Raw genomic sequence first — 276,592 nt, forward strand, 5'->3', positions numbered from 1 at the left:
GGGTGAGGGCAAGGACCAGCCTACACACATCTGCTACGGGATTAGAGCATCACCAAGTCTTATCCTGTGAGGGTCTACAGGGGCCAAATACCAGTTAGGTCATTCCTCAAGGCAGTCATTTTTCAGGAAAACTGGAGTACCTTTCAGATCATGACATATTTGCACAATTAAGGAAAATAAGGAAAACTGACAACTTTCCAAGCTTTGTCATCCCAGACTGCGTTCCTTCCTTCCTGAATACTAGAAAGTAAAAAAAACATCTGGGGAGTAATGGGAAGAAAAGCTGCTGGAACAGCTCTGATTTTGCAGATAGTTTTTATGATGTTTTTTTTTCTCTGGGCTGAGATATTCAAAGGATCTAATCATATATGGATGCCTGATCCTGTTGTGCTCTGTTGAAAAGCCCATCACAAAGGTTCTCGGAGCTCCAGGTATTCTGCTCTCCCTGCACCCCTTCCATCCAGTCCTTTGCCCTTCACTCTTACTTTGAGAAAAGGAAACTGGTTTTGCCTACCCAAGTTTTCCTTGCCTGGATTCCCAAATCTTATTGCTATGTCCATAGTGGGACTGATACTATTTCATGTCTTCATCAGTGACATGGACAGCGGAACGGAGGACTCGGGGACAGTGGTGGATGTCAGATTGGATGTGAGCTGGCAACTTGAGCTGGTAGCCTGAAAGCCAGTCACATCCCGGGCTGCATAAAGAGAGGCATGGCTGCTACACATGTTGCAGGGCATGCCAAGGATTGATTTTAGAGTCATATTTAATGTGCTCATACTTGAGACAGCTGCTTGTTGCAGTAGGCTTTCTCAAAATGCTTTTACAAAAGACACGTTTTCCTGGTTAAAACTAAGGACTGGATGAACTCCAGAGGTCCTGTCTAACCTGTGTCATTTTGTGCTTCCCAATTATTCAGCGGTGTTGCGAGATTATTTGGAAGTGTAAGTGTATCATAGAATCACTGAATGGTTCGGGTTGGAAGGGACCTCAAAGATCATCCAGTTCCAACCCCCCTGCCATGGGCAGGGAAACCCTCCACTACACCAGGTTGCCCAAAGCCTCATCCAACCTGGCCTTAAACACTTCCAGGGATTGCTGCACACAAAACTGTTCAAAATAGCTGTCTAGGCATAATGCATTGCACTAGTCTTTAACTAGCTCTACCCAAATTAGACCAAGAAGAGTTCATTAAAAACTAGCCAAACCAGAACAAACGTACTCTAAGGAAATTTTAAAAAAAGTACACAAGGTCAGTGTAAACACGTTCTTTAGTATTACTGAAAGTAAATTCAGAAATCCAAGTCTTAGGTGGGTTTCAAATAAATAATCATTTTGAGCGTTTACATATAAGAGGAGCTCTCAAAGTAGCAGTGCATAGTTCCTAATCCCTCCCTGCTAACACATCTCCAACAAGAGAACTTACAGTAGGTAGTGCACACTGGGAAAAACAATCACAACACACGGCACACTGGCCATCTTTGATGAAACCACTAAATATGATGTTGGAAAGAGGAGAGATGCAAACGAAGGCATGCACTGCCCTTTAAAGCACCACTATTTTCCCACAGCCTTTGTACCAGCAAGACACAAACAAGAAGCCTGGAATACAAGTCAACTTTCAGCTTCTACAAGCCACCTTTCAGCTTCTACAAGCCACTCTCAGGTCAAAGATTAACACTGCAGTGCTCTGGTATAGAAAATGGATTCCTTAAACTGACATTGCAGCGTAAAACATCGTCCCCATCCCATCCAGTCTCTACTCAGGGACATTTACTCTAATTTTTAAGTTCTTCTCCAATAACTGCAGAAGTAATTCAGAAAGCTTAAAAGCAGGTAAGAGACCTTGTTTCTTGTAGATCCTGGCCCAGTGTACTGAAAAGAACCAAGACGTGACAGGCTTCCAGAAGGTGTCTGGTCACCCAACAAACTATCTGGTGTCCTACATCACTCAAAACCTTCCAAAAGTAAAAACTTCTTCCTCAAAGGGAAGATGTGCCTTTCTTAAATGACTCCAATTATTCTGTTGTAAAAGTACGCCCAAAGTGAAGATTCTCACCTCAAAACAGGAAGATTTAACAATCCAGAAAGTCCAACAAGAAAAAAGATCCATTATAAATACACCACAAATATACTTGCAAAAAGATTTACTGTACATTGTTTTCTTATTTAAGTTACTGTTTCATCAAAATATTTTCTCCCTGCAGACAGGAGTAGGGCAGTCTTCCACTCTTGTACTCATGTTCAACATGCAACTGATCTGTGATAAGCACTGCCCTACTCATCATAGAAGCACATGACCTACTAGCATGAACTCCTCACAGTCACCTCCCTTCATTACTCTTTCTTCTCCATTTCTAATATATCTGAGAAAAGTTCTGCCTCTCAGCTGCAAGTCAATAAAAAAAAACTTACTATGTAATACTGCTGTGTGTCTACTGAATAAATATCACAGGAGTTAAAGGATCGTTTCAATTGCTAGCTTGGCTTTGGCAAAACACGATTTGGGATAATGTATACTGTACACGTCACACACTTGAGTAGGGGACGCTGCAACATTTAACAAATATGAAACAAAAATAAACCTTAAGATTTCTAGAACTGTCAGTACATAGAATTCCCAAGTTGTTCTGAACACAGGAGCAGGGGGATCAGTTTTCAAGGAAAGCCACATAGCCAGTCCATTTGGTCAACTGCTGTTCATTTGGAATTGGTGGAACTGGAGCAGGTTCTGATGAAGGAATAAATCTGTTAAAGGAAGCCTCCAGCACACCTGGCTTTTTAGGCATTACCATATGAGTTGAAAAGTCTGCTTGCCAGCCTTGTTCTAATACACCTTTCACAGCTTCTTCTACAGGAAGCCCAACAAAGGCCGCGAAATCATCTGCAACTATTGAGGTATATGCCTGAGAAACCAGCCCAAAGGCTCTTCTCCTAGTTGCATCTCTAAGTGCTTCCATGATTGGTTGAATAGTCTCAGACCACTGATGTGCACTGATTGTTGTAAGCTCATGTTCGTCCCAGCTCAGCAAAACACTCCGAAAAAACACACTCAAAATGAGTGGAAGACATAAAAACGCCCCGAAGTGTTTGGCTCAAGCTGGTGGTTATCAAGACAGCCTTAACGTTTCACTGCAGAACAAGGATGCTGAAGTAAAAGCCATCGAATGGTTTCCCTTCACTAGATACTGGCTCATGTTATGCTTGTAAGACAATTTCAAAATTAACAAGTTCTTCTGCTTTTAAAAAACTGAATTTCAGAACGTTCTCTGAATGCAGCCCCGAAACAACAAACCCCACTATGATTGATCTGTAACTATAACACAAAACGGAAAAAAATTCTAAAAAATGATTTTCCAAAGCAATATTTCCTTCTGGAAACACTGCCTGATGAAGTAACTAGCCTTTATGGAAGGAACCGAAGGGGCACTGATAAAAGGAAAAGCAAACTCTATAGGCTGAGAGGATATCATGAAGCATTCCAGTTTTCTCAAGAGTGCACGTTCCAGCTGGACACACAGCTACTGACATTTTCCCATGTGCCCTACATAAAAGGCACATTTGTAACCGAACAGCAGTGAACACAGCCTGTCCCCTGGATTCCTGACAACCCTTGCCACAACCAGGTAATTATTTCATGTCCTGCTTCTTCTTTCTTTGTGATTCCAGCAGCACTAATGAAAACTCAGCGTGTTTCCTTACGAGATTCACAACCACGCAGCCATTTAGACATCATTGCACTTCCCATAGATGGCCAAGAGTTTAATGCTAAAAACCCAAGGTTGACCAAACTGAGTTGTTTTCAAGAGATGCCCTTATTTCCTCTCATTTCAGAAGCACAGGACATGTCTAGCCAGGAGCAGTTTGGGATTGCTCTAACATCTCACCAGCCTTAACCCTCTCCAAGCGCCTGCTTCACCTCTGTTCAAGTCACAACGTTCTCCAACAACTGCTGTCTTTCACAAAAGCAGGAGCAGGCCCAGGTCTCTACCATTTATGCCCAGGACACCCACAAGTAGGCTTTTGAGACATATTTAACTGACTTTTTCAGCACCACTAATGCTTGACTCAAAAACTAGAGTATCTGGTGCTTCATTAGACACTTGTTCTTAATACAGCATCTGTACAGGGAACTCAGCAGCACTTGCTTGTCCTCGGGACCCACGGCTCAGAGGACCACAGACCTCAAAGCACGACAGCTCCAGTTATCACTTATCAGCAAAACCCCAAATAACACATATATGCCTTCCACTCTCCAACAGAATTAGAATCAAACAGCCTTTGCCACAGGAAAGGTACGAAGTTTCCAGAGTCTCGTGTTTTATAACCCGCCCAGTCACATTATTCCTCAATGCTGCTAATTCCCACACATCCTTGTTAGCCTGAACGCCGTTCATTCAGCTTCTGCACCGCTCTGCTTTTAGCCAAACACCTCAAAATTATTGTTAAACTACTTGGAAACTCAAGTCAACAAATCCCTAACTGAAATCTGTGAACTTATTTCTTTATCTATATATATCTATTTCTTAATCTGCATTTCTTAATCTACATTTATCTACATCCTGAGAGCATTTTAAAAACAGGCTCTGAACACCATGAGGCTCAATTGTGCAAACGAGTAGCATTTTTAAATTATTGTGAATACATTCCTTTTTTTTGTGTTTTACTGGACATTTATTTGCTACCTTCAGATGTAACACAGCAGAGCAAGCCAGCTGTACAGCACCGTTGCCACCCAAGTTGGCAGTGCCATCTGTAGAAGCTGAAGTCAAGTTTCTTTCTGCTCCTCCCTCCCTCTGCAGGCGCCACCTTTTAGGGAGAAAAATAAACCGCAAACGCTGGAACTGCAGGAACGGCCCTTTGGAAAAACACAAGGATAAATAAGTACAGGGGAGCTGGTAGACACTGGAAGAGATAATAGTCTCCACAGAAAACTTTCCTTAAGACAAAGAATAATGTGAAACCAAAAACTGGTTGTGGCAAGAGCTGCTTATTGACATCAAAAAGAAACCGTGCGGAATAGGACAAAGATCACATTAAAATAGAGATGGAATTGGAAGCTGAGGCACATTATAAATATATACAAATAGGGAAGTACATAGATGGCAGAGATATGGTTAAGATCCTTAATGTACTACGTTGCCTCAGTTTCTGCTTTAAAGAAAAAGATGAAGTACCTCCTCAGGCAGGACACCATGGACACGAGGAGATAAGGAACATCATGCAGCCATTACCACCTGCAGTTTGCTGTCTCCTGCAGCCAAATACCCACACCCCGATTGCCTGGCAGCCTCTTCAGAACCCACTGACTTACGGAACAGAACGGGAAGAAATCTCCGTGCACCCACTGAAGAGACTGTCCTGGAACGGCCAAGTGCTGGGTCCTGCAAACATGAATTCTTCCCAACTTCACCGACCTGACTCACACTGGAGAAGCCACATCCATAACGCACTCACACAGGTTTTCGAAGTGACACAAACCTTCAGGTGCTCTGCTCCTGGGGCATCCGTTTGAGACTCTCAGCAGGCTCCCGAAGCGTGGAGGCAGCCGAGCCACGGGTCAGTTTTGAACATCTTGGCATGAATTCACACCTGCTGCCCTTCCTGGGAACAGAAGTCCAGTGTCACCGTCACTGAAGCCAGAAGAGTTGTGCTCTGTCCCTTCTGAGTGGCAGGATTTGCAGACTGGAAATGTATAACCCAGTGCAGTGTCCCTCCTCCTCCTCCTGCCCTCTTCACTGATGCCAAACTGACTCTGTGTCATTATTTCCCACAGTATCTGCAGTTTGTGGTGGTAAGTGAGACAGCACGGAACCTCTTCTCAAAATCCCAGGCAGACATGTCTTCGGAAGGCTCCTCTGATGCAGGTTTCTTGATTTCAGCATTCCTTTAGCAGAGAACCCATGGAATGAGCTCCCAGTTCATCAGTGCCCCGAACCACAGTGCGGTAATAAGCGATCGACTGCGAGTCTGCGGCAGAACCCTGCTGGCTGTCTTCCAGCTCCCCTCTCGCCCCCCAGTTCTGCTCTTACTTTTTTACTGTGGCTTTGCTACTGTCCCTACATACAGCCGCCAGTTTGAGATGTTCAACGATCTGTGAACTGTTCCTCGGCCAAGGAACCGCACCGAGAAGGTTCTGAGCATCCCCCACATGCTGCCGTAGGGTCACGGCACGGCTGGGAGGTGCTCAGTCCCACTGACCTGTGGGTGCTGATGCCTCAGACGAGCAGTCGTACGGTATTTGCTCAAAGTGAGGAGATCCGAGCCAACAGCTTCCATAGAACAAAAATGCTGTGCAGCACCTTCCTTGTTTTGAATGTTAATTACAGAAATTACTCTGTCTCGACAAGAAGAAAACATCCCAAATGACTGGGAAAAGATACCCACCTGTCAACACGTAACCTCCCTGATGAGCAGGGCATGGAACTGACAGCTGGATCAGCATTTCTCTAACCTCCTGCTTTCTCACCACAGTATCTTTTAGACCTGGCATGGGGCAAGCTCCAGTTTCCAGGGATGAATCAATGTGTTTCTTATATCAGCGTGCACTGAACAGAACTAAACACTATATCCATTCTGGCATTGCACACTGAGTAGCCTTCTGCTCTGGATTTGCAGCAGCAGCTGACAACCGCAAAGAACTGCCTGAAAACTATAAAAACAATTTGCCCCACGAGAGACAAGGAGCTTTCCTAGAATCTTCAGTCTCAAAGATGACCAGACATGTTTTATACAAAAGGAGAGAATAAAAAAAGGAAGAAAGGAAGAAAAATTTCCTGCAGCTATGCTCTCTTCAGACAGGGGGGGAGCAGCACTCTTGCTGACAGAAAAGTGGAAGAACCATCTGGAGAGAGTCTCATACCATTTACAGGTGTTTTAAGGACAGCAGATCATCAGCAAGCTCTAGAAACCACTCTGTGCCCTACTGCTTCTGGACAGAGGGAGAATATTGAAACTCAAGATAACAAAGCATGAAACCTACCCTCTTTCAGTGAAAAAATCCTATCAGGACTCTGGCCTGGGCTCCGAGGTACACTTGGATACTCCTTATTGAAGCTCTTGAAGCACAGAAAGGGCTTCCCAGTGCAAACATGATGGGTCTGAAGTTTCTGTACTGCAGCACTTGAACTGAATCCGAAGCCGGAGCAGCTCCAACAGGGCAGGTGGTCTCCTCCTTCTCCTGACCTGCACGGGACCTGCAACAAGAGCAGCAGCAGCTCTCACGGCGAAGGGGCTGCGACGTACGGATGGGCACAGCCACGGTACGACACCGCGGGCGCTCGCGGGGGATGTTGAGGGCATTCAAACTCCAAGATGTGTGCGGACAAACCTGCAGCTCCAGGGGTAACAGGACCAGGATTGCTGACCACTAAAAATTACTCGAGTCCCAGTGTCATATCGCCTCCGAGTTCCTCAACACGTCACCTCTCGGGGAGCCCCATTTAAATGTCCTGCTTTACACTTGTCCCAGTGCTACAAGTAGTTCCAAAGCAAGTGAACTTTTAAGAGCTCAGAAACCAAAAGGCAAACAAAAAGAACTCAATGCTGCTTTGGTTTTCAGAGAGAAACCAACTGAGGATTTCACGTTTCTCCTTCCCTCTGCTCACTCTGAGCTGACAACACCAACGTGCTGTTCTGGGCCTTCTTTCTCCGGTACTCTCTTCATTCCTCACCTGTAGCCTCTCCACTGCGAGTTTTGGGGTGCAGGAACTGCTTCTCAGTGGGCACCTGTATGTTGCTTGGTGAAAGAAGTCCTCTTCCACGCATGGCATTTGTAGGGGTATTGTAATATGAACAACTGACTCATCACTGCACTGTTAAGAATTAAGGGACTACCTCGCCGCCTTCCAAAAACTGAGTATTTCATTGCCTGTCTCATTTGAAAAATAAACAGAATCTGTCATAGGCATTGATACTAAAATGATTCAAAAACCACTTAGCCAACACCCTGCAAATCTGGAAACCCTAACAAGAAAAATCACAGTCCTTCATTTAGACACTTAGTGCTCTTCCGTTCTGCTGAGAGTAACAAGCAAACAGCTCCTGTTTCTGCCATAAGATACAGACAACCTTATAAAAAATTAAGCTGATATAAAAAAAGCATGCTAACTGGGGGAATGACACTCACAAGGAAAATAAACATTGTTTCTAGACAGTGAAAACAGCAGCCTATTAAAATGAAATCATCCAAAGGCAGCAGAATATCAAGGGAGTAAAGCCAATTAGGCAGTAATAAATGTGTCAAACCCCCGAGAAATTATGCTGCTTCCTTTTGTTTGGCTTTCCATGGCTTGTTTTTGTTGACCAAATTAAAATACAGACATTTTCCTCTGAGTTCCTATTAGATGACATCAGTTTCTTTACAAGCTCTTAACTTCAAAAGAACATATTCCACTCAAGCCTGGCTTTGTAAGCTGCTCGTAGTGATTTTTAAACTCCTTTCTAAATTGAAAAAAAAAAAAAGTGTCAAAAAGTCTCCAAAACCAATAACGTATGCAATTGTCAAGCGATTCCTGCCGAGAAGGCGAAGAGAAAATTCAGAGACAAGTCATGTACCTCCAGGGACCCAGGCAATGCTTAAGCAAGAGCAGCAGTGAGAAAGCTGCCAAGAGGAGGAAATGGAACTGCTGATGGCAGCACGGACTGTCTGGATTTACACTGGTACAGTGGAAACCCTGTCAGATTTAAGAAGATTTAAGACAAATAGAAGTTTCCCCCCTACAATCGATACATGTTACCTACAAATATTAAGAACCTAATGCATTCTGGGGGTTTTGAGTGCTGGTATAGTTGGAGGGAGAATGTGATTTTAACTGTAAGAACAGCTTTTATAAAAATTTAGCCCCTTTTGCCCAATGAAGATCAGTGCTGGGACAGCTCTCCGAGCGCCTCTGTCAAGATTCAGCTCCACGCTGCACCAACATCTCCTCTGAAGGACAGGTTACCATCCACCATCCCACCTCCAGAAACAGCCGGCAGAGAGGACATCTGCGTCGTTCCGCAGTTCCTCTAACGCCGGAGCGATCTCCAACAGTCAAATTTCCACACTGAGCCTTGATCTGGGGCAGAAGGGGGAAAACAAGCAGCTGCTCTGTACCTGGCTAAGAACCCCTCCCAGCAAGGCCCTGGAGGAAGGTTGATCATAAGCTGGGGGGTGTTTCGGCTGGACAAGTGCTGTCCTGAAGTCCAAACACATCCTGGAGATGCTCATGGCTTCATCACACCTGTTTCCAACTGCAAACAAGGAAGCAGTAGACAGCTGAGACTCGCTCACAAACGTTGGACTAGATACCCAACAGCACAATCTCCTTTTCAGGAAACTCAGACTGGCTTAAAAATAAGTATTCCCATAACAAAAGTCCAAATCAAATGATGTTTTGGATTGAATAACTTGAAAGAAGTTGAAAATTTTAAAAAATCACCTTTTTCTTCTTGGTGGTTTTTTTTTTTTTTTAGAGATAATGAAATTGCCTCTCGGAAAGCGGGATGAGTTCTCGCTGCAATGGGCTGTCAATCTGTTCTTAAATCTGCTCTAGGATGGGAAGAGTCACTTTGGGTCTCAGATGGGCTGCAGTTAAAAAAAATCAAATTGCTTAAATTCACTGTATGTGTCTGGTTAAGGCTGAGGTATTTAATTTAAAAAATGCTGATCTGAACGATGCTTTCTAGGGGAAGACTAACTGATTTTTGAAGTGGTCTGCTTGGTCCGTTTCTGAAAGGTAAATATTTTGACCTTATTTCATTTCATTAAGTATGGAAAATAACTCTTTTATTCAGATACAATTCCAAAGCAGATTCCAAAAATTGAGAGGTTGTTATCAAGTGGAAAATAAAGCCTCAAGCCGGCCTGGTCCATGGGTGTATTACTCATTTGCTAACCATAAAAGTGGCTGCAAATAACAATTGTGGGGTTTTTTCCCCCCTCCTTGTCACTCTGTACAAATTTAAAACACCAGTTAGCAAAAGCCAGCTGTTCATACCTTCCAAATAATGCAAACCATCATCAGGAAACTGTGAAAAGATTTGAAGCACAACTATGGTATTTGGTGATTGATCTGCAAACCAGAAAACCTCTCCAATGGATTCATTTTGCTTCATCTAATAACACTCGACTGGTCTTCCCGTAGGCTGTGTGGATATTGCAAAATTTAGGCTCGAACGGGCAGACTGATCTGTCAGCGCTGTCTTCTCAGAACGGAATTACCGTCTCCTTTCCCAACTGCTGCGGAATCTGGTCTTCTCCAAGAGAAGTTAAGAATTTGAATTTCTTTCATTGCAGTTATAAAATACAGACCGGGTTCTTCCATGGAAATCACACGCAGGGATCTTTCTGCCTATATTGCACCGCACCGTTCACATCCTCAGAGGCAATGATCCCACGAAATGAAGTGGCACAGATGGAAGTATTTGTCAGGGAAGAAAACCGAAGGTGCTGGAACTGCGTGTATATTTTCATGTGCTTCACCACATAATCCAATTTATCGTTGGACTGCTGACCTCCTGCCTGGATTAAAACACTGGGAGACCAACTAATTCCTACTTCAAACCTACAGAAATCAGTGAAGTCCTGCCAGAGATCAAGTAGGTTCCACACGGGCTTCTGGAGCAGAACACCTCGTTGCTAAGGTTATCCTGGAGCCTGAAATCAAACACACCTTGTTTCTGACAAAGCTGCAGTTTATCTGGAGAAAGAGAATAATTGCACAGCAGGACAGTTGTCTTGTGGATGCAGTGAGCTTATTATTTTTATACAGGAAACCTCTTTAGGAATGCACAATTAAAATCAATCATGTGTTTGTATCTATAGTCATGAAGTAGATACATGTATCAATATGGCCCATTCTGCCTTTCCCTTTGTCCCACAGGACAAAGAACGGAGATGGCAAAAGGAGCTTTTGTTTGGAAGCCTCACGTGATTTGCGAAAGCTGTTTAAAAAAAAAAGTCTGTGGCTCTGAGCTTTTGCACCCAAAGGCTTAATTCTTCCTCCTCAACTGAAAAACCTGTCTAATTTCAGGGTGGAGAGGGAGCTAAATATTCACAGTCACCAAGATGTCTGAAGAACAAGCACTTCCTACCATTCGTGCCAGGCCAGATGTTTCCGTGGTTCTGGCCCTCAAACGCCTTGGGTCAGAGCAGAGAGAGAAGGTTCTGCTCCGGAGAAATCCCAGCACGAGCTCTAACGGCGGCCGCTGCCCAGATGCCGTCCCAACGGCGGACACGGCTCCAGCCGACCGATGCCCTCCGGCACCTGGTACCAGCAGTCCCTTCCCGAAGGCCACAGGACCACTGCAGGAAGAACCAGCACGTGCACTGTTCCCCACAGCTGAGAGTACGGTTCCACGAGGACTGCAACAAAAATTATATCATGACGCTGTTTATATTTGTCATGTTTATTACCCACTCACACGAACAATGTAACTGCTTCACAGGAGGAAGGGAAATTGCTTTCCCTAATTTTCTTTTTTTTTTTATATATATACTTCAGCAGCTGCAACAGAATTTAGCAACAGAAAACCACCCCAGCATTTCCCGCCTTACTTTGCAGGAAGTTACCAGCCCTCTCTAACTTTGGTGAAACGCAGACTTAAGCAACTCTTGAACCCAAGCTGGTCACGTACCAAAGAACCACCAGGGTATTTTTGGCACTTTCTGAACGCGCAGATAATCAGGCATTCAAGTCCAAGAGCCTTGAACACAGTAATTACTGATAAACCACAAAATGCAAAACATGCAGCTGCTCTGCAGGCTTGGCAGCAGATGCTCAGCCTCTAGGAAACAGCTGAGCCTTCCCAGTGCCTCACCTGGGGCTTTGGAACAGGACTTTATTTATCTTTGAGGCAGGTAACTTCTTCCTTCTAGAACATAACAAATCCAAAGGGATTTCTCTGATGGAAGCTGCAGCACTCACTCATTTCCTCTGCATCTATAGTTGCTACTGCTACAAGGCCAAGTCAGGCAGACAGGACTATATGACACAGCACGTATTTTTTTAAGTGAACACCACAGAGAAAAAAGATACTGCCCTTGCAGGCTTAAGACATGGAGACAATCGTGCTTCTTCCCTTTTCCCTGCTCTCACACACCAGTAGGTTGGATAAACTGTATGTTGGTTCCAACGGCAGCTGACGCGTCACCCTGTGTGGCCAGGCAAACCATCGGGGAAAAAGGAGAAAGACGGGGACACAGAGAGATGCCAACAGACAGAGCACAAGATTGTTCTTCTCAGGTGAGAGAAGATGCCAGCAAGCTCCAAAACCAGCTCTCGGCTCAGTGCACTCTTCGCCAATCCGAGCCGTGGGCAACGGGCTGCGCAGGCAGGAGTTGGTGCTGCATCCACGGCAGCGCCGGGAAGTGCGACAGCATCAGCAGCGTGCTGCCAGGACAGCAGAGAGCACCAAAAACATCACTTCTGGAGGTGCTTCCACGCTTCACTACACCACATCAACTCCTCATGGAAACCAGGCCTGCGTCATCTCGGATGCACGAAGTCTTTTGTCTCTGCCGGAGCCACCGCGCTGACGCCTGTGCCACCACGGCCCTGAGGCTCACCCGTCCCATCCCGCCATCGCTGGAGCTACACAACGGCGTGGGAAGTTCAGCCCTCCTCTCCCCATCACCCTCAGTTTTTCCTCTGTGCCTTTTCCCACTGTCGGCACGTCCCGCAGCAGGTTGCAGTCCCATGGCACATCTCCTCTTCACACTGACTTGAGCAGCCGACAGAGCTCGCTGCACGTGGCAAAAGGTGCCAGTGACCATGTCCTCGCAGAGAGAAAAACCCATCACCTCAGGAGACCCACAAGCCCACCGAGCCCTCTGAAGGGACACGAATCAAGGAGACAACTGCTATCAGGACCCTGGGGCGGTTAACAAACTTGTCATGAGGATGATGGGCAAATAAGGACATAAATACAGACAGGAAAAGCAGAAGAAAATCCATTAACGAGCACGTTAACGGTTCAAAGTAGAAAACCCAACACATTCTGGTGTTCAGAACTGCACGCTACGATGCCAGTGGGAATTCCACAGCTCCTGAGAAGTTAATGCTCCTTCCAAAATACGGAACACACGGTATATCATTTTTCACAAAGGGCCTTTCGCAGCTAAGGGTCACGTTCCTCACCCCAAGAGCTCTGCTCGGCTCTTGACAGGAGTCAACGAGAATTAACAGCGAGAGGGGAACCAGCCGCTGCCAGACCCCGAGCGTGGGGCTGGAAGGGTCGCACCGTGCTCAGCCCGGGACCGGGCTGCAGGCAGCTCCTGTATCGCCTTCCCAAAGGCAGGCAGACACACACACACTCTGCCAAGTGCCTTGGCCTTGGCAATCAAAGGGGAGCCCAAACACCCCGTCCCATGTGCACAACCTGAGGGTTCGGATCCCATCTGACTCCATCTGTTCCTGGCTTTGTGCCTGGGTCCGATCCTCTCGGCCATCTTTTGGCCTCTTATCGGCCAAAATTTCCACTCTAACGGGTAAGCAATCACCAAAACCTTAGTAATACAACAATGGTTCTGTAGCAGACATTACTAAAGACAGAAATACAAGGAAGAGATTAATCCTCATACGCAGAAACGCACACAAGATACGTCATGATCAAATTCAAAGGTGGAGCATCTACAACAAAGTTCAAACACTTGAAGATTTCTTGGTTTATGGACCCATCAGTGGAGCTGCCTCTCTTGTAACAATGAACTAGACCTTCTGACAAGGCACTGCCTTTCCTTAGTTACCTTTCACGAAGCACACACAAGGATCTCACAAATCTCCAGGTATCCACAGACCACAGGCTGTAAGTCGATGCCGTGCACTTGAAACACTTACCTTTTACTTCAAGCGTTCGGTCCATCTACCACTTCAAGGTGCCCTCAGATCCATGCATGCAACAAAACTAACTGCTGCCAAACTGTCCTTCAAATAACTCATCTTCACTGTACCAACTTCACAAACTGAGGCAGCTGCAGACACCCCGAGTACCCACCAGGCAAGAATGAAACAACAACGCCAGTCTGAAATTTAGCACCAGCCATTAGCCGGTGAACTGAATGCTACTGGGTTACGAGCTGGTTATTGACACAACCAGCATCGATTCTTCTCCCACAGGCATTACAAAGTCATGGAGCACATTTACTCCCTCGTTTGTTCCCAAACAAACCCTCTCCAGCCCAAATCCAATTTCTCACAGACGCAAACTAACCTAAGGCAATTGTTCCTATCGCTCCTGGAATTAAGAGTTCCCTCTTATCCTGATTGCTCGTCAAGAAACTAAACCCTCAAACCAATTCTTAGACTTTCTTTTGCGGATAATTAGCAACCTACACCCCTCAGCACAGCTAATGAGAAGGCTGTCTGAGTTACCCCTGTCTGACCAGGACTATACTCTACTCCTGGAAGTTTTGCAAGACTTAACACCACCGGACCGTAACCCTAATCTCAGCCCTCACCCTCCCTGCTGTTCAGTGACTAGTACTTGCCTCAAAACTAATGCCCCCCATTGCCAGCAGCAGTGGATATCCAAAGGTTCAGCCAGCAGGGTCTGCCCTTGGGAAGGTTTGGCTGGAGGACAGACAGGGTAGGTTCAGGGGGCAACCCGTGGGTGTACCTGTCACTGATGGACAAGTCAGGGAGATGCTCCAAGTCCTGAGTCTAACAAAGCAGGAAGAGAGGATCTTCTGAGCCAGCAAGGTCATACATGAGACACAGACTCTTGACCTTATTCAAGAAGGTATCACAGAATATAATTATCACCACTGGGGGGGGGGGGGAGAGAAGTGTGATGCCACCGCTAATCTCATTACGACTCTTCATCATATCATGACCTGTGTTGCTGAGTTTGACTTCAACACTCACCGAGAACCAAAAAGGGTGGATTATCCTGTGAGATTGGTGCAGAGCAGACCGTGCCTCAGGCCCAAGGGGTCTGCAGAACTGGAGAGGCAGAAAGGGAATGAGCTAAAATTCCTACAGGAGGTAAAGCTCCGTTAGAGATGGGCACAGATCCATGGGGCTGTTAAAGCAGACGCAGGCTGAGCGTACACAGAGAGCAAGCGCGTTCCTGCTGTCATGGAAACCAGTACTACTGATGGCAAGAATAAAGACTGCTCCGTTATGTGATGGACAGACAAATCCGTGTAACTGTTACTTGAACTGAACTCCTGAAGTTTCATCTCATGTAAAACACAGAGAAGTTCTAAAGTCATTTTGCTCTTGCAAGTTTTCCAGCCAGAACCATCCTCTGGACAGAGGCAATACAGTCAGGGAGCGACAACACAAATCCTGATGCTACCGAATCCTTCACCCATAAACCCCAAACCCTTCACCCATAACCATAAATCCTTCACCCATAAAGCCTCCGTCAAAACGCCAAGAGCAGAGCAGCTCTGAGCTCATTACTCTGCGGCATCTCCAGGACGTGACGTTTCTTTCACTGCCGCCCTTTTTGATGCCTTCAATCTGCCTCCGGGCAGTGGTTTGGAACAGCCCTACTGTCTCACCAGCCTTTATCCATTTCGGAAGCTTTCTTCAATTCTCAGCTGCAGGTAGTGAAGGGAAAAAGGCAGAGAAACTGAAAATGCAAGCTGTGATGCCAGCGGGATGCGAAAGGAAGAGGGAAGGAGACAAACGCTCACTCAGGGGGTCATAAAGTCCCCCTGAATATTTTTGAGGTTGATCAGTTCATGTAGATGATCTCAAACCCATTAAAATAACGAGACTACGCAATTTTACATGCCCAAAGGGTCTGACTCTATCCCTCTGTTTCTGAACTGCAAACAAATACAATATTTTATAATGTAATATTTTTATTGACTTAATGAATGAAGCATACTTGTCCGTAGAACTAGTCCAACAGTGTCAATCCCCAAATTAACATGGTCATACGCCTCTTCATTTCCACCATTTTTCAAAAGACACATGTAGGACCATTTCTACCATTTAGAAATGTCATCTGCGTATTGAGTTAATCCCAAGCAGAAAGGAAAAAGGAAACATACCCAGTAGAAAGCTTCCCTCTAAATTAACTCATAGCACTGTCAGACCCAGATGCCGTTTCAGCGCAGGAGGGTGGGACAGGAGGAGGTTGGGTTTTCCTGATCAAACACCAAAATATTTGGCATAGCTGTGCTGCATTCAATGATTTTTCCTGTCCTAAAAGATTAGGAAAAAGAAAACTAAAATTAAGCACATAGTGGAAATCAAAGGATTCTAGTTTTCACAATTTGTTTTAAGTTCTCGCTATAGGATTTTTTCCCTTAAAAAACAGAGGTGACAGCCAAATAAAATGTAAAAGTGCCCTATTTAAACTCCAGTGAGTTCCTACATCACACAGTAAAGGGAACAAAAGCACTTTCCTAACAAAACTGATGATGACGATGCATCTCTTCACAACCAACTCAAATAAACATCCCACGCTTTCGTGTTTGAACCTCTTCTGCCTGAACCATTCGAGACCACAAAGCTGAGAAAAAAAAATAGAAAACCAACCCATGCGATAAAATCCCCCAAAATAGACTATAAACAGAAATCATAAAGATAAAACACCTCAAAAAAACAGACCCAGAAAGGTTTCAAGACATTTCAGAAAACAGAAACAGGTTCATTCCTCACCAGCCCACACCTCTTCTGTTCTGTCAAATTCATCGGACCTGCCCAGACACGGCAAATGCCCAACTTCCTCCGGTGTAAATACGGTACCACCACACGGATACCGATCCTGGGCAGCACTGGTACCAGCACAACTGCTGGCAGCCAGGAAAAAAAAATTCATCTATACAAGGTAAATAAACGGGCACTTGCTTATTCCTGTGCTGGACATGGGGGATAGCTCTGTCCAAGCGTGTCCCCCCGGCATCAAAATCCACAGACTTTTATACACTTATTTTGTTGAGTCATTGTTACATCACTTCTTTTACATAAAACTGCATATTATTCTCGCTCTTAATGTTGACCTTTAAAGTGACTGGTTTCACTGGCTATATGACCTCATCAGTGTTCCTATTCTACAGCAGCCATTGGTTCTCCTACTTAATTTTACTAATTAGAATCCTTGATATTCAAATTAAGATGGGGAGGGGCAAGGGGGTTTCCAAGCAGCACAACTGGTGTCCCTGACAGTCTCCTTAACTTCTTCAAACAAAACAGAGAAAAACACAACAGCTGGGTAGTGAGGTGTTGGTGGTTCCTTGGTTTAAAACAACACATGGAAAGATCCAGTAATTTCCTAGTGAGGGCTCTACTTAACTCATTAAACTTAACAATCCTGACTTACACATTTTACTTTTCAGTCTTCTATCAACCTTTTCTACTTGACTAAATCCTGGTTATTTTGTCAAAGTTGTGTAACATTCCTCCCCTTTAAAAGTTTTGAAAATCATTTTAATACTTTCATTTTAACTCTACAAGTTGAATATTCTCTTTAGAATGTTTTATTAGCACTTTTATTAGCACTCTTGATTTGCATTTCATTCACTACACGCCGGTGGGAGCCGCGGGATTGTTTCTATTTCATCCTGCTGTCTGGACAATCATCCCATTAAATCCAGTCTTGTTATTGATTTGTCTTTTTAAACAATAATAAATCAAGATAATCACCAAAAATATTATTAACAAGACAACTACAGTGCTAATTAGTGATTTTATTCAACAACTAAGATTTTATCCTAATTCATTGAAAATTTCGTTTATCTAACTCTCTTGCATGTTGTGAAGTTCTTGAGTGCTTCCTTCCACTTTCTCTAGTAAGTCCAAGTCATGTTCCGTATCTTCAGTTACATTTGGAATGTGCACACAACAATGGTCAATTCTGTCTTTCAGGTACCCACCAACGCCCTGCTCTTTCCGCAAGAGCAGATCGAAAGCCGTTCTATCTTGCAAAGTCACCTTTGAGGTGGTTTTTAATTGTATTTTCAAATCCTTGAATCCCTTTCTGGTTCCTTTTGCCAGCTTTTCTACCTGACATGTTAGCTGATATGTCCAATCCCTGTTTCTATAGATTGCCTAAGGAAGCAGTAAGGATTCCAGTCCCCAAGTCATTTTTGCCCCGATGAAAGTTCATTCCATTCTTCACTTATTTCTATCTTTTTGTTCATTCCAATGCCTACTTTTCTCAAGTTCCTCTGAAAGGAGCCTTTTGCTAATCAGACATCATGTTGGCATGCCTACAGTTATTTGTTTTACTTTGCCACCCAGAGGTAAATGTGTTGTGTCCAGGTTCCATCACTCAGTGCCCAAACCAAGTGTCCTGGACTCTGATCTGATGATCTTGTACAATAAATATTATTTCCCTTTAAGGAATATGTGTTTGGGTCAAGATGAGGCTGTTTTTAAGGCCTCAACAAAGACATCCATATTTTAGAGCAGCAACTAGCGGTGGAATATCCTGGATTATCCTGTCACCAGTACTGCAATTGTTGATCTTTTCACATTTCCACCATGACACTAGATTTTCCTTCTGTCATGTTGAGCTTCCTTTATCCTGTACCAATGGCCAAGCTGAAAAAAAAAAAAATTCATCTATCCCAAGTCAAACACCAAATAGCCTTTGCCATGTGCTGGAATTGTGATAAAACCGTCATTGACCAAAGTCCCAATTTGTCACCTTATTCTCTGTTTGATTAGTTTTATCATGTTTCCATTCCACCATCATTTGGCTTAAGTTATTTTTAATTGGCTGATCATAACACCATCCTACATCCCAAAACCTTCTGATCTTAGTAAACATGATTTAGTAGTTTCTCACCATCAGCTCCATTTCCTGCAACTTTCCATTCACTGTTTCCTAATAATTTCTGCTTTCTCTTGCCATTTGGTAACTGTTTGTTGTTCACATGGTGTAGTTTCATTTTCATGCTCCAATTTAGTCAAATTCATGGTTACAATTCCCCATGGAATTGAGTCACCTACTGCTGTTGGTATGGGTAAACAAGCAGTCATTTGTGACACATTTTGCCATTTGGCAAATTCCTTTATCAATCCTAACATGATATTTTCTTCTCTAGTATTTCTTGGGAGGTACTTGAATTGCTCTGCTTCTATTTCTCTTTTATCTCTTATCCTTTTCTCCTTTGTGACCTGTATAGGGACCTGGGTTTTTGTTGCAGAGGTTTGTAGTCTGATTTCTCACATCCTGGCCAGCAGCAATATTGACTCTCATCTTTCAAAGTATCATTAATTGCCTGCAATTTGTCAAGATTCAAGTCTGGATTTTGAGTAAAATCACATTTCCATTTTAATGGGTTTTCATGTTTCACTGATATTTCTTCTTGTTTGATTTTCATCTCCAACCAGGCTCCCACTAACATTCATCTCCACAAGTGTATGCATTTTCCAAAAGTTTCATAATGATGCAGAAAATCAAACATATTTCCAAGTCAATTTTGAAGTCTCACGATCTCTGAGACTTCAATTTTGGAGTCTCAGGATTCTCCACGACGGTGGTACTTTCTTTACCTTTGTGTCATGTATCCAAGCCTCCGATTCGGCAATCTTGGTGGCAGTGAAGGCAGTCAGCAATACCTGAAAAGGTCCTTTCCCCCGTTCCTGACCATGTTCAGAAGTCCACATCTTCACATAGACATGATCTCCTGGTTGGAAATTGTGCACTGGATTCTCCAAAGACAGGGGTCTGTTCCAGACAACGGCATCCCAAAGTGCAGTTATTTTTTCCTGAAGAAAGTAGATAGTTCTGGACATCTTGTTCTCCTTCCAGATGCATATTCAAATTTGGCTCAGGAGACTCCTAAGGCTTTCCATACAGTAATTCACATGGACTGACTCACGTTCCACTTACCGGTTCAACTCAAAATCGTAAAAGGGCTGGTGGGAGTGCCTGAGGCCATTTCAAATCAGCTTCCTGACATATTTCACTAGTTAGCCTTTTTAACATTTGATTTATTCTTTCTACTTTCCCGATGGATTGAGGTCTCCAAGGTGCCTGTAAATTCCAAGCCGCGTGTAAATTCCAAGCCATTCCCAAGGTTTTACTAATATCTTGTACTATTTCTGCAATAAAATGTGAACCTCTAGCCAAGAAAATGCTAATGGGTACCCCAAATCTCAGGGTAATTTCTTGCAGTAGCCATTTCATGACTTCCTTTGCTTGACTGGTTTGACAGGGAAAGGCTTCCAGCCATCCTGTAAAGGTGTCAGCCCCTACCAGAAAGCATTGAGACCCTTGTTGCCGGGGTAATTCTGAAATACCTCCTTGCCAGTCATCTTCTGCTTCCATTACTGATTTCAGTATTCCCATTTGAACTTTTATAAGTGGATTGTTTTTTAAACATATCTCACATTTGATTGTTGTCATTTTAGCCATTTCCAGCATTTTACTGAGACTATGTGCCTCCTTAGGAGGGCTACCAATGCTTCTGCTCCCCAGTGCCATTCCTTATGTTTAGTTGGTATTATTCCCCTCATTTAAAGCTGTGGGATTACTACTTGACCCATTACTGTCAGACACCATCCTGCCAAATTTTTCTTTACATTTCGTAACTTTACTAATTTTTCATATTCTGAGTCTTGAGGTTCATCTCTTGGTAATGTAATGGTTTTAGTCTAAAGTAATGCCATTTGGAAAGTTCTTTTTGGTACTTCCCTTGCAGTTCTGTCTGCCAAATTATATCCTGTAATTGTTTGGTATTTCCTGACTGGTGCTTTACAGTGCATGATTGCTGCCTTAGCTGGTTTCTGGACTGCTTGTATTCATTGCCAAATTTCTTCCTTTAGTTGATGTTTGTTCCTTGAAAGGATAGCAAACCTCTTTCTTTCCGTAAGATTCCATGGATAAGTACCACACCAAAGGCATATTTCAAATCAGTCCCAAGATTTACTTTCTCTCCCTTAGTTCTAAGGCTCTGGTCAAGGCTGTCAGCTCTGCTTTTTGAGCTGAATTTGGGCAAGGTAAAGAACTTGCTTCTCTAACAGAATTTTCAGTTGTCACCACATAGCCTGTGTAAGGAATCCCATTTTCCACGAAGCTGCTGCCACCTGCAGACAGCTCCCAATCAGGATTTTCCAGCAGTGTGCCCCTTAAGTCCTCTCAACTGGAATACACGTGGTCAATAGTCACCAGACAGTCATGTTCTATTTGTCCTTCTTCCTGTGCAGAACTTGAAAAGGCTGCAGGGTCCATCAGGTTAGTTGTTCTCAAAATTATATCATCCTGTTCTGTCAGAACTACTTGGTATTTCATCATCCTACTATGGCATGGCCAATGGCCCCTTTTGTTCTATCTGAGCTTCATTTTTAAACGCTTTATACGCATTTAATCCAAGAAAATTGAAAATGTCTGTTGTTACCTTTATACAGGTTGATCTTTCTTCAGCAGCAATCAGGATGTCGTCCACATAGTGCAGAAGCCAATGTTCAGGTTTCGGGTCTGTGTCCTTTTGTTTCCATGTTCAAGTTCCTTTGCCAGTTCATTTCCAAAAATTGTCCAACTGTTCTTGAATCCTTGTGGCAGTCTCGTCCATGTTAACTGCATTTTCTGTCCAGTCTGTGGATTTTCCCACTCAAACGCAAACAGTTTCTGACTTCCCTTTTCCAAGGGTGTACAAAAGAAATTATCTTTTACATCAAGCACTGTAAACCACTGATCATTTTCCCTCAATACATGGATTTACAACTACAGGATGTGTGTCTTGAACTCTCTGATTGATGGCCCTTAAGTCCTGAACCAAACTAGATCCTCCTGAGGGTCTCCTTACTGGTAAAACTGGACTATTATGTTCTGATTCACTTTCTTCAAGAACCCCATATGCCAAAAACTTATCAATTAATTTCTGAACTCCTTGTCTGATCTGAGGTTTAACTGGGTACTGTTTGATTCTTACTGGCTTTATCTGGGTTTTTCTGTGTTTTTTTTTTGTTTCAATTTTCTTCTTACAGGCTGCGTTGTCTTTGATTTACCAGTTATGTCTGTGTTCCAGACTGTAGGTATAACAGCTTCATTTATTTCTTGTGGTATTTGTGCTTTGATTTTTTTTTCTTGTATTACCAGAATTTGCCCTGTTTTGGATTCTGGAATTTTTTCAAAGGATATCTCCTTCTTCAAAACTATTTGTGCATTTAATTTGGACCATAAGTCTCATCTCAACAAAAATATTGGACCTTGTTATGTACAAAAATTCACGTGCAATCTCTTAATTTCACAATTTTACATCTAGGGCTTGAAGGTATGACCTATTTTTCTCTTTCCCAGTCGCTTCAATCCTATTAACCATTTTATTTCCCAATTTTCCAAGTGTTCTAAAACAGAATATGTTGTTCTAGTATTTACTAAAAACTCAACTTCACTATCTCCCAGCTTAATTGTAACCGGAGGCTCAGCTAGGTTCTCTTAATTTATTTTTTAAGATCACAGAGACAGATTTGTTCTCATCTTGTTTGACTTGACATAGTTTAGGCTAATTCAAAGCTTTTGGCGTTGCATGTTTTATTTCATGTAACATCCATATTCGGTATTGAGTCGATCTTCTCCTGTGTTCTGCTTCACTCGAGTCTCACTGAGAGTCTCCCAAAGAAAAATTCTGTTCCAAGGTTCCAGAAAGCATATTCATCACAAGTACTGCCTCTGTCTGTGCTTTTCCAGTTTTAAAAACCATCTGCTTTTCAGTACTGTCTACTAAGTTCTCCAGCATTACCTACAAACCATTCCTAGAACTTTTGCTCTTGAACAATTTTGCATAATCTGGATGCCATCCCACAACAAAATCATTAGAAGACAATTATCTAACAAAACACTTAGAAGAAATACCAAGCTCAATACCTAGAAGACCAACACCAAGCAAAAAACTCTATAAGCAAACATCAAGAAGTGCCTTAACCTTTTCCAGCCAACATGGTGAGGAGCTTTATGGGTCAAAGGTGATGGTCCTCCCCGAGAATTGCTCAGTGCCAGCTGGAGTTCCATCAGCCCTCCATCCCTTCCAGTCTCACTTGCAAGCTCCCATCTGGGTCACCAAAACTGGTACCAGCAAAACTGCTAGAACCAGGAAGAAAATTCACCTACATAACACAGATAAACAGGCACTTCTTTATTCCTGCGCTGGACACGGGGGATAGCTCCAGTCCAAGCATGTTCCCCCGGCATCAAAATCCACAGGTTTTTATACACTTATTTTGTTGGGTCATTGTTACATCAGTTCTTTCACATAAAACTGCATATTATTCTCGCTCTTAATGTTGACTTTTGAAGTGACTGGTTTTATTGGCTATATTACCTTAGCAGTGTTCTTCTATAGCAATCCTTGGTTATTCTACTTAACTTTACTAATTACGATCCTTGATAGCTGGTGTTCCTCAAGGGTCTGTTCTGGGTCCAGTGCTGTTCACCATCTTTGTCAGTGACATGGATGACACCATTGAGTGCACCCTCAGTAAGTGTGCCGATGACACCAAGTTGTGTGGTGCTGTGGACTCACTTGAGGGAAGGGATGCCATCCAGAGGGACCTTGATAGGCTTGAGAAATGGGCCAGTACTCACTGCATGAGCTTCAACAAGTCAAAATGCAAGGTCCTTCACCTGGGTCAGGCCAATCCTAGGCACAAATATTAACTGGGCACAGAGTGGGTTGAGAGTAGCCCTGAGGAAAAGGATTTGGGGGTGTTGATAGATGAGAAGCTCAGCATGAGCCACAGTGCGCTCATGCAACCCAGAAAGCCAACCGCATCCTGGGATGTATCAAGAGAAGTGTGCTCAGCAGGTCAAGAGAGGTGATTCTCCCCCTCTACTCTGCTCTTGTGAGACCCCACCTCAAATACTGCATCCAATTCTGGTGTCCTCACCATAAGAGAGACATAGATCTGTTAAAGCATGTTTAGAGGAGGGCCACAAAGACGATCCAGGGGCTGGAGCACCTCTGCTACGAGGACAGGTTGCGGGAGCTAGGATTGTTCAGCCTTGAGAAGAGAAGACTTCAGGAGGACCTAATAATTGCCTTCCAATACCTGAAGGGAACCTACAGGAAGGCTGGGGAGGGACTTTTTACAAGAGTGTCCACTGATAGGACAAGGGGAAATGGGTTTAAGTTGAAGGAGAACAGATTTAGATTAGGAAGAAATTCTTCAGTACAAGGGTGGTAAGACTTTGGAATAAGTTGCCCAGAAAAGTTGTGGATGCCCTCTCCCTGGAGATTTTCAAGGCCAAGTTGGACAGAGCCTTAAGTAGCCTGATGTAGCTGAGAGGCGTCCCTGCCCATGACAGGGAGGTTGGATTAGATGATCTGAGGCCCCTTCCAGCCTATACCCTTCTATGATATTCAAATCAATATGGGAAGGGGCAAGGGGGTTTCCAAGCAGCATAACTGGTGTCCCTGATGGTCTCCTCAACGTCTTAAAACAAAACACAGAAAAATGCAGTAGCTGGGTGATGAGGTGTCCGTGGTTCCTTGGTTTAAAACACACAGAAAGAGGCAGTAATTTCCTAGTGAGGTCTCCACAGTTACTCATTAAGCTTCACAATCCTAAATTATACATTTACTTTTCAGTCTTCTAACTTTTCTACTTGATTAAATCTTCATTGTTTTGTCAACGTTTGTAACAGTATGATGGTTTGCTGCTTAGGGGAAGAAGGTACAGACATGACTTTTTCTTAGACGAGAGTACTACAAATTCAGCCAAAATTGGTACTACATTTCCTTTTCATTCTGCTGTATGAACTATAGGCATGAGTAGTAAGTAGAACACAAGAAAATGAGATGAAGTAACCCAGTACACATCCCAACTACTTGCAGATGTTCCACCAAAACGTTCTCACGAGCCATATGTTAATGCTGTTTCACTGCTTCCATGTTTTTCTTCAGTTTTTCTTTGCATTTGAGTCAACAGTATTTGACTGGCATCAGTAAATAAGTGCTGATCAACTTCACTGAAGTACAGACAATAACTATGCTGTTTCCACTTTTGGTTTACTCCCTTGAAGCCCATCCTTAACTGACTACTAATTACACCATCTAGGTCAGATCTCCAGAACTAAACCTGCGTGGTGTTGACCAACTCGGCCACTAACTGGCATCTCAGGATGCTCAAGTTCAACATGCAGAAACCTGGAACAGAATCAGAGCGTGCAAAACCCAAGAACTTTGTACACCAGGTGCCAGGGCTTCTGAGCTATAAAGAGATCTTGTTCTGCAGGGATTGGTTCATGTAATAAATAGGCTGTCTGGATGACGCAAGTGGTTCAGCTTCTACCACGCACTCAATGTTTCTAACGCTTCTCTACTTCTGAACATAATCCAGCACAACGAAAGGATCTCCCTGCTACACAAGGACAAACCTGCACTGTATCATCTCTCCAGTTACAACTGGTATCTGACCCTTTATCATGCTCGTAGCTCCTAGACATAAAGGAAGAGACAAACAAGAAGGTTTGCACCAAAAGTTTCTTGATGGAAAGAGATGGCAGGTATGTCATTGAAACTATACGTGACACAGCTGCTATTTTTTTTATACATATATATACATGCACATGTGGAAAAAGGATCCCACTGCTCTTTCCAAGAGTGATCTTCACTGCAGATCGACACTGCACAGGGCAGAGGTCTCAGTTAAGCAAGGTGCTGAGGTACCACGCTGCCCTGCGCTACGCTTCTAATAAAGCGTCCTCAGAACAACGGTGTGTGAACACATGTAGATCTGAACACAGCTTCGGAAGCCCACCAGCACGCCAACGTCCTCGTTGCAGTTTATTTTTATCAACTACTTAGTCATCAACATAAGTCAAGCATTTATAATTAATCAACACTGGCCAACAAAACAGCAAGCCATGCAACCCAACTGGGGGAGGCAGCACGTATTTTTCTCAAATTAAGTTTTGCTTTTTTACTGTCATTTATAATTCCTCACATGATTCATTAGAACCATGGTGAGCAGCAGCATCTAGTCTTCCATTATCTATTGAACTCCAGTTGCTTAAATATTTACATTAATTTATCAGTTACATTTATGCAATCGCCCCGTTGACCTTCTAAAGGGTAACGAGGTGTCACTGGCTGCTGTTATGCTGTACAGACTTCTTGTTTCTTCATTAGTTAATGGGTTTAGAAGTTTAAAGGCAGAGGTATACATGGGTTTTGATAATAAGACAAACAGTACTCTATTAATTTCTACTTTCATCTACCCATTCCACAGTAAAAGTTAACACTTTCTCGTGTAACTCTTACCAAAATACTTTTGAGCTCATATTTTGACATATCACCTAACAGCAACGAGTCATCAATTGAGCTATTTCAAACAGACACCAGGAAAAGGCTTTGACCATAAACAGACATGAACTGAAATCCATCAATCAGCACATCACCTACTGCTCTGTAGGACTATTGTTCCATCAGTGTCGAGATACTGATCTGCAGTTACGAGTTTTTCAGGGCAAGTGTGGCTGCTGCTCTTGAAGTGGAGAAAACCAGACAGCAAATGCACAACTAGAGTAACAGAGTACCTGAATTTTGTTCCAGTAATTGGCTCTAAAAATACCAGCACCATGAGTAAATTCAGTTTGACTTCTTGATCATGGCAAAACGTGAACAGAAATTGTCTCAAGGTTATATAAGTAAAACGGATGCGTGCTGACAGGGCACATTTTAAAATAATTCTTCGAAAGATCTCAATGCAGGAGTCTACTTGCAGAAACCAGAAAGGTAAAAGCAGTTGGAGGAAGCAAACTCTCTAAAGGAACCAGATAAATTGGCCTAATCTATTTCATGGCTTGGGGTTTTTAATCCTCCCTATTCAGTATCAGCCAGCCTTCCAGATTTCCTTTCCAAAGGGGAATTCAGGACTCCAGGAATGCTACGGGACCATCCACCTGTTCGTATTCTCATTCTCCTTCCGTGTTGTGCCTCTGGATAGTCTTCTCTGGAAATACGAACACACCCATCATTCCTGAGTGAACAATTCATCTCCCATCTTTCTGTTCTGACATCTCCTTAAACCTATGGATGATCCAGGTATGGCTCAACAGGGCAAAAATGGAAATCCCTACCTTCCCACTCAAGTTACCTCGTTCTTTGTCACTCGAGGCCGTACTCTGCTCCCTGCCACTCAAGCTCATCACCTGCATGTCACTACCAACTGTTTCCCTCCCATCCTACAGCCAGTTAAGCCTTTCTTGCTGTCTTTCAGGCTCGGCTTCCCCATCCACCCACACAACAGGTTTTCACAGCCACTGTTCTCACCACACTACATTTACACTACTGTCATACGCTCAACATGGCCAAGAAAAAACAGTCTGGCTTCGCTTTCACATTTAGAACACTTCTGTAAACAGGACCTTCCTGATTTATTGTTTTCATCACCATCACAGTATTATCTTTCCCAATCCTTCACTACCTTTCATTTAAAAATCGGCGCTCCGCACAAGGTCCAATGCGCACGACTTGTTACTGGTTACTCAAAGCCAACACTAGAATATTGCTTATAACCCTACACCACTCATCTCCACTGACTTGATTGCTCATGTTTCCAATCACTCCTTTTTTTCCTCCATCATGTATTACCGCTCATCCTAGCAGAAGGTGCCCTACACACATTTGCGAGTCATCTCATTGACCTGTCCTCCAACTTCATCTATGCCTCTCATCACTCTTTCCCTTATCCACCACTACCTTAACTACAATTTCATCTCTTTTCCAGAAGAAATATTTTTTCAACACAACTGTGTACAGTGCAAACTCAGAAGTTGTAGTCAAGTTACAGCAATGTACACAGGTTCCAACCATCACTGAGCCAACTACTGCATCACCATTGCCACCCCCACAAAATAAATAACGCAAGTTACTGTATGTAAACATGAGGAAACTTCACACACACACAGACCAGGCACATAACAAGTAAAGGATGGAGGTGGAACAAATAGCTATTCCAAAGCAGAATCATATCTGTTAGGAGAACAGACATAAAGGTCAGAATGAAAGCAGGCAGAACAAAAAAGCAAGTCTTTTTCATGACATACAAGGGAAGTGGTAAGAAAAGAAAACATAAGATAGTGGCTGCCTAGAGAAAGCAAAGCCAAGTGATGATTCCACATTTGCCAGAAACATCCCCTTTCATTGAACCTTCAGAGGCAAGTGATTGTTAAGCTTAACTCCTACTTAAGAGTGATGGGAGCCAAAAAGAATAGAAAAAATTAAGAAAGGGAAAACCAAGATGTGATAAAATATGTGAAGTGGAAAGGTCCACCAAGATGAAAGGAGGTTCAGATCAGAGAGCAGCTGCACAGATAGACAAAACAACAGCTCCCATCTGTTCAAAATCATTCTGAAAAATTTTAATCATTAAATCAGGTTTTGATTTGGGGAAAGGACAGAGAAGGAGAATAAAGAAATTTGCAGGTGAAAACTAATTAGAAACAAGGACCTTTCCCATGGGAAGACAAAACAGACTGCAACACTGATATGATCCATTCTTATTGCTTGCTTCATGCATTTACAGGTCAGTTGTGGCTTCTGCAATTAATATTTCAACTGTATTCTTTCATCTGTGTAAATACAGTAGAAATACACAGTAATTACACCATTAATGTCAATCACCATCTTCATTACAATCCATTTACTCAACAAGTCTCTCCTTTCCACAAGAAGTAGAACAAAAACCTTCTGACTACCCAAGCAAAATTTTAAACCCAGCTTTGTACATGTTTTTACACCTCCTGGAGGAGGAAACTGGAAACTGCTATAGACTCCCAGTTAATTATTTCTTTTTTCAAGTTACTGTTACTTGCCTAACAGTTTTATGTCAGAACACATAAAAAGTATCTCTGTTCTTTGAGTGCCATGCCCACGCCAACGGAGGAAAACCACCTCGCTCTCTTCCAACAATTGCTTGTTCCCCAGGTAACAATTAACATTCAGGCAACAAACTCCTAAGTGTGGCTGGAAATAAAATTAACTTTCAACCATCACAACTGGAACATAAAGATGTCCCTTCATTAAAAGTCCTGATTAACACACTGTAACACATTATTTCAGTGATGACAGAGCCTGTTGCTGTACAAACCACTGACAACGCAGGTACTGGCACACACTGCGGTCCCTGACAACGTGTATGCTACACAGGCCCTACTTTTCCTTTTTGGAAGCCTCTTTTCTAGTGGAAGGCATCACATTGGTTTAATGACTTGCTTAATTTATGCTTCAACAGCGCTACGTGGCACCGGAACTACCGAAAACGAAGACCCTTCCCTTAAATGACACTTGAATACAGCAGAGTGCCCTTAGGAGATGCTCTGGAGACCACACCGAGACCATCAGTTCACCCATCCTGAACCCAGCACAACACCCAGGCACAGGAACATCCCTCCTCCTGCACCTGAAAGACTACTGCTCCTTTTCATCATCTGTCCTTAAGCATCAATTCACCTAAGTCACCCCAACACATGGAAAGCTTCCTGCAGCAGAAGCCAAGCCGAGCTGCACCGGCAGCATCAAACATTGCCACACTTGTATCCCAATTAATGCCATCCCTGTTAGCGACAGGGGATGGGGAAGGCAAGTCAGCCTGAGTTATCACACCCAACAACTCTGTACTGCTTCGTATTCAATAACACTCTTTCCCACCACATAAACACACCTAACAGTTAACCAACATCTGCAAAAAAATTAACATGTCCAGGCAAATGGAATATGGAATATTGACCTTAACTGGCTGGATTCAGTAGTTCCATAAACTTGTTTATTTTTTATTAGTGCTTCCCTTGTATTTTGGCCAATTTTCAAGATGGATGCAGCTAGGAATATCCTTCTGAAAGCAAACAGTAGTATATTAGGTCGCTAGAGAAAAATATTCTACTCCCAAATGCCTTACTTTGGGGAGGGAGTGATGCATTTGAGGTTTGTTTGGGTTTCTTTTCTAAAAACTTATTTTTAAGTAGCATGCCCAAATGACAAATGCATCCTGTTTTTACAAATGTTTCACTGCAAGTAAAGTAAGTAAAAAGCTCAGTCACCATCATAAAACTATATATGCATCTTCATTATACCTATTCTCTCAAATTACCTGTAATTTTAACATGTTTTTTCAAAAATAAGATCGTGTGTAGAAGATAAATAATGACATCTAAGCTACAGATCATATCTACTGAAACATTTCAAGTAGTAACTTAAAACAGACTGTCATGAAACATGTTACAACCAGAACATCTCATTCGTGATGCTATTTTAAAAGCTCAAAGAGTTCAAACATTGAGGCCAAACACAAGTACAAGGTGGAAACCTCGCTTTGCTGATTTGGGAGTGCCAACACATTGGGAAGAGGGTAATGCAAATTAGAGAGGTTCATCCCAGTTTCCAGAGGGAGCCATATGGACACACAGAACTAATGAAAAGAAAAGATCACAGCAATTACTGTGAACTGGGAATTCCAATTTTCACACAGTAATAAGGAATGTCAACGAGGCAAAATTCAGGGGCAAAACCCAAGTACATTTTTGAAAGGATACCAAGAGAAGTGTACAAGCAGCAGAACTGAAGAAAAATAAAGGTTCTACTGCCTAAATACAAGTTTCTAAAATATTGACAGTATTCCGTGGTAATACTTGAACTTCACAACAGAACAAGAAGAAACAGTCAAAAACTTTGATGTGCTTTTTCTCCAAAAGGCAGAGCTACATTTACATGACAACACTAAGTATTTTCTTGCCAAACTAACCCAGGAGAATGTATTTAGAAGCCACCAGCCACTCAACACTCAAAACACCAACAGCTTGATGCAGCTTGATGACACGTTCCGCAGTTTTTAGAGAGCTGCTCAAGAGCACAACAGACCATCAGAACCAACCTGCGGCGCTTCACCGCGCTGCCTGCACAGCACTCGCTGCACCGGACACCTGCACCTACAACCAGCAAAACAGGATGCATGGGAGTCAGGGAAATCAACAGTGGAATGGCTAATTAAAAACAAGTAATTATCACATGATTAATTAGAGCACCTATTGGATTTACAGAACTAGAGGGTGTCAGTATAGCCCATGGTAAAACATTTGGTTCTACTCCAGCTACAGCCACACGGGATAAAAGAGATTTTGCAGCAGAAGTAACACTTAGTTCTACCTGATCTCAGATATTTAGAGACTCCCAGAAGGTGCCTGCAATGACACCAAAGGAGCTTCTGACTAAGACAGATGCCTTCAACGTGTGAGATGCTTCAAACAGTACATTCCAAGAAGCAGAAAATAAAACCAGAAAGCAGAAATTATGACACACGCATGTTGTTGGTGTAAGTATCCAAAGGGAACGCCTCCCTCAACGTGACCTTACTCCCTGCTTTCATCAACACCCCAAAGATGCAGCCAGATCCCTTCAGCCAAATATTCTGGGATGCACCAGTAACAGACAAACAAACAACATATTGGCTTCTTTTAATTAAAAGGTAGTCTGTTTAGATGTTGCTCACCAATATAGGCCGCAGCTCCACAGCAAGTTGTTCCATCTCCCACAGCCAGGAGGAAATGGCCCACCTTTTGCAGGAAGGGCCTAAACTTTAATTACTCAATTACAAATTCATACCAGCTGGATGCATATCCATAATTCCCCCTTTTTGTCTACTAGTTTTTAGAACTTCATGGTGAGCAGAGAGCCAGTTAAATAGTTTCAAACATTTTATTCATTCTGTCCATAACATTCTGACGCCAGAAATCCTCCTTTCCCTCTTCCTGTCGGGGTAGATACTTTACCTTCTTTGGCAAAGGAATTCTCACTCCAGCTCTGGCAAAGGAGTCACAGTCTCTTTACACTACAATCTCTTCAGGGTCTCTATTCTTCACCACATGTTGCTCACCAACATAGGCTGCAGCTCCACAGCAGGTTGTTGCATCTCCCACAGCCAGGAGGAAATGGCCCACACCTTTTGTAGGAAGGGCCTAAACTTTAATTAATTATGTAATTACAAATTCATACCAGCTGGATGCATATTCATATTTAGGGATGGAAATAACCATACTTTCAGATAAATTAAAGACTTGTTCCTATCATGCCTTGATATAAAAACCTTTCCTAGCTCAAAAAAAAACATCTTCATATGAAGTTTGTATTCAATGGAAGCCCATGGACAGCCTTATTCCCCCCAAGCAACTCTAATCTAACTTTATTTCACTGAACTTAAGACAAAAAATGACTGCTACATTAACCTAATCTTGTCATATTCTCCCTTTATAAAACTGAGCTACCCCAGGTTTATGATCACCCCGAAATCTGTAAATCAATGGCTCTGTGCTTGAACTCAGTTTCCCCACCAAATCAAAAGGAAAGCCCAAACGAAACCCTCCACCTCTACTTCCATATGTCTCATTTCCAAACACAGCAGGAATATCCCAACTTGTTCACCAGAAGCATGGATGTTTCCAAGTGGCACGAACAAGAGCCATTAGAAAGGCAACACCTGAGCTGGGTGGGAGCAGGGGGTCTGGGCTCATTCGTATAGTCTGAAACACAAAAGCAGTTTCAAAAGGGATTCCATGAGCTCAGCATTTGCTGGAAGCAGGAGGTCTCATGGGGCTGTCAGAGGAAATGAAATTTCGCCAACACCATGTCAGTCAAGGGCTTGTCAAACCTACAAGTTTTCAAAATCCAAAATGTTTTATACAATAACTCATCACAAATTATATGTAGAGATCCAGCCACTTTAAAATAAATTCCAGCATTTGAGCATTTCTTAAGAGTTTCTGGCAGGAGACATTGTCACTGTGTTTATTTTAAAAGCCTCCATTTCTGCAATATCAAAGAAAAGTAAAATATAATTTCATCGCCTCATCACCTAAAGACAATGATTTGGATCACCTAGAAGAATATTGGATTACATCATTGCAAAATTACAGAAGATGGGTATTAATTTAAGCTGGACCCTTTTCTACCTGAGCTGCATGACAAGAGTTTCTGCAGAACAAACCACCCCGTCACCTGAAACCGGCTGTGCCCTGGGCCATGTGCCATGGCCTGCTGGGGAAAACAGAACCTGTTCCTGGACCTGCCCCACAGCAGAGGTTCATCAGCTTCACATCAGGCCATTTCAGCAGCACCACCAAGGGCACAGAAGGTTTAGGCTAAGGTCAGACTTAAAAGGTTCTAGAGGAGAAAACGAGAAGATACTGCATGAACAAGGTTTGAGAGAAGCTGCAAGAAGTCAGCTCAGGGCTAACACCAACATCAGAGATGTAATTAAGTCTCAAGATCAACTGCTGACCTTGGCTTTGATTTTGACTGAATTAAGCCTAGAAAACCCCCGAACACTTGCACACTGCCATGGTGCCTTCCCAGCAGGTTTCTGCATGTGGAAAATCCCCCCAAGGGCCAGAGCAAGCACTTGGGAGACAGCAGCAGACAAAGCTGCGCATGAAAATCTGGTAGAACTTCCTGGTCCAGAGGACCAGAGATCAGAAGTTCTAAAGGTTTACCTGGTACAGTCTCCAGAGTCATGTCAGTTTAGTACCTCTACCCGTATGCCCAGGGAATTTCTCTTGGGTAACAACAAAGTTGCTTCTTTTTAATAAAGCAGCAAAGTAAGCCAACAGTATTCAAGAACTCCCAACTACTGCCTGTTGCAAACAACCATCTCTCATCAGAATGGATGCAGGTTAGGAACGCTGGACTCCAGGGAGCGGGGTGGTGGGGCACCACAAGCCTGGTGACAGCAAGAAGCTGTGACCACTCCAGAGGACTAAAACCTCTGCACCAGCTTTCCCAGTAAAGAACACCATCACTGCAGATCAGGGTCAGGTCATGGAGCTGAGCCCATTCCGACTTACTCAGGAGCACGGATGAAGTACGATGGATGCAACAGCTTTATCAGCATTTGCAAGCTCCAGCAGTGGCTCTTGGTACACACACAGGATTCCAAGTTCAAAAGGAATTATTCCTAAGAGGAACAGACCTTCCTACAGCAAGAGATGAACAAACCATTAGCCCCAAATCCAACGGAAGACGACTGACTTCTAAGTGTGAGACGCCGCTTGTCACCTCCCCCCAGCGGAGAAGAGTTCACAGCGAAGATACAAACCGCACTGGGACACGAGGGGTAAACTGGTATTTGGATAAACTGGAAGGGAAACCATTTCCAGTATTAATAATGCTGCAGCAAGGCCCTATCCAAAGCCATAGGCAGTGAACTTGACTTAAAAAGTTCAGTTTGATTGAGAAACATTTGGAATCACTGTGCCCTTAACAATTCCTCGCTGCCTTCCAGGAAGCTTGGGATATAAAAGATGTTCCTGAGAAACACAATTTCATTTTCTTTCGCTTTGGAGAAGAACATTCCGCACACAGACTTTTAAAATCCCTGGTTTGTTCTGCAGCTACTGCCAGAATCAGCCAAGGAATGAAGAGTCTCCGCGAATCCTATGGAGCCACAAATTGCCACGACAGCACCGCGTCCTTCTGCAAAGCAGGAGCCACAATTTTACACCTGTGCTGCAGACATACACGCCTTCCACAGGCAAATTCCAGCCATGATCCCAGCTTTTAGCAACACCTGATGATAACACAGAAAGCAAGCTGCACTTGGCCAGCCATCTGGCTCAGAGCCATCTCCAGGATCACCACACACTGGGGGATGAAGGGATGGAGAGCGGCCCGGCCGAGGAGGACATCGGGATACCAGTGGACAAAAAGCCTGGACATGGGCCAGCAAGGATCACCAAATTTACCCCGGGCTGCAGAAAGAGAAGCACAGCCAGCAGGTCACACTGGGTGGGTCTTGCCCTCTACTCACCTCTCCTGAGACCCAGCCCAGACACTGCATCTGGGGTCTGCAGAACAAGCCGTCACGGACCTCTTGGAGCAGGTCCAGAGGGGAGGGAAAACAAAACAGCAGGAACCCCTCTGCTGCGAGATGGTCGGCCCAGGGCAGAGATGGCTCCAGGAGATCTTAGGGCAGCCATTCCATGAACAACAGGGGGAGAGAAGGAAGATGGGAAGGGCTGTTGTCCCACGGTCCGCAGTGACCAGACACAGGCAATGGCTGCAGACGGGATCCACCATTTTAGATGGATCCAGGGAAGGGCTGGGCTGGGCTCCTGGGGCCGTTCGCTCATCCTTTTGCGGGGGGTTTTCCTCTTGGGGGTCGCTGTTCTTTTGGGGGATTTTTCCTGCCCCCTTGGACACGGTTTTCCTGCCCCCTTGGACACGGTTTTCCTGCCCCCTTGGACACGGTTTTCCTGCCCCCTTGGACACGGTTTTCCTGCCCCCTTGGACACGGTTTTCCTGCCCCCTTGGACACGGTTTTCCTGCCCCCTTGGACACGGTTTTCCTGCCCCCTTGGACACGGTTTTCCTGCCCCCTTGGACACGGTTTTCCTGCCCCCTTGGACACGGTTTTCCTGCCCCCTTGGACACGGTTTTCCTGCCCCCTTGGATTTGCTCTCCCTTTGCCAGGTGGGAGCTTTCCCTCATGGTGCCCTTTTATTACTCTACTGTGCGGGGTTTTCTTTTTTTTTCCTTTGGGGTTTTCTGTTCCTTGGTGCAATTTTGTTTTTCTTTTGCCGGTATTTTTCATTTCATTTTTTGCCTTTTTCAGGGGTTTCTTGTCCTTTAGGTGCAGTTGTCTTCTCCTTTGGACAGGGGTTTTTTGTCCCTTGTGGGTGGCTTTTGTCTTGGCCTCTTCGGGTGGTGGGTTTTTCTTGTTTGTTTTTTCCTTTGGGTTTCTGTTTTTCCTGGTTTTCTTTCTTTCCAGTGTCTTTCTTTGGGGTTTTCCTGCTCTTTCAGTGCACTTTCAGCCCAGTTATTCTTTTGTTTTCTTTTCATCTCCTGGTGTCTTTTTTTTTGTTGGAGCCTTTTCTGTTGGGAGCCTCCCACTGCTGGAGCCTTTTTTGTTGGGAGTCTTCTGCTGTTGCAGTCTTTTTTCTGGAGTCTCCTACTGCTGGAGTTATTTAGTTAGTTTCTTCTTCTCCTGGTGTCTTTTTGTTGGAGTCTTGTTTTTTTTTTTCTTCGGCTGGAGTATTGTTTTAAAGTCTCCCACTGCTGGCGCCTCTTTTTCATTGGGAGTCTCCCCCTGCTGGAGGAGTCTTTTTCTGGAGTCTTTTTTTCTTCTGCTGGAGTCTTTTTTTTGGAGTCTTTTTCTGGAGTCTTTTTTTTCTTCTGCTGGAGTCTTTTTTTTGGAGTGCTTTTGGTTTGGGGTGTCTCCAGCTGCTCGTAACTTCTTTTTGGTGTCTTTCTTCTCCGCTGCTCATGGCTTCTTTTTTTTCCAGCAGCTGGTGGCTTTTTTTCCCTCCAAGTCTCCCAGGATATCACTCTTTCACAGTGCATGTGCTGTAGATAAATACATATATTCCAGTTAGAAGCCTGAAAACCCTGGCTTCTCTGCAAATCAGAGGCATTTTTGGGGAAAAGTGCCAACTGCAAACCTGACCAGCACATAAAAACACCCATCTGCTGCTACAACCAACCTCTGCACCTTCACAACAGATCGACTCAGCCTCCTCAGAGAGACTGGTACCGCCACTGAGATTCACCAGTTAAATAACTTGTGTTCCACACTGATCACAAACTCTGTGCTCAGTTCCACATTATTTCAAGGTTTTTTCCCCTCAGTGCCAGGTTTTCCCATACTGTTAGACAGAACCCATCTTTGAACCAGCAATCGCCCAAGTTTGGCTTTTGCTTCTTTGTGGTTATTTGCCATCGTGTTTCAAAGAAGCTCAAACCCAACTTTCAGAATTTATTCCAGTCTATTTTTAGCAGTGCAGAAGCTCTGATTACTATTGTTTTTTCATATTACTATTTGCTATAGGACAGCCAGTCACATTTAATCCTACCCATAGATAACCTCAATGAATACGCAAGTGTTACATGACCTTTAAATAAAGGAACGTCCACATGTTCTGGGGTAACAGAAGTAATTGCATATTCATAACAGTCATTACCATAAGTCCCAGCTGCCAGCAGAAAATCCACTTGTATTTTTTAATAAGGTGCAATATTATGGTCTGTTTTGAGACGACTGCTTTCCATTTCCCCACACGTAACACAACATCACTTGAGTATCGCCAGCAGACCCTGCGAATAGATGAAAATTCAGAATGTACATCCGCAAATTTTAAGGTTTTCCAGTCTTTGAAACCAGGGTGGACATTCCAAGCACCTCAGCACACCTGATCCCAGGGAATCATTCTCAGTGCCGATGCACGCTCCTCCCAACTCATCCAGCAGACAGCAGCAACTCCCATGTTAGCCCAAGCCCTCACAACCCATATTACACATTTTGGGTGGCAGTTTGCTGCAGTTGGCACAGTGACCGGAAAGGCACTCGAGCCGGGGGCTCTGCAACATTTTTCAAAGATCCCAAACTTTGAAGCCGGCTCAGGCAGGGAGCGCGTTCATCACAAAAGCCGCCTCCTCGCACAAGGAGTCTTACTGGGCAAAGAAGTGTTCCGCTCAACTCCTGTGGAACAACACCGAATTAACTCTGCGCCATTATTCCATCCGAACCTCAAGCCCAAAACTCTGCATTCCGCACCTAATTCCAAACCCTCGAACATTCCAGAACATTCATACAGAAGATCCACTAAACCCACCCCACCAGCTGGCCTCTCCACAGCCCCGCGAGGCCTCACGCTGGACGCAGCTCCAACGCCGCGCACCCGGTGTCCGTCCGCCCATGGCGATGGCTGCAGCCCCCGCAGCACGCGCCAGCGTGGGTGACATCACCACCACCAGCTCACCCTGCCCCACGCGCAAAGCCCCATCAGCCGGTTGCCATGCGCCCCCCGTCTGCCCAGCAACCAGGGCCCCGGCGCGGCCAACAGCAGGGCAGCCGGCCGCCCAAGGCACCAGGTCTGCCACTGCCAAGCTGCCCCAGCGACTCTGCCGCTCCGGGCAGCAGCACTCAGGGTGCTGCCACAGGTCGGCAGCCATGGCACAGACCGTACCTGGTGCCCGGCTGAGCTGCCGGCCGTCCTCCGGAGAGCCAACGCGCACGGCTGTCTTCTCCACAGCTGCTGGGGCAGGAGCAGATCCCGACAGGGACAGGGGGCATGGTGACCTGCAGGTGTCAGTTCTTCAATCCATACAGAACATGAGGCACATGTACTGACTGAAAATTCCACTTGCTCATCCTGGTTCCCTGGCTGTCATGTAACCAGCAGATCCATCGCAGGAGATGGCCCAGGTCCCCGTCATTTGGCTTCAGCAAACACCTCAGGCTTTAATTGAGGGCATTCCTTTCTCCAGTGCCCTCCTTTTCCACAGCAGGCACACTGATCTGCTGGCCATGTTGTTCGGAAACCCCTTCGAGATCCCCAAGGAGGCCATCCTCTTCCTCTGCCTCCAGGGGGTCCCTGGGGCCCTGCACTTGTTTGTTCTAATGCTGAGATTGTTGCTGTGGCTCTTGTTGTACCCCATTTTCTCCTTCCATTGCTTTGTCTGTTCCTGTACACCCTCCGTGCTGCTTCAATTCATTTCTCTAAATCCCACACTTCAGGCTCTTTTGGTTTGGGCAGTTTTCTTTTACTATCTTCTGATGACTGGCCCAAAACCAACTATGCCAATTGTTGCCACCCTGCATCAGATGAGGGGTCTAAGGCGGTGTATTTACGCATTGCCCATCGGAATCTAAGAATTCCATGCGGATTCAGTTTGCCCTTGCTTTACAGCATGGAGTGCTGACCAATTTACAGCCTTTGGGATCATGTTCTCTAATCCACATTTCATCCAATTTTGATATCACTTAAATACGTAACAGTCAGTGTTACCATCCCAATCCCAGTGCAGGGCAGTCAGGGGAACACACGGATCGACTCCCCCTGCCAGTGTTCCAGCTGTGACTTGAACCTGTGTGGGATTTTGGTAACTTCTTAACTGTTTCTCAGTTTCAGTCCCTGCATTTAACATCATGTCTACAGCTTTCCAGTCCGGGTCTTGATTTTTAAATATTAATTCAAACCAATGCCAAAACAAGGGGGGACAAATTTATAGCCCATTCCTTTTGCCACTCAGGATGATCTCTTAAAATGGAAAACACATCAGCATAGACCACCTCATCCCATTTACAATTTCTTTTGAGAAACAGCATCAACAGCAATAGACTATTATAATGCCATTCTACGTATTATAAGCATTATGATTATGTATTAGAAGTATTTTAAGTATTATTCTATCCTAAGCATTATTATTCAGCCATTTTTCCTCATCTTCCAAGTTATATAACGGCCACCACTGGTTACAGTATTTAACTAAAGTTTTCTTATTTACATTTCCTCCATGAAAAACATGCCAGGATACATCTTAACCGACTCTTTTTGAAAATTCCCCACTCTGCTGACCACCCATTATTTACTAAATTATTATCCCAATCCTGTTGTTTCCAAACAAATGACTAACATTAAAATCACGCCTCCTGGGTATAACTAATTATCATTAAACTAACTCCTTGACTCTCACTTTTCAATCGCTCCATCCATCTCCAGCTGTTTCCGTCACGGGAGGACAGAACCGCGGATCACGACTCCGCGCTCGCTCCATGCTCTAAGTACATCCCAGTCACTCACACACAAACAGGACGAAAACAAGTTTTACAACCACAAAAATATCCAACCCTGCAGACAATTAACACAACTCTTAAAATCACACAAACCATCACACAGGATTCAATTATTAATATTTCAGCTTCCAGATGGTTTCCAGTGGGACTGGGACCCACAACTGTAATGGCTTTTACCGGCTCTGGTGGGACTGGGACCCACAACTGCAATCACTCCAATAACCCAAGTACACCATTAAGGTGCTGACTGCCCAGTACATGCTGTGCTGCACCAGTCTCACCTTACGGCTTACGGAGAGCTGCCCTAACAGCCCGCTCCCTGCACAAGAAAACCTTGTCCAAGATGGTCCTTGTCTGCTCCTGCAGCGATCCGGTTGAGGCAAGAATCCCTCTGGAGAAATCCCCAGGGGCACCCAAGGGAGTCCTGTTCTCACAGGTCCTGCAGCCCAGCACAGAGGGTCCCACCTGGGTCACCAAATCTGGTACCTGAAAAAGAAACAGAACTTTCCAAGCCTCCTTCTGGAGGTTTGCAAAGGGACATTCTTCATGGCAGCGCCGGGTACATGGGGTATTTCTCCTCCTGGCTGCACACCCGGCTTCTGGACAGAACATCAGTTCTACACTGCCATCATGCATATTCATAACATGTTCACATATCCTTAAACAATTGGCTATTTTTGTCTCATTTTACATGTAAATCCCTTCACATGCTCAGTTCTCTCCTCCACCCCTTTCTTTTGGGTCTGGGGTGTGTTTAGGGCAGGTGGTCCTTGAGTCCATGGTCACCATCTCCCTCTGCTGCAATTCCCTTTTCCCCAAGTTGCTTCATGGTCACAGTCAGAAAAACACGAGAACAAAGTTGATGCATATTCTGCGATGTTCCCTCCAAGGGCCAACAGTTCAGGAGAAGCAGTCTCCTGTTATTCACTCCTGATAGCTCCAAGGATGCTCATCTCAGTAGTTCCTTTAGGTGTGTGGAAATCACCTACTGCCTGCTAAACCCTTCATGGAACTCTTACACAAAAACTTGAACCCCTTCATTGCTGAGTAACACTCTGCTGAGGGGTGCTGCAGCACAGCTTCTCTCCGCACACAGACATTACTACACAGCAACAAAAAACAATTAATTATCCTTGAGTTCTGACTTATTTTTGACACCTTTAGTATTCTTGTTCATCTCTTCCTTGCGAAGTGTTTCAACTCCAGGCTCCTTTGTCAGACTGCTGCCTGGTCAAGTCAAACCATCCTCCCTGCTGCATTTCTTCCCACTGTGGCTTTCATCAGGAGCATTACCTGTTACTCACTGAGCAGGGCCTCACCCAACAACTCAATGCCTTTGGCCTTCAGACAAACTGGATAAACAGCAGCTTCTCCCTGTCTTACTAAATAGGATCCAGGTTACAGTAAAGAGCCTGCTAGACAATGAAAACCTGATGAAGATGCCCTGGGTGAGTACATTCGTGTCTTCCAGTTCCTCACAAACCTGTCTGGAGTATCTTTCAGACAGGACCCACCAGCAATTTCTGGGACTTTCTGCTTACAGGTGTTGTCTTGTACTTCATCTCACAGGTTCTCGTCCACCAAGCTCCTTGATTTTCATCTTGTGTAGTCTTTTGGCAAAGTTGAGTTTGTGTTAACCATGAGCACCATCTAGAGTAATAGAAGCCATCCTGAACCACTGGGTGTTTAACAGAACTGAAGACTGATCTTTGTCAACAATACCTACAGCACAAATAGGGGTTACTTCCATAAGACTTGGAATTTGCAACAGGCTTTCCAGACTTCAGTTTTTTACAAGTGCATCTCCTAATATTTTACAACGTAACTCCAGTAAGCAAAGCTTTTGTCTAAAGCTTAAGGGAAAGATGTCAAGTCCTCTAATTAATGCAGCAAGAGCACAACCACCCCATTGCTGACTTCAGTTCACTTGACATCCACACAGATTCTGCAGAAGATCATGAAGGATAACTGCTGCAAAACAAACAGAACACACTGCAGCCACCAAAAGGTCAGTGTCCTCCTATTGTTTCATTTCAGACTACAGAGCTCACCAACCAGTTCTCAGAAATCCATCATGAAATCCACTCGGAATCACACTGCACCAACTGACTGAATTAGTCTAACTTATTTTCTCCCTTCCCTAAGGAATAGTGTTCATGGGCAAGGTAGAGGTAGCAGTGGAGAACAGTCACATCATCCTTGTAGACACCAATAAAAAAGCTTTCTTGAATCCAGGTGTTCTCAACTATAAAAAGAAACCAGGGTGCACTCACAGACCTGTGAGATGCTGACGGACTCAGCCACTGCACACTCCCAGAAATCCTCTGAAGGAGCCTCACCATGGCCCCAGTGAAGACGACTCAGCCAGGAAGGAATGAACCAACCCTCTCCACTATCATCTAAGTAGAGCAAAAAGGCAGTAGCCCCACATGTTCTTGTAGGGATGCTGACGTTTTGTTACAACAATCCTTTAAAAAACATCAATTTACGCTTTTATGATGTCTTTGTCCTCATTGGTGAGTAACAAATGGTTTCTCTGAAGTCAAAGCCTATTTATGTTCCTCTGAAAAGGGCAGGCAAGTTCAGTTGAACTAAACCACAACTGCTCCAGTAAAGCCTTCTGAGGACAGTTCCTGAACACAGGCCACCATCTCACATTTACACTCTGCAGCTGAGCCCAGTGCTAAAACGCACAACCAGGCAGTATTCCCTGGGAGCCAGCTGTTACCAACCTGGATATTCTGCACAAGGCCCCAGAGCCATCATTCCTTGACACACATGGGAGACAGGAGACACGCTGAGTCACATGCATGTGCTGGACACAGTACTAGACTGGAATCTAACCAGCTGAGAAAGAAGGAAACCTTCCAGCAGCAGTTTGTACCAGCAGGAACAGCCAGCCAGTGCACTCCCAGAGCTTTCAGAGTTACAGATCCTCCTGTTTCCCTGCTCCCTGCAGTGCCTGAACCAGCACCAAGCATCTCAACAACCCAAAGTTCAAACTCTCCAGGGAAATTCTCTCCCTGCACCCAATTTTTGACCCCATCCCTTCCTCCTCCAGACACACAGTACAAGCACAGGGGAACTGGCACTGACTGGCACAAGCTGACCCAGCCCAGGAGTCCCACTCAGTGCTGAGACCAAGAGCTGCAACGGCAGGCACAGCCCTGCAGCAGAAGACTCCTGTAGCTCCAGGCCTTCAGCCAACAAGCACAGGCAGTGAGCCTCAGTCAGCCTGTGCCCATCCCACTGGCACAGCTGCACAACTCCTGCCAGGCTTCTGCTACAGCCATGGCTCTGCCTCCTGGGTTGGCCAGCAAGTTCACAAGTTCTCTCATCACATTGTTGGTACTATTGTCCTTTTTGTCATCTTTGCTTCGCTTCTTCCCCTGCCTCTGTCAGGGCAGAAGCTTCATTCTTTCATCTCAGCCAAACATGTCTGTAGGGGCATCTGTTGTGCCACCGTGTTTGAGACACCATCTTTCAGCAAGTGCTGCTGCTGAACCCTTCACTGCCCTGCAGCCTCACCAAGGATCACTTAAGGCATCTACAAGAGCTGAGACAAACACCACCCTCCCCAGAGAGCCTTTGCTCCACTCAACTAAGTCAACTTCTTCACGAGAACCAGTTCCTCCTCCTTGTTACACTGGGAGCTTTCTGGTGCTACCCTTGCCATGCTTCTTTAGGCCAGTAAAACCCCACCAACTGCCCCCAGCCTTTGCATCCCATTTTCTCTTTTCTGTGCAAGTTGGACTATTTGACCAACCACCCAGGAAGAGCAATATGTTAACTTGAGGACTACAGCCTGTTGTGCCAGCTCAGCATACCATAATAATAAAAAGGATGGCTTAACTGTCTTGCTGAAGCCAGAACAACCCTGGCCTCACTTCTCCATTAAAAATTTTCTTCCCTTTGCAAGCAAAGCCCTTGAGGTGCTTGTCAAGTGTCAACCAGTGGATCAAAAATAACCACCCTGCCAGCGAGGGCTGCCAGTGCAACAGGAGAAGGATTCCAAGGCTGTCCCTGCCAACACTCAGCTGCTGAGAACAGGCCCAATTCCACAACACCCATTCTGAAGGGTCATGCCAGGCTCACCAGCATCATCACCAGCACAGCCGCACACAGCCTAGTTGAAAGCTGAGCCCTCTGGAGGTCACAGAGCTGAGAAACTCCTTCTGTCCCAATAAACATTTTACACGCTGCAGCCACCAGAGAACTGTCACTGCAGGAAGAAAAGCTGCTTTTCAGACACCTGAAATCTTCCATAAGGTACCACTGGAACTGAATCTACAGTCCAAGTTGTGAGAAGCCGTTACCAAAACCAGTACCTTGTAGTTCAGTTAAGGGCACCTGTTCACACAACAGCAGCTCAGAGGTACCGAGTGAACATCTCACCAGAACTACATTATAACCAATGCCAACACCTCTAAAAGCACTTGATCTTTTAATAATTTTTTAAGCACTAAAAAAAGCTTTTCAGACACATTGAAAAAGTTGGTCCCATTTTATTTCAACAAAAACCTATGACTCATTCCTTGCATCTTGATGTTCATTTCTCAACTTGCACATAGCTGCTCACATCAGAGCTACTTCTACAAACAACCATTAGGAGCAGGTCACCCACAACTTGTCATTTGTCAGCTCTTGTGAAAACTGGTATAACATACAAGTCAACATTCACATCTTGAAGTTAAATTTAACATCTACAGACCAAAAACACCACCAAGAAATATCACAACCTACATTCCAACACAGGACTAGAGCCAATATGCTGCATGACACTGTACCCCAATCACCTAATGGATAATCAAGAAGCTTTTATGCTTATCCAAACAGAAAAATGAAACCATCCTGTAAATATTAAGCCCACCCTGGGTAAAGATTAACACCCCTGAGTGAAGATCCTCATACCAGCAACTCACAGCATGTCTGGCACTAGGAGGACAGCACACAGCCATTACCTGCTGCTTCAGGGCTGCTGTTGTCCCAGTCACCAGAGTGTCACCAGGATCACCCTGCCAAAGCCAGGGAGCCCACACAGGAGCTACCAGAAGGGCAGGGCACCATCTTCCCTTCCAATCCAGACAATACCTGGGAGCATCAACTCAAGAGCGACACAGGAGTTACTCACCTTCCACCTCTTCCTCTGCTGTTGGGCTCACCCTGCAGCCACCCCTCTGGGTTTTGATGTCAGAGACTTCCATTGGGAAATAGGTTACCCCAAGCTGTCAGCCTGCAATCCTTACCCAGAAAACTGTGACATGGGCAAAGGGGACACTAAGACACTGCGTACTGGGCTATCTGCGTACATTTAAGTCATGTCTTGCTCCTCAGTTATTTTCCAGGCCACAACATGCAAAGACACACCATAACAAGGGATATATCACATCCTTCCTCCTGGTTCTCTTGGACTCCTGAGTCCCAGCTCTGAAATGTTCAGTGCTTGGACTATTTGAGTTTTTTTATAGCCCCAGGGTTTCTAGTGTCACCCTGTGCCCCTTTTTATCAGCCCTGTGCTCCAAACTGCTCCCTTTATCTTGTCTCAAAGCCCTGCTACCACACCAGCCTGTTTTGTACACCACAGCTTCAACAAGAACCAAAACTCTCTCCCTCCACACAGTGGCAAAACCCTTGACTGCCACCCACATGAACATGTGTTACACTTGGGCTACAGAAGGGTAAAACCAACCATCACCAGCTCAGGCAACAGCACCCAGACATGGGAAAACACTGCAGTTCATTCTCCTGGTTCCAGTTGAACTGACACCAGCCCCACAGGGGAACACAATTTAGAACAGCAATGGGATACATGTCAGACCTGAAACCTTACCAAGTCCCTCCCAGGTCAGTGGCCTCTCACTGGCCATGTCTGTAAGATTGATGTAGTGCCAGCGAGATGGATTTAGTGCTTGCTTTCTTAGCACTAAATCAACAAAGAGCTCTATCCATCTGTCGGGATCTAGAGCACTGACATTCTCCCTGCTACCTCTGTATTCCTGCCTGGGAAATATTCCTTGCAGCTGCCTCCACCTCAAACTAAAAGAAAAAGAAATCAAGTTTCACCTGGACCCTCCTGGTTCTGTGCAGCTCCCATACTTCAGCAAGGGGACAGCAAATGGAGGAGTGGTGTCCAGTCCAACAGCAGGTGATGCTGATAGAACAGTGGGGCTCATGCCCGTGCTGCAACATCTTTGGGCAATGCTCTTCCCTTGGCAGTGCAAGATGGATTCCAGCAGGCACACATCTCCCCTGAAAGGAAACAAAATGTAACAAAAACATCAGGAATTAGGAAGAATTCTCAGAAGCATGAAGGACTCGATCCTATACAGCACTACAAAGTGTAGGCCAGGAAGGAGCTGCAGACCTGATGCAACATCCCAGGGCCTGACTGCATTCCCTGATCCCACCAGCAAACTCCTGGATTCAGCACAACCTGCTCTGATGCCATGGCCCAGGAACCAAGACCCAGAGATGGAGGCTCAGTCCCAAACCGAAACTGAGGAGCACAACTCAACAGTACCCAAGTCACCCAAATGCAGGCTGGGACGCCAGAGCACCGAAAGCTGCAAAGTCTCCAGCTACTGCAGACCTGTGGCCAGAGAGGACCACAAGCTGCACACACCCCAGCAAGCCTTTGTTTCTGTCCAGCAGCTCATATCCAATCCTGACCAAACACCCAATTTAGACATGTCTTGAACCCACTACAGCCCTCTGCCCTGAGCCATTGTAAACCACAGAGACTTGTTGCCCCCACAGACTCAATAGCCATAAACCCATAACACCACGAGCAAATTTGTCTGCCCACCAAGTCCTCCACCAAAGACATGCTGAGCTGGAGGAACACCTCTCCCCCTCTCCAAACACAGACCTCCTCACTTTAGCACACAGTTCGGGTCATGGGAACTTAGTCCTGGACTGTGAATTAAGAGATGGAAAAGAAACAGCTAAAAATCATCCCTGCCTCATGGCATGAAAGGCTTTCCCAGCACTCTCTTTGCTTTAGCTCTCCCTGCCTCTTGGCTCTGATAGCCTTTTTGGAAGGATGGATTTCAAGGTGCATTCCCTTCTGTCCAGTACGGACATCTGGTGGCCAAGGCAGTGATGGCAACTGAACAGCAGCAGTGCTGTCAGCAGACATGAAGTGACCAGTAAACCTGTGTTCACTGCCCACTTGAAGAACAGCTGGTGCCTTTTGTCTGCTCATCTCAGCAGGGTGCAGAGTCTTGTCCCCTCACAGTGGTACCTACTGTTTCCAGCTGACCCATCCCTCCTGGGCAGCTGCAGTCCCTCCAAGGGATCATACATCAAGCCTTACTCTCACTGTGAGCTTCTCCAAGGCCTGTGCTACTGCTTAGTGCTGCACTGAGGTCAGTAAAAAGATCTCTAGCTGGTGCAATTGACTGACTGAACTGGTAGGTCCTGAAAAAGGTTTCCAAGTGCATAAAAACCTCAAGGAAAAGGGGCTGAGCACATTAGAGTTGCAAGTACTTCAAGCACAAGTTACCTGAATTACTGGCAATGGTCTTCCATCTGGCTTGTGACTCCTGCCCCCTCCATGCTCTGTGCTTTCCACAGCAGCCATCTTTCTGGGCTGGGTCAGGAAGTAGTAAAAGGGTTTGCGACCCCATCTGGGAACCACTAGTGCCACTTTCACTGACTCAGCACACTTTCACTGCCTGCAGCCATCCCCTGAATTCATGTCACTGAGCAGACTGTGTCATGAGACGCCCAGTGAGCAGCCCAGCTGCACACGGGTGAGCATGGAAAGCTCTAACACACAGACACGAGATGGGCATTAGCCTTGGTACTTAAGGACATCATCAAGAGAACCCAGAGAGCAGGAAAACATACAAAATTACACCTTTTACCTGACTAAGTGCTTTTGAGGTGGTACAGTAACACTATTTGATTGTAATCTTGAGAACATCAAGGGAAAAACTATCAAGCTACCCACCAATCAAGCCATCACTTACGGTACTCTCCTGCCACAGAACTACTCCCCAGGAGATTTTCTGTGTAACCTTAAATATTTGTGCACTTCAGAAACCACAGATTTGTAAAGCAGCCACTGAGTAGGATGACACTCAACATGCTCTGGTCTGCTGGTCCCCAGTTTGTACTCAGAACACATTTGAAAACATCTGTATCAGAATGAGATAACTTTGGGTGTTTCTGACCTAATGCTGTTCTGTCCCTGAGACTCCCCAGAGAACATGCCCTATACACTACCCATTCCCATCACTCCCATCTTTAGCATCCTCTTTCTGAAAGTACTGACTTAGATTTCAAAGTTTTCATCGAAAAAAGGCTCTTCCTTTGACTACTGCTACCAGAGGCAAATCACCAAGCTGATAACTCCCACCTGCAAAGATGGAAGACTGAGAAAAGATAGTTGATTTACCAGAAAAAATTGTCAATAGCATTATGATGATCAGGCACCTTACTCTCCAAGTGTTCCGTGTTTTCAACTTCTATCCATAGGAAGGAGTCTAAACCATCAAAAACACATAAGTGTCCTCCTTGAGCCCCTCTGCAATGACAGCTCCTTGTTTCGTTCCAAACAAAAACAATCAAGAACCATATTCCTAATTTAAGAGAACCTCCCCACAACACAGGGATCATCAGCTTTCCTCCAAAGCTTGTTCTCTGTGTGGCACAGCACTCAAAACCCAGCCACACAGTCCAACACAACAGCAAAGTGTCAGGTTCAAGAAGAGCAAATATCCCCCCAGGTGGCTCAGACCCAAAAGTCAAATCAGTGACTGATGGCTGCTCACAGCATCCATCTTGTCTGACAAAAAAGCACAAGCAGCTCTTACCCTTGTTGGTTCATTTTTCAGCTACCCTGCTCAGCAGCAGACACCAACCCACCTGAAGAGCACCACACAAGCAAAGTATCCTACAAACCAGTTTGGGAAGTGTTCAGGTCTTTCCCTGGCAGACAGACCTGAAGCTCTGCCCTGGTGCTCTGCAGCTGCTCTAAAACCCCTTCCAGAGCTTCAACTGGAGCTTTTTCCATCTGCCCACCTGGACTTCTCTGACCAGCAGCACTAACTCCACACAGCTGAACACCCTGAACATTTACACCCAGGGTCAGACCTAGGCCTGCCATTTTTTGCAGCATAACTTAATATTTCACGAAGTTCCAACCTTAAAGTACAACTTCATTTAAGTTTAACGTAATAAGAAAAATCTGGCAAGACTATGTTAACCCAAAAGTCCTATTGCATCATCTGTGCGTGATCTCAGTGAGGTCAGTCAGTCTTGGTGTGAGCAATTTGTATTGCACCCCATAACTGACTCTAAATAGTGTTCCTGGAATTATCCAGGCAATAGATAAGCCTTCAGAAGAAAACTTGACCTTCAGGGAGTCACCTGAGGCAAACCTGGGCATCAGAAGCTCTCCTGGGAGCTTTGTAGAGCACAAAGATGAAGCCAATCACTCACCCAACTCTCTCCTGCATCAGCATCTGATCCCACACTCATGAAGTCAAGTGAGGAGTGCAACAGTCCAGCTCAGGAAGCAAGGGACAAGCTCTGCAGAGCATGGGATGCCTTGAGATAGAAAACAACTGCACACGCCACACCTGACACCTTTAGTGTGCTGCATGTTACTGTGAACCTGTGTTCACAAGCACCTGTTGCACAGACTTCCAGCTTAGAGCACTGGACCAGCACAACTGCACCTGACCTTCATTCCCAGCTGACTCAGACAGGGTTTGGGCAGCCACTTCAGCCAAAGGTGAACTGGAACTGCTGGGTCAGCAGGCAGCACAAGTGGGTGAAGGTATATCACACTGGGACACACTGTCAGACCTACAAAGGATAGAGAGGGGAACAGAAAGAGATCTGGGAGCAGCAACTCTATCCCACGTCAGAGCTGCTTGAAAATTACAGCTTGTAAGATGAACCGTGGGCAACAGTGTTCTTCCATTTGCCTCCATTTTCGGTTATTTTTCCACAAAGTAACAGGTGAGACTCCTCAGGGAACCTATCAGCACCTCAAATCTCTGCAAACTCACAACTTGTTCTACCTGCTGGGATGACACCAGTGCATGAACCAGCAGCAGCACCAAGTCTGCTACACCAACTCATTCCACAGAAGGCTACCAAGTGCCCTCTTGAAGAGCTCCTTGAAGAGAGAAATTTTTTTATTTTGTTTGGAGACAAAAGGGAGTCTGCACCAGGCAATTGAACATGTCCCATCTATCTAGGGGAAAATGGTAAGTTAACAGAGTGTTGTGAAAAAGCTCTGCCACAGAAGTGGAAAAATATCTTAATTAGGATGGTGATAAATGCTCTAGTTGACTAAAAGCATGTTAATACACATGCTTGTAAGAATGCTTTATATATTCTGTTTTTAAACCATCAAATTTGGATAAAATTTTTTAACAGCTGTTATCTAAGCCAGCTTTAAGAAAACATCCAATTTCTCTTACCTTTTGTGTTACCAAACCAGAGGAATAGCTCGGGGGTTGCCATTTTTGTGAATACTTGAACATCTTCAAATTAAGAAGTAAGTGCTAAAAAAGAAGTAAGAAGTTAATGAAGGCAACATAATTCCCTTGCCTCCCACTGTCTGCCATACAAGAATCCTACTCTTTAGCACAAAAACATGAAAACTCTGCATGCTCATGGTTTGCAGAAAAACCACCCAAAGAAGAAACTTCCCACAAACCCAGGTGTGCTGGACACCCCCCCCCTCCCCCAGCAGCAGGACTGTAACCTGCACCCACCCGCAACTGGAGATGGAAACCTAACAGGGAAAAGCCTTAAACACCCCAAAAAGCTCAATAGGAGGAAATTGAAAAAGTTTTTGTTTCAAAAACTCCATTTTGAACTAATTATTTCTCATTTAAGAAACCCAGAAAACAAAAACTGCCCCAAAGCAGCGCAGTCACAGCCGCACCTGCAAACACACATTACCTGACACATCATTAACCGCGCTAACTTAAAACAAAAAAACTTATTCAACATAAAAAACATAAAAACACCCGCGCAAACACTTAAACGAACCCGCGTACAATCCAACGCCTCCCGCCAGCGGCCCTTATGGCCTCCCGCCCGGCTCATGATTGGCGCGGGCGGCGTGACGATCCCAGCGCTGATTGGGCAGCGGCACTCAGGCCCCGCCCCTCTCCCCGCCCCGCCCGCAGGTGCGCGGCGGCCCCCGAGGCCACGCGAAGCCCCGGGCGGGGCGCGCGCCGCTGCAGTATCGCGTGCGGCCGCCAGGGGGCGCCATGGCGGGACGGCGCGGCGGGAGCAGGTGCGGGGGGGGCGCTGGGGCGGGGGGGGAAGTCGGGTCCGGCCGCGGCGCGGGGAGGGGGTGTCCGGAGCCGGGGGCGTCGGGGGGGTGCCCGGGGCTGGGGGTGCTACCGTGGAACAGAAGCAGGTGTGGGAAGCGGGGAATGTGGTTGTGAAAGAAGTTGGGACTTGATTTCACTGGGTTGTTCTGAAAATCACATCAAAGGCGAAATAGTTGTCTGTATATGGAACATCAAAGTAATTAAGGCCTGCAGAGGGCGGTAATTTATTAAATTATGGGAAAACTAGAAAGCCACGTGGTGTGAGTGTTGGTTATAATTGTCATGGTGCCCGCGGGAAATAATTATAAACCGAGTGAGAAGGTGGGATTGGCTGCAGACGCAGCGTATTCCATGTCTTTGGAAATGAACCGCGGGAGCTTTCCGTGGGATTTGTGTTAACCCCGTTCACCAAATTCTTTTTGCCGGCGGGAAGCAAGGAAAGCTGCTTGGAATCTTTGGAGCAGGGAAGCTCCTCTTCCCTCTGCAAAAACTCCTCTTAATGCAGATGTCGGCTGTTTGCTCGCGGATGTCTGCGAGAAGGGCTCTACAGGGCGCGTTTGCATGAATTCCCATGTCATTATGGGCACGGTGCCAACGGGGCACGGCGGGCACAGAGCTGGGCAACTACTGTATTTTGCAGGGAGAGAGAGACGGGTCACTTCAGCCTGCGGGTGCGGGCGGTGTGGGTGAGGGTGGAGGGAGAAGAATTCTTCTGTGCCAGGAAATCCAAGGAACGTGCCGCTGTCGGAGCGTTTCGGTGCGTTTCCCACGGACGCGTTTTCCCGGGAAGCACGGCAGGCGGGTCTGTCGGTGTTGTGCTGCGGGGTGCGAGCGATCGTTTTGATGTCGCCTGTGACGTTTTTGGTACGGCCCATGATGTCGAGAATGATGCCGCACAGGGATGTTTCACAGCGATCCGAAGGGACGGGATAGTTTGGGAATTTGTGACGTCAGGGAGCCAAGACATCACGTAGGGGCTGGAGGACACCAGGAGTTCACCCCTTGGAAGCAGCTTACGGAGGGGCTAGGCCCGGTGCGTGCCCGCAGCGCTGCCACACCTGTGTTGCGTCACCGGGAGGCAGTGACGCAGCCGCAGGCGGAGCCGTCGGATTGGTCCGCGCGGGTGACGCGCCGGCCGCCCGAAGCTTTAAGGCGGCCCGGGGCGCAGTACCGGGCGCCGCCGCCAGGGGGCGCCCCAGCGCGGGGGCGGCGCGCGGCACCGGGCGGCAGCGCAGGGAGCGGCGGGGCCGGGGGGGCCCTGGCGGGGCGTGGGGGCGGCGGGGGAAAGGGAAGGGAAGGGGGTTCCTGCCGTGCCCGGGTTCTCGGGGGTCGGCACCGGGCGGCCCGGGGCTCCGCCGTGGCTCCTGGCGAGCGCCAGGCCCCGCTGCGAGGAGGGGGCGTCCGGAGCCGGGGGGGTCGGAGGGTGCCCGGGGCGGGGGGTGCTGCCCCTTTTGCCCCGGGTGGCGCACAGAGGGTGCGGGGCTCGGCTGGGATGGGGGGTCGGTGGGTTCCCCCCCCGGTGTGCGGCGGTGGGGGGGCAGCGCTGTCCCGGAGCAGCCCCGGGGGCTCGGCCGGGGGGTGCGGGGCCCCGTGCGCACGTGCCGCCTCGCGGGGACGGTCCCGCCGGCACCGCGGCTGCTGCTTTCGGGGTCCCGCCCGTCCTGGGCCGGGGCACGGCGACCCCCCGAGCGGGCTCCAGGCACGGGGGGCTTTGGGGTGGGGGCTGCGGGTGCTGCCGCGCTGGGAGGGCTCTCGGGGGCTGGCAGATGCAGGGGGTGCAGGGTGTGCAGCCATGCTGGGAGCTGTGCCCGGGGTGTCCTTGGGGGGTGACATGGCTTTGGGGCAGGTTTTGTGCTCCCCGTGTCACGCAGGAACTGCTGGATTCAACAGGACGCCCAAAGGAGACGTTTGCTCTGGATGGCTCTGGGCCGCACTGGTTTCCAGCCCCGGACAGGCCAGGATGGTTTGGCTGCACAGGTGGGACATTCCCTGGGCACCAGGGCATGGCTTGGTATCCAAACCCCCCGAATGGGTGATGGAGGGACTGTCAGCATTTCTTGGGGTTCTGCAAAGAGGGGAGCAGAGATGGTGGTTCCCACCCTCATCCCAGTGAGTACCAGGGGCAGGTGGAGACCACTGAGAGCCGCAGGCACTGGAATTGGCTCCACCTGCATTCTGGTGCCTGGGTGGGTCCCCAGTTCCTGCTGGTTCGCAGCTTCAGGTGTCAGGAGTTACTTTGAAGAATGTTTTTTGTTTCTTCCTTCAGAAACCTCAGAGCTGCAGCTGGTTCCCAGCAGGGCCTGGACTGGGAGGAAGGATGGCGTCCCCTGAGCTGCTGGGGGCCACAGGGCTGGGACCAGAACAGCCGCAGCGGTTCTGCAGGTCACCCGGACAAGAACAGCCTTTGTGCAGGAGTTTCTGGTAAGCCCCAGGGTGGAATTAAATGCATTTTTGTTGGCTTTTGGTTAATGCAGTTTATTGGCTGAAGTGTTTCAGCAGGTGTTTGCCAGTCCCCTGGGTGTGCTTGCCAGCCATGGGCTGTGGGTAAGCTGTAAAGTTCAAACTCAAGGTTCAAGTTTTGACTTGGCACAGGAGATGTTGTGTTTGTGCTTTAATTTTTACCCCCCTTTTCTTTCCTTTTCAGAAAACGGAGTGTTTTAGTGTCCCCTGTCTCTCCCGGGCCCTTCCCGTCCGTGTCCCGGACTCCGCAGTCTCTCAGCCGCTGGGTTGTCACCAGGAGGCCACAAGTGACCACGGGCAGATGCGGTGCTGGCTGCCATGTTTCCCGGCTGCAGGAGCTGCCATCGTGGCACTGCCCGTGCTGTCCACTCTCCGGCAGCTCCGCGGGGCTCTGCCACGTGCCGGGCACGACGGCCACTCGCTCGCAGGGCCGCTGGCATCGCCGGGGCAGCCACGGCTCCGGGAACCGGCTGGCGCCGCGGCTGCTCCCGCAGCTGGTGAGTGAGGACTTTGGTGGCGGCTGCGGGGACTTTGCTCGGGCAGCGGGAGAGAGGAGCGGAGCTCCCGGGGCCGGGGACTACCAGAGTGCTGGGGGCTGATGCCCCCCTGCAGGACTGGCTGCGAGGGGCTCGGGGAGCTGCGGGGGCAGGTGCTGCCCGTGCCCCTGCCCGGGTGTGTTAAGAAAAGCCCGGCCCTGGCAGTGCCATCGGTTGGTCTGTACCGTGTGACGGCGCATTGACTGTGCCCCTCTGTGCCAGTGCCCGCTCTGCGCCGCAGCGCGATGGGGCGATGGAGTTTCGCTGGAGCCGTGGGCAGCGTTCGTGCTGCAGTGCGACAGACTGAAGGGCGGCCCGGCCCCGGGCGTGAGGACTCTGCTCCGTGGGAGCTGCGCGCTGTTCCCGAAGGATAAAGGACACCCCGACAGCCGAGGTACCGCCGGCATCCCAGCCCACGGCTGGTGACTCCCAGTGGGTTTCTGCACTGACCCTCTGGGTCCCCTCTCGGGGGGCAGCAGCTGCAGCTCGGCCTGTGGGGCCGGGGGTCCCCGGCAGCTCCCGATTCCAGCCGCGGGATCAGCCCCTGCTCAAACCATCAACCAGCAACGGCCGTACGGGCTCCGCACGCCGCGTCTCTCACCCGGTCCTGTCCTCAGCAAGAGGGGCTCCTGTCCCACCTCCCAACCCACTGCAGAGGGGCTGTGGGAGAATCCTGGGCTACTGGCCCTCGCTGCCTGCCGCAGCTGTGGCCATGGAGAAGCTGTGGAGGGCCCTTGGCACACCCTGCAGCCCTGGCACACGCTGGCTGGCAGCCCGGGGTGCGTACGAGCAGTCCCTGTGCCACTGGGGTTTGCCCGTGGTGACGGGTTTTGGTGCTTCTGCAGAGCTGGCACGGGAAAGAGGCACCGTGGCCGCACAGACGAGGTCGGGGACGCCGGGCTCCTCCGATGGCACGGCCACACGGGGAGATGCGTTTGCGCCGGGGGTCCCTGGGCACGGGGAGCTCCCCCAACATCCCACCGCGGGCGTTTGGGGGTGGCTCTGAGCCACGCAGGGAGCCATTGTTTAACTTAAAAACTTATTTTTCAGCTCAGAACGTGCTGCAGTGGGAGCAGCCGCTTCAGGGGCCCGTGCCAGCTCCCGCAGCCCCATCGGTGACACGGTGAAGCCGGCCTGGCCGGGCCCAGGACCAATGGCCGTCCCAGTGCTGCTGGTCCCTCAGGAGGTGTCGGTGACCCGGGCGATGCCGCGTGGCAGTGCCCATGCGTGGGAAGGCTCATCCCGGCACCCGGTGAGGAGCACGGCACGGAGGCGGCGAGCGCCGGGGGACGCCGGTGGGGAGGACGTGGCCGGTGAGGTGAGTGCCCGGACGCGTTGGCGGAGCGGAGCTGTGCGGGGCGAGCGGGGCTCGTGGCTCCAGGGCCGGCTGTGCTGGCGGGGATCTCCGGGTGCCACAGGAGGCACCGGGGCCCCAGGGTCAGAGGGGTGGGTGGGGGCCAAGCTCCCCCGAGGACAATGGGAGGGGGCTGCTGGCTCGCGGGTAGGTGCTGGGGGCTGCCGTGCTCCAGAGGGTCGGGCAGTCGGGAGCTCTGGGATCGGTTTTGTGCTTGTGACACTTGGGCTTTGCCCGTCGTCCCGCTGGTGGGGTGGCAAGGGGCAGGACTGTGCCCTGTCAGGGCTCCCTGCAGGGCCCTTTGGGGGAAGGAGGGGTCCCGGCGGGGCGGTGCTGCTGTGGGTGCCGCTGTGTCCCTCGGGGCTCAGCACCGCAGGGCCAGGGCCTGCACCTGCCCGGGCAGGGTCCCCCCGTGGCCAGAGGCTGTTTGTGGGTGCAGGGGGGGCCCTGGGGGCCCCATGGTTCTTGTCCCTGCAGCCCACCCTGAGCCAGGGCTGGGCGGGTCTGGGCTGTGTGTTTTGGGGGGCTGTGGCTGCGAGGGGCATTTGGGGAGGTGGCAGTGGGCGCTGTTGGGATCCAGCCCAGACCCTGCTGGCACTGGTGCGGTGCCGGCCCCGGCCCCACTCTGGGGCTGCTGGCTGGCTCTGCGGGTGGTGCTGCGCAGGGCGGGATTCCAGCCAGAATTTGGCTTTCATCCACTCTTCGGGGGGGAAATGGGATGTTTCTGGGGTCCTGTCCCCATTTCTCCCTCCCTCCCCTCATCACAGGGGTGTGGTGCTGAGCTGCTGCTGCCGCCGAGGGGGCCGAGCAGAGCTGCCCGTGCCTGGAAGCTCCGGGGGCTCTCTGGGCTGTGCCGCAGTGCCAGGAGCTGATTGTTCCACATCTCTCCCTGTGCAGGGATGGACGGACAGGGAAGACACAGCCACACCGGGAGCCGCCTGTGCCGGAAGGACCAATGTGGGATGTGGAGCCTCAGGAAGAAGCCGGGCTGCCCGCACCGAGGCCGATGCTGCCGCCTGCCCTGCCCGTGGCCCCACTCCTGGCTGGGGACGTGTCCTGCCTGCGCCCGCCCGGAGACACTGTGGGTACTGCGTGGCTCCAGGTGAGTTTTTTTGGGTCCCTGTTTATTTCAGGTCCAGTTGGGTTTGGGCTCCATTTTTTTTCAGGTCCAGCTCTTGGATGGTTCCTGTTCAGTTTTGGTTCCAGCGCGTTCGCAGCTTGTTTGTTTCTGCTCTGGATTCAGGTCCAGCTCCTGGACAGCTCTGGCCAGTTTCAGCTGCTGTTGGTTGTGGCTCCAGCTGATTTGCACCTCCATGTTCCATGGTTCTGCTCCCATTTGGTTTCTGCTCCACCTCGTTTGCAGCTTCAGCTCATTGTTTCTGCCTCTGTTTTTTTTCAGGTCCTGCTCTTGGATGGCTCCAGTTCCATTTTGGCTGCAGCTCGTTTTCATCTCCAGTGCAGATTGGTCTCCAGTTCCCTTTGCTGCTTCAGCTCCTCTTCAGCTCCAGTTGGTCTGTGGCTCCAGTTGGTTTTCACTTCCAGTTCCTGGCCTGCTCCATCTCCAGCTGATTACAGCTTGTGCTTGTTGGAACGAGCTTGGCTTTTGGCCAGGTCGTAAATCAATCACTGTCATGACTTGTATATGAATATGACCTGTCATAATTGTACAGTGTCTAAATATGGCAATGCCTATTCCGGTGGTTGTACGCGCCTTGAATAAACAGTTGGATCCTCGAAAAATGTGTGGAAAGTGCTTTTTCGCCCAGAGACTATCTCATGCGTTTAATTCGGCCTGGTGCATGCCAGCGTCCCAAGCTTCGGGGAACAACGCGACCCGGACCCCCACCTTCGGCAGGGGTCCACGCACCGTGCCCACCCCCCTCCCAGCCACCCAGGCCCCAACAGCCTCCCACCTCCCCCCAGCCCAGACCCCAGCAGCCTCCCACCTCCCCCCAGCCCAGACCCCAACACCCTCCCACCATCCCCACTGCCGTGGCCAACTCGGCCCCTGGGTTTGGCCCCAGAAACAGCCGACCGGGTCTCTGTTTCCGAGCCCAAACTCCCAGCACTGAGTCTCTGCTCCAGCCCCTTTCCCAGCCCCGGAACGCAGCTCCAGGCTCCGTTCTCGGGCCCGGGAAACACCCGGCTCCCCCGCTGCTGCTGAGCCCCGAACCCCCCAGCCCCGCGTGTGATGTCGGGACGGGCCCGGGTAGCCCCGGCGGTGTCGGGCGGTGCTTGGAACTGACCGGGGGGACCCGCGGGGCGGGCCCGGCCCCGTGTGGCCGCGGGCGGCTCGGCCGAGGACGGGGGGCGCCGGGCTCCGGCCCTCCGGCTTTATTGTGCCCCGGCGCCCCCAGCCCCGCGGCTCTGCCCCGCTGCTCCGCGGAGCCAGCGGCAGCGCGCCGCCCGGGCACCGGCACGTACCGACCCACCCGCCTCCGCCCCGGCCCCGACACCCCCCCGGGGCCGCGGCGCCTTGGCCGCCGCCGCCCCCGGCCGCTGCTCGGCCTCAGCCCCGGCCCCGCGGCGCCCCCCGCGGCTGCCGCTCCCGGCCCCGGCCCCCCCTGCCCCGGTCGGGCCCCGCGGCTGCCGCGGACCGACCCCCCCGCGCCTCACCTGGCCCCGCCGGCGGAGCCCGGCCCGGCCGCTGCCGCGCGCGGCGCCACCGGAGCGGAACGAGAGGAGCGAGCGCGGCGCGCGGCCCGCCGCGGCTCAAATCTGCTCGGCCCCGCCCCGCGCACGCGCCCTGCGGCCCCGCCCCCGCGCCCCCGCCCCGCGCAGCTGGCACCGATTCCGCCCCGCGCACGCGCACTGACGCCCCGCCCCTCCGCGCCCCGCCCCGCGCACGCCCCCCAAGGCCCCGCCCCTCCGCGCCCCGCCCCTCACCCTAAGGCCCCGCCCCTCCGCGCCCCGCCCATCGCCCTGGGGCCCCGCCCCGCGCACGCGCCCTGAGGCCCCGCCCCCGCGCCCCGCCCCGCGCACGCGCCCATTTCTCCGCCGCCAGAAGCCGCCGGCAGCGATCGCGGCGGACGTCGGTAGCGGAGCGCGGACGGGACCCTTCGCTCGGTACGCGGGGCTGCAGTGCCGGCTCGGCCCGGGGCGGTGAGGTCGGTGCGGGTCGGTGCTCGGGTCTCTGTCGGCGTCGGGTCTCTGTCGGCGTCGGGTCTCTGTCGGCGTCGGGTCTCGCGGGCGCCCGGTGCTACCGAGGGGCTCCCGGTCGGTATCCGTTTGTTCCTGAGCAGCCGGACTGCGGTCCTGGAGCTGGTGGGCCGGGGCAGGGTCCCGCCTGGGCCCGGTCTCGTCGTCTCGGTTCCGGCCTCGCGGGCAGCGGGAGCCGCGCTCCGGGACCCGGCCTGGTTCGGGAAGCGGGAACCGGCGGCCGGGCCTCGGGGCCGCAGCCCCACGCTGTCAGCTCCTGCTGCCGGCGCGGGGCTGGAGCTGCTCCGCTGGGGCGCCGGGCGCGGTGCCGCTTCTGCCGCGGTGGGTGCGGAGGAGGCGGGGCTCTGCCGGTGCTGCGGTCACGGAATAACGGCGGCGGCTCCGTGCTGGCGTTCAATAAAGACTGGAACCCGCCGCGGCGGCTCCGCCGGACCGTGCGTAGCGCTCTCCGGCCTGGTGCGGGCTCTGCTCCGCGGGGACCGGAGAGGGGCTGCAGCCGCTGCCGGCCCCGGAGCTCGGACACGCGGTGGGGGGGCTGTGAGCCCTGGGACGGGCCGTACGAGCCCGGTTTCTCAGCTGAAATAAAGGACTTGGTCTCTGCTCCACATCTCTGCAACACACGACACGGTCTCTATTTCTGGTCTCTACAACAACCTGAAACAGCCGGGGCACAAGATGGAAAAATGCAGTACTTGGCTTCTCTTTCTCAACCCGGGCTTTGGCCCCAACACACAGCACTTGGTTCCCTAGTTCTGAGCACCCAACTGGCCCACTGAGCCCTGTTCCAAGCCCCAGACACAAGGGACTCAGTCTCTGGGGCCAAGACGTGAACATGTGTAACAGCCAACACTCCCTGAGCCCCAAACACCCCTGGATCCAGCCCCTGTGCCCAGTTCTGAGTCTGCCCAATGCAGGACTTGGGCTGCTTTCAGAGCCCCAGACTGGCCCATGAGCCCGGCCTCAAGCCCCTGTAACACAGCACTTACTCTCTCCATGAGCCTGGTTTTGGGACCCCAAAACGCAGGACTTTGTCTCTATCCATGAGCCTGGGTTCAGGATCCCAAAATGCAGGACTTAGTCTCTCTCCCTGAGCCTGGTTTTGGGACCCCCAAAACGCAGGACTTAGTCTCTCTCTATGAGCCTGGTTTTGGGACCCCAAAACGCAGGACTTAGTCTGTGTCACTGGGCCAATGAGCCTGGTGTCATGATTGGAGAACACAGCGCCTGGGTTCGGGACCCCAAAACGCAGGACTTAGTCTCTCTCCATGAGCCTGGGTTTCAGGAATGCAGGACTTAGTCTGGGCCAAGGAGCCGGTGTCCCGGCTGCAGACCGCAGCACTTGGTCTCTCTCTGTGAGCCCCAACACTGACCCAGTGAGCCACTTGCCCGCCCCAAGAACACAGCACTGGGTCTCTGTTTCTGATGGCCAAGTGACCCCGGGTTCCAGATGGGAAAATGCAGGACTTGGCTTCTCGTTTCTGGCCCAACGCCCAGCTCTGGGCCCCAGTTTCGGGGCCCTCACTCTGCCCACACGAGCCTTGTTTCAAGCCCCCAACACGCAGCACTCGGTCTCTGGTTCTGAGCACACACGCCGGGCTCGGTCTCTGTTTCCCAGCCCGGTTTCCAGCCCCGCACACGAGGGACTCGGTCACGGTGTGTACCGGCCTTGCCCCATGTGCCCGAGCCCCGAACCCCGCGGGGTCCCTCTCTGTTCACACGCCCCAAACCAGCAGCTACAGCCGGTTCCGGGGCTGCACAGCGCGGGACTCGGGCTCTGGGCCGGAGCCGGGCCCGGAGCCCCCCGACAGCCGCTGTCCCGGCCGGGACAGGCGGGACTCGCTCTCCGCTCCGCAGCCCCCGACCGGGGCCGTGCTCCCCAAACCGCGGGGCTCTGCTGAGCCTCAGCCCCTGCCCGGGCCCGGCTGTGCACCCACAGCCCCCCGCCGGAGCCCCGGACCGCCCCGGGACCGGGTGTCTGTCCCCGGGCCCCGAACCGGCCTCGGCAGCCCGGGACTCGCTCTCCGCTCCGAGCCGGGGCTGGAGCCCGATCCCGGTTCCCGAGCCCCGCGGCTGGGGCTGCGCCCGGGAGCCCCGGCGGTGCTCGGAACGGGCCGGGGAACCAACGAAGCGGCTCGGACGAGGCCGCCGCGCTCCGTCCCCCCGGCCGGGGCCGGGGCCGCCCCCGCGCCGCGCCCGCCGCCCGCCCCGGCAGAGCCGCCCCCGGGCCGCGCCCCCCGCGCCGCGCGCACATCAACCGCTCCGGGGCCGCGCCCCCGCCCGCCGGGCGCCGCCCCGCGGCACGCCCACTCCTTTTACGGGCATCGCCCCGCCCACCGGGCCGCCCCGCGTCCTGCGGGCCGCCCCGGGTCCTACCGCCCGCCCGCTGTCTCTGCCGTTACGGACGTTTGAGGCGATTGACTAAACGCGATGAACTCGGGTCCGGCACAGAAATAAAACAGAAATGCAGCGAATGTGACGTTTCCCTTTACTCAGTGACCGAAACGCGACCCAGCGAGCACAGGAACCGGGGAGGGGGGAGCCCCCTGCCCAGCCCCCTGCCCCCCACAGCGCCCACCCCGGCACAGGGCGGGGGGTCCCGCACCCCCACACAGACACAGACACATCCAGCCATTTCTCCCGGAACAGCCCCCCCGGCCCCTCCGCTCCCCGCAGCGCAGCCCCCGGCAGCCCCGCAGCCGCGGAGCGGGGCTGGGCTCCCCGGCACGGCCGGGCTCCGCGCAGCCCCTCGCCACCGACCCGCGGCCCCGGGGATGGCCGCAGCCTCCGGCCGCCCCCGCCACCGACCGAGCGGAGCTGCCGGGGCGCCGGGCACCCCGGGCCGAGGGAGGGCAGCGCCGGAGCCGCACTCGGGGGGTGCAACAGCACCGGGTGCCCCCCTGCCACCCTCCTGCCCAAAAAAACCCCGCCCCCGCCCCCGCCTGAGCCCACCGCAGGGGCGGAGCCGTCCTCATCAGCCGGGAATTGCCCACAGCTGGGGGGCTGCCCCACCCACTGCTGAAACAGATGGGAAAAGAAAAAAAAAAAACCTCTGAAAAAAAACGATATTTAAAAGGAAAAAAAACCGGAAAAAATAGAAAAAAGTGAAAAAAAAACAGGAAAAAGAGATTAAAAAAGAAAAAATGGAAATAAAGGAAAAAAGCGAAACAAACTAGGAAAAACAGATTAGAAAGGAAAAAATAGAAAAAACAAAAAACACATACGGAAAAAAAAAAAGAAAAAAATCCCAGGAAAACCATGTAAAAAAGAGAAAATACAAAAAAAAAAAAAAAACACAGAATTGAAAAAGCCCAGGATAAACGGATCAATAAAGAAAAGGAAAAAAAAAAAAGAGAAAAGGGGAAAAAAAAACCCCAGAAAACAAGGGAAAACAGAAAATACCCAGGAAAATTAGATTAAAAAAGAGAAAAAAAAAGAAAAAAAAAGGGAAAAGAGTAAAAGAAAAAGAAAAAAGATAAAAGTGGGGAAAAAAAAACAAAATAGAAGAAAAAAGAAAAATAAAATTCTAACTAAACCCTAAAAAGTAGAGGTGCAAAACAAGTGCAATGAAGAGCTGATCCAGCCTCCCCAACCCATGGGCAGTGGAGGGGAGCAGAGGAAGCTGGTAAAGCCCCTCCCTATTTAAAAAAAACCCAAACACACAAACCAAAATGCCCCAAAATCCCAAACAAACCATGCCAAAAACATAATTAAAAACAAAGCACAAAGCAGCCGTGCACTGAGCTGCTGAGAAGCAGGAGGAGGAACAACCCAGCCCAGTTCAACCCCCATCCCACCTTGGCCAGTGCCCTGCACCCCGGTGCAGTGGGGGTGCTGGCCCCAGCGGGGGCATTTTTTTGGCCCGTCCCTCTCCCTCCTTGAGCCGCTTTCATCAATGGTTTTGTTAAATGGTGGCACTGGTGAGGGGGCATGCCAGGGGGATTCAGCACGGGGGGGGTGCTCCTCACAGACAAGAGGCAGGACCATGGCAATACATGTGGTGAAATTAAATTAAACTGGGAAAAAAAATTATAAAAGATCCCTTTCCTGCAGGAAGGCTGCCCGCTCAAGCCCTTTTGGTGGAGGCGATGCCCAAAGGCGCTGCCCAAGTGCCACAGCACCTTTCCCATATGCCCTTTCCCCGTCTGTCGTGGGGTGGGCTCATTTTCCAAACGCTCCGTTGCTGGCTGTGCTGTCATCCTCCTCCTCTTCTCCTGTGTCGGGGGGGTTAGTGCCCTGGGGGGAGCCTGGCGAGCCGTGCCAGTCTCTCCCACGGCAGCTCTGGAAGCAGCAAACCATCATTTGGCTCCCCCAGCCCACCCGTATTTGCCCAGCGAACGATGAATGAGCCTCTACCCCCCCGGCTGTTTCCAGCCCCTTTTGACTCCGGAGCCTTAAAATCCCCAATGTCCATCCGTCCCCTGGAACCGGGCCCACCACCCATGGGGGGCTGCCCCACAGCTTTGCCCAGTGTCTTCACAGCAGCGGGAATGTTTTCAGGGCAGGTTCTCCCAGTTGGTTTGGGTGCTTTATAAAAGGAAATATTGCTGGAGAGTTTACCAGCAAAAGCTGTAAATATTTTCGTGGAAACCAAAAGGACGGCGAGGAAACATGCCCAGGACACAGAGGGATCTCATTGTCTTCCCAAGATGAAAGGGGGATTTCTTCCAGTGGCACAGACTGTGCCCATCACGTGCTGGTTTTCTAATTACTTATTTTCACATCCAAAAAAAAAAGAGGATTCCTCATGGGCAGGCAAGATCTGTTTAACAGGACACTTTTCTCTTGACTTCCGAGTCTTCTGGAACATCAAGGTCTTGGTGCTTCACCTATCAAGCAGAGGGGGATGAACCCGTCACCATCCCAGCCTCGTCCCAGTCTACAAGGGTTGTGTCCTGCGGTGCCCTGACCCACAGCACTCCGGGACATCTTGCTCCGCTCCGGACAGGGGTGACTTTAGTGGGAAGAGGGAACTGGACTCATCTGTATGTTGGTGCAGGAGGAAAAGGTTGGGACTGACTTCCCTTATTTGTGTTTTTTTCAAGGAACAATCCTTCAGATTCACATATTGCTCTGGATATCTTTTCTGGCTCCTGTTCTCTTCATTACTCAGGTTATCACTTCCATGCTTTCTTCTCCCTTCCTGTGTCCATCGGTTGTCTGCAACATAACATTTTTCCCATGTCCCCCACAAAACTTCTGCTACTGTTGAAGCCAGTGATATAATTCTGATATTTTCTTTTGTCTTTCTGAAAACTGGGAGGGGAAAATAACTTCCCCCCTTGTGCTGGTTGTCTTGTCTGGAGCCAAGACCAAGCCGGTCCTTTGGCCACCCAGTGACGTTTCCTTGTCAGTCTGAAACACGGACTGGAAGCCAGTTGCCATCTCACATCAACTGAGCTTTACTGGCCGTGGGGTATCTCAGCTGTGGGAAAGAGGCAACTGAAGATAAAAAAAATACACTTGGATTCTGTTCTGTATTGGGAAAGAGGGAGATGGTGGTGGTTTGAACCTGCGTTTGCTGATGTGGAGCATCATTCCTGATCCGATCGCGGGATGCTACACAGCCTGGAGCTGCCCCTGTTGCTCTGACCTGCTTTCTGTCAAGCACACTTGTCCTCCAACGGGACCAGAGTGGTTTTGGCATAGCCCTAACGTGAGCAAGAGCTCTGCTATGATGTTCTGGTCATTGCATCCTGCCGTGTCGACGTTCCTGCACAGCTACGACGACGTGACCCAGCATGCTGCTGCCTGGCAAGCCCTGCTCGCTGCTCCCAGCGAGGTCTCCCTTCCTCCTGGTCACCAGTATAAGACGGCTGCGGACGTGAGCGGGTGGGATTGGGCCGGCTGGCAGATGGGGAACCTCATTTTTGCACTAGTGAACGGGTTGTGTTAGAAGGATTGTGTGCTGGAAGGGGATCTTCAGCACCTTATATCCCCCTTCCACGTATTGCATGTGAAATGACGGGCCCTGCGGCAAGAAGGCAAGCGGAAGGATTTGTTTCTGCTGCCCAGTTGCCTGTTTCTGGGTTCAGAAACAACTGGATGAGGTGGTGGCTTGTGAGGTGGTTTCTGGACGGTGTCTCCTACCTGCCAACCAACTGGTCAGGGTCTCCTTTCTCGAAAGAAGCAAAGGGAAGCTCCAAGGTGCTGATGAGGAATCTCCAGCACTGCCGGAGCCTTTTACAGCTGCTTTTTTTGATTTGTATTTAATCCTGTTCTGACAGCTCCTGCTCTGGAGTCATGTTGATGTAAGAACATGATGCTGAAGCTGTGGCATTACAAAGAGGAAGAGGCAACGCTTGTGGTCACCTGCTGAACCACGACGAGCAAAGCACAAACACCAGTTAATGAATTGGACTGAGCTATTTCTGTGTGTGTTTATTTGCTCTTTTTAAATATTTCTGGTTTGTTTTGATGTAGGGGAGAGTCCTTGCTGGCTCTTCACCCTTCAGCTGTGTAGAAGTTGAGCATCACCTCACCAAACGCAGCGTTTCACCACTCGCCTTCTCCGCGAGGTCGAAATTTGCTACTACAGCTGTACCAGCTCGGTACGAGCCGTGGTGTTGCACCACAAACCCAGCTGGTTTTGAGCACGCCGCGCGCTCTGAGGCCCTCCACCCACCAGCAGCTGCTGGTGCTTCCATTATGTGTGTTGAAATGGTGTGTTGTTTTTAAGTTTGTACCCCCTAACTACAGGCAGGGCAGTAGGTCACCAGATGGGCTCTGTTTTACCCCCGAGCTCAGCAACAGCTGTGTTTGGTTTCATGTAATGATCACTCAGGTTTTGATTCAGTAAATACGAGATGTTTGGTGTCAGATTCATAAAAAAAAAAAAAAAAAAAGCTTAAGACCAAGAAGAACGCTGATTTGATGGAGCGGATTTGAGAAGCATCCAAAGGGGAAAAGGATTTTCTCACTGAAATCAAAAAGCTGGTGACCGTGAAATGTGTTGGCTTTAATGGGATAAATGGGTCCAGGGTGGTGGTGGTGGGGGGTGTGCGAGTGGGTTTTCTGCTTGGTGGTGGTTGTGTGGGTGCACATCCTTATTTGTTCGAGGATTTTTTAACAGCTAGAGAAGAATCAGGTCTGGGTACAGCTCTGGGTCATAGAATCATAGAATCATAGAATGGTTAGGGCTGGAAGGGACCTTCAAAGGTCATCTAGTCCAACCCCCCTGCAAGGAACAGGGATATCTCCAACTAGATCAGGTTGCTCAGGGCCTCGTCCAACCTGGCCTTGAACGTCTCCAGGGATGGAGCATCCACCACCTCTCTGGGCAACCTGTTCCAGTGTTCTACAACTCTCATGGTAAAAAATTTTTTCCTAATATCCAACCTGAAGCTACCTCCCTCTATTTTAAAAACCATTACCCCTTGTCCTATCAAGTCCTATCCTACCCGGGTCGTTACAGCCCGGTACCGGCGCGTGGAACGAGTGCTATACCCAGTGTCCTTGCAGTGGGTCAGAACATTCCATAACAGCTCGCCCTACTCCCTTCTTCTGTAGACACCCCACTGAAGCAACCTGTGTTTGACAGCCTCCTGGGCAGTATGAAGGTTCTTCTGCTAGTAGGGGCAGGAATTCTTTGAGTTGTAAACAAACACGTTCTAGCTAGCACGATTCGGAAAGCGCCCACCTTCTTGCTTGGGTTTTATGGAATATGTCAACCAAATACAGATCTCCCCGGACAGAAGTTTCAGATGATGCTTTAGTTGATCCCCATTTTACTGGAGCGATACCACCTAATGGATACGAGGAGACAGCTGCCCCAGTCGGCGTGTGGCTCTGTTTTTAGACCCATCAGAGATGTCAGAACATGCTGAAGCAGCTCTCCGCTGGTCACAGACCCAAACCGCCGTCTTTCGGGGTTGGTGGGGGGATGGAGGCAGGAGGGGACAGAGGCTCTGCTAATAACGCTCCTATTTTTGAGCTGCTTTACAGAGCTTTACAGGCAGACTGAAAAAAAGCTTGAGAATACAAACATTTTTGGAAAACTCTTCGGTTTTGTAAGCTGGTTCCGGATGCTGTATGTTCGTGTACAGAAATAAAGCCTTCCCTCTTCTCAAGGTGGGGAGGGAGAGTGAGTCAGTACCCGACTCATTGCTGGCACTCATCAGGCCAAGATCAGTCCCTGGCTTTAACAACTTATATTTGCTTAAAAAAAAATATAAATAACAATTTCATGTGCTTGATGTAATCCGTGCATCATAGAATCGTAGAATCATGTGATTATGTGATTTCATAAAAGGTGTTTACTTTCAGGTGTTGCTCAGCACAAGGCAGACACATGGTGGCTGATGCTTCACGTGGCCTTAATCTTCCAAAATCCATTAAATAAATTGAAGTTAAGACAGCACGTAAAGCCCGTGTTGGTATTACAGCCGCCACCGTTGCTCTCCAACGGGCACGTGTTCTGATCTGCACAGGTCAGAAGAAATAAAGCCATTTATTTGCACCAGCTCTGTGTTAATGAGTGTATTTAATAGGTCTGCATGGAAGAAAAAAAGCTGATTTTCATGTTTTGCAAATGCTGGATTCTGCAGCGAGTTCCTGTTTGTCCTCAGGCTCATGTCCCAGTAGCGTGGTGGAGGGGTGTTTTTTTTTTAAGGTGTTTGCTCATTGTGTGGGTTTTTGTGTTGGTTGTGCTGTTTGATTGTTGGGCTTTTTTTAACAAAAATACAATTATCTTGAATTTCAGGGAGGTCCAATGATTCTGAATTAGAAACCACTTTAATTGATGCCTTTCTCTGCTCCGTGAGACGTAGGTGGGAGGATTCCATGGAGGTAGGGCCCGAGGGAACGGCAAAGAGTGGGAACGCTGCGGCAGCGCGACCCGTTCCGTCAGCCGGAGATCCGGCTGCGGTAACAGAATTGGTACAGATTTATTCAGAATAAACTTAAATTGGCAACAAAACAGACTCTTCTCAATATTTTCTGGGCGTTACGAGGACATAAGATGTGGTAGAATTTCATCCTATGTTCTTCTTCCCTGTTTTTCCTCTGGATGAGAAACTCTCTGTAGCGGGCACTGAAAAAAGTAATTGATCACAAACAGCCTGAGCCAGATTAAAAGAAAAATTCTGCAATTTCAGGCCCGATAAAATAACTAGAAAACATGGCTAGATACCCTTTGAGAAACTATTAGCAATGATTTAAAAAAATTTGTATCTGACTCTTCTAACACACGGACACGTACCAATCAGTGCTGAATAGTAGAATTAAAAAAAACAAAAAAAACATTTATATACACTCCTTGGGGAGGGGGGTACAGAGGAATTAAAATGATGATAGTTCAGTCAAGGTACCCACATGGGTGCTGTTCCTTTTTAGGCTGCCCCGGCAGTAAAAGAGAGTGAGCCATTCGTTCTACATTTAACACTTGTACATTTTTATTTAGTTAAATCAGCCATTGTACACATTGCAGCTATGTATTGTTAGTGTTGTATTTTTTTTTTTTTTTAAATTTTTAACTAATACATGCCCTCATAGATATATTCAATTAGTGTTATCACCATGGGAACAAGATGCTGATTCATCAACTTAAAATTCACTTCTTCTCACAGTATTCAAGTTCTTCGATAACACAGCAAAAAAATCAAATAAGAGGTGAATAACCATTATGCTGTTACACAGAACATCATCTGCACCGCAAATAACACAACAGAAATGCATTTCTTTAGAGCCCCATCCTTGAAGATCATCCTAAAAAAGCCACGACGCGTCGTGAGATGTTTCGTCACGGGTCTCGTTCGGTTTGGCTGCCAAAACATTTCTTTTTTCTTTTTTCTTTTTTTTTTTTTTTTTTCCCCTGCCTGCCAAAAAAATGTTAGCACGGCACCTCGAGTTGCCTTGGCTGCAGGAAGCCAGAACTCCCAAGATGATGTCATGCTTTTGGCGTCGTTACCTTAATGAGGAAGTGCCCTTGTTCTGAGCACTGAGTGAGTCGTTAAAAAAAAAAAAAACAACCAACCTTATAATCTTAGAAGGCCAGATAAGCTTGGAAAAGGGATTACTCCTAGAGGAGAGGATGTGGTTTCCTCTGGTTTTGAGTATACTGTTAAAAAATCAAACAGCTGTTTAAAAACATTTAGTTGGTGTATGTGTGTGCACGATAGATGCTAAAACACTACAGAACTCCCCCCATTAAATATTAAGGTACAGAACACCCAAAATGTCACATCTCTACGTTCCCTTTTTCGGAAAAATCAAAGTGCAGACATGCTATCGTGGTTTTCAGAGGGTCGGCTTAGAAATATATATTATATATATATAGATAGATAACAAAATATGAACAGAAACTGGCTTTCAAGGATGGTGAGCACTTTCTCCTTAAAAAACGCTCGACTGGAAGATAAAAACTGCTCGCTCAGTGCTAAGAGGGCTGACAAGCTGACATGATTCTAGGAGGGTTTGGTTTTGACCTTCAAATGCCACATGCAGGTAGCGGCTAAGAGGCAATCTTGATGAAACACGGTGAATTAATTATTCTCCTTGTAGAGTGGGTAAGTCTCTCTCCCCTAGTTACCTACAGTGCAGTGGCCAGCAGGAAGGACCACCGGTAAGACAGTGTGGTTTGCTAAGCTGTGATGAAAACAGGAAACTACTGTAGTTAATAATTGTTGAATACACCCTGCCACATGGCCAGATCTAAAAGATTTTAATACCGTATGCAAATGTGCCATAGATATAGCTGCTAGCAAGTTGGTTACCTAATTGGGTACTCTTTTATTTTATTTTATTTTATTTTTTAAATTTTTATTTTTCTGGAAATCTTGAAGTGGCTGTCCGAAGGTCTTCGAAGTATTAATGGCCACGGTCAGCTGTTACTCCATGAGAACAGCTGAATTTCCAGGTTTTGAGCCTGACTCTTAGAGCCTTGAACTATAACAGATCCCTCAACTGGAAGTCTTATGGATGCAGCAGATCCGCAGCGCTTCCTCCTCAGCTGGTCTGTGTTGGCCATCGGTTGCGTTAACGTTATTTCGTTAATCGCTGTTGAGCGGTGCCAACGGACCTCGTAATCCATGGTGCTAACCGGAGTCATAGGCAGTGTGTTTCCTGCAGTCTTGGAAGTCCAAATGCTCTCCCTATATACAGTCAACTCCCTTTCTCATGGTGCATGTACATAGTCACTTGAAGAGGCCTGTAGATGAAGTTGGCTTGACGAATGCAAGTTCATGAAGCTAGGGCAGAAGCAAAGGGACAGCAAGAAGTGGCGATGCTGACAAAATTCCCAGTACGGCACGAAGACGACGACTCGGTGGATAAATCATCCTGAATGGAGGATGCTATCTTTGGTCACAAATTAGCTTACAGGGTAAAAAATAACAAAACCCTCAAAAAATCAAAACACGGGGAGGGGGGAAGAAATGAATTCACTGCATCTGCACAAGTAGAAATGGCAGTGTCTTCCAGTGATTACGTAGGTAATAAGGTCTACACCTAGAGAAGATGAATGCTGCATACGGGGTGGGTGGTTCTGTGGTGTCGTTGAGGGGTGGCAGCTTCTCACTTCGCCTCCTGTTTCCAGTCCTCTTTGCAGAAGTGTCTAAGAAGCTGCTGGAGGTCATGTTGGAGGTCATCCTGTGGTAGTGCTTCTGGTGTGTCTTCCAGCTCTTCTATGTGAACGTGTTTTCCGTACCGATCCTTCATCACAGTCCTCTTCTGCGTGCTGGCTTTACTCAGCGTCGTCCTAAAACAAAACAAATGAGAAAATGGTTTGAAAAAGCCCGCAGCTCCTGAAGGTTTTAAAAAACAATCCTTTTCAGCTGCAGCTTTAAGGCTTTTTCATTGAAAATAACACGAGAAGAACTGCAGCTGGCAGTTCAAGCCAGCCTCTGAGGTCACAGATTCTTTATGCATTCCGAATCGTGTCCTGGGCTGCATCCGGAGCAGCGTGGCCAGCAGGTCAAGGGAGGTGATTCTACCCCTCTGCTCTGCTCTCGTGAGACCCCACCTGGAATACTGCGTTCAGCTCTGGAGTCCCCAACACAAGAAGGACATGGAGCTGTTGGAGCAGGTCCAGAGGAGGCCATGAAGATGATCTGAGGGCTGGAGCACCTCTGCTATGGGGACAGGCTGAGAGAGTTGGGGCTGTTCAGCCTGGAGAAGAGAAGGCTCCAGGGTGATCTTATTGCAGCCTTCCAGTACCTAAAGGGGGCCTACAGGAAAGCTGGAGAGGGACTTTTTACAAGGGCATCTAGTGATAGGACAAGGGGCAATGGCTTTAAACTCAAAGAGGGGAGATTCAGATTGGATATAAGAAAAAAATGTTTCCCTCTGAGGGTGGTGAGGCACTGGACCAGGTTGCCCAGAGAAGTTGTAGATGCCCCATCCCTGGAAGTGTCCAAGGCCAGGCTGGATGAGGCTTTGAGCATCCTGGTCTAGTGGAAGGTGTCCCTGCCCACGGCAGGGAGGTTGGAACTAGATGATCTTTGAGGTCCCTTCCAACCCAAACCATTCCATGATTCTGTGATTCTACGAATACAACATGCACCACCGCTTTAACCGGCTTTCGTACTGTAAACCAGTAGCAATTAATCTCTACACGCTGATTAAGCACACAGTTTTAGACGCCCAGCACACACATGCTGTAACACACAGACATGCAACGTGTGTTGAAATTCACACAAGACTTGGCTGTTTTTTCTGCTTAACTTTAACACACAGACTTGTCCTGTACGATATTAATTTAAGCTGACTAATTTCTTGAACACTTCTGAACAAGTCTTACTTCTGACAGCCAAAAAAACTACATTGGTGGTAATCTAGTGTCCTGAACTATTCTGTTAATTACTGTCTTAACTCACTGGAACCATCTTGCTCTACTACTCAGAACCTTAAACCTCACCAAGTCCCTTCTAGATCTAGGCAAATACATGTCATTGCCATAGGACAGCTGGGTGTCTCTTGCTTGGTCCTACCCAGAAGCCCAATTTTTGGTCAGCGTCCTTGAGAGAGGACCACGGGAAACTTGGAAACTCTTGCCTGCTCAGGAAGGAATAGCTCGATTTTTATCAGACAGCTGACACTTCTTAATTGGACCTGAATGACCAAAAGGTCCCTTCGTCAGATGGAGCGCTTCGACAAGAACGTGAACCCTTTGTCCAAAAGCAGACGGAGCAGGTCTTTGGCTCTTGGTGTGTCCTTGTGACACCATCCTGCTGACTCTGAAACTGGGATGTGTTTTGCAGCTTGTTAGAATTACGGTTATTGCTGAACACAGCATCCATACTGTCTCTATTTTTTCTTCCACCGGCCCCCTCGGTGAGTAGGTTGGGGGTGGGCAAGAGACTGGGAGGGAGCACAGCCAGGACCGCTGACCCAAACTGGCCAAAGGGATATTCCACACTATACATAATCATGCTCAGCAATAAAAATGGGGTAGAGGAAGAGGCTGGGGGGGTCAAGGGGGGTCTATCCTCCAAGGTGACCGTTGCTTAGAGACTGGCTGGGTATTGGTCTGCTTGTGGGAGATGGTGAGGGATCGCCTTTGCATCACTTGCTTGGTCATTCTTTCCTCTTTCCTTTGCTTATTAAACTATCTTCCTTCATTCAACCCATGTTTTTTGTCACTTTTGCTGTTCCTATTCCCTCCTCCGTTCCACGGTGGGACAGGAGGGCGCGTGGGGAGCGGCTGCATGGTGCTTGGCCGCTGGCAGGGGCAAACCCCTCACACCCCTGTTCACCAAATCTTTCCAAGTGGATGGAGACCTTTCCGGGGCATGTATCCCTTCCTGTAAGAGACTGTTAGTAGGAATCTTTAGTACTTTTTCAAATAAAACTGTAGATGCTGCCAGTGGTTTCACTTCAGACACTCGCTTAAATCCTCTCGTTCATTAGGAGTTTGTTAATCCTTTTCCAGTACCAGTTCACTGACATGCCAAGCCAAACCTTTTGATAATTGATCCGTCCTCTTTCAGGATTTCTTTCTCTACCAAAGCGGGGATTTGGACTTTCATTTGGTTACCTGTATAGCTCAAAGCCTCGAATTAAAACATAAACTTCAAATTAAAACAAAACCCCCACAATCTAGGACAGAAGACAATTGCTCTTCATCCCTTAGTGCTTTATTTTAATGAAGGTGAATGCTGAGAAAACGAGGAACAGGCAACTAAGAGAAGCATCTGCCTGCCACTTTTTCCTGGGACAGAAAATACTCTTTTTTTTTTTTTCTTTTTTTTTTTTTTTTTTTATAGCTTTTCCCACTGTCACCTTGAGCTGCCTGTCCTCAGCACTAGCGATACAGAGATGGGTATTTGTAGAAATGATGGGGGACACTTCTGAGCCTCGACTGTACTGAAATGGGAGAAGCAGGGAATGGAGCCCGGCAAACTCTTCCGCAGATTATCTGCTGTTACTAAGACTTCAGAGAGAACAGAAAAATAGAAAAAAAAAAAAAAAAAGCAGCATTTTGATTTTCCTTTTGGTTGGATGAGGGTTTGTCTGTGGTATCTCCGGCAGGCTGCTTGATTTACTGAACTAGGGAAAAAAGTGTTATTTCCCAAGGGGTTTCTTTGAACCTCGATGTGATGGTTTTTGCTGCTTGTTTTGTTCTTGTTGGGAGAGGGGGGATCTGGCTGCTGGGCCTATATTCCAACGGGAACTTTGGCACCTCAACCCAATAGCTGAGTGCTTGTTGTCTTGCTGCAAGTTGCAAAACCATTGTATTACTGGCAGAAAATATCCAGACCGTGACACTGTTGCATCTATGCTTTTATATAGTATTTTGTCAAATTAAAAAAGCAAACCGAGTAGTTACGTTGCATCTAATGACACAAAATTTTTACCTATGTGAATCTTTAAGACGTGTTTTACACGTATTATTTAAAGGGACAATAAAAAGGATTAAGAGTGAGGTGCTATCAGTTCCTTACAGAAAGAGCTACAGTAATTCAGTATCATTTTTCTATTACTGAAATGTCTAAACTGGTCAGAAAAAGCATAAAACCACAAAAAGTGCTAATGAGCTTGGTAGCTATTTCTTACTTCCAGGGATAAATACATCAACTAACCCAGACAGCAGATTTAACTGTATCAATTTCTAAAATTAGCTCCATGCATGGAAACATAGGAATGAACTTTAACGGTAACCACACACATAACTTCCAACAACTTTACCTAAAGTCTCCATGTTTTTTTTTTTTTAGATTCTTAAAATATTTCATAGGTAAATCTAAAATGTAATGTTAACTTCCTCTCCCCACGCACTTTATATACTGATCCTTTTATTCCACGGGCTGAGTATAACAACAGAGGTTTATACTCAGTAGTTTTGAGTATGATGCTCCATCAACAAAACTTTCAAAAGAGGAGAATTTGTCCCCAGGTATGTTGTGACACTGGTTTTAATGATTACATTTAAAAGGCATTTTTACCTCTTCAAAGTCCTCTTTGGCTGACGGAAGATCAGTAGCTAAGCTAGCATCCCCCAGGTGCTTCTCCGTCCTCTCTCCTTGCACTACAGTGGTCTTGATGACTTTGCTGACCTTCCGGCCTTCCACTGGTTCAGACTGGAATTTGGAGGCACTGGGCACAACAGCAGGTTCAGACAGGGTCACCTGTAAGGTTAGGAAGCAGAAATATACTGGATATGAATTACCTAAGGGATACTAACAAAGCTTTTAGTTACTTTTACCGTTCTTTCTTCATCATTGCTATAGAGATCAAGAATATGAGAAGTGTCTCACTTTCCACGTGTGCCCATCAAAACAGCCAGTGTGCTGGGCATCACCTGGTATTTTGATGGGCATCACCTGCGTTAACGGCTCCGGAACGGGACGCTGTAAGACACGTGCCAGTTCAGACAGCAGGAACAACCCTGGATAATTTATTCTGCCGAGAAGCTTCCTGCTGGCAGGGTGAAAACTGCTTCTGGAACCTGAACTAGCCTGAGGGCAGCAGGACATTGCTGCCCTCCACCACACTGCAGGCTGCCGTACTGGCTCACCTGCCACGGGCACTGGAATCACACCAAGTAACGAGCGGACGTCTTGCTGGGAATCGTTGCTGTGTGAATTAGTGGTTATCGGTTCATATCTTAATTTTAAGATATTCTTCTGAGAGATGAGTCATACTTGCAAAACCAAGGAAATCTTAGAGGACCAACAGACTAGAATATTGGAATACCACACCTAAGAGACAAACTCGATTTTATTTGGCAAAATATAAATTTAATGTATATGGGTTCCATATGATAAAGAGTTGTTCTGGTATGGTCAACTACAAAAAAAAAAAATTACTTTGTTTTCTTGTTACCCTACTTCTAGAGAATGAATTTTGGTGATTAATTTTGGCAAGAGAACGGCAATAACGTTCTCAGCATTTCCAATGAGCGCTTGTTAAATGCTGCTTTCGGCCGCAGTACTGCTGCAAGCGACCCCTGCTACGTGCCCCTGGCCCTCTGCCACAACCCAAATCGTGCTGGTACACGTGTCTGTGGGGCTACATGGGGAACTGAGGCAGGAAAAGATAAACTCAACAGCACTTAACCTTTTTGGGTTGTTTTTCCTGTTTAATTACCTGCTCTACAAACGCTTGGCATGAAAGTAAAACTTTTTTTTTTTTTTTAGCCTCTTCAAAGCAAAGAACACACCAGTAAGTTAAACCTAATGCAGCTGTATAGTTTTCCAAGGGCTTAGTTGGAGAAACCTGGAGAACATTTAATTACAACATTCATAGAATCATAGAATGGTTAGGGCTGGAAGGGACCTTCAAAGGTCATCTAGTCCAATCCCCCTGCAAGGAACAGGGATATCTCCACTAGATCAGGTTGCTCAGGGCCTCGTCCAACCTGGCCTTGAATGTCTCCAGGGATGGAGCATCCACCACCTCTCTGGGCAACCTGTTCCAGTGTTCTACAACTCTCATGGTAAAAAATTTTTTCCTAATATCCAATCTGAATCTACCTCCCTCTATTTTAAAACCATTACCCCTTGTCCTATCACAACTGGCCCTCCTGAATAGCCTCTCCCCATCTTTCCTGTAGGCCCCCTTGAGGTACTAGAAGAAGGAAAGAAGGAAAGAAGACCTGACCTCGGACTGTTCACTGTCGCTCTTCAGCACAACCCGCTTCACAACTTTGGAATAGCCGTCTCCTTCTTCGACAGTGATGGGTGTTTGGGGTGTTCCTTGCATGAGGACTTCCTCTTTTTCTGTGCCATCTGGAGAAACGTATCGCCGGATGATCTTTCTAGTGACCTGAAGGAACGAAACAGAGCTTTGTCCCAAAAGGATTAACAATAACATATGGCTTCACGTTCTCTATATAGTATTTTCTACTCAAAGGGTGTTTCTTCCTACAGAAAAAAATGACATAGATGGGTCAGTGCTTTAGTCTGTAACACGTATACTCACAAGTCCCCGTAGCAAAGCTGCAAGTCAACGCATTCGCCCTACTTAGGTTACCACGCAGCAAAGCTTCCATAAACTTACTTGACAAGAGGGCTCAGTATAGATACTGGAATGACTCTCTAAAGCAGTAGTTATTATAGAATCATAGAATGGTTTGGGTTGGAAGGGACCTCAAAGATCATCTAGTTCCAACCCCCCTGCCATGGGCAGGGAAATCCTCCACTACACCAGGTTGCCCAAAGCCTCATCCAACCTGGCCTTGAACACTTCCAGGGATGGGGCATCCACAACTTCTCTGGGCAACCTGTGCCAGTGCCTCACCACCCTCAATGTAAAGAATTTCTTTCTTACATCTAACCTAAATCTGCCCTCTTTCAGTTTAAATCCATTGCCGAGGTATAGTATTTTAGAGAGAAAACATTCTTTACAATGGCACAACTGCTAGAAAACATTTTCAGACTGGCGTTTTCAAAATTGCTTCTGAAACTAAGAGGTTAGCAGGCTGGCTATCAAATGCTCAGAACTGGATTCAAGGAGTGACTCGGACCTCACACTGCAACACTGACGGTACTAACCAGTGCTGAGCTAGTGAGCTAGAATAACCTACTTCATAGAATCATAGAATGGTTTGGGTTGGAAGGGACCTCAAAGATCATCCGGTTCCAACCCCCCTGCCACGGGCAGGGACACCTTCCACTACACCAGGTTGCCCAAAGCTTCATCCAACCTGGCCTTGAACACTTCCAGGGATGGGGCATCTACAACTTCTCTGGGCAACCTGTGCCAGTGTCTCACCACCCTCTGAGTGAAAAATTTCTTCCTTATATCTAATCTAAATCTGCCCTCTTTCAGTTTAAAGCCATCATCATGTGCTTCAGAGCCTCATCTGGTGCTTAAGCTTTCTCAGCATTGGCAAGCCAAACAAAGAGGAGCAGAAGATTACAGCGTTCAAGACGAGGTAAATTTCTCAGGAGGATGGGTATGCATCCCTCTGTGGATGACGTGGAGCTCTGCATTTCATACACCTCCCCAGCCCCTTTTGACAAGGTAACATTAAGCAGTTACCTCCTGCTTTGTCCAGAAGTTTATTTGCTGTGATGCTCGATCAGACTGGGTCACCTATATTTAAGCGTCACAGAAGTGGAGGTAATGCCCTCCCAGGAATGGATCTATCCAGAATAACACAGTCATGTTCACTCTTGCACGTTGTGCCCAAGAATATTTGGACAAGGTTGTTTATTTTAATATGAATTCAAAGAGCTTCCAGAGACATACTGTCCACCTGAGGGTCTACGACGTTTTCTTGGGAGACAGAAGACGGAGTTTGCCACCAGCAGAATTCAGTCAAGTCCTAGACCAATTCTCTAAGCACTGACTTGTCAGGTAAAGCAAGGAGCACAGAAGATCTTCTTCCACTTCCATGCTATGCAGAACTCATTTTTAGAAGCATGGTCTGAAAACGCTTATTTTATGAGGCCATCACGCAACTAAGTACTTTCTATATTCTTTGTGCCATAGAAACTTAATTGTATCTACAGGTACAGAAATGTAGGAACCTGGTCAGGCACAGCTGAGTGGAGATTTTGAAGATCTGAAGTCTGGATTGAGATGACTCTTGCAAACCCAGCCCTCCATTAGTTTCACTAATACGAGCAAACACGGTCTTAGATAAAATTGCAGTGGTGTGGGTTTTTTTTATTTTTTTATTTCTCAGAAATGTGGATCTATGAAGAATTTTCATTTACTTTAAGTGGGAAAATGAACAAAATATGTCATGTTGAGTTATAAACAGTATCATAGAATGATCTGGTGAATCAAAATAATTCTTCAAACTCTGGAATCTCTCAGGAACAGAAATTCTCGTTCCTTCCACACTCTACTTTTAAAAATCATGCCCTTTCACAAAAGAAAATTTGGCATGTATGTGGACGTAATTATCCTTCCTTTTATAGAATAATAAGAAGGCAGCAAGGGGCACAGCTGACAATACCTTCTTTACCACTGTGTGGCCATGTTCATCTGTATATTGCTCTTCTGTGACTGTTTCTGGTGGCATTTCAGGCATACTATCAGCCTGTACGACAAAGAACAAAGTTTTATGAAGCAAGGACTTCAGGTAGCTAACTTCAAATAAACAATTTTAAGATCGGTTAATTGGTTAAAGAAGGAAAAAAAAAAAAATTGAAGAATGTTAGAAAAAAATTTGTTGTGCAAGTAAATACTTAGAAAGGCATGCAAAGAAAAGTTACGCCACAAGGGACAAACAGATGTTAGTTGATCGTGTTGTTTATGAGATTGAGAAGTCTTCATTCTTCTCCTACTGAGGCATCTAACGGGACTTAGGGTTGGGTTAGCAGTATGACTATCATCTTCCCTTCAGGAACAGGTATCGGAATGGCTTATCCAATGCCCATGCATTACTCAGGAGCATTCCAGCTTCAGGAGCAATAACCAGCCAAGCGGTTGCCTGAAGGTGTCACCAGGGCCTAAGTCACCACAGGCTCGTGCAATGGACACTCCGTACCTGAATAATCACCCGGCGACGAACGACCCTGGTAGTGACCATCTCGTCCTCGTCCGAGCTGGTCTCCAGCCCACCTAACTCCTCTGCTAACTCCTATTGGAAGCATGGAAGCAGTGCCTTGTTGTATGTGGTACTACCAGTACTTACAGGTTCTGTCTTGGTTTTGTCTAAAACCATCTTCACTTCTGAAAATTAGGATTTTAGCCTCTTACCTGACTTTAATCTGTGAAACACTGATGCAGGGTGGGAGGCTTTGACCACTTGACTACACATTAGCTGTTCATTAGCATACCCAAAAAAGATGGATGAATCTTTGTGGTACTAATTCTATCGGATGCTCTTGGTGGTCTTAGTGCTCTGACGGTTGCCAGGGACAAGCCTGAAATTTGTGGCACGATGTTGTCGCAGATGGACTAGAAGGTATTACTAACACCAACTCTGGAATTTATGGTTTCTGTATTAATTACACAGAAAATTATGTGAAAACCTTTTAATCCTCCACACTGGCAAGTAAAGAGTGCAGCCTATAGCCAGAAGGACTAAACAGTTTTAACTAGAAGACAACGTATCAATAGCCTTGGCACTGGAAAGATCAAGAAAAATTAGTAACTAGTCTTGAAGTTCTTCTCTTTCCTGCCTAGGGAAGAATTAAAAATTTAAACGAAGAGGTCAGAAGGCAAAGAGAAGCTGAAGAGAACTACTTGGAAAATATAAACAGTATAAAAGCATAAAGGGGGAAAATAAATAAGAGGGGGGACTGTTTCTTTTTGGTACTGCTGGTTGTTGTTGTTTTACTTTAATAAAAGAACTGGAGGGAGAAAGAGGGGCAGCTTTTCCTACAGCAGCCGTTGCGTTGAGTCCTATTGGAGCTCATCTCTCAGCATCTGAGTAATCCCACACGTTTGATATCCAACCTTTCCCTGAGATCCCAGAGCTCTGAAACTCTTCATTCTAGAGGTGGTACCTTTGGCAACATGAACAGCAGAGAAAGAAGAGCCCGTTTCCAGGTGAATGTCAAAACAGGAAACAACTTCTGCTTAAGTAGACCTGTGCTTTCTCTGCTCTCACTTCACTGAGAAAACTAATTTCCTGCCCAATTATGTGTTCTGCTTTTCTTCCACTTCCAACAGGCAAAGCAAGCTGTTTATTCTTAAAGGTTCACCTGCCAAGTAGTTTAAATTCCCCACTAAAAGCCAGATAGATGTTTTCATTCATCGCCTCTTGACGTCTTCCCCTCTCCAAACACTGCAACAAGGTTCCTGGGTCTTACGCAACGGATGACCTACCTCACATAGTTTTTTTGTTCTTCTCTTCCATCTCCTGTCTCCACTTCTCTGTCCTGCCTGCAGGCTACATAAACGCCACTCCCAAGTTCTTTTCTTCCCGTACATCTCACTAAATTTACGGTATTTTTCCTGCCATTCTTCATGCTGCTCTGGCCTAGTCTTGCCTTTCTTCATAAGCTTTTAAAATTAGTACTTTGTCTTTCATTACATCTGTTTTCAGCTTTCACTTGTACATGGTTTGTTTCCACACCTGTTATTTACACCGATTCTCTCTCACGTACAGGGACATAACTCACAGACCAAGGGACAAATAAGGGTACCAGAACTAGAATCATGGTCTAGACTTTAGGATGTGAGTGTTGCTTCAGCTTTGAAAACCTCAGCCCTTATAACCACAGAAGAAAAGAGAAAAGACTCAGTTGCAGATGGGGATTAATTAGGCTGATCAAAAGTAGTCTCATCTCAAGGAATGAGCAAGACACAAAACTTGTTCTTTTGTGTCAATTACTTTGAGGCAAAGCTGTTATTTACCTTTTCTAAAGACTCCTCTTCATAGCCTCTTCCAAACTTTTCTGTCTGCTCATCAGTTGACTCCACTATCACTAGACTAGTTCTCCTGGGAGAGAGGTCATCCTGGTGGAGCTGGGGTTCCTCGGGCTCTTGGATGATGGGAGAGTCGCCCCTCTGAGCAGATGACAGGGGCTGTGGGGATGTTTTTTCTCTCTCTTCCTTCGCCACACTGAAGTGTGCTTTTCCAGTTACTGGTGCTGTAGACTGCTCTGTTCCTGGAGTTGTGACACTGCAAATTACAGGTTCAAGGGAAGAAGTTACTACCACGCAGTCCTTTCCCATTTCCATAAATTGAGCCTTATGCACTGATTAAATATTGTTGTGTCGCCTGTCATCTAGCAAAGTCTAGAAATAACTGATACTTCTTGAAAATAACTACAGAGCACCCGGCTAGGAATCCCTCTCATCTTCCTGACCCAAGAAAATCTCCAAATGGATGCCCAAACGTTGCACCCAATTCTGCAAAACTTGGTCTTTGTAAAGGATTTACGTGAGCTTTGCTGTCACTTGTGCCCTCAACAAATCTAGGTATTATTTTCTGGGGGGGAAGGAGACAGATGGAGAAGGAGAAGGAGAATTCTGGAGCCTCACCAAACAGAAATTCAGCAGAGAATCTTTTTTTTTTGTTTGTAATGTTATTTTCACTGTTGAACATGGCTCTAATTGCTGCTGCAAGTTATTTAAACATATTATTACATATATTACTATGTAACATATATAAAAGTAATACATATATTAAAGCATATGTAGATGCAATATTTTTCTGTTGCATCTGGGTGAATAATATTGACTTCAGATAGAATCACAGAATGGTTTGGGTTGGAAGGGACCTTAAAGATCATCTCGTTCCAACCCCCCTGCCACGGGCAGAGAAATCCTCCGCTACACCAGGTTGCCCAAAGCCTCATCCAACCTGGCCTTGAACACTTCCAGGGATGGGGCATCCACAACTTCTCTGGGCAACAATTATTAAGCTCACTCTCATCTAACTGAGTTGTATCAAGTAACCTTGTAACTCTGATGCTAGCTTGAAAAGGTCACTTCTGGTTTGCACTAATAGTGAAAACATTACCCATTCACCACCCAGAATCTTCTTTTGAGGTTGAGTTTTCTCTTTTCATGTATATCAGAAAAAAAACCCCAAAACAACTATATAAAAACTGGTGGAATTACAGCCTGAAAAACAGTGAGCCTGCAGAAATTAAATCTTCCACTTCTAAGACTTCAGAGATGCTTTAGAGTGGTCATCTACATACTTGTTTTTTTCCCCATCTCATCCTAAAAATTAACTGAGGGAATTGTTAAATTTTAATAATAGGAGTCCAGATTCTGTTCTCCATGACCAATCCCCTGAGCAGATAACACTAATAATAACAGTAACAGAATAACATGCATGGATATGTTTTTTCCCTGACGTGAGTTGGGTTTTGACAATTTGTTGTGCTCCCCCAACTGCTCTTGAAACAATTGTGTTCTAAAATAAGAAAAGATTTCACTGTAGTGAAAGGCTATACATATTATTGTATAATTCCTCTTAGTATGTGTTCCTTATGAGCTACTTAAATCTAGGACAATTTTCCTCCTCAAACTAGACATGAAGTGTAGTGATATCCTCCTGTGACCACTACTTGCATTTAGTACTGGAGATATTGTCTCAAATGTCTTCTCTATTCCTCAGAAACATTCATTCCCTCTTGCAAATCATTAGGATTAGGGCAACCTAAATCCCCTACCTTAGATGCTGTTTTCTGTCTCCCACACTCTCTCCTGGATGTAAAGCTTATCTTGAGCAAAAGCATCCCCAAAAGACCGTTTGCTGGACTCAACTGCATTTTGACTGTTTGGAGCTGCATCTCCACATCCAAGTTAATCACGCCCAGGAAAACCACTTCTTTGGAAGGGGATCCTTGATATTTTGCTAGCCTATGAATACCTGGAACAACCCTGCAGAGAGTTCTCAGCGTGGGCACATGAGTAGGGATGGTGGGAAGAAAGAAACAGGATTCTTTTCAAGTGCCTTTCCAAATGAAACCAACCCCACTGATGGCCCCAAACTGGAATCAAGACTTTGCTGTGTGGGTTTTCTAAATCTCTATTTTACCATATGCTGTTTCCTTTAAGTACTTTCGTCTCGCCTGTGTAAAACCCTGATTCTGTTCCTTTGGCCATCTGAAATTCACTGTTAAAAATCTCGTTCCTGATTTGCGGTTATGAGTTTTGTAAGTAATGATCAAGTTGGAAAATTTTTGCCTTGACTGAAAAAGCCATCCTGAAGTTGCAGAAAGGCCCTTCTAGTGTTAATTCCATTAAGTTTACCATTACTTGCCATCTAACGTATGGAAAATATATGCAGTTTGCAAAAAAAGCCCCACCTCTACATTATCCCTCTTTTCTTTCACAGGTACTAAACCAGATTATTGCTTTGTCTTCACAGTGCCAAACTGACTCTCCTAATCCTTAAGGCTTCCTCCACATGGATTAAAAAGTCAAACCTGCAGCAGGAGCTAATGAACTGGTGCGCACGATTGGAGGAAAACTCTGGTGAGTTCATACATTCCAAAGAAAACTCTAAGATCCTCTTATTGCGGGGAGAAGAGATAACCCATTCCACATAGGTTTCATCCTGGTCTTTTGGCACTTACAAATATTCATGTTGTGAAGCAGATATTTTTTCTGGCACATCTTGGGGTTTCCCTGAGAAGTCAGCTTCCTCTTCTTCCTTGTGTGCTTGTCTCAGGAGCTCAGCCATTGATGCTTCTGCCTCACTCCTGGGAGTATTGTCCTGAAAAGGAGAATAACTGACAGACACGTCTTCCTCAGAGACAAGAGGAGGGTGCTCTGTTGGCTCACTGTCTTTAGATATTCTATGTTGTTCTTCCTGCTTATGTCTTGAACTGTACAGTTCTTCTTGCAGCACAGAAAACCCTTTAAAAAACAGAGAGAGGAGAAATGTCATTACAAGTCTTACTAGAAAGCAGGAAATCCTTTTCATTCTCCATGTGCATTTCAAATCCCTGATGGAACACATGACCTGAAATTTTTAGACATCTGGAGTGGGAGAGGACACAACCTCTCTCTAAGCAGCTGAAGGAACACTGGATTACCACTAAGATTGCCAAATAATCAGTCTTGACAGTAACAGGTGAAATGAGATTTACCCCAAAATTTACCTAGAGTAATTAATCTTGAAACCCTCAAAGTATGAAAGAAGATTCACAACGTTTTTTTTTTTCCCAGCACATTAGCACAGGTTTTAGTGACTTTTTTCCTCCTATCTGCTTCTGGAAAAAATAACTACACAAAGAAAAGAAATTTATACAGGACTAGGTGCAAGGATGAGCTATTTTATAAACACATCCACCCAGCCCCAACTCCTAATCTCAAAGCAAGGGCTCTCATTCTGCAAAAAACGTAAAATAACTTGTGTTTCTGTTCCACAGGCTACAAGTCACAAGCTTGGGCTTTTGTTTTTCCTTACTAGCCACCGTCACTAGGAACCTACCGAAGTCTGAAGAATAGCTCGGGGGAAAACACAACTGCTTGGATTGAATTTGAGCTGGACATGGAGGTTAACGTTCTAAAAGTAATTGGTTGTGATGTTAGAACGCTAATTATAGCAAATAACCTTCTATTCCTACGTTCTCTTAAATATGGGAGGTTTGCAGCTGTCTAATACTTTGCTAAGCTACTGGTTCAACACCAAGTTACTGGTGTAAAAGTATCACTTCCAGAAAAGAGAACTTTATTTCACATAATTTGGAGGTGTTTCTTTAGTTTACAACCATTGATTTCATCTACTGAACTTGTAAACTTAAGAAATCCAACAGCATCCTAGCAGAATTACAATATCCTGGATACTTGAATCCAAAGTTTCTTCCAAAGCATGGAGTAGTTTTCCTTCTGCAGATCTTGGTCAAATCCTAATGCAACCTTCTTAACTTTTATGGGAATACTTGTATAAGCAAAAAAAAAACCCCAAAAGTAAGCATAAGTATTTGCAGCAGTTTCTTACTAATAAGAGTTAACAGATTATCCTAGTCAAGCATTCCAGAAGAGAAGCTAGTGCTTAGATGAGATAACCTGGGCAGTCTGGAGCAGGTGTTTACCTTCACTATGGTCCAATCCTATTGTCTGTTCAATTTCTGCGTACGTGCGAGTGCCGTGGACCTGCACGGAGTCGATGCCGCTGGTCTCCATGAGGTGAACGATATCCATTCGGTTGATTTTTGTGAGACACTGGGTAAGATTTGTATCTGTGGCAACAGAACGACACCGTGTACCTGAGTTAGGAATTTCACATGCTCCCTCCTTTCTGTTTTCCATATGAAGGACATGTATAGGAAGGATACTAAGCAATATAATATCATATATAAAGCACAGATGCATTTAGAAGCATTGCTATGTAAAATCTAAAATTAACTGAAGGGCTGCCTATAAAAATGACCACTCATTTTGGTTTTATCCTTCAAAAATTTTCATTTCCCCAAACATTTTTTCAGTTTAGGAAAAAGAGGCCTCGGTGTTTTTCCACTCTTCCTTTGCTGTCAGATGTTCCACCTTGCCCTCAAATGAACAAAATTAAACTATTTTCTCTGTAGCCCCTATGATACGCCACGTTACACCGACGAGCTTAAAAGAAATTAAATACAATGGTCATTCTTTCTATAGCCTGAATTTTACCCACATCATCTTTTTGTGATTATAACACACATCTGTCACCTCAACTAGCAAAGTGAAGACAGTTACACGTACTATAACTGGAGACAAACCTGTTGCATGTTTCCCATCCCGTTCAAGCCAGTATTTGAGGAGTGCATGGCTCTGGTCTTGAAGCGAATTAGGATTTTCAACTCGGATCTGGTGAATTTGCTCTTCTGTGAAATCCAGTTCTCTTGCTAGCTCTGAAAAAGAAATCCATCTCTGTAAAGATGTCTTTTTCTTCTTCCCTGCCTTACATCTCTTTTATGGCTATCAGCAGCCAAGTGGACTACAAACTCTTCTGAAACCAAATTCTCTTTGCTTCTACATACCTTCTATTTAGAGACGTTGGTAAACAGTAAGTTCAAGACAAAGACAGAAACGTGTTATGGCTAGAAGTGATGGGTCTGTGTGAACTTTTATTTTTTGTGTTGACCATTCCTAGTTCTCAGGGGCACAATAGAACTGACAAAATTTAGCGGTGACAAGCTATCAAGAAGCGCAGTTGCAGAAATTGCACGTGAGCAGATAAAAATATTTCTAGCTACAGAGCACCACGCTCAGCAGATTCTATCCTCTGAAATGTTGAATATTTCAGAAACTTTGATCAAAATCTAGTGAAAGAATTTATTTTAAGTATGGCATTTTGTAGGGCTAGATGAAAGCTACTAAAAGCTACATTAACACTACTACTCCCCTGGACTTGTTTCATGTAAAGAAAAGTAAATGCCTATGAATTACAGTTAAAAAGCAAAAAAATGAAAAGGTGAAACAGAATAACTGGTGTCTTTCAGATGTAGCATAGGCTCCAGACCGCAGTCCAGAAAAGAGAAACGGTTTAACAACCTACATCATCTTTATTGTATCCAGAACCAGGAGCAGCCTTCTGCCACCACCAAACTAAGATGCAACTGTTGAAACAGGTCCTCAAATGAGTTAAAGCCATGGAGAATTCCTGAGATTCCTACTGTTCTTCCTGGTCTCCAGATTTCTGCTTCTTTCACAAAGAAGGATTCATGTTCGATTCCTTTGTCATTATTGCTATAGTGGCATGGACTTGGTTTTGGAGGGTAGAGGGAACTCTAACCCCAAACCCCAGATAATCTTATTTCCAGGCCGGCTTGTAAACTGATGGAACTGTAAGCTTCAACAAATATACAGTAACTACACATTAGATTCAAATCCTAGGTACTCAAATAAGTTTAAACAAAAAAACAACCACTATTTTATCCCCCAAAGTAACATTTGACACAGTAATCTTTACTATAACCAATCTTTACCGTAATATAAGTCAGGAATACTTATGCAGGGGTGTTACTCTGCCCTCTCTAAAATGCTGTAACACATTAATGTCTACTTTGATGAGCATCCACTTTTTCTAGCTTTGTTTTCAGAACTGCCTGTTCATTTATACAAGTTTTTCAGCAGACTCCTAATCTGTTAAATTGCACAGCTCCGAGTCCTACTGATTTCAAGATAATCCACGTTGGGATGAGTGACATATGTTCCCAGTCTTCTCTATGGATTGAAATAGAGGACAAGAAGGGAAGAAGTGAGTAACATAAGCGAAAGTATCAAGGGGACAACATTTTTTCTCTGGTATACAACTCTTCTTTAACTCCTAGAGCCTTGCTTATTTTTCAGGAGCATGGTACTGCTCTAGGGATAGAGACGAAACAAGCGTAGACCTGATTTTTTTTTTTTTTTTTTGGTAGTAATTTTTTGTTAGATTGCACCGTTTGACACAGCATTGAGATGTCTGCATAGCTCTTTTTCTTTGTAAACACGTTCGAGCTGATTTTCAGTGATAGACATCTGCATCTCATTCCGTATTACTTTCACTCGTCCTCAGTAACACTGTCTCAGATCTATCAAATCCACGATATTAAAGTGGTTGTTACCAGTTGATCCCTTTCCATCCCTTTTTGCTCAGCACAGTTCTGGAGAAAAGCAGCTGATGTCATTTATCCCTACAGTGGCCTTCCAGCTCAGGAGTTCCGGAACACAAAGGCTGTTTATTCATATATTCATTTATCTTCTAGCCAGAGCTGTTGCATTTTGCAAGAAGGAGTAGGGGAATGTATGCCAGCTCCTTGTCACTCTCTCATCCTAGGAGTTTCCTCTCTGGAGATGCCAGCAAGTGCAGAGACCTTATCTCTGCATCCCAGTTCTTGCCCAATAGGCTTCAGTAATCTTAGTAACCAGAAGATGGTAAGCTACCGAAAAATTTCTATAAAACATCTTTAGATAATCAGGCAATCATCTGAAAGAAACATGCATTAAGTGAGGAATGCTCTCCCTCCTTTCTCTTTGGAGCAGACGACGCGCGTTTTACCTGTCCAGCTGAATCCAAGATGATCAGCAATGTGGGCCAGTCTTTCCTCTGTCCTTTCCTGATCATCCTGTTGATCTGAAGGTCAAAGAGAGCCACAAGTTGCCTTTTACAAGTTAAAAACCGTTTTCACAGGTGATACAGCCCAAGAAGGGAAAGCGTTGTTGTTTTTTTTTCCCTAACTGCTGTAAATCTAAATGTGGACAGGCTGTTACAATGGGTTGACTAAACTGAGGACTGTAAATCCCCAGCTCAAAAAAACAGAAAAAAAAAAAAAAAAAAAGCACTTGATATTTCAAAAAGCACAGGACTACCCACATTTTCCATTGGAAAATTAGGCTTTCACGTGAAAATCTAAACAAGGACTGAAGTGCCTACGGTGCCTGTTTTGGCCAAGTGTTTTATTCTAAAACTTCTAACGTGAAATTGAAGACTTGAGCTAAGTCAAGAGCCATCATTTTCCATGCCTTCCTCAGCAAATGCCAAGGTTGAAAAATTCATCTGGACTGGTGCTTCTAATTACGTTCTTTCTGTTGTAGGGAAAGTTTTGTTCACACAGTCCATATGGCACTTCGTATTATGGTTTGCATTTGAGGTATTGTTAATTTAAGCATCTCTGACCCTTTCAACTAGGGGGTGATACAAAATACTTTCAATGAAGGCAAGGAAAAATCAGATGTTTGTTTGCCAGTCTTCATTTGTTTTGGGAGACATACCTTTGTAACAGCGAGACTGACTGTTCCTCCCATCCCCAAAGCTAATTTGGGGACGGCAGAATTTGAGTTTTGATTTTCCTTGAACGCACACGTGGGCTGCGATATCTCAGATTCGGAAAACTGCTTAGGTTTAATGATAGATGCATGTTTCATTTTAGCTACTGGATTTCCATCGTGGCTACTCAGTAGCAGCACATAAGCAGGTGAGAGGAAAACCAAACACCAGAAAATGTGTACTGAAGTTACTGGTGACACAGAATTTTCTCGAGACAGGGATCGCCAAAAAAAGGAACATGAAAAACTTAATTGCGTAAAACTTCTGCAGATTTCCTCGTGTAACAACTCAAAAGAAAATGAATTTGCCTGTCTCAGTCTCAATCGATGCCCAAATATTTCATTATTAGTAAAAATTAATAGTTAAGGATAGGGCCAGGGAAAGCCAAAAGCCAAAATGTGCGTGACCTGAGCAATCAGTTTGATGGTAAAACAACATATATTTTTAGAAGTGTTTCTATTTATTAAGGTAACACTTCCCACAAGCACTCATGGTTTGCAATCTTGAGATCGTTTCACGGACAAGAAAAAACACAGACACAACGCAAAAAACCAAACACAGCTCACAGGGGAAAAAAAAAATACACAACTAACCACAAAAAGCTTAAAAGAAAAATGCCACGCACGTTACACGGGTACACAAACATACATACACGCACACGCACCCCAAAGAAAACCAAAAAAAAAAACCCAAAAAGTTTAATTCATGACATGCGGCGCACAGGGAAGCCCAGTCGTTGGCAAATACCTTCAGCATGGTCATGGACATTTTCGTCAGGGATACGTTCAATCTGAGTCTCTACTGACTCATCCCAAATGGGTCTGGTGTCAAAGATGTCTTCAGGAACTGACTGCTGAGTCTCACTGGATGGCACATTTTCAATAACTGAAACTTCTAGGGCGCTACTGCTTTCATCATCTGAAACTAATTCTTGTTCTCTCTCTGACTGCGTGAGTCTTTCCACTAATTTGGAAGCTTCATCGCTAATTTCTTCAAAGAATTCTATGGAGTTTTTGTAAAGGTCAAAAAGATGTTCCTTACTTTCTTTTGTGGGACTAAAAGCACCGCGGGAGGCGGTAGCGCTCCTGCTTTTAACTGGCAATCGTGATGAAAATACCTTGGGTCTTGCTGGTGGTGCCTCATCTGAGTCTAGCTCGAGCTTCATCTCTCTCTCCCTCTCCCTGGTCTCTGCTTCTGCCTCAGCATAACTCCTAGCTTTTATTGAACGTTTAGCCTTTGGGTCCATGGGGACGCTTGCGTCAGATTCCGATTTACTTCGGTTATCCTGCTTCGCAGGGAGTTTGCTTGTCATGTCAAGAGCTTTGGGCGACTCTAGCTTGTGAACGGATGTGTCCGCGCATGTAGATTGTTGGTCAGCTTTTTGGAAAGCTGCTTTGACAGGAATTTTAGACTTTGGTTTCGCTTGGTCATCTTTTCCTTCGCACAGCAAGCCGTCTAGGAAGCCGTCTGTGGGAAGGCTCTCACCTTCCGATGGTTGCAAGGACTGCGATGCAGCAGCAGCTGTTCTGACAGGGATTTTGGATTTGCTGTCGCAGGAAGGCACTGTCTCCATTAGAGCAGTAGGGATTTCAATCACGGATCTCTGTTCCTCTGGTGAAGAGTCAGGGGACTCATCACCCTGTTCGGAACAAACTAATCTAGTGACTTTGGAAAAATCTAACTCGTCTTCTACTATGGACTGCTCAGGAGAGATAGGGCAAGGCACCTGACTGCTATCAACCATGTCAGTCTCCGTTCCGGAGAGGGCCTCAGCTTCAGAGGCAGCAGTTTCTTTCTTTGGTGATTTTGAAGAAGCTGAAATACCCATTTTAATTGGAATTCTGGATTTAAGATCTGCTTTTGCGGTGCCTATGCTGACACCTTCACCCGTCATTTCTTCTGATTTATCACTAGACTCAGATGCTGGGGGTGAAAATTTCAACGTATCTTTTTCTTGAGTATCTGAGTCCTCTGACTCTAAAGGTGAAAACGGATCTGGTGAGCTCTTCAGCTTAGAAGATTCTCCCTCTGCTGCTTCTTTCACTTCTTCAGATAAAGAAACTTCTTCCTGAGGCTGCTGCCCCATTTGGAAGAAGTGAAAGCTTTCGTCTGGATAGTTCCTTTTGGTCATGTCGATGGCTCCACTCCTAGTCATTTCAAACAACTTTCCTTCCTGAAAAAGAAAAGGATTTTGTTCACTAAGTGGCGTCCCTTCCTCGGTGGGTGTTCTGGCCGGTGTTGTATCAGGTGTTGTGCCTTGTGACCGCCTGTCTACCATCAACCCAAATATCTTTTGTTCCTCTTCTTTCACCCGAGCTTCAAAAGCTTCATCATCTTCACGTATTTCACTCCACATGTCAGAGTCCACATCAGTTTTGGTGATGACAACTTGACTGATCAATTTCTCTGTTTCATCTTGCATATCCTCAAGGGCAGATTCAGCTAATTGTGTGGAATCTGACGCTGAAGACCCTTGGGACATTTCCTGAAATGCGTCCTCTGGTTTTGGCTCTATCTCCATATATACTTCCTCTGAAGAGTGACATTCACTACCTGCGTCTCTGCTAAGCAAAGCTTCACCAGTCTGATCTTTTCCTCTTTCACTTGAATAGTCTTCCCTAGATAGCACGCTTCTACCAGATCCTACCTTACTTTCAGAGTCAGTAAAGAAATGTTCAGAAGACACATTTTCATAAGGGCTTACTATATAAGGAGCACTACTTTCAGCAGCATCTGCTACACAACTTTCAAGTTCCACCGTTTCAGTGGTAAGAGATGAATACTCTGGTAAGGGTTCCTCAGCATAAACATCTCTTTGAGGCGTTTCAAAATCTGTATCTGTTTTTCCCAAATCACTTCCCAATGCAGAACGGTCAGTGGTGTCTTCTTCAGCCAGTTTGCCATCTTGTGGTGCAGAGCACTCAGCGGTACTGTGTCCACAAGAACCATCATCTACGTTCTGAGACACAGCTCCTGTAGAAATGAGATCTGTGTGTGTTAACAACGCAGTGGTCTGGACATCTTTTTCAGTAGTATCATATTGCTGTAGTGCTAGTGAAGACTCAACAGGATCTTCTTGTCGAGAACCGTCACCAATGGAATGACACAGAGTACCCCCAGGTTGTGTGACTGAGGCATTGGGACTAACTGTCTCACTGTCATCTGTACTGTCACACATGGACTCATCAGCTTCTGCTGACGCGCAACCATCAGAATGACAGGTGCCCGATTTTCTTGCGGAAGCCTTACAGCTGCCCCCAAGGCTAAGTGGTTCATCTTTGTCATCTTCTGTTGGTTTATCCTGTTCTACTTTAACTGCACCTGTCCTGACAGAGCATTGTTTTGAGTCAATGGGTTGAAAACCCGCTTCATCGGGGCTAGAACTGGAGTCAATACCGGACGGTAACGGTGAGGGTGGCTGCACGCGGATCGTAGGCTCCATTAAGAGGCCTGAGTCAGCTTCTTTTTTTAGCTGAGTCAATTCCGGCTCACTTTCTGAAGAGGAAGAACTTTTTCTAGATTCAGGTGCAGACATCACCACTGTAGGTATGTCTTTTTCTTCTCCAGCTGTTGACTCTGGTTCTTCAGTTTCACAGGCGGCTTCTGAATCAGCGACTACAGAAGATTCATCTTGCTTACAATCCTTTTTGTAATCTCTCTTCTGTTTTGCTTCTTGTTCTAACTCATCAAATGTTTTGATTTTGGTCACCATTTTAAACATCTCCTCTTCAGGGGTGAACGTCTTCTTTGGTTCACTTTCTGAATCATCCTCTGGCTCTTCACTGACTTCAGGGATCACGGCTGACTTTGGTATGTTTGACAGAGCCTGTGAGTCTGCTGTTTTTGGTGTGATTTCATAGCTAATTTCTTCAGAACTAGGAGTTTCAGGTGAAAGAGGACTTTTCCCTGAACTCTCCATGAGGGACGTTTGCTCCAAACTGTCGTCATCAGCGCTTCCCTCAGGGTCACGGAGAATCCTGGAACGCAACGATGCCAGCTCTGGGCAGGTTTCTCCTTTGCTAAGAACAGGCTGAAGAGGACCCTGCCCCAAGACACCAGCCTTCACTGTTTGTTCTACAGGGCTACTTTCAAGGGAATCACGGCAGGGAGACTCTTTCATAGGACTGGGCTCCAAAGAATCAGGCGTTTTGTGTGATGAGTTATCTTCTAGCACTGGGCTTGCTTCCAGTGAGTCTTTATGACTTACAGCCAAAGAGTCATCTGCAACTGGGCTAAAGCTTTCACTATCATGGCTAGCAAGTGAAAGTTCCAATTTCTGGGGACTTCTAACCGCAACACGGCGTTCACAGGTTATATCTTTTTCTTTCTCTAAAGCAGTGTCATGTGTTTCAGAAGACTTAGTTAAATGTGCAGTGGTTCTGGATTCTTTATCCCTGCTAATATCTTCCATAATGGAAGCTGAGCTATTTTCTTTAAGCTTATCAGCCTCTTCTTCAGAGGCTGTAGGTACAAGCTCTTCTGATACATGGTCAGAATGAGACTTACTAGTCTCAGGAACAGCATCTAGCTGTCTTTCAGTAATACCTTTTTCATCTTCCTTTGGAGAGGGTTCCTTCAGAGAACGTGTTTCTGCTGTTGCGTGCGCTTTAGCTGCTTCTTTAGCTTCTTCCATTTGCCCATCGTTTTTCTTTGGTGAGAATGAAAGGCTTTCAGGGCTTGTTTCTGGAGTCTCTGCCAGACCCTCGTGCTTATAACTTTCCTCAGAGCTGATCTGAGGGGTTCCGTCAAGTAGGCTACCTGGAGAATCAGCCACACCTTCGTGTTTAAGGCTCTCCGAGCTCCCATCGAAAGCAGCACTCTGCAGCGAAAGAGCAGGAAGGAATCCATCTTTCACATACTCTGTGGGAAAAGCAACACTGAAAGGACTGGTCAGTACTTGCTCCAAGTTGAGCTCTCCCTCCTCCGTCACTGAAAGGTGTCGGAACTGTTGATATTTGTCATTATCCTCCAGTTCTTCTTTAATGACATCAGAAAAGTCTGTGGAGGTTTTTCTGTCAGGGCTGATCTGGAAGTCAGTATCTCCTTGGTCATCGGAAGCCCTGCCCTTCACAACCGCTGTATCTTTGGCACTTTCATCATCGAACACTGGAGGAGGAGGTTCGGTTGGTTTTTTGCTGCTCTGCTCCTTTACCTGGTCTTTCCCTGCAGCTTTCTTGGTAATTTCGACAGTAGGAATTTGCATTTTCCCTTTTTTTGATTGCGGCTCTTTCTCTGCTTTCAATATTGTGCTCTGTTTGTCCTTCTGTTTGTCTGTCTTGTGGCTTGATACTCGCCTCGTTTCACTTTGCGAAGAGACTGTTTTCCTCCGGGTTGTCTCCTTCTCAGGGAGCTGTTGCTTCTGTTTGACAGATTTGTGCTCAAACAGTCCAGATATGTTCTTGGATGGGTCTTGACCTGACTGGAAGGCTTTCATCAGTTCACGAACTGACATGGTCTCTTCAAGTCTTTCTGTCTTAGAAGAAGGTGAAACGGGCGGTTGTGCTTTGTGAGCTACTGGTTTTTTGGCTTGTACTGGTCTTTTAGAAGCCTTTTCAGCAATGCCTTCTCTTGTTTGAATTCTGACAGGTAGTTTTGACCGTATTTTTTGTTCGTCTTCCACTCGTTTCTGAAGAGCTTTAACTTTATCTTTTATTGAGCCAATAGGAGTTTCCTCTATAACAGGGGACACAGCTTTAGCCTCGGGAGCAGCTGTCAGTGTTAAGCCACGTTCCTCACCTAGAGACTCATCTGAAGCGGGCTTCGTTAGTCCTGATTGTTCTTCACTGCTGCGCATCTTGCCTTCCTTTTGCTTTTGCTTGTCTCTTAATTTTGTCCTAGCTGGCTTTTTAATTTCTAAGGCTGGCTTGTGTTGCTCCTGAGGACTCAGCGTTGCAGGTGCTGGAGAGTCTTGTCCTTCTTTTTCAGAATCCCTGCTTATTACTACAGCTTCAAATCTCTCTTCTACTAAGTCTTCTTGTAAGGCTTGTGGCTGTACCTCATGAAGAGAAACGTACGTTTTTAAATCCTCTGCAAGGTAATCTACCATTCCTGTTATGTCTGGCTTCTCCGTTTTTGTTGTCCCTTTGTCTACCCTGACTTCTACACAGGCAGGTTCAGTGACTTCTAAAGGAGCATTTCTTCTGGCCTCTTCGATTTCTTCATCACTGACAATGACCCATTCTTCCTCTACAAGCTCTTGTTTGGAAAGGGACTTGTGCAAAACACGTTCCTCGCTGGTGTAAGATCCACCTCTCAGAATTTCATTTACTTTTTCTAAGTCTTCTTTCACTCTTTCAACTATTTCAAAAGGCTCTCCTGGCTCTTCTTCAGTGGGTTTTCCAAGATCTTTCACTTTAATGGAGCCTGATTTATCAGAAGGGTCAGTTGTCAAGATGGCAGTCATTTTGATCAAATCTTGTTTCATCTCAGAAACTTCAGACAACAGGTCTGGACTGGCTAGCACAGGGACTTCATTAACCAGATGGCTTTTCAGGATAGATGTTTCTGTAGATTCTGTCTCATCATCTTTGATGCGAATGAAAAAACATTGAAAGTAAAACGGAAATCAAAAATAGAGATTGGAAAATGTAATCAGGACTGAAAATGACAGTCTTTGGTTGCAGTGGTAGGAAGGTCAACAAAATGGGCCGGGAATGGTGGATCCACAAGATCTGAGGGTACAAGAGCAAAGCAAAGCTAACAGAAGGGGGTGGGAAAAAAAAAAACCACAACTGAAAAGGAAAATGGCAGGAAATAACTTGCTTAACTTTATCGATATAGCACAACCACACATACATTATCAAAGCTGTAACAAACCAAATCAGGACACCACTAAAAAAAAAAAAAAAAAAATCAACCAAACAAAACAACGCAACAAAATTTAAAATCAAAAACAGAAGAAACACAGTGAAGTTACACAAAGATAGGCATCTCAAGATTGTTCAGATGTTACAGATCAATGTTCAAATAAAAATAAACAAGAAAAAAGGGGGAAAGCATTAGAACTGATTGAAAGTCGATTTCCTCTAAGAGAAAGCCAGTGTTAGCAAACTGTCAGAATAACATGGGGTTAACATTTTTTTTTTTTTCTTAATGACCAAAATAAAAAGTTAAAAGTAACTCTGCAGCAATCTAAAATATGATCGAATGTGTAGAGATCTGAATCAGCTGCAAACCGGCATTTCATCTAAGGGGATTTCACACCTAAACAATGAAACAAACATTCTTTTGGTTTAAGAGGCATGGTCCTTTCCTTGGAACATCCTCATTGACAACTAATGAATCGACCGAGGAAAGAGAAGACAGAGAAGAAAAGGAGAGATAAGAAGAAAAAACTGTGAATCAACTTAGAAGTGATATCAAAGTTTTAAAAAATGTAATGTATGGCAACCAAAAATCAGAGACAGTCACACTAGACACATACATACAATTCATGTAAGGCAAGTTATTTCCATGCAAAGCAAAGGTGCTGCAAATGCTGCTGGGTATGTAGCTTCAGTTAAAAACAAGAGCTCTGAAAACAAATCATATAAATTAAAGATACATGAAAACAGTGTAAAACGTACTGTGGTGAAATATTTGTCTGATCTGTGCAATCAATATACAGTAAGCTGGGTGTAGGTGATTCCCATCGTGCCAGAAACGCCTGCTGGGAATATTTAATTTCAGGAGGGACTACTAGAAAATGTAGAGTGAACAGAATGGAACACTGGAGGACTGAAGACCTGATTACAGCCTACAAATACTTAAGAAGGGATGGTGGGGAGGTAGGGGAAGGGCTCTTTACGTTAGTGATGGGTGATAGAACAAGAGGAAATGGGTATAAGCTTAGTCAGGGGAGATTCAGGTTGGATGTTAGAAAGTATTTCTTCTCTGAAAGGGTTGTCAGCCACTGGAATAGGCTGCCCAGGGAGGTGGTTGAGTCCCCATCCCTGGATGTGTTTAAGAATAGGGTGGATGATCTACTTGAGGATATGGTTTAATGGGGACTAGGGACGGTTGGACTCGATGATCTCTAAGGTCTTTTCCAACCTAGAAATCTATGAAATCTATGAAGCAACTTATGAATGCAATGCAATGTTCAGAAATGATAATTGTACATTTTTCTTTTAAAGGTAGTGTGTCACATAAAACGTGACACATCTCTGCACCCCAGTCGAAAAGTCAAAGGAGTCATGCAAATAAGGAGGATCTAAGCAACATCTAACTTGGTAAAAACCACCCATTTTGCTACGCTGTTCTCTTGTGGGCAATGAATGCCACTGAAACGCCAATGTTTGTTCCTGAGAATAATTCTTTAGATTAAGCAGAACAGCTGAAACGGAAGACGCCGATAGAATCTCCAGTTTATTACAGTGTTCAGGAGGTTTTGTTGTTTGATTTTATCACTTGTTTCTTTTCTCAGTGGGAAACTGGTTTGGAGTCAGGAGAGTGGGTCTTGAAACTTCAGTACCTCTAACTACTAAGCTCTCCTGGGCACATTCTTGGCTTGCTCTCATTCTTTTGGATTCTTCTCACGAGAGCTGCCTACTTGTGTTAACTCTTCAGCAGACCAGGAAGGAACTGACTCTACAGCCAAACAGCAAAGTCTCTAACACGCTTTTCAGAAACACCAGTTCCAGTCCTGGTTCTGGCTGAGACCTTTAAGGTCTACTCATGAAGGTGAACTTGGCAGTGTTTTGACACAGGTGAGATTTTCTGCGTTGTCTCAATGATCCATTTCTCTTTAGGTAAATAATTATTCCAAACCAAGGACATGCATATGTGAGTCCCAGTTCTTACTGAACAACTACTGGGCCAAAAAATCAGTCACTTGTGTATTGCCTCATTGCAATTAAAGTTTGTTTAAACTAAAGAAGACCACGAGCAGAACTATAAAGGAACTGGGCTAACTGCCTGAAAAGAAGTTGCTTGGTTGTTAAGTGTATTTTCCAGCAATTTGGATATCATGATGTCAACTATCTCAGTGGTCTTCAAGCAGGCACTTGTTGGTCTCTTTTGTGTTTGTTAATTACACTTATAATGATTTCTGGGAACAGTGTCTCTCTCAGTCTCCTGCTTGCAACTGTTCTACCCAATTTTCAAACTGATCCTCCATTAAGCCAAAGGAAGAAGGAGCAAAACTATCTGACTGGTATTTTCACTCATCCAGTTTAAGTATCAACCAAAAATTCTAGCTCTGTGCTATATCGAACTTTGATGAGTCTGTGACAGCCACAACGGAGCGACCTCACCAAACCTGCACCCCGCCACCTTCCCTAGGATGTGTGGACTGCATTAAGTAAATAATTAAGTGGCAAGGGGCACATTCAAGCCCCTTTTCATCTATATGTTTTACTGTTGGGTTGAATTCACCTCCCATTTCCCATGGCCAAGGTGAGTCATGGGGCAACCGCCATTCCACTCGGCTGGCTATACTATGGTGTGCCTTTTCCACTTGGATGAAATTGGTCACCCTGGTGTAAATAATAATGAATTAGAGAAAAAGTCTGATACTAATAACGTTGTTAATCATGTTGAAGGCTATTTCCCATCACGTCATCAGCTACTGTGTCACCCTGATGTCTTTTATTCTGTAGATGAAGCACTTCTGCTTTAGATAAAGGAGGTTTATAGAGGAATGATCATTCAATCAATCTTCAGGATCACGGTACTGTTGTCTTTCCAATTAAAACATGTACACAGCACATGAAGAATAAATAACCCTCAAAATGCAATGTAGCAAAAAAGGCAAGACATTGCACTTTAAACTGGAAACAAGACAGAAGTCGTTCTTTTCCTAAACAGATTTAAGAAATTGCTGTATTTGAAAACAGTTCTTATTAGAGATACTCTTCAGACTGAATATGTATTTGTTTGATTTGCACCTTCATTAAAGGAGATCTTTGGCACTGTGAACCACTCGCCCTCGGTTTCTCGTAATAATGGCCTGATTCTGTGTATACAAAGGGTATGTATGCTGCATCAAGCTTAACAGTCCTATTTTCCAGGCATATTTCACCACAGTAAAGGGGGACGGGGGGGGAGGGAAAAGGGTTAAACAGCCTGATTACTTCAGACAGTATCACTTCTTGGCATGGTTGCGTTTCATGAGTTTGATGAAATATACTGGGAGTATTAATTACGTTTTCAATAAAAGTGATACTGTCATTTATCTCAAATATGAGGCAACGATGTGTGTCAACGAATGGACAAAAAAAAACAGAGGGATGAGCATTCATACAAGCAAAATAGCAATAGCGGGGTCTCTAGGGATGTCAAAGGAAAGTAAACACTTAGATGAACTGTTTTAAACTGTATTACTTGTTAACTTATGTATTAAAAGGTATTTAATTGGATGGCTGCTTCGGTATTAAATTGTTTTCTATTACATTTTTTAAGTATTGATGTTATTAGCAACAGCAGTTAAAGCTTAGCTCTCTTTCATGCTTATCTTTATTCTTAACCATCTCTCGTACAAACTGCATTATAATATTTTCAAAAACAAAAGAAAATCTTACTTTTCTCTGAAGTCATTTCAACCTGGAAGAGAAAGAAGTGGGAAATTTACAAATTCGAATAGAATTGATACAGATAAAGTCACTAGTGAAGTAGTACAGGTTGAGTCAAATCCACTAGATGTATGGAGACACACAAATTCATTGACTTAAACGGAACTAAGAATGTATTTCACGTAATGATAAAAGCATGGCTTAATTTATTTAGCATTTCTAATAACAGAAAAATGGTTACTTTGCTAGAGTTATGGCCAATAGTAGGTGCAAAATGTTGCAAAGTATTTTCTTTAAATGCAACGAGCAGTAGGGAGGACCCAGACTTTTCTATTTTTGGGCATGGTGTTGCATTGTTCCTAATTTATTTCTTCCAGTCTAAAGCAAAACATTCCAATATGGTCATCCGAAGGCATATGTCCCATCTGGGAGGCAACTAGTATGGTTTATACATAGTTTCATTTTACATATTCATTCTGAAATCACGGTTTGCATTTTTGCCTCTGTACTTTGTGATCACGAAAAGCAGGTGCAGAAAGAACTGCAGACTTCCCACTGCCTAAGGCAAGAACTAGGACTTGATGCCAACTACTAGCTATTGATACCTCTAAATGGAAGCAGTGCTTTTTGATTTTTCAGAGCTTATTTGGGGACAGACTGAAAAAGCCACACAATTTTCATCTCAAAACGGAGCCCTTGCCAAAAAAAAAAAATTAAAAAAAAATGCAAAGTCAGACCATGAAAATTCAAGAAGCAAATTACTGACGTTGCCTCGTAGTTTGACTTTTTTTTTTTCCCAGTTCTCCTAGCGCAGTCATTTGTCCACACAAGCAAAAAAAGATTTTTGTTGTGTAAATTTGGATATGCAAAAGTATGCAAAGTTAGAAGTAGCACTGAACATTCGATTTCCTATACAAACTCGTGGTGGTAGGATGACTGTGAGGAGTGAAAGCTGATACAATACACTGTGTATGTAAAAGCCCCCAAGATGATTTTTTAGTGAGTGTCAAAAAGGTTTTATTTGTTTAAAAGTATTCTCTCTATAAAGACAAATGCAATATATCATCTAAGCTAAGATGTTACTAATTCTTGCTTTTCCATAAACTGAAAATGAATACAAGCAAATCACTGGCAACACTAATATCTGTAATAGTATGAATTCCTCTGATGCACAGATGGTCCAACGTGGTAACCTGGGATCCCTCCTAGGATACTTTAATTCCCCTTCCTTTCGGTTCCACCAAATCAGTTTGGAATTATGTCAGCATACTAATTAATATTATGAAGAGAAAAATGAAGCAAATAAACAAAAAAAAGTAAAATGGAAGGTGTTTTAGCCAATGAGTTTGTTTTTTTTAATGTGTTAGTTTCTTATTTAAAAATATAAGAAGTCATCAATGTTTGGAAAAATAATTTTCCAATATCCTTTACACCGCTTTTACAGAAAATAGGTTTGTTAAAAACAACTTTTGGGGACTGAGAGTGCATAAAAAGCATTACAGAGGCTAAAAGGATCAGCGTTGTTCTTTTGGTATGACACTGATGGTATGATACCTTTTGAATGAATATAGTAAGAAGTAGCTGAAAAACTTTGGCCGTGTTTTCACTCGACAGTGCCCATATTTCAGCGCCGAAACAGGAGCAGTAAATATTTCTGTAGTGAGAACAGGGAACTGCAATCCATGCTGCAGAACTCCCCAACTCTGTTTTGCAGTCAATGGAGAAGATGCCCGCTGCCTTTGGGGCTGGCACTCCTGTTTCCGACAGCGGAACATCATCGAAACGTGCAGATGCTTTTCTAAGGTTACTCATTCACGTAGGGGTCAGACCTCAAGAAACATCTAGAACTGCCAGAACAGAGCTGGGAATGTAGGGAGGAGTTGGCCACATTTCTCCATCAAGATGCAATTCAGTTGATGCGGAAGATGAAAACTCGACGCTTTTTATTTGGGATAAACTTCTAACTTCTGGGTTAACACTGATTCTCTACTGGGCTTCAGTAATCCAACTCGGAAATTGGTAAGATCCAGAATACTGGATGTTATAAATGGACAAGATTTGTGAGTTCCAGCCCTTCCAGGTATACAGGGAGTGCATTCAATAGCAACCTGGCTGCAGACTCCCCCCGACAGTGGGGAACTTGCCCACGGAGGTAACGGTTGTATTGAAATCTTTTCCCGTGCCTCTGTTCCCCACTACTCACCATCACTAACCAGAGGAAGCATTTTCAGACTGTGCTTAGGGGTAAAAAGTACACTATGCCAGTGATCCACTGGTTCTGAATACTTCAGCCAAGTCCAGTAGCAAGCCTATGTCATTTTTAGGATGTGGGATGGTTCTCAGAATCAGAAAAACCAATCCCATTTCCCCTTTTTTTTTGTGCTGCAGAGAATAAAGCTCGAAGAAATACACTTGTATGGCTTATTCTTGAGCAAAAGAATTTTTAAACTATTAAGGAACTGTTTTCAAAGCAAAAACTCTTCTACACCTCCAAAATCGGCGCATCTGTAAAACTTCAGGGAAAGTTAAACTCAGTACTCTCCAGAAGTGAGCCTGTGCAAGATCCTTTTAAGTGCACTCCTCTGCACTGTTTTTGTAGCTCTGAGCTGATGTTTCACTACAGATTTCATCTTCCAAGCTATATCTGTTAGTTGGATTTTAGTAGTATGCATAAGCAGTAACATGCTGTTATGGGAACATTACCTCTTCTTCTTGTTCTTGATCTGATTCTGATTCCTTTCAGTTCCAAAATGCCATGCAAAAAGACAAGGGGAAAACAGAGCAGGCAAAATGCACATTTTTTTTTTTTTTAGAAGAAGAGTAGGAAAAAATAACTTCTGACAACATTTAACAGAAAAGAAGAAAACGCAGAATGTTTCTGCAATTGATTTCTTACGTCAAACAGCTGCAAAACTAACCTGTCAGTTTAAAACACAAAAAGCTACAAAATCAAGCAAATTACAAACAGAAAAGTTGCTTCTAGGTGTTGGACTTCTAGTGATTCTTATTTATACCAACACTTGCAATATATACATGCTTTTGCACCTATGAATACTTAAAACAGTTAAGAAAGTTACCCATTTAAAGTTAAAATACGTTGAGATGTGTTATTTTTAAATTATACAAAAACGCTATAACAAAGATTATGTTACATGCTAAAAATGCGGAGAAAAAATGAACACCAACAGGCAAGATTTTGGGCAAACAGCCTAATACGTTCCTAAAAGGCATGCAGCTCCTAATCTGACAAGGAAGGACAGTAAAAAATCCGAATTATCACAGAATAGCAACAAACTGACTCTTTCTAAGGCAACAAGTGCTTCTTAATATCTGATCTCACTTAAGCAGACATCAAGGGCACTCCCATGATTTATGATAATTCAACTGGTCTCAAGCTTGTTATTTACGAAAACTAACTGGTACTAGAGTTTTTCTCTCCTTTTTCTGCCCTTGATACTGGACCATTTTCTTCCCCAGACACGTTAATAACTGTTATAACAATATTTTGAAGAAAGACCATTTACACGATGCGATGTACTCATAGATTCTTGAAAGAATCGACCAGATGTAGGAAGAAAAGTCAGTGTCCAAAGTCAACGTAATACTAAAATCTAGTGTAAGAAAGTATTTTTGTCACTGCTATAAACTTCCCAAGTTGTAGAGCTCAAGTCTGCTACATTTTTATCACTATCACCACAGATAAACAAGGCAGATAGCTAAAAAGGTTTCTGCAAAACCCATTAACTTTCAAATTGGCTCATGAAAAAAAAAGAAAAATAATTTTCAGTCCTTCTGTGCTTCATATCTTAAGGACATCACGTGTTCTACAGACTTTATCGTTACACGTTGTGAAACAGGTATGAACGGTGATTTAACCTCCAGAGAGATGTCACAAGACATGGTTAGATAGCATGGGAAGTCTTTGATAGAACAAAAAACTCGCTGAGTCTCAGATCTGTCTCACTCCTGATTAGAATCTGGGTAAAATTTCTGTATAAACCAAGATGAGCCTAGGCTTTGTGCAACAGCAAACGAAGGCATCGGAGCTACGGAGTGCAAACTGGATTTTTGTCTCCCCTCTGTCACCTCTTCTGAGTCCTCAAAAAATATTCAATAACATCTTTCAACACTGGTATCAAGAGTACCAAACCCAAGAAATTAAAAGCCCTTGGGTGGTATTTCTTCTTCTTTAGAACACCTGACTACAAAGCTTGAACGATATTTTGCTCTCCTACTCATTTCTCCTTTATATTACAATGCTGACGACTACAGAGCAATATAATTTCCCAGTACCTTTGTGTAAATGGGTAAAGTGATGTTTAAATTACATATGGCTTGATGAACGAGGCCTCTTGTAGATTTTGGCTCCTTCATGAATGACAACCGTCCACAGGGCTCTTGAGTGGTATCTCGCACCTGGCAGAGCAAACATACAGATATTTAATGTTATTTTGCTATTGTGCTGCATCATCTACTTGTGCCACTCCAAACTATTCAGCAGAAAGAGGCTAGAGGTAGGAGAAAAAGTCCATGGAGGCAAAAAGAATGTTTTCTCTTTTTTTTTCCCAGTACATATGGATGTATTGGTGTGTCTAAGCAAGAGAAGACACAAGCATGTATGTGCTTACACATATGAAACTTATTTACAGAATATCTGTAAATGAAATAAATAAAATTTACAGATAAATCTGTTAGTAAGATTGCAAAATATCTGCCATCTTAACAACACTGTAATAGCAGCCTTAAAAAAAACAGACATCCCAGTATGACTGGGCTTCTGTGATAAACTTACAATACCTATTTTTAACTGAAACGGTCCCCAAACTTTATGGTCACAACAGAGACTTGTTTTGCACTAGGTGACAAAAAAAGAACTAAGTCATTTTCCCCAATGCTCCAAATTTTAGTCTTAAGTATTGTGTCCGTTCATTTGGCTGAGTAGCTGAAAACGGTGAAAGATGACACCTAAAATTTCTTCTCGTGCAAAACGTTGTCTCAAAGGTGTTGATAAATTTGCTGGAATGTATTTATAGGTGTGACCATTATTATTGACAGAAGATACTACATCATGGCACACTTGAGATTTTGCAGTGAATCTTAGAAAAATCTTTTCTTGTTGGTAGAAACAAGTTTAATCACTTAAAATACCAGTGATGTAGTTTGAGCTTTTCTACATAACGTCACAAAAGAAACACAACTAAGAGCAGTATCTCATTCTTAGTTTTCTGAACTGATAAAATGACACGACGAGATACATGTGGATTAACTTTGACGGACTGAAAATATGTTTTTGAACATATTTTGGAAAATCCACCATGGAGAAAAATACCCAAAGACAAAGGTAGGTGGTGGCATAGATGAAGTTCTCAACTAAACCCAGCTTACAAAATATTGCTGGAAAAGAGGGAGAGAGTTTCTGCTGTCTAGCAGCATCCAGCAGATTTCATACAAGGAGGAAGCAGGTCGATTTTCTCCACTTTCTGGAAGCTTCCATTCATAAAGCGTTTCTCTCCAACTGTCTCATGTTTTCCTTGGTTCCCAAAAATATGGTAAAACTTGAAACATCATCCATAAAGGAGTCACACTTTTCTTACTGTACCCCCAAGGAAGTTTTGCATTGCTACTGAAGGGAGGATGATTGGTTGAAGAACAGTTATATCTGTATTTACAGCCTTATTTACAAGTGTAGGGTACAACGAGGATATTTTGATAGATTTCTGCCAATTCTACAATGTTTTCTGACACTTTTTTCGCGGATTCCGCATCTTTCCCTGCAACATATGGAACCAAGATACAGAAAAACAAAGATCAAACTTGATCAGCTCTTGAGGTTATGAGGTAGAGAACAGGATCCCTATAAGCATCATTTTGGTGTCTGAAAGAATGCTGTGGACACATGGATATTATAGCAGAACACAAGCACAGATCACCATATTTAGAGAAAAATTATACTAAATTTAGCACTAAAAGTGCTAAATTTTAGGTAGCCACTTTTGGTTGTTGTGACTACCCAAGTCAACATTTTTAATCTGTTCTCATAAAATAATTTGGAACTGTTCTTCAGTCTGCTGAGTTTATTGTAAACTCAGAAGCAGACCAAAAATAAAAATACAATCCGTAGCTCACATTATATCATTACCTTAACAAACAGAGGAAGTCTGTTTTCTTTGAAGGCAAAAAAACTGAATATATGATGCTGTCCACTCTTTGTTAGGGGCACCAAATTGCCAAAGCAGTCAACGTAGATGGGCTTTCCTTCTAATACCTATTGGAAATGAAAATGAAGCAAAGCAGTAATTAATCGCAGTGAGGTGGTTAGGATTTCTTCTTAAGCATAATTCTAGAGTAGTTTCAATCAGTTTCTGAAATTGCTAGCACATTTTTTTTGCTATTTACAAGATTTGTTAAGTACAGTTACCTAAAACTGGTGGAGACATTTCAGATTATGAAATTCCAAATGGAATACATCGTTAATTCAATAACAATAGTGCGACACTATAAATGACCAAATGAGTATTCAGCATCATGAATCTGGGCAAATTCTCAATCTGTATTTTAATTTGGATTTTTATTTGCTCTAATTTTAGCATACTTTGCTAACCTGGCCTGATCATAACAGTCAAAGAAATATTTTCTTCAGCAATCAAATCAAAATTCTTTTTTTTTGACTGGTAGGATAAGAAGCCAGTCTGGGAATATCACGAAGTAGCAGAGGACCTTTTTACCAAGGCAAAAACTTTCTAAATTAGATTAACCTATGAGTTTCATCTACTTGCAACAGTTTGTTGCAGCAGGTAAAGACGGTGTATATCAGTAGATTCTCCATAATTCAGCTGGTTTTGTAAAGGCCTAGAGCTTTTGAAAGTCAGGAAAACATCACTCTGAAATGCCTACATCACAATACCGCCTACGTCTTTGGATTGCTATTGTTATGGCCCCTCCACGCGTTGAAATCTCAGTTTACCAGTTTTGGAGATGTTCCCTCCAAACTGCCAATACATTAATGTCTCATCACCATTTTCCAGAAATTCAGCCTTGTCATTCAGGTTTATAAGCCTGTATTTTATCTAGCTGCTCTGCACAAGAAATGCCTATCAGAGCTTCGGGAACAGTGAGGACAAATTTTTTAAAGGTGGGATTCTCAAAGAAAAGAGACTATATGAAGCAGAAGAATATGCCATGTGTGTAATTAAAGCACTTTCAATTTGTCATCTCTTCTGGGGAAGCTGACAGGGCCAGAAAAACTGCATTTAGCAGGCGGTTTGCTGGATTCCACACAGAAAACTATGAGATGCTTGGGTGGAACTTAGGGCTAGCCTCAATCCATAGATGCATCAACAGGCTAACTGAGGAAAAAACCAATTCACGACACCTAGCCACCACCTCTCAGCTCGCTGTTGAGTGACTTCAGCCTTTCATCTTGTTGTGCACCTGGAACTCCAGCCCAGCTACGCAGAATTCTTACAAACTATTGCATTTTGTTTAAGGAAAGTAACGGGCATTACCTCCTGCTTGCATAACCAGTCACCTCAAATAGATTTCATAGTACTTAGTTAGCAGCAGCTGCTCTAGTTCTGAATCCGAATTAAGGAAACGCTGACCCTGACACCAAAGAAAAGGAGGACAAAGAACCTGAAACTACTGGACTAAATGGTAACCCCCAACTTCATTTGATGACCCGATTTCCTAGGATAAAAGCAGTCCAGTTTCTAAGTACAACTGTACAACAGGTCCACCATAAAAAAACATCTTGGGAAACCAAACTCTTTCAACTCAGTTTTGTCCTGTAGGTTTTCTAAGCCTTAGTCACATAACAGAGAGCTCCAACTCAACCAGCCCACTGCTGTATTTGCCATCTCCATGAATCCAGCTTAAGGTTCCTGCTACCTATTTTTTCAGTTGCTGAGGACTTCTCTGACAACACACTGGATGCCCCATCTGAATGCCAATAATGCTACGGAGAAAACAAAATCTTCCACCTTGGTGGGTGGAGCCAGGAAGCCCCAAATGCAGTCAGCTGAATATAGCTAACCTTCCCACCAGCCCTGTGGACTAAGAAATTGGCAATTGCCCATTGGGAATAGGATTTCATCACTCATACCTGGCAGCTACTTTTCCCTTACATCTGACAAAAGTCAAAGTTTCCATCTTATCATGATGCATCATATTGCATCGTGACAGTATTTGTTGGCACTATTATTTTTCAGTACTCGTGGTAGATACAAGGCAGAAAACATGAGCTTAAAACCAGACATTAGAAAATGGAGAAAACTCAAAAAGAGTTTGAAAAAAAACAAAGAAAACTCAAAGAAACAGAACAGAAAAAAGAGAAAACTCAAAGAAAAGATTCTTGTACAGTACCTCTACATCCCTGCTTCTGGCAACTTCAGCAAAATTTTCTTGCTGTTCTAGAGTTTTATCCACCTTGTCATCTGTCATGCAAAAACATCGTAACCGTGCTTCAATGGGATCATGTGATTTGGCAAACACCACAAATTTGGCCATGTAGGGGACACAGATAATCTCTCTGTACACTTGGGAAGCAAAAGTAACAGATTCTTGTGTCTGTCGACAGTCTATCAACCAAAATCTGGAAAAGAAAATGCAGTTGAGTAATCAGCACAGAGAGATTTAAGCAAGAAAACGATGTGTCTTCCCATCTTGGCAGCATTAGCTGGTAACCACACCAATTTATATGACAAGTCAGAATAAAGTTCAGAAAACAGTTACCATTTGTGGAGAATAGCCTAAGAATGCCCATGGTACCCCCCAAGCATTTAGGAGCACGAAGAAAAATCAACAGGGAAAGCATTTGGACCAGAATTTACTCTCCTAAATACGAGACGCAAACCCTTTACGGAGTCTCCTGCTGCACAAATTCCAGGTCATTGTTTGCCTTTCTGATCAACTCTCAACTCAGCTGGAAGCTTATTTGCTTCCAGGTACATGACTGGCTTCTAAAGGCTTGAAGAAGTTCACTCGTCCTGTGGCAGACAGTCTCATAGACCTTCTCTGAAGATTTAAATATATGCATTTTTTCATATTTTTGTGTTTATGAAATATAAAAATTACCATTTATAACTATGTTTATAATATTTAAACAATTATTGACGGCTTACCAGAATTAAGAAATTCTGGAAACTCCTCACAGAATCCAATAAAAGTATTTTTCTTCTATTCAAAAGTTGGAGATGGCCTAAACTTTGTTTTCATTTCAACTGATTCCTTATGGTGAGAGTATGTGATGAAATGCTTCCTGTCTTCTACCAAGAAATAAATCTCTTCAAGAATAAGCTCAGTGGTCTCTGTTTTCCATCACTTTTCAAACACTACTGGAATAAACTACTTCCTCCACATGATGTGAAGCCAGGAGCTGCCACTGCTGTCTCACTTGGGTACCACCATGACAAAGAAATATCTGAAGATTACAGGGAAAGGTCCAAAGTTGTCTGATTTCACTGACATAGTTATTACAAAGGGACATCTGCCTCTTAAAATGTATTGCTAGTGCGTGTGAGATGGAACAAACCACCCCAAAACTCATCAAACGTACATGGTTACTTAAGACATAGCACGGATGGAGATATCCCTGTTCCTTGCAGGGGGGTTGGACTAGATGACCTTTGAAGGTCCCTTCCAGCCCTAACCATTCTATGATTCTATGATTCTATGTCACAACTCCGGTCTAGAACTTCAGCTTCCAGAACAGGTCCTCTTGTGTCAAAAACAACCCTCGTCCTCCCTGAAAAATACAGGTTCTCTACCCTTTCTTTGGGCTGTTCAGGGCAGGACAACATCACCCAGTAATGAAAACCTCCGGAATTTCCTTATACTTTTGTCAAGACAACCGAAACGTTATTTTGCAAAGATGACTTTCACTTAAAATAATTCTACCTCTACTCCCAAAACGTAACAGCAAAAATGCACCAAGCTTTTTACAAGGAGTAACGTGTATCACCACCTTTCTCAGATCCCACTTCCTTTAGTCTCTCCGTGGAGATGATGACGTTCTTCTTAAATAAAATCCACTGTGTGGGTGGAAAGCACGGTTGAGCTTGACACCCGTAGGATTGAGACGGAAGTCATGAGAGGTCAAAGACACCTCAAAAGCTGATATAATCTGCAGGGGGGCTTGTTACTTACTGTAGATTATATGGTATTATAACCCACAAAGCACACCTTTCAAGCGTGATTTCTCACAGTCTTACTCATCTGCCGTTGAAGAACAGCGAATTTCATGCTGCGCTTCTCTTCAGAACATTTAACAAACACGCTGGTTGAAAAACAGCCTGATGACATTTGAAAGAGAAAGAAAAGCATGTTTGGTGCACAAAGGCTCCGCAAATCGACACTTTCCGTGTCGTGTGTGGGAGAACTACGCTATGCTGGACTCTAACTGGAGAGGCTATATCCTCGGAGGAACCACCAGATGCTCAAACGATTTGCTGTCATACCTCAGGGGCTAAAAAGTCCAAACAGATCCTAAATTTTTAAAAAAGCTGCAGCTCAGGAAGTGGAAAACAGCTACGCCTCGAAGCCTGCAGTCTTCTCCCCATAATGTTCATCTGGAACAGGTTGCCCAGAGAGGTGGTGGATGCTCCATCCCTGAAGACGTTCAACGCCAGGTTGGACGAGGCCCTGAGCAACCTGATCTAGTTGGAGATATCCCTGTTCCTTGCAGGGGGGTTGGACTAGATGACCTTTAAAGGTCCCTTCCAGCCCTAACCATTCTATGATTCTATGATTCTATGTGTTTTAGACAAACTGATCTCTTTCCCAAGCTCATTTGGGACAGAGTTAAGTCTTACGAACGGGAAAACTGTTCTCCATCATTAATGATTTAACTAGACATAAACAAGTTACCGTGACCAGCAAAGAGTCAGGAATCAGCTGATTCTCAGCAGGGCACGAGGGTAGATGCATTTTTAGACCAGGGCACGAGTGAACAAGTTCAAGTTGGCGTGTCCTTCAGAAAAGAAGGTAATTATTCTCTGATTCTAAATACATGAAAAATCCCACTTTCTAACAGCATTTAAAGTCGTGTTTGGGTTAAAGCAGTCTGTTGAACATTCATTTAGATTAAAAAGAAGAGGTAGAACCCATTCGAAACTCTACACAGGACCCTGCCTGTATCACATAACATTAGCAACAGAATCAATTCCAACGTCATCATCGGGATTAGGAAACATCCACTACTACTACGGATTGTAGTTCCATCAACTGTCACTCTCATTCTGGCTGTATTTCGTGTGTAGCCCTGCTGGGGACTTCACAATTTTAGGGTCTTGGACCTCTCAAACTTTGCATTTAGTGTCCACATCTGGTTCTTAAATGATCACAGAATTAGAAATCAAATTAATCTTTGATTTCTCCCGTTAAACAGGACACTGCAGGCAGCGGATGAGCACTAAAACGCACTTTAAGATCCCCCTCTTGTGGTCAAGCCATTTCTGAACTGAGAAAGTACAGAAAAACAACACTTTATTTAAAGTCAAAGTCATACTGTAGATTGGAATGCAAGAGCTGAACTAATTTTAAAACTGAATGAATTACTTTATTAAGTAGCAAACCTAATGTAATAGTAATAACTGCTTTGGACAGGGAATGTTTGCACTGAAGGGAATTCATTGATATTGGCAAGCCATCCAAGATTTTTGTAACTGCTAGGCTACACACTCTAAATTTATTACTTTCTAGGTCATGGACTGCATCTCCTGTTACAGGCAAGGAGATTTTTGAGCGTTTCTGTGATACAAATCGTGGACAGTATGCAAACTAAAATACATATGTACACACGTACTTATTTATCTATTTAAATATGAAATTCTGTTTTCAGAAAGATGGCAGTTGAATCTCATCACGAGAACAGATGGTTGGGAGAGATTCTTCTAGATCACAGTTCGGTATACCTACAGGTCTTTCTACTTGATTTTTCATTTGTTGGATATTCTGGAAGTAACATAGAATCATAGAATGGTTTGGGTTGGAAGGGACCTCAAAGATCATCTGGTTCCAACCCCCCTGCCATGGGCAGGGACACCCTCCACTACACCAGGTTGCCCAAAGCCTCATCCAGCCTGGCCTTGAACACTTCCAGGGATGGGGCATCTACAACTTCTCTGGGCAACCTGTTCCAGTGCCTCACCACCCTCTGAGTGAAAAATTTCTTCCTTATATCCAATCTAAATCTCCCCTCTTTCAGTTTAAATCCATTGCCCCGTGTCCTATCACTACACGCCCTTGTAAAAAGTCCCTCTCCAGCTTTCCTGTTTTTTATACATCTTTTATAAGAGGTATAAACCCAAGAAAGAGATTTCTGCTTCCATGGAAATTTGTGTCTTTCTGCATCTGGGTGAGAAGGAGTATTCAAGGAGTCTTCAAGGCCAGGTTGGACGAGGCCCTGAGCAACCTGATCTAGTTGGAGATATCCCTGTTCCTTGCAGGGGGGTTGGACTAGATGACCTTTGAAGGTCCCTTCCAGCCCTAACCATTCTATGATTCTATGATTCAAAACGAAACCTGATTTTTTTCTAACGACCTGAAAATTGAACTGTCCCTTGGATTACCATTCCAGAAAATCTGAGTATGTCATTAATATATTTCTGAGACCATAGCAGGTGCTGACTCTGCAAAGGACTAACGGCTGAGATAAAAATGACAAGAACATCAGTTTCTTTCCCCAGCTGGTAAGGACTCAGAGCTGTTGTACATCATCTGTCTGGGCTAGGAGGCCCAGGGCTTCCAAAATACCTCACCAACTGCTTCACAGCATAGACAGAAACATCTGTGTTCCTTCTAGTATATAAACCAAAACAGTTTAAAGGAAAGATTTGGTGAAAAAAAGACATGCACTTGTAAGTAACACTGTAAAACTCATGTTTTGTTGTAGAGGTACCTGGCAGACACGTTTGTTGTGAAGGACACGCATTCGTTAACGAATGTCAGCGGTGTTGTTCCAGTGATGTCTTCCCATTGGGCAGGGGTGGTTCCTCCTGAAACGAGAGAGAATTTAAAAAAAATGAAAACCAAGCAAGTCTGCAATTTCCTTTTTTCGAAGAAACATTTTCCATTCTTCTGAGTTTTTAACCACTATGAAACCAGTAATAATCCCAGACGTGCCTTCTCCTTAGGTCCACATTGTTCTCCTAATGCGAGTGGCGTTGCGTGGGTTTACCCTGAGAAAACAAAGTGCCCACACGATTTTCAAATGATCAGACCTGTAGCACGGCTCCAGAAATGTTAAAAGAGGCTTTTGGGGAGAGATGTGATTCATTAGAAATTGCTTGTGTTCATTCTAGACTATCCACATACACGCAGCGAAACTGGCCCAGATCCAGCGCAGCTAAACCTGTATTATTAGACATGGCAAACAATAATAATATTACTAATAGCGACAATTAGAATTTGTGACTTCTATAATCTACTTCTTTTTCAAATAATTCAAAGACTCAGGTCCAGTATGTACATAACTAAAGGAATGTCTACGAAACAATCTGGGTCTGACAAGCTCCCTGGAAGATCCTGTGGTTGAAACGTGCACCTCCATATCGTGCTGCACCACAGCCAGCCTTCTGGATTACTATCAGTCTATTAAGTGTTCCAGCCCTCTGTCACAGACGTTGCCAGCCTCCTCTTTGGCCCACGCAGCTGAAAATGTGGGCACAGTCTGTCACCCTGCAGTTGTGTTTTCGACTTCTTCAGTACATGTCCCTGCCTCACCTTTTGGTGAAGAATGCCCAGTTGGCTTCCAGTTACCTTAAAATCACACTGAGCTTACAGAAAACAGAGAGAGGAGTGCTTATTTCTAACTGCAGTTATGAACGTTTAGAAAACACATATGAAGAACTAAAGGAAAAACTATGCACAACCAGGGCTAAGTCAGAATGTAGTCCTGTCCCTTCTCTCGTGTACAGCTGACTCGTTGGATACCCATTTGACCACGTAGCACAGCTTTTATTGCAAACCTTAAACCAAGTCGTATCTGTAAAGAAATACCAGTTTTCAGGAAATACCTCCTCTCTCCTTTCAGTGAAGCATTCTTGGAACCAATTTCCCTTTTGAACTTTTCTAGAGGATCCTCGCAGATTCACTGTCCCTCCAAGAAACTTACTCAAATTCCTCTTTATAGAGGAGACCATTCTTCTCTATTTAAATAAACACCGTTTCACTGTCTTGGAAATGCACATACTTCTTTTTGGACCTGCTGCTGCTATTTCAGCAGCTATCTAACACCTTTGGATCAAGAAACTGTAAAAGCACCTGCTCTCTGGAATGACTCATGGGCACATCTCGGTGCGTAATGCATCTTACGTTGGGTTAGTGTTTGGGATCAGTTTGAAAATTAAGAAAGATGCTAACTTCTAAACAGAATAAATGCACGCAGACCATTTCTGCCTCTTAACTGAGACTGAATGAAAAGCTAATCGCTTTGGAATTACAGCAAGGACAAAGTGTTAAACTGCAATATTCTCCTCTGAAGCATACTGCAACGTTATATCTGCACTACACTAACTCTGCCAGGCAGCTGGTTCTCAAGAAATAAACTGTAAGGAAAATGCAAAAAACCCTCAACCTGACATCTACGATTATATTACGCATCTCTTGTTAGTCCAAACAAGAGATGTTATTTCTGCTATAAAATAATTGTTTGGAAAGTAGTTTATTTTCACAGCCTCTCATCCCAGTCTGCTTTTCACCGAGCTTTCCATGTGCACAATCAGTTTAACATATTCAGCCCACGACGACTGACCATTTCAAGATGCACAGAACAAGCTCCAGTATTTGCATCCTACCTGTGATGCTGCATAGCAACCTTAAAGTGGGGGTGTCGCCTCCGTAACCGTTCATGATCCCATCAGTGGAGGCCTTGGGGACGGGAATCGTCATCGTGATGGGTTTATGGAACTTCCTTCTCCTGGGCTCCAGCGTGACTATAGGACTGAAGGTAGCCTTGTTGCCTAAAATCTTCTTTATGAGTTCAGTATGCATAGGTTGAGCCTTTCCAAAACAAAAGACAAGAGCAGGATAGTTACTTGAAAATAGTTTAATGATTTAATACCGGGTCTGTATATTGCCACAAAACCCTGGAGTTTTTACACTGAATGACATGATTTCCCATGAAAATCTGCAGACAGAAGAACTGACTGTCAATGAGAAGGGGAGATCTCCCGTTATCAGCTCTCCCACGCCTTCCTCCTCTTTCTATCCCCTTTCTTGGTGCTTGTCAGACCCTTTAGCAGTATTAATTTAGTTCACTTCACCAGTAGCAAGTAAGATTTCCTTGTCACCTTTTTTTTTTTTATCCTTAGAACAAGCTCTGAGCTATTTTAGTAAGTTATTCAGCTATTTGCAGAGGATTTAAACAAGCACAGTCTCCTGGCCCAGGCAAGTCGTGGATGTATGCAGCAGGAGGAGGGGATGGAGGTAGGGGAAAGACTTACCTCTCTTTCAGTAGTGAGCTGTCAGGTTGGTTTAGTTCACCCTGAGAACCTGTACATTTGACTTCTCTGATGCCTTTCGTAAGAAGTATTTAAGAAATTGTTCTATGACCTAGGCTAATATCATCATCATCACCACCAAAATTAGGTGCTTTTCCCAAGATCATATAGACAGCTGACAGACAGGAACTTGAATTAACTGGAATACCCAAAGCTTGCTTTGACTTTTGCATGTTGGTTGCTTGTTTTTTTCTAAATTATTTTTAATAGAAGCACTCTAGACAACAACATACAACACGATAAGCTGAACATGCTACTTCTCCTTTCAAAGAAGGTGATTTTACACTTTTTTTTTTTTAAAAAAAAAAGATAAGCCTTGTAATTTTTCCATTGTACCTGGAGGCCAACGCGAATTCGTTTGGTCAGAGCCCCTTCTGGGAAGACTGCCTGCACTTGTGGTACCACAGTGCTGCTCAGCACACCTCCCTCGGGGCCGATAAGGTTGCTGTCCTGTTTGATCCGGGATACCACCGCGAAGTACTGAGGGAAATCTCGGGTGATGATGCGGCAGATCCGTTTCTTCTCAAGCTCCTCTGGAGTGTCAAGTACTGAGGCCAAAAGAGAAGATGAGCAGGAGACAAGGATTTCATAGAAACAATACAGCAAACTTGAAAACCCATTCGAGCTTTTCACAGTTTCAGTGCAACTCAGAAAAGTATTTTGACTAGAAATCAAAGGGGAAAAGGGAATATACCCCAGTACCTTAAGTTCAGCTAAAACAGAGACATCAAGAAAAGAACAGACAGACAGACTGAAAAACTAACTGAAGGGAGCTTAAGACAGCAAACTCAGCACATAGAATCATAGAATGGTTAGGGAGTTGGAAGAGACCTCAAAGATTATCTAGTTCCAACCCCCCTGCCATGGGCAGGGACACCCTCCACTACACCAGGTTGTCCAAAGCCTCATCCAACCTGGCCTGGAACACTGCCAGGGATGGGACATGTACAACTTCTCTGGGCAACCTGTGCCAGTGCCTCACCACCTCAGAATGAATAATTTCTTCCTTAGATCTAATCTCCATCTGCCCTCTTTCAGTTCAAAGCCATCACCCCTTGTCCTGTCACTACAAGTTGACAACATTCCCGAAATCAGCAGGCAAACAAGCGAAGGGGTTGGTCGAAGGCCCCTTTCACTTCACGTGCTCACGCTGTGGCATGGAATTGCGTCATGGAAGCTGAACTGCTAATCCAAAAAGCACTAAAGTATGAGTTCAGTTTTCAGTATGTGAGCTGGCTCGCTTACTTTTGTTGTTTTTTTTTTTTTTTAAAAAAAGCCATCAAAATTAATAACAAATTCTGCAGATCCTAGACAGCCCAAGGCCATTCTGTTCTCTGAGAAAGCAAGAGTACCCATGACTGACATTTCCTCCCACACACGTAGCTGCTTGGAAAGGATTAGTATGATAATTGCCTTGTTTTGGAAAGATGTTTGCTGTGGAAGCTTTTCGTTTAACACCACGAAAAGGAGCGGTAGCAAACATAAGTCTAGCATCTATTCTCAACGTCGTGATGGTAGATTTTGGTTTGTCCCACTACTTCAGCAGATCATGCAAGGGAAGGAAGCACCAGTATACTCTGCTTACTTCTTATTTACTACTTCTACAGTACTTCTGCTGGTTCCTGTACCCAGAAAACCATTATAGAACCATAGAACCATAGAATGGTTAGGGCTGGAAGGGACCTGCAAAGGTCATCTAGTCCAACCCCCCTGCAAGGAATAGGGATATCTCCAACTAGATCAGGTTGCTCAGGGCCTCGTCCAACCTGGCCTTGAACGTCTCCAGGGATGGAGCAGCCACCACCTCTCTGGGCAACCTGTTCCAGTGTTCTACAACTCTCATGGTAAAAAATTTTTTCCTAATATCCAACCTGAATCTACCTCCCTCTATTTTAAAACCATTACCCCTTGTGCTATCACAACAGGCCCTCCTGAACAGCCTCTCCCCATCTTTCTTGTAGGCCTCCTTGAGGTACTGGAAGACCGCTATAAGGTCACCCCGGAGCCTCCTCTTCTCCAGGCTGAAGAGCCCCAACTCTTTCAGCCTGTCCTCATAGGAAAGGTGCTCCAGCCCTCTTATCATCTTTGTGGCCCTCCTCTGGACCCTCTCCAACTGGTCCATGTCCTTCTTTTGTTGGGGGCAAATAAAATGAAGTAGCTGGAGAATGTAGTGTCAGAAATTCTATGGCGGACCAAACATGAGGTGCTAAATGATAAAGAATAAATGGTAAAAAACTATTACCCCCAGTTACAGAAGGAATGCTGGAGCAGAGCTTTAAAAAAAAAGAAAAAAGGCACACCGCATACCTTCATCCATCCCGTTCAAGATCTCATTCAGTTCATCCTCAGTGTATTCACAGAAATGCTCCTTCCAGCTGTCCCCGTTCTCGCTGCGCAGGATGACCAGCTCTCTCTCTTTCCCACGCAGAGCAGCAAAATGGGGAATCTCCACAATCACAGGCCTGGCACGGCAACACAGCGCAATAAATGCCCACGGGAGAGAGGAAGAAACAGGATTAACAGCAACTCTATTCAGTCTGCTACAAAGTGACCTGGAATTCTAACTATTTCGCTGGAATACTTGGGCGTAATCCTGAACTAGTAGGTCACCAACACGTACTAGATTTTTACAGGGACCCAGTAAGTGCTAAGGGACAGATTAAAAAGTGCATTCACCTCTTTCCACAGTGTGAATGGTGTTTGGCAAGGTAATAGTGCTTAGCCAGAAATTTGGTAGTTGTTTTGCAAATTCATAAAAACCTCATGCTCTTTTTAGTTGTCACTACTGTCTGGGTTAACCTGTGCAACTTCATTTCAAAGAGAATCTACTGTAACGTGCATGGACAGTGAGACAAATTCTGATCTCGCTTATACTAGTGCAAATCAGAATAATTTCATTGCAATCAGCGGGCAGTTGTGCCCTGTGCCAATTTCACTTCGCTGTAATTCTCTATATTCCAATGAATTTATTCCTGATTTACACTCTGGGAGAAATCAAGGAGGAGGTCTGAGGAGATCATCTGGGTTTCTACTTCAGTATAGGAGATAAGAATTTGTCTTGTTGCCTTACCAGCAGATGTCAATATACGTGTAAGTGTATGCGCCCATGTACACACACACCCCTATACAACACATATGTGTACAGACAGTATATCTGTGTTTATATATACATACATACTGTTAGAAATAAGAGATAAAATACAAATATATTTGTATATGCACTTCTCTAATTAGAGGACTCAAACAGGTTACCGTGTACGTAGTAAATGTCATGTGTTCTCTTATACTGGTGGTATCCAACACACAGCTTAGTGATTGATCAGTCCTTGATAGAAAAAGCATCTTAAAATTTACAGTAGATTCTTTTTTTTTTTTTGGTCCCAATCCAGGTTGCTTTGCTACAGACATCAAGCACATAACTAGGAAGATTTCATGCCAAAACAAAAATGAAGGCCACAGTACTTGAAGGAAAAGATACAAACATACCACCAAAACAAAAACCACATACCACAAGGGTTGGAAAATGGTCCACTAAGGGTTAGGTATACAGAATTTCAAATGATAGAAAGGGACAATATCATGGGCATAATGACATAAAAAAATCATATTGCAGAAGGAGGAGAAGAATGGGGAGGTCAGCATCCATCAATTTGTTTCAAGTCTCTCCTACCCAAGGAATTTGGTCCCAGGAGGCCCCAGCTGAAGGATTCGGCTGACCAAGCTTTCTCCCTCATTAAGTGGGGGAGGAGCCGTAGGCAGATGAAGTTTACTGAGTACATCCAAAGCAGCAGTGAAAGAAAGAACATAAATAAACTTTATGTATTTTTTGTGCCAGAACGCCAGTGCCCCTGTCTGGTGCACAGAGTGGAATTAGGCTGTGCACTGAATAAGGTTCCTTCCTAGCCGTGACGATTTGGTGACCGAAATCCCCAAAACCAGTTTCGTTAATTTAGCATCTTTTCTTGCTCGTGGGAAGAACAACGGGATTTTGGGCAGCGAACTCAACGGGAACAGGATTTGGACCTCAGAAAGCATCTCTGCAAACAGCACGGTCATCTCCTGCCTTCACTGCCAGTACAACACCTAGAAAAACGCTTGCAGGAAGGGAAGGAAGGTCTGAGAAGGAATAAAACTGCGCTATGTCCTGGTCTTTTGGGTGACACAGTCTCATTAGGGAGAGAAACCATTAAAAAGAAAACGGGAGACGTACTTCAGGTCAATTTGTGTGCGACAAATATAACGGGAAGACTCAATGTGACAGCACAATATTTCTTCTGCTGTTTAGATTTCTTTCTGCTTCTCTTTAAAAGCGACCAAGATGTGAGAAGAATAAGTGGCACAAAGGGTCTGATTAGCCAGGTTTTTTGCCATTACTTGTGATATTAAGCAGCATTCTGTCCGTCAAAAGGAATGGTTGGTTTGCTCTTAGTGCCACATTCGCAGTGATGCTGCAGCATTCACAACTGCTCTTGCTTTTTTACCAGATTAGAGCAACGGTGAAGTAGCCCAAAGTTGTCTCCCTAAGCTCAATCTTTTAGAAAAAGCACTAATGAAGAGAGCAGCTCTGATGACTGCCTGTTATAAGAGGATTTGCAATCAACTGATTTGTTTCGAAATGGATTTAAACTATTGCTGCTTAGAGAGTCACTCGTTTTACGGTTTCTGAATGAAGCTATTTACTGTAATAGAAGGGGTTCCATCAATCATCCACTTTTGGATGCCACAGTTGATAGGGAGAACAGTTGATAAAAGAAATAAAAAAAAAAAACTGTGGGTAACTGCTGCTTTCAGCTGAAAACTGCTAAAATAAGCTCAGCAGCAGACACAAATCTGATCTTTCTACGGGTTTCGCAGCATAGGACAAAAGAAACAGCAAAAAAAAAAATTCCAGGGTTGTCCTATCGCTTAGTTTAGCAGCTTCAACCCCAGAAAAATCAAAGGCTCTGTGCTTCCCCAAAGGCTCTGTGCTTCCCCAATAGTCCAAATTACGGAAAACACAACACAAGCCTCTCAAATGAGCAGCTCTAACTTGTGTTGTACATGTAGCAGGCTTTAGATAGGGGCTTAAATCAGTGCTGTGCTATTCATGCTTGACATATAGATTATTTAAATACCATATGAACAGCCTCTTCTGGCTGCAAAGGCATCTTTTCCCACCACGATATCACAACACTGAGTAACGACGATATCCCAGGAAGCACATGAACCTTGGAGCTAGTGCTTAAAACACCCGTTTTCAAAGGAAAAGGCGTAAAAGCTTTGTGAATTATTAACTAACAGCTGATTGGTATTTCACACGACCGGCCTGCCACCGTATGTTCCAAACACCTTTTCCTGTTCAAGTCTGGGAAAAGGAACCGCTTCAGCGCAACTCGTAAACAGGCTGAACGTTCTCCTGCCGGCCAGATGGCACCCCTTACCCAAGAAACTGAGCCCCAGAAGGTCCAACTTCAATCAGGCGGCTGGCCAGACCTTCGCCTTCCACCATGGGAGGCATGGTGGCCAGCCTGTGGCGTTTCACCAACCGGCAAGTCACTCGTGTCGGAGCGGTGCATTTCCGCGGAGGGATAATGATTCGGAGTCCGTTATGTCTGCAACCTCTCATGGCACCCCCGCGAGCATCCACCATGAAACTAACTAGGAAGCTGGAAAATCAGGGGAAAAAGAAAAAAAATTAGATACAAACCACACGGAATTGCCTTTGGTTCTGTTCCACGCACGTAACAAACTATGCATGTAAATATAGCTCTTTCTCAAGATGTACAATTAGAAAAAGTCTTTCTCCCATGTGAAGCACCAAATCATGCTAGGATCACTTCTTAATTAAACTGACAACTGCTACCTAAGAGTTCTTCACCGAAACTCTTATTTTACAGTGCTGCTGCTGTTAAAAATAGTAGCAGTCACTAATAAATATGAGCACGTGTGTATGTACCTACGAGAGACAAAGTCAAGTGCAAGTATCACTACTCTGTACCTGCAAGCATCTATATTGTAAAGTTGGTGCCCTTTAAATACTTTGCAAACAAATCCATGGTTTTGAAGAAAATTCTTTATGACTCAGGAATATAAAGCCAATTGTGACTGGAGGGGTGGTTGGGTTTTTTTTTAGGTTGTCTATATAATTTTCTAGTTATTTGATCAACTGTAATTTCTAACGAAAATGGTTTTGGATTTAAAAAAAAAAAAAGTTTCATTCTGGAGTGTGTGGATACAATTTGTAATACATCAGTGGAGCTAGCACCTATTTATATAAAAACCCCAACATGTCATTATTGTTTGAGGACAAGTTTTGGATTTTGGTGAGATGACAATAGCTACAGTCACTGTACAAGGGGTTTATTTACGGATTTTTGTTTTTCCCTCTTGCTTAGCACAGCAAGACAATATCCCAGTGGAAAAATTACAGATGCAGAAAGCCATCTACAGGGAGCCCTCTTCTAGCACAAGGTAAATTATCTGATTTCTTTCTTTTTCTTGAAAAGGGAGAAAAACATTTCATGGCATTTCTTTTATGCTGAACTTTTTATAGTTCCATACATCACCAACAGGTAGATGTTAATGGATTTGTTAAAAATATTGGGAACATTCTTGGGAAAGGTGTCGTACTACTTCAATTTTTTTTTTTTTTTTCCCATTGGTTTATGACTTAGGATCATGCCTGATGTGGGATGGGAATGTCAGGTTGCTGGAAGTGAAAATAAGAGCAGATGAGACAGAATGGTATCAGGCCTACTTCTAGCCACTAAAATAGAACCATCACATGGGGAGGCGCAGAAATGCTACTGAAGGACCTGCAATAGAGAACAGCCCTTACAACATGAGTAACAAATACAGGTGTTTTTCCACTGTCCCCTTGACCGTTCAGTGCAACAAACATGGCATCCATTCCTTGGCCACACAGCTACAAGTAATTCCACATGCTGTAAAAAACACAACACTCGACACGCCGTGCAAGTCAGAAACATGGATGATGGAAAGGAGCTACAAGCGCCAGTCGGAAGCACACCATGCACCACGGATGCCAGTCTTCCTCACACATGCAGTCTCCTATTCTACTGCCATTCATATACCTCTAGGTTTTGTTTAGTGTAAAAGTCTGGGTAGTACAACCATTATCTCATTCCTTAGAGGTTGGTGTTTCTGTGGTTTTAACAAAGGGGGGGGGGAAAGAAAGAAAATGAAAACGTTTTACAGCTTTGATTCTCTGGGAATTCATTTCGAAAAACGGGAGCTTCCTTCACAAAATACACACTTTACACATTTTAAAGCACAGATGAGAGAAGAGCTTGAGAGAGACGAAATTCCGTGGCTCACACTGCAATTCTCCTTCAACTGTATGATGTAGTGTTATCAAAGTGGTCCTGAATCGTGTTTCAGGGAATCGATCCAAGTCTCTATTACAACGGCTGCGTTAGAGGTAGTTAATAACACCGAGTGCTGGAAGAAAAGTTTCACATTTTGATGCTAATACTATGAGCAACAGCAACACTACCCCCACAATTACCAGAAGCTAATGAGTGCACTTACTGAATTAAATCAGCATTCGCATTTTTCATTTGCCTAAGCTGTCACGAACACAATTTTTTAGGATTCAATTATCCTCCTGATCGACGTAATACTCAAGAGCATATGCTGTAACAACAGGATCACCTTCTTGATCTGTCCATCACTGAAATATTAGTGCTAGGTCATCTGTCTGTCTTATGTGTTCCTCAGCTTACCTCCCCACGTGTCTCGGCAATGCCAGTAACACTGATAACTGCTAGAAGAATACATAGACACAACAAGTAAGGGTTTAAATCAAATAATCCCCCTTCTGACCACAGTAACAATCTGTTGCTTTTAATATGGTGCTCTTCCTCTGCGTAGCAATTCCTTTCATACTAACTAAAAGATGAGCAGAGTGCTGAAATAGTAGTGCCTTCCCATAAGGCACACGTTACACAATTAAGATAACGAGGTTGTGGTGCAGAACCCACAGAAAAGCTGAAGAAGCAGGAGCAGTCTTTGATTTTAACCATCTCTAACAAATGGGTATCACCTCATGCACATGGTCACAGCCCTGTGCTCCAGCACCTGCAAAACTTGGGACCTAATACAGATCAACTCAAAACAGAGCACGAGATAGCTGGGTGTGTTCAGGCCTTAATGCTGCAACTCCTTCTTTCATTTGAAGTTTATTGAAGATGCCTGGTGGGTCAGAGCAAGGTCTGCCCGTGAATCTATAGTGAGGTCTAGTCGTCATCCATCACTGAACCCAACTATTGCTCCAAAGAGTGGAAAAACAGGCAAAAGTAAGTATCATTGGAAGGTGGACATAAAGATAACAACAGTAAGGGTAAGAATAGTAGGTCATTACTGTAAAACCAGCTGTTTCTATCATAAAGAAGATCTAATCATAGAATCACAGAATGGTTTGGGTTGGAAGGGACCTCAAAGATCATCTAGTTCCAACCCCCCTGCCATGGGCAGGGACACCCTCCACTACACCAGGTTGCTCAGAGCCCCATCCAACCCGGCCTTGAACACTTCCAGGGATGGGGCATCTACAACTTCTTTGGGCAACCTGTTCCAGTGCCTCACCACCCTCTGAATGAAAAATTTCTTCCTTATATCTAACCTAAAACTCCCCTCTTTCAGTTTAAAGTCATTGCCCCTTGTCCTATCAATACATGCCCTTGTCCAAAGTCTCTGTCCAGCTTTCCTCTAGCCCCTTTAGGTACTGGAAGGCTGCAATAAGATCACCCCGGAGCCTTCTCTTCCCCAGGCCAAACAGCTTTACTAAATAACGAGACCCAATCTGGCAAACAGCGGTGTTCATCCCAGTATACACCAAAAACCCGACTTGTGCCCTACCACTGAAACAGACCCCCAGATGAAAGCGGAGATTCCAGAAGGGTTCTGTGCCTTCTGGATGAGTCAGAAACCACCTAAGAGGCTGCAAGTACCCTTCAACTGCTGGACAGCAAATTCAGGCACAAGCAGAACAGCGTGAGGATGGCACAGAAAGATGATTAGTGCCAATTATCACACTAAATACGGAGGAGGCGGCTCACAAAACCAGCTATATGCTACTGTGAAACTTCCAGGAAACAAATTTTGAAGAACTACCATGAATATAGTGCAAAAGAAAGAAACTGAAGGGGAAAACTCATCAGCTCCAGAGCCATGGCATAAAAGCCTGAAAGGATAGGACACTTGCAGGATTTGCAGAGCTGACACAGAATGTAAAAATACGTTCTTTTTCACCATTCCACTCCGTTTATTTCCCTACCTTTTGCCACTTTCATTTTCTCATCCACTTATTTAATCCAATTTCTTTTCACATCTTTTTTTTTTAAGCATCAGCACACTTCACATCATTTTAGATACGCAACAGAGTAAAGCAATTCACAACAAAGCATTTTCTGAATCATAGCAGCCTCTTTTTCTGCCTATTTGCTACATAATAGGTCACCCGGATGGTGACGTTACTGTTCCAGGACTGGAAAAGCTTTGCCCTTTTGAAGGACTGTGTATATCAATACACAAATAATCCATACAAAACTAATGCATGGCATAAAACACGCTTTCTGAAACGTGCATTTAGGAGAGTGAAAAATTTGTACGACTAATACAAAGGAAGTGGAAAATGCCAATTGATTATTTTGTTGCCCACGTACACACATCATTTTTCGTCTCCCTAATGTTTCTTTTTCTAGATGTCAAGACTGAGACAGGAAGAGATCGTACTCAAATGAACAAACAAAACTATCAGGAATAATTGGTGGATTAAGCCATCACTCTGGGAAGTGGCACCTTTTCATTATAAGTTCCCATGGTCAAATAGAAAATAATACGTAATATTAGCATCTGAATGATCCCAACATCATCTATACATCATATATACTCCCTGAAGTTTCTGTGTGGAGGTGTTTCTCCTATTGCACTACTACAAGCACTACCAACCATCTATGTATGGGGAACGAAGAGAAGAGGGCTCGTTAAAGTGAAACACAAATGGCTGGTAAAGAGTTCAGGATTAAGAAAAAAAAAAAGGCAAGGGGAAAAAACGTTAATAGGAGGGATTAAAGGGAATCAGAAAGCTCTTATAGGTTATCACTAGAAGAGGAGAAGAAAGGAGGCATCCTAAAAAAATTGGGCTGATAAATGTTCCTTACGTGCTTCTACTATAATTTATTATAAGAATAAAAATTAAAGAAAATGTAAATAACTTCCAGGAACACCATGTAGACATAATAGTTAAAATTTTCAGAAGGGGTTAAAAATGGCCTAACAGGGGAAGGACAACCTTAGCAGGGAAGACCTACGGTTAGGAGAAATGAGGTAAGACTGAGGAGAGGGAAAACCATACAAATAGGAGAAAACTTCTGGACAGCTGATAAGTAGGAAAGCATTCTTGTGAGCCCTTTTTAACAAAGGGGGCCCAAACAAGTGAACTGATTGATCAAGCAATGCCTCGAAATTACACGTGCCTTCCATCAGCAAAAGTCTACTCAGACCAGGTTTTAAATATCCTTCCCATAATAACCATCTATAGGGGAAGCATCCTTCTTCAGCACTGCCTTCGGCTGATCTTGGCAGCCCATGGCAAGAACTGATATTTCAATCAAGTGACGATTCAAAGTCAAAGCAGATTATGGGTTAAAAAGCAGCAAAGTCAAAATTTATGTGCCAAGGGTGACCAGGGCAACAAGATGAGGATCTTTCTCAGTACTAAGACAGCCTTTGAGTAAGTTTCATTTTCTGCCAGTTTTAAAGCTTCAGTTAGAAATGATGCAACGACCCAAAACGCGTGACCCAACAAGTCGTGCAAACTGGAGCGATACTGAGCCTTGCTGAAATTGAGCAAGGTGGAAGTCCAATATAATATCCGAATCAACGAAGCAAATTAGGTTTTGGGATCTCATTGCCTTCTTTCTTTTCAAGAGAATGAAGGGGAAATCAGGATTTTGTTTTTTTTTTTTTTTTCAAGAAAAAATAAAGAACAAAAGCAATTCTTTGCTAGGAACACGTTACAGACTGCAAGGGAGTCTATAAATGCTTCTGTTAAACACATGGTTAGCAGTTAGATCGAGCATCATCCATTCTCCTCTAATTTAGCAACACTTTCTCATAAATTAGGAGAAGCCATTTCATTCTCTTTAATATTAGAGCAATTGAAGACTATACACTTGTCATGCACAGTGAAAGGTAACTGCATCACGTAACATTGGCTCCAGCATCCTTCTGGTTGAGGACATACAGAAAAGGCCCCTATATCTTTCAGGCTGTTTCCGTGCCTTCTACAGAGAGCAGAGCAAATAGTAATGAGTTTTGTAATGGCTCTACTTGAAAAAAACCACAGACAATACATATGCATTGGATTTATCCACTTTACGAGGACAAAAAGTTGTGGTGTATTTTCACGAAATATTTGATTTTCAGATCTGAGCCTGAGTTATTCCCTTTGCTGATTTTATTCCTGTGGAATTACTCTGTTTTTATGCCGTTTGAAAGATAATTAGCAGGACGAACAAATAAAATAACAAACGGACGTGTCAACACTGGGGGGGTGAAAGGAGCTACTTATTGTGTGATTTGTGAAGAATTGCTGTTTAATTTAAAGAGCTTTGCAGGAGAGTCACAGTTCCGGGCGGCGGCGAACGCACGCGTGCGTGTCGGCACTCAAGCGCGCTCCTCGTTCCGCAGAATCGTTCCAAGAGCCATGCAAACCTAGCACCACGGAGCGGCCTTCCTACAACAGGCACCAGGTCTTGGAACACACCAAACCAGAAGAGGCCAAATCCAAGACACCACCACTTTCACACGGTCAGTTCCAATAGGATTATTCTTTCAAACCAGCGAGGCAAGCACACATGCTCTCATCAGGTAGCAGGAAACAATAAAAAGCTCTCACTAGAGCACATCCATCGTAGACACATTGAACAACTTTTCTGCATCTCAATTTTTAAAAGAAACCGGGAAACGAGGAGATAGCAGCATTCAGTGTTAGTCGCAGTGTGAAGAAGCAGAAACAAACAATCAGGGTGCTTCAGGCATTGCCAAGTGTTCAGCTGGAGAAGGAAAACTGATAAGGAGTCTGAAATTAAGCAAAAAGGCTTTGATCCAGCTCCTGCTGAAGTCCACAGCAAGTCATTCAACTGCCTCGGTGTGCTTTGCATCAGGCTGCAACTATGCCATACATAAACAAGGCAAAATACACGTTCCAGGAGGACAAAAAACATGATCCTACACAGGAAACCACTGGAGCATTAACTTCTGGTAACATTTTCTTCACTGCATTCGTCAACTTTGGGTGGATGATCTACTTAGGGATATGGTTTAATGGAGATTAAGGACGGTTGGACTCGATGATCTCTAAGGTCTTTTCCAACCTAGAAATCTATGAAATCTATGAAACTACAGACGGATCGAGTGACCTGACCTAAAAATATGGGTTTGTAGTTTAGGGTTTTATTTAGCTATTTAATAATTTTGCACAGCTGAATATTTATGAAGATGTTCACCTTTCTACGGTTCTGTCAAAGGAGATGAAGAGGTATCGTGCCAATAAACACTTGGTTTGCCAAGTGAAGGTAATCTCCTTTGGGAAGGTACCACTTCGGGTGTTCTGTGCAGGATTCAATGATTCAACCCCTGATGAACTGAGGTCACACAAAAATTGCCTGTGCCATGAAAAATTAAATATATGGGGTTCTGTGCTGTCACTCTGCTAGTTTCAATGTGCTGGCTCAATTTGGAAAATATGGCCTGGGGGGTAGCTCTGGAATATTCTTTATACAGACAAGCGAGATAAAAGGCCCACTTTGTAATATACCAGTTGAAACTAAACCTATCTACAGGGGTTTGCGTTGGATTATTGGTGGGGGATTTTTTTCCTTCCTTTTAATGATATTAAACCATACCATCAACAGAGAAAACATATTGCTAATTAAATCGATGGTTAAAACAATCTAGGAACGTATAAGGAGCTTTGTTAAGACTTTCTGCAGAGGAATTATTATGCATCCAGTATTCTTTTCTTATAGAGGACGTAGCAGATGGGAGAAAGTGGACACTTACTGTGTAAGAAGAGAAAATAGGGCCACGTGTAACTATTACTGCTAGTCAGAATGCATTTTTTTTTTCTTTCTCTTGGCTAATGTGCACTATCAAAACACTAAAGCATCCTGAAGTGAGGTAAGAGAGGAGGATAAATAGGGTGGGTAAGAAGTGCAACGTATTAAAGAAAGAAATTATGCAGAAGTTCACCTGCTGTTGTCATGATCAAGACATGGAGAAGAGCATCTGCAATAGAATAGATGATTTAACATCAAAAAGGAAAAGAAAGGGAAAAAAGAATGAGTTAAATGAAATACTGAAATACTGGGAAAATAAAACAGATTTCTAAATTAAACACATGAACATATACATATATATGCATATTCATTACATGTGAAAGGCAGGAGTGAGTATGGAAAACAAGCCTACATAAACATCCTTGGTTATGTTGGTTACTAGGACCAGAGCAGCAAAGCTATAGGGTGATCTGGTTTCTATACACATACTCAAACTGGAAGTCAGATAGCTAAAATGTACAGTCACGTTCTGAGTAAATCTTTCAGAACCAGATTAGGGGAAACGCTGCTCGGTTTAGGTATCTGCATCTAAAATATGGACCACGATATATCAAAGGGTAAGGTTTCTAAGGTTATGCCAGCCAGTCTTTCTGAGAATCCAATAAATCACAATTGTCTTTTCTTCAATTTCCCTATCAATGCATTCTGTCCTCTACTTTCTTCCATTTCTACATGTTTCTTGTCCTCCTTTTGCTCTGCACTACAGAATGACAAATCCCAAACTTTCAGGTTGACGCGTTTAGGCTCTTAGTAACGTGTCGCACGGCCAGTTAGTTTTCTGACGTCACTTTTTATTCTATATACCTCCATTGCCATTTTCTTCCACTGTTTCTTCTTCACTGTTAATGAAACACACCTGTTGTTCCTCCTTATTGTAACTTTCTGAACAAAGGTCATAAAGGCAATTTGAAATCTTTCAATTTTAGATTTTAGAAATGACTATCAGCTGGTCGCTGCCAGGTCCTGTTTCCATCACTGTTTCCAGGAAAGCAATCTCACATTGGGGAAAACAACATTATGGATTCAAAATACAACACTTGAAATATATTTCGTTTACCTTGTTAGCAAGGATCCAGCCTCCTTTTTTGCAGACATGCAGCTAAGAATAATAATTCACGTTATTTGTCACAGTTCGAGCTGCCCACTCCCTCATCCTTCTCCCTTTTTCATTGACGGAAGCAACAACTTCCAGAAAGGTAAATTCACTAACAATATCCCAAATGTTTAGTCAGATACAAGTACTGATACACTTGGATCATCTATTAGTCAAACAGGGACTTCTTCATCAAATTATATGAAATAAATAGATATCTTTCATTAATTGGGAGTTTTACTGTGCACAAGTCAGAGTTGGAAAAACTGCAGAGCTGCGACGTATCTTGCTCTAGAACACAAAAGCAAGATAATATCAAAGCATGAACCCAAAGCTCTTGCATTACAGTGCCATGTTCCTGACATATCAGATCTGCCTCACTTCTTATTTACCCCACCTTTACGTATTTGTCAGCAGAATTCTTAGAAACATAATCTATACAACTCAATTGTGGAATTTTTTTTCACTGTATCACCAGAACCCAGGTATGAAAACACCGTAATTGTGCACATAATTTATAATTTTAAATCTTACTGTCAGCCTTCTCTTTACCATTCACACTCAGCTACTGAGGGTGATAGAGGTATAAGAACCCGATACTGTCAAAAAATGTCTAAACACTGCGAGTGAAAAGAAATCTTTCAGTGCGGTGTTCTTTTCTCTTCCAACTTAATGAAAATTCCACAAAAGGATATTGTGAGCTATGATATTAAAACTGTGAAATGCATTTGCATTTATGTAGGCATTAGTTCTGTCTCTCATAATGCTTCAGCAGGAAATTTTATAAAATATCCCCTACTAACTGCCAGCAAAGTGATAAAACTCTATCTTATTCCATATTGAGCACCCAAATTTTCTGGCATATTCAGAGATCCTTAACTTTGCTCAATAGGTAAAATCAGACAGTTTTATCAGGTGAAGCAAATCTGATTTGCTGGAAGGAAGTTTAAATTCAGAAACTGATATTTTTTCCTTCAGCCAATGTACGAAACTATTTGGAAACTGGTCAAATGACCAGGAGATGTTTAGGTTGAGGTTGTGAGCACCAAAAGTGTCACCTCCTAAGAGATAATGATCTTCTTGTTTTTGAAATGGCTGCCAAAGACTCTGACCAAAGATCTTGCTTTTCTTTCCTTACTGATGATATTATCAACATCCTGAAATATTCAAACTTTACATTTAAATTTTAAATGAATGGTTAAAACATTTTCCTCTTCTGAAGTTTCAGACATAGGAGAAGTTTTGGTTAGCTATGCACGCCTGTGAAATTCCACGCTAAGAGACCAGTTCTCTATAACTTCATCCTTTTGCTTGGGGGTGTTACACTGTGACCCACAGAAACACTTCCCTACCACGGGAGATCAGTAAGAACCCAACAACAATTTGGGGTTAACCACAGGAGTAGTGCAGGGAGAGAAGAGCATCCTCTTTCTCTCAGACCGCACAGAATAAAAAAAAAAATAAAATTAAAATCATCTGTGCCAAATAAATTACTGGCCAGCACTTTATTGATGCACCCCAACAGTTTATGGTAACTTAATGACTTGGATAAATCTAAACAAGATAAAAATGAAGTGTTGTACAGTCTTTTCCAAAGGCTGAGTAATCATTATTACAGGTTTCTTTATTACAATATTTAGTGGCAGGTTAGTTGGTGTATAAAAAGAAGAACATAATTTGTATCCTGTTAAACGTCACTATTTTATACAAGGCTGCAGAGAGCATTAAAATCAGGTATTCTTATCCTATCACTAGCATCCTGGTCATCCGAAAAGATCTAAATATCACTGATATTTTTTAAAAGAAAAAACCAAAATGACTGCACATCCAAGAAATAAAGGCCGCTCTTCTAGATACTATTTCGCTCATCCTCAGCAATCACTGGACAGACCTACCTTTCCGCAAGTGAAAAGTAATAAATCCTTTGGAAAAAGTCTGTAAACTATTTAGGGGTTAGAATAAACCACCAAAACAATTCTAAAACTTTACATACTGACATATATAGAAACACATACATACTATATGAATCAAGTGTTTTCATTTAATTTGTTAGTTTTAGAGCTCAAGAAAAGCAAATCCAAACAACATTGGGCACAGCCAAATACCCTGCTACCAGCTACCGAACAAACTTCTCATATATGTCACAAATCAGCCAATTTTGCAACTGCACGTTATGACAATGTTGTTCCTCTTCTAGACCACGACTGCCTGTCATTCCAAATGGGATTCCAGTGTTATTTTTTATGCTTTTTTCATGACGTTGGTTTCTTAGGATTCCATCTGCACGTGCCTAATCAAATCCGATGGTGGGACGCAAGCACGGAATTCAGTGTAAAGAATAAAATGACTTAAAATGCAGTAAGTAAAAGCACTTAAATGCACTCAGAGATTTTGAGGCCAACCAGGATAAGCTTTTTAAGGATGAATTTGGCTGCGCCTGCGTCTTGACCTTGCTCCACTCCAATAAACTTGCCTAAAAGCCAACGCTTACACAGCGTCAGCTGTGAGAATCCAGGAACATCGTGGCCAAATATGCGTAAACCACACGATGTTTAGGTTGCTTGGCTATTACGTGGCTCAGGCAATTTAAAATCCTTGGTTTCTACTTTTAGGCATCATGACAAACTCTAGAGCTGGTGCTTACCTAAACTACTTCACCAGCATTGGAAGTACTCACCATCTGGAGTGATTAGGCTCTTGGTCTCAGTTATTACTAACTTTATAAAGGCACTGTATTTATTTCTCCACAAAATCCACACAAATACGTGTGTATACGTGGCATTCATCTCCTTCATTTCTCCAACTTGACTCAAAGCTCACTGACTCGCAGCGATTTCAGTGGACACTCTCAGTACCCAGGCTTGCTTGTTTGTCAGAGCTTAAGAGATCACAACAATTCATGGACAGCTTTAGGAGGCAATGAATTAAAACATAACTCCTAGTTAAGCATTAGTTGAAGCTGCTGCCAGTGCAGGTATCTTGTTTCTCTTTTTTTTTTTTTTTTTTCAGTATAATGCTAATTGATACACTCACCCTGAATGAATAGGGCTGGAAGAAAGAGCCACATTGTCCAAGTTTTCAGGGCCCCAGCTTAAGCGATACGAGTTCCTTTCAGCTTCTTTGGCCAGAGTTGTTACCTTGGTAAGCAAAAAACCCTCCTTTTTACTACAATAAAATCAATTACTCGACCAAACAATAAGATGCATTTTGCATAGCAGTGCCTAAAGTGTTTAAATTTTTTAAGAAAAGAAAACAAAGGAGTAATAATAGCACTAAGGTACTAGAAACCCCTTACTGTAACATTTTGTACTTGCTCAAAGTAACCACATATTAGTGGTCTCAGCGAAATGAATGCTGTGATTTACCAAAGTGGCATTTCCTAAATCTTTTTTTCTTTAGCTACTAGTGTGCTTCAGGATAAGATCTTTGAGGACAATGGCCTTGAGTTCATTAGATCCCCTGAACGTTTAGCCCGGTGGCTGTTCGTATCATTCAAAAATGAGTTAAATGGAAAATGTTACAAAGACAGTCCCTGCACTACATTCACACGCCTTATCTATTTATTTTGGAACAGAGTTTAATGTTGCACAGCATAATATGCCATTAAATACCACTGAAAATGAGAGAGGTTTCTATTAAACAAAGCAGCACACACGACATGGCATCATTAGTACAATCTAAACCGGAATCTTTTAATATTTCCGTATTTATCCAAGCGATCCGTGAACTTAGGGAGAATTTGCTTACCTGCTGGCTGGGGATTACAACCGTGTCGTCGATCATGGCACTGTCCCTCAGGTAGGAGGCATGGCTCAAGGTGTGGGACCTGTCGGAACTGAAGGATCGCAGGCTGGTAGGTTGGTAGGATGCCATAGCAATGCATCAGCAGTACAGATGATGTTGTAAAGGTGTCATGACACATTGAGTGGGAGAATGAAAAAAGCGTGCTATTAGCAAGACGATGCAGCTTCCAGGGGGAGCAGACAATAGTCATGGGGGGGGAAAACAGAGCTTTACAAATCTGTGTTACGCTACCTTTCCGACAAAGGGCCACCAAGTCTTGTGAATGACTTGTTTGCTTCCAAATGCAGAACCTAGAGATTGATCTACATCCCCGTAATCATGCTCACAAACACTTTATACTTGGCTTTGTGGCATGATAAGTTTCCTTATAATAAAGAGCAGGAATTTCTTTTAAGTAAGGCTGTTTGGAGCAGTTCTCTCCTGCTACATCACACAAGCAAACCGCTACGGAAAACCAGAACAGCTGAAGAAAAGCTGAAATGACTCTTTCTCAAGCTTCCTTACGATCTGCTCTCCTTAAAACTGTAAATAAGCCAGCTTGACATTATCCCCTGGAAGGTACACCCAGCAAGGTGAATTGTGGCCAGCCGCAAGCTCCTGTGCAAAACAAAATTCCTCCTCTGTATGCATCTTTGGAGAGGCAGCCCAAGTGTGAGCACTGTTTGCTTTGTAAGCACGCACAGCTCGACAGAAACCCGGTTGCTGTAGCAATGAGAGGTGCAAGGCAGTAAATAAGCTGCTTCCAAGCACTGGCTCAGAATGTAACTGCAGTATCCGCCAGCAAAAAGCAAAAAAGAAGACAAATAAGACACCACAGAAGGACATATCGAGGTAAATGGGGTTTCTGCTACCAAACGGCGCTGGTTTTGTCCTGTATTTACCAGCAGCAGTGTGACAATAGTGATTTTTAAAAACAGACAACCACCTTCCGCTGTTGGATGTGTACTCTGTGATGCTGTTCTGTATCCTGAGGAATACAGCACATAGAACTGAAGGAAGCAGTTTTATTTTCATGGCTTACACATCCAGGAGAAGTACTCATAATGACTAACACCCTGGATCAGAACAAGAGACCGTTTATCTAGATCCATAGATTTTTAAGGGATAATTCATTTTCAGCACTTAACAATTGAGAATTACATTCAGTTGGCAATTAAAAAGTCATGTGTATGTTACGGACATGAGATTCAACACAGATCATAGAATCATAGAATGGTTAGGGCTGGAAGGGACCTTCAAAGGTCATCTAGTCCAACCCCCCTGCAAGGAACAGGGATATCTCCAACTAGATCTTGTTGGAAATCATATTTTACCATCTGATTCAGACCAGTCAGCCTTTTTTTTAGCAATAGCTACGTTCACTGAATATCTTTTGGATCCATTTTTAGAAGCAAGTGGCTATCTTCCTTTTATTGCAAATATATGACAATGAAGAATAATCAATGCTATTGATCACTGCCTTATTCCAAAGGCCTATTTAGCATACTAGAGGGATGGTACAAAACTGAAAGCAAAGATAGATATTACACAAGTATCAACCTTCGGAAAGTCTTGAGAAAAAACCAAACCAACAGTAAATAACCTCTCTTACGTGTCTTTCACTCAGATGAGTGGAAGAGGTGAGACATGTAAGGCTGGTATTAGTGGAATTACACATTTCTGGAATAAAATTCTGATTCCATTAAAACAACCAACAAAATCTCAATAGGGACAGCAGCTCACCCTAACTGTCTGCATTTAACATTGCAGACAAAAACCAGGAGGGGGAATCTTGACTGAAGAGTATTTTGCTTAACCATTTTAGTGTGAATTGGGTAGGCAAAGTACACCTTGCTTGTTTGTAACGAGAGTGCTTCAGTGCACGTTTGCTCTGTGGTTGGAAAACAAGGCTCAGTAGCAGACCCCATTTGCCATCACCATCCTTTATTCATTTCCATGGTTGACACTTTTGAGAACCGCTCCGCTGCGCCATGCAATGCTTGTCAGAGGTTCACCATCCAAGTTGCAGGTTCTGCTATTCAGCTAATGTCATGTCCTGGATAGATAGTGAATGAAAGGAAGCACGTACGAGATTTGACTGGTTATCTTAGACTGGGCTGGTGATTTTGTCCATATTCTCCTGCAATTACTCGGCCCTACAAGTAGCCCAGTACACATCCGCTGTGTATTTAAGCTCCAGTTAACATCCAACATGTTGTGAGTTTGGGCTTTATCTACAGCTCAGATATGCACAAGCATAACTGAGATCTGCAGTAAACCAGAAATTTATTTCCTACTACACTTAATTTCAAAACTAGTGTTCAGATGACACTGCCCCTCTTCTGTGTGCTGCACCAGCTCAATGAAGAGCAAACCTGTAGTTAAAAGGTCCCTGCTTCTGAGACTTAGAAATAAAGGTATGGACTGAAATGACAGTCCAGTTACAGAAGTGTAGTGGCACTAAACAGAACTCATTGTTTGTTATTGTAATAAGTCTTCATGAATCCTGAAAAAAACCCCACAAAACAACAACAAAAAACCCAACCTAAATCACGGAGACAAAACTAATGCCCAAACACAGATTCTTTCCAAATCTGGTTGATAAATCTTAAAGTCACAGGGGTTGTAGGGTCAATAGTGCTCCACTCAGCCCTGGAGACTGAACTGTGGAACCCAGGAACGCTACAAAGCTCCTGAACATAAGAGCGTGTCTTGCCCGTGCCAGGTAACGCGCAGGCGTGTACCACCCACCTCTTCTAAGCCCTGAATCAAGCCCAGGTGGTACCCAGAAATTCAGAGCAGCGTACTCTGACCAAGTTTCTAATCTGCATGACTGGGAGACCACGTTGCAGTGCACATCCCCTCGCCAGCCTGGACAGAGCTCTAGCAGTCTCTAGTCCAGTTGAGTGTTTCTTGGTTTGGGAAGCAGATGTTGTTTCAGAAGCTGGGAAAAGAACCTGGTATCACTGAAAACTGCATAAATCAGCCTCGAAAATGTTTCTCTAGTTAAAGACTGAAAGCCTTCCTCACACTTGCCATGGGCCAGACGGTGGGAGTCAGAATGAAACGGAGTCTTTTCAAATACTGGTGACCCGATTTGGCTCTAATCAGTTCTGGCTCTGAATATCTGCACCCAACTAGCGCAGTTCATTCTCTTTATTTTTTTATTCTATCATCGTTTCTCCACATCGAGAAGGAAAATGGCTAACCTTCCCAGCAGCATGGTGACAGGAGCTGTTGTGATCCAGTACACTGGATCCTCCATCCTTGCTAACGGTATCGGTACGGGAATCAGGGGAGTTTCTGTGGGACACTGTGACCTTTCTGGACACAGAGTACTGTTGGATCAGTATTCACCACTACGTATCATACTCATTTGAGGCTATAACTGTCTCCAACAGCAGCATTGTTCATTTGGTTCTCCAAATCAACTTTCCAGCACACAGCAGGCCTCCAAAATGGATGAAGAGAGACAGGTGCCATAAGAGGATACAGAGACAACATGTTTTCATGCCGTGTAATACCTACCTGGGCATGGTGCTAACGAGAGCATATGAAAAAGAATGAAGGGGAGAGAGAAATAAAATGAATAGGGAAGATGGTTACAAAAGAAAAAGATTATGTTTTTAAATCAAATTGTTTAATGCATAAGATTACATGAGTCTAGACTGCTGACACTATTTTGCTTGACCGAATTTCTTGAAATACCAAACTCAGTATAACGCATAGAGAAATCACACTAAAGCGAAAGCAAAATAATTTAAGCAGTCTTTGTGAAAATTCTTACAACCAGTAACCTGACAGTGACAGAAAATGAGACCACGGAGTTAGAAAGATGTACTTTTTTCTTTCATCGTTTCTCTCTTTATAATTTTGCTGCATTTCAACATAATCACGCTTGATAGAGGATGTGAAATAATTTTCACACGACACAAAAAAACCCACATCAATTACACGCCCGGGAAAATCTACTGAAATCCACTGACAGTTTTTAAAGCTGAAACATTCTAAATGGGAGCAGAAACTGGCTTAACACTGACCTGCACAATCCTTTCTCTACAACATTTAGAATTAAAAAAAAAACCCACAACATTTAAAATTAAAAAAAAATAAAAACTTTGTTACCATTGAAAATGTGTGATAAAGGGTTTTGATTTTTAAGCATTCTGATGTAGTTCCTAAACATCCTCTGAGACTTAAAAAGCCACACAGTCACTTGGTTTTCAGTGGAGCTGCCTGAAAACCAACAAAGACTCCAAGCCTTTACGACCTGAATGATGAGGGATTTACACATGCTGTGAGGCAAACCCAACTGCTTCCTGACATCTTTTGTTCCAGCAGCAATTCCTAGCCTACTGAAGGAAACAGAATGGATCCTACTGGTTTCACTGGAAACGCTGCCAGAATAACAACCAAGACTGGCAAATGAGGGAGGTTAAAAATTCCTTCTGCGGCCAAGTTCTCAACTCTTTTCTTCTTTAGAACTCCAATTCTAAAAGCAGTAATATCTGGAGACATTACAGATTTGTAGGAGAAAGTGTCATTTTCAAACAGGAATGACTGGGCAGCCTATTGTGAACTAAAACTGTGGGTGTTAATCTGCCAGCTTGAGTCTACACTTATGCTCGCAAGTAAAGGGAACTCCGTATTTTTTGTAGACTATAGTGACATTCCCTAAAATTAAAAAAAAAATAATAAAGATGAAAGCTACAGGCATTATTATTCCGCAAACACATCGAGGCTTAAGTTCAACTTGTTGGGTACAAGCAAATCATTATGTTTTCTGGACTGAACACACATTCCTTTTTTCTATTTCTTTTTTATTTATTTGCAACATAAATACTGTGCTGTGCCAGGAGAAGTAAAATGGTTCTCTCTCCTGCTAATTCAACCACGAGGAAACAGGAGGAGTCGACGTGCTTGCCGACGGTATGCTCACCGCCAATCCTACGTGGAATGACTAAGTCCATTGCTCCTTTCCTCATCTCTACAGCCAACAAACTATTCTAAAAAATCAGCTCACCTGTCCACCTCTCTGCCCAGCCCCTGACTCACGACAGGAGGAGTTGGGGATGCTCCATAAGCCTTTTCCATACACAGCTAGACTCTTCTTCCTTTGCCCAACCACAAAGCAAGCCATGCTTTTTCAAGAACCAAATAAGAACCACAACCAAATTCTTCACCAGACTCTGAGTACATTCATTTCTGGACTGGTCAGTCCATATTCCTGCTGACCTCACCTTCCTCCTCCAAAGTGGCGACTGCCACACTCACACACCTAATAAAGACACGTTGACAAGCATATCCCATGTCTCCCTTGAGTTCCAGACACCCAGAAAGAGATTTCAAATGTTTGTACCAAAATGTGTGCAGAAATTATCGTGAGAAAAGATACGTGTCCAGGCAAATACCTGTCAGATCGTCCTCCTTCCAAGCTGTACCTTAGGTAGTTCATACCATCTAAGAACTGGCTGCTGGGTAAAGAGTCATCTCCTAGTTCTCTGAGGTCTTCTGGCCTAAGGTACTCTCCTCCATCTCCTGTCATTGTGTCGTCACCTTTAAATCAATCACAGAAGAGACAGAGATAAGCACACACAAGTTTTAATTTCATTTATATGTTGGGATCTAATAGCTGGATAGCACAATAAACAGGAAGGCATTTTCCACTGCAAACCACAAGCAATTAATGTATTTAATGAAACTGGCACATCAAGCAAGATTTAAAAAAAAAAAAAAAAAATTGAAGTCAAGGTGATTAATCTCTTAGATTTAATCTAATTTTTGCTGTTGCACATACTGGTAAGGGGCAAATTTCTTTGCTACTCTCTAAAGCATGGTTTCTGTATTTCTTTATCCATTTTAGCTTTCTGGACAGTTTATGATTAAACATAACCACTGAATTGATTGCAAGCTACATGTTTTCAGCTGAAAAGGTGTTTTCTGTGGCCTTACGCCCGATAATTGCAAATCCTAATTTTGAACTCTCCGTTGTCCAAACTCCACATCATATGAGGCTGTCTCACTCAAGTTCCAACATCCTTCTGGGATTGGCAAAGAAATTCTTATTTCTAAAACACACAGCGATATCCAGAAACTGGAAATAAGCTCATGGGCATAGATGGTAACAATCATTAATCAGAAAAGTAATTTGTAATGAATCAGAACCTAAATGATAATTGGTTACTGGACACGGTGACCTTTTTTGCATATACTCTGAATCAAACAGGGTTTAATTTTTTTTTTTTTTTTTTTTTTTTTTTTAGGTCCAAAATTATTTCCCCCAGGAAATTCTGTCTGTATGAAGTCACAGCTTGCTTTTCCCCAGCAGACTAAGGAAACAGATTACATTGCCAGGCAACATGTAGATGATTCTTTTCACTCCTGCGTGCAACGCGGTTTCTCTCCGCTGTTTCTGCCTGGAGATTCCAGTCACTTTCCCAGCGGTTCATTACTACCGTACGAGCCTGCCAGAGGCTTGGTGTGCCCCACAGAACCACACACCATCATCCCAGGCCACCAATATCTTCAAACTTCCTGATTTTCTAAGCTCATGGGCGAACATCAAGAACCTGAAGCTCAGTTACACGAAGGAGACTGCAACTCGTGTGATTTAAAGTCTTAATAAAGCAAAATTGCAAAGAAACAATTATTGCTACTGCTGCTATTTCTGGTAGAGCATCTTCCCTCACCCTGCAAAATCTTACTGGTATTACAAGCTATAGGAGTGGTGCTCACTGCTAAAGGAAAAAATATTGATATATATGCTTTAATGAAACAAATCAAGGCAGTTTTTCTAGCTTGATGTTTCAGCTAATAAATAAATAATTCACAACTGTAATCTAAAACTAAGTAACCTTTGAGGTTTTAAAATTTTTTTTTTTGCATACACAAATATTACGTGTAAAAACCAGGCCTAAATCTTTCCAGTATAACAACAAAAGCTCTTGAAAATTCCATCTGCCCACATTAAGAGGGAGAAACTGGGCATGGTTTCACAGAAAACAATAAAATGCATTTAATCATGGCATGTTTCCTGTCTTCTGACAGATGATGCCTCCTGTTTTCTGGGAATGTCACATTATAAAGCACGGGGGCTTAGTGAAAACTTGGAAGATATTAAGGCAACGCTGTTAATCAAACAGTAAAAGGAATTTCAAGTTATATTTCAAATAAACTAGATGCTTATAATCACGCCAGACATTCCATCCATAACAGAAACAAAGGCAAAATCTTCACTGCTTTCATCACACCCACATCCTTTAAAAAAAAAAAGAAAAAAAATCCAAACTCGACTCTTATTTCAGCTTTGGCCTTTCATCTGAGAGCTGTCAATAGTGGCTCTAAGTACCGTTAGCGGTTTGATGCGATGTGAACATCTGCAAACAGGAATAAGAATATCCATGAATATTCCACAACGTCTTCAGAACATTTATCTGTTGGTAGCACAGCTCACTTGCCAGCATACAGGTCTTGAGTCGGTCAACTCGAAGTTCAAGTCACCCCCTGCCAACCCGTTGTGCCCTTCAATCTTTCCCTAATGAGATGAACTCCCAAATCCATCAGCACATCGCAGTATACGAAGGGAAAAATAGGTGTTTAAGTCTAAATGATAGCATAGCAACCCAATGTTTCACACAATTGTGGGTACCCAAGTGTCTTAATTTCTGCTTCGCAGGGCAACTGGAGATAGGCCAAGGGGATTATTCTGTGCAACACGTGCTCGTTCATCCTGCCAGCTCGATTCTGCTGTCATTAAAACACGTGTCACGGCTATATTCCTGCGTGTCACTCAACTCGAACGGACACGGACACGTTGTCTGCTGAGAAGAAATTACACACTCAGCTGACCGTAAGCTTCTTCATGCAAGCAAATCTTACCAGATGGTAGTTTTGATAAAGAAATTATCCTTTTTAATCATGCTGGAAACGACTCATCTGCCATCACATTCCCCACCAAATTAGCGAGGGGGACGTTTTCACCACTTACGAAGCACTTTGTGACAAATACAGCCCTTGACATTGATTCTCCATGATTTACAGGTGGGTTTCCATAAGTTAGAATCATAGAATGGTTTGGGTTGGAAGGGACCTCAAAGATCATCTAGTTCCAACCCGCCTGCCACGGGCAGGGAAATCCTCCACTACACCAGGTTGCCCAAAGCCTCATCCAGCCTGGCCTTGAACACTGCCAGGGATGGGGCATCCACAACTCCTCTGGGCAACCTGTTCCAGTGCCTCACCACCCTCAATGTAAAGAATTTCTTCCTTATATCTAACCTAAATCTCCCCTCTTTCAGTTTAAAGCCATTGCCCCTTATCCTATCACTACACGCCCTTGGAAAAAGTCCCTCTCCAGCTTTCCTGTAGGCCCCCTTTAGGTACTGGAAGGCTGCTATAAGATCACCCCGGAGCCTTCTCTTCTCCAGGCTGAACAGCCCCAACTCTCTCAGCCTGTCTTGATAGCAGAGGTGCTCCAGCCCTCTGATCATCTTCGTGGCCTCCTCTGGACTCGTTCCAGTAGCTCCATGTCCTTCTTGTGTTGGGGACTCCAGAGCTGAACACAGTATTCCAGTTACCCACTTAGTGATTGATCTTCTATTTACTTCAAAGAACATCTTCCTTCAATGATATCACCAGACTTCCAGAGGTTTCACTTGACAGGGGAAAACACCCTACCTGGCTCTGTGCCCCAGTTAAAGCATTCCTCTTCAGCCTTGGCCTCATCACTGCTACTGCCCATCTCTCAAGTATCTCTACAAATGTTGTCCAAATCTGCACTTTGGAATAACATCATCTTCTGTGGGGTAGGTTTAGAAGGAAATAAAATGCACTAGAAGGAAGTATCAAGTACCTGGACTCTCTTAAAAGAAACACTGGTTTTACTGGTAAGGACATGGGGAAAAGAAGTCAAGAAAACCAAATAAAAATAAATTGAAATCCTCAAATTTAGGAATCTATTGACATTTAAACAAAAAGTGGCCAATACTGAGTCCCTGCACTTGCTGCTGCTATTATTTTTTCTTTGCAGAAACTCTCAGTATGATGGGCAGCTTTTCCAGAGCGTTACACACGAAGCATCGTGGTCCCACTGCACTCTCAGCAACCATCTGGTTCGTCCATTACTCTGTTTCCAGTGGCCAAATACCCTGGAACGAGGCGCATGACTCCCCAAAAGCACACATTTTGTACAGGTTTGCAAGTCTTAGGGTTCTTGTTTTCTCCTCAGAACAGGGATAGGAAAAAAAAAAAAATCAAAGGAGAGGGATCAGCTGAAGCGAGAAGATGGATACAAAGGGTGGGACAGGCAAGGGCCAGGTTGCAGGGAGAAGGGGTCACAAAGGCAGCCCAAGTTTAGCAAGTTCCAGGGCTGTTACTAAGAAAAAATAAGAAGAAAATAGGGACCTGCTGAACAAGGTGCTAAATGTTTCTATGAGGTGTTGGCCACCTACAAAAGCTGTTAAAATCCAGTGGCTTCTTCTGCGAAACCCGAGACCCAGCACTTTGCAGGACTGGATCCAAGAGAGAGAAAGAAAGGATGATAACGGAGCGGAGAGGTGAAAAAGAGAGACAGTAAACTGAATAATCTGAATGGGAAAATTAAATAAACTCTGGGATTTAAATACTATGCTTAAGGCAAGGAAGGTGGCCTGATGAGGAAACCTACAACGGGCACGTGGAAACTGCACTGATGGTCGTTAGTAACACTTTACACCAAGTTTTAAACCTTCATCCCAACCCAGCCAACCAAAGGCACATCTATTTTAAGCAGTGAAGAGCAGCACAGAGGCTGGTCCATATGTACCAGACTGCATGGAAACGGAATTAAAACGGCAGCGTGGGCATCGTCCTGCAGAGCTTCACGTCCTGCAGAGCAGCAAAGACAACGTTCAGCCCAGGAGGAGACGTTGGTGCTGAACTTCTCCAGCGATGGAGCAGTTAGAGAGGCAAAAAATGGTCAAAGCATGAAGGGGAACCTTCCACACCATTTTTTTAAAACGCAGCTGCCTGGAGCTTTTTGGGTTTGTCGTCACTGCCGGTCACTGTCAAAGCCAAACAGAACTCTTGTCCAAGTCCAACAGCACTGTTTTCAAAGTCTGCATGAAAACAGAGTCGACCAACCAAATAGCAAAAAAAATCTACAACTAACTTTTTGCTCAAGTCAGCAATATTTGTATGATGGCTCTTACTGGTCTGCTCCTCTCTTTTTTTTGGACATTTTATGCTGACCACGTATTATTTCTGTGTATCACAAACACATAATATCCAGCTGGATCTCAACTGCTAATTTAGAATCACAGAATCATAGAATGGTTAGGGCTGGAAGGGACCTTCAAAGGTCATCTAGTCCAACCCCCCTGCAAGGAACAGGGATATCTCCAACAATAACAGATATTTCTAAGATATCTGTTAGCAGGAAGGGAAGCACCTGGGCAGCTCTGGCCACTCAGACAGTAACTATCTGCCTTACCCTGATCAACTAGTACAGAGAAAACAAAAAATTAACTTTGATGCTGATTTCCGATGTTTGAACACAGGTTTTGAGCATTATAAATCCTTGAATGGCCGACTACGAGAAACAGGCTGCATGCTGAGAACATTTATCTGCTCCTGCAGCGACAGTTGGGCTGAACACACAGGATTTTACCAAACTGTGGAAACTGGAGACTCACACTGATATTGCTGCACTTGACTTCTTTTCTTAAATTCTGCAAAAGGGAGCGGTACGTCATAGAATCATAGAATGGTTTGGGTTGGAAGGGACCTTGAAGATCATCTAGTTCCAACCCCCCTGCCATAGGCAGGGACACCCTCCACTACACCAGGTTGCCCAAAGCCTCATCCAATCTGGCCTGGAACACTTCCAGGGACGGAGCAGCCACAGCTTCTCTGGGCAACCTGTTCCAGTGCCTCACCACCCTCTGAGTGAAATATTTTTTTCTTATATCCAACCTAAATCTCCCCTCTTTCAGTTTAAAGCCATTGCTCCTTGCCCTATCACTAGATGCCCTTATCAAAAGTTCCTCCCAGCTTGTCCTACCTATATACTGATGAAATCAAGCAACAATCATCAACCACTTTGAGATCAAAAACATGTTTTAAATGCAAAGTAACATTCACAGGACAGTAGCTTTGAGGCCATCTGCAATTTCCAGCTCAGCAAATCAGTTTTGGCTCACAGGAGAAGCGTTTAATGTTTCTAAAACAGACTAGTTTTGGGTTTTTTTTTTTAAGATTATTATCAGGAAATTATCCCCTGATATCAGAGAGCTATGCAAACATTTGATCAAGTGAGCAGCTTTAAAATTTTTTACCACTACTTTCTGGATATGCATCTACAGAGCCAACTCGTTTAGGGAAGCCTCAGCAAAACCAGTTCCTACCATTCTTACAGTTCCCTGTTACTTAAGTGAATTGCAAAAGACAACTGCTGCATGAGAAATGCTCTGGAATTGTTTCTTATGAAACATAGAGAAAATAGAGGCAAAAGTTAAAAAACAAAAAGAAAGAAAGAGGGCTGTGACAGAAACTGCTTTTAATAGATGTTTTTAAAGCCAGATACAGCTCTGTGAGTTTGCCAAAATGATTGTTTGCTCTGCAGCATGCAGATAAGTCTGCAGCTCCCCACATAAGTGCTGCTCCTGAAAAGTAACAGATGGAGAAGGGACAGCTAAGGCAAGCACAATTTTTTAGGGAATATGTAAGTCCTGAACTATCTTCAAAGGAATGTATCGCGCAGAGTTTCCCCGACACTTTCCCTGGACACGTTCACTTCCCTCAAGTGGAAGGTTCATAGATTCATAGATTTCTAGGTTGGAAAAGACCTTAGAGATCATCGAGTCCAACCATCTCTAATCCCCATTAAACCATATCCTCAAGTAGATCATCCACCCTATTCTTAAACACATCCAGGGATGGGGACTCAACCACCTCCCTGGGCAGCCTATTCCAGTCATCCATACTAACCAGTATGTTGAAAAACCTGAGGTGTGGTGGAGCTACTATGCCATGGACAGTCAAACTGGGACTGGAACAAGTTCTCTGTGTGGTTTCAAGCAGATGTCACAAAGAATCCTGGGCAGGAAACAACATTAATAGAACATACTGGGGAAAGTGACGGAGAACTGGTTTAGCTTTTTGTTCCATCAGAACACTGCTTTCTTCTCCTGGAAGAGGAAAATTCATCCTCAACTGGATAAATATGTCCTGTGAAAGAGGAAATTTCCTCACGATCCGAAGCGCCTCGGACACTAAGGAAGGAAAGTTTGGTCTACTACAGGTATCTATAACTCCCAACAAACCTTCTGACCAAGACTCTGCATGCCTTCCAGTGAAAAAAAGGGGAAAAAAGTCTTTTCCTTCTTCCCAAGGATACAAAGTATTGACTCATTTTGCCTTTGTGAAATTCACATGGCAAGTAGCACTGTTTTACGTATCCCTTTTAAAAACATTTGTAAAACGTTACGTGCTGACGCACCAGCATCTTTCACAGCCATGTTTTTCCAGGGAACAACAGCCCAAGGAATGGGAAATGCTCCAGGATTACAAAATATCTCTGTCAGCAGCCATAAAGTCTTTAGCTAATTAAGGTTAATGTAAATGTAAAAGGAAACATTTTTTTTTATCAATCACGAGCAGGGGATAATATCCAGTAGCTTTGAAGACAGATTTAGATCAGATGGGTAAGACTAGTCAAAAATACATTTCTCCTTTTTAACACGCCAAAATTTTTGCAACCTCACCACAATCTCCTATTTTTCATTACCAAAACGTTGACAAGCGAGCAATCTTTAGCAATTCTACCCCAGCAAAAAGAAAATAATTTCTTTCCAATGACAATATCAGATTTTTTTTTTAAAAAAAGCTATATTCCTCTGAAAAATTTCAGTGAAAAATCCAAGTAATACTTTGTTACAACTTGCTTTTTCACATTCCTAGCAACAATGTCAATACAGTTAAGAGAAAAATTGAGCAGCTAACCATCCTATCGAGAACCTTTTGTGCTGAAAACACATGAAGGAAAAAAAAGGTAGCCGATTCTCAGATTTCTTGTTCTATTTGCACATCTGGCACTCAGAAGAAAAAAAAAATATTTCTTATTTTGCTCAGGAAAAAAAAACAACAAAACAACCAAAAATGTAAGTAACCTCAGCTACCATGTTTAATTAAGGAAAGTTATTCCTTAAGTATTCCAACTAATTAAGCCTCTACTTCAGTGGAATTACGTGCACATACAACAGCAATGAATTCTGCCCAGCCTTTACTGCCCATTTATCACACGTATGCCGTGGTGTTAGTGTACTCCAAGGCCACATGCAAAGGCACTCAGGAAGTTCAGTGTCATATTTTAGCACTCTTTCCTGCTCCTACAGATAATTATTAAGGAATTCAGCATGCTTATCAAAGTGCAAGCTGCAGCCACCACAAATATCAAGTGATACACTCTGACAAGAGAATATTCCTGGGTACCAGAGCACATTATCATTCAATAATCATAGATTCATGGAATGGTTTGGGTTGGAAGGGACATCAAAGATCATCCAGTTCCAACCCCCCTGCCATGGGCAGGGACACCTTCCACTACACCACGTTGCTCAAAGCCTCATCCAACCTGGCCTTGAACACTTCCAGGGATGGGGCAGCCACAGCTTCTCAGGGCAACCTGTTCCAGTGCCTCACCACCCTCAGAGTGAAAAATTTCTTTGTAATATCCAATCTAAATCTGCCCTCTTCCAGTTTAAAGCCATAATAACAACATTCATACCAAATAACTGGGTGTTCAGTTATTTCCAGGCAAGCAGTTACACAGGTAGGTAAACAGATACACGCGGCGTTTCCTCCACAGCTCCCAAAGCATCAGGCAAAGCAGCTGATCAATATCCCATTCTACAACTGGAAGACTGAGATAACTGGAGTAACTTCCACAGAGTCATTTAGGAATCATCGACAGCACCAGAAACAAATTCCTGAACCCTACTGGACCGTCTGGCTGTAGAGTAGTAACTTCTCAGTCCTTTGTGAGTCTATGTCTGAACCAGATTTAGTATGAACTGGTTGTGAGCTGCTTTCTGGAATCTAAGATCACATTTTTGATGTCCTTAAGTGATGCAGCAGTTCACAGATGTGCCACCTTGTCACTGATGCGCATCCACGAAGAAAGAGCAAACCTCACTTCTACACAGATGCTATGACTGTGAGCATGTCTGAATGATGCACTATCACCATTTTGGTAACCTTTAAAACTAAAAAGGAGAAAAATGAGCAGCTCTGTGAGAGGAAAAATGCAACAACCTGACACTGGGTCATTATTGTACATAGACATTAATGTGTTATTTTATTTTATAAATTATTTAAGGACACGTGATGACGCTGTTTCCATTTTTAGAAATACTTCAGCAAATTCAGTGTCCTAATCACCTTGAGATGACTCCATTATTTGTAATTGTTTTAAAAGAAACACAAAGTTAAAAAAAAAAAACCCAAACCAACAGCATCAGCTTGTGTCTCAACCAGGCACAGAGTTGACTCTTTAACAATTTTTAGACAAAAGAGTCGCTTTTTGTTCTTTGGATGTTGTGATTCCAACTGATTTTTGAGACTCCACTGAGTATTTGCTCAACATTTGTCCATCCCTTCTCTGCAAGTGAAACGTCAGCATTAATTTCTGCGCGGTGTGAACTGGCCTTTCTGGTAGCCACCTCAGGGGCATGCTGCTTCTGAAAATGGTGTCTCACCTCCTTCAGTCTTTCTATTCCCTTTTGCCTGCAAAAGTAGTCTGGCCAAAAAATAACTTGTCGGAACAAGCAAAGAGATCGATTTTCAGACAGATCAGTTCTCTGGGTTGGTTCACCACACGGTGAAACGTTTGTGCTGGCATAATGGAGGATGTGGGAAAGCGTGGTTAGAGCTACGACAACTTCTTGCAGCACCCAGAACTTCGTCTCAAAGACAGGGTGAAACCAGAGCTTTCGAAAATTAACTGGACTGAAAACGGAGCAGGAGATGAGAAGGTCCAAACAGACAAAACCAAGAGCTCTTCGACCACCTGTTTAACTGGTTGGTCCTTGTATCCTCCACGTATAGCACTACACCTACGGTACTATCTCAGCTGAGAGTCACAAAGAGAAACCATCAGCAGTTTGTAGAGCTCTTCTGCCACAAAAATCACGCGTGGAATGAGAACAGAGGAGCAGTGACATGCTCCTCAATACTACATTAACATATGGGGGAATAAAAAGAAAGGTTCCTGCCTTTTCTAGATTTTCCTGTGTGCCTACACTGACTCAGCCCTAACAGAAACATCTGCTTGCGCTTCACTTCACTAATTCTGTAAATGTTACTAAAATACGTTTCACAAGATGCTTCGCAGCAACTTCCATTTACTGCTGTGAAGATCTCTCAGGTGCAAATTGCTTCTTTTGTGGCAACAGCTTTAAAGGAACTAAACTTTGCAGCAACATGAACAGCTAAGCCAGATGCAATGATAAAAATGCACTTTTTTTTTTTTTTTTTTTTAGTACAACTCTATCCACGCAAAGCCTTTCTGCTGGCAGGGATATGTGTTTCAGAAACCACATCACTTAACAGCTAGGCCTGTGGGAATCTACAGTGTAATCCCCATCCTTAAGGAGAAGGGGGCCTACAAGAAAGATGGGGAGAGGCTGTTCAGGAGGGCCTGTTGGGATAGGACAAGGGGTAATAGTTTTAAAATAGAGGGAAGTAGATTCAGGTTGGATATTAGGAAAAAATTTGTTACCATGAGAGTTGTAGAACACTGGAACAGGTTGCCCAGAGAGGTGATGGATGCTCCATCCCTGGAGACGTTCAAGGCCAGGTTGGACGAGGCCCTGAGTAACCTGATCTAGTTGGAGATATCCCTGTTCCTTGCAGGGGGTTGGACTAGATGACCTTTGAAGGTCCCTTCCAGCCCTAATCATTCTATGACTCTATGATTCTATGATCTTTTTTGCAAGATCAGGCCATCATCTTCTGAACAGTGACTGCATTACATCTGCGCCGTGCACAGTGCTGAGCAAATAACAACGGATGGTTATCCTTAAGTAGTCTTCATGGTAGACTGTAGCACAGAGAAAGTAGCAGCAACACGCACGTGCACGTGTGTATTTCTGTGGTGTAAGAATAAACTGCTTACACATCTTGGGCCCTGATGGTCACAAAGCAGAAAGGACTTATAAATGCCATGGAATATCTGACACATGTAGGACTGCACAACATGCTTACAGCAGATGAAGTAGGATTTTTCTATAATCAAGTTTTTGCCAGCCTATGAGGTTTCCTCTTTTTTTTTTTTTTCTTTTTTCTCCCCCACTTCTTGCTTCATCCTTGCTCAAAAGCTTACGAATCCAATTTCATCTAGTTTGTTGCTGGCACAGGTGTTTTTCTTTCCCTGACAATGCACACCTGCTTCTGGACTTAACCTTGATATCTAGGAATTTAGGAAAAAATTTTTTACCATGAGAGTTGTAGAACACTGGAACAGGTTGCCCAGAGAGGTGGTGGATGCTCCATCCCTGGAGACGTTCAAGGCCAGGTTGGACGAGGCCCTGAGCAACCTGATCTAGTTGGAGATATCCCTGTTCCTTGCAGGGGGGTTGGACTAGATGACCTTTGCAGGTCCCTTCCAGCCCTAACCATTCTATGATTCTATGATCTATCACCTGTGAGCGGGGCTCTCAGATCATTAAAAATATTTTAAAAGAGGCTACACTGAGCAGGACTTGACATACCAAGCCGAGCTACCTGACAGATTATACAGTCCCTTATTTTATACTGCTAAGACTGGATGTTGCACTTAAATTTGTTTTAGGAACACAAATACTCCATTATTAACATAACAGCACACAATTGTGCCATGTAACTGCTTCTTCCTTCCCCCAGTTATTTTAAGTTCCTGCGACAATTACCATCCACATTAGGAATTTTCACAACATCCTGAATGTTTTTGCCTGGAGAAACAGATTTTGCAAGGACAATGGCATGAAGGGCTTTAACTGTGCCAACCTGCTTAGCAACCTGCAGCAGGATCACAGAGGCACTACGGGGGTGAGTGTTCCCCACCAAACGTATGCTGGAGCACACGACTGCTCGAGCAGCAACGTGCCGGAGTAGCTACGTCGCATCTGCTGGCTACTGACAAAGAGTAGGTGTCAGATGGTAACAGAAAGCAGAGAATGTTAATTCAAAGCACTGGAGAGCACTAGTCATGCTGGACGGCCACGGGAAGTTCTGCCAACATATTCCAGATACAGGTACTAAAATCTTGGGATTTTCTGACTTCCCTTCTTCCTCCCACCTTTCAGGAAACACATGCCCAGTCACACTTCAAAAGTCAAGAAAAGGAGCGGTGTTAGGCACCCAGATTAAGAAAATCCACGTTGCTGCAACACAAAACATAAACCAAACAATCTAAGTTCAGCAGAAAGAGAAAGTTTGTAAGTCTTACTCCACGAACTTCTGCTAACGGCACCTGTGCCGCTATATGCTTCACCGTCACTGAAGCGCTCATCATCAGAGTGTTTAAAGGCTGCACAACACACAAAGTGGTTTGAGAAAAAGGAATACTCTGTGTTAATCCTGTAGGAGCAGAAAGACGTAGTGGGCTTTGTGGATTTCAAGATGGTACTTAAATGGTAGTTGAAAAGACTGGGAGAAAATTCGACAAAGTGAACATAAGGCCATAAGCAAGAAGTGAACATAAAGGCCATTTATTACAAGAATTACACAAGCAGCTGCATGTTTTTTCTACGTTTTCTCTGTTTTGCATGTTTTTCAAACAGAGAAAACGTAGCAAAAACATGCCAGAGAGAAATAATTTCACTGATCGTGATGCAGCAGAAAATCCTTTCTTTTAAATCACTCTTGTTCGCTTTCACATGCAGCTTTGCGAGTATTAAAAAAAACACCCTAGTATCTGAAGCCTAAACATCATATTTTCTCGAGATTGTAACTCATTTATCAGCACAAATCCCACTTGAAAAAGTAATACAAGCAGTTTAGGGACATGAACGCCATTAACTTCCAGTAGTATTTACAACCACAAGTGCATTTGTGTTCTTGCAAAAGAAAAAAACCCAAACCTATAACCTGTGTTTCTAAAACCCCAGGACTTGTTGAAATTAGTCACTTTGCAAATTATTTGCATGAAATAACAATAACCATAAAATGGCATATGTAAGATACTGTAATATTAATTAACGCTGCTCAGAAAATTCTTGCAAACGTGTGTGCATTTATCAGATGCCACTGGGATTAAAATTTGTCAGAAGTCATTTGGGAACTTTTAGAAAGGGATGTTTTGAAGCTATTTCCTGAATTCTGTGCTGTATAAAACTGCAGCACTTTCTCCATCCCTCCAGAAGTTCACAGCAATTTTCTTGGGACGTAGTGAAGCAGTAGGTACAACAAACGCCTCCTGTCTGCATATACCATAGACTCTGAAACCAAAGTGCCAAACTCAGTAGCACGTTGGTACTTTATGTCACGCCGTGGGTATCTGGGATTCATGTGTGCCAAAAGCTCCCTCAAGACAACAGTCTCCTCACCTTCCACCTTACGCATCTTCTTCTGCCAATGTTTCCCATCAGGCAGAACTCTTAGATACACGTATCTGAAACAGGTGGCATTGATCCCAAAAATTTACTGCTCAAATTCCTCTTTACGGGAGGGTCAAAGCCAGCTTTGGGACAGCTCTATGTTTAAATTTTAAAATCTGAACTCAGGAACTATGTTCTCTTTTGTTGATTCGGTTCGGATAAGCTTTTTCTGAAAAGATGCCTAGTTTGGGTCAACTTTTGGCATCTTTATTCAAGTGCCATAATGACTATGTGACTAAAAAAGTAGAAGTTCGTTTCAAGCATGGCAAAATTAAGATGTCCAAGTACTTAAGCAGCTATCTTGAGCCTGTATTACAGGTTACATAAGTGATATGGAATAGGAACTGGGCAAGTTGCTCACCTTCTTCATCTGAAACATCCAGGACCTCAGTCATTGTCTCAGGTACATTTAGCTTGTGCTTCTCCGTTACGGTCTGCAAAGACAGAATCATCAATCCTCAGATGAAACACCAAAAGAAGCAGCAAAGTTTACAAGCACCATATTTTCAACAGCAACAGTGGCTGAATATCTCTACTGAGATATTTTATACCGTGTTTCCCCTTCCCCTAACTTTATTTTTCACCTTTGCTCCAGGAGCTCCTATTCTCAGTGCTGTATAAGGTAACACTTACTTCAGCACAAAAGTACAAAAAAAAAAAAAAAGATAATGAGCTGGTCAGAGGAATAAAAGAAGAAAAGAAGTCTCTCAGCAAATTTATTTATAAATGGTGCATGCAGAACAATTCAGCTCAATGTTTCCAAGCTGATTTTAAAAGGAATTAGGTAATGTCTACAGAAGAGCTTCAGAAAGTTGTATGCGGCGTATGGAAATTATTAAATCGTAAAGCATTTGGGAATGGAGTTATGAATGATGTGAAATTTTTAAACTAAAAAAAGATGTGAAAGATTTAGGCAGATCACTGGAAACTTTTCTTCCCCCGCCCTCCAAAGTTACTACACTGCATATTAATGGTATCTTTTTCATAAATCATGTATATTCCCCCAAATCACGTATATTCCCCTTAATCACATATACATCAGGGGAAAAAAAAAGGTTATTTGAAGATTCAGATATATTTTTTGCACCTAAAAGCTTAAAATATTGTGATACAAGTCAAGTATGGACCGAGTACTGCTGGGAGGACCCTGGTTAAGTGTGACAGCACAGAGGAGGGACAACACTGGAAGATTTTCTTTTTTTAATATGATTTTATCTTCATAAATGCCTTCCAGAAGGAAAAGGAAGATGCTCAGGGGTGCTGCTGAATCAAGAATGGAGACATCCTTTTATCATCTAGATACACAGTGGAGAAGGAGATGGAGAACATCAGGAGAGAAATTGTTGGAAGGGCAAGGTGTGAAAGTGTCGCCTGCAGGAAACTCTTCCACGTGTTACGATACAGGAGACAAAATGCCAAAAAAGCAATGATCAGAACAGCATTAGTCACAAGAGAAAAAAATACATATTTCCCTGGCTCCATCCAGATCTGCAGCCAGTCAGCTGAACTGGGGAGCTGTGGAGGGGAATCAACACATCACCCTTTAAGGTCTGGAGGAGCAGATGTGCCCCTTTGGCACGGAGAGGAAGGCCAGGAGGGTATGGGTCTCGTGAAACTCCCCCTGGGGTAGCACCTCACTCCCTACTGTAGATGGGATCCATCAAACATCAGTTGACGTCCCGTGCAGAAGCGGCGAAAGCGCGTACGATCTGAGGGATGTCAGCCAAGTCCCGAGTCCCTTATGCAACGTGCTTTTGGGAAAATGCCCACTGAGAGCCAGCAGCAAAGTCAAGAGCAGTTTTTGTCGCATAAAACTTCCTAGGTGCTCCCCTGATTCTGTTTTATACTTCTTTATTTCTAAGAAACTGACATTCTTGATTATTCTAAGATACTGCATTTTTCTAAAGAATAAAGTTACCACCAGCGTAATTACTTTGGAAATTTGTTTTAAAAGTCTGGATTACGTTTTTGAAACATATTTAACTGTGACAGCAGTTTTCAATCCATCCTCCCGAGGTACAAGGAAAGAACAACGCCCTTGGCTTCAAATGGCAATCCCAATTAGGCTTCCTAATTCACTCTCACCCGTGATTCAAGGCAATTAATTATTTCTGCTGCAGCGTCTTTCACGACACGTGTTCCGTGTTGAAAATTAGTTTATGTTCACCAAATGCCTCCAGCAATATGTCAGATTTTTCCCCCCCTGCATTCCCAGGGCTTTCCTCAGATGGAAACGTGGGGCAGCAGTAGGGTGGCAAAGCCAGCAACGACCGATGGGGATGATGCTGTTGTTCAGGTGATGTGGACCTTGTTTCTTCAACAATGCAGCAGGAAGTTAACAAATATATTGTAAATTAAAAATAAAATAAATAAAATAAAATAAAAAAATAAAATAAAAAATAAAATAAAAATAAAATAAAAATAATAAAAATAAAATAAAATAAAATAAAATAAAATAAAATAAAATAAAATAAAATAAAATAAAATAAAATAAAATAAAATAAAATAAAATAAAATAAAATAAAATAAATAAAATAAAATAAAATAACTCAAATCACTGGCACTGCATTACAGAAATAAATCCAGCTGAAGGGGGCTGTATATTTTTCAAGTGAAGTGGGAAGCACTGGATGTGAGTACCAATTTACTGGTGTTGCATTGTAACTGCCACAGCAATTGCACCTCCTGCAAATTCTCTACTGCCAGTTTATTTGTTCCCTACATAAAACAACTGAAAAGCCAGGGGAAAAAAAAAAAAAAACAAGCAGGAGGAGGTGACCAAATTCTGAAGAAAGGGGAAAGAAGGGGATGCCTGGGAGTCAAAAATGCTATTTTTTGTGTGACTGCTGTATGACCAAAATTTAAGATAACTTGTTTCCTAACCTCAGCTTATGCACAAAATCTATTTGATAAGAACGACACAGAAGGGAAAGGATGTGACAACACTCTGGCCCACGAGCTACAGGTGCAGAGGGACACTGAAGACTGTCTTCCCATTAACTTAGACCCACAGATCCCAGTAACTAAAGCTTATTTATCGTGGTAGCAATTTATTCATAAATTAGGTTTTCACAGGCCCCTATATATTAACAATCTGGTCTCTGACTAAGGCTCTCAGACATGATTATTTATTTACAGAGAAGCAATGATGCTTCATTTACTCCATGATTTTCCCCTTCAGTCAGAGAAAATTGTTACATAATTTAACAACCAAAACAAAGTTTGGACGGCAGAATCAAGAGAGGATGCGCGTGTTTGGGAACAGAAAATCTGTAATGCTATCTCTGGAACACTGAGCTCAGCAAGAATCCTTAATTCTACATCCATTCCCAAACAGAACTTGTGAATTCATGTTTTTGAGTGAACTTTTAATAAAATACTAGATTTTTTTTTTTCATTGCTAGGCGCATTAGAAACGTCAAATGCTCTCAAAATTTAAAATCCCTCTCTAGCCCCATGAATGGCCCGCTTGGAAAACTGCTCAATACAGATTTCTCAAATTTCCCTACTGTTTAGTGCCACTGAGAACTCAATCATGCACTTTACTTGAGGTTTCTCTATTCAAGACTTTCGTCCTGAGGCCAGATTTTCATCTGGTGGCATAGAAATAATTCACACACATAATTCAGGTATATAAACCTAGATGTACTTACTCAACAGCAGGATGCTGTAAACAACTTCAAAGCTCCTCATATATTCATTTGTCCACAGGAAGACTATGCCTGCTTGTATAAATACCCCAAAACTGAATTACCTAGCAAACCTTTGGAAGTCTAGCTTATTCTGAATTATTTCCTAGTCATCTCTAATCCATGAGTAAAATTAAGAGCACTTTATTCTCTCTATTGCTTGATACTCATGTGGCTCCACTAATAACATCCCTAATGCAAGTAGGAGGGAAATTTGTTCAAAGTTAGACCAAAGGCTTTGGCACTGGAGACCTTTCCCTCATCCCAAATGCCAGTGACTTGAATACCAATAAAGCACCAGCCTGTCTAACATCCTCCACACATCACTCGGCTACAACCTTAGAGATGAAGTAACTATGGTGACAGCACCTTTTTTTTTCAGTGCTAAACGCTGTGTTCTGGTTTGGCAACACCAACCTCACCATCTGGAGAACTTTATTGCAGGGAGTGCCTGTGAGTGCCTGTTATTTACCCCTCCTTTTCAGGATTTGTTCTAAAATTATGTTTAATCAACATTCCCCGCCGTGAACACCACCACCAGGGGTTTACCTTCTATATATCCCTAAAGTACAAGATTCAGACAAATTCCCAGCTGAAAAATCTGCTGAGCTTATCGAGGGTTCCCACTTGGCTTTTAAAAGCAGTGCTTGGTCCACAGACACCGTTCAAGATCTCAGATTTCTCTCACATGCAAGCATTGGAGGTCCCCTATGCAAGTCAGGTTCAGTGTCTGATTCAGTCCTAAACCCCAAGCACCCAGTACCTGGCAGAAAAATCCATTACCCTCAAAGTTTAAAGAAACATTTATCCCAAGTAACTCACCCACAGGTGTCTTTTCACAGTATATTATCACAAAGCACCTAAGACTTAAATATGAAATAGATACATATGTGTTTATGCACGTACATCTGTGATGTGCTATATGGTTAAACAAGAACACAAACTAAGTAACAACAAAAACATACAGTCTTTATAAAGAGACTTCTGGAATTATGCTGGAATTCTTTGTCCAAACCTGACTCAGTCTGATCTTTGCAGGTCATTAATAAATGATGGCTCACTCTATTTGTAACCTTATGCCATGCTACTTTTATTCCATCCTCCTCAGTTAATATCAGTGGGATTTGCTGGCAGTACACGAAAAAAACCAAATTATTTTCCCATTTCTTTACAAGAGACTTTGCATTTCTTCAAACTCTCTCCCTGACTGAGTAGTGGAACCTCGTAAGTAATCTGTGGATTTTGACAGCTCTGAGCTCCTAAATGACATCTAGACTTGACAGGTTTTCTAGGCTGCTCATCTTTCTTGCATTATTTAAAAAAAGAAAAAAAAAAAAAAAAGAATGACCTTACAACAGCGTTTCAAGATAAAATCCAGTAATGGAAATTGAAATTAAAATTAATTTCTTAAATGATGCACTATTTCTAATATTCTCCCGTCCTACCTGCTAAAACATTCGTAGATGGGAGGTGAAAGTCCAAGAAGAGAACACCCTCCCCTCCCAGAGGGTCAGAATATATCATTTTTTCCTGGCTCGAAGCAACGGTGCCACCTTGCTGATGTTCAGCACACCCTATTCATAACCCTGACGTCAAAATACGGACTACCAAGAGCGTGGGGGACTGAGCATGGAAGGAAGATTCTTTTGTATTTTGGAGAAACAGGATCTTTTTGAACTCAAAGTGACTTGAGTAGTATGATTGATGTGATTCAGAGCCAGCCAGAGAGCACCACCAAGCTGGGCACCAGTCCAAAAACCACCCAGCTTGCTGTGGGGTGCTGCCACGGTCGAGCCTCGGTGGGTGTCAAAAGTGTGGCAACGTACGGACAGACCGAAAAGGAGAGGTGAAAAGAGAAAGAGGGAAGGATCTAAACAACAATGCACAAACTTCTGGAAAGTTTGGGTTTGCAGTTAGCCAGAAAAAAGTTTTACTCTGCTTTTGACTGTTTGTTTTCCGTCTGTTACGTACGTAGGTTTTGCCACCTAGCTCAGCAAAGCCTGTTGTGTTGCACAGGCTTCCACGTGCTTAGAAGACCCACTGAAAGCATGGGAGCACTTTTGCAAAAATCCAGCAGAAGGCAGGGGGGAGCGTGCTAAACCCAGAAAATAAGAAAAGGAAAGAGATACACGGAGAGCGTGAGGCAAGGAGCGAAAAGACAACATTCTGCATAAAGGAGAGAGACGTTTTAAGGCATCTGCAACTCACAGTTGTGGTGGTGGTGATCTCCTCCGTTACAACCTTCAGCGTATCGACCACCGAGATGTATCCCAGGCGCCTGGCAATAGCTAGGGCAGTGTTCCCATTCTGGAGAGAAAAGAGAAGGGGGGGGAGAGCGCGCAGTGAGAGGGAGGATGGTGATGTGAACCAATGAGATCATTCCCAACACGGCATGAGCCAGCATTTCCATCCAAAACAAGGCGCAGCCTAGGAAAAGCAAGTTTTTTGTTTTTTTTTTTTTTTTAACGTTACATCTGACTCTGTCTTTGTAACTTCTCTAAGACTATGGCCCTGATTACCATGGTAACACAACACACATCTGCCTGCTATTCTAACTCCAAAAAGTACTGTATGGCTTAACCCTTCAGTGCTCGCTTTTCACTGTACAGAAGGCGTCTTGTCTGCAGAAGCTCATGTTTGATCTTGCATAAATGGCTCTGCATCAGAAACACTCTCCTCAAAGAAGCATTTTTAAACGTTGCAGCTTCGCTTTCAGTTGAAACTGTTGAATCTTTATCGGGTACAATTCCTTCTTTGGGGAATACAAGATTACAGGTCTATTGTCCACACGCACTTGCATTCCTCCTTACAACAAAAATGTAATAAATTAATAGATGTCCAATGAAAGTACACAAAAGCTAATGATTCAACAAACACAAAAACAACCTACGCAACACTTTGAGGTGGAGAATTAACTTGCATTCAAATGAACTTGTTTGCATTTTAAATGCCCATGACATACACAATCATAGAATGGTTTGGGTTGGAAGGGACCTCAAAGATCATCTAGTTCCAACCCCCCTGCCATGGGCAGGGAAACCATGAGCATGTTCACAGCACAAATAATTTGACTGTTACTGTCACCTGCACATTAACTGCTCATATCCCGCTCCCACATCTCCCTGCCAGATATCTTGGATTGAAATTCTCTCTTATCTCAAGCTAGAGGTTGCTACGTGTGGACAAGAACTGATGTAGTACCCGAGAAAGCGTGCAAGCTGTGCAGTAGAGACACATCCTTGAGACCCTGCTTGGATTTGGGTTAGATTTGGGCATGAGAGCCCCAACATGAGGGCTGAAAGGAAGCGAAGAGCCCTTCGGCTGAAAATGCCCAACAGTACCTACAGCCCCAGGAGATGACTACATAGTCTCTCGCTTGACAACCTGGTGCATAAACTGGTATTTTGGATAACTTCACAGAAGGGAATTCAATGTGATTGTTCCAGGGCCAAACAGGTTGCCGGTGCCGACTTAAGTATGTACACGGAAACCTGGTCCACTCTGGGGAACGACAAGAGTTTTGGACATTCTGGCTGCATTTTGAAGATGACCCGACCAGAGGTGACTAACGACAACATCGACATGAAATAGGACAGTTGCATTCCTGGCTGACTGCGGAGAACGAGCTGAGCCAGAGGCTACTGACCATCTTCGAAGAGGCATTAACATCAGAGAACTCAGAAAGAACCTGAAACAGATCCCCTGGATAGAGGGACACAAATTTGGGTCTAAATCTTCAAAAGAGCCTAGGTTCTGGTTTCCTCTTAATTTTTGCAAAAAAATCCTTATCGAGACACCTGTTTACAGATGGAAGTGTTGAGGCAGAGGGCAACTGAACAAGCATGGCACAGCTAGCTGTGGCCAGCCTGACCCTGCAACTCAGAAACCAGTTTCCCCACCCCAGGTTTAGCTCAGTGCCCAGTTAGATCTGATCTGAGCTACCTTAAGAGAATAAGGAAAAGAAGAGGAAGTTACATTTACACATCTGACAACCAGCTGTACGAGGAATACTTTCACCAAAACAAAGGCTTGCTCTCAAGCCCTAAAAAAAAAAGAAAGAAAAGAACTGTCCAGGGAAACAAGTTCCCACTGGCACTTTGTGGACTTACAGTGGTGATGGCGTTGGGCTTGGCCCCATGCTGGAGAAGAACGTTAATGATGTGAGTGTGGCCTTGTTGAGCAGCTTGGTGAAGAGGGGTGTACCCATTCTGTTGTCCACGGGTGGTTACGATAAAAACAGAGAAAGAACAACAAGCATCAGTAATTAGATCAGACACTTCACTTTTGCTTCCTTCTGCTCTTTTTGAGATGTATCAGAACGAAATTACGCCATCAATTAACTCAGTCTTCAGTAATAGTAATACTCCTTCCCTGGATTAATGAAAAGATGAAAGAAGATAATATTGTTATTCACAAATCATCTTTCATCTCACAATGTAGACAATCTCTGGAAAGAGAGAATTCCTCATTTCTTGAATCAGAGGGAGGAATAATGAGGAACAGTGAAGTTAAAACGGCACGCTAAGGACATGGAACCATAGCTGAGGCAGAGAACATTTTTCTTCCTCTCACATCTTACTTTTTCATAGAAGCCCCAAGATTTGCCTTTAAAATATTGGAGCCAATTTAAAAAAATGTATCATTTTTAACAGCAGTGACTTGAGACTATTTGCCTTTAAAAAAGCAACCTATAAACAACACATACCTGTTAATAATGACAATCAATTTTAGCTTTGCTTTGCCTTCAAAAGGCCTGACCAAGCTGTAATTACACTTCAAAACACGAACTCGATGTCTGTGTTAATAAACACACTTAACTCCATACACTTATCTGCTCCAGTGCTTCATTCTAGTGTTACACAACACAGAAACATCACCACCGTGTGCTTCAGCTAGTTGATCTGAGAGGGTATTGTGTAGGTCCAGTCAGGCCATTCATTTACAAAACAATTTGCAATTGGCTTTGAAAGCAAGAAAAGAATAAATTGGACGAGAACACCAAGTTGATCTCACTGTACACTTCACGTAAAGCCTGGGGGCAGGCTCTGAAAGACACACTCCCAGAGTTATCTCTTTGGCAAACGAATAGAATCATAGAATCATAGCATGGTTAGGGCTGGAAGGGACCTTCAAAGGTCATCTAGTCCAACCCCCCTGCAAGGAACAGGGATATCTCCAACTAGATCAGGTTGCTCAGGGCCTCGTCCAACCTGGCCTTGAACGTCTCCAGGGATGGAGCATCCACCACCTCTCTGGGATGCTTTGCACTACTAATTAAATACTGACAGTTCAGAACCATTACAGTTCTTATATTTACAGTATGTGTGCACGGACTACTAAGGAAACGAAGGATGATTTCACTGGAGGTTGCAGTGCAAAGTAAATTCGCTATCTTGACTTAAATATCAGTGCAGTGCTTCAAACCAGAATTGAGCTATGTTATTTTTCGCTGGACACGGCACCAAGCATCATGCAGGCTTTCTCTAGTTAAAGACCAAGCTGCAAGAGAGGCTCCTTATTCTTCAACACGCCTATCCTGAACCCAGCCGGGATGGATTCGCTCTTTAAACTGAGTCCACAGCACCAGCTGACAGATGGCCAGTATTTTTATTGGCCCCTAGGTGTGAGATTTTGGAGAACTGCTGCCCCATACTCTCATACAAACTTGCTGACTTGAAGGGAATTATTCTAAATAAGCGAAGTACCTGGGGAAATGGTGACAGAATTTGGCTGAGTGTCTCCTTAGACACAGAGTGAGACCTAACACTAAAGACACGAGGACATCTGTCCCTTTAGGTAGCCTCCAAATATCTCCACTGAATGTCTTGGCAGCTATCGTTTGGATCCTGCTAGTGTCTGCTTTATTCATTCTCATCAGCTGTTTTTCTAGTCACATTGCCTGTTCTTTTGGAATCTCTGGGTTTTGTCCGTTGATTTTGGGTGATCTCACGAGGGATGGGCCAGCATCTTTTATTTATTTGCTTTGCTGTTTCCTACCACATTGAGCTGTGACTACTCTGATGAAATAACGCTACTCGAGAAACGAATCCATTCCATAGGTCGCAGCTGAGGACAGAGGGGCTGGCCAGAGGGACCAGCCTACCACAAGCCTCTGATTTTTTTTTTGATCTTACAAATAATAAGTATGTCACTAGAAATATCAACGGACTTCTTCACGTTGATCCCAAAACATCCAATCTGCAGCTAGTAGCTAGCTGTTTTCTGAAGCCAGCATTAACTAAGCTGAAGCCCTGCAGCTCTGGAGATAGCCTTCTCTTTCTGACAAGGGTGATGTGATAGTATCTGGGATGCAACACGCTCTTGCTGTCACCAGAACTTCTCTGTGTATATGCAGGAGATAGACAATTCTTCCTACAAAATGCATCACATCCAGCTGTTGTTCCCATCAGTTTATACCAGAAGAAACGGCTGAAGTCAGTGGATTTTGTTCAGACTTTGGCTATAGGCAGTCAGGACCATTTCAGCCAGTACCAGCAAACCCAGATTTCCCTCAAAAAACCCCAAACCTGTCTTCAGTAAACTGCATTCCCCCACCACAGCTGCTTCCTCTCCCAAAGTCATACCACCCACGCTTTGATCAGCAGGAATTCTTCCCACTCCTCTCCCAGCAGATTGGAGAGAACCTGGCATCACCCTCAAAGCGTCTGAATTGTTACTTACCAGTTTGGCAGCACAACTGGTATTACGCTGGTGTAAAACCATGCGTAAGTGAGATCAGAAACAAGCTCGCCTTTGTTAGTTTGCAAGTAAAAAGAAAAAAAAAAGTTAAATTGATTCTCTGCCTCCTTCTTTCATACGCCCAAAGAGTTACCTGACTGTTCTTTTGTGAAGTCTACACAATGAGATGGAGCAGAGAGGAGGCAATCCACTACAGCCACGAATCACCACATGTGGACACCTTCCACCTAAATAATTCGATTCTTAGGGAAAAGGCACCTACGGCACGTATTCGTAGTGCTTGGTTACCAAGTTCATCACCAAGAGCAAAAGCAAGCAAGGAAAAATTCCTTACCTTTGTTTTAGCGTTGACATTTGCTCCCTGCTTGAGAAGAAAGTTCACCATTTTGATGTTTCCATAGTGACACGCCACAATTAAAGGTGTGTAACCCAGCTACAATAAGAGAACAAAGAAGTAAAACTGCAAGCTCAGTGGAACATTCCTTTTGGAACGGTAGCATCCCGTGGCACGCTGGAGACAGCAGCCACTCCGTGATTCACCTTTGTCTGAGCATCTTGGTTTGCACCGTGTTTCGTGAGGATTTCAGCTACGTTCACTTTATCCTCTTGAGCTGCAAGGTGTAAGGATGTCAGTCCAGTCTGGAGGTGGAATATACAAAACACATAAATAAATCCACATAGAAACAAGAATAAAACCCGCTCCACACGAGGAAAGAAATCTAGACTTTCCCACTTCATCATTTTTAAAACATGAAGAGATCCTAACTATAGCTTCTAAGTAATGGGAGTTTTTTTTTAAAACAAAGTAGAGTTGATGTTTCTCCTGACAAACAGCTCCAAAGCAATTACATCACCATAACCACAGAGTAAAACTTTCAGGTCTCAGTGATCACGCTCAAATTTTATACAATAATGACACTCGGCAAGCTGAGAAGCCCATTAATAAATTAGTGTTTAATTTATTAATTATAAATAAATGTGCCTCCCACTCCTCAGGCAGAAAAGGGAAATCTTGGCAACTGCAGGCACGAGTCAGAATGAAGAAAATAACTCCAGAAATAGATCCCATTCACAGACACCAAGGGAATGGATGCAGCCTTTAACCACGAGCTCACTGTGACCATGCATGGAGTACCTGCCTGTGGACACGGCGGGGAACGAATTTTGGAAGAGAAATGAAAACCACCTCGTTTCTCACTGGTTAGGCAGCGTAATACGTGATGAGAGACTTGAGCCTTCTGGTCTGACTCGTATGAAAAAAAGCTGCAGGGTTTTGACCTTAAGTAAACGACCTATGAAGATCTACAGTAATGGGTTTTTTTTTTGAGGAACTTGCTTCCTATGCAAAAGCTGTCATGTACAATCACAGCAAAATCGGAAAGGTCCTCCGTAGGAATTTCCTCACTCGCTACTCCGCTAATAATGTTTTGTTTTTTGCCAGACACTGACAATTTCTTCCACTTGGAAAGAAGGCTGGAGGGCAAATACATGAGGAAAAGCACCTTTGCTGACAGGAGCACTGAACTATTTTAGGCTGTAGCTCTCGGGTTTCTGAGACGTGTTGTTAAATCGACCCACGGACCCACAAACTCCAGAATTTTACCTTCCTCTTCCTTTGCATCTAACGTAGAACTTCAGGAGCGTACGCAAAACACCCGAGAGACAGCACGGTAAACAATGGCACAACATTTTCATAGATTCATAGGTTTCTAGGTTGGAAAAGACCTTAGAGATCATCGAGTCCAACCGTCCCTAATCCCCATTAAACCATATCCCTAAGTAGATCATCCACCCTATTCTTAAACACATCCAGGGATGGGGACTCAGCCACCTCCCTGGGCAGCCTATTCCAGTGGCTGACAACCCTTTCAGAGAAGAAATACTTCCTAACATCCAACCTGAATCTGCCCTGACTAAGCTTATACCCATTTCCTCTTGTTCTATCACCCATCACTAATGTAAAGAGCCCTTCCCCCACCTTCCCACCATCCCTTCTCAAGTATTTATAGGCTGTAATCAGGTCTCCCCTCAGCCTCCTTTTCTCCAGGCTAAACAGCCCCAACTCCCTCAGCCGCTTCCCATAAGTTTTATTTTCCAGCCCCTTGACCAGTTTAGTCGCCCTTCTCTGGACCCGTTCCAGGAGCTCAATATCTCTCTTAAAGCGAGGGGCCCAAAACTGGACACAGTATTCCAGGTGCGGCCTCACCAGTGCCGAGTACAGGGACAGGATCACTTCCCTGTTCCTGCTGGTCACACTATTCTTGATACACGCCAGTATCCCATTGGCCTTTTTGGCCACCTGGGCACACTGCTGGCTCATATCAAGCCGGTAGTCAACCAACACCCCCCGGTCCTTCTCCGCCAGGCAGCTCTCCAGCCACTCTTCCCCGAGCCTATAGCGATGCTTGGGGTTTTTGTACCCCAAGTGAAGGACTCTGCACTTGGCCTAAGGTAAAGGTAAAGATGGCACAAGGAAAACACTGCAGTCCTGCCTTCCTGAATGCACAGAAACCATTTTCTCTCCGTCTGCCTTTCATCCTGTGAGCTCTCCACCAGAGGCAGGTGTTAACGTTGTCTTCCTCCGGTCACGGCAAGGAGCTGCGGCTCCTCCTGTGCATCACCCAGTACAGCTATTAATTGCTTGATGTAAGTTAATGGGTCAATCCATCTGCCAGACATCCTCTTCTCACCTCTACTATTCACCCACTTGTCACTTGTGCAGACTCACAAATATGGACATAAGGAAGTGAAGCTGAGAATTCCTGACACCGTAACGTCATTCCCACACCGCACTTTGCCTTTTACTGGACACTCCCACCCACAGCACTTTGTCTCCGGTTGTGAGTTACCTTTGTCGCCACGTGGATATTGGATCCTTTCTCCAAAAGCAAGGTCACCATGTCAGTGTGACCTTCTTGGGAGGCCAGATGAAGCGGGGTGACTCCCTGTTTGGTCAAAATGTTGGTCTCGGCGCCATAGTTCAGCAGAGTAGTAGCGATCTGCATCTGATTTTTCTTGGCAGCGATATGCAGAGGGGTGTATCCATTCTAACACCAGGCAGGGAACAAAATGAGAATAAAGTTAATGCAACAGCCAAGTATGTCAAAGTAGTCCGACACCATAAACCAGTAGTAGTTTCTGCTACCCCTTGTGCTAGAGATGAGAGTTTATCAAATTTTCCAGCCCAGACATGCCCCACATGGCCCTGCTGTCGTGTTGCTCTGTTGGTCTGTTCTTCTCGCCATCGAAACTGGAACAAAACCAGCCCTCACTGGGGTGAGCAGGACTGTTCCGCTCACACCTTCCAACTACCCCAAGTTTGACAGCTGCATTTTGAACAACCTTGGTTGTAAACATTCACTTTTGATGGACAAGTGGCATTCTCTGTGATGAGTGACGGGTGCACCCTTCTCATTGCATCACGCTTTTTCGGAGCGTGTGGGGAGAGGTGTGTTTGCACACGGAATTTTGGTACACGTGTCAGTCGTGGCACTGGCTGGAAAAAGTAACGGAGGAGAATGATTTTCTGATCAAATTAACCATTTAAGCAAAGCAGAACGCCATCGGTGGTGTTTTCCCGCAACGAGACAACTTCCCACCTGTAATTGCTTTACAATGTGCAGCAAGGGAAAATTCTGGGTTACAGCAGATGACCCCTCTGGAAGTGTTTATCTGGTGAGTGTTTTAAAAGAGAGCTTTACCAAACCATCCTCCTGCAACTGCAGCTTTTGCTGCTCTCCATGCACAGAGGGAAACGACAGCTCTGACACAATCCCTTAACAGCCGAGCTGCGTTTTCTGGCAGCGCGTACGACAGCAGCCTCGCACGTGCCACAAAACTTTGACAAAATAATCAAGGTTTAATCAAGTAGAAAAGTTAGAAAGAAGACTGAAAAGTAAAATGTGTAAGTTAGGATTGTTAAGTTTAATGAGTAACTTTAGAGACCTCACTAGGAAATTACTGGATCTTTCTGTGTGTTGTTTTAAACCACAGAACCAGGGACACCTCATCACCCAGCTACTACATTTTTCTCTGTTTTGTTTTAAGAAGTTAAGGAGACCATCACAGACATCAGTCATGCTGCTTGGAAACCCCCTTGCCCCTTCCCATCTTGATTTGAATATCAAGGATTCTCATCATTAAAATAGGTAGAGTTAACCAATGATTGTTATAGGGTAGGAATATTAATGAAGTGATGTAATCAATGAAACCAATCACTTTAAAGGTCAAAATTAAGAGCAAGAATAATACGCAATTTTATGTAAAAGAACTGACGTAACAACGACTCAACAAAATAAGTGTGTATAAAAATCTGTGGATTTTGATGCCAGGGTGGACACGCTTGGATGGAGCTATCCCCGTCCAAGTGTCCCCAGCACTGGAATAAAGAAGTGCCCGTTCATCTACGTCGTGTAGATGGATTTTCTTCCTGGCTGCTTACACGGGGCAGAACATTCTGACAGCAGCACCAATTTCCTCCTCGTTTTCCCCTTTCAGTGGCATCACGCCGCTGTTCCTGACCCGGGAACGAATTCTCTCCGCACGCGCCGTCGGAGTACACACATCATTCCCAAAAGGACACCAACACCGAAACGACTTCCAGCGAGGCCTAAAGCTCACAACCATCAAACCGGCATTCCCCCACTCAGTTGGCACGGAGAAAGGCCGGGAAAAGCGGCGGCCGCTCCGTGTTTTCCCAGGGCTCCTTCCCGTGCTCACCTTGGCCGTGGCGTGGGGGGACGCGCCCTTCTCCAGCAGCAACAGCGCCACCTTCTGGTTGTCGTAGTGCGCCGCCACGTGGAGCGGGGTGAGGCCGTTCTGGAAGGGCGGGTTACGGCGTTAGGATGAGCGCGGGAGAAGGGTTGGGAAGGGGGGAACACGCGTTACGGAGCCGTTAGTGCGAGAGGTAACCGGGCACCCGGGTGGAGGAAGGGGAGCTGGGGGGGGTGGGGCTGGGGGTGAGGCCGCGGTTGGCTGTTAGGGGGGGAGAAGGAAAAACGCCGCGGAGGGTTGTTTCTGTCCCGTCGGTACCTTGCCGGCGGAATCGGGAGAGGCACGGCGCTGCAGCAGGAGCTTCGCCACTTCCAGGCTCCCGTACTTGGCCGCCACGTGCAACGGGGTGAATCCCTTCTGAAAAATTGCAGGAGATAAAGAGCCGATGCTTGCTTCAAAGGTCGTACTGACATCTCTCTCAAGAGCTACATACTTGTTCTTCAACCTATATTCTAGCTGGCAGAACCCATAGCTGCACCCAGGAAGAGCAGCACCGTCTCTTGAAAGCATGTTGAGAAGCATGAAATACAAGAAAATACTTTCATAGAATCATAGAATGGTTAGGGCTGGAAGGGACCTTCAAAGGTCATCTAGTCCAACCCCCCTGCAAGGAACAGTTCTACATCCGTGCTGTCAGGCTGGCAGACATTTTATCTGATACAGACTCTACCAGCAACATCCACTCTGTGTGTGGGCAATGAAGGCACTCGTTCAACTTTCTACTCCAAACCAGCTGCGCTTTTTAGTTTCATGGTGACAGCTTTAGAAATATTTCCTGTACCAATTGTTGCCAGTAACAATGAAACACCAACTAAATTCAGTGAGACAAAGTCCAAACTTCACATTCCTCCTTTTAGAGAGAGTTTGTTGAAGAATGATTTCTATTTGGACTCATGTACCCTAGAATCATCAAACGGTTTGGGTTGGAAGGGACCTCAAAAATTATCCAGTTCCAACCCCCCTGCCATGGGCAGGGACACCCTCCACTACACCAGGTTGCCCAAACCCCATCCAGCCTCGCCTTGAACACTTCCAGGGATGGGGCAGCCACAGCTTCTCTGGGCAACCTGGGCCAGTGCCTCACCACGCTCAGAGGTAAGAATTTCTTCGTCAGATCTCATCTAAATCTCCCCTCTTTCCATTTAAAGTCATTGTCCCTTGTCCTATCACTAAGACTAAAAATCTCCTCCTTTAAAAAGAGCCCTTTTCTCTTTGTTTTAATAACGCTTGGCAGTACAGCGCAGGTGTAAGGTCTGTGTCAAACAAACATGCTCTTTGACTGTTTTTTTCTTAATTTAAAAAAAAACATTGATAAGGAAAACTCGTAGATGCAAGACAGCAGGTGGCAGAGTGCACCGCTGCCCCGACAGTAATTCCGGGGAGCTACAATGACCTATTTGCCTGACACATGAGTGATGTGTAATGTTTACCATTATCATCTTGTTCCATCAATCCCACCTCGAAAAGAGTTGAGGGAATCTCAAACATTTCAAGTCCATGAATCACGGGTCTGTAGTAAGATTACCTAGCAGACTACATCTTGTCCTACTCACAGTCATAGAACATTCCTGCAGTCCTAAAGCAATTGCCATAAAGCAATATGGGAAATTAAGAAAGTATTTAGGGTATTTTTAGCGTGATTTAACAGCTGGATAAAAGGAGAACAGCAAGCATTCCCAGTAATCCATGGATCATAATTTGAAAATTGCTGGTTTAGTCTTCCAAAGCCTGGAAGACACCCCATTGTTCAAAAATATGTTTTAAGCTCCAGCTGCAAAATCAGGAGTACTTTTTGAAGACCTAAAACAACAGTGGGAATTAAATGATTCTCACTTAATCACACGTGATAAATTTGGAAGAGACACACCTTGGCACACAATTCTGTTCACTGATACGTATTTTCTCACATGTTCATCACGCTGTCAGGAATCTGTCAGTAAACATTTTTGGCTAACAAAATAATAACAATTCTGCAGCCTATTTCTTTTAGAATCCTAAACAAAATGGCCTGTTGTGCCATATGACACCTCATTTATATAACCACTGAAAACAGATTTAAGTGTTAGGTGCGACTGGACAGATGCTGACTTGTATGTTTTAGGAACATTACTTTCAGCTAGCACAGACCAGATTTATTTTACTCTTTAAATAAAAAAGGTATTGAAGAACAAGCAGGCCTGTTCATAAAAAAAAAAAAGCGTTGTCTTCGTCCCCTTTATTGAAAATTTTGGCCAAAAAAGCCCTACTCATAAGACAATAGGAGAGAGAAAAACGAAGAATTTGCGTACGTTTTAAACTTTCTGGGACCATGTATTTATCATCATCTGCGTTTGGCTCCGGTGGGAACCAAACTCCCAACTTTACAGGACAGCAAAACACGTCAAAACTTGATTAACTCCTGATACACGACTCCAGAACACAACGGAAGACCCAAACTAGCTCAATTCCTCAGTGTGAACGTTCATTCCTCGTGCCTCTGCCACTGGAACGCAAAAGTAAAGCATTTTCTCTTACTTTGGTGGACATGGAGTGCGAGGCACCTGCCTCGAGGAGCACTGATGCGACATCGACTTGTCCCTCTCTGGCAGAGATGTGCAGGGGAGTGTAGCCGTTGGTGGTAGCCGCGTCGGGGTGGGCCATGTGCTGTAGCAGAAGTTGGACGATCTCCGTCTTACCCAAGCGAGAAGCGATGTGCAGTGGAGTCTGTTCTTCCTACAACTCAAATCGAGTAGATCATTAGCGCCGGTAGAACCCTTCGGGTTGATCCCAATAGATCTATCCATGCGTTGGTCTTGCGAAAACCATAGGAAGCAATGGTACAAAAAAAGGCACTAACGGAGGGCTCACGGGTTAATTTTCGCGATGATCTTCAGCAATGTCTTATGAGAACAGAGGGAAAACCACCGTTTTTCCCTTTTATCCAGCAGATAGTGAGCAACGCTTGCTCTCTTTTGTGTTATAGAATCATAGAATGGTTAGGGCTGGAAAGGACCTTCAAAGGTCATCTAGTCCAACCCCCCTGCAAGGAACAGGCATATCTCCAACTAGATCAGGTTGCTCAGGGCCTCATCCAACCTGGCCTTGAACGTCTCCAGGGATGGAGCATCCACCACCTCTCTGGGCAACCTGTTCCAGTGTTCTACAACTCTTATGGTAAAAAATTTTTTCCTAATATCCAACCTGAATCTACCTCCCTCTATTTTAAAACCATTACCCCTTGTCCTATCAAAAACCAAAAACCTATTTTAAAACCATTACCCCTTGTGTTCTTATTCTGTTTTACAACAGCTGTACCCTTCCTCTACAAACAGTCCCTTTGGTTTCCAAATCCACCACTAACCGCTACCCGAACCTCTGATGTTCTTTTTTAGGACGTGGCTGTGCACCTCCTTGCTCGGAGAGACAGGATAGCTCTGGGTGGTCTGAGTCAGGCACGTTGTACTGAGTCTAGCCAGGATGGAGTTAATTTTCATCACAGCAGCCCGTATAGTGCCCTGTTTTAAAGCTTTCTCTGCTTCTCCCTCTGCCTCTGCAGGGAACAGGCTGAGGGTGGGCAAGAGGTTGGGAGAGGACACAGCCAGGACAGCTGGCCTGAACTGACCCAAGAGATAATCCATACCATATGATGTCATGCTCTGCAATACAACGGGGGGATGAGTTTTCCCAAAGGAGCCGTTGCTTGGAGACCAGCTGGGCATGGGTCTGCTTGTGGGAGGTGGTGAGTGATTGCCTCTGCATCACTTGTTGGGAGGGGGGGTGCTGGTTTTGTGGTTTCTTTTTTTTTTTGTAGGTTTTTTTCCTTCTTTCTCCTTCACCTTCTAACCTGTCTTTATCTCAACCCAAGAGATTTTCTCGCTTTCACCCTTCCAGCTCTCTCCCCCATCCTGCTGTGGAGGCAGCAGGCGGACGATGAGCCGGGGTCAGCCCACCACACACATTCTCTTTGGAAGATCTACGCTTAAACAGGTTTCTCTTTTCAGAACTGTTTTTGGGTGTGCTTAATACTGAATCAACAGACCAAACGAAAAAGAAACGTCTCCTCCCTAGCTCCTCTGCTTCAGCTACGTTTTTGAGTAAGAGAAAGCAAAAAAAAACCACAATTGTAAGCAGAACACCTACCCTGGCTCGGGCATCAACCAGGGCTCCGTTTCTCAGGAGGCAACGAACTACTTCCACCTGCCCGGCACGTGCCGCCATGTGCAACGCCGTTTCTCCACGCTGCAGAAAAAACACAAGTGTTTCAGTGTCTTCAAATCTCCATGAAAAAAAAACGACTTCCGACGGTACGAATTCCACCTACGGAGACCTGGGTACGCTTTGGTTGGCCAACTCATAGAATCATAGAATGGTTAGGGCCGGAAGGGACCTTCAAAGGTCATCTAGTCCAACCCCCCTGCAAGGAACAGGGATATCTCCAACTAGATCAGGTTGCTCAGGGCCTCGTCCAACCTGGCCTTGAACGTCTCCAGGGATGGAGCAGCCACCACCTCTCTGGGCAACCTGTTCCAGTGTTCTACAACTCTCATGGTAAAAAATTTTTTCCTAATATCCAACCTGAATCTACCTCCCTCTATTTTAAAACCATTACCCGTTGTCCTATCACAACTGGCCCTCCTGAACAGCCTCTCCCCATCTTTCTTGTAGGCCCCCTTGAGGTACAGGAAGACCGCTATAAGGTCACCCCGGAGCCTCCTCTTCTCCAGGCTGAACAGCCCCAACTCTTTCAGCCTGTCTTCATAGGATGATCTCGATGATCCCAGACAAATGTCGTCTCACTCTGGAGGGTCAGAATGGAAATCCTGCCTTAGACAAAATTCTGCCCTATAGACTCCCTTGGTCACGTACGTGACTTTCTACGCGACAGCGCATCAGCTTGCGTGCTGCGCAGGAGGTAACAGCATACTGAGCCTGCCTCCTCGAGGCACATGCGCCTTGAGATGGAAGGAGATATTTTTCCAGATGGTCCCTTCCTGCGCGCTGCGTGGAGCTGGCAGCGTTAACAGGCCTTGCGACGGCCGGGCACGACTGAGCCAGCATAGGAAACGTGTAAAATCTGTGCTCAGCAGCGTGGCTCTGTCCTCAGGCTAGGGAACGGACCTCGTGTCGAGCCTGTTGTAGCCCACGGCATTTGAAGGGGAATAGGAAATTCCGGAAAGCTGACGGGAGTGATGTGGAATTTCAGAGCAGGATAACGACGTACGGACGACGCATTCGAAGCGTTGGCTTTCTGCCCACCTTTGCGAAGGAACATTGGATCTGAGTATTCCTTGAAGATGGTGCTTCTGGCTTAATTTTGCACTGTCCAACACTATGCACTGTCCTAAAGTGGACTAAACCAGTCCCTGTGCAGCTCATCGGCTTCTGCTACGTTTGGTACTGGGACAGTTCTGCAACTGGGAGCTCTGTATTTATCTGTTACGTTATGACAACACAGTGGGACTGATCACTTCTTTGTGCTAATTGTTCCTTCTCCTTACTCCAGAGCTGGAGTAGATCCTGTTGTAAGGCTTCTACCCTCACAACTATCAAGTTAAACTTCGATTGCCAAAAGGAACCCTCTGGTCAAGATCTTCTGCATTGGAATTGGGAATCGTGTCTTCTTGTCCTCTATCTAGACGTAGGAAAAGCGGCAGCCTGAGCTCACCTACTGCTCCAAACCACTAATTAAAGCAAACCCTCTTCACCAGGACTTGATTTATCTTGTCATTTTAAAATTACCATTGTATCACCAGCTGCGATTAGTCAGTAGGCAACAAACAAAATCCCCCCCAGCCCTAGCTACAAATCCTAATCGAAAATTTCACCTCTACAAACTTTACTACCTGAAGAATGAGCTGTTTAAAACGTGAATAAGATTTACATTTTGCACACTCTAAAGATCAAATTTCTATAAAGACCCTTTTTTTTTTTTTGTACTTGAATTAGCAAAGCGATTTAGCTTTTGGAGTTAGTAATTCACCAGGGAGCTTGAGCTTACCAAGTATAGAATCATAGAATCATAGAATGGTTAGGGCTGGAAGGGACCTTCAAAGGTCATCTAGTCCAACCCCCCTGCAAGGAACAGGGATATCTCCAACTAGATCAGGTTGCTCAGGGCCTTGTCCAACCTGGCCTTGAACGTCTCCAGGGATGGAGCATCCACCACCTCTCTGGGCAACCTGTTCCAGTGTTCTACCACTCTCATAGTAAAAAATTTTTTCCTAATATCCAACCTGAACCTACCTCCCTCTATTTTAAAACCATTACCCCTTGTCCTGTCATAACTGGCCCTCCTGAACAGCCTCTCCCCATCTTTCCTGTAGGCCCCCTTGAGGTACTGGAAGACCGCTATAAGGTCACCCTGGAGCCTCCTCTTCTCCAGGCTGAACAGCCCCAACTCTTTCAGCCTGTCCTCATAGGAACAACTCTACCAGCCTGTCCTGGTATAAGCCAGGACACCCGTGTAGCATAAATTGCAAAGCGTTAAACTTTGCTCACAGATGTCTGGTAACACGGTACTTTTAATTGCTTCCCCAAGGCTGTCTTACAGGCTTTCATATCATCAATCAAGTTTTTATATAAAGATTGCTTCTATAAAAAGGTATGACAGCAGTAAGAGACTTTGTCAAGAAAAGTCCGTTCTGATGATGCGAGTGAACAACTCAGGGTGCTCAACGTTTTTACCAGGTTCCATACAAGATTCTTCTAACTAAGAAAAAGTGAAGAGCCCAGCGTACCTGGGTTACTAAATTTTTGTTGGGAACATTTATCTGTAACACTATTTACTGCTGAAAAGCTCCTTCCAAAGTGCAGGTGGTCCTTAGTTGACTATTTGTTTCTACTGACAAATTTGAACAATAAGATATTTTCTGTGAAACCCAGCTCAGAACACTGCCATGTTCTTTTTATTCTTATTCCTCCTGGTAACTCCTGGTAACTATCGGTATACAAACACTGATTTCCATGGTAAGTCAGGCTCTGCTTTTTGTGTTATCTCCCAAAGGTCACATTTTCTAGATTTAATCACGATCTTAAGCAAGGCACCAGATCCTGGGATTTCCTCTGCAAGAGGAACATCTCGAGTTTAATGTTTTATTTTTTTGTTTCATCGTTAGGTTTTAAGCAACTGATACCGTTTCACTGATACAAACGACAATTCCACGGCAGCCAGCAAAACCACGCCAGCAGAAATGAGAGCCCTTTGGACTTCAATTTCATCCTGCGGAATGGAAACACAGGCTTCCCTGTGACTTGGCTTCTGACCAGGTTTGGATGGTTTTGGTGAGCTTTGCCTGTTTCTAAGGAAGACTTTACCTACTCAAGCATTGTTGAAGAACACATGAACCCACAGATGGCTTATAATGCATATTCAATCACCGTTTTCCCCTTTCCACTACAGATGCTAGGATCATAGAATCATAGAATGGTTAGGGCTGGAAGGGACCTTCAAAGGTCATCTAGTCCAACCCCCCTGCAAGGAACAGGCATATCTCCAACTAGATCAGGTTGCTCAGGGCCTCGTCCAACCTGGCCTTGAACGTCTCCAGGGATGGAGCATCCACCACCTCTCTGGGCAGCCCATTCCAGTGTTCTACAACTCTCATGGTAAAAAATTTTTTCCTAATATCCAACCTGAATCTACCTCCCTCTATTTTAAAACCATTACCCCTTGCCCTATCACAACTGGCCCTCCTGAATAGCCTCTCCCCATCTTTTAGGATAATTTGTCCTAAAACGTGACCAAGTTCTACAACATCATTAAAATGTGACCTTTGGTTGAGCTACGTGGTATCGGAGAAGGTACCGCACAGATGGTTCTAGTCAAAGCCATACTCACAATGTTAGTGACATCGGGAGAGGCTCCGTTCTGCAGCAGAAGGAGGACTATGTTCAAGTGGCCCATAAATGCAGCCACGTGTATTGGTGTGAGGCCCGACTGCGAAACAAAGCAAGAGCAGTTTTACTCCTCTGCACTGGCGTAGGGAAGGGGCTTCTTCGTTTAAATACAACAGAAGTGAAAGTGAGGTGTGACAGGAGAAAAAAAGAAAGCGGAAAGGGAGAGAGGAAGAATGTTTCTTCAGGACATGAGATGTTTTTCTACCTCTGTTATAGCCTGGATTGAAGCCCCATATTTCACCAGGAGTTCCATGACTTTGATGCGATTTTTCTTGCAGGCAATGTGCAGTGGAGTAAAACCATTCTGTGCAAAAGACAGTCATGTTAGTTCAAGACATGCAGCGACACTTTCCACGCAGCCCCACGCCGGCGCGCGGGGAGCAGAAGTGTTAGAGTACCAGAAGCAGTTGTTCTTTAAAGCACAACGGGTTACCAATCACAGACATCTCCCGGGATTCTGAGGCAGAACAAAGCAGCACTGCTTCGTTCTCAGGCTTTCTTCTCAGGCCATGGAGAAAGACTGAACTTCCACCTCCAAAACCCAACTACGGACATGCCCGTTCCCACTTTCCAGAGTAGGTGTGGGGTTCTGAAAGCTGCACGCACACGTATGTATGGACGACTTAAAGTGGTTCCCAAGATTGCTAACCTCAAGGAAAATAGAAGAAATGATAGTGATCGCTTTGAAATCAATTAGTGTCTTTTGAAATGTATAAAGCATATTCTCTGCCTCTCTAGGAAAACAACAGAGTACTTCTTCCAGATTCCACCTTATTTTATTTGTCTTTTTAGACTGTCTTGTGATCTAACCGTCTACGTGCGTTTATTTTGATCTTTGTGCAGCAATCGACGGCGTACGGTATCCGTGTTGGTGTGCGTGTGTGCAAACTTCAGTAAATAATCACTACTTCAGCCATGGTTTCACGACACAAAGAGGTTCAACTCTTGAAGTCTTTGTGGCCCCCGCTTCCTCTATTCCTGCCCTGCTGAGTCATGAAGCGTCGCAAGCAAGGCAGCGGCCCACATCTGGATTAAAATTAAATGGAGCAGGGACAGGAATGGAAGGAGGGTGGGAAGGGAACATCCTAAATGAAGCTTGCCACCTAGCAGTTTGCGTCGTGAGACAATATTTCAGCGTTGTGCGGACCATCAGCACATATTCCTGTCTTTGGAAATGCTTACTGGGTTAGACTGGGGCCCAAATCAAAGCGTGTCTTCATACTCTACACTGTAACACTCACTTCGACGTCAAGCTTTTTTTGGGTACTATGGTAGCTCATGTAGGCTGAGTCTGTGCCTAAAGCCAAGCAAACAAATTTTTCACCATAATGTGAACGTTTTAGTGAGAAGCTCAGGTAACATTCATTCATAGATTCATAGATTTCTAGGTTGGAAAAGACCTTAGAGATCATCGAGTCCAACCGTCCCTAATCCCCATTCTTTAGCTAACGTTGAAAAAAGTCTCTGTTTCCTAATGCAAAGGATCAGTAGTGCTAAACAATCAACTAGCAGGAAACAGAACTTATCAGTGGCATCTTAGCTCATGGAAAGAGGCACGTGACAGATTACTCTACAGTCAGCTTCTGTTAAGGGAAATGTTAACGACTAGTCGTTGAAGGTGCTGTAAAGCATATACAAATTGAAAAAGCTAAAGACTCCTAGAGTGCTTGTATCCCCAAATCATTTTGCAAACACTGACAGTTATTTTTTTTAAGCATAGCCGAAAAGGAATGATTTCTAAAATCGATTCCATCACAGGACTCTGCTGAATATTATTACTCCCATTAGCCTTCTCCAATTTCTAAAGGAAGAAATCAAAACCATTAGATATTTCACCTCCCACACATCTCGCAATATATTTCATAGGGAGTTGTACTGTTTCAGAAATTTCCACATTTTCACTTCATTTTACTGCCTGAGTGGATTGAATTTTGCTACTTCCATTTAAGCGAGGAACAGTTTGACGGGGGAGAGGAGAAGGTAGAAAAAAAAAAACGCATCACTAACAGAAATTATGAGCATCATTTAACGTATTAAATACCATAAACAAGCCAGTGGCGACAAGTCCCTGATGGGAGTGGAAACAAGAGGGAGTGAAAAAAAAAAAACCCAGTCTGGAGGGAAGAGAGCAGAGAGGCAGCGGCCTGAGGGTGTTCTCCTCTTGTTGCAGATGTTTCTCTGGGGGGAGGAACAGCAGGCCCATTTCTGGTCATGGATGGAAAAAAGAAAAAAGAGATGTGGGGGCTAGCATACAATGCGTATGTGTGGGCAGCTGGGGAAAGTACAGCTCATCAGAAGACTGGCAAGAAAACCAAGAAAGGATGAAAACAGCACGGAAAAAAGATCAACCAAGTGAACATGATACCAAGAAAGACAAAACAAGAAAAGCTGAGGAAGAGGAAGCAAGAAGGGTTATGGGATTTGCGGGTATAGAGAGGCCAAAAAAAATGAGAGGGCAGAAGTTGTGTCAATACAAAGTCAGTTCCAAGGACATAAGGGATGGGGGAACCTCCGTAGAGAAAAGCGGAGTCTTATGGAAGGCAAGAAGCTGGAGAAGACATGGGAGTGGCCAGTGGAGGAAATTCTGTGGAGACACCGAAAACAGCGGGCAAAGACAGACTTCTTGCCATGCAGAAGTGTCTCCAAGTGTCTCAAGTGTTCACCAGTCTCTTTCTTTCCCCCACTGACTGTAATACGTGTTTTAACTTCCATCCAGCTAGCAGTTCATGGGGACACTTCCTGCTAGAGAAAACTGGAATCTTGTCTGGGTTTGCATATATTAAAGACTCTCGAAAGCTTTCTATGTTCCTGAAGCCAGATGTGATGTTTTTCTCCCAGTTAGGGGATCATGGACTGATCAGCAAGTGAAAGCAATCATACCTGCTTTCCTGTAAGCATCACAAGAACTGTTTTTTGGATAGGAAGAAAAGTGTCACCTAATAGAGGGGAACGTCATAATTTGATAAATGCAGAAATATCAGCTTTTAAACATATTTTCTCCACGCCAATCAACTTGCCGATTCAGTCGAAAGCTTAAAAACTATTTGTGTGTCATATCACCTCGTATGGAAAAGGGAACTATAAATTCAGTAGAACACCAATGCGTACGTTACCATCGGCTAGAAACGGGGAAACTAGATTTTAGAAACTCTGTAGAGCTTCCAGACCTGATACTACAGCCATTTGCCATGGGACGTGGTCCGAGACCAGACCTAACGATACCAGACACAATACTGGTAACCAGGTGTGACAACCCCTGTCGTTACTGCCACTGTTTAAGGTTGTTGGAGTTTCTTGATGGAGCTTTCACTTAGCTTTACCGGTAAGAGCTACTCATCTGCCCTGGACAGCTTTGTTACGCGACGCAGGCGGGACAGGTTTACCAGGGCACGAGCATTGGGATTTGCTCTCTTGTCCAGAAGGAGTTTGGTGACGCGATAGTGGCCGCAGTGCGCGGCCACGTGGAGGGCGGTCAGGTAGTCCAGCGTGACGTCATCCACGGGAGCTTTGTGCTGCAGCAGGTGTTTGACGCATTCCACGTGGTCCCCCTGGGCCGCCATGTGAAGCGGAGAGAGGCCGTTCTGTGGCAAAAGAGAAGAGTAAAACTCCCAGTAACCCTCGCTTAGATGGTGGCACCTATTAGAAAGACGCTGTCGTAGGTGCGCAGAGTACCCCCGTCACCGACAGAGCCGCGTCTGAGCTATGGACTGGAAGAAAAACTGAAAAGCTAGAGCCACCTCTCCCCTTCCAGCAAACACAGGCAAATTTAGAGGAACATCCTGTAATTAACTAAAACCAGAATTTAATCAAAGCAAAATAATCCAAGGGTCTTGCCTCATGAATTAATAAAACTTGTCTTGACCTTAAAAGACAGTCCTGGGGATACTCATCCTAACACTAAGACACAGGTTATGCATTAATTAAGAGGAAAAGCACCTACTTACCCATCAGCCTATCTATTAAGGAACCCATATTTTCTTCTTTAATGAAAAAACAAATTATATTGGCAAACCTGACCCCTGAGCTTCTGGGAAATGATACTTTCAATCATCACCATTGGTTGGACGTTTTGTTCAAATCGTTAACACTTGAAGGGTAGTGGAAGCAGGACTCTTCTAGTCCTGTCTGGCTTCAATGGATCTTTTTGTAAATACTGAAGTTCTGCTCTGCTCAATCCCCATCACGGCGGGGACGTCGAGATGCGACCACGGCAACGCTGATATTTTGTCCTGACTGGCAACACCTGCCTTCGAACGGCAACATCTGGGAATCCTGCCTGAAGCGTGCACGATATATGTGGCAGGGTCTGTTCTTCTGAGGGTGCTGACACATGAGGTTCACCTGACCACCTTCTCCCACCAGAGCAATCGGTGAAACTATAAGGAGTCTTCTCCTTACAATTCCCATCTCCCTGTGGATCTCTCCTGCATAAACAGATGGACGACTTGGTGCTTTTGAGGATGTGTAGCTTGAGCACATCCTTATTTAAATTGTTTGTCCCTCCTCATCTTCCAGGGGACCTCAAGCATATCAGTGCAATGCTCTATTCCACCGTTTTCCAACTAAGGAAACCAGCTAAATTTTCCAGGCACTCTGACATTTACTGATGAGAAGCGCTGCTCAGCGGGGTCTGCTTTTTTAGTACAAGTCTCTTTCCCTCATTAGTCAGACCAAAGAGACAGCATTTGTAGGAAAACCTTTCATCTTAGATGGGCGCTTCTCAGAAACCAGTAAGAAAACACCGGAATCATTTTCCCAGTCTGAAATAGTCCCTGAAAACAATGAGGAGAAGCTGCGAGTCACAGGTCCCAGTTAGCTTATGTGAAGGATCAGAAAATATATACCAGGAATCATCTCTGCAGAGTGACTGACCCAGCTTTCCCAGCTCTGTGTCCCTCTGTCTTAGGAAGGATGGGAAGTGAAGTGCTTGCAGGAGCACTGTGTGTCATGTTCCGTCTGATATTACGGAGCGGGGCAAAGAAGTGTATACTTTTGCATAAATTTGGAAAGGATAGCGCCTAATTATGTTAAGAAAGCCTCATTTTGGATTGTTCTACCCATTAATACACTTTCTTTGGGAGAACAGCAACGTTCCTGTCTTTTTCCTTGTCCTTTCAGTGACAATGAAAATTCCGTGGAAAGTTACACAGAGCTGTTAACGTGTTGTAATAAGACACGCACCTTGGTCCGCGCAAGCAGTGGGGCACCTCGTTCCAGGAGCAGCTCCACAACCTGGTCATGTCCACTTCTTGCAGCACAGTGGAGCGGGGTGAGTCCATCCTTAAAGTAAAAGGAGGGAAAACAAATGAGCACATCCTCAACTGTCCATCCCGGTGCTCTGAGGAACACCCTTCCAGGAACGCAGCCCCACATGTGTGTGTGAAAAAACTCCTTTTTTCTTGACTTCTAACTGAAGTTGGGTCCACAATGTGAAGTTTCATCCCTATTCTTCCTTGCACCAGTAAAGGACACTCTAAGGTTACCGCTTCAAAGAGGACCCCCGTTGTGTGCTGAAATGTCCTATCAAAGAAGGTAACATGAGCATGCATTGCCTCCCCCTCTCCTTCTCCTCTGCATGGCTTTGAGACTGTATTGCCTCTCCCTGGATAATGCGTGCTGGGGCCAAGGATGCTCCATTAATCAATCCTTGTCCTTTGGATTGCTTTTGATGCAGGGCTGGAACATGAAATGTTCGTACTGGAAAACTTACTCCAAAATTTGTTTTTACCAGGCAGCAGGAGAAAGAACATTTTAAAACAGAGAAAAAGAGAGAAACAAACGGAACAAACCCTTTCATTTCTGAGACTGAGTGGTGAACAAAGAGCTAACAACTCTTTGCTACCATCACTGTGAGACCACCAACTCCACAGTGTTTTTTTCCCTTGAGGAACACCACCCTATACCAAAAGACTTGCTTGGGCAACTCAGTAACGATCCCGGCAGTGGCAGCAAAAGATGTGTCAATGAAACATTTAGACAGGAAAATGCATTCTAGGTAATTCTGCTACAGTTTGGACTTTATGCAGAAAACCACAGGCAAGAAAAAGGGTTGAAAATGAATATGAGTGCTGAATGAGAGAGAAAAATAGGGTAAGATCTAGAAACCCAAGTTTTCATCTCATTAGACCTTGATGTTGTTCAAGCGTGCCCTCGGAGAAGTCACCAATACTCATTCAAGAGAGAGGTTTATAAAGGTGAAATGGTAGTGGTTTTTAATCACAAGAAAAGCCTTCTCCCTTTGAGACACATCGCTCACCTCAGGTGAGGTAGATGCCAATGTTCTAGGGTGCTTTCTGAAGAATCCAGTAACAACGTGATTAAAAGGTGAATGTACTGGTCTGAGATAGATCTATTACTTAGAGATTAAAAAAGTAACAAAAATACAAAACCATGGCCTTAAGCATGAGTTAGTGACCCTGCTTCACACATGGACACCCTGTTTGCCTTCCTGCAGTTTGGAAGACGTCTACAGCACTGGATTTTTACTTCTACTGCTAACACTTTCAAATTAAAAGTAGCTCTAGACCACACAGTGCCGTTGCGACGGCAACATCATTTCGGCTACGCAAACACAGCCCTGTAATACTCAACAGAAGGTGTTTCCAAGAACTAGATCCTCCCTCGCCTTCCATTTTGGAAGCACAGAGCCCGTTTCTGCGTTAGCAACGCAACAAAGCTCTGCCACAGCGAGGAACTGAAGTCTGCAGGGAGGAATTTTGCTCCTTCACTGATCTACTGTTTCCACAGATTTGTCAGGAACATGTGAAAGGGTCTGGTGTGCCTTTGTGCTCCCTATCTCAGAGGAATCCCGTAGAAGCTTTGCAGTGAAATTCAAGAGATGCAAGATCGAACTCGCAAACGAGAATTTGAGGCTGTTCGGCACCGGGCAGATGGGGTCAATGTAAGGGAACTGGGTGTAATTGGCTTATCTGGGTATTTTTCTGTGCTGAAACTTCAGAGTCCCCTCAATGAAGTCTTTACCTGCACAAGTGAGGTGTATTTTCATCTTGCTGCCAGAGGGATTTGTATCCACAATTCCCATTAGCATGACTAAGGTGAGAACATAGCCCCAACGTATTTAGAGGAAAGATATTTATTTGGTATTGCTTTCCAGTTTCCTCCAACGCGGGAGGTTCACTTTGCCTATCTTCAGAGTGACTTTGATGTTATCAGCGAAAGAAAGGGAGAGTTGTGTGAAGCCTTGAGAAAAGCAGGACAGATCCCCAGAGAGGGCAAAAAGAAGAAAAAGACAAGCTAAGAAACACATCAACGATAAGAAAGCCTAGTGAGAACAAAAATAAGAAAAATATCATTGAAAAGCATGATTTGTCCTCTGTTCTCATCTATAACTCCCTCCAAGGCCAGGTTGGACGAGGCCCTGAGCAACCTGATCTAGTTGGAGATATCCCTGTTCCTTGCAGGGGGGTTGGACTAGATGACCTTTGAAGGTCCCTTCCAGCCCTAACCATTCTATGATTCTATGACTCTATGATTCTAAAAGCAGGGATAAAAATTTGCTACCTCTTCTGCTCTGTCCTGTCCTAGCTTTCATAAATACATCGTCATTGACTATCTGTGCACGTTCTTGTAGGTGAACGAAACGTTGCAGCCTTCCCATATACCCCTCCTTCTCTTCCCTCTTTCTGTCCTGGGGAAAACAGCACGTCTATTTTAAAATTATTGGGTGTTTACTACTTTAGGTTCTATTTTTGCTTATTTGTTTTCTTCAAAGATGAAGGAAATGGCAAAGAGAGAGTGGCTGTAGTAGCAGAATTAGTGCAGAACACAACAAGGACAAACTGACATTACTCAACATCAAGAGACACATCGATGTACCAAATTAGTCTTCTTTTGCACCGTTATCTATTTGCAACGGACCTCAGTGCTCTGGAATCTCTTGCAGGAGTTTGCCTGCATAATTATTTACGTGTTCCACTGCTAATTGGTACACCACCTACTCTGAAGAACACACGCTGAGCAGAACATCAGACACATCTTCAGACAGGACATACCACACCGGGTCGAAGCGACGTAGACTTGGAAGCACAGGTAACGGACATCCCAGAAACACAAAAGCTGCCATGCCAGGAGACCAGAAATCCAGCAATTTGATATTTGAAGAAGTCCCATGTTTTTCTCCTCACCCCAAACAGGACATAATGGAGAGTTAAATGTTTTGATCTTCCAAGCGGCACCCTGGACCTGGTGTCCTGCTGTTCTGGTACGCGGTGCTCTCCTAACTCACGCTTTGCAACTGCTAGAAACGACGCTACAACCCTCTCTGTACGTAAGGAAGCCAAGAAATTCCATCACTCCTAATTCCCTCTTAAAAGGCTCTCAAAATATAAAGTAAACTTTTGCCTTTTTTTTTTTTTTTCCCCTGGAAAAATCAATCACCGGTCATTTCTCGACCCGCAAAATTAGTTCTGAATTCTGTGCACGACTCCTAACGGCAGGGCTCAGGAAGGTAAATTATTGGGTCATTTCCCAGTGATTGAAATGTTTTATTTCAGCTTACCAAAAGACTGAGATAAAAAGAAGCTGTGCTTACGAGAGATTCTTAATGGGAAACAATACGGGCAGCGTCTTAATAGAAGGAGACTTCATTCAGCGCTCATTCGAATGAAAACTGATGATAGCCCATGAGCATCAAACTTGGGTCAAATTATCAAAGAACTCTTCTAAACTGCAGCTGCATATTCTCCTTTTTATAAGTGTGAAATAAAATTTTAGTATTCTGTCTGTTAGGCAAAATTGTCTCAATTTTCTCGACAAATAAAGGCCTTTCCATGCGTTCATTTTTCGGTACTGCTAAAGCTCAGCTCCTGAAAAATGAACAAGGTGAGTCTCCTTCTTGCTCTAAGCTCTTGGAGTCTTGGCATAATTAAACATGCTCTTAAGTGTTCCTCCAGGTCTACCATCCAAAGTAGAAATTTTAAAAATACAACAAAAAATATACCATGTGCTTGCTTGAGTAATAAGACACTAACTTAAATATTTAATTCTCAAGAATAGTCACTATCTCTATGGCTTGCTTAAATAATCTGTACGACATCCCTTCCCACTCCCTTGCAAACGTTACGTGAATCCACTAAATTTTTTATCCTAAATATCTGCATTGTGATTAGATATTTATAACGTGACGTTGCTTGAGGAAGGGCAAAAACTGCCAATGAATTATTAGTGCTCTGTGTGTGTGGGAACACCAGGAGAAAATGTCATGGCAGCGTTACTGCAGGAAAAAGCCACCGTAAACGTGGAGCCAAGGCAGTGTTAGGATCCTGCTACAATGGCTTTCTGGTAGGAAACCTACTACCACGTGGAATTAGCAGAGTGCCGTGCCTATTTTCTCAGGATGCCTACACACAAAAGGAGACACTATCACAAATACATCTCAATAGGTTCCCAGAACAAGCGTTACGGGTTGTCTGAAGCACGTTCACCACAAAAAAACCTCCAATGCAACCCAACCCAATCCAACAAAATCCGATTTCCATCCCCCCACAGCTCTCTTCCTTTTCTTTTCCCATTGGTATCATACAACTCTGTGATGGAACTTCCACATCTTTCAGCTCCAGCTGAGCCTCCTTGCTTTTCCGTGGCCCTTTTCCAATCCAAATGACATAGGAGACCTTCTCCCCACCATTACCACGTGTACTCCCCTCTCCCGCTCCAGCTGCTGCGCTCCGAGCACACAACACGTTTACTTTCTCATGCAATAAGCTTTCCATTCCAAGACTAGATGCTCTGTTTCATTCCAGGGATGAAAAGTCCTAAGCAAGGACTAAGGATCTTAGTCTAAAGAGTCTAAAGAAAAGTCCTAGAGCAAGAAAAAACTAAATTTTGATGTTGGCAAGATTTAATAGGAAGAACGCAAAGAGTGTGAGATAGGTGAACATGTTCCTCCTTCCCTTCTCAGGGTGTTTGCAAACTTCCACAAAAATGGAAATACCAGTAAAGGTGACTGTGAATAACACTGTATTTTAAAAGGAAAAAAGCATGCAAAACCTAAAAAAGCCTCACAATCTCATTTTTTTCCTATACAATTTAGAGAGAGAGATGATAAAAATAGAGATATTACAAAAACTGCATTCGTAAAGAACACTCTGAAAACCCTTCAATAGTCATTAACATCTCAATATCCCACATATCCATACTGTTACTATTCCATTATATCAGAATATATATTTTTTAACAGAAATATATATATTTTGGCCATATTTGGTGAATTGCTCTGCTCTTAAATACTTAAAATAATTCTCCCTGTGTTTACCCTTACTATGTTTCAGGGATGCTGTAAATGCTTTCCTTCTCTCAAAGTGAAAATTGATAATTGCCACGTTACTTTTGACTACCTGACGTCAATTTAATCATGAACTGAACTCTACAGTCTTTGAGAGAACATGTTTCTGCACACTGATTCCCACCACGGTCTGCACAAGTGCTTCTCAAACCCAACTCCACTAGGTCCACCATCCCAAGTTGTACTGGTCAGAAGTCTAGCTAAATTTTAAAATTTTAACCAAACATATGCCACCGAAGTTCTTATTCAGGTAAATTTGTGGAGAATATAGGTCTGACTAAGATTTTAACACACAAAATGTTTTAGTGTAAGAAATTTTACCAGTTAATTACTTCAGAAAAAAAACTCCAGATAAGACTTATTGAAGAGAAGTAGCACAAACACAGATATAACAGATAACACTAATAAAAGTATCCTGTTAATATTTTGGGGAATGGAGTTTACATTTTTGCTTTAGTCACAATATAAAAGTGAAATTAAATTCCACATTTTAAAAACTTATTTAGGTGTTAGTTGAGAAAAATGGTAAAACTTGCTGAAAAAATTTAAGTAAAATATTATTTTAACATATGTAAGTGTAGCAAGCGGATTTAGCAGCAATTCTGCATCTAGTGAGAAATGCCATAAAAATTCAGTAAATACATTATGAAATGCATAGAAAATAAAAATCCATAATTCCTGCAGTAAGCAGGGCTTTCCTCTGACATGCAACATTGACTACGGAACGATAGGACACATGCATAACTTAGGCTCTTTAAAGAACATACATTTCAATTATTTATTTTTTTTTTTTTCAGACAATACAGGGGCTCCTAATGGATCACCGCAATGGAATGTTTCCCAACATAAAAAGATTTCACAGGTAAACTCTGCAAAATTAGAGAACTGAGGCTCATCTAAAACCCGTCAAAAGAAGTTTTGGGATCTTAATTTACGCATCATCAGATGTCATGCAATAAAGCAAGTTAAAAAATAAACTGAAGGAAAGCAACGAGTACTTTTTTAACCAAAGAGCTTATTTTGATGCTGCATGGAGACCGAGAATAAAAGCCCAAGCTATCTGGCAAGGAAACGTCCTAGTGCATTTAATTCCACTGTTTTTCAAGGAATCTGACCTACTGGAAGGATGCAGGTGTTCCCCAGAAGAAATGAAAAGGCGAGTATGGAAAGGCAAGCACGTTAGTACCGAGGTGGAGGAGGTGGAAGTCTGTCCCTTCAGATACAAAACACACGTACGCATGGCATGCGACACCCAACCTACCTCTTCAACACCCTACGGACTCGCGGCCATAGCAAAGCACGCGGGGCATGCGGATAAAGCAAAGGGAAAAGGGAAAAAAAGACACCAAGACGACATAAACAGCTGGCACGAAGACAAGATCACGCCACAGAGACAGCGACAGCAAAACTGAAGCTCTGGAATCTTCCCCACTGTGAAGGACGGGCAGCCGACCGCCGCCGTGGGCCTTTGAGGGGTGATGGCAGAAGATGAAAGCAAGAGGAAGCTGCTGAGCCTGTGCAAACGGGGCTACGTGTGCTTTAGGATCCCTCTACGGCTTCTCACCGGTATCTTTGGGCAGAAGGTTTTCGAGCTCACCTAACAGCTGACAAAGGGCAGGAAGCCCAGACACGGAGAAGACTCTAAAATTAGCACCTTCCACCTACGCTGGGCAAAGTCCTGCTCTTTCGGTTTCATTCACAACTGCACATGGATCTTTGCGGGTGAGCGGGGAAGGGAACGCACCTTGACCTCTTTTCAAATCCAAACCATCCGTTTTCAATCAACTGTGCCAACTTGTCTAAAACAAGTATCGAAATACTTGAAAGGAAACAGGTGAATTTGATACCGTCATTCCCCAGGCCAAACGGACCACTTCTGTATGACTACTGGGCTTATGAGTATGTGGAATATCCTGACTGCAGCGTGGCATTACTGTTTCATGCCTCTTTACCATGAGATTTTAGGCACTTATTGGGCAAAATCGGACCAGTGATGATTTACTGCACACCTTCATGAGCGGCAGCATTCTCCATCATCGGTAGTTCAAAAAAAAAAAACCACCAGCAAGAGTGACATCGTTTCATAAATAATCAGAAATCAAAATCATAATCACATATAGAGGTACATGATCATCACAGTTGTCTTCCTAGCTTATGAAGCAAGAAATGATCAATGGAATGAGTATCAAAGTATCTGCAAAGGTTGACTCAACCAAAAGGGTAGCTGACTGCAATATCCTCTACCTTCCTACCTTACAAAACAAAAACTCTTACGTCCATGTCATCATGTCTTACGAACTCTGCTCTCAAACACCCTTTATTACTTGCAGATATAATTTTGCAGACCAGTGCTTAAAACCCAGCAGCTTTCAAGAACGAGTCCTGTGCAGTTCAGTTTGCGTAGATGAACGCATTTTCCAAGGTGACTCCAAAATACCACTGGAAATAATTAACCCTGCCTGTATAAACTGATGGGTTCTTCTTTTGTCCTGAATGACTGCAGAACCACCCATAAAGAAAGAGATAGGACATTCAGGGTACTGCAAGGCTTAGCTGAGTCCAGACCCTCCACTTCCCATTGCCAGGTTCTTGTGCCACGTGAAGCTGGACCAGCTAACAGGCTTATTTCCTCCAAAAGATCAGTTTCATCAGCTTTTTCTTACATGATGTAGGTAGACTGTACAGGAGACTAAAGGAAATAGTATTTTCGCCTCCTGCTGTCACCAATACCTGCCATTTTTCAGTCTGATACCATGGAAAACATTCTCCATAAACCAAATAAAAATCTGAAAACTAAAGGTAGGATTCTGAACTTAAAAAAAAAAGAAAAGGGTACAAAAAAAAAAAAATCTCTTTATAAATTATTTTGGAGTCGCAATTTAAATTTGGTCCAAGTTTCAAAAAGAGTACACCTGCGAGGAGGCAAAATTTAACATTTTTGGAGCTGTGTTCAGCTGAACTTTTTTAGTATTTTTTTCTGAGTCGTTTATAACAGCCGCATCTCTCATGTCTCACTTTTAAGAACAGAGAACAAGACACAATTCCTGAAGCTGAAGCCCTAGCTATGAATCTTGGTGTTCCCAGTCTCTGGCTTAAAAAAAAAAAAAAACACCCACCAAAACAAAAACCAAAAACAGGCAAGCAAAAAAAATCCCAATCCATTCCCAAGAAGGGACAACATGATATTCAGGGAATAGAAAGACTCACCCTGGTTTTGGCATCGATCTGCCCTCCGCGATCCAACAAGAGCTTCACCATGTTTGTGTTTCCCCTTTTGGATGCCACATGCAGTGGGGTGATTCCATTCTACACCATGAGAAGAACAAACAATGAGCATGACGGATTGGAAGGTGCATAATCATGGTGGTGAAGTTGTGTTTCCGATCACAAAAAAATGAGACCGTCACATGGGAGAGAATAAACAAAAACGTACTTGAGCATCAGAGTTCGGCACACACCATGGAAGCCAGAGTTAGTAAGCCCTTTCTAAGCAAGAATTTTCATTTATTGTGTTTTTTGGGTTTTTTTTAACTTTAAATAAATGAAGAAGCACATCTGCCAAAGCAGCAAACATGACAAATAAACAAACATATATCAGAGTCCTAATGAGTCAGTATCCACAAAACATTGATGCATTTAAATCATTGCAACATACACAGAGTACACAAACGTGTGACTCCGACACAAAGGAACCTTCTGGGTGTAATGCCCATAGCATGAAGGAGTAGGTCCTGTTTAGGCTGAAAGTCCTTACAAATGCTTTGGGTGAGGGAAAGAGATAATATTAGTAGCTATTCCAGGTTAGTGACGGGGGGAAGCCAGTCTGAAAGGCAGAAGCCTAAAGTAATTTGAAGCGTATCCAGCAAAATCAAACGGAAAACTTGTGATCCGGTAGCTACGTTGCGGTACAGATTACCAGAGGTTTTCGTGGCACCAGATGCTCTGCTTCCCGTCCCTGGAAGTGTTCAAGGCCAGGTTGGATGAGGCTTTGAGCAACATGGTGTAGTGGAAGGTGTCCCTGTCCGTGGCAGGGGGGTTGGAACTGGATGATCTTTGAGGTCCCTTCCAACCCAAATCATTGTATGATTCTACGATTTAAACCACGTAACGTACAACAGCAAAGAGACTGTATCATGCAGCTCTGCAGTTATTTACTATAAAAGAGTAGTCATGATTAATTGGTACTTTTATTGTTGCATTTATAGAAGAGCAATATACCTGGCTTTACTTTTTCAAAATATGTTTATATGCGAAAATATCAAATTGAAGTGTTACAGTAAATACTGAAAAAAACACTCAATCATAGAATTGTAGAACGGTTTGGGTTGGAAGGGACCTCAAAGATCATCTAGTTCCCATACCCCTGCCATGGGCAGGGACACCTTCCACTAGAGCAGGTTCCTCAAAGCCTCATCCAACGTGACCTTGAACACTTCCAGGGATGAGGCAGCCATAACTTCTTTCCTGCATATCTTTCTGGAGTGTGTCTAACTGACAGAAAGGCTGAAGTGAGTTGACACATTATGAGAATATATCAGCTCTTCGGATCGAGTCAAAGGAGCCTACTTCCTTCAGCTGGGAATACTTGTCGCTACTCGGCTCCCAAGGACTCCGGTGCATTGCACAGAGGCAACCTTTCAGAATTATGGCCAAAAAAAAAAAGACATCTTTGAACAGAACAGAACTTCAGCCTTACTTTGCTCCTCGCTGGCTCTTGACTTAAGAATGACACAAAGAACCCTCCCCCTTCTTTTGTAGGCCATTACAACTGAGAAGAAACGACGCCGTACCCTCGCTGTGAAGTCGACGGCAGCCCCTCGGTTCAGCAGAAGCGTCGCCACGTTGACGTTTCCGTAGTGCGCGGCTATGTGCAAAGGCGTAAAGCCACTCTGCAAAGGGAAAGAGCCCTTAGTACAGAAATCCCTTGACACCAGAGAATCAACTAGAACTTGACTTTAAAAGCTGCTGGCAAACAAAAACATCGTGTCGACTTCACCCAGTTCACCCACAATACAGCACGGCCTTTCAAAGGGTGCAGTTACTGGGAGAGGTTATCACAAGTGCTTTGTTGTTTCGCTCTCCCATTCAGTCTTCTGAATCAGTGGTCAACGCAAAGAGCGGCTTTCATCACAGAAAATATTAATATATTAGCCAATCTTAACGAAAAAAAAAGGAAGTTTCCTTATTACAATTTGGAAGCAACATGGGTCTTTTGGGCTGCATCTGTTTACTGGTTCTGGATAAACGACCACAAAAGTTGTTGGACTCTTATTTCACTGCTCATAGAATTCAAAGTATCGACAACATATTTCCTTCTTTTTTTTTCTTTTTGAAAAAGCAGTGGTTATTCAATATGTAATGCAAGAATTTGGTGTACATGAGGAATTACTCAGTAGCATAGTATAAAAACTGTAATTAATTATATTTATATACAATTGGGATCTCAAAGGATCTGAAGAAACTTAGCCATCTATACATGAAAAAAATCACAATTTATTTATTGTCTCTTGAACACTAGAAGGTGAAACCTGCTCCAGCTACAAGATATAGAACGGCTTGACAACAACGGAAAAAAAGATGAATTTTTCAGAAACTAGGACACAGAGCAAGCTCTTGTCTCATAAGTAATTCAAGTAGAAAGGACTTTGCTTTTGAGGTTTCCCTGAAGAGCTTTACACTGCCTTGATCAGATCTTACTTTGAGTTATAGAAAGAGAGAAATACTTCTGGCTTCCCGACTACTCTATTTTCAGCCACGTTTCATTTCTTGCAGTGTACAAATCATCATTTTAAACTACTCATGGAATAAAGAAATGCGGGCAGATGTTGCACTCCGAAATCAACCTTCTTCCCAAAAGACAGAGCAACCAGCCCTACTATTCTACCTAATTCCATTTATTTCCTTGTCAGCCCATGAGTGATCCTGGTCAAAGTACAGTCAAATGCTCATTGAATTCATCGTCTTCTTGTCCTGATAAATTATTGGGGAAATGTCTACTGAGGATACCAGGCACAGAAATACGACACTGCGCTAACGGATGGATAATAGATGGAATGCACATGGCATTAACAACCACCTCCTCGCGCACACGCGTCCGCCTGGTGACAAACGCCGAGAAGTAACGGAACGGCGGGGCACGGAGGGGTAACCCTGGCACATTTATCATCGTGAAGAACGTGCCCATGGGCTGGTGCCAGGGAGAAGCCATCACCCTTTCCATTCCCATCGCCGGCTGCCTCCCGGCAACTCGCTCGGTTGCGCGCGTGTTCACAATTCATCCCCTCATCTAACAGAGAAACTTCCTTATTTCAAAGCAGACGTTCAAATAACGACCGCCTTCGTGGAAATAAGTCTTTTTCCTAAACGTGACAATAATCTTTAGGGGAGAAGTCAAAAGTTTAGCCAAACAGACTCACGATTTTCAGTGGAAGTGTCTGGAGAGTTGGGATTTTCAGAGTCCATATGAGCAATGCAATGTCATCTGCTGCAGGTAAATTCGGATTATGTGCTATCCCTTAGGGACTTTTCAAAACGTTATTGAAAAGATCGTAACAAGAACAACGGCAAAAATGAGCAGATGCCCTGAACCAGTTTTTACCTGGGGAGATTGGACTGTATCTATTATTGCAAAAGAAGGAAAACTAATGTTACCGTTATTGTGGCTGAGCCAGACACCTTAATTTAGTTATGTCAAGCGAGTGCATTTTCATAATTAATGAAATGGAGCCAGAAAAGCATCTTTATGCTCTTAGCTCCATTACTCACTTCAGACTCGTTTGAACCGCTGTGAATTCTCAAAAGTGTATTTCAATTGTGACATGAAGAAAAAGAATATCTAAGACAAAGAATGAATAAAAATAGGTTTGCTGAGTTCCCAGGTATTAAAAAAAGAGTCATATCTTCACTTGTAGTGCTAAAATAAAGAAATATTGCCACAGAGCAGAGAAAATAATCGCAAGTAATAGAAAGAGTAATTAAAAATTTTTGATCTCGGTACCTCAGTCGTCCTATTCACCATCATCTGATGCAGCATGGTTTGGGAAAAAGAGGAACAATATTAAAGACTGGCCACAAAATGAAGAACTATGTTGCTTTTTGAAATGAGTTATGCTGTTAATTACGGGAAAAGCCATTCAAGCATGCATTAACTTTAAACATAACCTATGTTCCCATGGGCAACGAACCAGTATCCTGTTTAATAGGGAAGCAGTGATTCTGCTTCCAATTCCAGTGCCTTCTGGTTACCAGTAATGAGAGAAAGTTGGTTACCAAAGAAACGGGAGGTATAACTAGGAAGCAGAAAAACGAGTAGCTTGTAATTGCTGTGTAACTAAACACTGCAAAAGTAGACACATTACTGGTGATACTGGTCGAGCAACTTGTCTTTCCCCACAAAAGAAACCACCTTCAACCATTAAGACGAAGGAAGTGAGGTCTGCTGCCCGCCAGCACGCAGCCGCCCGACGACCCCGTTACCTCGCCGGCAGCGCCCCCGTTACCTTGGACTGCACGTCGGCGTTGTGGTCGTTCTGCAGTAAGAGCGCCGCCGACTTGGTGTCGTCTTTTCGAGCGGCGATGTGCAGAGCTGGCAACCTCACCTTCCCCTTGGTGTCATTTTCCAGGAGGATGGCCACCGCCTGATTGTGTCCTTGTTGCAGGGCAACAGCTAGAGGAGTGAAACCGTCCTGGTAGAGAAGAGGACAAGATGTGGTCAGTAAGCTGAAGGACGTACAGCTGCAGCGATGTGCACAGCGCTGTCCGCACGTAGAAGTTTGATAAGCACGTTACCAGCCGTTTTCTACCTCTGCATCACCATCTCCAGTGCAATGACATCACAAACACAACATTTTAACCCAGATATGATTTCAAGCGCGTCAGCAGCACACTTCTTGCACTTCAAAGTAGCCTTTTTTTAAGTACAAGTACAAGCAAAGGATCATTCTACAGCATCTCTCTTAATTACTTCTCATCGAATCATCAAACGGTTTGGATTGGAAAGGATCTTCAAGATCACCTCGTTCCAACCCCCCTGCCATGGGCAGGGCCGCCCTCCTCCACTACACCAGGTTGCTCAAAGCCCCATCCAACCTGGCCTTGAACACTGCCAGGGATGGGGCAGCCACAGCTTCTCTGGGCAATCTGTTCCAGTGCCTCACCACCCTCCCAGTGAAGAAGTTCTTCCTTATCTCTAATCAAAATCCACCCTAGGTGCTTGCAAAATGTCCCTCTCCAGCTTTCTTGTAGGCCTTTTTAGGTACTGGAAGGCTCCTCAAAGGAGCCTTCTCTTCTCCAGGCTGAACAACCCCAGCTCTCTCAGCCTGTCTTCATAGGAGACGTGCGCCAGCGCTCGGATCATCTTCATGGCCCTCCGCTGGACCTGCTCCAACAGGTTCTCACCTTAAAATTGGCCACAAAACATATTTTTAGCAATATTTTGGTATGGACTAATGAGTGCTGAACAATGTAGATGTGAAAAACACACAGGGAACCTGTTTCTGAATATCTCACATCTCTGCCAAAAGAAAGTGTATCTTCAGATCCATTTGCTGCTGTTTCCCATGTGAAGTTACATGTGGACTGTGAATAAAGCCAGAGGACAGCTGAACCACGAGGAACAGAGCAGCTCTCTGAGCCTGTGACCGGAGGCACAGTGAACAGCAACGAAAGAAAATCTAAGGGAATCAAACAAGGTCTTCTACGTCCAAGTTGGAAAGGACAACTAAAGAGTTGATTATAGCCAGAAAGCCAGAAAACTGATTTAGATCCATTGTAAGAAGGGTAAGAACGAGATAAAACTGATTTGGAATAGGAATATGGAAAGATGATAAAATAATAAAGGACATGTTAGGAAGGAATGAGAGCTAACATATGTTGAAAGAAACATCTGAAGAATTGCCAAAGCAATTTTTCCCCTTAGTAATCTAATAACATTCACTCCCTTTCGCAAAGAACTGCGAGGAGGTGCGTTGTAACAGCGATACCGCGACGGTTTCTGTCTGTAGTAGAGATTAAATTCTGTACAGTGAATTAAAAAAGAGTGAACAGCTGACGAAACAGCTGAACTGTAAAGATAATTCTGAGATTGGGGCTACATTAGGTGTTGAAATGGCTTAATGCATTTGCCTTTTGCCTCTGGGAACATGAGAACAAATCCTGGATTAGAGGCCCTGTGAAACCGAGCTCATCCTTACTCTCATTGCGTGGATATACGTACATCAGCGTTAGAGGACACGAAATGTATCCAATGGCAGTGCAAGTTTCAAAGCTTCAAAGACCAGATCATCCATTTGATTCGCAACATTTCATCTTCCATCCTTCCCTGAAAGGACACAACTCTTTCTGCATTCCCCCTCCTATTGCTTCCGGAAAGCACGGCTGACCGGAGCTCGAAGAAAGCATGTCTGTTCCACACTCTAGTGGAAGGTGTCCCTGCCCATGGCAGGGGTCTTGGAACTAGATGATCTTTGAGGTCTCTTCCAACCTAAACCATTTGATGATTCTATGATTTCATTTCCCCACCTCCTTACATGAGGACAGCCAATCTTCGATGCATTTGGCATCAAAAGGTCCTTCTCCATGTATTTTGACGGCATCCTCAGTTCAGGCTGCCATCCCATCTTTTTGAATGTACCATTCCTTCATTCTGTTCATGAGCCTAACTCTGGCCACGTGTGAAAGCAGATGGCAGCTCAGGCCATCCCTCAGTAACACTCGAATCACTGAAACCATCACCCCAGCAAGACCTGAAACCAAACCTTATCTAGTTAAGCGATAAAGGGGTAGAGAGCCTTCACTTTCTGAGCTAAAAAAGCAAGAACTGACTTTTCCAATGGCAGAAAACAGACTTGGACTCGGGTTCAGAGGTGGAGGAAGTAGATTTTTTTTTTTTCTGCTCCCTTCTGCCTTTTTTTTTAAAAAAAAAATCAGACTATACTGTGATTTCCAGCACTGCCTGGATATGTGCATTCAAGCAGAGGCCACATCAATTATAACCATCTCAACCTTACGGTTCCTGTAAACTAATGAATGAGCTTCCAGTTCACCTGATGACAACCAGTAGAAGTTACTGGGAGGAAGGCGGCAGGCAGGTGACCGTGCGCCGTTGCCGGGTCGGGCTCCTGGAGAGCCACAGTTCCACTCGGCTCCTTCACAAGGACTGTGTTTCTGCCACGTTGCCTGGCAATCACCCGGGATTTCATATTTCGGAAAGCTGACGTGTAACGTGATCGCCGTCCATGCAGGCAACGAGAGGATTATTTTAGGAGCTGTCATCCAACGGTACAGTATCCATTGAAAGAAGGGACAGTAAAGCAGCTGCTAACACTAGCAGGTCGGTTTAAAGGAATGGAGAGCGAACAGAAATGCACCATCATTTCAAATTCTTCCATTTGTGAAGGCAATCCAGAACAGGAAGGTTTCTGTACAGACTAGGGAAAAGTCATCAACATGAGCAAAAGCTCTGGCAGGAGAGGAACTTCCCTGTTATTAATTCACACAGCACATCCATATCCATAGGACAAACACGAAGCCAACACACTTTGCAGCACAGAGCCTGTTTGCTCGTCCCCTCAGCTTAGAATAAAAGAACATTCCACAGAAAGAGAAAAAGTGGAGAAAAAAGAACGAGCACAGTCCTCACGATCCAGGAGCTTTCCCCATCCCTCAAGTCCTATCGTTTGCAGAAGGAACTTCTTAAGGTTTGGTTCCTGTTGAGATGGGCTCTCATCTCTCTTACTTTGGTGTCCGCCCTGCTCGCGCTGAAGTTCCTGCAGGTTTACAGCTCAATCCAGAACCTAACAATTAATATTTCCCTTCTGCATATTTATACCCACGTGGTCTGGCAGTAGAAATAAAGCATCCGAGGAGAAAACTGCACGTTGCTCGCTGAGCTCATTGATGTGATCCTTGTCAGTCATTTGATTTCCAATTGACGCGAATCACTAACGACTACTCGTAGGTTACTCAAAGTCCCAGACAAGCCCCTGAATCAGAGTTACTTAGCTGGTCAAGGAGCTCCTCTTTCTTTCTATGCAGAAAATATTCTCAACTCATCTAAAAACCACAAGAACCAACCTAAAAGGAAGACTGTCAACAACTAACTGTTGATACTAATTGTTTTTGTCCCATTTTACGCTACGCACGGCACCCTTCCGACACAGTCCTCACAGTCCTAATTCAGGTATTCCCATTTTGTTCAGCCCATTTTGTCAGCAGGCAGAGGAAGAAGCTGAAGCAAGCCTCCAAAATACCTTCCCCAGAAGACCCCTTAGACCACCAAGAATGGGAGATACATGCTATAACATTCCATTCACCGATTTTTGCCCAGATCTTACAAATTGAAACGTTGTACCTCTCCATCTAGCCCATGACCGATCTACTCTTCCCTTCGTTCCCCTGACAATGCCACCTCGGCCTCCTATAACTTCTACAGCCCTAGGGACCTCTCTTCAAAGACTCATTCATTTATTTTTTTTTTTAGGAAATTCTCCAGGAAGCTGATACAAGAAATGGGCACAAACTGAAGGTGAAAATCCCGGGCTCGCTAAAGTCAGTGGAAATTTTGCTGTCAAATGAATCTGGCTGGATTTCATCCCTCGACTTTTCACCACTTCCAGCACAGTTCACCCTCATCTTCTGTGCGTGTAGGAAAAAAGGGTAGGATTTGTAAACATGACTCACAGAGATGAAAGTGTGAAAGTTCTCAAAATGCTTCGTTTGAAAAATCTTCTGACTTTAAGCCATCTGACTATAAAGGCAAAGGAAAATAAGAGCGTGGGTAAAAGAAGAACACTATAGCTCACCTCGGTAGCTGTGCTTTGGTTGGCTCCATTCTCCAGGAGATATTTCACCACTTCTATGTGGTTCTCTTGAGCTGCCATATATAAAGGAGTAAAGCCATTCTAGAAAGAATACACGAGAAAATATTCTAAGGAAGAAGCAGAATATACCAACAATAACAAACCCCCAATAAATATACGGCTAAAAATGCCTTTGTGCTTTTTTACCTGAAACGTTTTAAGTATTTAAGTAGAACAACTTTGTATTTTTAACCTTAACATGGTGATGTCTAATGTCATTTAAACCCACAAAACTGTGCATGCTTCCACACTCTTTTTCTTTCGACACGTTATTTTAGGGAAGCGATGGACACACTAATTATTAATACAGCTATTCCTTGCTGATAATGCTCAGGGATGGTAAAGCTGGCAAGAATGTTTTATGGAAGCTGACAGGAAAGCAAGAGATTCCTCCACATATTACATCAACTTAACCAACGACATCATTCCCTGGAGACCATAAAGTCCGTACCTCGTGACAAGCTGAGTAGAGCTGACAAAGGCTTAACACACTACATACAATTTTTTAATACATAAAACATTGCAAATCATCAAACATAAAGGAACTCAACCTTGCAAAGTAACAACCTCATTTCTGACCATACAGTAAGTTAATCTATCATTTAATTAAAAACATTCATTAAAATGTCCTAGACTCCTTAAAAGAATCTGCTCTGGATAATACAGTAATAATAATAAAAAAATTCTTCCAAGTTAATCAAATTACAGATAAGTTCATTAGAAACAAAAGTCCTTTCTTCCTATCAAAAGATTTTAATGCAAACAATTTTAATTAATTAGCTACAAAATCCTGAAGAAAGAAAGGCACGGAAGTGAGCTGGCTGTCTGATTAATAACTTCCTTCTAAGAGTTTTTCAGATTGTTAAAAAGACCTTAGAAAATTCTTTAACATTCTGTAGATTAGCATGTAATATAAGAGGACATAATCACCTACGCTTCCGAAAACATTAATTTCTGTCTTGGAATGGCACTCTTAGCTTGCATAAACCACAAACTGGACTTCAAACATAAAATTTATATATTTTTTTTTTTATCTTGTGTGCTGTCACAATGAACAATGAGCTTGTGTGTTTATGAAAGCAGTCAGAATTAATGCAAATACTGTGATAACCAAAAACCTTCTTTCAGAAAAGCCAATATCATCCTTTCCAGCAAACGTGCTGTGGAAACATTCCAGTAATTTCCTAATGAAATGAAAATTCATTTTTCAGTCACGAGATAACACAGTTGGTTGTAAAACTGGCGTCTTTACGACCCCCCTCTGCATTTACAAATGTAGAAGATTGCTCGGGCAATAAAAGTCATTTATGTTGCGTATATCACACGATATATGTCATATATGTTGTAGCAAGTCTTTTAATACTGCTTTGTGTAATAGTCTGGCACTTTCATCAACCATCTTGGGACATATCATTAAAAAATGGCACCTAGAGAACAGTTAACAGCAGTTCAATGCCAAAACTGGGGGAGGTATTTTGAGTGGCTTTGCACATGGGTCTGTCTTTGGCAGGTATTATCCAATGTAGAATCACAGAACGGTTTGGGTTAGAGGGGACCTTCAAGATCATCTCATTTCAAGCCCCCAGCCATGGGCAGGGACACCTTCCACTACACCAGGTTGCTCAGAGCCCCATCCAACCTGGCCTTGAACACTTCCAGGGATGGGGCAGCCACAGCTTCTCTGGCCAACCTGGTCCAGTGCCTCAGCACCCTCAGAGGAAAGAATTTCTCATTGAAATCTCCCCTCTTTCAGCTTAAAGTCATTGCCCCTTGTCCTATCACTACACGCTCTTGTCAAAAGTCCCTCTCCAGCTTTTTTGCAGCCCCTTTGGGTACTGGAAGGCTGCTAGAAGGTCTCCTCAGAGCCTTCTCTTCTCCAGGCTGAACAGCACCACCTCTCTCAGCCTGTCTTCATGTTCTCAGTAATGACTTGAAGAATGGAACAGAATGCTCTTACTACCGTTACAGACAGCAAGAACAAGACGGTCTGCAAGTACACGGCACAACAGGATCGTAATTTGAAAGGTTCCTGTTACCCTGGAGAGAAGACCTGGAAATGCAATTTAGTAAGGGCAAACACAAGTCCTTCCACCTATGGCAGGAAAAACACTATGCAAACGAGGAATCACAAGTTAGAAAATAAAAAAGCCCTGAAGATCACAGTGGTCTACCAGAGGTCCATGGGTCAACGAGCTCATTCTACTGTAATAAAGACAATCATTGCACAAATCCATCTCCCTGGGGAAGATGTTTTTCTTTGAGAAAAGACTAGTAATTGGTGGTGTTGTGTCTGGAAAGGGAAAACTGAAGGAAAACAAGACAACGGTCTTGAAAGAGGAGGGTAAAGGTCTGTTCTGCATGTTCACAATGACCAAAACAAACAGAAAAGCGCATAGTGTACTACAGTTTCTGGAGAGAAAATTCAAGTTAGACATGAAGAAAAGCCTCTTAATGGCAAAGTCAGGCTGCATCGCACGTTGACGGGTAGTTTCCCTCCTCCCAAATCACTGCCAAAACCAGGCAGCCAACTGGAAGGCAGCCTCTTCCATGTCCACCCTGGGGTTGGGGGCTGTGCTGGTCTCCCTGCTGCTCCTCAAACAGCTCTTTAATGGGGTGGGGAGGAGATAAGAGGTCTCATCATGGCGTCAAACGAAGGAACGTCGTTGGGTGTGTAATTAGGAGGGTGCAGAAGGACAAGGGATTGCCGGGGACAGGGACTGCGCTGGCAGTGGGAGAGGGGAACAGATGGGTAGAGAAGAGCACAGAGGAAACCGCAGGTAACCGCGTTGGCTTGCTGTTTCGGTTTTCCTTCCCGTTCCGGAAAGAAACAAAATGTCCATCTATTAAGTACAACTAATAGTAATTTTCCACCCGTCTCATCCGTGTTTTAACATGGAAGCCCAACGTAGCAGTCTTTGAAATAGTAACACGTGCCATTTGTAAAATCCTCCTAGCACTGAACATTGCACGGATGAATACAAGGATCACACGACTAATATAAGTTTAAGGAATATGAGGATTTTCAAGCCAGAGTAAATCAATTTGCTTAAAAGCTTTGAAGAATCTTATTTTTTTTAATCAACTCAAGGCCCTAGTTCTGGAACGGGATCAGGACAATAAATCCTGGATTAGGAGACCATAAACAATACATATATGACTTTGTGACCATTTAGGACCAAGAAGCCCTAAATGCTTTTCCACACAGAGACCCAGAAAAGTGCTTGTTATATCAAGGATGTCCTCCCCATGTGCTATACTCATACCTGACACTACAGCAGTCAGGGATAAGGAAATTCTTGCACAATTCTTGCACATAAAATCCTAGCTTTTTTTTTTTTTTCCCTTCAAGCTTCATTTATAGTTTCAAACTACTCTGTATTTTCTTCAAATCTGGCTTATTTTGGAAATAACAGCAGCATGCTGAGGTCTAGATGTGAAACTGCCTACACCTGGCAAGATCAAGTCCAATTTTTTCCACCGGGAGGGCGAAGTCTGCTTTCTCGGGGAAGAATTGGTTTCAGAGCTTCCCAACGGCTGCGTTCCTGACCTCAACGCTTCTGGCTCTTGGCCAGAAAGCTCCTATTTCAGAATTCCCAATATCACCCCTCTCCTTGGCAGAGCTCTGCCCAGCGGGGATGACCTGTTAGCCCTCCTAGAGCTCTTCCTTCTCCGGCGTCCACTGGACCTCCAGACTTCCACGCCTCCTCTCATCCTGCAGAGTTGCTATGATGTGTCTGTCTGTCTGTCTCCTGTACAGCCAGTTTCTCTCTCAGCCAGTCCTGCAGCTAAATGGGAATGCCCACAACAAAAGCATATCCTTCTCTTCCTTTCATCAACCTAAAAATCCCCTTCCCAGTTTCTCATCCTATACTTTCCAAGAGCTATATGTCAATATTTCGTTGCTTTGTTCTGCTTCTAGAGATATTTCAAAGCTCAAGATCCCAGATCTTTGCAAACTGAAGAAAACATGTTTTCCCTAGACTTTTATTCACTGCCCCGAAGTGTCTTCTACTGAATCCACGACATTCTGGTTAATGACTCTCCATGGACGTGCTGCAAAGCAGACTGACTACTCCCCTCCTTGTTTTAGCACATGGAATGGGATACAGACAGTTTATTGGGCCAGGCACGGGCAATCTTTATTTCAATAAATTTCCTTTCAGCTTATGATCCCATACTCTATAAACACAGTCCAGAATTAAAGTAAAAACACTGACTGTGACATAAATATGACCTGGAAAAGGCGAAATGCACTCGATTTTGCTTTTTCTGAAAGCCCAGCTGTGTAATTATGTTACGTCTGTATGTTTAGATTTTGAGCGTCATCTGAAAAAGAGAAATTAATTTTGTAATGATATATAACATTCATTTTCCAACAATGGTTTCATCAGAGCATTTGCAGTGAGGACAGAGTACTCAGATTTCATTATCCTGTACACTGCAAGATGTTTACTGCTACAACATAAAGTTGTAATGAGAAATGAACACTAAACAAACAGTGTGTATTTCATACTCCATTCTTCCTACTTCATTCACTGATTTACTTGCTAATTGGAGAAAATGAATAACTCTCAATGATTCTTCAAGCTATTAATGCAAATTGGCAACTCTACATCTGACTCAGAATTTGTATCGTTAAATTTTGCCCGGGCCCTAATGAAGAGCACAGTTTGGAGAAGCAGAGGGATTATTAGAGCATTTTGAAAATCATACAAACAGTGATATAGCTGGGCTGAGCTTTACTTTATGGCAGGCTTTCAAGGAACCATACCCAGCACCAAACAATCACAAGCACACATCTTCCAAACCCTGATGAGTAGCCAGTGGGTTTCAATGATTGTCTGGGAAGCTGAAGCCTATAGTGTCTATATACCTATAGTACCTACATACCATATATATATATTCATACTGATAAGGAAAAGAGAGAAAATAGAGATATATTATCTCTTCCCTCAGTTTGTCTCTTTTAAGTTGACATATGACAGCTGGCAACACATCCCGTGATTAAATAGCTAATGCAAACCCAGATGAACGTTATCTATTTTATTTTAAAGGCCTCCAGGAACTGTTTAAGACTGCATGAGAAGATCACTGAGATTACCAGGGAAGACGAGACAACTGACATCTAATGCAGTTGTTTACATGCAGCAAATGCTCATTCCTACTTACTCTTCAAGATGTAATTACCAGTCAGAAGGTCAACACAACCAGCGGATTGCCCGACCCAGACCAGTTGCCTCTTCTGCCTCTCCATCTTACTGCATGGGGTTTTGGTTTGATGTTTGGGTAGTCTTCTCCCCCTAATTTTGCTTCATATCAAGGAAACGGAAAAGTTCTTTTCTCAAGGTGACAAATGAAAACCCAGTTAGTTGTTTTCCGCAACCTTTACCATGGTTCTGCAACTGCACTTCTCAAGCAACGTTCAGAGAAGACTCTGTGCACAAAATACAGCCCGTATTAAAAGCTCGTTTCCTTTGGGTCACTCTAGAGTTTCCTTCACAGGACATGGCACTTAACGTAACCTAAGAGAAGCCCTTGTGAAAGTGCTCCACCTTCCTCCCTGTGCCTCCTTCTCTTTCTGCTCTTGTTAGAATTTAAGCCAGCCCCAGGAAGGAACAGATACTGGCACAAAGGATGAAACAAGAATGAGACAAGAATTATTTTTTCACTCTGAGAGTGGTGAGGCACTGGACCAGGTTGCCCAGAGAAGTTGTGGCTGCCCCATCCCTGGAAGTGTTCAAGGCCAGGTTGGACGAGGCTTTGGGCAACCTGGTGTAGTGGAGGGTGTCCATGCCCATGGCAGGGGGGTTGGAACAAGATGATCTTTAAGGTCCCTTCCAACTCAAACCGTTCTATGATTCTATGAGACAAGGGAGAGACAAGCTTAGATTACTCGTGAAACTGTTCATGCAGATTAAAAAAAAAATTTAAAAAAATCTTCTGACTTATGGTTATGTGCTCATATTTATCATTTTATGTAGTAAGATGATGATCATTTCTTTAAGCTCAATAACTGCTGACTTCAGGATTTCTTCTGCTCTTCAGAACATTGCTCAGCCTCAACAAGAACAGTAAGTTCCTGCTTTAAATCTTTATTCAAAGACATACAATTCATCTTCCCATTTTCCCACAGATACTAGCCTAAACCAGTGACATCTACGTCTCACCGTAGCAGTTAAAAGAAGGTAACTCCACCTTCACTTGCTGTTTCCCTTTATCTCAGTCTCCAGTAATTTCCCCAGGAAAGGAAATACTCACTCCAGCAAAGGCTGTTCCCTCTCAAACAGGAGATTGTTACGCAAGGAAGGAAGAGGACCAGAGGCAACGGGCACAAACAGAAACACAGGAAGTTCCCCCTCAACATCACAAAACATTTTTTCATTGTAAGGGTGACCAAGCACTGGCAGAGGTTGCCCAGAGAGTCTCCATCTCTTGGACATACTCAAAAGCCATCTGGACATGGTCCTGGGCAGCCTGTTGGAGGGCTTGGACAAGATGACCTCTGGAGATACCTTCCAACCTCAGCCATTCTGTGATTCAATAAAAAAAAAAAAAAATCTCCAACAGTCCAAGCAATTAATTAATATTAATCAATGAGAGTTACGAATAAATGGAACACACATCTTCATAGCATCAACAATATCACAATTCTGGGAATTTTGTTGTGCGTTATGCTCAGAGCATTATTTTCAGTCAGTCTAAAAATAAACTCTTCGTAAGAGGATTTTATCTTAGCAGGAGAGATTCTGTGCCTAAAAGGGTGAATTAAGGATAGATCAGGGTATCTACTTTACCTTTAAAAAATCTCTTGTTTTTTGTTAGCTTACATCAAAATTCAGAAGCTTTATATAGTGGTAACTTTAACAATTATTCACATTCCTCTTTCTTTTCCATTAAAACACATTTTCCATAAACCAATCACATAATTCATATTCTTTTTCAAAAAAATAAAAACAATCTCAGAAATGTCTGGACTGCTACATCTATGTTTCTATTAAAGCAAATATGCCATTGTCAAACTTGTGAAGATGGGCTAAAGGGAAATTCACAGCATTTAATTGAAGTTGCCAAATTTAAGGTGCCCGGGGAGTCTCATTTTGCCATACAGTCAAGGGAAAGTGGGCTACTCCAACGAAAGTTGGAGAATATTCGAAGCAAGAGCCCATCTTGCTGAACAGATAGTTCAAACAGCATGAAATCGAGAAGGCAAAGGTGGAGAGAAGGAAACGACCCTTTATTACACGTCTGACTAAAAAGGATTAGAATCAACATGTTTACTGTCAGAACTGGAACTCTAAAAATTGATAGCTGTATAACACTATATACATTAAAAATAATATCAAGTTGGGTTTTTTTTCCAGCAAACTCTATTTAAACCAATGCATTTTAGCAGGCTGTCAAAAGTTCAAAACAACTAAAACTGGAAAACTCCTGCAGTTCTTTCTCCAGTGAGCCCGTAGTGCCTACCAAGCATTCAGATCAACGCTGCCGAGGTGCGACACGCACTACCTGCAAACTACTTGACTTGATCTTCAAATGCTTTATTGTAAGAAGACCTATTTGTGTAAAATATACCATTACCATACTCAGAAGACAGTCTGATATTCCTCTACGTGCTCTCCTTGGGACCCTAGCAGGAAGCTTGATTCTACTTGAACCATAAGGAGATGCGCTGAACCAGCACCAGTGAAAAAAAACAGATTATGCCTTCGAGAAATATAACTCAATCCAAGATTCTTTCCTTTTTTTGGCAAGAACTGATTGGCTCCAGCTTCACATCTGGCTCAACCTTGAGAGACTGTTCCCTTCTTGTTCCCCTGCCCCTCTGACTGTCGTGATGCTGACAGCACCTTCACGGAGAGAATTTTTGCTTTGTCCTGTATCCACGTTATGAGAAAGAGAGTGATTCAGTAAAAACATCTTTTGGATACATCGACAACCAGCTAAATTAAATACTGTGGTATTGATGAAAACACCTTACGTTTTCTGACCAGATTCTTTCCTCCTTCTTTCAAAACAAGCAGCACACTAGCAAATATTAATTTTCCTGGGGTATCAGTTCCTTTTCTAACAAAGCTGGAAAGTGTTAGTAAAAAGGATGAACCACAGATTAGATGGAAGCATTTGTGAGCATAGAATCATTTGATGGGAAGTGGCACATCTCTAAGGGCACAGGAGAGCTACTGGTTTCTGACCTACTGTAACATTCCCCAGCAAGATTTAGCTGATTATTTAGGTGACACTCCTGACGTTCATGACACACAGCAGGTGCTGAGGCCCACAGGGTCCCACAGAATGTAAAAATTAAAGCTGAGAAAAGCATTTTGGAAAAAGGCCAGAATGACTGGGTTAAGGGAGGCAGGTGATGCTACTTCATTGGGCTGAACAGTTAAAAAAAGCCAAACAAGGAAAGATTATTTCCTTGTTTGAGACGACAGATCACAAAATTAATTTGTAATAAATTAAAAAAAAAAAAAATAAAGTAGTGACACAGAAGCCTGCACTGAAAATAGTACCACCCCTTCAGCTGTCTCACTAATTCCCTGGTAATATAAATAGTGTTTTCCACTCTACACGGACACCGCTGCAGTAATTATAAAGCCTATGGATAAATGATGTTGTCTGGGTGGGTTTGTTCAGGAGAGATCCCACAGAACTCCAACTGCAGCACGATGGATATGACATCTGGTGCCTCACCGTTACAGGAAACCCTCTCTCGGGAAGTGCACTTTACTGGAAGTCACTTCATAGCTCCGTTGCCAAATTTCCAGAGCACAAATATTCTATTTTAGCAGCTTCAAACATCACGATTTTCTCTGCAAGAACAGCAAAGCAACAACAGAGCCTGAAATGCAGCCAGGCAGAAATCAAGACATTCTGTGCCTTGGAAATGTCTCTTTTTTTTTTTTTTTTTTTAACAAAGAGGGAACCTGTCACAGAAACTGAGCTGACGGAGAATAACGGGAAGAGAAAAGAGAATAGATTAGTCACACACAAGAAAAGATAACCTTGATACTGGGCAGGGGTTAGGACCCAAAAGTTTACCCAGGGCAGAGTCTCGAATTTGAATTCTGGGCAGTCGTTGAAAACAACGTTTGGGGTTTGCCTTCCAAACATGGCAAAGTTTGGAAGCAACCATTTATTTAATGTATATGGTTGAGGGCTGGGAAGAAGGCAGTATTCCCTTAAAATGGCAAATAAAACGTTTCTATTTATTTGGCTGTGACTCAGTTATATCTATGCTTTCCTAAATACATGCGGATAACATTCCTGGTTTCTTATCGTCGCAGACTGCGTCGTGACAGTAGGGGTGAAATGTGGCACGTTGGTCTGGGGAGCTCTTACCCTGCCAGCTGCTATCTTGGTTTATTGCAGGCTCCTAAAGTTTAGGTGTTTTAAGAATAAATACTAAAGGCCATTATTAGCTGAAAAAAAACACCATTTGTTTAAATTAAAACCTTTCAACCTGGACCACTGGTCCCTTTATAGCACTTTAGCAGAGACTGCAAGTCAACAAAATAGTCTAAGTAGGCTGTAAATATTTTCAGTCTTCGCCGAGATCCTGAGGCATTCAGGTATTTTACGGCTGCAGCCGGGATCCCAGGGACAGCCAGCAACCTGGCTCAGGACCCTCCTTTGTTCTTTAAGAGCTCCTGATCCTCAGAGCAGCTTCCAAGAGAAAGTCGACCAGTCCCTTATCTCCAGATGACCACGCCGCTGCTTCTGCAGGTGACCCCATAAAACCGGGCATCCTCAGAGGGTTATTTTTCTTTTAACTGTATGAATTATTTGGGGAAATGGGCAAGTCCCCCATGAAGGCACTGACATTGACAATCATTAGCTTATGACACTAAATTGGGAGGTAGTGTTGATCTGCCTGAGGGTCGGGAGGCTCTACAGAGGGACCTGGACAGACTGGATCGATGGGCCGAGGCCAACTGTATGAAATTCAACAAGACCAAGTGCCGGGTCCTGCACTTGGGCCACAACAACCCCCTGCAGCGTTACAGGCTTGGGGAAGTGTGGCTGGAAAGCTGCACAGCAGAGAAGGACCTGGGGGTGCTGGTCGACAGCCGATTGAACATGAGCCAGCAGTGTGCCCAAGCAGCCAAGAAAGCCAACGGAATCCTGGCATGGATCAGAAACAGTGTGGCCAGCAGGAGCAGGGAAGTGAGTGTCCTCCTATACTCAGCACTGGTGAGGCCACATCTGGAGTACTGTGGCCAGTTTTGGGCCCCTCACTTCAAGAAGGACATTGAGGTGCTGGAGCGGGTTCAGAGAACGGCAACAAAACTAGTGAAGGGTTTAGAGAACTTGCCCTGTGAGGAGCAGCTGAGGGAGCTGGGACTGTTTAGTCTGGAGAAGAGGAGGCTCAGGGGGACCTTATCACTCTCTACGATTACCTGAAAGGAAGTTGTAGGGAGATGGGGGTCAGTCTCTTCTCCCACGTTGTGAATGACAGGACGAGAGGGAATGGCCTCAAGTTGTGCCAGAGGAAATTTAGGTTGGATATCAGGAAGAATTTCTTTACAGAGAAGGTTGTGAAGTATGGGAACAGGCTGCCCAGGGAGGTGGTGGAGTCCCCATCCCTGGAGGTGTTTAAAAACCGTGTAGATCTGGTGTTGAGGAACATGGTTTAGAGACCCTGAAAGAGCAGGGTGAATGGTTGGACTCGATGATCTTGAAGGTCTCTTCCAACCAGATGACTCTATAACTCTATGCTCTGTTATTCTGTGTCCACCTGTGAGCACCGCTTCAGTCTCGCACACACGTGTCCCACTCAACTTCACTTCCATGGCTGCCCAAGATCATCATTCAAGATCAAGAGAAAGGGCTGTTTATCACTCAGTGATAATCACTGCAAGAGACAGGCAGCTGAAACTTGGACTAGTTTAAGGCAGGATGAATAATATGGCCACGAAGATGATGAGAGGGCTGGAGCACCTCTGCTATGAAGACAGGCTGTGAGAGTTGGGGGCTGTTCAGCCTGGAGAAGAGGAGGCTCCGGGATGACCTTATAGCAGCTTTCCAGTACCAAAAGGGGGCCTACAGGAAAGCTGGAGAGGGACTTTTTACAAGGGTGTGTAGTGATAGGACAAGGGGCAATGGCTTGAAACTGAAAGAGGGGAGATTTAGGTTCATAGAATCATAGAATCATAGAATGGTTAGGGCTGGAAGGGACCTTCAAAGGTCATCTAGTCCAACCCCCCTGCAAGGAACAGGGATATCTCCAACTAGATCAGGTTGCTCAGGGCCTTGTCCAACCTGGCCTTGAACGTCTCCAGGGATGGAGCATCCACCACCTCTCTGGGCAACCTGTTCCAGTGTTCTACCACTCTCATGGTAAAAAAATTTTTTCCTAATATCCAACCTGAACCTACCTCCCTCTATTTTAAAACCGTTACCCCTTGTCCTATCATAACTGGCCCTCCTGAACAGCCTCTCCCCATCTTTCCTGTAGGCCCCCTTGAGGTACTGGAAGACCGCTATAAGGTCACCCCGGAGCCTCCTCTTCTCCAGGCTGAACAGCCCCAACTCTTTCAGCCTGTCCTCATAGGAAAGGTGCTCCAGCCCTCTTATCATCTTCGTGGCCCTCCTCTGGACCCTCTCCAACTGGTCCATGTCCTTCTTATGTTGGGGACTCCAGAACTGGACGCAGTACTCCAAGTGAGGTCTCACGAGGGCAGAGTAGAGGGGGAGAATCACCTCCCTCGACCTGCTGGCCACGCTCCTCTTGATGCAGCCCAGGACGCGGTTGGCCTTCTGGGCCGCAAGAGCACATTGCCGGCTCATATTGAGCTTCTCGTCCACCAGTACTCCCAAGTCCTTCTCCTCAGGGCTGCTGTCGATCCATTCACCACCCAGTCTGTATTTATGCCTGGGATTGCCACGACCCAGATGTAGGACCTTGCATTTGGCCTGGTTAAACTTCATGAGGTTGGTACGGGCCCACCTCTCCAGCCTGTCGAGGTCCCTCTGGATGGCATCCCTCCCTTCCAGCGTGTCGACGGCACCACACAGCTTGGTGTCATCGGCGAACTTGCTGAGGGTGCACTCCATGCCACTGTCCACGTCACCGACAAAGATGTTGAAGAGGGCCGGGCCCAACACGGACCCCTGAGGGACGCCACTCGTGACCGGTCTCCACTTGGACATTGAGCCGTTGACCACTACTCTCTGAGTGCGGCCATTGAGCCAATTCCTTATCCACCGAGTGGTCCATCCATCAAACCCATGACTCTCTAGTTTAGAGAGAAGAATGTCGTGCGGGACAGTGTCAAAAGCTTTGCACAAGTCCAAGTAGATGACATCCGTTGGTCGACCCTTGTCCACCGATGTTGTCACCCCATCGTAAAAGGCCACCAAGTTGGTCAGGCACGATCTGCCTTTGGTGAAGCCATGTTGGCTGTCACCCACCACCTCCTTGCTCTCCATGTGCCTTAGCATGGTTCCCAGGAGAATCTGCTCCATGACCTTGCCAGGCACAGAGGTGAGGCTGACCGGTCTGTAGTTGCCTGGGTCCTCCTTGTTCCCCTTTTTAAAAATGGGGGTTATGTTCCCTCTCTTCCAGTCATCGGGGACCTCGCCAGACCGCCACGACTTCTCGAATACAATAGCCAGTGGCTTGGCAACTTCATCCGCCAGTTCCTTCAGGACCCGCGGATGGATCTCATCAGGTCCCATGGACTTGTGCACCTTCAAGTTCCTCAGATGTTCTCGAACCTGGTCTTCAAGTACAGTGGGCGGTGGTTCATCCTCACAGTCCCTGCTAGTTCTTTCCACAGCTTGGGTGGTAAGACAAGAGGCTTTACCAGTGAAGACTGAGGCAAAAAATTCATTGAGTACCTCAGCCTTCTCTATGTCCCGGGTAACCAGAGCACCAGTATCCTTCCGGAGGGGGCCTATGTTCTCCTTGGACTTCCTTTTGTCCCCTACATACCTATAGAAGCATTTCTTGTTGCTTTTTATATCCCTTGCCAAATTCAATTCCTTTAGGGCTTTAGCCTTCCTCACTTGATCCCTGGTCACTCTTACAGCTTCTCTGTATTCCTCCCAGGCTATCTGTCTCCGCTTCCACCCTCTGTAGGCTAACCTCTTCATTTTCAGTTGGTCCAGGAGCTCCTTGCTCATCCACGCCGGCCTCCTGGTCTTTTTGCCCGACTTGTTCTTCGTCGGGATGCACCTCTGCTGAGCTTGGAGAAGGTGCTCCTTGAATGTGGACCAACTTTCCTGGGCCCCTTGTCCCTCCAGGGCCGCCTCCCACGGCACTTTGCCCATCAGGTGCTTCAAGAGGCCGAAGTCCGCCTTCTTGAAGTCTAGGGTACAGAGCTTGCTGAATGGTTTCCTTGCTGCCCCATGGTTAGATAAGAAAAGAAAAAAAAAGAAAAAATAAGAAAGAAATTCTTTACATTGAGAGTGGTGAGGTACTGGCACAGGTTGCCCAGAGAAGCTGTGGATGCCCCATCCCTGGAAGTGTTCAAGGCCAGGCTGGATGAGGCTTTGAGCAACCTGGTGTAGTGGAGGGTGTCCCTGCCCATGGCAGGGGGGTTGGAACTAGATGATCTTGGAGGTCCCTTCCAACCCAAACCATTCTATGATTCTAGGTCTGTTCTTTCATTGGACTTAACGTATTACCTTTGTTTACATCTCTCAAAATCCATATAATCCTCCAGAAGGCATTTCTTCCCTTTTTTTCCCCCCCCTCCAGTGAAGAGACAACGTGCCTGATTCTTTATTACATTAGCAGTGATGAACTGCAGCTAAATGACTCTTGATACACAGCAGCTAAAAATCTGGTGCTCTAAATATACTGACAGAAAAGCAGAAAGCCCACTTGGTGGAATTAAAACCTCTCGTCATAATGGAGTAGCAAATCCTCTGCAAAACACGCTCCGTTCTGAAGGTGAGATTATCTTCACAAACTGTGGGGAGAGCGATCTCCGGCAAAGCAAATCCTGGGGCATCCTGAGAGTTGATCGCTTCTCCGAGAATCATCTAAATCCTCCCTTTGCTTTTGTGGTAACACTGAACATGGACATTCGACGAGTTCTCTTGTCGCTCCTTTTTGGGAAAGCGAGGCTGGAAATTTTGTGCTGCTCTAAGGATTGCTTCCATGTGGTGAATAGTCTGGATAAGGATACTCCAGCAGACACAACAGCATCTCCTACGTGTTGACATCGGAAGTGGTAACCACAATGGGGGCAAATTTAAACAACAATATTTCCTGGCTAATGTATTTGCAATGAGCTTAGAGCAGGATATCGAGGAAAGGAAACCAGAGGGCTTTTAAATAACAAGATCAGCTTGGGGGAGGACCGATTTATCTAATCCTTGCTTTCTGCATCTGGGTCACTTTAAATAATCTGATGATTAAAAGGTAGCTCCTCCTTTTGTGAGGGCCTCTCACCCAAGCAGCAGTCAAAGCACAACCTTAGCAGCTAACGGGGAACACGTTCTATCCTAAACTCACTTGCAGAAACTTTAAAATTGAAGGGAAAAATTTCTTTCTTAGGTGACTCCAGGATACGATAGTTCCCTTACAGTTACTCAAGAGGAGGGAATTGTATTTCCTCATTTTGCCTCTTATTTTTCAGCTCTTTGTACCTCAAGCACTTAACCTTTGTCCCATCACCTCATCCTAGGAGGTGTAACTCTCCGCACAAGGCTAACTTTTTTTGACCTTGTTTGGAACGGAGGAAGGTCAGGATGGATCCGTTCCATACGGTAAGCGTGGTCAGAAGAGCTCAGCATCATTGCCACAGGCGACAGTCCCCAGGAAGACTCAGTTATTGAGATCATTGTGGTCAGGGTATCGTCACACTTGGCAGGTTAATATTCCAGTTCTCAGACATCTCTGATGCCTGTACGTGAGTCAGATGGTACAACCTGACTTCAAGAGAAAGCAATGAAGACAAATTTATCAAAGGGAAGGGTTGGACTGATGAAATCTGGAGATGTTTCTTCCTGGGAAAAAAGACCAAGAATTGGCCTAAGAATTCCTAATACGTCACAAAAGTAGACACTCATTGAGGGGAAGATGACAAAAAATAATTACTGTTCTAATGCAGGAGCAAACTCGGAATAGGTTTGGGGTAAAGAAGTGATCCAGCTGTGAAAGGAGGATACCAGTGGGCTCAAGTGAAAGGGTGATGGGTGGGTGTGGGGGCGTGTGTGAGAAAGAGTGGTAAGTGGCCAAATGCCACTTCCATGGTTCTGCATTCTGAAACATTTCAATGCCCCTGAGGCTTGATGACAAGTACAGAGGAGGGTCACGATGATGATCCGAGGGCTGAAGCACCTCTCCTATAAAGACAGGCTGAGAGGGTCCAGGTTGTTCAGCCTAGAGAAGGCTCTGGGGAGACCTCCTAACAGCCTTCCAGTACTTAAAGGGGCTACAAGAAAGCTGGAGAGAGACTTGCTACAAGGGCATGTAGCGATATGACAAAGGACAATGGCTTTAAATGGAAAGAGGGGAGATTTTGATGAGATGTAAGAAAGAAATTCTTCCCTCTGAGGGTGGTGAGGCACTGGAACAGGTTGCCCAGAGAAGCTGTGGATGCCCCATCCCTGGAAGTGTTCAAGGCCAGGTTGGATGAGGCTTTGGGCAACCTGCTGTAGTAGAAGGTGTCCCTGCCCATGGCAGGGGGTTGGAACTAGATGATATTGAAGGTCCCTTCCAACCCAAACCATTTTATGCTTCTATGGCTTTTTCTCAATTCCCCACTGAAATTCAGAAGTACCTAAAGGATCATCTAACACAAATCACCACACATTGCAGAAGATTACATCATTCCATGGGATGTCCTTGTTCTGCTCTGCACAGAAATGTAATCAAAGTTCAAAAGAAGAGCCTGGACCAACCCCAAGGAGATCTGCTACCTGCTTTACATTATGGTTTGTACCGTCCAGTCCCCAGACAAGATTTTGTATCATCAAAGTGTGCAGCTTGGTCAGATGTACATGTGACCAAAAATCACAGTCAAATCAAGGACAGAAATGGCAGAAATTGATTTTTTACTTGATGACTAGATCTGCTCACTGAACTATGAGGAGAGTCAACCAAGTAAAGGTTTTACAGACATTCATTACATAAATATATTTTCTCCAGCAATCCTTGTGGCAAGAGGTGATTCTAATTGAGCCAAACGAGGCAACACTTTGCAAACTCTAGAGGTGGAGTTATGTCAAAAAAGGACCAGCATCTTCTAGATCTCTGGCCATTTCTGGGTTCGTCCTCATTTCTGCATTTGCCTGAAACATACTCAAGGAGGATGTCAGCTCTCAAATCAAATGCATGCGGGTGAAAGTGGAGTCATTCAATTAGTAATCACTGTGCAATTAGACTTTGTATCAAAATAGAAATTACTTTTCTAAAAACAGCAGCGATGACATATTAGCTCAACAGACTTCTTAGAAGAGGAAGATGAACAAAACAGCTCCGAAGGCCAACATGAAACTGAAGGGCAAAGCAAAGCAATCTAATAGAAAAACAAAATCCATAAAATCCAAGTCCTGAATGCTTAACAGTCTCGGAGAGCACAGATGGGGTTTGTAATCTCAGCACTTACAATGTTTCTAACAGCATTTTCTGAGATAATTCTGTTATTTTGCTGTTGCAAGGAACTGAGAAGCCGGCGTGGTGCTTCAGATGTCACTGGTGGCAAGTTTTGACAAAGGCCAGTGTTTTTATGCAATTCAACAGAGCAAAGCGAAGGAAAAACAATAAACTGAATAAGTTTGAGTTGAGAACACTCTTTTATCGATCAGTTTGTCATTAGTGAAGAAATGTTGTCACTGTGGCAAATTGTCATCACTGGCAGTGAGAATGACTTTGACAGATACCAAGTTCTTTAAAGAGGAAGTCACAGAGCAACCTGAGTAACTTCGCTGGCGTTAAATCACTGCCAACGAACGGCATTTAGCAGGGGCCTAAAAAAAATAAAGTGTGAAATAACAGAGATGCCAAGGAGAGGACGTAATATACCCTCAATATCAATATCTGTTCAAAAAAAATTCAAGTGTGACAATAAAGCATCTATTTTTAAAAGTGGAATTGAGAGAAAAATGTAAGAAAGAGAAATGGAGCATCTCAGTCATAATCGCTCACTCTTTTACTGAATTTTACCTTTAATTTGTGTTTTTGTTCATTTCTGACTTTCTCAACTAAGCTCTTTCCTGATACGACGTTTTTCCTCTCCACCTTTTCATCAACAACATATTTCCTGACAAAAAAACCTTGAGTATTTGAGTATTCAAACATATTCTGTTCAGCCATTCTCTTTTCCTTTTCCTATATAACTTCCTATTTTTCTTTTTTGACCAGTTGTAGTTAGGTATGCTTGAATATTTCTTGATCTTTTATCATAAATCACATGTCTATTCTTGATGAATTCTGACATTTCTGTTTTTTTCTTTTGCTAACATTTATTTTCTATGGCATATGAAAGGGCAGCATTCATTACCCTCATTCTATTCACGGGGCATAAATTACCTTTTTATTTAAGGTAATAAATAATAATAATTAATAATAAATAAATAATTCCCTTCCCAAGGGAAGCCTCTGGAAATCAGAATGAAATTCTTAGGAGCCTGCTCAGAGCCCTTACCAAAAAAAATAAATACATCCTTTCCACCCATCCTATAGGCAACATACGTTCATTCGTATTCAAATTACCATCTGCATGGGAACACGTATGTGAGCACTTACACACAAACAGTATTCAAAGTGTTGAACATTATCAACAGATGATGATCCAAGGGCTGAAGTACCTCTCCTATAAAGACAGGCTGAGAAAGTTGAGGTTGTTCAGCCTGGAGAAGAGAAGGCTCCAGGAAGACCTTCCAGCAGCCTTCCAGTACCTGAAGGGGCTACAAGAAAGCTGGAGAGGGGCTTTTTGCAAGGGCATGGAGCGATATGACAAAGGGTAATGGCTTTAAATGGAAAGAGGGGAGATTTCAATGAGATCTAAAAAGAACTTCTTCCCTCTGAGGGTTGTGAGGCACTGGAACAGGTTGCCCAGGGAAGTTGTGGCTGCCCATCCCTGGAAGTGTTGAAGGCCAGGTTGGATGAGGCTTTGGGCAACCTGGTGTAGCGGAGGGTGTCCTGGCCCATGGCAGGGGGGTCAGAACTAGGTGATCTTAAAGGTCCCTTCCAACCCAAACCATTCTATGATGTTACCAAAGTTTACTCAACATTTACCAAAAAGAAGACAGACCGAGGTCACGCGCCTTTCTCTCCATGTGCCATTGTTGACCATTGGGCTCATGACAGTGCTTTGATCAGGAAAGCCTATGACATAGTGGTCTCTACAAAAAGACACCTTCCACTGGCAATGCCCCCTCAGCAGAAGCAGCAAGAGTCTCTAATATCCCATCCTGCCTGAAGCAGCTATTATCCATCTCTTCTCGAAGAGTGCAGAAGGCCAGAAAGACACAATCCAAAGGCCCCCACAGCTGGATCGCGCCACATTACCCGCTCAAGTCAATAGGATTTGTTTAATGAAGACAACGTGGCACAAATCTAGGACATAAGCATCACAGCAGTTTGAATTTATCCTGTCTGGAGGCAAACAGTGAGTAGTACTGGAAGAAAGATGCCCTCCATTAGATCCACTCAATTAATTCAAGTAGCAAATGCCTGTTAACAGGTCTGCGTACATCACACAGAACAGGCAGCGCTAACAATAAATGTGTTTAAAACTAGAATACTGTATAAAATAATACCTGTGAAAAAAATTTCCAATTCTGGTAGGATTTTTTGTTTGTTTGTTTCAATTTAGAAAACTTCATTTATTTTTCCAGCACAAGGAAAAACCTTTATGAAGACTTTTTGAGGGATAATGCTTCATAAAAGTATCATTTCTACAGTTACTTCTCTTACCATGCTCAAAATCCGAACATTAAAGACATGACTTTATCTTCTTATACACATGAAAAGGCTGATAAATGTATAAAGAAATCATCCAGTTAGGTCATTATGAAAGGAGTTTGCTAAATTTTTGAGCAGTGGAATTACAACGCTTCTTATCTTTAATGGAAGTAGAGCATGGGGAGCAACTGACCATCAGTTGTCCTGAGACAACTCTTCAGCAGTTGCTTTGGAGCAAAAAGCATAATAAAGAAAATATTTGAAAAATCTTAGAGTCAGGAGCTTAAAGATCTTTTCAATTTCCCTCTCTTCTCTTAAAATGTCATGAAGGTAAAGACAAACCTATTCATTTTATAAACCGATTCCTTCATCTCCTGCTCTCTACTTACTTTCCACTGTCCATCACAAATTTATAACATCAAACAGCAAAAAAACCCTCTCCAGGTCCCAGCTGCCCAGGTCTGGGCAAGCAAGATGTGGAGCTAGGCAGACTCAGGATGGACTCTGACAAATGAAAACATTCTACAAACTGGTCTCTGTTGCTAATGATCAGGGAGTGAGCTACAGAAGAGGACTGAGAAAAGCATCTCGCGCAGGTCCAGCTACACCTTCTGAAACTGTCCTCAACTGCATGGTTCAATCAAGTCACTCTCTTCTTCTACTCACGAAGCCCAGCAAGATTCAGCTAAGGGCCGTTATCTTGCCTAGACAGTAAGTGCTAGGAAAATTTAATTTGAAATTAATCTTCCCCTGAAGCGTAACTGGTTTTTCTCATCGTCTTCGCTTAACCGTTAGAGCAAAAATGGGTTTTGTGGTCACTGAACGACGCAGTAGGACTCTATTTGAACCCTGTTAGTTAGCTCCATGATTGACTTTGAGAACGTCACAAGCTGACTAGATGCTTCAGGAAGAAGCAGTTTCTTTACCATATATAGTCCCCATCTATACCATCTGTTCAGTTCTTCATAGCCACAGTCGCCAGAGTTAAGGTGGCATTTACAAACATGAAGTCATTTATTGGATAAATTGTTCCCAATCCTTTTGTGCAGCACGTTGTTCGCTGTGGATCAAGCACGTGCCGTTTCCGGCTCCGAGACCACCGCAGGCGGCTGCCACTACAGCCTGGCCAAACCAGGGAGAGAAGAACCGGCCATCGGTCAGTCTCTGCAACGTCACCGCCTTCTCCGGTAGCTTTTGGAAGTGGCAATAACAGGGCTGGTTTTTACAGCTGGTTTGGCTGCCAGTACAAGGTGAATTTCTCCAGTTCAAATGTACATTCCAGATTCTTGGTTTAAATTATTTCTGATCACATAAAGTGAGTTCAGAAGCCTGGAGTAAGTCATCCACAAGTTTTTAGCCCACAAATAACCATGAGAAGCAACTGTATAAATCAAGTCTTTGAGAAATTACCTGCTTCGTTACTGCTCACCAAACTCAACTCAAATATAGGATGCAATATTTCTATGCTTTGAAAAATTTCCGGAACAATCTGTTCAAGTACACTAGGAATTCCTAAAAGATTTCAACCACCAACAACACAAGTTCCTGTATCACACAACGAGCATGTAATGACTTCGATTCGTTCTTTACTTTTATTCTACTTACCAGTGAATGCCAGGTAAACCTCAATTTGATTGAATTGTCAGGCTCTGACGTTTGGAAATGCTGCCTAACATCTCAGGTCTACCTTATAAAATCTCACCAAACAACTTTTACAAGAGAGAAGGGAAAATAACATCATACCTGAGATTGTGCATTAATATTGGCTCCTTCCTTAACCAGAACTTTGACAACTTCAGCTTGTCCTGCTAAGGATGCAATGTGCAGGGCTGTATTCCCTTTCTGTTATTGGGAGGGAAAAAACGAAAGACATAACCCTTCTTCAGGAATCATTTCGACCAGCAGTTCTTTATAACATCCATGTTCTAAGTACAATTTTACCTTACAGTCCCATCATGTTCCATAAACATCTCATGGGACAAACTGGCAGTTGCAGCCATGACAATTTCTTGCCTAACGTAACTTTGGAGTGGAAGTACGGAATGGGATTGGAGCATGGGACAAACTTCTAGGTAAAGCTTAGTAGGGGCTAACATTTTTTTTTCATTCAGGTCCAGAGATCTAGATGAAAATCTAGAAGACCTAAAATTCAAGCTGTGAATCACATGTACAATGACATTTCCCAGTACAAGACCCGACCGGCCTTCTAAACAGAAGATACATCTTTTTTTTCTCTTCTCTAACTGGCATAAAATTAAAATACAGATTTTTGAAAGGCGTAAACTTCAAGAGATGCACTGCACAAAACAGCAGCAGCGCGGTAGAGCCTTCTATTTTTTCCAGGCCAATGGCTCATCCTGGGAGCAATAATTAAATGGCTTTATTAAAGAATGAAGGTTCATGAAACTAAAACAAACCCCAAAGTCCTATCTAGAACCCGGTGGTTCTACCAACAGCTTCACTGAGGAGTGACTTAAAGTTGTTTTTAAGGAGAGAACTTCTGTTTTTCCATCAGTGACGGAAATCATGAGTTCAGCAAGAAGCTCTCTGAGCTGAGGACCAAGTGTTCCCCTCGATGGAGACCCTGGGCATCAGAAAGAGTAAAAAACAAGAGAATGCTGCAGGGGCACAGTGGTGGCAACTAAAAGCAAAGGCTGAGCACAGCCAGCCAACCTAGACTCTAAGAGTCAAACGTAACGTCGTCCAAGCCAACGCAACTGGCCCATCACACGGAATTTACATAAACGAATAACACACGGATTGAATGTTTGGGACACATGCACATGCCTGCCTGTGGAAAGGCTGAAGGCAAAAGAACTGAGCACACAGGTGGTTTTTCCATTGTGCCCTTGAGTGAAAAGGCTCTGGATATGATACAGTCATCGATTTTCACAGATTTGGAAAAAAAAAAAAATTTACTATTTGGAGTTGTATTCCCTCTCTGTAATGGGGACCTTCACTAGAAATAATGACAAATCTGGCACTGCTAAAACCTTCTGATGGGTCCCCTGTAAACACACTGTACAAATAATAATCTTTCCCTCTTCGTTTACTACCAACGAGCTTCAGTGAAGAACACAGACTCGCAGGCTACAACAGAAATAACATTTTAAATATCAGTGAGATATTCAGATTATCATCTTATTTTGCATTTCTTTTTCTACGTTTCTCCCACGTATTTGACGCCTTCTTTCTGTGAATAAACTTAACAGACATGCATGAATTACCTTAGTGGCAGAATCCACAGCCGACCCTCTTTCCAGTAATTCTTGTACCAGTCCCACATGGCCTTCTTTAGCTGCCAGGTGCAGAGCATTGAGTCCATTCTGTAAGCACAAGGGCCATATCAGTTACAAATATCAGCTCTGAAGACACACATTCCTACCTTACCCGGGCATAAGGAGGAGATTAATAGCTGGAATACTATTACATCTCTTAGCTGACTGTCTACATAAGTCAGATGTTTTGGACTTGGCTATTTAAGCCACGGCACTGTGTGACCAACTTCTCCAGTAACGTTTTTCTCATAGCAACAAAGACATCAAAACAAACCACGTTTTGCAAGTATCCATAAGAGATTCCTTCCTTTCTGACAGTTTCACATTGCCCCAGACTACAACACCTTGAGTATCTCCACGGAGCCCGTGACGTCAAGATTTGAGTGTCTATCTGCCTTCTCTTTACTGTAACCTTATCTAGCCCCACTGAGGCATCATCAACGCAGAGAAATCACAGGACTTAGCCAAATTTACACAGGATGTATCTATTCAATCAGGATTATCCCAGGCTGACGTAGCTGTCCTGAACCCTGGACTCTACTCCTGTCCTCTGGAATAACTAGTTATCAAACAGAAAACCAAAAGCACGACTATGGTTGTCAATAACGTGCAGCTCGCAAATGATATTGATCCTTGACTTAGTAGCTCTGCTGGTTTCTGATGATCAGGTCTTCATTCAACTTGGGGGTTTTGTAACCTCATTCAAAAAGGAAAAGAAAATTCATGAAATAAGAGCTGGGATTTAAAAAAAAAAAAAAAAAAAAAGCAACTTCAAGTTAGCATCTAGATCCTTTTCACATTTTAAACAGGAATAGGATACTTTTATCTCTTAGAAATTCCAGCCATGGAGAAGGTATCTTTCTCTTCTTGGTACTCCTATTCCACCCAAGGGAAAAACAGAAAATGACAGCCCATTGTACCTGAATTGCCAACCTCTTTTTCACAATCCCACAGTATTTTTCATGGCACATCAGGCAGGTGACAGCAACTGCCGCTGCCCTCAAGCACTCCTCTGGTTTCCATATTGCACGCATCACAAGCCATACTCAGCTATACTTAAATTCCAAAATAAACAAGCAGCAATTTGGTTTTTCATTTGTCCGTTCACAGAGGCAGTGCCAGCTTCTAATTCCCAGTAGGATTTTGTAGTGTTTAGCGCTTCACGGGAGGCATTTCTTGGGAGTGGGTCCAACGGCTGCGGACACAGCGACCCAAGAGCACTTCTGAAGTAAGACCATTTAATTCCACGCTCACGTAAGCCGCACAGGTGGATTTTGTGGTCAAATTCAGAAGTGCAACTACGAGAAAAGCCAAGGAATTGAAGGAAGGCTACATTCACAAGCTGCCAAAAGAAGAAGAATGCCCTTAGGCAGCCTGGAAGTTAGGAAACGTTAATGAGAAATGCGGTTCCAAATCCCATTATGTCAGTAAAGCAGCAGCAACCTTATTCCAGAGGAACCTTATTTCTCCTTATTCCAGAGGAACACTCTTACTACCGAGCTGCAGAGCCCAGAAGTGACAGTAGCACCATGCCCTGGATCAAGGAGAATTTTTTAGCCAAAATTACGTGGTGAGGTTGACCGTAATCATCAAGATGAAGAACGACTGTACATGTCAGGGAATTTTTTGCGGGCTGAAAACATTTCATAAAGCTCTAAACTTCCTTGGTTTTACATCTCAGTTGAGTATTAAATAACCATAACTACTACCTACAGTGGTTGAAAGCTTTCAAGCAGTATTTTGTGGGGAAACACGCAGCGTTCTTCTCGTCAGAGAACAAAGACCCGTTCTCATATCTCATCTCAGAGATTCAGTCATCAACACTTTCTTGGAGAGCATGGGTGGTAACTTTGACTCCTTACAGTTTTACACAGCTGCTGCATCGCTTTGACACGTTGCAAAAATTCTGTGAGCTTGTTTGCAACACGTGACTTTTTTTTAGTCATTAAAACACGAGCAAAGTCAATACGTGAGGTCCAGTAAAAAGGACCTACAGAAAGAAACTACAGCCTAAATACAGTTCCTACGGCACGCGTTCCAACTCCGTAATTCCTTAAATAAAGGAGAGCTGGGGCAAGCAGGAGCAGGAGCAAGAACTGCACGATAAATGTTGAGCGCCAGCGTGACTGAAGCCTTAAAGCAAAGCTTTGTTCCTCCATAATCAGAAGCAACGCTGTAATTATTTCCCAACCCACGTGGCTGATCCCTGCTACTTATGATGATGGAAGCTCAGATGGAATCAATGCAACCCCTTCGTTCCCTGCCAACTGGATTCTTGTATTTTAGAACAACAAAGGTTTCTGACACTTTATTTTTTCCCCTCCCATGCCCACTCAAAAGTTGTGGGTTGGGGGGGCAGATGAAATTAGCTGTCTGCTAAGCCAAACCGAACAGCATAGGGACCACTCCTCCCCAGAAAACATATATACACCATAGAATCATAGAATGATTAGGGCTGGAAGGGACCTTCAAAGGTCATCTAGTCCAACCCCCCTGCAAGGAACAGGGATACCTCCAACTAGATCAGGTTGCTCAGGGCCTCGTCCAACCTGGCCTTGAACGTCTCCAGGGATGGAGCAGCCACCACCTCTCTGGGCAACCTGTTCCAGTGTTCTACAACTCTCATGGTTAAAAATTTTTTCCTAATATCCAACCTGAATCTACCTCCCTCTATTTTAAAACCATTACCCCTTGTCCTATCACAACAGGCCCTCCTGAACAGCCTCTCCCCATCTTTCTTGTAGGCCCCCTTGAAACTACCTTTCTTTCAGAGGCTCATTTGTAATTCTCATAAAAAGAGCACAATACCAAGACTTGCAAGCTCAGTTCTTCAAGCGTTTCCCTGCAGAGCCTGATTCCCTCAGTTCTTGTTCTCCTCCACCACTGAGCTAAAGGCGTCAACGTTTTGCATCTCGTAGAGTGTTGCCAAGGTGCACACGTACCCCTGCTGCTTACAGCACTTGGTAGAGTGTCACCCTACGTATTTTCACCACACCAGGAAAGCCCACGGATTTCTCGCACATCATAGAAATCATCAACTTTTTTCTAAGCCAACAGAAAGTCGCTCACTTTTTTTTCCCGTAAAAATGGCACTAAGTCTCACTGCTGTCTTCTGAACATCACACAAGGAAGTCCGTGCTGCTTCTGCCTTTGTACTCAGTTGCCTCATGGAGTGATCTTCATGGAATGGAAGTTCTTCAGTCACTGCCCAGTTCAGCATCAATCCTGCTGTGCTGTTTGCTCCTTCTGGCACATCACCCACATCGCTGTGATGTCCATCAGCAATAATGGCTTATGCTATTCCTGTCTCACCCTGTTGAACCAAAGCAAACTGACCCCACCAAAAGGTAAATGATTGGCAGAGCATCAGATCAACCTATAGTTCAAAGAAGACCTTAAATCTGCAAAGTCAACACTGCTCCAGAAGTGCTCCTGCTTCTCCTGTCTTCTCTTCTGCTCATTTCTACCCCCAGACACTTTACCACAGATGAGGTCCCTCATGCAAAACGCAGCATGGCATGGAAGCATGACCAGCAAGCCAGGGCAAGGCCAGGATTGCTTTTTCTGTAGCCGTATTGACTCATTAAAAAGACAAAACACTTCCTCAGCAGTTGTCTAGCATCGCTGCAGCTTCACTGACAAACTGCGATATGGGCACGGTACGAGCTTTTACATCCTCCCCTCTAAGCTCAGCTGTCACAAGGATGGACAAGAACCTGGTAGTCCCAGAAAGCTTTACTTGCCTTCTGCTGGTGAGACTGAGTGAGAAGTGTAAGGAACATAAAAAAGTATAGATGGGGGAAAGAAAGTGTCTGAAGGAGGTGGGGAAAAATTTTTCACAAGCAAACATTTGCTTGTGCTACTTCAGTATGTAACGGTCTTGGCACTAAAGAAAACAACCTTTGTTAAATATAATGATTTTTACTTCCCTAAAGTTTACTCCTGTTTGAAGGTGTTCTTCACTCAGAGTGGGGAGGCACTGGAACAGGTTGCCCAGAGAAGCTGTGGATGCCCCATCCCTGGAAGTGTTCAAGGCCAGGTTGGATGAGGCTTTGGGCAACCTGGTGTAGTGGAAGGTGTCCCTGCCCATGGCAGGGGGGTTGGAAAGAGATGATACTTTTGCCTTGGTTACACAAACTTAGAATGATGTTCAAGCAACTTACAGAAAAAGCACCATGAAAGTCAACAAAACCAACACACTACAAAAAGCCATTTTTTCAAGGTTTTGACATTGTGCAACGCACTTCTACAAACACAGTGAAAACTAAAAAGCTACTGTGACCAACTCTGCATGGTCACGCTGACTGCTTTATGTGTTTTGCCATAGTTACGAAGGCATCCACACTCACCAGGGAAGGTTCAGACTAAAGAGCAATATCATAGTCTTTCTTCAAGTCAAATACTTTTCTCCATCTCTTAAATAGATGTCAGTTTAAGGTTGCTGCAAATTCTCTCCTCTGAATAAATCTCCCGCGGAATTAAGAAGTGCATGCAGTCAACCTCTTTTCAAGAAGGATTTGGGAAAGGGCACGTTGGAGATGCAGGCATGGCCTTCAAGTCCGAAGGCTTGTTGAAGTTTTCCCCCAAAATATCACAAAGAAAGAAAGTGGCCGGTCGAAAAAAGAAAAATTACTTCAGATCATGAAAATTCTCCCTTTATGTTTCTTTATAGCCTATGAATTTAATGCAAATCAATTAACCTACTGAGTGACATCAACACATGAGACTGTTGACCTCATTATGACTACAGTGCTGCTTCAGTCTATAGTTAGCACTACTGGAGCGTCAGCCGCTTTCCATCTGGACTGAAGGAGGGAGTAATTAATAGCTGGAGCTCTCTCTCGCTCTAACTGAAGCACTAAAGCCACCAATCAAATCATAAGGAAGCCAACAAAATGAGAGCAAAATTCAAACAGATCCAAGTTTTCAAGAGCCTTGGAGCTGGGGGTCCCCCAAAACTACCTAATATTTGAATCCTGTTCAAGGTACTGGTCTTCACATGCGTTCCTCGTGAATACAGAGCACTCCTCCAAAACAAACACCAAAATCCATCAAATTGTTCCTTCCAACAAAGCAACTCCTATCACCATGAAAACTGACAAGCCTCCAAAGACAAGATGGGGAAACTTTCTGTTGCCTTTTGGATTACCGGTTCTGTTTCCAAAACACAGCGGAGAGTTGGTGAACTCTTAGATTTGTCAGATTTTTGGGTCTAACTTCTGCTAGAACTACGGGCTGCGTAAATACGTGCCGTAAAATTAAAGCTCATGCTGCTGGTCAACATTTTGAACGCTCATTCAGAAGCAAGTTGTTTTCTCTTATTTGCTATTAACTAGAAATAGCAACCACCTCCTAAAATAATTACGTTTGCAACGCGGGAAAATAGTTTTAAAGGAATCGGAGAGTTCCAATGGCGATCAGTTTTTCATCCTATAAAATATCATTAATTAGATTTTTTTAAAAAGGGAATGTCTTAAAAATAGGGGAATTTTGTCCCCTGACATTCCTAACTCTCCCCATAAATAAATAGAAATTATTTATGATTTTCAGAACAGATGATGGTGTTTGAATTCAGATTAAAGTAAGCAATTGCGTAATAATTTAACGTGATATGAAGGTAGCATTCAACAAAACATAATTAATAAATATAATTTATTATATTTATAGATATATAACTAGATTCATAACTATAACTAATCCCTGTGTTCAGTATATCCAGAAACATTAAGATCCAACAGATTTTGGAAACAACTAAATAGGGTAAACGCTTTGATTACCTACAAGCACAGATCTCTATGAAAATTTAGGTTCTGAAAAACAAACGCTACACCTGAAGAAAGCATCTCCTTGCGTTATTTCTGTCCAGGAATGCTAACTCTTAACATTATGAACTGTGTTCTGAGATGGTTCTAGTTTAAAATGGCATGATCCTGAGCGAAAAAATCCTTCATATACAAGGCTTAATTTTTTAAAGAGCATTCCGCTATCTCGCTCTTAAAAATGAAACACGTCCCTGTGTTCCGCACACAGTGTGTTAGCTTTTCCGCTACGACAGCTGGAACACAACCACGTAGACATCCCATTAATTTAATTGATGTATGCAGCCAAGAGCTAGTCTGAAGAAGGCTGTTTTCCTCAACTGGAGCTTCATGCTATCCACATGTTATCTGTACTACCAAGAAAGCCTCCTTGGAATTCCTTGCTCCTTTTCTGATTCTTATATGCTGACATTCAGACTGGAAAAGTGTCAAAACCAATTAAAAACCCCAGGATTGCAGCCATATTTATATTTGAAAAAAGAGTAGATGGAAGAATAAGAAGTGAAATATCTAAAATATTATGAGATGTTACCTTCCCTGCTGAAGAAAAGCTGCAGATGATTCAAGTAGGCATCTGTCAAATGGAAGTTAGGACACGAAAGTGAGAGTAGTTCTCTTCTGTGCCAAGGAGTTTAATGATGAGCAGGATAAGAACTGGGGCTTTATATTATATATAAATTTATATTATATAGTTCTTATGTTCAAATAGATCCAGCAAATTTTATGACCTGATCATAAGGACCAATATTAAGAAAAAGGACCATCTCCTTTGTGGAGGTGGACAGAGCACAGTTAATGTGATAATTACTTGGAAACATCACAAGTTTTTTTGTTTTCCCAGATTTCATATTCTCCTGCTTTCTACGAGAGGAACACGACTCGGGTTGAGGCAGGTTTATCTTTTGCAGAAAGTGCTTCTCATCTACAGCTGGCTGGTTGTTAAATAACCAAAGCTCTTCTTGTGCCGTAGAGGTGAAACCCTAAGTTTAGGAGTTAGGAGAAAGTTGGACACCACACAGCCTGAGCTTTCAAGGTCTCCTTCAAAGAAATGCCATTGATTTCACTAGGAATGTCAAGATATTTGTCAGGACTGAAGCAGACACTTACTTGCATATTTATTTTAAGTCACTAGTTGTTTAAATCAGCATTGCAAATGGAGGTCCCCAGGCTAGGGAGCAAAAATAATTGGATTTATATGACGGACTTACAAAAGAGCCAACCTAAAACATTCTATCACGTCACAGTCCTATCAACGGTGAAACTTTTTTACAGCACTAATGGCTTTCCTGAAAGGGGAGGTGGCGTTTTAAGTGGAAAATTTAAGTACCTTTTTATCACAATACATAAACCAATTTGTGTTACAGAAAAGATTGACTTGGGACAAAAAAACATATTTAAGTTCACGGATTTCTGAATCAAGTTAAAAAACCCACGGCTGCTCCACAACCGCCCGCGGGAAACGGGAGCCGCGTCGCTACCGCGAGCGACACGGCTTTCATAGCTCGTCGGCTAAAAATACCACCCACTCAATGGTCCCCTACCAGCTGAGATTTCACCAAAATAGCAAGGGAAACCTCAGACTTCCGCCCCTCGGGTCACAGGGGATCAGGTGCTTCGTGGGGGATGGCCAAGGAAAATCCATGGGCTGAGCATAGTGCATCCAGTGGGATAAAGTAGTAAATAACGCGTCCGTAACGCCCAGGCTGCCCGGTGCTCTATCCACTACGTGAGTGCACGTTTTGAAGTGGATTTTTTTTTTGGAGAAACAATCACCTCGACAGCTCCAGCAACTGTTCCTAAGGCAGGAGACCGGCACCATGGAGTGCTAAACCTCCTCCTGCTTCCTTTGAACTTCAAGATGAAGAAGCGTTTGAGAACCCGCTGAAGATACATGAGGTCGTGCACTAACTACGTGAGCTGTGAAAAATTCCTTCTAAAATTTTAGCAAGGCCAGGAGAGCATTTGGGAGTTAAATAACCAACAGACCAAGAAAATGTTCATTAGAACTGAACCACTGAAGTCAAACATGTACCAGAAACCCAAAAGACGACTGGTTAAAACATCACAAAGCTCCCTCCTATCATAATAGGTTTAGGGTTTACCCCAAGTGAGCCAAAAGAGATAAATATAGCTTTATTTCCTTTCTTTTTTTTTTTTTTTTTTAATTATTTATAATAGTTATGTCCACAGCAACGAGCAGATCAGCTCCTGGACACAATTTACATTAGAAGCTGCATCTGGGTCTCAGGACACAAGAAGGAAAATCTTAATTATTTCTGACCTTAATCTGAACAGTGATCAGAAGGATAAGATACTATGGGTGTTTTCTCCAGACAAAACCTAAAATAATATTTTTTCCATCGTATTTTTCCACTATCTGGTACTAGTATATTCCATCCCTACACATTTCCCAAAGGACAGAGCAGCTCCAAACATCTAATACCTGAAACACACTCTGCCAAAAAGGGCATATTATTTTTTTTACTAAATCAAACTGTAAAAGCAATGTGAATGACAGGGAAGATTAGATTCATAATGGAATTATCTCTCCTTTCCTCAGTAGAGCACATACTTTCTATTATTTTTCTGTCTTTAGGTTTTTTAGCAATATTTAGATGATATTTTTCACCACGAAATTTTTAAAAAATGAAGAATATAATTTTAATATTGTGTGCAGGTAAGTCATATTTTTAGGTCTAAAATTTCCTTATTAAAATATTAACGGAATGATCTGAATAAAAAACATGAATCAAATCCACAGATAATGTGCAAATTTACCTATTTATTTCACTAATATCCGCTCTCTTTTTTTGTACGAGTGATTGAACTGCTATCCCATTCTCCCAGCATTCACGTCCATTTAATGAGCGAGCCAAGCAACAACAAGCCCCAAAAATTAACCATAAAACTGAAATCACAGACTATATTTCTATTTTGGAGAAACATGTAACGATTTATTGCAAATAGGGCCAGGATAATTTCTTTAAGAAAAGTAAAAAGGTTGTTGGAAATTTAGACCTGTCATTTCTTTTTTTAAGTTACTACTACTATCATACAAACGAGAGCGTGTCCTGGAAGAGAACTCTTGCTCTAGGTATGATAGAAACCCCAGACTTTAAAAGTTCCCCCAGGCTACAGGGCTTAAATATAATACATTGAATATGAAAAAAAAAAATATGATGCTGACGAGAAACTTCTTTAGGTGACTGAAAAATGTTTTGCAATTCAACTTTGAAATCCGCTCAAACACTGCCGCATTCATCTTTGCAAAAAAAACCCCAAAAACCATAATTGCCTGAAAAACATAGTTAGTCTCTATCAGGTTCATTTTTCTTACTCACTCAAGCACACCTCCCTTTCAAACTTCCAAGCAATGTCTTGACATTTAAGCTACGGATATAAATTTTTATACGTGGCTTTCAACTTCTGCCTTGGCTTTGCCAAAGATGCCAGTCCGCGCTGTCCTTTACAAAAACGTTTGCAGCAAGAACTTTCTTTTAAACTAAACACCTACGAAGATGCCAAAAAAGAGGTCTTCAAAACAGCTTTAAAAAAACCAAACCAAATCAAAATGAACAAAAAAAACCCAATAAAAACCCCAAACCTGACAGCTGGCATGCTGTCGTATTTATTAATCGCAGTCATCCCACCGCCATCCTCTGCTCATCTGTCCATTTGTTGCAACACCTATTGCTCCTCAAGCCCTGTTTGCAACACAAGGTCCCTGTGGAAAAGCCCATCTTCCATTAAAATGAGGAATATTTGTGGCATGGGAACGCCTCACCGCAATTGGTAAACGGATACACGAAACAAACGGCAACAACGGAGCAAAAAATAGCAGTGTTGGAATAATCCCACTTCTCCAGACAAATAAAAGAATGAGAGACTCAGTACAGGAAAGAGAGCTGAATCTCACTCTACCACAGCAACACGAACTCGAGTGGACTGGGAGGGAGGTGGGTTTTGCTGAACACGGATGCCTCAGGACATCTAAACTGGAGCTTTCTACAAAGAAACCAACCAGAAGGACCAAGAGCCTTCAACTTGCTATCCAGGCTTATTTTATCCTAGTACTTACCTGTATCCAAAAAATACTACGAAAACTTCTTTAATTTTTTTTTTTTTTTGGCATAACTTGAGTGTTTTGAAGACTACAACTCCATTTAATGCTCACTGCTTCAACTAGTACTGGAACTTCACAACAGCAGGTCCATTAGTGCCAGAGTACCAAAGCATACCTTAAGTTTGGATTACAGGTACTTCACTAACACATGGCCATACCTGCGGGACACCGGCAAGAAGAGGAGCCCAAAAATGCTCACTCAAAGCTTCACTAAAAGCAGCCTAATTTTACAGATGTTATCAGCTCCCTCTCGAAAGATACCACCAAAACCATCACTCGAGGTGAAACGAAACATCTCTATGAAGTCACCTAGCCTGAAAATGCCAGATTTTGAGGGGACTTTCTCGCAAATCGCTCTTGCAAACTTCTACCCTTCAAATACCTTACCTGGTTACATGTGTTAATGTCTATTCCACTTTTCAGGTATTCCACTACTTTGTCGAGGTTGCCAGCTCGGGCAGCTCGGAGAAAGCTTGCATTGCTGTCGGACTGGAAAAAGAGAAGACAGAAAAAAGCTCTAGTTAGCTTCTGCTTAAAAGAGAGCACAACTTCATCACCAGTGAAAGGTTTCCGCGTTTTGCGCTGCGGGAGAATAAAATTGTGAAGAAAACTGACTTTGCATTGCATCTGCATTAATTAGAATACACAGACTTAAGCAAGGCAATACTGCCACGAAAGAACAGCAGACCTGTCCCAGTGAGCACAACAGCCCAATAATTGCTGAAGCTCAAAATTTAGCAAGAACCAAAGGAAAAAAAAAACAAACCCAACCAAATAACAAACAGAGATCATAGTAACTGGTATTAGCAACCAGAAAAAAACATGTGCAGCAACTTGCTAGCCATCATTTTCTGAAGGTCTTTTTATACATATATATATATACACACACACATGCTCTCAAAACTCTGGAAAATTAAATGGTTGATCCTGTTATTGGCTTCACTGCTTAAGAAAACATACATTAGCTTTGGATTTGTACTTGGCATAAAGAGTTACATGACTACAGTTGGTATTCGTGCACACATGTGAGTGAAAAAACATTATCCAAGAGCAAAAGGGTCTTCTGGTTCTATTTTATCACCTGTGATGCAGAAGTGGGGAAAAAAAAAAAAAAAGAAGTCCCACAAAACTGAGCAGCACTGCAAGTTTTAGAACCAATAGAACGAAGATGATGAAGTACTCAAGGGTGTGTATTTAAATCCAAGATAATGGTGTAAATATACTCACTCCTGAACTGCCTGCCTTCGTACGTTGGCGTTTAAAGCCCCATCAGCATGTAGAGGTTGAAAAAGAAAATGACAATAAAATCGTGTTTTCATTTTTGAGCCGGGTTGTGGGACGCGCTGGAGAGCGTGAAGCGCGTCGGCCTCCTGCCGTTCTCTACGATTATGACGTGAAATGACGTTGGCTGTTTGAAACCGCCAAATGTTTCATCCAATACTTGGATGTTCGCCCACGCACGACCCCCCAATACTTGGATGTTACCCCACGCAGAGGTAAACCAGCAACTCGTGCGACCGTGGATACTGGGAGAAAACACAGAAGTCGTGCAACGCAAGTCATGGTTGAACAGAATAAGTGTTTGGGAAGGCGCGCGGAGATGGCAACAATTATAAATAAATAGAGTAGGAGTGAGTTCCAGAAAGCAGATAAATAACTGTAAAAGCCTGTTTTGGGGGGATGTGATTAGGGAGGTAGAGGAGGCCACGCTCGTCATCGGGCTAGAACTTGGTGTTCCACCGAAACACCTCCCGTCGAGCACGTTTCGCAGCTCGCTTCACCGCCCCGTCAGAAACACCGGGGGAAAACCATTCTTTTGCATCATGGGAATATCCTAAAAGCCTCCCACTTCCAGCTTATTAACACCCATGGACAGAGCAATTTATTTCAGTCCCCCAATCCCTTTCACCGCGTTTATTTCGGTCGCTCTACTTCTCACCCCACACTCACTCACTTCACAATCCCCCACCCCAACCTATTTTCATCCGCAACAGACGGACGCCATCGAAACGATTCCTCTTACCACCACGCGACACGCCAAGCAAAAAAAAATTTCCTTTGAAATTTTTTTTGGCAAACTTCAGCACACATTCCAAGTCTTTTGCTGTTAGGAAAACAGAGCATCTTTCTAAACACGCTGCGGGGCGAAGGGGAAGGTAGCGCAGGAATTGGCGTTGACGGAACCCTTTTAGAAGCTTCCGGCTCAAATCAAGCGAGTGTTTGGGTGAGGTTTGACTTGGGAGCAGATTCAGGCAGGTCTTTGAAAGAGACACCTTTCAAGATGGAAGGACAGCTATGAGCACTGCACCGCCTCCTGTGATGCGCATCGAGAATCAAAACGATTATTTTAATGTTTAAGCGCTCTTGAAAAATCAACTCGTCTTGGTGTTAACCAAGAACAAATATTCGAGCACAAGAGGCAAAATCGAGACACTCAAAATAAATGGGACAAGCATCTTCGCCCTCGATAGGACACACATTTTACCTTCTTTTTCCTCATTTTTTTTTTCCCCACACTTTACTACTTCTACAATAATTTAACATGATCATCTGGTTTTATGCTTTTAAAAGGATACGCGAGAATGACGCAACAAATGAACATCTACGACTTCTGGTTCGTTACGGATGAAATCAATCATGGCTTGATTTTCTTTCAAGCAGAGTACCATCAAAGGCTAAAAAGGTTAAAATCTCAGTTACTGCTGGAAGCTCAGATTGTAGCTAAGACCATATGAATATATTCCACTTGTTTCTGGCTAAGAAAACGCAAACAGCATTTCAAAATAGCTTCTCATATCCTTGATTCATACTTTTGTTATCTCAAAACCAAATTACCGCAATGCACATCACTTCAAGACCCCTCAACATTGACCACAACGCAGGATAGGAGCTTCTTGTCTACAGAAAGAGTTATTATGAATTAATTCTTCATGATTAACTCCCTGTACAGGCGCTCTTATTCCAGAAGCGTCTCTTGCTGTGCGTGTTCTCACTCTGAAATAACAGGGGTTGATCGCGATCAGCAGAGGAACAAAATTGCTAAAATTCCAGTGAAACACAATGAAATCTTGGTGCTTTATTTAGGTGCCTTTGAAAATCCCAGCCTAAGTGATCTTTGTTTTTTTCTGGATTTTCTCACTGTAACAGGTACTGATCTCATATTAGATGAATATTATAGAATCATAGAATGGTGAGGGTTGGAAGGGACCTCAAAGATCATCTAGTTCCAACCCCCCTGCCATGGGCAGAGACACCCTCCACTACAATATATAATAGTACCTGTCTCGTCATAGTCTGGCCTCTCCTCTTTCAAAACAGTTTCTCACACACTTGTGTGATATTCTCATTTAAATCAAACTTGAACACACAGATAAAAGACACGAACACACGTGTCCATCATGACATCCTTGTCTCTAAATTGGAGAGACGTGGATTTGACGGATCGACCACTCCAAGGAAAAAGAATTGGCTGGATGGTTGCACTCAAAGAGTTGTGGTCAACAGGTCAATGTTCAAGTGGAGGCCAGTCACGAGTGGTGTTTCTTCGAAGGTCAGTATTGGGGCCCATGCTGTTGAACATATTTGCCATCAACATAGACAACAGGATAGAAAACGCTCTCAGCAAGTCTGATGACGACACCAAGCTCTGTGGTGTGGTGGACACACTGGAGGGAAGGGGTGCCATCCAGAGGGACCTTGACAGGCTTCAGAGGTGGGCCTGTGAGAACCTCATGAAGATCAACAAGGCCAAGTGCAAGGTCCTGCATGTGGATCAGGGCAATCTCAAGCACAAGTACAGGCTGGGCGGAGAATGGATTGAGAGCAGCCCTGAGGAAAAGGACTTGGGAGTGCTGGTGGGTGAGAAGCTCAACATGACCCAGCAATGTGCGCTGGCAGCCCAGAAAGCCAACCGTGTCCTGGGCTGCATCCAAAGCAGTGTGGGCAGCAGGCCAAGGGAGGGGATTCTGCCCCTCTGCTCTGCCCTCCTGAGACCCGCCCCCTGCAGTACGACATTCAGTTCTGGGGTCCCCAACACAAGAAGGACGTGGAGCTGTTTGAGCAGGTCCAGAGGAGGCCACAAAGATGATCTGAGGGCTGGAGCACCTCTCCTAAGAACACAGGGTGAGAGAGTTGGGGCTGTTCAGCCTGGAGAAGAGAAGGCTCCGGGGAGACCTTCGAGCAGCCTTCCAGTACCTAAAGGGCCGACAAGAAAGCTGGAGAGGGGCTTTGGACACGAGTGTGTAGTGATGGGACAAGGGGCAATGGCTTTAAACTGAAAGAGGGGAGATTTAGATGAGATCTGAGGAAGAAGATCTCTCTGAGGGCCATGAGGGACTGGAACAGGATATCCTATCCTTCAAAGTATTCAAAGCCAGGATGGATGAGGCTTTGAGCAACCTGTTCTAGTGGAAGGTGTCCCTGTCCATGGCAGGGGGGTTGGAAAGAGGTGATCTCTAAGGTCCCTTCCAACCCAAACCGTTCTATGATTCTACGAAGCAGCAATTCAGCTGCTTCATACACAAATACCCATACAAATACCAGTGAGCACTTCCATGAAGCAGTCAATAGATTCAGTACTGTGCTTTAAAGCTCAGAAGGCTCAATCTGCTTTTTCTTCCCAGCTTTTGTTTGTCTGCTCTGATTTTTCACTATGTCATCACTAGCTTCTCCTTTTCCTCATTCTTTCAAAGTCTTTAAAAAGCATTTTTGTCAGCGCTACCATCTCAGCAACTTACTCACTTTAGCACATTCCAAATTCAAACCCATCTTGACCAAACTGTCTCAAGTAGTCAACAGGAGCAGTTTTCCGTAGTCTTACCATGGTAGGAAACCATGAGTTTTGATCTGTGGGCTTTTCCAATGGATTCAGGCATCTCATGAAATGTTTTGTTTCCTTACATGTTGATCTTTAGTTGAATTCATGCTGCGTTTCAGCGGCACAGAAGCTGGCACATCAGTCTTTACTAGCTTGTCGACTGGTGAAGACAAACTGTCAACAGTCATTTGAAGACACTTTCTTTACAACTGTCTTCTTTACAAGCTTTTCTTTACGAGAATTTTGTAAATTCTTTTTTCTTTACAGGAATTCTTTACGAGAATTTTTCTTTTCACTGCCATCGTGATTGAATCTGCACTATTTACTTGCAGTTCTACAGAAATGAGAATTTTCCGAGCACCATCCACAAATAAACGACAACGTGGGAAAAAAAATGTTGTAACCTTAGGAACACTCACAGCAGAAGGCAAAAGTGTTCTTTGTAAGCACCCAGTCGTCAGACTTTGCGTAAGAAAACAAAAGAATTCAAGGGAATAAATGATTAAAAAAAAATACTGAGAAGCTGTGGATTGAACTTCTTTCTTGCTAATCACAATGCCAGAATTTTGCCTGAATTTGAGACATACAGCTCAGGGAATCTCAGTAATTAAATCATATCTGGAAATTAGTAATTTATTCAAATAGTCAGAGATTTTCCTTTCTGGTTGCCTTTCCTGTCCCATGTCATACCACATCACACGTGCCTGGTTCTCAAAGACATTTTTACAGAAACGTGCAAGACCAAATTGTGAAATCATACGCTGTACCAAACCCTTCGGAATTTCTCCCCGTGTTCAAATTTGCTGCTGGAAACCAGCTTCATGCTTAAGAAGGAAAGACTTGGGGGAGTAGGAGGCTTTAGTTTTCCAAAGATAATGTTATCCACATCATCCAAATACTTGTTTGAAATCATGTCTATAGTAAAATTATTCCTGCAGGTTGGCTTTGGACTTCCCCCTACTCCTAATAAGGTGGATGACCCCATAATCACAAATATCTCTGCGAGAGAATAGAGTCTAGCAACAAGTTTATTAATATATATTAATTATATATTAGTATATATTAATTGTATTAATATTAATACAGTTTATTAATTGAATGACAGCAAAAAAATAAATTCTAAACTGACATCTAATAACCAAAGAGTAGTTTTACACCTTCATTTAACATTTTTGTTTTGTGTATGTATTAAAGTGGGTATCTGAATACTGACAGCCCTTTCAGACTTACCTTTCAAGCATCGACCCTGGGACATACAGAGAAAATCCACGTAGCTCTAAGTTTTGAAGAGGCTGGCCCTGATCAGGAGGTGAGCAAAACCTGCTGTTCACTTTTATGTCTTCTATAAATGGAGAAAGTCAAGTCAACAGCAGTTATAAATTCGGCGCACTGCAGAAGGCAAGTTCCACAACCAGAACTCAGGTTTTCCTGGCTTCTGGATGGTTTTCAGCGCTTAAGAGATGCAGGGATTATGCCATACCTTCTAGAGCATCCATTTATGCTCCTACCCTTGAGACAACCACTACGTTTTGTCCCAGTTGGCTTGGTTATTCGGGGATTTCGGAAAACATCTGTCCAAACCAGCCATCGTTTAATTGGGTACAGGTCTGAAAGCGGCACGGATGACGTGTTACTGTTACCCAACTCCCCCCTACTCTGCCCTCGTGAGACCTCACCTGGAGTACTGTGTCCAGTTCTGGAGCCCCCAACATAAGAAGGACATGGACCAGTTGGAGAGGGTCCAGAGGAGGGCCACGAAGATGATAAGAGGGTTGGAGCACCCTTCCTATGAGGACAGGCTGAAAGAGTAGGGGCTGTTCAGCCTGGAGAAGAGGAGGCTGCGGGGTGACCTTATAGCGGTCTTCCAGTACCTCAAGGAGGCCTACAAGAAAGATGGGGAGAGGCTGTTCAGGAGGGCCTGTTGTGATAGGACAAGGGGTAATGGTTTTAAAATAGAGGGAGGTAGATTCAGGTTGGATATTAGGAAAAAATTTGTTACTATGAGAGTTGTAGAACACTGGAACAGGTTGCCCAGAGAGGTGGTGGATGCTCCATCCCTGGAGACGTTCAAGGCCAGGTTGGACGAGGCCCTGAGCAACCTGATCTAGTTGGAGATATCCCTGTTCCTTGCAGGGGGGTTGGACTAGATGACCTTTGAAGGTCCCTTCCACCCTAACCATTCTATGATTCTATCTTTTTTTGCCAGTACGGCACCTTTTTCCCTACCACCATTCAAACGTAAAAAGATGGGACTTCAAAAGGAATGCTTCTTCCTCGCAGGACAGTTTCTGTAAACCTTGCCAGTTCGTTTTTCAGCGGCTCACGTTTTATCTTTTGGACCTTGAATTATTTTTGTATCCAGCTGAAAACGCTGCCGATCTCCAAAGGGCATCACGACAGAACAAGGGGGATACTGTGACCTGCAAGGCTGAGATGCAGCTATGACTGCAAGAAGGCAAAGGATTTTTTTTTGTTGTTTTGTTTTTTTTCTTTTAATTAACCCATCCCAGAGAGCCTCAGCCTGCGGTTCGGACACGCACGCCAGAACGTGAGCTAAATGTTGCACTTGCAATGGCACAGGCTCAGTAATCCAGCACTGGTAAATGAGGTTATAGCAGCTATAACGGAAACATATTTTCCCAGCCTTTAAAGAAATAACATTCATCTTCTGAAAGAAAAGAAATGCAACAGTGCTTTACTTTGAAAGCCACTTCCTTTGCTTTTTCGTAAAAAAAAAACCCAAAAACACGTACTTTTTCCTCACATAAATTTACCAGAAGACATGAAGGAAGACAGATTACATTGCAGATCTTAAAGATATTCCAGTATCTAATTCCTGGATGAACAAAGTGCCCAATTTTCTTATTTAAATCTCAAAAAAGTATTTTTTATCACGCAGCTTTGCCCATTCAAGCATGTATCGGCATCTCAGCTCTAATTCATCCTGCTACGTACCTTTGGTTGGATAGAACTGGTTTGTTGAACTGAAGAGCCCACAACTCTGAAATAGCAGCCTTAACTACACAAGCATCTCCTTCTTATCATCTAAAGCATCTTTTTGTCCAGGAAAAAGACACAACTAACTTTTTTTTTTTTTAAGAAATGAGAAGCTGAATCATAGGAACTGTGATGCGTGAAGAGGAAGACGAGCTCTCAGAGACAAGAGATCACTAACGAGTTAAATATTCTCTACCAAGACGTAGCCAACAGCATCTAATCGATTATTTTAATCTCAGGGGTCTATCTAGGTCCATGATGATGGTTATAAATCAGAAAAATAAAAATATTCTTTTAAGCACATACCATGCACCTGAATAATTTAAGGTGCTTTGAGTATTTAGGACAATTAAGCACAGAATGTCATGACTGAGACAGAGAAGTTGGCACTGCTTTGACCAGCCTTGAGCTGGAACCGTGGAGTTGCCCTCATCGTAACGTTGCATCCGGTAGGGACACGGGCCCACAATTTGGCATAAAGACTTTTGCTACCTACAGCAAAAAGTATCGTGTGATAGCAAGACGGTGAAATAACTACAAGAAAAGAAAAAGCTTTCGTGACAGAAGTCCATTGGTCTGACTGGAGATCGCGAGAGCCGGCGCAAAAAAGAAGCTAAGACAAGAAGACCAGGTTGAGGGATGCGTTATGATTGATGCATATTACAAAAAAACCCAAATGTATTATAAATCCAACATATTTTTAATAACTGTTGAATTGAAAGACTTCTTCCAGTAACTCTAGCATTTGCACAGGACAGTTTTGTAGTAGTTTCATAGCTTGTTACAGACGCTGCTTGCAGAAAGCTGCATTTGATATGGAGAAAGTTTCTTATTGCTGTTACACTACCCCAACAAACACCTATTTTTGAGTAACACAAGGAGGAGAAAATTTTGCCCAGCTCACAGCTTTACCTACACACCCGTTCCTGCTACAAGAGTGCTCCAGACAGACACAACTGAAAGTTACTACGTGCTTCCAGACCCTCCTAATATTCACTAATTGACAAGCCAGGCTTCGACGATTCCATCTTTTGATACTGATGGGAAAAATCACAATTATTCCTGAGAGATGACTTTCATTTTATGCTGGTGGTTGTATTTCAAACGCCTTTGACTCTTTTGCAAACTCCTCTTTGAAATTGCAGAGCTCGCAGGATACCAGCCATCCTTTCCACTGGAACTTACACGTTTAATCAGTTTTGCTTTGTTTTTAACCAGGAGGAGAATAAAGAAGATAAAGGGCTGTGTTTAGCAAAATACTTCAGCATACTCTTAATTTCTACCACATCTTTAGGTCCAACTGATTTCCAATTAAGCTGGTTTAAGTCATTTGCTAAAGGATGGATTTAACTACGCGCTCAACTGTGTTCCTGAGCGTGGGCTGATGTTAGTGAATACAGCAGCAGCAACAAGAGAAAGAGAAAACTAATGTAAGAATCAACCCTTACTTGAGCCAAGAAGCCAATGTCTTCTATAAACCTTTTATGAGACTCAGCTGCCACAGACATCTGTAGGAGTCCTCCCACTACGTTCATTAATTTGACATACTGGACTCGCTGCCAGCTGACTTCTACTACGTCAGTAAAGGATTTGTGAGAACTGAGGCAAAACTGCAGAGTTTTCTATGAAAAAGAAACAGAATAAAAGTCTTGGGCCCAGCTGCATGTTCCTTCCAAATACAGCAGTTAAAATGATGGAAGTTATTTTAATCCTAAAATACTAAAAAAGTAACATCGGCACTGGGGTTTAACCCAGAACAACACTTCGGTACTAGCTGGACTTCAGGCAAGTGTAATCCCTGATGTCCCATTGGGCTATTCATGTACCAAACATTTTGGTCTAAGTTCCAGCTTGGAAACAACATGTGGAAGTCAGAATTATGCTTCCCAGTGTGAAACTGAAAAATAGAATTTCCAAAGCGCCTGGAAAACACAGCCTGGATTTTTTAAAATATAAGAAAGGGGAAAAAATAAAAAAAAACAAACAACACACACACAAAAAAAACCCAACAAACCATAACCCAAAGGATTTGGGTTTAAAGAATGAAAGCTTTTACCATAGTCTGAGTAATCCTTAAAACTAGAACAATCTTCAGGTCTTCTACTAAGACTTATAAACTACTCTAAAACCCAGAAATGGATAATCCTATTGTTTAATGGGAAAGTCTCCTGTGCTGGAATTTGAGTGAAAGTGTTGTTTAGTCATTTCCCAAAACAAAAAGCATTCAGGATACCTTCAAACGAACCACAGGATCGCTCTTCGCTCTCCTACGTGACACGCACATTTATTGAACTCTCTTAAAAACTGACATGGACCCAAGATTTCCACTAAAGGAACTGAATAATATTAAAAGAAGGAAAAACATTTAGGATCATCTGGACACCATGCATTGAGATTTTGAGGTGTTAGCAACAACTTCAGAACCTGGCAGGCATTTAAATGGTTTCCATGGCAAGTTTCTGTTACTAATGATGTTGCTAAAGAGAGGTAATAATGCTAGAACACCTCTAGGAAGACTCAAGATGCCATTCCAAGCGTATCTAGCAGAATAATAACTAAGCTTAATGAAAACCTAGCCTGTAAGTGAAGTTTGTGACAGACTGTTGACAGATAATTCTATCACTCTCGTTCATTTTTCATCCGATTCTATCACTCTTGTTAATTTTTCATCCCCTTCCATTCCTTGTCTTATAGTCAAAGAGACCTTTTCTAATAAAAGAAACGTGCTAACACCACCAGTGCTAAAAGATCAAACAGCTTTACTTACCTCAGCACCATTAACCGATCGCCCATTGATTCATACTTACTGGTACCATCAACAGAAAAAAATGATTCCGTGTTCCTCTGAGAGGGATTAAAATAGATGCAAACGGAGCGGGTGTTTCTGAAACGCAGCAGTTTCTAATTCAAAGCCAGTTCTGCCAGCAAGACTCATTGTAAAGACTTTACTTGTACAGAAAAGTAAAAGGGACATCAAAGTAGTAAAGGAAGAATTTTAAATATGGGCCGTTGCGGAAAGAAACCAGGTTTCATTTCAGACATTTATTTAATTTTTTTCAGGAGTCATGCAAATAGTATGGTACCCAGCACAGATAATTTCCTTTTCTCTCTTCACATTAATTTCTCCCCAGCCAACTGGGCACTTACACTTGAACCACATCTAAACCACACAAACCCCCTCTCTTCATCAACCGCGACGTTTGCGGGTTGTATCTTGGTCACGACATCAAGCACCCACTGTCTCCCTTTAATTCCCAGCTGAACGCTCCCGGCACTGACTCTCCCACTGTCTCATACAATGACATAAAAGTCCACGTTGCCAAGTCCTCTACGAGCAGGGAGACAAAAACCCCTGTCCTGGAACTCACAGAGCAGCCTGTCCTAGGTAGGCTGAAACGCAACATGATCCAGCACCGTGAAGCCAAACTGGATTGTATCCTTTCAAGAGTGAAGATGAAGGTAATTAAACACCCAAGTAAAGAGGGAGGCTAAGAAGTAATTAAATCTGTAATATGTGATTATGAAATAGTTTGGTTGTGGGTTTTTTTTTTTTAATGTTGCTGTTATTTCGACTCCGTATCAAAATTTGACTCTCCAATTGATGAATTTATTTGGCGTCATATAGATGATTTATCGAGTGCACCCTCAGCAATTTTGCAGATGACACCAAGTTGTGTGGTGTGGTGGACACGCTGGAGGGAAGGGGTGCCATCCAGAGGGACCTTGACAGGCTGGAGAGGTGGCCTGTGAGAATCTCATGAAGTTCAACAAGGCCAAGTGCAAGGTCCTGCACACGGGTCGGGGAAATCCCAAGCACAAGTACAGGCTGGGCAGAGAATGGATTGAGAGCAGCCCTGAGGAAAAGGACTTGGGAATGCTGGTGGGTGAGAAGCTCAACATGAGCCGGCAATGTGCGCTGGCAGCCCAGAAAGCCAACCGTATCCTGGGCTGCATCCAAAGCAGTGTTGCAGCAGGTCGAGGGAGGGGATTCTGCCCCTCTGCTCTGCTCTCGTGAGACCCCACCTGGAATACTGTGTTCAGTTCTGGAGTCCCCAACACAAGAAGGACATGGAGCTGTTGGAGCAGGTCCAGAGGAGGCCACAAAGATGATCCGAGGGCTGGAGCACCTCTGCTATGAAGAGAGGCTGAGAGAGTTGGGGCTGTTCAGCCTGGAGAAGAAAAGGCTCCAGGGTGATCTTATAGCAGCCTTCCAGTACCTAAAGGACGCCTACAGGAAAGCTGGAGAGGGACTTTTTACAAGGGTGTGTAGTGATACGACAAGGGGCAATGGATTTAAACCGAAAGAGAGGAGATTTAGATTAGATATAAGGAAGAAATTTTTCACTCAGAGGGTGGTGAGGCACTGGCACAGGTTGCCCAGAGAAGTTGTGGATGCCCCATCCCTGGAAGTGTTCAAGGCCAGGTTGGATGAGGCTTTGGGCAACCTGGTGTAGTGGAGTGTTTCCCTGCCCATGGCAGGGGGGTTGGAACGAGATGATCTTTGAGGTCCCTTCCAACCCAAACCATTCTATGATTCTATGATTCAGGCCAATCAACCCAACGTAGCCCTGATTTCTTCAGCAAAGACGGCCCTGAAGCAGCAGACTCTATTTGCTTTTAGTTCAGAAAAGATGAGATTATGCAAAGCAATTTTGCCATCTGAGTTGACCACACACCAACTGAATTCTTCTGAACCTTTTACCTGCCACAAGATTCATGGAGTCGTCATATTCGGCTCGACGAGCTGCTCTGTTCCACACCAAGACTACGAGTGTGGCTCCAGTGGTATAAAAGCACAGGCAATGGACAGCTAACAGAGTACTGGGCTGGATATTGGATTCTGATTTGGGAAAACAACAAAATGCAATTTCTCTCTTCAAGACAAAACTTCACTGATGTTTCTAATTTACAGACTTCTTTTTAAATTTTTTTTCCAACTTTTTTTTTGTAAGGAATCATAATCATAAGTATAATGAGAGACTGAAAACCTTCTTAGGGAAATACAGCAGTTTTCCTTTGTAATCCTCCGAGCACTGTAACATCCAAATCAAGACAGATATTTGAAAGCAACTCCATCAACCCCTAACAGAGCCATATAAAGTCAAGATCTTAAGATTAAATGTATCAAAGACATTACCAAAGTGGCCCGGGAAGTCCTGTACTTGCATTGTCCCTCCTCCTCACCTCACATTTCCCATCAGAAATGCTGGAGCTTATTTGTTAATTCAAGCAAAAACTGCTTTGGTGGGAAAAAAATAATTGCCTGAAAGCTCTAGGAAATAGTTTAATTTCATGTTTTAGCTGGAAGAAACTTTTATTTCTGAAAAACTGGTCCAATCTTGTTGTCAGCGAATTAAGCAGCGGAACCAGTCAGAAAATTTCAGGCAAAAACGTTTCCTACCAGGAAACCAAGACAGCATCAAAACTACTTTCTAGGACAAAAGAGAACTTCTTGTGAGCTGCTGCTGGGACTGTCTCCGGTCTCTTCCCGAAAAAACGCCGCAACTCATCTCAACTCCATCTCCTGTAATGCACTGCAGTAATTCCTGCAAGTGCAAAGCACCATACTGACCTGAGAACAACTTTATTTCAGACCAATATGGGAGAACATAATATTTGGCTATAATGACATTAAAGGTTCTCTGCTCTTCCTGCTCTACCAGAAGTTTTGACACGACCTCCTTTCATCAGCAGTTTTGAATGAAATAACCATTTAATAACAAACTTCCCAAATGGAAGAAGTAAAAAAATGAGAAGAACAAGAGAAAAGCAGCACACTGCTCTTGCCACAGACATTACACAAGTATTCACCTCCATGATTTTCTTCTGGTTTGCTGACATGACTGTTACCATCGGACTTACTGCACGCCTGACTCAAGCCCTGCAGTCACCGGTGTGACCACCCCGCACGCGCCCGGTCCCCCTCGCTGTAACCCTCACCTGCATCAAAACCTGTGGGGTTCTGGCAGCAAACACAGAAAATCCTATCATGGACCAGACAGACAACAGCTTAAAAAAAAAAAAAGTCACTGAGAGTTCACATTTTGGGAACGACTGATGCAGGATGGTTTTTAGGAGTCGTGTAAAGTAGGGTGAGGGATCACCCCCATTCATTCCAAGGGTTTGTTTCGCTGACCGTGTTCTCTCTCCGGATACACCGAAACCTTCTGGTAGCTGACACCACTTTTAAGTGACTGCACAGCCCAGCGACAGCTGCTTTTTTATTACAGCCAGTCAAAATGGCAAAAGCAAAGCCTGAACGTGGCCACCTTTAGCAGACCTCTTCGGATGGCCAGCTATCAAGATTCAGGCAGAGCCAAGAGGGAATTTTCAAACCTAACTTGCACAACCCTCATCTTAATTTTTCCCTTTGATTCCTGTTTTCTTCAGCCAAGACTTACCAGGGCTTCAGGATCTTTACTTTCTTCGCTGTTGCATCCATAGTAGTCAGGGGTTTTATCCAAATCCTGGATGTTCCCTTGCGTCCTGAAACCCTTGTCTGAATGACACGCCTGGCAGATCGGTGCGTTGCCCATAGCAGTTCTCCTGCAAATCCCTACAAGTGGGATCGCCCTTGTGCCGCCGAGGCTGCCTGCGGCTCCCGAAGGACGGCCGACGACCCCGGAGGAGGATCCCACCCACGCTCCGCTTCCCGGCCGCTCCTTCCCCCGACTTGTCCCGTGTCGCGGAGAACCCGAAACCCCAGCAACTGCGGTCGGTGGCCGGTGACCATGTCCAATTCAGGCGCTGCCGGGCTATTTTTACACCTACCAGGCCAGCTATGCATGGAAATGGCGTTGGGGTGGGCTGAGGTGGGGGGGGGGAACTGCTTTCCAGCATACAGCCAGCCTGCCCAGCACGTCCAGCTGAAGCCCTGCCGAGTGAAATGCCTCTCCACGCCAGGGTTATTGAATTACCCGCTCGCATGCCTTTGACCGTTTTGATTTTATTTTTTTTTTTTTTCCCCCCCTCCTCTACGGCTCTCGGTCTCGCCGCGTTCACGCAAAGCGCTAAATTTCAGAAGGTTGCTAATGCCCTGCTGAGTTTCTAACTCAAAAAGGTGATGAAGTCACAACTCTTTGATGTTGACCAAACAAGATGCACGAGGATGAATTTCATGACCGTTTCATTCCTGTGTTTTACGTGGTATTTCGTGCTCGTGTAGATAATAACTGCGGTGAGCTTGCTTTTGAATCGATGTATCCCCCAGGCTGGATTTCAGAGGAGCTTAAATGTATCCAAAAAGGACCATCTCTGATGCTAGATCACTTTAGCTCTTCTCTATGCCATGTATGATCTTGTTTGGGGTTTTTATTGTTGTTTTGGTTTAGGGTTGTTGGGGTTGGTTTTTTTTTTTTAGCTAGAATGGTCATTATTTAAAATAACAAACAAACAAATCAAAGCAAACAAAGTTTGTGGGGTTTTTTTAGGTAGAATGGTCATTATTTAAAATAACAAACAAACAAACCAAAGCAAACAAACAAACAAAAACCCCACCAAAATTAAGAATAAGGATATTTCTTCTTGGTTTGAGTTAGTCAACATGATTGGGCCCGGTAAGATAAAAATCATTTTGAGGATTGCGTTTTGGAATCCACCCATCATCCCACTATGGAATTAAAACCCAAACCAACCCAACCCCTCCTCAAAGTTAGCTGAGAAATAATTAGCAGTTTCCAAATGCTTCAGGAACAGCTGGCGGTAACGGAGGTGATGCGGACAGACTGCCTGTCTGTAGGTAACAGAGTCCCACGGAACATACCGCAACACACACGCGACCCGTAAGCGGAGCTGGGCACATATATGAAAACTTAAACCCATAATTCCTTGGAAACAGAGCGATCCTCAAAGAATCATATCGTCCAGCTGACTTTTTTCTCTTTGGGGTTTCAATCTATCCCTAGTACCGTGATACACGTCAGCAGGCAGCTGCCTAGAGCATCCTATTGATTTCTACCCAGTTAACCTTCCCAGCAGTGCCAGTTATAATTAAGAGAGTGCAAGCTCTACCCAGTCCCCTTTCAAGGATTACTGATCGGTATAGGGTTCTCTCTTGTGTTAATTACCTTGAGGTACATTTAAAATGGCTCTGTAACTTCCCCCTGACTGAGGAATGCTCCAGGATGGGATCATCCAGCTCCTTTGAAGAGCATCAGGTGCTACGATGTGGAACGAGTACGTGCTGGGTGGACACTGGCACAAAACAGTTAAATCCATTTGCTGCTTTTGGCTACGTGATTGTACACTTGCACGGAACCGAACAAAACCTGAACCACAAAACGTCCTCGACAACATTTCTGCCAGCAAGCAGCAACCACGAGAGATGGAACGTTTCATCTTCCATTCAGACAGCCTGAACTTCAAATATAAAACGATTTGAACATGAAAACACCTTCGAATCACAGAATGTCAGCAAGTGGACACCAAAAATCGACACCAAAGATGCTTCAGAAATTTCCACGTGAGGCTAACCTCCCCGTAATTAGCTGACACGGATTTTCTCCAACTCCCTCAAGTCATTACCCTGTGACAGTAAGGCGTATATGCATCACCATCGCTTCTCCGTGGAGTTACAAAAATAAACGGAGGCAAGAAGGAATCCCACCAAACGCCTGACTCAACCAAAGCTCATATAATGGAGGTTCCAACATAAACTGGAACTAAAACTCCTTGGATAGAGCAATCTGTTTAATGTGAAATCTACTCGCCTGAAAAAGGCGAAGAGTGAAACGAGGCATCAGGTCAGGAGAAATGGTGGCAAAACCCGAGCAGCGCGCATTCCTTCGAAATAACGCTTGCAGAAAGCAACAATCTGTGTAGATATCTGATGGAGAGCAACGGATAAGCTTTCTGCCAGAGCCTTCTAACAATATTCCTGTTGTTCGTCAAAACGGTTCGAAGTCATTAGGGCAAATTACTCAGGAAGCAAACATGTTTGCGTCTTGCCAAACTTAGTTAGGACATCACATGCTAACCAAGTCCACGTCTTATGGTGTAGGATTCAAAGCCTTTGCGGAGGAACATGTCACGGTATCTTTGTGAGTTCCCATGCTCTTTTGTTGGGGCTGCAAATCTATCCCATCAGGCAGCAGTGGAGAAAGCAAAACACAAAGGCATGGCTTTCAAGCACCAACCTCATACCAAAGCATCTTAGTCCTCCTCTCTGTACAGAAAAGTCAGAGCCTGCTCTGTGTCATGCTGCCAGGGCCGCCCTGAAGCCCATGACCTTGCTTCTTGTCATGGGGCAGCGGAACTTTTTAAAGAACCTCCTGAATCCACTTGTTTTCCCACGTTTTAATACACCCTTTTACTCCTCAGCAGCACAACAGACCTTTTTGCAACACTAACTCAACTACTCAACTACTCCCCCTCAACTACAGAACCTTCAGAAACACTTGAAAGAGAAAGTAGAGCATCTCATGTACTACACCACCCGCATAGCAAGGAGCTGACTGAGACAGGACCCCTCTTGTCCCCCAAAAAGTTGATATTATAGGAGAAACCCAAGAAGAACTCAGCAGTCCCCCACCTTTTTGCTTCAATCTACACCTTGTGCTAGCGCTTCAAACATGTATATACCCCTCACACTTTTTTGAGGGGAGAAAAAAAAAAAAAAAAATCACACCGTGCTTTGTTTTGAGAGTTCAAGTTTGCCACAGTACTCGTGGTAAGAGTGAACAGCTTCGTTCATGTCAGGAGGTTTCCCCCAAAGTGAGCCTTGTAAAGTGGCAGCATTAACTGTTTCAGGATTTTGGGGTTTTAAGAGAAATATTCTGGTAATGTGCTGCTGTCAGAAACCCTGTTCTTCCCACTCCCTCCCCTTCCTAAGTCAAATCCCCGTTACCCACATGTCCAACTTTCTTTGTTGTTGGTCAATAAAATTTTGAGTTTTGAGTTTTTGCACATTGGATTCTACCCCACACCGAGAAAACGGGGAACCAAAAGAACTGTGGTACTACTTAGAGCAACCAAGGGAGTGCCCTAGTTCATCTGTTGAACACCATCGTACTCTCTGCTTCACCACAACTTCAGAACACCCCTCTTGCCCTTGGCATCGTTCTCACGCCATGTGGTGCCTCAGTGGAACGCTTTTGTCAGCTATCGCTTGGGCAAGAATTCCATCCCTCTGGGGAAATTTTCCCCTGGCAACTTTTAAACTTTTGCACCCCTCGAGTAACGCCAAGTGATCAGAATTCACCGAAAAACGCAGACGAGCAAACTCCACATCCTTGGTCCAGACCATTGCTGGTACAACGGGCTCTCTGCAAAAAAAGTAGAACCATGTGAAGGCTGTTTTCAGCCACCTTCCCTATTCCAACCCACTTCCACTGAGGCACCACAGGCTTTGGGAAGCACCTGACCTCTTCCAAAGCCTGCAGCAGTTACGACGATTGGCTTTTTCGGCAACACAAACCCAGCACACGCAACAACAGCCGAAGCCCTCGGCAGACTTCTGGGAATCACACCTGGCAAGATCTTTTCCACTAAGCACGTTTGTAGAAGTCTTATTTTGTTACATTTTATACATCTTTAAACAGTTTTCCTAATCGTGACGTTTAGAAGAGAGACAGCTCTGGATAAAACTAAACATAGTTGAGTAAAGATATTAATTTTTCAACTTGACCAGAACACCCCCATATATTATTACTTTTTTGACAGAAGTGAGCAGCATCAGACATTTCAAAAACATTTTTATAAATATTTATATTTATAGAATATAAATAAAGACGTTATCTGACCCGGTTTAAACGTTAGCATGAGACAACTTGTGACAAAACAACTACCGCCTCCTTTAGCCAGCAAACCCCAGCACGTATTTGTGACTCTTATTATGGTCTGGTTTATTTGCAGGTTGCCATATCTAAAAATACTGAACCTCCTCGAAGGATGAAACACAGATATAAACCACTTGGAAAGTCCTGTAAATTCAAAAGTGAAAACAAATCCAAAGATAAAACACAAACAGCATCGCCTGAGAACATACGAAACACTAAGCGAAAAAATAAGAAGCCTTACCATCCTAAAGGTGACTGTTAAAGAAAAAATAATTTTGAAATAAATGTTTTGCCACGTGTGACATTGTGTTTTTGTCATACTGATAGAGACATTATGCTTCATAATGTCACTGAGAATAAAAACAGGCATATAGTGACTATAATGGCATCACCAACAAGAACTTAGTCTCCCAATTACAGCACTACTTCTCTCACCAGTTTGTTTTCACTGTTCCAAAGATTCTTGTAGGAAATGGAGTCCTTGCAAAAGACTTGGGACTTTGCTACTACTGGCCATCAAGAAAAAACAGAGCAATACGAGCCCACTCATTTGCTGCTACTTGCAAAATCCCAACTACGACCTCAAAGACGCGTAAGTGAGAAAGCAGCGAAATTAAAGCCGTACTCTAATCTCCAGACAGAGATTTAATTTTATGGGATCCTGTTCATCAGCCCAGGAACGGCGAAGCTTGTGTCTTGTGAGATGAAACGGGGCCAGGGACCGTCACACGCACCCCCAGGTACGCAGCAACCAAAGCAAAACTGCTCTGCTGCTACAAAAAAGGCTTCGTTATCCTTTTTTTTTTTTTTTGCCAGTACTATTAAGACTTAGTTTGTCAGTAGAGGTTTCAATTATTCCCTAATGTAGCTGAAATCACGATTCAGAAGGCACTGTAAAAACATTCAGTGCTGCAAAATAAAAGACGAAAGGGAAAAACGAAGAAAGAGTTCCCAATACCAAGACAAATCACAACCTCTATATCATTAGTGACATAAAACCCCAAATTTATTATTGCGAATTCTTCCCCCACAGAGATATTTCCTATCATGTTTTTATGGTTAAACATAGTAATTAAACAAAAAAAAAAAGTGAGAAACGAGACTGTACTGGGACCTATATATTTCTAGGAGATTTCCTGGACTTTGAAACGTTTCCTAAATGCAAAGTCTTTCCCTCTTAGGGATTCTTCTATGGGAAGGTCAAGTACAACATGGCTCACTTGTTTCTGGCACTTATTTTGGGTCAGATCTTGACCTCAAGCAGACCATAAACTCTTGATGATTTGTGCCTTTGGATCATTTACGTCCCTTTTATGTTTTACAATAGCAACGATGACGTGATCGCTCTTTCCCAAAAACTCTGCCTTTTCCTTTCTCCTGCCATCTACTGCACGTTTGGTCACCCAGGCCACAAGAACGAATTCCTGAAACCCAAGCAGCCTTTATGAAGAGGCAGTTGGCTACTACAGAGGACTTAGCAGCAAACCCTTTTCAACTTCAATAATTTGAGTCCAATCAATTGCAGAAATCTATTCTGAGTCACTTCGAAGAGGACGAATCATTTTGCTATGCTTTAGACGGTGAATCACTCAACACATTAAGCATGACGAACCTCCACCAACAGCAACGAAGAGCTCTTAATCCAAGTAGTACCATATGTCTTTGTATCCCTCTGAGAACGAGCAAATAACCTCGTTTTTAATCACTGCAGCTACAGATCCTGCCATACTGAAGAGGCACAGGTGTGTGACAGAATGGGGAAAAGACTGTTTCATGGATAGGAAAGTTGAAATCAAAAAAGTATGTAATATACAGTGTTTTTTTCAAAAAAGCTATACAATCTCTGTTATTCTGAAACACTTACGGCTCCTTGGTGATCTTCCAAACATAAGCCACCTGAGGCTCCAGCTTCCCACAGATAAAACACAAGGGGAAGAAAAAAAAAAAATTAGAAAGGAAGGAAAAAGAAAAATCAAAGTGTGGACAATTCCAATTCAAACATAGAGCATACGGCCTGATATGCCTCTCACCCAATAAAACCTGCAGGACCGTATGGGCTGTTCTTCGTCTGGAATCATAGAATGGTTTGGGTTGGAAGGGACCTCAAAGATCATCTCGTTCCAGCCCCCCTGCCATGGGCAGGGACACCTTCCACTAGACCAGGTTGCTCAAAGCCCCATCCAACCTGGCCTGGAACTCTTCCAGGGATGGGGCAGCCACAGCTTCTCTGGGCAAGTTAATTTGTCTTTGGCAGTTCAGTCTAAACCTAAATCAAATATCTGACCCTTGATTAGCTCTAATTTTTGTTCCTTAACACAGTTGGGATACTAATTCTGCCTTTAAGCCATCTTGTAGGATTTCATGAAGCTATCTCACTGGAATAACCAAGTAAGGCATCAGTCCTCTTCTCTAAGATAAACGTCCTATCTTCTCTTTTGAACGCATCAGCAGGAGATCACCGCAGGCTCTCTGAAAAATCCCAGTCTCTGAAGTCCTTGTTACTGAAACACACAACGAAGAGGAACGGTCCCACCACAGACTGCTGTACCACTCCCTTGCCTTCCCCCTGAAAGCACCACACGGTCACTCCCATTGCGTCAGAAGAAACGTCACGTGGACCCTTTTCCTACGTGCTTCTGAGGTTCTGGCTTCTTTTGGATTTCTTGCAGACATTGTACAGCTTTCAAAGACCAAACTTCCACATTTTCATGTAAAAATCAGTTTGTCGGGGGAATATACATTTCATAAATCACATACAAAAGGTAGTATGTCTCATACATACACATACAACGTACACGATAGTTTTCCACATGATGCAACTTCTGTTCTGCTGCTGTTAAAAAGAACCAATTGATTCAATGAAGAATGAAAAGTAATAAGGTTAAATACATAATTCTGCCTTTCTAAAAGATCTTGCCATTCAGTGACATTCACTAAAGCAGACTTTATTGAGGCTAAACACCCAACATTTATTGAAGTGGAAAGGTTTTCCTGTCTAAACATCAACTGTCCTTCCATTTTCTGTTTATGCAGCACTGGGATCTGCAACGCCGGTAACGGGAAGCTAGAGGTTATTCAATTATAATAAACCAGAGCAAAACAGCGATATGAAACAGAGGTGAGGGTAACTGCTATGCTCTGAGATTTCTATGATTTTGTTCACAAGCTCATCTAACAGGCAAGGAAGAGAAAGAGTGAAAATACTTGAAGAAACGTTGCGTATATACTAGATAGCACAGGATCTTATATCTGGAACATAAAAAGTGCAGGTTCTGATAAATTTCCTCATATTAAACCTCATTTTATACTGAAAACAACAGTACTGTTTTAAAATACATGTTGGCTTTTTTTTTTTTTCCTTAAAAAGTTACCTTATCACAAGCTTTGAATACTTTTGCACTGAAACTTCAAAGAGAAAAATGGTCTGTAACTAACTCATCTTCCCCCGAGCCCTCTCCTAGGCAGGATGAGGAAACCTACTTAGAGTCTAACATCTGCAAAATGTCACAGCTGGTCATTGAAATTTATACGGTCTTATCAGACTTTTTGTGCAACTAGGGAAATCAGTTTATTTGTAAAATGCTTGGAGGGGAAAAAAAAAAAAGCATAATTTATTTTAGTATTTAATACATTTTGAAATGGTGCCTGTGTGAAACTGTTCTTTCTAAATACTGCTGGAAATTACTGGGTAGAGAAGTATTTTCTTGTCTCAAAGGCTGCCACTGTCTGGGCATATGTTCTGTAACAGAAAGAAGGAGACTGAGACCTTCAACACCTAAAAAACGCCGCAAGAAATTGAAAACAAAATACAGAAACACACGTTTCGGTGCCACCTACCAGCTTAAGTGTGAAAAAGAAAGAGCATCAGACGTAATGCGTAGGCAACATTTCTTTCCATTTCTATACAGGTCAATTAAAGGAAAAAAAAAAGCATATTGTTAGGGAATCCTCAAAGAATGATACGTATTTGGTTCGTGTCGTACCCTGCCTCTGGCTTTTATTCCCTCATAATAATTAATGGTTGCTGATGTACATAATTACCTAAGTTCTTAAGTACATACCGGTAGTTCATTCACTATTTCTTTTTCATTTTGCATCCCGTGCCTGCTTATTATCTCAGGGCCCATCAGAAGCACCTGGTACAAAAAGTGTTTCTAAAAAAATACTTTTATCTGAAATATTAAGCTATTTGTTTCAGCAAATAGCTCTTTATGGTTAAACTGGAGTCAAAAAAGTTTATCCAGTGCCACTGAAAGAACACCCTACCTATTCCCCCCCCCAATTCACCCACTAATACCAGTCAATGCACACTGATAGACAGACACACACATTGAATATATCTGTACCCATGTTGAAAACAACCCGGAGGTGCAAAGTGGACTTACATTTAGTTGAGCTACAACCATAAACCAGGGCAATTTTTCTATTCTGTAATATTGTGTTATAAGGGCTTGTCTTTCCAACCTTTGAAGAAAAAATGAGTCATCAAATGAAAAGCTATATGCTATACTCATCGCATGCCAACAAGGAGGATTTGAAAGCTTGGGTTTATATCACTTCTGGCCAACAATTTTTTCTTTCCCCACACTAAAGTAGTTTGAAATAGAGGATAAATAAAAGATGATAATCTTACAAAAGCAGCTCTCTACGATCACAAGTGTTTTAACAGAGTGCAATCAAGAACGCTGTTTTCTATATGTAGACAATTTGCACCTCATAGTTCTATAAATCATCCAAATGATGGACGGAATAACAAGAGGAACACCTAAGTATGCCATGGAACTGAACAAACTTTCATTATTGCAACCATACACACAGTTCTAAACAGACATTTTGAGATATTGTGATTGAAAACACATCTTCGCACACTTCATCGGTGAGGTAGACATGCCACCCAGAATAAAACAAACCACTTCCATACAACGAACAGAAACACCAAAGAACATACTGAGAAGCCCATCAGCTGTAACCAAGTCTTCATCAAAGAAATTCTGAGGTAATTCTGAATTTTGTATGAATTAAAAATCGCAAGAGTGAGACTGATGATGAACAACTGACAAAAGACAAAGGGAAATTTTTGTGTACTGTAGTCTCCCAGGACTACTGAAACCAGGAGAGTCAATACATTACAGAGAGCCCAAGAAGGCACAATGAGAAGACTTTCTTTGGTTGCCATTCACAATACATGATGCTGTGACACGTACCACATTGACAGTGCACAGACAGTGACTGTTAAACATGAGGACAAATATCCAAAGTTTTAAGAACGACTTTGCCTTCTTAGGAGAAATAAACACATAAGGGATAATCAAATAAATATTAGTTTTGTAGTTAAGGCATTAGCAAATTCAGGTAAGCATGGATGGAGGAAAACACCGTCCACCATAAAAACCCACAAACTACCCTGCTAAAAGCCCACACCACCACAAAATTTTGAACTAATAAAGAGGAGGAACTGAACAGGTACTCTGCAGTTCCACAGTAGCACCTGGTAGGTGGGATTCACACGAAAAGCACCTTCATGGAGCAACAAAACCCCAAGTATCAATACTATTTAATACAACAAGGATTCATTAAGCAGACCACTGCTTAATGGTGGTGGCAGCCTCTATAGAAGGACACTATAAAATGGATATATTCTATGATGATCCTATTTAACGTACTTTCAAAATTCTCCTTCTCTAGGAGAAGGAAAAGTAATACAAAAACTGTTACAAAAAGTAATAGATTTTGATGTACAGGTTTGTAAGTTGTATTGCAAACATGAGTTACTCCCTTCTCAGTCTAATATCTCTAGAGATCCTAATATCAGATGGAAAAGGGTCATCTGGCTTGCTTGGAAGCTACAAGCTACATCGGGGAACACGCAGCCTCTTCTTCCTGAAAGGATCCACACAAGAACTGGATTGTCTCAAAAGCCAACAGTGCAATTTTAGGAAAAGCATAACTACAACAGAATCAAAATTAGATGCTAGCAAACTCTATTAATGCCAATTAAAATGAACAAAAAAATATTAAAACATACAAAACCCCACGTCACAAAAAGTGACGTTTACCGCCAGCAAAAACAGAAAAATTTACAAAATGACCTTTTGCAAAGCCTGTGTTTTTCTTTCCAAATTAAAATCTCTTATGGCAAGGGAAGCGCTAGTAGCATTTTAAATTCTATGTCACATTATCATATTGGATCATTACCAAATAAAAATGTTACCAAATTATCCAATATATGTTACCGTGTCTCCAGGAATCGGGGAAACCCTTAGCAATGACCACTCCTCCACGTGCCCCTAAAAAAATCATAGAATCATGGAATGGTTTGAGTTGGAGGGGACCTCAAAGAACACCTAGCTCCAACCCCCCTGCCATGGGCAGGGACACCTTCCCCTACACCAGGTTGCTCAAAGTCTCATCCAACCTGGCCTTGAACACCTCCAGGGACGGGGCATCCCACGACTGCGACGCGCAAGTGGACGGAGTCAGGGTAGGCAGCACAACTCAATTCGAGCTACGGTGCGTTACGTCCCTCATGACATCCAGCACTCTTCCATTTTGGAGCACCTTTTCACATCTGTATTACTTCTTTCCAGCCCCGTTTCTGTCACTATTTCAGATCATTCATTTGGACTTCATGGCCAAGCACCAAAATTTGGCCCGGAAGCAATTAAAATTCTCCAGCAATTTGCCTGGAGAAGAGGCTCCGGGGTGACCTTATAGCGGTCTTCCAGTACCTCAAGGAGGCCTACAAGAAAGATGGGGAGAGGCTGTTCAGGAGGGCCTGTTGTGATAGGACAAGGGGTAATGGTTTTAAAATAGAGGGAGCTAGATTCAGGTTGGATATTAGGAAAAAATTTTTTACCATGAGAGTTGTAGAACACTGGAACAGGTTGCCCAGAGAGGTGGTGGATGCTCCATCCCTGGAGACGTTCAAGGCCAGGTTGGACGAGGCCCTGAGCAACCTGATCTAGTTGGAGATATCCCTGTTCCTTGCAGGGGGGGTTGGACTAGATGACCTTTGAAGGTCCCTTCCAGCCCTAACCATTCTATGATTCTATGAAAAGACAGAAAATAGCTCATGAGCCTCCAGAAACTAATGTCCTCTCGGACACCTTCTCTCAACACTGCATTTCCAGCTTTTCTGTCTAACAGCATCTTTATAACACCAAATGGGACAGAGAACACGTAAAAATTTCAATTACATGCAATGGAAAAATGAATATATTTCCAATTAGGTAAGTGCAGTTGTTGGTAGGCAAGGTGAGAAATAGATCCCAGTTCATCCAGAATGATACCTGTTACCATTCCTTTCGGAGAGCAGCATTTCTTCGTACAACAAGCCTGAGCAGGAAGGTCCTACAGACTTGTTTATTTAAGTGCTTACCAGCAGAAATAATATTGCTAAACTGGTCCTCAGCCTGTACTGTATATCAGCTAAAAAAAAAGTTGTATTGTGCTTTATAACATTCCCTACTACCTGACAGTACAATAAACGGGGGGGGGGGGGGGGGGGGAAGAGAAGAGGACCCAAGATTCCCATCTCACTTGAAGCAACTTCCTATTTTGTGGAATATGGCCCTGAACTTACCCCTTTCCTACGAGACTTGTACCTTCAGGACCTCAATCCAGTAAATCTTTCAGAGCAAAAGCAAAATATGTTCTATATTCGAGATATAAATGACTATAAATCGGTAACATAATACTTTATATCAGCACTGATAAAGTGAAACAATATTACTACAAATTTTGACAAGTTGCCATTTGTCAGATTTCTGGTAAAGTGGTTATTTTTCCAAGCAAAATATCTCATAGAAATTAATAACGATAAATGTTTATAAGAATTCTAACATAATCATAGTGCTGCATTAGAATTATTAATTGTATTGCAAAGTAGAGTAAGTCCAATTATTTCTACTTGACATATATGGAAGGCAAACTTCAGCCAGGTTCACACCTCAGCCTGAGGACATGAAGGAGGTCACTGACAAAGCCCCAAATCCCAGGTCTTCATCAGACAGACTACAGTCTCCACTTGAATTTGTATTTTACACTCAGAATGAGTAAAAGTAACTGGAAAACAAAAATATTTTCTATGGGAAGCTAAACAATAGCCCAAAAAAAACCCCCAAAACCCTAGATAAAAGTACATATACTATGCAACCATACTCTAAACCAAAGTAATTTTGTATAATAAAATACTAGAAGAGGCTAACGTTTCCAAGGCAAACAGAATCTGAAGTGAAAGATCTCAGACCTCTGGGGTCCCCAACACAAGAAGGACACAGAGCTACTGGAGCGGGTCCAGAAGGGCCACAAAGATGATCCGAGGCCTGGAGCACCTCTGCTATGAAGACAGGCTGAGAGAGTTGGGGCCGTTCAGTCTGGAGAAGAGAAGGCTCCGGGGAGACCTTCGAGCAGCCTTCCAGTACCTAAAGGGGCTACAAGAAAGCTGGAGAGGGGCTTTGGACAAGGGCATGGAGTGATAGGACAAGAGGCAATGGCTTTAAACTGAAAGAGGGGAGATTTTTATGAGATCTAAGGAAGAAATTCTTCACTCTGAGGGTGGTGAGGCACTGGAACAGGTTGCCCAGAGAAGCTGTGGCTGCCCCATTCCTGGAAGTGTTCAAGGGTGGGGTGGATGAGGCTTTGAGCAACCTGGTGTAGTGGAGGGTGTCCCTGCCCATGGCAGGGGGTTTGGAACTGAGGATCTTCGAGGTCCCTTCCAACCCAAACCATTCTATGGTTCTACGATCCTATGTGAGAGTTCTGAAAAGTCCTACTGCATTCAATGTGACAAACGAAATTCTTTTTTTATTACTGCAAAGATGACTCATTTATGGGAGGATATCGACACCACGTACATGGGAAGCAGCTGTCTGATTACACGACTATTTGGCTATTCTTATCCATTGTCTAGAAACCCACTCCAGCACCCACTGAAGTCAACTTGATCTTTGTCTTTGGATTTCCATCAGATCACTTTATCCCTGGCCAGACAGTTCTCTCTCAGTCCCTGCTCCGTCTCCCTCTTTCAGTAAAGGACTGTCAAGGACAAAAATCAAAGAAGGAAAACCCCACGAGCACTTCTGTCAGCCAGCTTCTCTACAACCCACGGCCTCGTTGATCAACGGTTGGGCATCTGCAGTCCTCCTGGAAGCAGTGAGGCCATCAACACCTCTGTCTACACGGGATGTTTCCACCTTTTTTTTTTTTTCTCCTTTTTTTCCCTCCTCCCATTGCATTGCATGTACTATTTCTAAAAGCATATCTGAAATCAGAGAATTTTTCCCCTTTTTCTTAAGCTCCCTCCATAAGCTACAGAGCACAAACTGGAGTCTACACATTCATCACAAGGAAGAACGTGCCAGTTTTAGCACAGCATGAGGAAAACCTTCAGTTTCTAATGTGGAATAATTTATGTGGATGAATAGGAGAAAATGCAACAAAGCAAAGGTATAAAAATGAATATTTTATGTGGAAGAAGAGGAGAAAGCACAAGAAAAGAAAGGTGTAAAAACGATGAAAAATTGAACATGTGTTAGCCTTCCACTGACTAGTCATTCTCAAGTATTTGGGTAGTGTTTTTTTCTTAGACTTGGGGTGAAAACGTCACAAATAGACAACCAAATCTCCCTTTTCCCGACCCTGAAAAGAAAATGGCCTCAGCTCCAATTTTGCAGGACTGTGCAATTGCTTTGGAATATGAGAACCATATTTCACTTTTCCTAACGATGTACACGTGGTAACATTTTTCCCAATCTCTGCAAAATCAAGTTTTCACTCTACTCAGTAGAAATTCTGTTTGTGTAAAGGCTAAACAACACCCTGACCTACATACTCAACATCATGCTACGGGGACATTAGTTTGGGCGCAATTTCTTAATTGCTTCATTTTGAAATGACTCAGATGCTTTTCCAGTGTTCCTCAGCGGGACCCTTCAACAATTCCATGGCTCCTTTGAAAATTCACCTACATTAAAAAAGGACTAAAGGCATTGTTGAAAAATTAATCGCAATATTTCACATCCATTAGAATAACTCTTCCGCGGGTCCGCTGCAGGATGGTTTCTACAGAAACATTCCGCACGCGCGTCAAGCAAAAACTGTCTACAAGTGGCAAAACTTTGACCCTTCTTCCTGCTCCATCGGTGACCACCACCTGACGCGGCATTATCTTTGCGTGGTGAAGATGCCCAAGTTTTTAACACTTGGGCAAATATCTTAGGTAAAGCCCCAGATGCCCTAAAGCAGAATTTAGGAAGGGGAGATTTTGGTTGATTCTCTGATCCTGTTTCTCACTGACAACAGGGGTCTCCCACCCCAACAAAACCCTGAGGTGTTTAAGTACCGGCGAGTTTCTGTATTAATAATCTCAAGGAATTCAAAGACCTAAGAGACTACAGAACAACTTTAGAACCCTCTTAAGTTTATAAAAAGTTTCAGAACATCTAAGCTCTCCTCATGCAAACAACCTGGTGATCTGAACAGGACAGGTCACAGAGCATCAGACTTATCTAAAGAGCATTGTGGTCCTCAAGGTATATTTGCTCAACGTTATTTTCCACCATAAATCATCTCTTTCCACCAGAGGTATATTACAGAAACGGAACAAACGTTCACAAATTACGTTTGAAAATATAAAACACTAAGATGGTTATGCAACATGAGGTGAATTATCTCCTGCTTGAAATCTTCTGGAAAAAATCCTAAATCTCTTGAAATCAGTATCAAATCTTTCAGGGATTTCAATGAGTTATGATTATACTTTATATTGTTACAAAACCAAGTGTTCCCTTACAACCTTTAATTACAGTTCCCTGTCTCTACATTATCCTTGTCCATCTCAAACACCTTTTCCAGAAGGAGGTGGGTTCCTCTTAAGCGTTCTGTTTTCTTAACGTTGACTTTGCCTATTTAAAGTTGCTTTGACCAGCGACACGAAAAAAGGATCAAACACCACTTTTTATATTTCAGGCTCCTGGACCAACGATTGTTACAACAACTGGGTAATCCAAAATAACGATGGTTTATTGCTCGAAATTAAGGAGTACGCACTGCTAAATCCACCCCAGGTGACTTAGAAAATGGCTCAACTGAGATGAATAAAAAATTGGTGTTAATTAGCCTTTTCTGCTACCTACTACGTATTCAGTGATACCCTGGGTCCTCTTAAGCTGCCCTTAGAGAATTCCCTTCCATCCCTCCGTTTTAACGAAGTCACCGAGCACCGAGAACACGCGCGAAGGTGTTCATCGGAGCACCGACAGCTACAAACGAAACACCACGGGGACAAATCCTCAGGGCGACTCGGAGCTACATCGGAGCCTGCAGCCCTGCACCCGTTGTCATAGATTCATAGATTCATTCATAGATTTCTAGGTTGAAAAAGACCTTAGAGATCATCCAGTCCAACCATCCCTAATCCCCATTAAACCATATCCCTAAGTAGATCATCCACCCTATTCTTAAACACATCCAGGGATGGGGACTCAACCACCTCCCTGGGCAGCCTATTCCAGTGGCTGACAACCCTTTCAGAGAAGAAATACTTCCTAACATCCAACCTGAATCTCCCCTGACTAAGCTTATACCCATTTCCTCTTGTTCTATCACCCAACACTAATGTAAAGAGCCCTTCCCCTACCTCCCCACCATCTTTTCTCAAGTATTTATAGGCCGTAATCAGGTCTCCCCTCAGCCTCCTCTTCTCCAGGCTCAACAGCCCCAACTCCCTCAGCCGCTCCTCATAAGTTTTATTTTCCAGCCCCTTGACCAGTTTAGTCGCCCTTCTCTGGACCCGCTCCAGGAGCTCAATATCTCTCTTAAAGCGAGGGGCCCAAAACTGGACACAGTATTCCAGGTGCGGCCTCACCAGTGCTGAGTCCTGGCACCTCACCTCTGGAAACACCTCTATCCTACCCACGCTCCTACCGTAACCGCGTTTTCGTCGGCAATGCCACGCCGCAGGCAGAGGGAGGATAACCAAATATTTCAATAAATGAGTTAAGGGCTGGGCTTCCTTAGGAAAAAGGGGGAAGATGGCCAAGCACGTACTTCCAGAAGCCTGGCAGAACTCACGTGGCATTGCAGAGCTCCACGACAGAGCCAGCTCTGCGCGTGGCTATTAATTATTTCTCATTTCCCTCGTTTAGCAAACCTTTTTTTCAAGACCTCGTGGTTCACCAGGCCAATACCGTGCACGACTTGAGGGAAACAGCTCTGTTAAAGTACGGACCGCGAGCGCCCGTACCTGCGGAAAGAGGAGTCAGTCCATAAATCATTACCCAAAGAAGCGACTGGGTGGTTTATCTGTCTTTCAGACAACACTGCAGGCTTTGCCTTGTCCTTCTGATAGTCAAGAAAAAGGAAATAAAACGTGACTCGGGGTCTTTTTTTGGCATCCTAAAAATAACCCCGACGCGGCGGTCAGTCGCTGAAGTTGCCGTTTGCCAAACACGATTAGGCTGAGCGGCAGAGGGGGGGTGAAGGGCTCCTCCACCGAAAACACGGCAGCTCTGGTTAGAATACAGCACGGATCTCATCTAGTTGCTATGGAGTCTCCAGGCATTTCTGCAAAAAAAAAATTCGGCTGCTCTACATCACTTGCTATTGCTGCTGACCAGTCAAAATAACTGCTTTTTTTTTTTTTTTTTCCTATTTTTAAAAAAATCTAATTAACATTTTTCTCTCCAGCAAATGCCATTTCCCAAAATGATTTCATAATCCTTAAAGCAAAGCCTGCTTTGCACACAGCAGCTTGGCGTGTCAATTCAAGGCTCACATCAGTGTTTTAAATTTTACTGAATTCCTCCTGTAAAGTTATGCCACTCTACCAAAATACTTTCGAAAGGTAGCCATCCATCCACATTTATCCATACATATTTTGAGGCTTTCAGCAACCTGGTCTAGTGGAAGGTGTCCCTGCCCATGGCAGGGGGGCTGAAACTAGATGATCTTGAAGGTCCCTTCCAACCCAAACCATTCTATGACTCTCCATGGGCAACATGAAAAGAAATAGGCACCATTTGGAAAACGACTGGCTTCTTCCTTGTGCTGTTACAGAAAATTTTGGGTTGGTTTTTTTTTTTTCATTTGGTGAAAGAACGTAAGTTTTATAATGAGACAGATGAACATTCTTATTTCAATAACCTCTTTCCAACAGTGACTAAACAGAGTGATTAAATCTGTAGAGAAGCGTGCAGAGGCTAAACCAGCGATAACTTACACTGATGCCTGACTTAACTAAGTGGAATTGAGTCTACCAGTCTGGAAACTTGGGTGACAGCAGCGATTCCTTTCCCCCAGGCAGCTCTGATGGCCAGTACCACATTCAACAGCAAAAATGAGAATTACTTGCTGAGCACAACTGGCCTTCGTTAACCGATACGGGGCCTGAAGTTCTGTTGTTTGGTAAATCTTCGTTCCTGCCTCTTATTTCGACGGTAGCGACACTATTCTCAACACGGTGCATGTAATTTCTTTCCTCTCTGCTGTTTTGGTGCCTTTAAAAAAAAAAAATAATAAAGGAGGGGAGTAAGAAGGCTCAACACAGTCCAGCCGCTCCGGATTAAATCCTGGCCTGAGCAGTGAGGCACTAACGAGCTTTTATCTGTTCAAGTCTCCCGTTGCACTGTCAGCTTCACTGGTTTTGAGCGGTGACATGTCTCTGTTAGACATCCTGACATAGCAGAAGCCAGAAATAGTAAATATTTAAAAATAAGCTTAAATTATTAAACATGAAACAGCCTAGAAAGGTTTGTAATTATGGTTCCATAGGCTGAAATCATTTTCTACCAGCTTGGGGAAAGAAGAGCTACGTCATTTTGAGTGAACACCAGTTCTCAACACCAGCTTTACTTTCCATGCAGAAATAAAGAGAACGCAGATTTAAATTTTCAGAGAAAAAGAAATCTGCATCCTTCCACACGTCACGTACAGTAACAGCATCACATCAGGATTTTCTAAATATGAAACGCTGCAAGATTTTCATGACCTGATGCAACCACCTCTTTTGCAGTCAATTAGCCTCAATGGACTTTTTAACTTTTGAGCAACCTGGTCTAGTGGAAGGTGTCCCTGTCCATGGCAGGAGGGTTGGAACTGGATGATCTTTGAGGTCCCTTGCAACCCAAGCCATTCTATGATTCTGTGATTACTAACAGGTTGCTAACAGGAGCATTCATCAAGACGTAGTTATGTATAAGAAAGCAGTTCTTGCAAACTGTGTGTCTTCCCCTAAAAAAGTTTCCAGTCGGGGAAGAGAAGCGTGTCAGACGTTCAAACGAAACTACCCACTGCCACAGTAAGTGCACAAAAGGAATTGCTTGGGATCAACGCAGAGAACAGGAATTATTTTTTTAAAAACTGCAAACACCTACATTCGCAAGAAGTAACCCAAAAGATATTTTGTGAGCACAGAGAGTTAAGTCAATAAAGTACGGAAATCCGTTTCGCTATCTGCTGTAGTATTTTGCTAAAATTCTGAGGAAGAAAAAAATACCAAGTTTGGATAAAGTTGATGACAAGCTCACCAACACGAAAAATATTTCTTAAAAATTAAACATCGCTTCAGGAACTTACCGTTTTGTTAGGACAAGACTGGATCCTACAAGGAACAAAGTTTTTTCATCACACGTGAAAAATGCTCCAGGACTGAGATTGTTGACCTACAACTGACAACTCTCTCTGACATGGGAGGGTGTTTTTCTAAATAAAGATGAGTTCAGGTTTCTACCTTGGAATGTGTTCTATACCTTGACTAGAAATGAGTATGGAAAAATATTTAAAGGGGAAAGTTTTCTGTTCCGTTGGTCAACAAAACCCTTAATTACTGAGAGCAGATCTACGCTTTCTTCAGTCCTATTCTTCACGGTATTTTTAGCATGACACTGTACGAATGATGAAGATCACTTCCTAAATTTGTATTTTCCTGAAGGGACGACTGCCAGTCGCCTCATTAACCTCCAATTTACACAACGACCTGCTAATGAGGCATTAGTTTTAAAACTGCTTTAAAGTCATCACACAGAAGTTAAATATCAGACAGCATCACGTACGTTGAACGCTTCTTTCCATCTCCACTACGTTGAGTAAACGGGAAGAAATTCAACCAGACACTTGACCAAGAAACACATATTTACAAAAAGACGTGTTTAAATTCTGAAGCAATGCTAATGTGTGTGTTTGCAAAGAAAAGGCTGAAAACCAACTTGTATCACAGGGCAGATGCAGCCCACGATGCTTCCCGCATTCCCGATACCCCGAAACACGCTCCAGTTGGGCTGCAAGTCTGTGCTGGAGAGGGCACCATCTCAGAGGAAGGAACAGCAATCATCCTACGCCGCCGCTTACGGACATACTCACCGTTTCCATGCTCTGGATGCACTATATGTTGGCAACTATATACACCAGGGCATGGCTCCAAATCCCGCCATTAAAGTATGATCTCTCAATGCTCATCTGCCACTTCAGGTGCCAAACTTTCCCTAGGAGCTCGATCGAAATGCCTGAGGGACCAAACTGCAGATGTCGGATTCCTAAAAGCTTGACATTTCATAGTTTAACACCTGACATCTACATTACTTTTTTAGCTCTTGACCTCCATTTGTAAAATTTCCCTTAAAATTTTTTTTTCAATTGCTGAACACAAAACTGCTCAAACACAATGTAAGAATTCTTTCGGTGGTGCGGAAAATATCACCAACGTCAAGGACGTAACGAGACATTTTATGGGAAGGTAAACAAAATCAGACAAAAAGCCATAAAAACTTATCAGGGATCCTTTCCTTCAAAGTATAAATGCTCGCTCAGTTTTTTTAATCCCTCATAGTTCCTGGTAAGTAGGATCCACACTTGTTAAATTTGTAGAGTCCAAGACAGGTGGATTCATCGTAGGCAGGTGCTGCCATTTCTCCCCTCTCTCGGTTGCTCTTTTTAAAGTTTAGCAAAAGTCCTTTTTACAGAAACACATGAAGCGAGAGATAAAAACTCAGGTGTTTTGGACCCTTCCATGGTTTTATGGAAACAACCTCATTATGAGTCAATCTAGCCATAAAATCCATTAAATTGGATCGCATCAAGCAAGCTTTACAACGCAAAAGGACAGATCGAGGTCTCCAGAAGCATGTTTTTGTCCTCCTGCATACAGCATCTAACACAATGGAGCCGTGAGCCCGATGGTTTATCTCCACTGGTGGAAGGAACGTGGGAGAAAGACGCAGAGAGATATATACACACGTATTTCTATCACTCTGTCGTCCCATGGCTAGATCAGAACTGTAGCCCCAAGCATACTTCTCCTCACTAACTACACAAGCAGCAATTACCACCGCTATCTTGATTTCATGACACCTATCCACTAACCTATCCCACAATCCTGTCTATCAGGACAATATTTTCTCCAATATTCCACGTATGGGTTAATTCAACTTTAAGTTGTAAAGAGGTATATCTACCCAAGACATCAAACCTGCACTTCGGTAAATGATCTGTGTTTTGAAATGCTGTCTACCTGTAATTTATTAAGACCGAATAAACCTTGTCTTTCCAAAATTATCATGGAAATTACATTTAAAAGCCACATATAAATCATGGTATGGCTGGACAACAAACCAATATAAAGGTGAGCAAATTGAAACTCGGAGCAGAGATGGCTCCTTTCCCATCAGAAATGCACAAACTGGAGACCATGAATCTTTACTACAACCCCTGGCTTGCTTTATTTCAGAATATTGGGTGGTTGTTCCCAGTTTAGTTATGGCAAGCAGCGTGAAAGTCTCAAAGAGTAGTGCAGTAACAACACTTGGCACTACGGTAACGTTCTGTAGCTGAAGAAAGGTGGCCAGAGCTTCATCGGCCACCGTTTTAGAGCCCCACTTGGTTCTCCTCCGTTAGATTAAACACACAGTGAACTTAGTAGCTAAGCCACCTGAGAAAGACGGACTGAATCGCAGCGAGGGTGCCGGCACAGCTGAGGATTTGCAAGCTTCAGCAGCGTTGCAGTCGCGTGCGTTATCACCCCTCGGACAGGACACCTAGAAACTGAGGCAGCAAACACCCATCTATTTCCAAAGGCAACGTCATGGAAAGAAGCTCCGTTCTACAAGGAAGCAAACAGTGGGGTGTTATTTTCACCCCAAGAAATAGCTACTTAACGAAAACAGAAGTTTGAGAGATGGAAGATAATTACTCAAAGGGCATCAGGAATAGGCACCACCTATGCAAACGCTCAGTTATGAAACACCGGAAAGATAAATTTTTTTCGTGGCTGAAGAGGAATTTGCAACATCTAGAAATCCCAGTGAATCACCAAGATGTTTGTTTGCCAAGGCAACGAACAGAACGTCGAACAGACAAGACATATTCAGCGCTAAAGAAAAAACAGTAGGTTAAGGCTGCAGTGAACCTTGAAAGCTTTAAGTACAGAGAGGTTAAACAGTGAGAGATGACTCCTTTCTCTTCCTTAGCCCAACACAAACTCTGTGCTGATCCCTGTGGGATGTTCACACCAGGGGAGATACTGTTTGGCATCCATGAACCAAAGTAGGAGTGATCACAAGTGAAGAACTATACCTCTGCATGACTTCCTCCATGAAGTACCTTTTTCTAGCCCGCCCAAGGACTCCTTAATTCCTCCACGTCCTCACTGAAGCTTTGGTCCTTTCCAAAGAGATGAGCTTTGTGGTTACCAGCCACACGTAGCAGATGACAAACACTCACTTTCCCTGCCGAAAGTATACTTGGAATTTCAAATGGGCTTTTCCGCCCAGCTCGGAGACAAACGTGACATGGTTTTCTACGTGTGGTTCATAACGAGATTTCTTTCTGATACTCAATTTGTCAAAAAGGAGACAATAACGTGAATAAAAGGTCTGCTGTTGAAGGAAAAGAAAGAAAACTCAGTCCCTGCCTTCTGCAGCTACGCGGTGGAAGTCGTTTACTGAATGTTGACTCTTCCCCATGCGCACCTGAATTCTGCTGACAGCAGCAGCTCTTTATTTCTCCCTCCATCCTGGTCTTTCTGCAGCGATTGCCTGGCAGGCAGCAGCTCTGCGTGAGGTTCAACAGCGTTTAGGGTGTCAAGCGAAGGACAAATTTCAGAGGTGTAATTGTTCACCAACCATTTTTGGCGAGCAACGGCAAATATTCCAGATACTTTGGGACATTTTATGCTAAAGGATGCATAAAGGATGCATAAAGGATGCATAAAGGATGCATAAAGGATGCACTCGTGAGGCCGGCCTTTAAAAAAGGTATAAAAGTCTAAAAAAACTTTTTAAAAAAACTGCGTATTTAAAAGCTAAATAAATACTCACTTACTGCTTGTAGAGCCCAGAGGCCAAACTCTGTCCTCATCACTGAAGCATCCGTTTTATGTGGCACCAAAATCAATTTTTGACAACAGTGAGTGACCATCGCGTCATCGCACCGTTTCCCTTTCCTCGCTCAGCACAAGACGAGCCACATTCAGCTGTCCCAAAAGACACCAAGAGGCAAGTGGAGCTGGGCCTTCCGTATCCTGAGTTCAGGTATAATGGAATCAGTAATGCCTCAATTGCAGTAAAATCCACGTGTTTAGGCTGCTCACCTCCTCTGCTAGGATCTGGCTTTCAATGCTCCCGACACATTCAGTTATCTGTGCGATTGGCATTTTTTGGTTTACGGATGCGGATTTGCATCGGCATGTCTTTTTCGACGTCGCGAGAAAAGACCGCGTGCATCCAAGGGAAAATTTCCCATCTGCACGGAAGACGAGCAGAGCTGACTCTTGCCAACGGGTTTTCAAAAGCAATCCAGCTAGTTCTCAGAAAGAATGCAGGAGGGTCCTCCAACTCATCTTCGACCTGCGAACACCTTTTTCCAATTTTTGGGTGTGGAATAATTCTGTTTATCTTTAAAGAACATCTGAGGACTGCAAAGAAATCATCTGAGCAAGAACGCTGCCGACGCCGGCCCGTTTCCCGGCCCTGCTAATGGCCAGGGAGTTGTCATTGTCCAGAGATACATCAAGTGCCAGACACGATGACATTTAAGAAGATGCTGGTCCTACCCCAGAAGCACAGAAGCTACAGCCATGGTTGGTACTGCTGCTGTCAAGACAGATGATGAACACACTGCAAAACATCACTAAGCAAAATACTCCTGAGAAGAGGCAAAGCCACAAAGATCCCATGTTCTGCGGCACCCCTGGAAGCTAGGAGAAGCACTCGACAGCACTAATAGATGCCCAATGTGCTGGCAGAGTGGAAGAACTAAAGTCACAGCCCTTCATTATCCTCTTTTGCATAATCAGGATGTTCCGGGGTCAGAGAAAAAGTTTCCATCCCAAGGTCAAATCAGCGCTTCGTGCCTACAGCGTGTATCGGTACAAGGCACGTATCACAGAAACACAGAATCACGGAATGTTAGGGATTGGAAGGGATCTCCAAGGATCATCTAGTCCAATCCCCCTGCTGGAGCAAGACCACCTAGATCAGATCACACAAGAACACGTCCAGGCGGGTTTTGAACATCCAAAAGGAGGTTTGGAAAAGGAGACCTTCCATTCACATATTCCCCCTCTCCCTGTCGTCCCTACAAACAAAATGGATCTCGGTCGTACTGAAAACCCCATCACTGCAATGCAACAGCTTTTAAATCCATCACAAAGCTGGAACCGTATTCCCCATAAGTAAAAAAGAGTTTCAGTGCCGAGAACAATCAAATGATGTACGTTTACAGTTTGTCTCTCGTGGGGGTACGTATAGGATTTGTTCACAGCCTCCATTTTCCAAGGAAGCCAACAAAACCTGCGAGGGCTCTGCACCTACGAGGAGGTAGTCACATTTTGCAGCACAACAATCCATTTTCCTTCAGTAATTTAAGCAACATTTATGTAAGAGTGTGTATATATACGTACCCCAGACATACACATCTCACTTAAAGTGATGAAAAAATACAAATATTATATATAATGTATATTATGTCCTCGGCGTACCTTGCGTCCGCGAGCGCGCGTGTATACATACTCATACATCTGATCTGCTCTGCCCTGTGCATTCTGCACAGCACGAGCACGTATACATCAAAACATAAACAACCCAGAGCTGGTGTTGCTGTAGGTCTCACGCAGACGGAGCAGGAGGGAAGATGTCCAACCTAACCCGCACCCGGCTCCATCGGAAGGCAAGTTTAGGGTGCAGCCGAGCGCTTGTTTACGTAACAGCAAGGTACAGCCGCAGTAAAAGGGAGACAGGAGCGAGGGCCATTGCTGCATATTAAAAAGGAAGGAGAGCAAACAACACGAAGGGGTTCTCCGTATTTTCCAAGCAAAGACTACTGGTGTTTCCTAGATCTGCAAATCCAGGCAGCAGCCTGCATCACCAGGCGTTATTACGAACACAAACGCGGCTTGAGCCTGTCTGCTTGCAGTCAGGGATACGCAGGGCTCTGGGAAAGAGAGAGGAGAAAGGGCAGTATTCATTCTCTCCAGCTTTAATGAAAGTAGTAGAATGCACGTTTGAATCACACACATGGATGAAACAGGGTATGGGAAAGTCAGGAAAAACAACGCACGCTGTGTTGAAGTAACCGAGATGGGTGCTGGGCAAACATGGAAAAAAAAAAAAAAAATCCTCCAGCAAGGGCATCCACACATTAAATAAATTAAATGGAAAAAAAAAAAAAAAAAGGGCTGTTTTGCTGAGAATTCCTCAATCAAAAAATGTAATCACAAAACTACCTTATGCTGCAGTGTCCCATTTAGGGGATTAGGGCTGTAATCGCAATCTGCCCCGAGCAGCTCTGCCCCAGCATCCGAGCACTGCACGCGTTGGCAATGACATTCCCCTTGGGATAAAGAGCGTTCTAACGTAACTTAAGGAACTCTGCCAAGCGAGCCTTTGAAAAGCCAGGGAGATCATACCCAAAGGTATCAAACAGCCTGGGTAATTTTATTGAAGTCATGCAGTTCAGGATACCAAAATCCGTAAGACTGAACGTAAAACGAATTCTAAATTTCTCAGGTATGCCAAGGGAGCAGATGGCTTTCGAATCCTAGAGATTTGCCAAAAGGATCTGTGAATTCAAACGTTGCATTCCTGGATTCTGCTCTTTTTCTTTGCACAGAAAGAGATCTGTGTTTACGTGCAACGTAGCAGAAAAGAAAAAAAAAAAAAAAGGACAGATTACATCTCTTGATTTTATCTCCCATAGAAGAAATTGATAAAGAAGGGATGAAAACACGGTGTCAGTGAAAGAGTTAATGCATTCCACAATCTAGAGATTCCTGAGCTGGGAGAAAAGACATGGCAACGAGGAGGCATTAACACAGGCACTCCCCGGGTAATACGGTCCTAAAGCCAACCGTAAGAGAGGCTGGCTTAACGCTATCCTGGATTATTTGTGTCCTTGGAAACTAGAGAGGGAGCTGGGAAATAAATCACCTCTACTGATATTTTTCTTCTTTCCCTCCCCTCAGGCACTCAGAGATATCATTCCTCATTTCTAACACAGAAGGAAAACAAGAGTTAATTATAAATTAGGGGGGGAAAAAAAAAAACCCTCCCCGAAATCTGAAACATCTAAATATATATTCGACAATTCCGTAATACGCCTTAACAGAAGCAAAGATTGCCACCAGAGACAGATGCAAAAAAAAATTTAAACCCAACAGATTGCAGACTTGTATTTCAGACCCCAGCTAGGGGGAAAAAAAAAAAAAATACACCTGCAGTGTGCAGTGTAAATACACTGAATCACGGCTGCGACCCCGGATCCGTTCCCGACACCCAACTGCATAACGACTCGGCTGACAGGCACCGCATTTAATAGCTGCTGATGGGGCAACTGGGATTAAAAATGGGAAACGGGGCCCCCAAAAAAATAAAAATAATGAGAAAAAACGCTATTGGGAAGGACAGAAACGCACCTTCACGCTGCAAAGCACAAATGCAGCCGCCCCCCTCCCGAATTCCTGCTGCAGCCCCGGAACGCTCGGCTCCCGAAGCACGACGCGTCTCCAGCCCTGCGGCTGGGCGAAGCCCCCAGCGGGGCTCCGAGAGGATGGGGAGGGATGCGACCGGGAAACGCCATAGGAAAGGTCAGGAAAACGAAGGGGAGAGCATCCCACACGGCAACGAGCTGCATGGAGAGAGGAAGAGGATGGTGGGGGGGCGGGAGAAAGGGGCTGTTTCCCCCCCCTCATACCTTGCGTTTGCGATCCGCCCTAGAGATTTTCCGCTGCCTTTTCCGTTCCTTTTCGAGGTTCCTCTCCCTCTCTTCCAGTTCAGACTCCCGAACTTTTTTAATGGAAGCGGCTGCATGAGCCATTTTGCAGAGGAAAACACCAGCCCCGAGGAGGAGGAAGCCGTTCCCACCGCTCGCGGGTATCCAGGTGAGGCGTCGCGTTCCGCAAGGGCGCTGGCCTCAAGCCAGAACTTCCCGGCGTAATCCACTCTTCCTCCTCCGGCACCTCCCGGAAAAGGTCACAGCTCTGGTTCCAGCCTCTGCAGCACCCATAAACTCGGAAGCGCCGGAGCGGCGCACCCGACGTGCGAAGGCGCCCGCGGCCGCCCGCGCGTGCCACCGGAGAGCCGCCAGCAAATAATCTGCTAACGGCCTGGAACGGCTTCAGCAGTGAAGATGAGCTTCAGACCCTCGCTGGGAGGGGGGGTGGGGGGGGGGGGGGGGGAAGAAAAAGGAGGAAAAAGAAATAAAATCAGCCTTTAAACACCCATCGCGAAATTGCAAAGGTCTTTTGGGATTCCTCCGGATAGGCTGCGTCTTCCGAGTGGGAGGAAGGCTCCACTTGAGCATCCCCAGCGGGTAGGGGAGGAGGCAGCTCCCTTCAGCTTCTCACATCTGCCTTCTGCAGGGTGAGAAGAAAATGGTGCAGTCTGACTTATCGACTTGCTGCCGCTGCTGGCGTCCGTGCCGGAGCCCGGCATCCGCTTCCCTCCTCCTCCTCCTCCTCGTGATCTTCCTCCACCTCCGTCTCAGTCGAGGAGCCAAAGCAAGCGGCACGGAGAGCAGCCCGGCGTCCGGCTCGCCGCTATCCCGGCCCGCGTCCCGCCGTGCCGCAGCCACGTGAGGCTGCGCCGGGAGAGCGACCAGGAGGGGGGGGCCGGGGGCGGCGTAATCCCGGCTCATCACGGAGGGTAAAAATAATCCCGCCGACAACGCCGTTAATTGTTATTCAACGCCAAAAGCGGCTTGCAGACGCTTCCTGGGACAACTCAGGCAGCCCGGTGTTGAAGAGGATGATGATGGATAGCCGCGACCGATGGAGACCACACGTTATTCATTAGTCTCCTCCTTCCTCCCCCCACTCCTCCCCCCATATCATTTGGGTTCAGGACATTAATTTATAGCGTTAATATCAGAGACAGATGGGTCTGGCGTTCCCCCGGTGCTTATCCCCCTGCTAAAACCAGCGTGTCAAAGCTCTGCTCCTGCCTCCCCGGGTTGTTATCACTTAGAGTCAAACGTTTATTCATCCAAACAGGACAGGAGTAGATCAAAAGAGTCTCTACGTTAGGCCCTGGTCACGTTTCAGCTCCCTCCGACACCACTGCGCCCGTCTCTTCCAAGCAGGACCCACGGGAGAGGAGGACGGCCGCACTCCAACCCAGCAGAAATGTCTGCGTCCTCAGCTCAGCCACCCCAGAGAAGTTCAGGATACGGGAGCTCACCAACGGCAGCACTCAAAATCATCAATCAAAGGAAGGATTCCCTGTGGCAGGTTTCCCTCTGCGATGTGTTCCTTGGCTTCAGGTTGAGGTCAACCCAACGGCCGCCCAAACCCCAGCCCCATGACTTTCACTATAGCACAGCACCTCCAAACCACTACCATATGTCCTGAGAGCTCCTTGGGTGACCACAGCTCATGGACCAGACCTGGTCCTGACCTCTCGTGTTATTTCTGTACTCACAGAACTTGGGTGGTTTCACTTCACGTAGACCAAGACGGTTTATTGTTACCACAGAACTAATCGTCGGCGACAGCTTGTGGTTTTTCACTACTTAGAGATTTTCATAAATTTCAAAGACCAACTTTTTCACAAAGTACTTGCACACAGCAACTACGAAGCACTAGAAGGGCATCTTGAAAACAGGCACCTATTTTGTGTTGGAGCCAATGATCTGTGCGTTCCATAAAAACTGTGTTTCTCTAGTGGAGTGGACACCAGAAGAAGCAGGGTACGGAGCACCAACCAACCTTTTTCCCACCTCCTCTATACGTACAGACTGACTTTCTCATGGTCGTTCCTACTTGTGAGAAACAAGGCTGCCCAGAACCAATGGCTAAAACACAAGCAGTAGCTGCAGCAACAGTCATCAGCAAAAATGAGACAGGGGAGGCAGCCAAAGGGATAAAATACAGGAGAAACCTGGATTCTTCAGTAGGACTCTGTAGCTTCTTCAGCTTGTATGAACCTCACAGGTAGCAACACTTGTAAATCAGAAATGAACATCTAGAACTCTACCTTTCCTGATACAGTGGAAAACTCATCTTTCCAACTTCTTCATGGGATTTTAAGCAGGAAATGGGAAAATAAGACCAAATCACAGGCCACCACACTCAAAAATCCTGGTCTTACAACTTTACCAAATCACAGTATAAGGTTTTCATAAGCCGCTAAATGCTTAAATCACAGAATCACAGAGTGGTTGGGTTGGAAGGGACCTCAAAGATCATCTCGTTCCAACCCCCTGCCGTGGACAGGGACACCTTCCACTACACCAGGTTGCTCAAAGCCTCATCCAACCTGGCCTTGAACACTTCCAGGAATGGAGCAGCCACAGCTTCTCTGGGCAACCTGTGCCAGTGCCTCACCACTCTCAGAGGGAACAAGTTCTCCCTCAGATCTAATCAAAATCTCTCCCTTTCAGTTTAAAGCCATTGCTCCTTGTCCTATCATCACAGACCTTTGTCAAAAGCCCCTATCCAGCTTTCTTATAGTCCCTTTAGGTACTGAAAGGCTGCTAGAAGGTCTACCCAGAGCCTTCTCTTCTCCAGGCTGAACAGCCCCAACTCTCTCAGCCTGTCTTCATAGCAGAGGTGCTCCAGCCCTCGGATCATCTTTGTGGCATGCTCTGGACCTTCTCAAACAGCTCCATGTCCTTCTTAAGTTGCGACCTCAGAGCCGAATGCAGTACTGCACGTGGGGTCTCACAAGAGCAGAGTAGAGGGGCAGAATCCCCTCCCTCGACCTGCTGTCCACGCTGCTTTGGATGCAGCCCAGGACACGGTTGACTTTCTGGGCTGCCAGAGCACATTGCTGGCTCATGTTGAGCTTCTCATCAACCAACATCCCCAAGTCCTTCTCCTCAGGGCTGCTCTCCATCCATCCTCCACCCTGCCTGTACTTGTGCTTGGGATTGCCCCGACCCACGTGCAGGACCTTGCACTGTGTCTTGTTGAACTTGATGAGGTTCTCACAAACCCACCTCTCCAGCCTGTCCATGTTCCTCTGGATGGCACCAATTCCCTCCAGCGTGTTGACCACACTACACAGCTTGGTGTCATCAGCAGACTTGCTGAGGGTGCACTCGATCCCACTGTCCATGTCACCAACCAAGATGCTCAACAGCACCAGCCCCAGTACTGACCCCTGAGGAATGCCACTCGTCACTGGCCTCCACTTGGACATTGAGCTGTTGACCACAAATCCCAGTATGTAGAGCACCCAATAGGGTTTGAAACACAGGAGGGTTTATAGGAGTCATCATTACAAGCAATTTGTCATCCTCTGATGATTGGTAAGTGCAGGTTTATCAGCTCAGTTTCAAATAATTGTTCCTGTAGAAAACTCACTTTAAAGTTAGTAAAGGACTTGATGTACTTTGTAACCCACGCTACACAAGAGAAAAAAAAAAAAATCAGATGCTTGAATTAACAACCAATGCCAAGCAAGACAAAACCAGCAAATATTCTTTAGAAGATCACTGGCACAGAAGAACTTCAGAGCAGTTCTATGAGTCCACCATTACGTCCCATAAACATTTTCCCTTAACCTCAGAGACAAAAATATTTCATCACCGTGTGGCAAAAAAAAAAAAAAAAAGACTAATTTTCAATAGATTATTTTAGAAAGAACATAATAAATCTGGGGAGAACATAAAGTATGTATCACTCATATTTGACACAGCTAATGTCCCTGCAGGAAAGCAGTGTTCTGGTTGAAGACAGAAAGATTTTCCTAACAAACGTAGCAAATGGCCAGTCATCGCCCTGCGCTATCCAGGTCTCCACAGGAAGAACTCCTCCTGCAGCCACCAGTCTGAAAATTAAATTTTCAAGACCTCAGGAAAAAATGGAGGCTGAGCAATTTCCCCCTAAGCACAGAAAACGTATCATGAAGCTGCTACATAAGCCAAACAGAATATAGAGCGATGCCGCCGCAAACGGTACGTGGGAGGGGGGTGGGAGGTGGGCAGATGCACGGCAACGTAAAAAGAACACAGCACCCGAAAAAGGGTGGGTTTTGCTCCGAAAAGCATTTGTCATCTGTAGCTCTGGATGTAGAAATACATTAACTCGTGAGATTCACCAACCCCCGTTGGTTGGGATGATAAAGCTTGTGAGACTCCAAACCTTCACAGTGTCCTGCGTGATATGGGAGGTTGGCTCCGACTTTACCACCTCTCCGTGAGAGCCACGACTGTGTGGGTGCTTAATTAGGGTTACAGCACCCATCCACCTGCTTTCCAAGCTGGCACAGATCATCACCTTCCTGACCTGGTCTCCTAATTCCACAGTCTCGAGTTGCCTTGTTTTAACCTGAGCCACCAGCTGGGACAACCAGCTGCTGCACTGCAGTGCTTTATCAGCCACAGCTATGACCAGCACTTGGGTTCGACTGGCAGTTTTCAGGTAGAGAGAACATGATTTACTGAATAAATCAGTATTTTCTGTCTACAGAAACCTCCTGGATGAACATCAACAGTAACTGAGTACAAGAGAAGAGGCTGTAAACAGGTGGACGGAGCCTTGAGTAGCCTGATGTAGTTTGAGAGGCGTCCTTGCCATGACAGGGAGGTTGGATTAGATGATCTCTAAGGTCCCTTCCAGCCTACACCATTCTATGATTCTATGACTCTCCTTCCTTGAAGCACACCCACTAAGAGGGGTCCATCTCATAAAGACGAAGTTCTGGCCACAGAAATCATGTGGGCAGCGCAAAAAACCAAAGTTAAACCAAGCCTACAAATAATGCCAAAAAGCGTGACTCGAATCCGTTCTCCTTGTTTCCCAGAGTTATAAAAAAAACCCCCGAACCCGTACGTAGTAGCCACCAAGGATGTCTACGTGTCATTTAGCAACCATACAACAACCACCACCTCTGTCCTTACAAGGTGTACAGCAATTTAAACTTCTCCTCCTCCCCGCTGAAAGGTGGGACGCGTGAGACCGGGCTCGGAGGCGTGCCACAGCCTCGGAACCGGAGAGCATTGACTTGCCGAGGTCAGCTCACCTCTACCCACGAGCACGGATGTTGACCTGCCCTCGCTGCTGTTGCTCCAGCCAGGTTAAATGTCAGAGGTAGGCATCTTCATCCCTCTGGTCAGCAACTCATCTCTCAACACTCCCGCTTGAGGGGCGAGGATGGAGATGCTGGAACATTTTTGACAGGGATACAACTATTTGAAGTGCCGGAGCAACGTAACAACGTACTTAATTCAACCATTTCAAATTATTGGGATGGATTGTGCTTATTAGCATATTCAGCCATTTCACTATCTACAGAATTGCATGTTCCTACAAAAAAAAAAAAAAAAAAGGCAAAATAATTCTTGTGGAAAGTAAAAGCACAAAGCTAACAGCTAACTACGGAAGCACACGCTGCAGTTACAAATTGCCTCCTGTCTCACTTATTGTTCAATTCACACTCTTCTTCACGACTCTCACGCGGTAGCAATTGTCCTCATTCTAAAGGTACAACCACCTTGGCAGTGAGTCAGCAAGCACACATCCATACTGTATATAGGTTTCCTTTGTATTTTCCTTGGGGAAAAAAAAAAAAAAAGGGAAAAAAAAGAAAGGGGAAAAAAAAAAAGGGGAAAAAAAAAAGGGAAAAAAAAAAAGGGAAAAAAAAAAAGGGAAAAAAAAAAAGGGAAAAAAAAAAGGAAAAAAAAAAGGGGAAAAAAAAAAAAAAGGCTCTACGCTTTCTCGTTCTCATATTACTGAAGACAATGTGTTCCAGAAAGCTCTACGCTGGAAACTAGTGTCACCGAATTAGTACTGAAATGATGACATCTAAAACGATGTTCTGGGCTTTTTTCTGTACCTTTATTACGTTTATTTTATTAATTGCAAAGAGGCAATAGAGAAGAAGAAAAAAAAAAAGGGCAAGTTATGGCTCCTATGTTAATAGACATAAATCAGACCAGTCTTAATGTCTTTCCTCTCGTTTCTGTTGCAGCACCTGGGTATAATTCACAGCCCTGAAGCGTTTAGCCATCAGTACCAAAAATATATCAGAGATGACACAGCAATATTTGCAATACCGTACCCTCTCCTGCACACCAGCTTTCTGTCTTGAAGGTGTGGAGTTCAACACTGGCAAACTTGAAATGTAATTAGTAATTACACCAGAAACAAAGGTACTGCTCAGCTACCTGCATCTTGAACGAGTCGCTGAAAGTATTCAGCTGTTCTTACAAAATTAAATTTTCCTGTATTAGAGATGAAGAAACTGAGACAGCGCAGTTAGATGTTTGCTCCTAAGAACATACAAGCAATCACTGCGGGATGAGACCCAAGTCTTGTGTCTCCAACAGTGGCCAAAAAATCAGATAGCCACCAAAGGGTCGAAGAGGGCAAAGGTGTCTGATATTTTCTGGTCCTCTTCCAGGTTCTGGTCATTTCAGTCTGATGGATATCTGCGCTAGACATTTCAATTTACATAGTCATCCCCACAGGCTGTTTTCCATGAATTTCATCAGTCTCCCTCTGTAGTCTTCTGAGTTTCCAGCATCCACGACACATTAAGGCAGAGTTCTGCAGCTCAACTACACGTTGAAACCATCTCTGTCACAGGCAAGCGCGTGCAGACCGGCAAAGAAGACAAGACAAAATAATTGCCGTTCTCAAATCATGAAGGTCCTCACAGTCATCCTTGATTCCTGTCCAAGCTAGGCCATGACAAAGCAATGCCTTGTACACACCACCTACCTTCTGAACACCGAGAAGAGCATTCAGAAAAGCCCTTCAGAGACTGATGCCTCCAGTTTAAACACATATCCCAAATATGCGGTAAAGACATTGCAGCTGTGCCAAAGTTGGCAATTCAACAAGTGTATTTTTTTTCCATCAGAACCCTAAATAAACTAGAGGCAGACATTCTGAGCAAGAGTGCCCATTTTGCAGTTTTCTGACGACAGCTAAGTTGCATTAATTCTAAACATCGCTCCATTTATTTTAGTTTCCATATTGATTGAAAGCACTGACGTCACGTTCTATTTTAACTAAGTCAAACAAGGCCTCACCCAATGGCTCTCTAAGGACAACAGCATTTCAGATTTAAATGGACCTTGGATCAGGACCACGATCATTTAATCCAACACTGCAATGTGCCTTCTCATCTTCCTTCCCACCCTACCTTCTTTTGTCTTTGATTACTGTGTTTGGTTTCGATCTTGTCCGGGCAGAAGCTGCTATTAACGCAAAGCAGGAGCCGAGGGATCATCCTGAAGGTGCTGCAGATGGGCCACGTCCGATTGCCAGAACGTGTAGCGTGTTCCTCAGGCTCCCTCGTCGCTGCACTGGTATCTGCTGGATCTGCTGCCAATGTGGAGCCCCATCGTTTGCAGGCACAGCTTGCCAATCTGGGCTCTGCTCTGCTGCCAACACGAGAGGCTGCCCGCAGCCAAGAGTAGGACAACTTCTTGGGGTCTGCATTCATCCTGCCTGCTCCCCAGCTGCCATCGAGTGCCACGGACAAGCGGTCCAACATCCCAAAGGACTGCTCCTTCTCTAACCCTGTGAGATGGATACCCACGTCCTCTGTGTGACCAAAGTCTGTCTAGCTGGAAGACAAGAAAGCTGAAGGGAGCCGTCGATTTTAGAGCTTTTCCTTTTTATGATTAAAATAAGTGTTTTCAGGGTTGGTTTTTTTTTTTGCTTGAATGCCTTCCCATACAATGACCTGGCCTGTTCTCAAGAAGGCTTTCTTCCACCTTTTTTCGGAGCATTTGCGTTATAGCCAGATACTGCTGAATTACATCAGCTCTGAGACACGGGGCGTATTTCAAGCTCAAGGGTAACTGTCTGAGAAAAAGTCACAGAGAGCAAATTATATGCTGAAAGGTACTTGCACGTATTTCACTTGTTTTCCTGACAGATCAACCC

General features: G+C 44.1%; 1 protein-coding gene across 2 annotated transcripts; it reads right to left on the bottom strand.

The window, feature by feature from the left end:
* Positions 1-69,771: 69,771 nt before the first annotated feature.
* On the bottom strand, positions 69,772-242,028 carry ANK2 (ankyrin 2). Of its 2 annotated transcripts, XM_086612094.1 has the most exons (53): positions 241,894-242,028; positions 228,067-228,168; positions 217,687-217,785; positions 216,203-216,301; positions 195,535-195,633; positions 191,233-191,418; positions 190,731-190,754; positions 188,524-188,622; positions 186,941-187,039; positions 178,612-178,710; positions 176,814-177,011; positions 173,636-173,734; positions 173,372-173,470; positions 169,675-169,773; positions 168,070-168,267; positions 165,814-165,912; positions 165,502-165,600; positions 163,632-163,829; positions 161,323-161,421; positions 161,117-161,215; positions 158,193-158,291; positions 156,292-156,390; positions 150,756-150,828; positions 149,245-149,325; positions 137,195-137,339; positions 135,312-135,323; positions 131,748-131,835; positions 131,034-131,137; positions 127,965-128,006; positions 127,041-127,076; positions 119,204-119,428; positions 117,454-117,552; positions 116,091-116,245; positions 114,120-114,331; positions 113,079-113,283; positions 111,182-111,278; positions 106,648-106,876; positions 104,426-104,551; positions 102,580-102,702; positions 100,990-101,022; positions 98,296-98,317; positions 88,544-94,321; positions 87,029-87,103; positions 84,765-84,896; positions 84,102-84,248; positions 82,638-82,920; positions 79,957-80,224; positions 78,140-78,232; positions 77,606-77,689; positions 75,298-75,462; positions 73,641-73,823; positions 72,157-72,248; positions 69,772-69,955 (listed from the first exon to the last, which is right to left on the bottom strand). In XM_086612094.1, the coding sequence occupies exons 1-53, from the start codon at positions 242,026-242,028 to the stop codon at positions 69,772-69,774; spliced, it is 12,117 nt and encodes a 4,038-aa protein (XP_086468220.1). The 2 variants fall into 2 exon arrangements, with proteins under 2 accessions (XP_086468220.1, XP_086468219.1); XM_086612093.1 differs by lacking the exon at positions 135,312-135,323 and having other exon boundaries at positions 131,748-131,850.
* Between the last annotated feature and the right edge of the window lie 34,564 nt (positions 242,029-276,592).

The sequence above is a fragment of the Tauraco erythrolophus genome, chromosome 5 (genome assembly GCF_009769465.1).
Source record: "Tauraco erythrolophus isolate bTauEry1 chromosome 5, bTauEry1.pri, whole genome shotgun sequence".
In the NCBI taxonomy this organism is placed as follows: domain Eukaryota; kingdom Metazoa; phylum Chordata; class Aves; order Musophagiformes; family Musophagidae; genus Tauraco; species Tauraco erythrolophus.

What these genes read in the sequence shown, in the direction of transcription:
- ANK2 (XM_086612093.1), bottom strand. Translation starts at nt 242,028, where the DNA reads ATGGGCAACGCACCGATCTGCCAGGCGTGTCATTCAGACAAGGGTTTC. An exon ending in CACTGCTTGCGCGGACCAAG is followed by an intron (nt 177,012 to 178,611) that starts GTGCGTGTCTTA and finishes CTTTTGCCACAG; the next exon opens with AACGGCCTCTCTCCGCTTCA. An exon ending in CTTGAACGGGATGGATGAAG is followed by an intron (nt 114,332 to 116,090) that starts GTATGCGGTGTG and finishes TTTTGGCCTCAG; the next exon opens with TACTTGACACTCCAGAGGAG.